The sequence below is a fragment of the Delphinapterus leucas genome, chromosome 9 (assembly GCF_059928025.1).
Source record: "Delphinapterus leucas isolate spDelLeu-1000000601 "Yukka" chromosome 9, BTC_Dleu_Yukka2, whole genome shotgun sequence".
In the NCBI taxonomy this organism is placed as follows: domain Eukaryota; kingdom Metazoa; phylum Chordata; class Mammalia; order Artiodactyla; family Monodontidae; genus Delphinapterus; species Delphinapterus leucas.
In genome coordinates, this window is record NC_143137.1 from 24,442,496 (window position 1) to 24,644,604 (window position 202,109).

Here is a 202,109-nt window from a genome sequence, read left to right on the forward strand (position 1 = left end):
CCAGGCACTTCCATATTACCCTGTCCAAAAGGATACTTCCCTGTCCTCATCTTGACCACTTCCTGCTTCTTTAAAGATTATCTCTTCATATCCAAGACACTATTCTGTCCAGGTTTTCTTCCTGCTTCACTGTTCACTCCTAATGTTATGCTCTATCTCCCACCTAACTTTGAAAAGTTGAGGTTTTTCACCTCCACTGGGTTCCTCTTTTTTTCTATGTGCTTTCCCAGGAGGATCTTTTCCATTTCCATGGATTTAGGTACTGGCTTTATGCTAATGAGTTACAAATTTATATTTCCCACTTTGACCTTTCCTCTAAGTTTTAGACTCACATATCTAATTGCTTGCTTGATATCTTCCTTTGAATGACTCAGATCTTTCAAACTTAACATGGCCAAAATCGAATTCCTCATTCTCACCCCAAACCTGTTTACCACATCTTCCCTATTACAGTAAAGAGTACCACCATACAACCAGTTGCTCAAGCCAGAAACCTACGCATCATCCTAGATTCTCTTCATCTCTCCCCTACATCAGATAGACTGGCATAATATATCCATTTTGTCCCCCAAATAAATCTTTAATCTGTCTGCTTCTTTCCATCTTCAATGCCAACCCTTACTTCTAATCACTATTTTTTCTCACCTGTTTATTATGACAGCCAGCCTACCTGTTTTCTCTGCTTCCACTCTTGACCCATGACCCACTTCAATACATTCTTCATAGAGTTGCAACAGTGACCTTACTCCTAAACTGAATTGAGTAAATTGTAAGATAAAATCTAAACCCTTTACCGTGACTCACAGAGTTCTGTACAATCTGATCCCTACCTATCTCTCCAAACCTATGTTCCTCTCTTTATTGCTCAACATGATGTAGCCACACTGGTTCCTCCAACATGCCAAGATCTTTTCTGCACTTCAGGGGCTTAGTAAATGCTGTTATCTTTGCTTAAGCTGCTCTCCTTGGCTATCCTCTCCCCAACCACAACCCTTTAGATAACTTCTTAAATACAACATCTTAAAAAAGGCCTGCTCAGAGCATTGTTTGCAAATAGTCCTCACCTCTCTCCTCCTATTTGCTATCTCACTTTTTTGTTTCTTTGAATTCCTTATCTCAAATTGTAACATTATTTATTTGTTTATTTACTTTTTATGTCTGTGTTTCCCATATTGGAAAGAATGAAAGAGACTGTGTCTGGATGTCTAGGTTCTTCCACATTGTATTCCTAGCCCGTAGCACAATACCTAGCACATACTAGTTGAACAATAAATATCTGTTAAAGGAATAAATGAACACATTTGCTCATTTTTCTGTTGGGAGTTCACTTTTTATTGATTTGTAAGAACTCTTTATACATTAAAACCACTAACCACTAATAATTTGTTTATTCCATTTGCTGCAGATATTTTGCCCCTTGTCATATATGTGCCAATTTAATTCATGATGTCTTTGATATATAGAAACATTACATTTTTTATTTAGATAAATCTATCTTTTCTTTCATGATTTCTACTTTTGTTGACATGTTTGAAAAACTCTTCTTCCAGCTCAATGTTATATAAATAGTTGTCTATTTTTTTTATTTTAATTTTTTTAGATTTAAATCTTTACTCCAAATGGAATTTATTTTTGATATAGATGTGATTAAGGCTCTAAATATTTATTTAGTTGCTGCATCATCACTTATTGAAAAAGCCCTCTTCCACTGTTTTAAAAATTCCACATTTATCAAAATTAAATTTTTACATGTACTTGGAGTGGTTTCTGGATTTATTAGTTATTTGTTTATTTGTTTTGTTTTGTTTTGGTATCCTCTATTCCTGAACCATGTTGTTTTAATTATTGTCATTTTATAATTTGCTTTATTGTGTGATTAACTTTTTTATGGGGTAAACATTACTCTTCTTTTTCAAAATGTTTTCAGCTATATTTGTGCATTTATTCTCCCAGGTAAACTTTAGTTATAGTTTGGCCAGTTTCCAAAAGAAATTGGCATTTTGTTTAGAATTGCTTTAACATTATAGATTAATTGGGGGAAAATTGCCATCTTTGTAATAATAATTTTCCCATTCAGGAACTTGTCGCATGTCAAGGTTATTGAAGGCTTCCTATATATTTTTCAGTAATTTTGTAGGTCCTGCATATCTCTTGTTAATTATATTATTAGATATTTTATATCTTTGTTGGGATCATTTTCACATTATGTTTTATAACTGGTTGCTCCTTGTTGGGTCAAGCTATTGATTTCTGTAATTGGTAACTTTTCTGAACTCTTTCACTAATTTTTCTAGGTGATTCTCTTCTAAGTAGACAATCATTTGAAGTATAATTAATAGTAATTTTCTCTCTTTATTTACAATATTAATACCTCATATGTTAAATATATGATGGTATTAATTTTGTTCTTATTCCTGACTTTTTAGGAATACCAGTAATACTTCACCAGCTTTTAATATTAGCTGTTTGATTGAAATAGAGTTCTTTACCAGGCTAAAGAAGTGGTCTCCTTGTTCAAGTACACTAAGCATTTTATTAAAAGTTGTTGTTGAATTATATTAAACATATTCTGGACACTAGAGAAGATCATGTGGCCTATTTTTATAATAAATTATATTACTAGATATCTCAATATTGGATTATTTTCTGCATGAGATCTATCCTATTTCATCATGGGTTTTTTTGTTTTCTTTTTCCTCTTTTAGTACAATCATGTTGAATTCAGTTCCTTACATTTTATTTAGGATAATTGTATTTATATTCATGAATAAGATTGGACTATAGTTTTACATTTTTTAATTCTATCTTAAACAGCTACAAAAAAATGTTGTTCCGTACTCTAGATTAGTATAGAGTGTAGGAATTGCCTGTTCTTTGAAGGTTTGGAGGAACTCACCCATAGCACAGTTTAGGCCCCAAGCTTTTTTCAGGGTGAGTGGAAGATAATTATCTGAAAAAATTTAAATTTTCTTCTATGGTTTTGGCTTAGACAGGTTAACTACTATTTCTTGAGTATCAATTTAAAAAAATAACAGTTTTAAAGAAAATCATGCATTTTCATAGAATTTAAAAATTTGGGGCTTCCCTAGTGGCACAGTGGTTGAGAGTCCGCCTGCTGATGCAGGGGACACGGGTTCGTGCCCCGGTCCAGGAAGATCCCACATGCCGCAGAGTGGCTGGGCCCATGAGCCATGGCCACTGGGCCTGTGTGTCTGGAGCCTGTGCTCCACGGCAGGAGAGGCCACAACAGTGAGAGGCCCACGTACTGCCAAAAAAAAAAAAAAAAAGAAAAGAAAAAGAAAAAATTTGTTAGCAGTCCTCAACATATAATCTTATAATTGGAAATATTTTTCTCTATATTAATAGTTATAGCTCTTTTTTCACTTCTAATCGTTTTAGTTGCATTTTTCTTTCTTTTATTAGACTTGGTAGTCTTCTAAAGGAACCAACATTTAACTATTTTTTCTGTTTTGTACATCATTAATATAACTTTTAATCATTTAAAATTCCTTCTTTATTCTTTTCTTAAGTTTGTTTTGTGTTTTCTGAATATTTCTTTGTAATTAATGATTTAGTTCATTGATTTTTACTTCTTTCTTATTTAATAATAGGACACATAAGGCTATACATTTACCTCTGAGCACAATTTTGACTGCATTTCCAAAGTTTTTGTATGTAACCTCTTAATTGTTGCTATTTTTAAAATAATGGATTATAATTGCTGTTTTTATTTCATTTTGACTGGTGTTATTTAGGGTAGTGTTGTGAGGTTTTTTTCCTTGTTAATTCTGATTTCTTTTTAATAAAGAATAAATTTATTAATATTTATGTTGCTATTTTAATAAAGAGGTAATTTTGATTGGAAAAAGTGAAATTATCTGTGAAGTTGAATTATCTCAAGTTATATGCAAGCATTATCTAGAGTTCCTCATTATGAGATCCTATCAATAGTGCTGACTAGTGGTGACCATACTAGTTACTGACAACAGGGATTTGGTATACCATTAGTGTCAATAATTTACTGGAATTGTGATTTCTATATAATATCCTAGTTACTCATGTAAAAGGCATAAAAAGAGCTTTAATACTGTTTACTGCTTCAAAAATCCTCAGGTAATATGGAACTTAAATGATCATCTAATAATTAGAAAAACTCATTATCAAAGTTTATGAAATCCGGAAGGATTTGAAAATTGTGAACAGGGAGTTTGAAAATTTTGGCCTTGGGACAAGTTTTCTTTTATATTTGGAGAGATTCATTTTAAAAATATTTATTTTTATACTTACAAATGTAATTCATGTACCTAAATAAAATTAAAATTACTTATAAGCTATCAAGCAGTAAAAAAACACTGTTAACATTTTGTTGTATTTCCTTCTAGGACTTTCTGTACATCTCTTTTTTCTTTCTTTCTTTTTTTGGTTGGGGGGGACTCATGTTCTTTTGCATCTTGGTTTTGCTTTTTTACTTATTATTTGTTAGCATTTCCCTATGACATAAGGAAGTAGTGATGGTTGGGAATTAATTTATTTCAGTATTAGTAGCATAAGGATTGGGTTCTTCCTGCTGTGGTTTCTACTGCCCAGACTACTTGCTTTCCAAGCCTGGTTCTTGAAGACTTGCCTGATAATCTTCCTTTTAATTATTTTATTTCTGTCACTTGCACTCAAGAACTCTGGCTGTTATAGTGATTTTGTTTTATTTGATTCATAGCATTTTCAGAATGCCAAGAGATATATTATGCATGTGTGTACAGGTGTGTGCTTGAGCACACACAAACCTAGGCATATACACGCCCATACAAGTTTGGAAAATGTCACCTACTTTATTTGCCTACTTGAAGATTCACAGGCCACATTCTTACATTAAAGGCTCTGAGAAGTTCTGCATTAAAGAAAAAATTTGCTTTAAAGTATGTATTTCAAACTTTTCATTACAGAATACTGTACTTTTTCCTGGTAAAACTGGTAATATTTTTTTATAAAATTTCACGAAACACTGATTTTGTTTCTTAGCTTAGCAACAGCTTGGTGGCCCTTCCTCTTGGTTTCCACACATCAGTATTAGTTGAACTAATACTGATTTAGCATATTGAATAAGTTTATTTTCTGGTGTCTCGTCTTGTGTGCTGACAAGTTAGTCCCAGCAAGGCCTAAGGATCTGATCTCAGGATTGCCCTCAGACCCAGGTAAGAGAGGCCCTTGCTTTGGGCCCCACGCTTTGCGGAGCCCTGCTCTGGCTCTCTTTCGGTCATTCTTGAAGAGTCTGTGGATCTGAGGGAATATGCCCACCTAGACCCTGAGCACTCTTCTTTAGACTGCATTCTGGGTGCCTGGGATCCAGCATTCTCAATCCAAACAGCCTCACCTTCTAGAGCATCTTCTGGTCCATCCTATCCTGCCAGTTGAGTACCTTAGTCCTGAAGGGTGGCCAAAGGATGGCTATTTGCAGGGGTGTGATACAGCTTGGTTCTGCAGGCTGGGGAGTCCACATAGTTGCATGTGAGGCCCCTCACAGTGTGGGATGCAGCTGGGGGTATGAGATAAGGACCAATTATGATTAGGCCACCATGTTCCAGTATGGGACACTGAGGAATCCAAGGATTCTTAACTTGAATGCGGCCTTCCAGGAAATTATGAAGGTATATATGTTATCACAGAACAATAGAACTCATTGAATAGTTTGTTGGCTTGGTTTGTAACTTTGAAAATATTTGAATGTATGATACATAAGCCTCTACTTTTCTCTTGTTCTGGCCCCTGTGAATATTAGGGGTGAGATTGGTGCTCAGAGGGCTAGAAGCAAAAATTACAGTCCTCGGGGCAGTGGCACATTGGAAAGTCTTGGGGCCTCGGAGGAAGGTGGCTGTAGGGGGCCACCTGGGTGATAGAGCCCTGGATGTCATGAGATAGGTAGATAGATAGATAGATAGATAGGAAGAACTCTAGGGCCTCACGGAGCCCAAAAGCTTGGCATGAAGCACCAAGGCCTTCTGTATTTGAATGAACCACAAACTGGATGATGAGTATCTTAGCAGTCATCATGGGTCACAGTGGATTAAAGACTAGAGGCCCTTACTCCAAGTCCTAGGCATTCCAGAGGCCTTCAGAATTCTGTACTCTAACAGTCTTGCAAAAACATGACTGACTTTGATATTTCCTCCCCACACACTGGTGAGTGGGAAGTTCAGAATCAGATTTAATTTTACTTAGAAAATTAAATAATAGCACATCTCTTATACCTGAGTGAGGTGGTATGTGTCACACGATTGCAATAAGTGCAAAATGGTGCAGGAAGAAGCACAGAATGTCTTGGAAGAGTAAAACAGAGGGACCTCCCTTGGTCTGGAAGTTCAGATTAAGTTTTTGGAAGAAGTAACATTTAGCTGAGGGACAGACAAAGAGCACAGTTTTCAGGGACAGCGTTCAAGGGGGTAAAAAAGGGCATTGCAAGCAGGAGGGAAGACTGTATGGGGAGGTTGGAAGTGGGGGAGCACATGATGAATTGGAACTGAATAAAGGTCTGTGCGGTATGGGAGTTGAAAGCAAGATGCACAGTGTGGCCAGATAAGACAGGAGAGGAATACAGAGGCCTGATCACACCGGGCTCTGTAAACCATGCTGTGAATTTCAGGAAAACAACAGATCATGGTTTCTACCTTCAATGAACTCATGGTCTAGAGGAGAAAAAAGTCTAGTAAAACGATAATTAAACACAAAGAGGTAAGTGCTACACTAAAGATATGCTCACTGCTATCTGGGATCCTGGGAAAAGGAGCAACTTAATTATTGCTGAGTGGATCAGAGAAGGATTTTTCAAGGACTTGAGTGCTTGAGTTGAAACTGCAGGTTTGAGTGGGGATCCCACATGCTGCGGAGCCTGTGCGTCCGGAGCCTGTGCTCCGCAACAGGAGCGGCCACAACAGTGAGAGTACCGCAAAAAAAAAAAAAAAAGAATTGCTAATAAAATGAAATGGAAAGAAAAGACATAAAAAAATAAACCTGCAATTTAAATAATCATATTCCACAACAGAAAATTACTCTGTCAAACTGCTCTAAAATCTTCCTAAGGCTTATTCTCAATTTCTGTCCTTTTTCAACATTGTGGACTGGTCACAGTGTGTGCACCAGCACCAGTCCTGACCTCCCTCATTGAGCACTGATCTAGCTCACTGTTTGCTCCTTCCCTCATGCCTGAGAGATGTTGACGTTTGGCTTCTTTCTTCTGAGGCCTGTCGCCCCTTAGGCTGCCTGAATATCCTTTCTCTCTCACTTGCGTTGCCCACATCATTTGGTCAATGGAAGACACTAGGAACCCTTTGCTCTGACTTGGTCTTGGAGCACAGACTGCCCAGTGGGGCTGCTTCTTCTGGCTCACCTCACAGCTGCTAGCCCGCAGGTATTCCCCAGGTGGGGCCGACAGAATTATGAGCCCTCCCTCCCCAGCCCCCTGTAAGACATTCATGCCTAATCCCCAGAACTTACGTATATAATTGCTTTACATGGCAAGAAGGGCTGTGCGAAAGGGAAGTGATTAAGTTAAGGATCTTAACATGGAGAGATTAGCTTGCATTTCCCAGGTGGGCCTAATGTAATCAGAGGGGGTCCTTATAAGTAAAAGAGGAGACAGGAGAGTTAGAGGCGTGATGACAGAGGCAGAGGTTGGAGTGATACACCAAAGAACGTGGGAAGCCTCTAGAAGCTGGAACAGGCAAGGAACTTTGTTCTCCTTTAGGGTCTCCAGAAGGAACACAGTCCTGCTGGCACCTCGATTTTAGCCTACTGAGACTTCTTACCTCCAGAACGGTAAGATAATAAATTTGTGTTGTTTTAAGCCACGAAGTTTGTGATGATTTGTTACAGCAGTGCTGGAAACTAATACAAGCAAGAGTCGGACCCAAAGCAAGAGTAGCCCAAAACTTGAAGAGACAAATAATAACTGGGTGCTCTCTCTTTTTTTTTTGTGGTACGCGGGCCTCTCAGTGTTGTGGCCTCTCCCGTTGCGGAGCACAGGCTCTGGACGCGCAGGCTCAGCGGCCATGGCTCACGGGCCCAGCCGCTCCGCGGCATGTTGGATCCTCCCGGATCAGGGCGCGATCCCGCGTCCCCTGCATCGACAGGCGGACCCTCAACCACTGTGCCACCAGGGAAGCCCTGGGTGCTCTCTTTAAAGTCCCTCTACTTTGACTTATCAGTCAGATTTCATTTTCATTTTTTAAACAGCGTGGTGCTTAAATGCTTGACATAACTCCCTCTCAAGCAGCTTCATTGCTTGTTTGTGGGGGAAAAAGAAAGGACTAAAGCCTCAACTTTAACAGCAGTGCTTAATGACCAGTTTATCAGTTTTGAGCTGACGGAAAAACATTCCCCAAATTACAAGCCTTAAATTTTGTAATTTTACTTCTATGCCGTTTTTTGGCAGAGTGAATTATTTCTAACTAAAAGGGATGTGCAATTAGCAATTTAATTTATTTGATTGCTTTGATGATTTTCTCTGACACTTTTCTTTCATCCAAATACTGTAAAGTGCTTTGTAGAAATCAGATTTCATGCAAATAGTATAATTAATCCTTCTTTGTAGGCTTTTGCTTGTAATGTTAGCAGAAATCTGAAAACGATATATGCAAACCCAAGTTTCCTACGATAAAACAACACTTAAGAGCAGTTTGCTGTTGTTTTACTTACCTGACTTTTCACTGTCCTGTGGTATATGATTGTTTATCATTGTGCGTAATAAGTCAAACACCATGGCCTAATGCTAATCTTCTGAAAGTACTTCAGCTACTGTATGGTTCTGTTTCTTTGTTTTGTTTTGTTTTGTTTTTCTCAGTAGAAGCTCTGTTACTTAATGAAGGTAGACAGGTTCAGAAAGAAAGGACAGTGGGGGAAAGACTTAAGTTCACAGCCCTCAAATGTTCCTATTCATCCTTTATAAGGTAGATATTTGCTGACTACTTAAAATGTAAGATGGCACATTAAATTTCATGGAATGTCAGAAATTATTTCTCTTGATTAATTGCCCAGGAAATATCTCTAAGTAATTGGGTGATCATCCCCTTGAATATAACTATTCCCAGTAGTTGCCCACATCAGCACCATATCATATACATAGAATCAAAGAAACCGAATGAAGAATGAGAGATGTGTAACTTGAGAAAATCCATGATGAAAGGACTGATTTTCTGGCTGAAGCAAATGATTTAGAATAGTCAAACTTAAAAAAAATGTCATGCTTTCTTTAAAATTTTCTCTTTTAGTCCTCTGGGTTCTCATGTAAGTTGAAAAGATGATAAAGGAACTCAAAGAAGAGAAATGGTTTGCTTTTTTGAGCTGTCTCTGTTCTGGGGCCTCCATCAAAGAAACTCAGTTCATTTTGATCAAATAAGCTAACAGAAATGAATGGAAAGAACTGAATTGAAGTACAAATGGAACGAGAGTGTTAATAGGATGAGCAAAAGACTGGGGCAGGGATTGGATACATAATAGTTTTTGGCTACTGACACTACTCTTTTAATGCTGACTTCTTGGTTGTAAATAAAGTGGAATCCATGGAACTCATTTAACTCATTGTTCTTCGAAAACATAAGTCAATAAAAGTGGAGCATTCATAACAAGGCATAGAAAGTCCAACTACAATATACATTGTGGTTGAAAATGGAAAGAAGGCTAATGTTGACAATTGGGAAAAATAGAATGAAACCTTGAATTCATCAGTTAGGGTACTGTTTATACTCCTCTTTTCAAGACTAATCTTTCATTTGTTTTAGGTAAGATTTTTTCTTAATTACTTGGAAACTTGGCATAATTGGTAACATATCTGAATATCTACTAGTAGGTTTGTATTTCACATCTTTTTATTGCAGATATGCAAGTCATTAATACTTTTCTAGGCTGCCACCAGAAACCATATTTTAAGTTGTCCCTTAAATTTAAAAAAGAAATTCTCTTTCTCATTAGAAGAGTAAACATAACTCTAAATAAGGTCCACTGTTATTTCCAGCAATGTACATTGGTGTTGTCTTTAAGCTTCAACCTACATTAAATGTATTCCCATTTTAGCTGTATAACAGGAAAGAGAACATTTTAAAGATAATTTTCACTTATTTATAACCATGACACCTGAAATGACAGCTGAATCTGCTCTTTTCAGGGAGTATGGAGACTCACAGGAGGTGAGCCCTGGTACTTCCTGAAATCAAGGCAGTTCTCTCCAGAGTTCATTCATTTCTAGGTGAGTTGTTCCACTTTTGTTTGTTTAATTTACATTTTACAACCTGACATTGGTGGCAGTAGTGGTGTAGTGTCCTTGGCTTTGCAGCACACACATGGTCACTGCTCTTCATACAGTTTCCTCATCAATCACGTGATGTACATTGTTGGCGCTACATGTTGAGTTTAATTTAAACAAAAGACAGTTAAAATTATCTTCAAAAACCTTGCCCTTTGTAGCATTGCAAAGCCTTCAGGTCTGTATCAAGTCATGAATATGGAAGGATAGGCTTATTACAGTTGTTAAGAAATACAACGTGAAATTTAGAAGGTAGAGGAGGGGAAAAGTATGATTTCCATGCTTGAGCACTTGGTAGTCCAGGCTAAAAACAAGTACACCTCACCCAAATGAAGGATGAGACTTTGTGTCTCCATCAGAGGCTTACTCTGCCAGATTGCTTACACCTGAATAGAAGAGGATATGTTAGTCTATGCAGCTTCTGCTCACAAACTTCCATGCTTGTGAAGGTTGGTTTCCAAGCCACACTGCATCAGAGTTCACTGGTGTGGACAAGTTCTGTGAAGGCCCAGCGAGGTGCAGGAGAGCGGAGAGGAATGGAATGTGGAAAGCACTGGTGGTCAGCCTGCCGCCTTCGCGTGCCTTTCAGATGAGGGCCTTGCCAGACTCCTTTGGGAACGAAGTTTTTGGGGCTCTGAGGGAGCTGAGGATTGGCGGGGGGCGAGGGGGGAGTTGTTCTATCCCCCACAGGTACCAAATGATTCCCTGGTTACGACTGAGAACGCAAAAAATTCCATGCGGCAGTACATGATCAACATATGGGTTGGATGCTTATAAGAAATAATTATTTCAATAGTTAAAGAAAAATGTAACTCCAGGCGTGATGGAAGAGGTATACTGAAAGCTCATATTGCTACAGAGAGAGTCCAGTCTGTAAAAGAAACTTGACAGAGTTTAAAAGAAAAGGTAGGATTGTCCTAAAATATGTCTTGTCTGGAAGAAAGATGAGGTTGCTCAGAAGGTGGCCAGCTTCCTTAGGGCTCAGGAATAGGCCTAAACTGAACAATACGCTCTCAATTCTCCATCAAGTTATTTTGGTTAAGACAATACATTTATTGATGAAGAAAAAAAATGTTACTCTCCGATTCAGCATTGAAAAGTCATTATGTTCAAAGAAAGGCACAGAAACAGAGCAATAGGACATACATTTGATATTAATGAATCAGGTATTCATTGTTGGAGGAATAACTGCAATTCCATACTTTCTTGCAAAGCAAAACCAAATGCTCTATGGTACCTAAGAGAGGAAGTCCCCACAAACAGATGAAGCTGTGGTATGTTTCTTCCTCAGATATGTGCAGAAGAACTCTGTTTGCAGGCCAAGCAAAATCCCTGGAGGCAGAAGAATCACATCCTTTAGATGAGTGATAGAATTTTAAACAATGAGAGAAGCTGCTGGGGTCAGTTATGCCTGGTGCAGGCCTACCATTAAGGCATCAAACATGAATTTATCAGAAACTTCTTGCTACCTTTGAATAGAAACTCCTTAACTTCCAGCAACATGTGATTTTTGTTGAGGGAGAAAATCAAACTATGAGTTTAGTCAAAGTGGCAATGCTAATAAAATCCAGGTGCTCTTTGACCATCTTGAAATTACACTGTCAAAGCAAAGGTGCTATAAAATATCAAGATCCAGTGACCACAGCTTATTTGACACCTGCCTCTAAATATAAAAATAATTCTTTTAATAAGTATGAGGTAAAAATTCCAAATGATAAGAAAGCAGTGTTATTTATTTCTTAGTAATACAGAAAAGAGTGGCATCTTAGGTTTTGTGAAAGGCACTCATTTTTCTGGAATCCTGAGTCTAGTACAGTATCGGGCACCTTGGGGCACCCAGTAAGAGGCTTTTGATTGACTGGACGAATGAATGGTGCAGTGGCCCCCGGAAATGGATGCACTTCTCATGGGCACTCAGGTGGGTTCCCTGTGGCTCGATGGATTCCTGTTAAGCTTTGAATTTGCTCCAGTTATTTCACATTCTAACCTAAGAGGACTTGTGTGTCTCATGGGAGGAGACTTAATTATGCAGAAGAAAGGAGAGGCCATAGCGCCAAAAGTGAAATCTCTTTCTGTCCTAGCACCAGCCTTGGGATGTGGTACACCAAAAAGGTTAAAACCATGGCCTTCAGAGTCAGGCAAGTATGGGGGTACTGATGGCTTGGTGTGTGGCCTTGATGGAGCTACTGTCTTAAGTCTCAGTAGCTTCATCTATAAAATGATAATAATAAAGGAGTGCCTATACAATGGGGTCATGTGCTTAGCACGGCATCGGGCACATAGTAAGCGTCCAGTGAATAATGCTATAATGAGCGTTAAAGACAGAAAGAATGACTGTCTCCCCCTCTAAATTATAGGAGGGGGAAATGGGTGGAAAATTATGTGAATAAATTTTAGTCACCGGAATGGCCAAAACTATAAAAACTGGCAGTACCAAAGGTCGGCGAGCATGTGGAACCACCAGAACTCTTTTATGTTCAGTGTCGCTGGGGGCAAAAAGTGGTTCAATTACTTTGGGAAAAAATCTGGCAGTTTCTTTGAAAATTAAACATACATCTACCCAATGACCCAGAAATTTCATTCCCAAGTATTTACCTAAGGGAAATTAATATATCTACCTCAAGACACGTAACTTGTACAAGCATCTTCATAACAGCTTTATGCATAATAGCTAAATACTGGAAACATCTGAGGTGTTCTTTAAGAGGAGAGTGGTCGAACTGTGATATATAACATACAACGAGATATTACTCAGCAATATAAAGGAATGAATTTCTGGTACTCACAAAAACATGCATGAATCTCAAAAACACTATACTGAGTAAAAGAAGAAGCCTTACATGAAAGAATACATAAAGTATGATGCCATTTTTGAAAAGTTTTAGAACGGGCCAAACTGATCTATGGTGAAAAAAACTCAGAGCAGTGGTTGCCTCTGGTGTGGAGGATGGGTTTTGACTGGAGTGGAGCCTGAGGCAACTTTCTGGGATGATGGAGTGTCCTGTACCTTGATAGGGGTTTGGGTTAGACAGGTGCATGCATTTGTCAACATACAACAAATGAATTAAAATTTGTGCCTTTCACTGAATGTAAACTTTACATCGAAAAGAGAAAATAACTGAATATTGAACTCTAGTTGATGGTATGCCTGCTGATGTGTTAAGGAGTGAAGTGTACTGATGTCTGCAGCTTACTTTGAAATGCATCAAAAATAACACGGACTGATGGATGGGTAGAAGGATGGAGAGAGCGATCAATATCTTATAATGCAAATGTAGTAAAACATGAATTGTCAAATTTAGGTGGGAGTATACAGGTGTGTATTGTATAGTTATTTCACCTCTTCTGTATGTTTGAAAAGTTTGAGAACAAAATGATAGGAAACTACAGCATCTTTACAGTTGTTCCCCTCCCTGGAGGTGGGAGATCAGGGCATTCATCCGCCGGTTAGGCCTGCTACTCTTCCGTTTTCCTTCTTCCCACAAAGTTCTGTTCTACTTCCGGTTTTCTGCTTTCAGGGTTTGATTTCTGGTATTTCCTATGCACTCTGCAGCATTTGAATGCTCTAGATGGTCTGGCCTCTCAGCTTCTCAGGAACTGACGGCAGCTGTTTGGGTCACTTAAATTCCTGCCCTCGGCCCATCCCCCCTGTGTTTCCTGTGTCTCCGGAATTCTCCCAGAGCTGCCCTGCGCGGATGGGTCCTCTGTCCACAGACATCGCCTGAAAGGGCAGGTGGAGGGGAGAAGCCGGTACCCCCGGTTGCTGAGCCTATTCAATGCCCCTTCTTAACGATCGCGTGAAAGTGAGTGCTTGATGCTGTTATACGTGGCAGCATCTCTCTTTTTACTCTAGGGATTGGAATATGAGACCTATCTCACAAGGGGTATGGGCTGGGCAGTTATACTGGCTTTGTATAGTATAAAGAACGCTTTATACTATACAAAGCCTCTGGAAGAGAGGCTACCTGACTTCTCGCTCTGCTTTTTCTTCTAACTCTGCCCATACAACTCTGAATGAATCATTTTTGGCCTCAGTCCCTTAATCTGTAAAATGAGGGACTGGATTAGACACTGTGTAAAGATGGCTTCAGTCCTAAAATTCTGAGTCCAGGTATTTAGATCAATGACTGGGCTCAAATCCTGCCTTGCTGCTTACTAATTATGTGGCTTTAGGCAAGTTACTTATATTTTTTGAAACTTTAGTTTTCTTATCTGCAAAATGGGAATAATAATAACAACAATTATTTATCTCTTAGAGACTTCCTTAAGGATTAAGTTACATAAAGCATATAGAGACCTTGCACAGGTGTCGGCACATAGCAAGCAGTCCTATGTTAGCTGCTACCACTGTCACTACTACTGTTACTACTCCCTCTACTGCCCCTCCTCCTCTTCCAACACCAGCGTGGACTGGAAAGCTACCACAAATATATTTAGCTGTAAAAGTCCTCCAAAGGCTTTATGTTTCTTTTTTTCTCTTCGAATTTTACTGTTATTTTGTTTTTTTTCAACTTAATGTTAGCTTAAATATTTTCTCTCCGACTTAGATTTTCCAGATATATTTGCAGTAACTTTAGGGGGTGCGCCCTTTTATTTTTTAGCGATATTGATTTTTCAGAAAGGATATCCTGTTAAAAATAAGGATCCATTTTAATTCTACATTCTCTTCCCGATCTTTCATCTTCTAAAGACAAAAATCTTCATATTCTTTCTTCTCTGAATCATAAGGACTAAACTGAAAAATCAGTTCTTCCTAAGAAGGGAGAGAAAGAGCTATTATTAAGAAGTAAAGAGGGGCTTCCCTGGTGGCGCAGTGGTTGAGAGTCCGCCTGCCGATGCGGGGGACACGGGTTTGTGCCCCGGTCCGGGAAGATCCCGCATGCCGCGGAGCGGATGGACCCGTGAGCCATGGCCGCTGAGCCTGCGCGTCCGGAGCCTGTGCTCCGCAACAGGAGAGGCCACAACAGTGAGAGGCCCGCGTACCGCAAAAAAAAAAAAAAAAAAAAGAAGTAAAGAATAGTCTGAGGATGGCCTGAGCAGATCAGTGGAACCATCGGTGATATCATTCATTCCTCGCCATGAACTAAGCCATCACCTCAGGCTGTTGCTGATGAACATGTGTCCCCACCGGAATCAATCCACGGAAATACAGGGAGGTACCTGTCAGCTTCAGCTCGTGGGATCTCTGGGCCTTTCACTTTTCTCTCTTAAAAATCCCCAACAACTGAGAATATTAATCTAGTTAGATAAATGCAATTAAAAAATAATTCTAGCATAAAGCATGAACTGCTCTTAGCTATCCAATATTCTATACTAATTAGAAACATGTAACTAGAACTTTTAGAAGCCAGAGAGTACAACTTTTAACCCAAAAGATGAATCATATTTATAACATAAATAATAATAAAATTTCCAGAAAGCTAGGGACCTAGAATAAATGAGTGAAAATAAGGTAGTAGTGTTTAATCAGAAGTCCGTGATATATATAATCTTTGTCTTAAAGCAATCTGCCACATCTTCGAGGAACTTGTGGGAAATACGGGCACAGGAGAAAAAAGTCTGCCAAATGTATACTTGTTACCACTTCTGCGCGAAACCCTGATGTAAAATCTTAGAGTGCAGGATTCATTTGGCTGCCACAAGAGGCAGCTGTGCATCTAGTACCAAGCAGGCTGAAAGACTACTCCTTCTCTTAAGCTCATTTCTAAGTCTCAGGCCTCACCAAAATAGCAAGGGAAGGCTGGTTAGAGCAAGCCGGCCCCTGGGCTCCTTGCTAGGCCTTGTCAGGTTTGCACAGAAGTTCCCTGGCTAGGAGGGACGTTGCATTTCATCTTGGGAGTTACCCAGACCCCAAGTTTCCCCCAGTTCACTAGATCCAATTGGGAGTAAAGGAAACATGGGGCAGGCGTGGAGATAAAGATGGTACCCAAGAGCCCCGTAGCTGTAGCTAGGCTGCTGGATCCTGAGTGAGACCTAATCCCATGGCCCACTGAGGGAGAAGGGTTGCAACTAATGCTATTATTAATACAGCTCTGGACACCTCCTGAGCTTACAGGTGAAGACTATCAGTGAATCTGCTTGGAAAGGGGCAACAGAAAAAGTGAAGCAGGGACAATTCCATTCCAACAACCTCTTTGCTTGTTTCTCATTTTCGTGGCTCCCCCAGGAACTTGAGAGCAATGGTGGCAGTATTCTAAAAGGGACCCCAAGAGCAGCCTCAGAAGAAACTGCAGAACTTCTCTGACAATCAGTCTGAGAAGGCGATCTTCAATCAGCGTTATAAGGCTAAAAATGGCCACCTAGTATGTTACTTCTATTGCTAAGGCATCAGATTGGTAACATCAGCATGTTTTCTGAGGAGGCTGACATAAGTGTAACTTATATAGATTTATAAAAGTAACAAATATGAGATTTTTTCTTTTATAAAAGATTCAGTGTAGAGTATCTTTAAGAAACAAACTTCCCAAGTGCAGTTGAATCATTTTACATTCAGCTTTTCAGGAATAAATGTATATCACATATGACGAGAATTATTCCTATGAGACACTGTTATGGAAACATACTTTAGGTCTTGGTGAAAAAAACCTACCAGTAAATCAAAAGGTAAGACCTATGCGTTTCAGAGAAGTCAAATCAAAACTTAGGTTCCAATCACAGATACAATATCTAGACTAATTTTCCTAGAGACATAGATCACCAGGAATCAGAATGAGGTGACCAATAGTAAGATTCTTTTGTTGAACCAGTTATAAAATGAGAGGGTTTGTGTTAGATCCACAAAGAGGACTGGTGACAGCAGAATTTCCATATTATTTCTAAATGCTAAGTCCAGTCAATCTTGTTTTTTGTTAAGAATATTAATGCCTTTTATTTTACTTTTGTGAAGTTATTTTATTGTTTGGCATGTTTATACTATTTGAGACTTTTATCAGAATGCTTATGTTTCACCATTAAGTAGGATACAATTTATTCTTTCTGTGTATGTTTATACTATTAATTTTATTGAATTTCTAAAAAAAAATCAGGATCTAATGCTTTTCGGTTTTTTGTTTTCTTTTAGTTAAGAAAATGTTAGGCAGTGTTTTTGGTTCCTCCTCACACCCACCACCACGCCGCGTGTCCTGCGGGATCTCAATTCCCTGACCAGGGACTGAACCTGGGCCACGGCAGTGAAAGCGCCAAATCCTAACCACTAGACCACCAGGGAACTCCCTGTTGGGCAGTTTTAATTAACATAATTTTGTGTACACCAGTTAAGTCAATAATCACTTATCTGTTACCTTCTGCCCATTAGGCTAGGTAGTAGGGAAGATAAGACAGTCCCTAACTTCAAAGAATTTTAAAGCTTATTAAAGACCAAGCTTAAATATGAAACTAGTGTGGTTCACAGATGGGCTCTAAACTCACTTACTAGCTGTGTGACCTTATTTAACCTCTCTATGCCTCAGTTTTCCCATCTATAAAATGGGACTAATTATGGTAGTTGTCTCATAGAGTTGCAAGAATTAAATGAGCTAATTTATTCAGAGGTATTAGACTAGTTCCTTGACATAAATAAATGCTCAACAAATTTTCACAATTATTATAAAACAATCCCACAGAACATTAGACTAGCGCTAGATTATGTGAAAGAAGATGACATGAAAGGTCCTGAATTGTGTTAAAGCCGCTGCCTGGGTATAGAAGGCAGTTAAACTACTCCTTTTCAGAAATAATCTACATTTTGCAGTTGTTTCATATTGTATTCCTCAAGTTAGACAGTACACACCATAGACTCCATACTTTACCCCATCACTCTCGTCTTGGGAAAGGAGAAGAACTTGGTTCTTCAGTGGAGAACTTGGTTCAAGCCCCAGGACTGTCGTGATGAAGAAGCTCTCCCTGGAACACTGGTCATTCCTTCACTGTCACATTGGATACACGTGGCTGGGAACAGGTCCTCTGTTGTCTACCACAAATGTGGAACACAACTTGGTTACTAATCCCCTTTACTGTATTCTAGTTTCCTAAACAACTGTGTGTGATTAGGTTTCTCTAAATATTTTACCACAAGTTACTCTATGAGAACAGACAGGATAAAAGAAATGGGGAAAGTCTACCGTTAAAAAGCAAAAGTCCGAAGTTTTACAAGGCTAAATGTCTCCTTTGAGGCTATGAAATTCAAATCCCCAGTCTGCAGCTACAAGAGAGGTGAGGAGCAGGGAGAAGGAGATATCTGAGAAATGCTTAATGAGTGTTTCATTTGTGGCAGGCATGATATTCACACAGTTACAAAATTCAAGTGGTCAAAAAAAAATATATAGCCGTCTTTAGAACAAAATGAATAGGGGAAAGGTAATCTTGCCAATTCAAGGTAACGTCATCACTGTTAAATAGAGTCCTCCTTCCTCCTCTTCTCCCCTGGCTGTGATCTCCAAGGGATCTGCAAGGGATCCAAGGGATCTCCAAGGGATTAAAACTGGGGATTTGACTCTTTGTTCATGCTGGACTTGATGATGGATAAAAGAGAAACGGTTCTTGGTGGTGAAAAGTTGGGGAACCACAGTTCTTGGCCCAGGGGAGATAGATAAAGAACCCATTCTGATATAAACAGCAAGGTCCTACTGTTATAGCACAGGGAACTATACCCAATATCCTGTAATAAACCATAATGGAAAAGAATATCATAAAGAATATATATGCACATATATATGTGTATAACTGAATCACTTTGCTGTACAGCAGAAATTAACACAACATTGTAAATCAACTAGACTTCAATAAAATAAATTAAAAAAAAAAAAGAAAGAAGACCGAAGGAACCCATTCTCCACACTTGAGCTAACAAAGCTGTGAGGGGGACTGAGAGAGCCATTGACCAGTAATAAAGGCAAGGTGCCTTCGGCTGGTGGGGTGGCAGGGGCGTCCTTTGTGCTATGTCTCACAAGAGTTCATTCAGAGCAGGGCAGATTTGGACCAAGAGTCGAGGGCCACCGCAATGATACCTGCTCAGTTCAAGGTCTGTTTACACCCATCAGACCTTGACACATGACCACTGGCTTCTGGAAAACAGCCCTGTATGGAGACATGGCCATAGAAGCAGGCTGTTTCTCAGCACAGGTCTGAGCAGTTTGAGACACGGGGAGGAACAGCTATGAACAGAAACGGAGCTTGTTACAGCTTCCGAGGCTCACTGAGGGATGCGTTAAATGTGCACACAGGATAGAACAGGCAGCAGGCTACTTGTGATCTTTGATCTCCTTCTTGCCTTTCGGAAACCACATTGCCAGAAGTTTCTTTTTCTGGATTAGGTTAAGACAAGACATAATCACCTCTCTGTAAGACCTCTGTAAGAGCCCAGCCCCAGCGCTGCTCAACTTGCCACCTAGGTTTGTGAACAGCGTAGTCCTGCTTCCTTTATCTTTGTTTTCTCTGCTTTGTTCCTGCTGAACCACAATGCGCACAGCTGAGCTGCATTTTCTGGCCACACCACCTCCGCGCCAGCCTGGGAGGGAAGTGAACTTTGAGAGCTTCATTATTATCTATAATCCCAAAGAACTACAGAAACCCTGCTGCGCCGCCACTAAGGTTTGCTCTAGGACCATAACAGCCATTTTAAGAAGATAAGATTAAAAAAAAAAAAAAAAAAAGGCAGAAAACCTATAATATTTTAACTATTGTTTTTTGCAATTTTTACTTCTATAATCTATGGAAACAAACAATAATAAGACTTTAAAGTTATAGCTAGAAGGTTAAGGTTAACCTCTTCTATCTTATTTAGGAATGCCAAGTATATCATGAATCTCTGCAAGTACAACTTCCATATATTGCTGTCCTCTGAGTTCATGTCAGTGGAGTCCCTTTCTGGTGAGATGCCCTCATGTGGGCCTAATTTTATTATTCTGGTAACTGTATTTGTTTCCATGGGGAGGAGAGAAGGGAAGAGAACTAATATGCGTTGAGTTCCTAATATGTGTGAGCTGCTGTGCTCATGTTTATTATCTCATTTATTATCCCCAACAGTTTTGACAAGTCTATGTTATTAGGCCATTTTATACATGAGGAAAAGGAGGCTCTGGGAACTTACATGACTGGATCAAGGTAACACAACCAGTAAGTAGGGTTTGAATCCAGGACTGTCTGATTCCAAAGACACCTGTGGCCTTGGCTGCCCCAAATGGGCCAAACTTATTCCAGTGTATAGTGATATTTTAGCACAACTTTGGAAAAACATTAGTTTCCCCATTTCTACTTGATTCACAAAATTCATGTTAGCTCTCTGTTCTATTAGTGGTACTGCCCACTCATCCTCCTAAACCTTCCCGCCAACTCTTATCTTTTAAAGACTAATCTAAACCTCCATTTACAGCATACACGGTGTCACATCACACAGGTCTATGGGATTATCTATAAATATCATCAAAGAAAGCTAGTAACACTTCTTTTTTATTTTTATTTATGTACGTATGTATTTATTTATTTGGTTGTGCCGGGTCTCAGTTGCGGCTCGCTGGCTCCTTAGTTGTGGCACGTGGGCTCCTTAGTTGCAGCAGGAGGGCTCCTTAGTTGTGGCGTGCATGTGAGATCTAGTTCCCTGACCAGGGATCGAACCTGGGGCCCCTGCATTGGGAGCGCAGAGTCTTAACCACTGTGCCACCAGGGAAGTCCTGTAACACTTCTTTTTAGGTTTGTTTTTTAATTAGGTCACTGATGTTTCTATATTAATGGCTAGGCTTCCTTCAATAATACCTCTTACACAATAATACCTATTATACAATAATACCTATTACACAACAATACCTCTTGAACATATTTCGTTTCTTCAGTGCAGCACTGATAATGATTCCCCCACTACCTAAAAATATTCACTAAGATCCTGAAAAGATACAAATCTGGAGACTTCTGGAGGCTCTTTCCTGTCCTCTTTTAATAACTTAGAAAGAAGTTGCTTCTAGGATCCAAGACAGCTCCACAGAGGAGCAGGCCATCCCAGAGGCTGATGTCAGGAGAGCCCCCCTTTCTAAGAAGGCCATCACACCTACCATGCAGTTCCCATGGTTTTATAGGTGTCTAGAGCTTTCCTGGCCCCTTTCAATGCTTCTATAACTAGGTAAAGGGGCACAGACACAGGGGTGTCCTTCATTTGGTGCACTTTCCATGGTGTGTCTGACTCTGCATGACCCAAGACTGTCTCCTTGCAGGATGGCAAGAGGATGGGGCTCATGACCTCTGCTGCTTCTTTGCCTGTAAGTTTTTCTTAGAAACCTTATTTTGTACTTACGTCATGTAGTGTCCATGCTCTGCTTTTACAGCAGATCGCCAATGCAACCCTATCATTTAGATATATTCCTGTAATAATTTTAAAGAATATTAAAAGTTGCCTCATGAGGAAATGATTACAAGTACCTCACGAGACTTAAGCTGTGAAAGTTTTAACAATATTACATGTGATATTCTATATTGATTTAGAGTATTTCTACATTTTAATGGTATAAAAATGAACAACTACTCAAGCATAATATTATGAAAGAGTGAAAAATGGATGAAAGGGACAGTAAGTACAATTAATCTAAGTACATTGTACAGTGAAAAATTACCCAGCCCAAATTAAGTTTTGGGGAATTTTAAATTAGATTATTTCAAGCATGGCTTATTAAGAAGCAAATATCAATACAAATTTACTAGTTTTTATGATAAAATATTTTGTTCAATTTAACTGCTTTTAATTTTTCATTATTTATTGGGGCTCACTTTTTATTTTTTTATTTTATTTTTTTAACATCTTTATTGGGGTATAATTGCTTTACAGTGGTGTGTTAGTTTCTGCTTTATAACAAAGTGAATCAGTTATACATATACATATGTTCCCATATCTCTTCCCTCTTGCGTCTCCCACCCTCCCTATCCCACCCCTCTAGGTGGTCACAAAGCACTGAGCTGATATCCCTGTGCTATGCGGCTGCTTCCCACTAGCTATCTACCTTACGTTTGGTAGTGTATATATGTCCATGCCTCTCTCTTGCTTTGTCACAGCTCACCCTTCCCCCTCCCCATATCCTCAAGTCCGTTCTCCAGTAGGTCTGTGTCTTTATTCCTGTCTTACCCCTAGGTTCTTCATGACATTTTTTTTCTTAAATTCCATATATATATGTGTTAGCATACGGTATTTGTCTTTCTCTTTCTGACTTACTTCACTCTGTATGACAGACTCTAGGTCTATCCACCTCATTACAAATAGCTCAATTTCGTTTCTTTTTATGGCTGAGTAATATTCCATTGTATATATGTGCCACATCTTCTTTATCCATTCATCCGATGATGGGCTCTTAGGTTGTTTCCATCTCCAGGCTATTGTAAATAGAGCTGCAATGAACATTTTGGTACATGACTCTTTTTGAATTATGGTTTTCTCAGGGTATATGCCCAGTAGTGGGATTGCTGGGTCGTATGGTAGTTCTATTTGTAGTTCTTTAAGGAACCTCCATACTGTTCTCCATAGTGGCTGAACCAATTCACATTCCCACCAGCAGTGCAAGAGTGTTCCCTTTTCTCCACACCCTCTCCAGCATTTATTGTTTCTAGATTTTTTGATGATGGCCATTCTGACCGGTGTGAGATGATATCTCATTGTAGTTTTGATTTGCATTTCTCTAATGATTAGTGATGTTGAGCATCCTTTCATGTGTTTGTTGGCAATCTGTATATCTTCTTTGGAGAAATGTCTATTTAGGTCTTCTGCCCATTTTTGGATTGGGTTGTTTGTTTTTTTGTTATTGAGCTGCATGAGCTACTTGTAAATTTTGGAAATTAATCCTTTGTCAGTTGCTTCATTTGCAAATATTTTCTCCCATTCTGAGGGTTGTCTTTTGGTCTTGTTTATGGTTTCCTTTGCTGTGCAAAAGCTTTGAAGTTTCATTAGGTCCCATTTGTTTATTTTTGTTTTTATTTCCATTACTCTAGGAGGTGGGTCAAAAAGGATCTTGCTGTGTTTTATGTCATAGAGTGTTCTTCCTATGTTTTCCTCTAAGGGTTTGATAGTTTCTGGCCTTACATTTAGGTCTTTAATCCATTTTGAGCTTATTTTTGTGTATGGTGTTAGGGAGTGATCTAATCTCATACTTTTACATGTAGCTGTCCAGCTTTCCCAGCACAACTTACTGAAGAGGCTGTCCTTTCTCCACTGTACATTCCTGCCTCCTTTATCAAAGATAAGGTGACCATATGTGTGTGGGTTTATCTCTGGGCTTTCTATCCTGTTCCATTGGTCTATCTTTCTGTTTTTGTGGGGCTCACTTTTTAAAACAAATTTTTTTTAAGAGTTGAGAAGGATTGCAATAATAAATTCTTTCTCTATAAGAATATTCATATTTCGTAAAGACTTGCTTTAGTTTTTCAAGTGCTTTATAGACCTTAATGAATGTGCTGTATTACTGTAGAGGTGGTCTGTGAGGGGAGAGCTTGAGACTCTTGGCATTTAAAGGGGCCAGAGGTTTTGTAAGGTGAATGGAAACAAAAAGATATGCTAAGAGGGGAAGGAGGAAAAGAGAGAAAGACATTTCATGGAGGTAAATTTAATATCTATTCAGGGTCAAAGTCATATTTGAGTCTCTCAGGGCTGAAAGTTGAGAATGCCATCTCATTTTGATTGGATTATGTAGTATATGCGGTGGTGTGGCCTGGTGGGGTTGAGCTGAGGCTCTGAGATCAAGCAGACCTGAGTTTAGTCCCAGTTCCACACTCTTGAGCTGCGTGACCTCAGACAAACTCCCGACCCTTCAGGAGGCTTATGTAAAATGGCAATGTTTGTAGCACCAAATTGAATAATACTCATAAATAGCTTAGCACGGTGAGTGGGCCATAATGAACCCTCTGTAAGTATGAGCTATTACCATTACCTGAGACCAAACAATTGGGCAGTCATTTAATTATACATTTAATATCAGCCTAAGACGATTAGAATGGAATTGATGCCAATGAAAGTGATCAATGCTTTTGTGGCTTTACAGAAATGTGAACAGGTTCCATTTACATATATAAGTGAATCTGAGGTTTTGAAGTCTCCGTGCCTGGGGCATTCTCAAGGATCCTGCCCCTCATAGATCATAAGGAACTCAGCAGTGACCACTGTGCTGAATCTGTGGAATCATTAGTGCCTGAAAAGCTGACATATAAAACACGTGTCTGAAGATGCTCAGAGGATAGAAGGATGTCGTACTGAGGTAGGATAGAAGCACTGAGAAAGCGGTGTTACCTTTTCTCACACAAAGTTTGAAGTTCAAATGGATGTGGGTCGATTTAAAATGCCTAGCGGTATCATTTAGCTGTTTCTTAAAAAGGCTTTTGAGGACTTGACTTTAAGCTGTAACTTTAGAGCCTGTAGCCAAACTGACGCTTTCGGGGACTCAGTGTGAGTAATGTCCTCCTGTAGCTGGGGTCATAACTCATCAAATATTGCTCTAGTGGCCTGGAAGAGGCAATATATCTCTGAGTATGCACAGGGGATATACTTTAATGCCAGAGGATCTGGTTCAGTAAGCAAAAACATATTTAGAGCTTAAAATAAAGATCCCAATGGGAAATCCACGACTGAAATACATTTCTAGAGGATCCTCCTCAAATTGGCTAACCGTCACCTCCCGAGGTGTTGATGCCATCTGTGCTCAGAACAAAGCTCTTGTGGGGACAAAATTATTACTGATTTTAATTTTTCATTAATGGCATTAGCATCTTGGTAAAAGCATTAACATCCTGACTGCTACAGCAGTCAAGTAGCCACACAGCGGTAGCAGTCAAGTCCTCGTGGTATGCGTTGTTTTCGTGTTGTTGCAGATGGCTTTGGCACACATGTTTTAATGTATTTCTGCATTTTTCCATGAGTTGCCTCAAGTAATTAGTTTAGCAGGCTATTGCGTTGGCTAGCATTTAACTGCCCTCATGATTCCTGGAAATATTTGAAGCATGGGACAGGCATGGCCAGCCTAGCCACCTTGTTATTCTTCTCCCTACAAAGTGCTCAGACTTGCAGGTCAGTTAAGAGGAATGCTAACTTTTTAACTCACAATTTTTCCATTACATATACCTGATCACAGGGCTCAGGGCTATTACCTTAGGGGAGAGACTAGTGTCGAAGACAAATTCTTTTTTTTTTTTTTAACATAAAATGGTTTATTTTAAATTAAAAGTTATATGATTAATAAAATGCGAGTGATATAATTTAGGCTTTTTGTTGGCTACCTCTGTTGTTCTAGCGAGAGATTACAATGTTTATACTTAGAGATCTGGTTCAGACCTAGTATCATCAGACTTTGCGTCTTTATAGCCACAAAGATTTGTAAAAGATGTTGGACTAAGTCAGTCCAAAGATTTTGAGAATATCTGTTAAAGCAAACAGAAAAGAAATTCACTCAGTTTCTTAATATTCTTCAACTTGTAAGGAGAGACTGGCACTTCTTTTTTTTTTTTTTAACATCTTTATTGGAGTATAATTGCTTTACAATGGTGTGTTAGTTTCTGCTTTATAACAAAGTGAATCAGTTATACATATACATATATCCCCATATCTCCTCCCTCTTGCGTCTCCCTCCCACCCTCCCTATCCCACCCCTCTAGGTGGTCACAAAGCACCGAGCTGATCTCCCTGTGCTATTTTGTTAGTATATATAAGTCCATGCCGCTCTCTCACTTTGTCCCAGCTTACTCTTCCCCCTCCCCGTGTCCTCAAGTCCATTCTCTACGTCTGCATCTTTATTCCTGTCCTGCCCCTAGGTTCTTCAGAACCTTTTTTTTTTTTTTTAGATTCTAAGTTCTTGATTTTGGACGTCCAGTAGTTCAATAATTTCTTGATGTTGATGGCAGAGTCAAGGATTTAAATTGCCGAAGTCCAGGTTTTTGAAAGAGAAAATGTATTTTGAGTTCCAGAAAGCTAAGAGACTGAAGGATTCAGAGCACAAAGTTCATACAATAGACAATAGACTTGGAAAGACAGCATGAGGGTGATAGCTAGTTCTTCTCCTAAAAGGATGGGTGGGAGATGCTGATATGATTCTAGGAGAGGGGATGCCCCATCCCAGTCTCCATCATAGACTAGTAGCAATAACACTAACCAACACACCTAGTACTTCCTATGTGCCAAGCATTATTCTAAGTGCATTACATATTTTGATTCATTTACCCATCTCAACAACCTTATGAGATCCCATTTTGCAGATGAGAAAACAGGCACAGAGGGGCAAGTGATGGGCCCAAAGTCACACAGTAAGTGGTACAGCCAGTGTTTGTACATAGGCAGTATGGCTTTAGAGTCCTTGTTTAGCAGTGACAAAACCCTGGTTGAGGATGATAGAAAGCTCAGCTTTGTTTGGAGGGTTCCAAGAGCAGGGAAGACCTTTGCCGTTCCTGGGTGAAACCTGAGTGCACAGCAAACCTCATGAGCACTTTGGAACAGCAGCAAAGCAGAGACAGTGGCTGGGCCAATCTAGGCTAGCAGGGATCTGACAGTTTTGAGTCTCCTGCATCCCAGAGGAGAGCCCACAGGAATTTTTATTGTCCCTAAGAGGACTGTGGACATAGCTGAGAGATTTGTGATGAGAGTTCACTGTCAACACGAGCAGCACGGAAAAGCCAGAGGCCATAGTGGACCTGTGCAAAAGGGCAGGGCATGCTGTGGAGAGAGAAAGAGACCAGCAGGTGGAGTTGCCTTCACTGGGTGCCAGTGGAGAAGCTGCCTCACTCTCCAGTGCCATGACACGTGCAAACCCACAGACATTCACGGCCATCTCAAGAGAATGAAAGGGAAATGGTGAAACACCTGAAATTGCTCGATTTTATCCATGAAATGATTGAAGAATCACTAATTTGAATTAAATTAGGGAGATTAACTTTTCTGCTACGGAGAAGAGCACAAGCTTGAGATTGAAGTTAAATTCAATTATAGGAAACGTAAAGGCTATGTTTTTGCACCCTTGCTTATTGGCTTGTAAAACTGTATTCAGTACGTCCTACTGAAATCATGTACATTCAACACAGGAAGCCACCTTATGAACTTTTCGTCATGTTTTCAAATAGAAAGTGCTCCGTCTTGGGCCTGGGTAGGTGACAAGGACTCTCGATCCCTCATTTCACATTTCTAGTGCAGACACAGCTCCTTGAAAAGCAATTTCCACTCAACTGCATCTACTTTTCCGTGGGTCGGAAGCAGTTAAGGGAAATGAAGGACGTTTCGGTGCCAGAGTTATATTGGTTACCGATACCAAATTATTTCTGGATTAGAAACACTGTGGTCCATATTGTGGCAGTAAAAGTACTTTGCACCCCGTCTATGGATGAGGCTAATGTGTCAGTTTATAGACTTGTATCCTCTAGAGGGCCTTGTAAATCTATGAGCTTTTCCCAAGTGCTCTATTTTACTTCTGGATCCCTGAAAGAGCTGAAAAATCAAATGAATAAATGCACACGCATGCAAAGAGGTACCTGGTTAATTATGTGTTGCAGGAGCTAGCCATGCTCCGTGACTTTTTTCTGTCTCGCTCGTAAGTTTTTTTGTGTGTGTGGGTGGGGAGGGGAGTTGAATTTTTGTCAGAGAAACAAAAGAGGCTTGCATTTTCTGAATAGAGGTGAACAAAATACCTCCATAAGAACTGATCGGCCTTGAAAAGAAGTTTAAATCTGCCAAAGAGGGTTTGAGATGGGCTCCTAAGCAAAGAACAACCAGATTCTTATCACTGCTGCGATCATTTGATATTTATTGAGACTCATCAGTGCAAATAGGTCTGTTTGGGGTTTAACACATAATTACGTCTTAGTTTTGTTGCTAGTAAATAAGTGCATTTGAAGTCTTTTCTGTCAAAATGCTCTTCATGGAACTTAGGTGCCCGGTCCTTTCCTAAATCAGCCTGTTGCCTGGAAGCAAGGGGAGGCTCCAAGTTGTTCTGTGATTCTGTGCTTCAGTTTCCTCCTCATTTTGCTAAAATGGAGATGATCTCTGCCACAGACACATATCAGAGAGATGTTAGGGTAATTTGTGAGTTATTACCTGAAAAATACTTTAAGCATCTTAGGAGAAAAGAATCATAAAGTGTCGGCCAGCATTACTTTCACACTGCCAACTAGGAGAGATTTCATCACCTAACAGGCCTCCCTGGGAACATCCGCTTAGGACAGGAAGTGGTGATTCACAGGGCTCTGAACATAGCTCCCATTTTTTACCATCTCCTCTTCCTAACACTTGAAGCTGCGGAAACCAGGAGTTGCAGGCTCTCAGCCTGTGACATAATCACAGTGTTTTACTTCTCTGTCAATTTAGAAAAGGTAATTCACAGGATTGCCATATGGAGTGAGTAACCAGGGTGATCGCAAAGCCCTGTGCAAATAAAAAGCGAAGCCCTTGGCAAATATAAGGCACATTTAAGTGAAGACTAATACTCAAATACATGCATTTTGTATGTGGAGATATGGGTATTTGTCTGTTCCACCCTTTATCTACAGGAAATGAGTATGTTGGCTGAATGAAAGCTGTCTACAGCACTTAAGACAACAGCTGTGAGATACTTAAAAACATATGCTGCTTAAAATATTTGCAAATGAAGCAACTGACAAAGGATTAATCTCCAGAACATAAAAGCAACTCATGCAGATCAATATCAAAAAAACAAAGAACCCAATCCAAAAATGGGCAGAAGACCTATATAGACATTTCTCCCAAGAAGATATACAGATTGCCAACAAACACATGAAAGAAAGCTCAACATCATTAATCATTAGAGAAATGCAAATCAAACTACAATGAGGTATCATCTCACACCAGTCAGAATGGCCAGCATCAAAAAATCTACAACAATAAATGCTGGAGAGGGTGTGGAGAAAAGGGAACCCTCTTGCACTGTTGGTGGGAATGTAAATTGATACAGCCACTATGGAGAACAGTGTGGAGGTTCCTTAAAAAACTAAAAATAGAACTACCATACGACCCAGCAATCCCACTACTGGGCATATACCCTGAGAAAACCATAATTCAAAATGAGTCATGTACCACAATGTTCATTGCAGCTCTATGTACAATAGGCAGGACATGGAAGCAACCTAAGTGTCCATCGATAGATGAATGGATAAAGAAGATGTGGCACATATATACATTGGAATATTACTCAGCCATAAAAATCAACGAAACTGAGTTATTTGTAGTGAGGTGGGTGGATCTAGAGTCTGTCATACAGAGTGAAGTAAGTCAGAACGAAAAAAACAAATACCGTTTGCTAACACATATATATGGAATCTAAAAAAAGAAAAAAAATGGTCATGAAGAACCTAGGGGCAAGACAGGAATAAAGATGCAGACCTACTAGAGAATGGACATGAGGATACGGGGAGGGGGAAGGGTAAGCTGGGACAAAGAGAGTGGCATGGACATATATACACTACCAAATGTAAAATAGATAGCTAGTGGGAAGCAGCCGCGTAGCACAGGGAGATCGGCTTGGTGCTTTGTGACCACCTAGAGGGGTGGGATAGGGAGGGTGGGAGGGAGGGAGACGCAAGAGGGAAGAGATATGGGAACATATGTATATGTATAACTGATTCACTTTGTTATAAAGCAGAAACTAACACACCATTGTGAAGCAATTATACTCCAATAAAGATGTAAAAAAAAAAGAATTTGAATTTAGACATTAGGAACTGGTAAATGAAAATAATAAAAGCAAGTTTAAAATTATTAAAAAAAAAGTAAAACATATGCTGCTCTACATTTCGTCTGCTTGACACTGCCAGACTGAAGATTTAAAAATGAGTTTCCAAGAATTTCCATGGTATTGCATATCCTTTTTCATAAAGGACACATTTATTAACAGTCTATTTTGACAAGCCACCTCTATGCCATGCCTGATGTGGAAGATCCTCCCAAAAGAACAGTGTGTCCAGTAGGTGAGCAGAGGTTTCCTGGACATGTAAGGATGCCTTCAGTCTACAGCAGTGACCACTGTAGTCCCAGACCTGTAACAGGCCCCCAAAGGTAGCACAGATCTGAACATTGTAATTTTGCCAAACCATGGCTCATTCTCAATCCCTTTTTGGGGTTATAAACACAATAATATTTTCTCCATTGTTTTTCTTAAGAGTTGGGGATACACATTGTCTGCATTCTGGGGAGCTAATCAATACCTGAATGTTATGGTTACCTAGTAAATCCCGAAGCACACATCACCATTGATAAAAAGTAGGCACAAGCTTCCTTTGACTCTTCCAGTTTCCCCTCAAATAAGCCCAACGTCATCAGTGAAGATATTTTTACTCCCTAAGTAGGCGTATGTCATCTGACACATCATCAGAGTTCCAAAAAAGAGGTACTTTTGGGGTTAGTGTTAGGTGGAAATTCCCTGACAGCAGACTCTGGGAGGCCAAAGTCCCTCCTGGAAGGTCCAGGCCATTCCTCCTGCCTGGGTTGCCCTTGTTGGAGAGCTCCAGCCCTGAGCCTAGGAGGCGCGTTACTGAGCAGTCAGTGATGGCGACATCAGCCAGCAAGGGGTGAAGGAAACGGAATGGTGAGTGAGGAGGCAGAGGGGCAAGTAAACCGGGGAGCTAACGCTGACAGCAAGATGTGATCAAATGTGAGGATGGGGAGAAGACCCTGCATACGGAGTGCCAAGATTGGGAGGAGGCATGGGTGCAGAGCAAGTGTGGTCCAATGAAAGAAACAGACTTCAAACACGTTAGAAACGTGGCCAGTGGTGGGAGAGGGAGATGGAGACAGGAACTAAATTCACAAGTAAAATAAAAGAGAGACCGTTTCTTGGAGTCAAGGAAAACAATGTGCCATCAGCTATGGGGTATGATTAATTAAACCCTCTGCTCTGCAGTTCAACAAAAAAGGCAAATGAAAACAACCTCAAGGATGTGGGATTCCAGCCCTTGAATCCTTCGCATAGGCAGCTAGGAGTGTGCCCAGGAATGGGGATTCTAGATTGCCCTGATACATGCAAGAAGGAAGCAAGCTCTCTTGGACCGGGTCTTAGATGCCACTTCTAAGATAAAATAGCTTGAAATAGTCACCTTCTTTGTTCCATTAAATAACCTACACTTAACACTAAAACATCAGGACGCAGCTATTAGCTGCAAATCTATAACTGAACCAAATGGACCATGTGTAGGATTTAGACTAAATGACCAATCAGAGTAACATTTCTATTATTTTTGAGGTTTTAAATACCACCCTTTTTGAAGCTGCCTCAGATTGAGGAGTAATGGTGAAAACAATAATTAAAATCTATAAAACCAGAAAAGAGCAACTTTGTTAAAAGGAGTTCAAATGGCAGACAAAGGTCCAGTAAATAACATCTTATATTAATATGAGTGAGCATATTAATCGGAGTTGGACCAGGATGGGATTCTATTCTGACATTTCATTTGAGGGTCTGAATCATTTTCCTTAATATTTAGTGTCTTCTGAGATTTTTGGAGGACAATTTTATCCATCTTCTCCGCTTTTACCCTCTTTCAACTCTTTCTGTTATCACTTAGAACAGTTTCCCGTAGAATAATTTGGGTCCTGGACAAAGGTGGATAGGAATCAGAAGAAGATAAGAGCCTTTTTTTTTTTTTTTTTTTTTGGTGCTTAAGTTGACTTGTTTTTTCATTTCTTCCCATTTCAAAAAGAAAAAAAAAGAAAGAAAGAAAAGGAAACAGTGAAAATCATTCAGGTGACATGTGGACAATATTATCTTCTTTCACTTGAGTGATGGTCTCTCCATTTTCAGTTTTTGTTCCATCAAAAGTTGACATTTTAATACCAAGTGATATTTCCTCCCACTCTCTGCCATACAACTGGAAAAAGATCTCTTTTTGCAAGTAATTTGATAGCCAAGATTTTGTGAAAGGATATTGTATCTAACACAGCCACACATTTTAGGTATTTATCCATGCTTTTCTAAATCTGTGAGAAGCTAAAAGCAGTCATGTTTATGTTTTAATATCATAAGAAAACCAAACGTTTAAATATAGAAACAGTGATTCGTAACAACTTCAGCCCTGGAAAGAAGGAATTAGATGTTTCAAGCTTAAGGAGATCACCAGGGCAGCTAATTAGGTGCATTGGTGAGTTTGTATCCATGCTTGTCTTTCCAAAGACGTGCTATATGGCAGGCTCAGAGTCCTTGTTACACAGCTCACATGGGAGACAGAGTTGGATGAGGTGAGTTAGTTTTTGTGCCTAATTTCTATCCTCTTTGTCTCATTAGAAAGATAAAAAACGTTCTTAACTCATTCCCTTGTTTTGAATTTCTGATGAAGAGCCGGGAACCTAGTTGAACTGACTTTTATATCACATACAGGAAAGGGTTTTGTGGCGCCACAAGCGAACCTCCAGTGGGAGCAGAAGGCTTCCCCCTTGAGGAAGGGAGCTGTGATGCGGATCAGGGCTGTAAGACACAGATATTGATTCGTGAGGGGAGTAACGTCATCAATGTCACCAAGGTGTCTCTGGCTATGTTTGTCATTAGGGGATAAGCTATGGTAGCCGGAGACCCCACCTGCCTGACTCTGGTGGCCTCTTGAGGTCACTTGTGTTATTTCTGGGGTTTTATGCATGTCTTTGGCCTAGCCTGGCAGTGGTGGTCACTGCACCTTCCATTTGGATCATCTCTATTCTATCTCCCATATGTTTCCACTGCTTCTGGGGTTCAGGGGTTCCTGCCTTCTTTTTTTTTTTTTTTTTTTTTTTTTTTTGTGGTACGCGGGCCTCTCACTGTTGTGGCCTCTCCCATTGCAGAGCACAGGCTCCGGACGCGCAGGCTCAGCGGCCATGGCTCACAGGCCCAGCCGCTCCGCGGCATGTGGGATCTTCCCGGACCGGGACACGAACCCGTGTCCCCTGCATCGGCAGGCGGACTCTCAACCACTGCGCCACCAGGGAAGCCCGGTCCTGCCTTCTTAAAGGGGCTGGGAGAATGGCCTCCACAGCTCTGAATGTTGCCCCCTGAGCCGGGTAGCAGCTCTGCTGGTCTGGAGCTACACCAGCTCTCTCTTGAACTCTTCCACTAGTTTCTGGCCCTTTCTCCCTCCGAGGATGGGGAGGAAGAGCAGGAGGCAGAGACAGAACAAACACCTTTTACCCTTTGCTCTTTCCTCTTCTTTTCCCTGCTTCATCCTCCTCCCGTCTCATCACCCCGAGTCTCTCCCAGGTGGAAAATATAAATGCTATGCATAATGCACACATATGGCAGAAACAAATATAAATGCTATGCATAATGCGCACATATGGCAGAAACAAATATTGGGCTGGGAAGACCGACGGTTTAACTAAGAGGAGGGAGAGTTGAGGTTTGGCTGCACTCGGTGTTGGAGGCTCCACTCGGCCAGGTGAGAATGTTGTCAAAATTAATAGGCACATAGATGGAGAATCACTGGACTCCATCCTCCACCTCCTCTCTCTCTGCTTCTCCTTATTTAATCTCCAGTGACCTCTGTGTTAGGATGGGCCTGCAGGCACCCCTTGCTTTGGTCCCCTTAAAGTTTTGAAGCTGAGGGAAACCAGGGAAAGTCTCTGGCTGGCAGACTGTGCCGTCTCCTCACTAGACCCGAGGAAAGCAGGTCTGTGTCTCTTCCGCTCAGACCCAAGCCTTGAATGACGGGGGCATCTCTGAGGCTTACACAGTCCGGGGCCGTCCAATAAGCAGCTCCCGAACTTGGGCTTTTGAGAAAAACAGAGCAGACAGTTGCCTTTAGGTCTTTGGCCGGACCTTCCCCAGAGGCTGGTGGCTACCACAGTGTCCAAGACACCTTGATGAGATCTGGCAGGTACAAATAATATCTCAGAGAGTATGTTGAAACTCTAAATAGATGAACTTCTCTGGCATCAAAGAAATGCTCATTTGTGGGAGGTCGATAGGCTCATTATTCTTAGCCATTTATACAAAGACTCCCAAGGGAAGATATCTACTTGGCAGCATTTTGGTGGAGCATCGTATTTACTAAATGGTAAGAAAACAAAATTTCTTCTAAAAGCATCTTAGAATTTTTATTGTCCTTCCCTCAGTAAGAGAAAAATGGTATTGCTGGACTTGACGGCTGTATTGTAACATCCACAGAAATTATAGTTGGCAAAGCGTTTTCCAATACACCATCTTGTTTAACCTTGACAACAGCCCTGTCTTATGATGAGGCACAGGGCAGCCAAGGGCTTTGCTCAGGGTCACACAGCCAGCAGGGAACAGAGCAGGATCATCAGCTTTCAAATCTTATTTCATGGTTCTTTGGTGGATCTTAAACTTAGAGTGAACTTGAACAAGGTGAATGTAAAGTCCTTAGCTCTTCCAGGCTCCGTAATTTGTTGCATCACCAGCCGTGATGGTTTTAGCCCCTTCATAGCCCTTTTCTTTTCTTTGGGAAATGCCCCAACACCTTTCTCATTGTTTTCGGTTTTTTTTCTGTGGGAATTTTGAGAGATTTCTATAATTTTGTTTTTGAGTTATTTGGCTATGAGTAACTCATTTAATGTAGAAGTTGGCAGTGATGTCTTAGCAAGCACCATGAATATACTCAGGGATTCCCGCAAGTGAGAAAAATCTATCCTACAAATTGTTTTCAGGTACAATAAGTATTTTAAGTATGTTAGATTCAATAATTAATAGAACCTATGTAAGGCTATACATGCTAGACATTTTATTAAGCATTTGTTTTTATTTTGCAGCATTTTATTCATATATTTTTAGGGATTACGTATGTTCGTAGGTCTTCAAAAAGCATTTTCAGTTTCTCATCCATAAACTGGATATAATAATAGCACCTGCCTCATACGGCTGTTAATGAGATCAAGTCAATTTCAATTAATAAACTTAAAGCTCTCAGAACACACCTAGCACACCATATTCAATATGATTAGTTAGTATTATTTTCCTATTAGACAAAAGAGCTTTCATTATATACCTCATGACAGATCTAATTTATAGGGAGCCAGTAATTTCACAATTTGAATCCTAATGTAACCCAAGACTACTAGTTTACACTGAATACCAAAATAATTTTGGAATATAGCTCTTAAGAAATGATACGGTTTAAGAGAAGAGACTATATAAAGTAATTCCAGTCAAATATAGCAACAGGATTAATGGGAATTTTTTTTGTTTTTGTTTTTTTAATTTTTAAAATTTATTTACTTTTGGCTGCGTTCGGTCTTCGCTGCAGTACACGGGCTTCTCATTGCGGTGGCTTCTCTTGTTGCGGAGCATGGGCTCTAGATGCACGGGCTTCAGTAGTTGTGGCACGCAGGCTCAGTAGTTGTGGCTCACGAGCTCTAGAGCGCAGGCTCAGTAGTTATGGTGCACGGACTTAGTTGCTCCGCGGCATGTGGGATCTTCCCGGGCCAGGGCTCGAACCCGTATCCCCTGCATTGGCAGGTGGATTCTTAACCACTGCGCCACCAGGGAAGTCCGGGAATGTTTTAATGAAAGGCAAAAATCAACCCTTTCCAGTAGAGTAGAATAGAGTAAGATGATTAAGAACATGGATGTCTTTCCTCAAATTTTGGCTTTGAGTTTCCTCCCTGTGTGATCTTGGGTAAGTTATCTGAGCCCCTGAAGCATCCATTCCTTCATCCGTAAAATGAGGTTTTAATAGTATGTACATCGAGGGTCAGGGGAGGATTAAATGAGATGGTGCCAAAGTGCTCAGCCCAGGGCCTGGCACAGACTGATGGTCAAATGTTGATGTTACAATCATGAGCTCAGGACGGGAGCCCAGAGACTGGTCCCTTTAGCCCAAACAGCCCTGATGCTCACTTACCCTCATTATATCCCCCAGACACCAATGTTTTGCAGCTCTTTAACATTCTTGCCTACAGTTGATATAAAAAATTTACATCTTCCTCTCCCTTTTGTCTGAAGTTCCAACACACCCCTAGGGGTGAACCTCTATTTGAGAATCACTGGGTATTCTGCATATTTCTTCCAGCCAAGGAAATGTTGCCAAGCATTGGTTTGCTTTCTGTAGTTTCTATTATAAAAAATATACACACACGTATATATTTATATTTGAATGATATAATCACAGTTTCTATAATATAAAAGTATAATATTGAATAAAAATTTCAAAACTCTACAGTTAACACTTTCTGATTCTGCTATCCAGTTTTTGTCTGGAACATAGGCTCCCTGCAGTAGGAGACAAAGTACAAAGAATACAGTTTGGTTGGCCACAGGTTGGGAAAAAACCCCAAGTTTTCCAAGGCAATTTACAAATTGAGCAAAAAAACCCCACTCATATTTTAATGCATAACTAATATTTTCATAAGTCACTTGTTTGAATACTTTTGTCAAAAGTAAGTTATTTTCCTTTTAAGAGAAATATACCTGCCCTTGATAATTAAATTTCTATTAAGTACTTTTCTTTTTCCCTCATGTAATGGTTTTCTATTTCAACCCCAACTTCTTTTATTTAAATGTGAAATTTGTGAGTCAAATATGGCAAATGGTATAAAATGCAAAATTATCTTTTAATTCATTACTCTACAGTTTTATTCATTTCCATAATAGGCTTCCATGGTGGGAAAGTACTGACTTTAAGTCAATTAGTTTAGAAATGATTCCTATTTCCAAGACACAGCACTGGTTTTAACCTGTTCTGTGGTTCATCACTTTTATTTTATTTTTTATTTTTTTTAGTCTTAAATGGTTTTAATTTTTAAAATTTAATGGTACAAAACACTTTTGCTATCATGTTTTAGAAGTTTGCCTTCACTTTTCGAATACTCTGTTTTGTAAGAGCACTTTATTCTGAATTAATAATGCTTTTAAAATGTAAAAAAATGCCTTACTTACAGCCACGGACCATAGTTTGCTGACCCCTACATAAGACTTGAATTTTATAAGTGATAGATTCTCGGTCTCCTCTCGGGCCTCATGTGGTTCATCACTTTTAAGCATGAGTGCACCTCAAAGAAATTTTGTAAGAACTGAAAATCTGAAAATGGGATAAAGAAACAGGGTAGAAATTGGTATACCACTGGGAGGGGAACTGGACAAGTAAAAGAAAGTGCTCTGAGAACGAGGAAACGGAGAAGTCAGGGCTTCCTGTAGTTGAGTGGGTAGAAAATAAAAGAATGTTGGCATTAGAGGCCCGAGCAGCATAATTAGATCTGAATCACACAGGACATTGAGATTTTTAACCCATGTCAGTAGTTCCAGAAAACAACCAAAGGTTAAAAGTGGTTAATTGCTACAAGAAGCCCTCCGTGCTTAAAATTCACTTTCACATTGATCTTAAATATAAAAATACCCCTTAGCTCAACACTGGTGTGTTTCTGAGCCTTTCCTTAAAATATCCTAGACCATAGAAAGGTTATGTGCTCATAAACTTACCTGCAGATTTTACATTTATTTGTTTTATGCAACAAAGACTTTTCTGAAAAATGAGTTGCAAAATAAATTTTTATAAATAGAAACATTTTTGAAAAACACCAGAGGAGCTTTCAACTTACAAGAACTCAAATAATAATTCTTTGATTTGGTAATTCCGTAAGCTCAACTATACTCGGTTTTAAAAGTAGGCAAAACACAAAGCAAAGTTATAAGAGCTCTGGGAAAACAGAGCGAGACAACAGAAGATTGTTTAAAATGGTCACAAATGAGGCAGGGAGAACAGACTATATATATACTGGTCGGCAAATGGATACACAAGAAACTGAGAATATCATTTGCTTCTTGGAGAACTACATGATGCTTCCTGACGGGGCTTTCATGGAAAAGTAAAATGGGAAAGGATACCCTTCTGCCCTTGTTACCTGTTTCCAAACCTACTGAAGAGTGTGTGGTTCCTCCTAAATGCCTGCCCATTTCCTTCAAGCACAGGTCTAACATATACCATCTCTCACTTAACTATGCAGAGTTGGGAAAATGCATCACTTATAAAATCTTTCACTAGGGTGTCAAGTGGCCTGAGTTGTGTGTGTGTAGAGCTGAACTCTGATTTCTTGCAGCAGTGTAATGGCTCACGACTAGAGGTCAAGGCCTATTGCGTCTTCCACACCCAGGAACACAGGTTTGCACCTCAGTACCAGAGTAGGGTGGGATTTGGCCTGCGATCCAGGTAGAGTTGGCAGCAGCATTTAGGGATTAGCTTGAGAGTATGCATGTGCACCCATCCACACACATGTACACATACACAGCTCACATATACACACACACATACAATGCTCTCCAGAGACATCATGTTTAAAGATGGTTATGCAAATGTAGGAGAGCAAGTTGGTAAATTTTATCCTGTTTTATAGTTCTGTTATAAAGAATTACTGTAAGCCCAGGCAGAATCTATTCCTCTTGGGAAGGACTCATCTGTTAATACATGTTGGACTTAAGGTACTATCTTAGGATGTAAAATTGAAGTGCATCATCTCTCATGATAGGTAAGGAATCATGATGCTCTTGTCACCCCTCTGTTCAAAACCCTGCAGCTACTCGCCATTTCACTCCGAGTTGAAGCCAAAGTCCTCACGGAGGCCCACAAGGCACCCCTCCTCCCCTCTTGTCTTAGGGCCTTTGCTCCAGCTGTCCCCTGCCTGGAACATTCTTCCTCTGGTTCCCTCTGTCACCTCCATCAAGTCAGCTCAAATCTCACTTTCCTGAAGAAGCCTGACATGATTTTCTTCCTCACCTCTGCTACCCTGATCCCACTTACACTGCCCTTACTTTTCCTTTTTTTCCGTTATATTTAGCACTTCTACTCTATTTATTTTATTTATTGTTTACCATTTAGCTCCTCTTTCTAAAATCGCAAGCTCCATGAGGACAGGGATCCTTGTTCCTCTCTGATGGGTCCCAAGGGCCTAGAAGGAGTATTCGGCACACTGTGGGTGCTCAGTAAACGTTGAATGCACGATTGAACTCACTGAACCACCGCATCACAGAAACTATCTTTAGTCCTCTTCACGATCCCAAGCACTATGATTCCTGTTTTCTAGATGAGGAAGCCGTAGCTCAGACAGATGAAGTATCTCGTCCAAATAAAAGGAGTTACCAAGGGCCGGTGACAGGATGTGTGATGGGTCTGCCTGCCATCAGAGCCATGTGCTTTCTTCAGCACCAGCATCACATCTCCTGAAATGGAATTATAGTTGATAAAAGCAGACTGAATTATAGTTTGTCATGATATGATGGAGGTAACCCCAGACAAAGCAAGAGAAGCTTGTGTTCTTTTTGTGATTCTAGGCTTAGACATAACCTTTTATGTAGTTTTAAGGTCTTTGGGGTGGAGTGAGGTTGAGGATCAGAGAGAGAGAGGATGATCCCAGAAAGCTGAATGACAACATCCTTGAGTTTATATGTGAAATAAACTAACCTAGAGAAGAAGGGAGAGAGGGTAAGTAGATGTAGGTCAGAAAGGATCTGTTGTGAGCAATATGTGTTCAGTTTGGGTTTTATTTTTAGGTTCCTATTCACCCAACATCTCTTAAGATAGTGTCTTTCAAACTTGAGTGTGCTGAGAAACTTCCTGGGGAGTATGTAAAAATGCAGATTCCTAGGCTCCACCGCTTCCGGCATTTTGTCAATCTGTGGACCCAAATCTGCCTTCTCAGCAAGTTCTTCTGCGATTTCGAAACAGGTGACTCAGAGATCACAGCCAGAAATCTGTCCCTAAGGTTTATAAGTGAAAAAAATGACCTTATAGAGACTTGTCAAGTCCCTAAAATATTCAATATCTCAGTTTTAAATCTCTTTCCTCTGAAAAACGGAGGAGTCTGTCATATTAAAACATGAAAATGGGCTTAACAGTTGCTCCCTTAAGGAGCCTTTGCCATTTGGCTGGTTAGTGATTGGAGCCTACTGACAGGGTGGCGATTGAAATGCACTGTTCTTGGGTGCAACGTGCCTTCTGAAAATATTCATTGATGTGAAATGCAAGTGCTCTATAGCCTTTCTGGAAGAGCTCTCTATAATGAAATGTAACAGTTATTCTCACCACTGTAGTTAAGTTTAAATGCTAACGTCTTAAGCATCTATATCCCTAGGCTGATCTCCCAAGTCCCACGACTTATGAAGAGTCTAGAGAGGCTGGGGCATTGAATCAATGCCTTTCACTATATAGAAAAATCCTACTTTTTCTTGAAATCTCTTTGTTGTTACCACATAGGTGGGAGCTGTGCCTCAGTGAATACATGACTAAAATGAAGCCTGATCCATGAGTTTGCTAATAGTATTTTCCTGTTTACAGCTAAATTCTGCTTCAGGTCCCACACATGCACTCTCGTTGTAGCTAAGGGTATGGCTGGCTACCTGTTTCAGGTAGAACCTCATGGTTTTCAGTTTTAGTTATATTACTTTAGTTCAGGGTGAGATCCTCATTTTTATTTGTATTTATTTATTTATTTATTTATTTAAAAAATAAATTTATTTGCTGCACGCGGCCTTCTCTAGCTGCGGTGACCCGGGGCTACTCTTTGTTGCGGTGTGCGGCCTTCTCATTGTGGTGGCTTCTCTTGTTGTGGAGCACGGGCTCTAGGTGCGTGGGCTTCAGTAGTTGTGGCACGTGGGCTCAGTAGTTGTGGCTCATGGGCTCTAGAGTGCAGGCTCAGTAGTTGTGGAGCACAGGCTTAGTTGCTCCATGGCATGTGGGATCTAAATCACCTAATCTTTCTCTAATGATGTGTCATGAAGATCTTTGATAATTTTTGTAAAAGGAAATCATGACTCTCACAGAAATATAAAATGAACGTTTGTATCAAAGGTTTTATTTAAATCATTAATTAATGAGGGAACCAATAAGATGTTAAAACTGGTTCAAAGAACATTTGAGTAGCTATGCATTTATAGGCAGTACTAAGATAAGTTGGTTAATATCCAACTGAGCCTTAACCTCTCTGGTTATCTATTCCACCAAACAAAAATCTACAAGTCAACCTCCATTCTGCAGAGTTGTAAACTGGCCCAGACAATAAAAAGCCAAGCCCAGCATTGCACTGAATGCGTTCTCAGTATTCTCTTTTCGCCTATTTCCAAGTTTTAGATAGCTCTATGATACCCTGGTATGTTTAGGTTTTCTTACCATCACCACTTTCTTACTGCCTAGGCTGCTTCTTCCACTGATCCTTTATTCCTCCTTTTCTTCCCCCTTTACTGTCTCCAATATATATATTTCCTTTTAATTGAAACTCTACTAAAGTTTTGTCTTGAGTGAAAGTGAACTGTGGCGTTTAATTTGTGACTTCCCTTCTAGTCCGTTGATACTCTCCTCTTTTCTTTCATCCATCTAATCATCCATCCATCCAACCATCCATCCTTATATCCACCCTTCCATCCATCCATTTTTCTATCCCATTTTTATTCATTTGTCCTCACATTTATTCAGCAAGCACTGCTGAATTCTAATTACAGGTGAGGCATATGGTAGGAGCTGTGGAAAATAAGATATCATATCCATGTCTTCTTTGAATTCAAGTTTATTAACTAGTCGGTGAGACAAGTCATCCATGAAAATTATATTACAAGAGTTACTCTGTTTGCCTAGACTCAAATATTTCAATCAAAGATTTTTCCAAATGCCTACCTCGTTATCCAAGACTCTAGCACCCTTCTATATGAACTATTATCAATAGAAACAGTTATCACTCTGAAAGGAATTTGATTTTGAAACAGTTTGATTTGGAAATCTTTAATTTTGCCCATTGAGCTAACTGTCAATTCAACAAAAATTTGGAGAGTCTGTTAGTCCCTGGGAACTGTATGGGCACTGGGCATACATCTTCACAGAACTTTGCTAAAAGGCAAATCCTTTCCTGGGAGATATATCTTTTTTAGCTGCTGGTAGTCATTTCAGTTTTAGTGTAGTGTACTCTTTGACTGAGATAGAGAATGTGAGGGTATTTGAGTACCCGAGAAACACAAAGAGGAGCTCACCTTGAAACAATAGAATGAAGAAAATGGATGATGGAATTTCAGTCATTCTTAAGAATGGGGGGTGGTTTTGAGGGAATTAGTTATAGGTTGTTGTTTGGAGAGAAGAGGATTGCTTAGTTATTTGTTGGTTGGTTGGTTAAGGAGAGAGAGAGAGGAATAGAAGGGAGGGAAGGACATTACAGAAATTTCCCCATACCTTTCCATAGTTATCTGGGCCGTGATTGGGGAAAGGAAACCAGTGCTAGAAATGAAGAGGGTCTCATTGTCTCAATATAAATAGGCGCTAGCCTAAACATGCCACAGAGGTTGCAAAATAAGTCACTTAGGAGCCATGTTTGAGAAGCCAGGTAGCTTAACCCTAGCTGAGGGCAAAATCTAGGAAATCCTATTTCCTTGTCTTCCCGATTAACATACAGCTGCTTTCAGCACGGCCTTATTTGTCCTGACACAGTTTAGTGATCTGAATAGTCCTCATAATGAAGAAATAGCCCGCATATGCCAAGCATTAAGAGTTTCCACTATTGTCCCTTCGTTAAAATGTTCATAATTTTGCTCCTGAAGGAGAGGATGTGGTGGGCTGGGAGGAAGGCGGCTGGGGACTAAGGTCAGGTTCGCTTGGAGAGATGAGAGTTAGCCATCTTTGCCAATGTGTTGACATCGCCTGGAATTCATCCCATTCCCAGGGAGGAGTCTAAACTGTTATAGATGCCACATCTTTTATTCATAGGTCTTGAAAATGAAACTGACTGTAGAAAGCTATAGCTAAGATAATGCTGTGCTCAAGAGTAGGTAATCCTTATTTCATGCTTTTGGGAAATGTAAATAAATGGCAATATTCACTTTCTTTGTTTCCGTCATTTGAATGTACTTCATTTGAATGAGTTTAAGATGTTTGGTGAGAGAAATTTAAATACCCAGTAAATGTTAGAGCATTATTTAGTAGAAAACATATTATTATCTTAATTTGAAAAATATATTGAATAGAATAATCTACAAACACAGAGAAAAAAAAATCTGTAATACTGTAAACATATATACCATATATGCATATCCAAAAATGTAACCCTAAACACTCCTGTCCGAGTGCTGGGTGGTGTGCCAACGACTGGACCCAGCATCAGTAGGCCAGCTTCTACTCCCATCTCCTCCTCTAACCCACAAGGGACTTTGGGCAAGTCCCTGCCCTGCTCTGGGCATCAGTTTCCTCACCATGTTTTTGAAAGATTTGGACAAGATCATCGCAACAGTTTTTCCAGCTCAGTGATTCTAGGTTTGGCCAAAATTTGAGTTCCTTGGGAACAACGGTCCTGGTTTTGGGGTGATTTAATTCTCTTCCTTCATTCTGAAGCAAACTTTTGGCTTCCCTTCCTGCCTTCTCCCCCTCCTCTCTTCTTCCTCTTCGCTTTTTTGTTTTCTTAACTCCTTTGCCCCCTCTCAAAGCCCAGGTGAGAGTGGTCGTCCTTGCTGATAGAAGGAAGACCCAAATTTCCTCCCCCTACACCTATGAACTTTTACAAAAGAAAATCTTAGACCTTACATGATTAATTTTAGCTTCTGAGATGAATGTGTGAGAATATATTTGTCTGAAAACAATTCCTCAGAAGGAGCCACCCTGGCAAGATGGCTGGTCCGTCAGACGGTAAAATGACCACCTCTACACGCTTCTGGTTGGACGCGAAGACATGCTAGTATTGTCTGTCTGTTTCGTAGGGAGTTTACAAAATCCTCACCTGATTAATTTGAACTTGAGCACAGCGAATATCCGGATGTCTTTATGGTAGGACGCTGGGTGTGCCTGGAAGGTTTGCTGGCTTGAGGGGATGTTTTGGCCTTGCCTGGGGCGGCGGGGACAGGTGAGACCTCTCCTCACTTGTGGCAGCTGGAACACCATCCAGTGACACCCAAGTATATCTGAGAGTCCTTTTAGTCAAGGCATGACTGTGACACAGTCCTCCTTAAACTGTGACAGTGACAGGATCACACCTCAGAGTGTAGCAGCTGGAGGCCTTTATACATGCATCTAAAATAGTATCAGAACTGAGGTAAAAGGTTTAATTTTAGGCTTTGAGAGCTAGGCTTTTTTTTCTCAAGTCTGTTGTTGCTAATCACCTTCCCCTCCCCCCCAGTGCCCCAATGCTGCCAATAAAACTCTTTACTGTCTTTTGTCAGGATGTAGAAATATATTCACAATATAGATTACTGAAACCAGTAATCTTCTTGGTGCTGCCGCCACCAAGAAGCCTGTGTGCAAGGCCAGGTCACTCTCCACACCTCCCCTCCCGGGAGCCTGTGCAGCCCGCCACTGCCAGGGTCCCGTGATCCAGGGACAACTTCCCCGGGAGAACGCACGGCGCACCTCACGCTGGTGCAACGTCACGCCGGCCTCTGCCGCCGCAGGCTCGCCCCACACTCCGTGCCCCTCCCTCCCCCCGGCCTGAGGGAGCCAGAGCCCCCGAATCAGCTGCTCCTCTAACCCCGTCCTGTCTGAGCAAAGAACAGACGCCCTCCGGCGACCTACACGCACAGGCGGGGCCAAATCCAAAGCTGAGCCCCTGGGAGCTGTGAGAACAAAGAAGAGAAAGGGAAACACCTCCCAGCAGCCTCAGAAGCAGCGGATTAAAGCTCCACAATCAACTTGATGTACCTGCATCTGTGAAATATATGAATAGACAACGAATCATCCCAAATTGAGGAGGTGGACTTTGGGAGCAACGATATATATATATATATATTTTTTTTTCCCCCGTTTTCTCTTTTTGTGAGTGTGTATGTGTATGCTTCTGTGTGTGATTTTGTCTATATAGCTTTGCTTTTACCATTTGTCCTAGGGTTCCGTCTGTCCGTTTTGGGTTTTTTTTGTATAGTTTTTAGCACTTGTTATCATTGGTGGATTTGTTTTTTGGTTTGGTTGCTCTCTTCTTTCTTTCTTTTTTTTTTAATTACTTAAAAATTTTTTTTAACAATTATTTTTTATTTTATTTTATATTCTTCTTTCTTTCTTTCTTTTTTTCTCCCTTATATTCTGAGCTGTGTAGATGACAGGCTCTTGGTGCTCCAGCCAGGTGTCAGGGCTGTGCCTCTGAGTTGAGAGAGCCAAGTTCAGGACACTGGTCCACAAGAGACCTCCCCGCTCCACGTAATATCAAACGGCAAATATCTCCCAGAGATCTCCATCTCAACGCCAAGACCCAGCTCCACTCAACGACCAGCAAGCTACAGTGCTGGACACCCTACGCCAAACAACTAGCAAGACAGGGACACAACCCCATCCATTAGCAGAGAGGCTGCCTAAAATCGTAATAAGGCCACAGACACCCCAAAACACACCACCAGACGTGGACCTGCCCACCAGAAAGAAAGATCCAGCCTCATCCACCAGAACACAGGCACTAGTCCCCTCCACCAGGAAGCCTGCACAACCCACTGAACCAAACTTAGCCACTGGGGACAGACACCAAAAACAACGGGAACTACGAACCTGCAGCCTGCAAAAAGAAGACCCCAAACACAGTAAGATAAGCAAAATGAAAAGACAGAAAAACACACAGCAGATGAAGGAGCAAGATAAAAACCCACCAGACCAAACAAATGAAGAGGAAATAGGCAGTCTACCTGAAAAAGAATTCAGAATAATGATAGTAAAGACGATCCAAAATCTTGGAAATAGAATGGAGAATATACAAGAAACGTTTAAGAAGGGCCTAGAAAAACTAAAGAGCAAACACAGTCATGAACAACACAATAAATGAAATTAAAAATTCTCTAGAAGGAATCAGTAGCAGAATAACTGAGGCAGAAGAACGGATAAGTGACCTGGAAAATAAAATAGTGGAAATAACTACTGCAGAGCAGAATAAAGAAAAAAGAATGAAAAGAATTGAGGACAGTCTCAGAGACCTCTGGGACAACATTAAATGCAACAACATTCGAATTATAGGGGTCCCAGAAGAAGAAGAGAAAAAGAAAGGGACTGAGAAAATATTTGAAGAGATTATAGTTGAAAACTTCCCTAATATGGGAAAGGAAATAGTTAATCAAGTCCAGGAAGCACAGAGAGTCTCATACAGGATAAATCCAAGGAGAAACACGCCAAGACACATATTAATCAAACTATCAAAAATTAAATACAAAGAAAAAATACTAAAAGAAGCAAGGGAAAAACAACAAATAACATACAAGGCAATCCCCATAAGGTTAACAGCTGATCTTTCAGCAGAAACTTAGCAAGCCAGAAGGGAGTGGCAGGACATATTTAAAGTGATGAAGGAGAAAAACCTACAACCAAGATCACTCTACCCAGCAAGGATCTCATTCAGATTGGATGGAGAAGTTAAAACCTTTACAGACAAACAAAAGCTAAGAGAATTCAACACCACCAAACCAGCTTTACAACAAATGTTAAAGGAACTTCTCTAGGCAGGAAACACAAGAGAAGTAAAAAACCTACAATAACAAACCCAAAACAATTAAGAAAATGGTAATAGGAACATACATATCGATAATTACCTTAAATGTAAATGGATTAAATGCTCCAACCAAAAGACATAGACTGGCTGAATGGATACAAAAACAAGACCCGTATATATGCTGTCTGCAAGAGACCTATTTCAGACCTAGGGACACATAAAGACTGAAAGTGAGGGGATGGCAAAAGATATTCCATGCAAATGGAAATCAAAAGAAAGCTGGAGTAGCAATTCTCATATCAGACAAAATAGACTTTAAAACAAAGACTATTACAAGAGAGAAAGAAGGACACTACATAATGGTCAAGGGATTAATCCAAGAAGAAGATATAACAATTGTAAATATTTATGCACCCAACATAGGAGCACCTCAATACATAAGGCAAATACTAACAGCCATGAAAGGGAAAATTGACAGTAACACATTCATATTAGGGGACTTTAACACCCCACTTTCACCAATGGAGAAATCATCCAAAATGAAAATAAATAAGGAAACACAAGCTTTAAATGATACATTAAACAAGATGGACTTAATTGATATTTATAGGACATTCCATCCAAAAACAACAGAATACACATTCTTCTCAAGTGCTCATGGACCATTCTCCAGGGTAGATCATATCTTGAGTCACAAATCAAGCCTTGGTAAATTTAAGAAAATTGAAATCGTATCAAGTATCTTTTCTGACCACAACACTATGAGACTAGATATCAATTACAGGAAAAAATCTGTAAAAAATACAAACACATGGAGGCTAAACAATACACTACTTAATAACCAAGAGGTCACTGAAGAAATCAAAGAGGAAATAAAAAAATACCTAGAAACAAAGGACAATGAAAACACAATGACCCAAAGCCTATGGGATGCAGCAAATCTGTTCTAAGAGGGAAGTTTATAGCAATACAATCCTACCTTAAGAAACAAGAGGGCTTCCCTGGTGGTGCAGTGGTTGAGAGTCCGCCTGCCAATGCGGGGGACACGGGTTTGTGCCCCAGTCTGGGAAGATCCCACATGCCACGGAGCAGCTGGGCCCGTGAGCCATGGCTGCTGAGCCTGCATGTCTGGAGCCTGTGCTCCACAATGGGAGAGGCCACAGCAGTGAGAGGCCCACGTACCACACACACACAAAAAAGAAACAAGAAACATCTCAAACAACCTAACCTTACACCTAAAGCAATTAGAGAAAGAGAACAAAAAAACCCCAAAGTTAGCAGAAGAAAAGAAATCATAAAGATCAGATCAGAAATAAATGAAAAAGAAATGAAGGAAATGATAGCAAAGATCAATAAAACTAAAAGCTGGTTCTTTGAGAAGATAAACAAAATTGATAAACCATTAGCCAGACTCATCAAGAAAAAAAGGAAGAAGACTCAAATCAATAGAATTAGAAATGAAAAAGGAGAAGTAACAACTGACGCTGCAGAAATATAAAGGATCATGAGAGATTACTACAAGCAACTCTATGCCAATAAAATGGACAACCTGGAAGAAATGGACAAATTCTTGGAAATGCACAGTGTTCCAAGACTGAACCAGGAAGAAATAGAAAATATGAACAGACCAATCACAAGGACTGAAATTGAAACTGTGATTAAAAATCTTCCAACAAACAAAAGCCCAGGACCAGATGGCTTCACAGGCAAATTCTATCAAACATTTAGCAAAGAGCTAACATCTATCCTTCTCAAACTCTTCCAAAATATAGCAGAGGGAGGACCACTCCCAAACTCATTCTATGAGGCCACCATCACCCTGATATCAAAACCAGACAAAGATGTCACAAAGAAAGACAACTACAGTCCAGTATCAATGGTGAACATAGATGCAAAAATCCTCAACAAAATACTAGCAAACAGAATCCAACAGCACATTAAAAGTATACACCATGATCAAGTGGGGTTTATCCCAGGGATGCAAGGATTCTTCAATATATGCAAAGCAATCAATGTGATACACCACATTAACAAATTGAAGGAGAAAAACCATATGATCGTCACAATAGATGCAGAGAAAGCTTTTGACAAAATTCAACAACGATTTATGATAAAAATCCTCTAGAAAGTAGGCATAGAGGGAACTTACCTCAACATAATAAAGGCCATATATGACAAACCCACAGCCAACATCGTCCTTAATGGTGAAAAACTGAAACCATTTCCACTAATATCAGGAACAAGGCAAGGTTGCCCATTCTTACCACTATTATTAAACGTAGTTTTGGAAATTTTAGCCACAGCAATCAGAGAAGAAAAAGAAATAAAAGGAATCCAAATTGGAAAAGAAGAAGTAAAGCCGTCACTGTTTGCTGATGACATGATACTCTACATAGAAAATCCTAAAGATGCTACCAGAAAACTACTAGAGCTAATCAATGAATTTGATAAAGTAGCAGGATACAAAATTAATGCACAGAAATCTCTTGCATTCCTGTACACTAATGATGAAAAATCTGAAAGTGTAATTAAGAAAACACTCCCATTTACCATTGCGACAAAAACAATAGAGGGCTTCCCTGGTGGCGCAGTGGTTAATAGTCCGCCTGCCGATGCAGGGGACGCGGGTTCGTGCCCCGCTCTGGGAGGATCCCACATACCGCAGAGAGGCTAGGCCCGTGAGCCATGGCCGCTAAGCCTGCACGTCTGGAGCCAGTGCTCCACAACAGGAGAGGCCACAATAGTGAGAGGCCCACGTACCGCAAAGAAAAAACAAAACAAACAAACAAACAAACAAAAGAATATTTAGGAATAAACCTACCTTAGGAGACAGAAGACCTGTATGCAGAAAATTATAAGGCACTGATGAAAGAAATTAAAGATGATACAAATAGATGGTGAGATATACCATCTTCTTGTATTGGAAGAATCAATACTGTGAAAATGACTCTACTACCCACAGCAATCCACAGATTCAATGCAATCCCTATGAAACTACTACTGGCATTTTTCACAGAACTAGAACAAAAATTTTCACAATTTGTATGGAAACACAAAAGATCCCAAATAGCCAAAGCAACCTTGAGAAAGAAAAACAGAGCTGCAGGAATCAGGCTCCCTGACTTCAGACTATACTACAAAGCTACAGTAATCAAGACAGTATGGTACTGGCACAGAAACAGAAAGATAGATCAATGGAACAGGATAGAAAGCCCAGAGATAAACCCACGCACATATGCTCACCTTATCTTTGATAAAGGAGGCAAGAATATACAATGGAGAAAAGACAGCCTCTTCAATAAGTGGTGCTGGGAAGACTGGACAGCTACATGTAAAAGAATTAAATTAGAACACTCCCTAACACCATACACAAAAATAAACTCAAAATGGATTAAAGACCTAAATGTAAGGCCAGACACTATAAAACTCTTAGAGGAAAACATAGGCAGAACATTCTATGACATAAATCACAGCAAGATCCTTTTTGACCCACCTCCTAGAGAAAGGGCAATAAAAACAAAAATAAACAAATGGGACCTAATGAAACTTAAAAGTGCTTGCACAGCAAAGGAAGCCATAAAGAAGACGAAAAGACAACTCTCAGAATGGGAGAAAATATTTGCAAATGAAGCACCTGACAAAGGATTAATCTCCAAAATTTACAAGCAGCTCATACAGCTCAATATCAAAAAAAGAAACAACGCAATCCAAAAATGGGCAGAAGACCTAAATAGACATTTCTCCAAAGAAGATATACAGATTGCCAACAAACAAATGAAAGAATGCTCAGCACCATTAATCATTAGAGAAATGCAAATCAAAACTACAATGAGGTATCACCTCACACCGGTTAGAATGGCCATCATCAAAAAATCTAGAAACAATAAATGCTGGAGAGGGTGTGGAGCAAAGGGGACCCACTCACACTGTTGGTGGGAATGTAAACTGATACAGCCAGTATGGAGAACATTATGGAGGGTCCTTAAAATACTAAAAATAGAACTACCATACGACCCAGCAATCCCACTACTGGGCATATAACCTGAGAAAACCATAATTCAAAATGAGTCATGTATCAAAATATTCATTGCAACTCTATTTACAATAGCCAGGACATGGAAGCAACCTAAGGGTCTATTGACAGATGAATGGATAAAGAAGATGTGGCACATATATACAATGGAATATTACTCAGCCATAAAAAGAAATGAAATTGAATTATTTTTAGTGAGGTGGATGGACCTAGGGTCTGTCATACAGAGTGAAGTAAGTCAGAACGAAAAAAACAAATACTGTATGCTAAGACATACATATGGAGTCTAAAAAAAAAAAAAAATGGTCATGAAGAACCTAGGGGCAAGACGGGAATAAAGACACAAACCTACTAGAGAATGGACTTGAGGTTACTGGGAAGGGGAAGTGTAAGCAGGGACAAAGTGAGAGAGTGACATGGACATTATACACCAGCAAATGTAAAATGGAAAGCTAGTGGGAAGCAGCCACATAGCACAGGGAGATCAGCTCAGTGCTTTGTGACCACCTAGAGGGGTGGGATAGGGAGGGTGGGAGACGCAAGAGGGAAGAGATATGGGAACATATGTATATGTATAACTGATTCACTTTGTTATAAAGTAGAAACTAACACAGCATTGTAAAACAATTATACTCTAATAAAGATGTTAAATAAATAAATAAATTTACACACACAGAAATAAAAACAGTGCAGTTAAAACAGTTTTTTTTTTTAAAAACAAATAACCATTTCTTAATGTTGTAAACATAAAACAGAGAACAGGATATTCTATTCTGGAAGTATAACGTAATGAATATCCTTCTGTTCAGTAATAACGTCACTTAAGAAGTAAGGATTGAAAGAGAGATGGGAAGGAAGGAAGGTGGACAGAGAAAGGGTAGTGTTAGGAGACAAAGGTAGAGAAGTCAGGGGAAGGAAAGGAGAGAGAAGTGAGCAGGTCCAGGAGTTAGGGATACGGACTTTCCATGGGCCTGTTTAAACGCCCTCTCAGTTCTGAGCAACCATTAACATGTCCTTGGGGAAAGATTACTCCTCCATCTCTTGTTTAAGTTCTCACTTTTCACATCCCCTTTTCTGGACCTGGACCTTCCCACCAGCTGCTGTTCTGGGCACCATTCCCTTCTCTGCAAGGTCTCACCACTCCTCATAGCTGTGTGCTGCCCTCTCGTCTGCAGCCTGAGAGTTCCCACCAGCCTGCACACCTGCCTCTATCAGTATTTACTTTCCCACTAGGAAAACTGCACCCACAACTTGCCCCTGGACGTTCTCTCGGATTCTGTTTCTCAGAAAGGTGAGCTGGGAATTCCTCCCTCACTTCTAATTTAAAACAATAAAACCCCAGATGGCTAGAGTCTTTCCTGGAACCTTCATCTTCTCTCCTCTCTCCTTCTCTCCTTCCTTCTTTGATTCCTTTTCTTTCTCCCTTCTCTCAGCTTGAAATTGGAAAAAAAATATTAAGAAGTACAATAATGCTTCTAAACAATGATCATATTTTTCACTCTTCTTCCTTCCAATAAAGTCACTACTAAGTATCTGAATATGGAAGAAGGAGAGATGAAAAGGAGGAAAAAGGGGAAAATCAGACTGCTGTCTGGTACAGGCAGGAGAAAACCTTTAGAGTGCTGTGTGATCATCGAGAAATAAAATAATCAAATTAAAGCTGTTAATCACTAGTTTGTTCTCTATATCTATGAATCTGCTGCTTTTTTGTTATATTCACTAGTTTGTTGTATTTTTTAGATTCCGCATATAAGTGATATCATACAGTTTTTGTCTTTCTCTGTCTGACTTATTTCACTTAGCATAATGCCCTCCAAGTCCATCCATGTTGCTGCAAATGGCACAATTTCTTTCTTTTTTATGGCTGAGTAGTATTCCATTGTATATATATACCACATCTTCTTTATCCATCTGTTTATGGATAGATTGCTTAGGTTGCTTCCATATCTTGGCAATTGTAAATAATGCGGATATGAATATTGGGATGCATATATTGTTTCAAATTAGTGTTTTTGGTTTTTTCAGATATACACTCAGGAGTGGAATTGCTGGTCATATGGTAGTGAATATAACAAAAAAGAAGCAGACTCACAGATATAGAGAACAAACTAGTGGTTACCAGTGGCGAGAGGGAAGCGGAGAGGGGCAATGTAGGGGTAGAGGATTAAGAGGTACAAACTATTATACGTAAAATAAGCTATAATGATATATTGTACAACATGGGGAATATAGCTAATATTTTATAATAATTATAAGTGGAATATAGCGTTTAAAAATTGTGACTCACTATATTGTACACCTGTAACTTATATAACACTGTATATCAACTATACTTCAATTTTTAAAAAAAGCTGTTAAAAAGCAATGGAATCCCTGCCCACTGTTGTTTCTCTACCTCACACACATGTGGTATATATATATCTATACCACATCTTTTTTATCCTTTCATTATTTAGGTTCCATGTCTTGGCTACTGTGAATAGTGCTGCTATGAACATAGGTGTGCATGTACCATTTTGAATTAGAGTTTTCTCCAGCTGTATGCCCAGGAGTGGTCAGACAGAGAAAGACAAATACCATATGATATCACTTATATATGGAATCTAAAGTAAGACACAAATGAATTTATCTACAAAAGAGAAACAGCCTCACAGAAATAGAGAACAGACTTGTGGTTGCCAAGGGGGTGTGTTGGTGGGGGAGGGATGGATTGGGAGTTTGGGATTAGCAGATGCAAACGATTATATATATAATGGATAAATGACAAAGTCCTACTGTATAGAACAAAGAACTATATTCAATATCCTATGATAATGGAAAAGAATATTAAAAAAAAATGTATACATATATGTGTAACTGAATCGCTTTGCTGTACAGTAGAAATGAACACAGCATTGTAAATCAGCTACACTTCAGTTTAAAAACAAACAGAAAAACAAAAAACAAAAAAAACAACTGCTCTGAGTGTCTGACGAGGTATAGAATGCATGTTTAAATCTCTGCAAGCTCCCTTGTATTAGGATCTTTAAAGCAACAACCGCAGACCCACCTGTAGGAGGTGGATTTCTAAGATGGCCCCCAAAGATCCCTGCATCCTGGAGTTCATGCCCTTGTGTAATCTCTCCCTCTCCCTTGAGTGGGGGTTAGACCTAGTGACTCACCTCTGATGAATATGACAAATATGATGGGATGTCACTTCCAAGATGAGGTTATAAAGACTGTGACGTCATCTGGCTGCACTCTCCCACGTTCTCTCTCACCTGCTCACTCTGAGGAAGCCAGGTGCCATGTTGTCAGCTGCCTTACAGAGAAGCCCATGGGCCAAGGAACTAGGGGTGGCCTGTGGCCAACAGTCAGCAAGGAACTGAAGCTGTCAGTCCAACATTCCCCAAGGAACTAAATTCCACCAGTGACCCCTGAGTAAGCTTGGAAGCAGATCCTGCCCCAGTCAAGTCTTGAGTTGGCTGAGACCCCAGTCAACACTTTGACTGCAACCTTGTGAGAGAACCTGAGCTGGAGACTTAGGTGAGCCAGGCCTGGATTTCTGACCAATAGAAACTGCAAGATAACATATGTGTGCTATTTAAAGTTGCTAAGTTTGGGGGTAATTTGTTACACAGCAATAAACACCTAGTGTGCTACCTTCTAAGTTAACTCTTCCTTTAACGGGGTCCTCTTGGTATCTCAATATACCTAGGTGGGTCTCACGATTTGCTTACCATAAGCCACATTTTGCACCTAGAAAATAATATTTTAGTAAGATTCTTTTCAACTACCTGGGAAAGGAAAGCTGTGTTTCCTACAAGCACTAGAACACAATCATTATTCCTTCTCTACCCATCCTTCCTAGACCAGCTTGGTCCTATCTCTTCACAACATTCCCAGACATGTAGAACACCCTATTCTGACCTATATAATTTGTTATTACATGTTCTCTATATGACTACACATCCGTCAGGCTGGATTGTATTGTTTTATGATGTAGTGGCTGTGATTTCATTTAGCTCCCTGGACCAAGCAGGTAATTATGAGTTATTATTAACCTTGGAAAAAAATCAAGTAGTTTATGTGGACTCCTTATTGAGTTTGTGCTCGTCTGTATACTTGTGTTTGCTTATTCCTGCCTGGTCAGTTGATGACAAGTTGCAAAACAAGCCAAAACATCCTCTCACTGGAAGTCTCGTGAAACTAATGCTCATTTCTAATGTCAAGATTATAACAAGAAGTTTTTTTTTTTTTAATGAATTGAAACCCATGTGAAATGTAATACAAATTGTTTTCTGGACAATAGCAACCAGTAGCTAACATTTCTATTCTTTCTGTTTGCCCAACATCGTTTTAAGTGTTTTTCTTGTAAGAACCCAGGTTTCTGAGATTCAGATGAAAAATCTAGTGAATAATTGAAGAATAAGGTTCAAATAATTTTTAAACCTAAGGAGCTGAAATATATAAATCAAATCATGTTAGGGGTTGGGTTATGCCCAGCAATTTTTACAAAGTGATTTAAAAAATATGATATATAGTAAGCTGTCTCTAGTGTAATACATTAGCTTTAGAGGGAGCTAAATTGCATGTGTGAGTGGTAGTAACGGTGGTGGCGATGGTGGCGGTGGTGATGCTCGTGGTAGTGTGGCTATTTCATCCTTTCCAAGGTTAACAGTCAAGTAATTCATGATTACTTACCGTATTCCCAGGGACCCAAATGAAGTCTGCTACTCCACCATAAGATAATACAGTCAGCCTGGCAGATGTGCAAAAAGAAAGCATAAGCATATAAAGAAGTTGAACTGCGTGGGTGATATTGGGTTGCTCCAGAAGTTTGGGAAGATTTTTGCGAAAGATAGGACTGAGTTGGTCGGGGAAGGACGGGTAGAGAAGAAATAATGAGCGTGTTTCAGTACTGGGAAACACAGTTTTCCTTTCCCAGGTAGTTCAAAAGAATATTTTTTTTTGATGCTTGAAGGAGGTTATATAAGAAGAAGTGAAGAGCAATTTCTCTCTCGTGAGTGCAGTCCCCTTGGCTTGAAGGTGTCCTAGGGAGTGACTATTCCAGCACGAGGCAAACACCAGTGATGTAGAGGAGCTGCATTTGTTATCTTTCCCTTCTCTCCGGCCAGGCTACGGGAGGGGTAGGGAGGATTGGGCTTGCGAAGGATGCGAATGTGGCCTCATGCCTCTGGGTGCATAAGTGTTGCTGAGGAAGGGCATGTGACTGTGCTCAGCTTGACCTCAGGTGGTCTTTAGAGAAGCAGGAACGTTTCCCCCGTGTGTCTCCTAGGTGAGTGGGAACAACCGTCACCATGTCCACTTGCTGACTCACAGCCCTGGAAGCTCCCTGGGTGAGATCTCAAACTGGACCTATACACGGAGGGCAAGGAGAGACCGAAGAAAGAGGAGGCCCACTCCAGATTGGTAGGTGGCAGGTTTAATAAGCAAGGGAACATCTGAGGCTTGTCTTAGGCAGCTGTGAGATGAGTACATCTCAGCATCCACTTGCCAGAATCTTAGAAGTTTATATAGAAGCCTTAACTGGGTTCGGTTACGTATTTAGTCCAACAGGCTCAGCAGCACTTTACCCTCTCGCAGCTACATTCTTGAAACGGCTGCTAGAATGGGAATAGGAGGCAGCTGTACATCCCAAGGACAGGGGAGGCGGGTGAGGGATCTCTGATCGCCCGGGGTCAGCTTGCCGGTCAAGCAGTCATGTCCTTTTGATGACCTCCTCCAACACCACCTTAATAAAGTAACAACTAGGTACTGTAACAATTGAATCCTTAAATTTCAGTGACAGCACATGAAAGTTTCTCACTCACCTAACAGCGCACCGTGGATGTTCTCGTAGGCGGGGAGCTTTCCTCGGCTTGGCCATTTGAGGACCCAGGGCCCATCCGTCTTGAGCTGCCAATTCCAGGACCATGGAGATCTCTGCTTCTGGCTGGAAGAAGGGGAAAGAGAGGGTGAGGAAGCATTTTCTTCTTAATTTCCTTGGCCCACAAGTGACCTGATCATTTCTGTTCATTCTACAAGAAGTACATACACGGCCCCACCTAGATCCTAGATGCAAGGAAGGTAGGGAAATGCAGCCCCTGTGTGTGTGTGTGTGTGTGTGTGTGTGCGCGCGCGCCACTTTCTGGTGACAAGTCTATACTATTGATAGGGGAACATGAATCTCGGTTGGACAGGTGGCTGTCTTTGGCAAACCCACATTACAGGTAAGATATTGAGGTGCATAAATGCTAAAAGTTCAAGATGATATGACTTGTTAATGGCAAAGTTAGGGCTGGAACTCAGCCTCTTTTCTTTCCCTCAGAAAACAGGGTGGAAATTCCTGGGTATAAAAACAGTGGACAGCCATAAAAAGAAATGAAATTGAGTTATTTGTAGTGAGGTGGGTGGACCTAGAGTCTGTCATACAGAGTGAAGTAAGTCAGAAAGAGAAAAACAAATACCATATGCTAACACATATATATGGAATCTAAAAAAAAAATGGTTCTGAAGAACCTAGGGGCAGGACAGGAATAAAGATGCAGACGTAGAGAATGGACTTGAGGACACAGGGAGGGGGAAGGGTAAGCTGGGACGAAGTGAGAGAGTGGCGTGGACATATATACACTACCAAATGTAAAATAGATAGCTAGTGGGAAGCAGCCGCATAGCACAGGGAGATCAGCTCGGTGCTTTGTGACCACCTAGGGGGGTGGGATAGGGCGGGTGGGAGGGAGATGCAAGAGGGAGGAGATATGGGGATATATGTATATGTAGAGCTGATTCACTTTGTTATACAGCAGAAACTAACACAGCACTGTAAAGCAATTATACTCCAATAAAGATGTTAAAAAAAAAAAAAGAGAGACAGGCATTACAAAAGCATAAAAAAAAAATGAAAAGAGTGGAAAAGAGAGGACAGGAGCTTCTGTGACCACAGACATGGGCAGCATGGGCCTCCCCTCCCTGGACTCCTATTTCTAAGGTCTGCCTCCCTAGGCTTTGCAAGTAAGTTTTTATATATTTAAATGTGCCACCTGCTGATTGCCTGTGAGAATGATTTCCTGAAAGCAGTGGGTTTCACATTTTAGTGAAAGGCATCAGAATCACCTGGAATGTTTGCAAAACATGCAGATCCCCAGGCCCCACAGGGGCAGCTGGCTTGATAACACATTCTTTCTTGGCTCTGTTGCCCACTCCACTACTGGGCCCTCCTTCACCTCTTAAATAACCTACCTTCCCTTAAATCCTTGTCTCAGGCTATGCTTCTGGGGGAGCCCAGCTGAAGCCAGCAGGATGCATGTACACTGTGCCATAGATTCCCCTCTCAGGAAATCCCTCCCCGTGGCTTCTGCATGCAGGGGTGAGCTGATGGTGCAGGGAGGGGCGCACTGCTGTCATGCCCCTCACTGGCCCTGTCGATAGGTCTCACACATCTGATCTTGCTTCCAGGAGCCAGGGCTCTCATAAACTGAGCAAAACCCACATGGTACACTCACCACCACTTGCAGATGGTCTAGTAAAAAAAATATATGGATTGTCTGAGTTTCCAGAAGAAACAAATTGTATTCCCACTTTGCCCTCTTAGCTTTGCTCCATGTGGGAGCTTCATGCTGCCAGTATGCCTCCTGGGTGAGTAGCCTGCAAAAGTTTGAGTCTCAATGATTACCCCAAAGCAGGAATTGTGGCCTAAGTCTCCATGTGTGAAATACATATCACAGCTTGAGTTAAATGGACCCCAAATATATGGCATTTATTTTTTGCATTATCTAACACACAGGCAGTTTTTCACGTGGAAATCAATGGAAATCATTGGAAATCAATGGAAAAATGAGATTATAGGCAAATCTCCTTTGAGGATTAACCGTCTGGAAATAGATTTGGTGTGCATAAATATTTGGGGGTGGGATGGATGATGAGGTCAGACACTTTCCAAAGACACATTTCATGTCGTGGTGGGGTAGCCCAAGGTGAGACCAGGCTGGTGACTCTGGAATCAGCTGCTGGCACAGGCTGAAGCAGAGGGTGAGTGGAGCCGTGGGGTCTGAGCCTGCTGAGTCCGGGCTGGACTGCCTAGTGTAACCATGTGAGTGTTACTGGCAGGGACCAATGACTTGTGGAGACAGTCTCGCTTCCTGTGCCCTGATGTGGCTATCAGTCTGGCTGGATTCTGACCTGTATGTGAGCTTGTCACTTGCTCAGGGGCCACCAGATAAAGTCATTGGAAACACTCTGGAATATGTAGAATGAATTTATTCCGTATTGAGCAGATTCCATGTCAGATTGGGATGATGGCCCCGTTCTCACTTTCAAGAGTTAAAGGTGATGTAAAACCGAACGTCAGAATTATACTTTCCCTAGGAGAGACCAATTCTGCTCATCTCTCAGAGGGCTGCACCGGAAAAGGCCACGATGTGCACGCAGGACCCCAGTTCTCTGCAGGTAGCGATCAGTAGGGGAAGGGGAAGAGCAGGCTCATTAGGCATTTCTCTCCTGAGTAGCTCACTCAGTCTTGTCAGGCCTCCAAAGCCACAACCAGCTGTGCTGTCCTTGTTCCTGAGATGGGCCCACCAGAGTGCCAGGGTGCTGCCCTCCATGCTCACCTGGGTGACAATACTCCTGGGGCCAGAGCTGGCCTCTAGCAGACGCTGAGGACTACGGTGCTGTCAGCAGCTCTGTGGGTACAGGGTACCTTTGGGTTTGCTCTGCCTGCCCTCTCCTTCATGTCCTTTTCCCCCCCAATTTTTTTTTTTTTTAAGAAGAGACATATGTTTCCTTCTTCCCTTCCTCCTTTCTTTCTTTCAATATTTATTTATTTATTTTTGGCTGCGTCGGGTCTTAGTTGTGGCATTTGGGCTCTCTAGTTGTGGCGTGGGCTTAGTTGCCCCGCGGCATATGGGATCTTTGTTCTCTGACGGGGGATCAAACCACCGGAGTTGCCTGCATTGCAAGATGGATTCTTAACCACTGGACCACCAGGGAAGTCCCCCCCCACAAATGTATTAAGGCACACATAGAAAAGGGTTTACAGAGGGACTTATTCACACACCTGCATTACTCTGCTGAGCCAGATGGCGCCAGTCTGCAGTGTGTGGCGGGGGTGGGCTGTCTACTATGGACATCAGGCTGCTCAGCTTACCTTCACACTTCTGGGGGTAGAGGGAGCTCTTCCAGTTCATAAGAAAGTTCCCCAAATTCATGGGCAGGCATGTGACCCATGAGCCCTCCCAGCCCCATCTCTGTATCAATGAAGCCGCCTTCTCTGTTTGCACATTCCCTGCCCCAGGCTGCACTGCCCCCTGGTCACTCCCTCAAGGCTGTGCTGTGCGTTCACAGTGAATTGAGGATCCCGGTATAGAAACTTGAGGACACGGGATCCAGCCTATTTTATCTCTCCAAACTCTCCATCCTCCCTCCAGGCGGTTGCAGCCATAAAATAATGATTCTACAATCGAATAGCTAGCTCCTCATGTGGTGATGAGAGAGGGAAGGGAAAGGAATGCGAAGACATGGAAATGAAAGGAGAAGAGACCTCCTGGGCTGGAAACCTGTAGATTTTTTTCCTAAGTGACAAAGGGCGAGGGTGGCTTTATGAAAGAGGAAACTTGGTACCCTAACACCAGCCTTAGGAAAAGCAACAGCCCCAGAGAGAAAGTGTGTATGGGGCTTGGAAGCCAGGCTGCCCTGATTTCTGGCTCTAGTGCTTTCTCGCTGTGTCTCTAAGCCTCGGTTTCCTTCCTCATCTGTAGAGTGGACTTAATAATTTTGATCACCTCAGAGTTGGTGTGAGAATGAAAGAAGCCCACGCCGGATAAGCAATATACAGAATAACGCAAGGTACCTGTCATGATACTTATGAAGTTCATGATGCTTAGGAAGTTGGAATTCATTGCAGAGATGCGACCGGGGGTAGAGGGCCTGCCTTGCACCGGGCCTGTCCTCCCCTCCTCCATCCTCCCCATCTCCTGCTGGCTGTCCCGCTCTAACCCCAGCGTTCCCGCGCTGTCTGGGAGGTGGGGAGAGGCGGCACTCCCTCCCTGGCTCACCGGGCGGCCAAGGCAGGAGGTCAGGCCTGGGGCGCCGGCTGCAGTTGCGCGCGGCCGCCTCTAGATGGAACTTTCTCACTAACACAAGGTCGGGCGGGCCGCAGCTTCCCGGGCGCTGGGCGGCGAGCGGCTCCTTTCCTTCGCCCCGGGCAGGTGCGGGGTGCCTGGGCAGTAACTTGTGGAGAGTGCCTCTGGACCGTGCCCGTCGAGTCCGGCGGGCTTCCATCGGTTGAGTTTCCCCTCGGGAACCCAGGAGCTGCGTGGCGTGGGTCCCCAGGATTTTCCCGCCCCGTATCTGCAGTTGCTTGAATCAGCTCAATAAGATGCCGGTCACCGTGCCGGCCCGCGCCCCCTTCTGCGCAGGGCCCGCAGCGGCCCGATCTTCCGTCCATGCTCGGGCTGCGGGGGTTCTGTAGACTGCGCCCCGAGAGCCGCGGGGCAGGATAAATGGCCGAGCGGTAGCGCGGCGCGAGCAAACTTTGCAGGGGAAGCGCGCAGCTGAAGGCTTTACTCTGAGCATCCCCAACAAGAAAGCGTGGGGCGGGACACGTGCCGTCTACCGTGTACTCTTCACGGTGACCCTTTTCGTGACCCATTGCTCACGAAGGCGAGCCCCGGGCTCGTGGTCCCGACTACGTGCTCCGGGTGGCCTTCGTGCTGCGCTTCCCGCGCGTGTCCCGGGCTCGTCTGGCAGTCGGAGGCGCTCCTCTCCTTCACAGCCTTACTCCTACTTACAGCCGCCTGCACTTCTTCCTACCCTCCCCGCCCCACCCCCAGTCTTTGGGTCCTCCCTTTTTTTGTCGGGGGCGGGGCGGATGCAGTGATTTTTAAAATCAGAACTATTGACATTTCTGGTCCCCGCATCGCTGAGGGCTGATGAAGCGCGGAGGGGAATCCGCCGCCGGTCGAGTGTCCCTCTCCCTGCCCGTACCCGGGCAGAACCGAGACACCGAAATCCGAAATCCAGGGGCTCCCGCCCCTCGGGGTTCCTCCTCCTGCTTCCCGAAGTGACTGGTTGGCGCAAAGCGATTGGCGATCCCGGGCGCGATCCCGGCCGCGGCTCCCCGCACCGCGCCGGGTGAATGGCCGCGGGCGGAGGATCTGGAGGCGCCGGGAGCAGGCCAATCGCGGCCGCCGGTGGGAGTATTTGTTATTCACATGGAAGAGACCTGGCGCCGGCTGGGCCAGCTCAGCCCCCTCAGCCCCGAGACCAGCCACAAGTGCGGCCGCGGTGCTCTCCTAGAGCGGCGGCGGCGGCGTTGGCGGCGCTGACATGGAGCTGCGGGCCCCCCGCGGGCTTCCTCACCGCGCCCTCTGTGGGGAGCAGGGTAAGGCTCGCCGAGCAGCGGAGAGAGGAAAAGAGAAGAGCAAGTGCCGAACCACAGGAAAAAAAGCCCCCACCCCCGAACTCTCCCCAAAGGCTGTGCTTGAGGAAAAAAGAGAATTCCCCCGTTTTGATTCCCCTTTTCGTTTTCTTCCCTAAAACCGTTCAGTGGACAGCCAGGTGCACCGTTCCTTCCCAGATCACTTTAGTGATTTGCTTTTCCTGGGCACAAGTAGATGGCCTTGCACACCCGGGGTCCGGGAGAGAACTGGTGGGCGGAGGTGACGGGAATGAGAGGCGAGGGAGAGTGGGCACCAGGGGGCGAGGGGCTGGCCGGGCATCGGAGCTTGATTGGGTGTCTGTTGATTTTACGTTGCAAAGAACAAGGCAGCCACCCCTCTTATCTTCCCATGATTACATTCCAGTGAGGAGGTTCAGAAAAGAGGCAGGCTTTGCATGGAACTCCCAGGGCTTGGAGATGTGGTCCCCCAAAAGTTTAGTCGGCGAATGGGAGACTGAAGGGTGACGGGAAGGGGCAGGCGCGCCTAGGGTGCTCGGATGGGGCGTGCGGCGGCAGGATTGTAAAGCGCTCCTTCCGCGGATTGCCTGCCCCGTGTGACCTCCTGGATCTGCCCTGGCGGAATCCGGACTTGCCCCGCCGAGATGACGAGGTACCTCCGTTCCGCGAACTAACGGGAGGGATTTCCGAAGTTAGAGGCTTCCGGGATGAGTTGGGGTAACCCCCGCCTTCCTGAGCGTGGGGCTGGATGAATGTCTAAGCAGGATCTAGGGAAGATGGGGGTCGCGGGGGAAGCCGGGTGGTTTGGGGGTTCTCGAGACCCCACATCCCCACACAGCGTACGTGTGGTATGCCTGAGCATGCGTTCCCCGAGTTAGCCCGGCGAGGTTGGGGTTTCCGCGCCCCCCTTTTGCGGCTTTCAGGAAAACACTGGAGTTCCGTGTCCTGCTGGGGGTGGGAGGAGGAGTAATGGTCTCGGGCATCTTGAGTTTAAACGACAAAGGCAATGCCCCCGACAGCGCCTCCGAAGCACCTGCGGCCAGCGTGGCCCCAGTTTGGCTGGGACCCGCGCGGGGTGTGGGCGCTCGCGGCGGCCAGGTGCGGCGGGGGCGGAGGCGCTCCCTGCCCTGCAGCGCGCGGAGCCCGGATCCCCGGGCGCGCCGGGGGACTGGGGCGGCGCCGGAATACCCCGGCGGCGCGGGAAAGGCAAGAGGAACCGGGTACTTCTCCTAAGGCCCTGGCTCTACCCGTAGCCGGGGTTCAACAGACGAAGGAACAGAGAAGAAAATTAAAGATGCGGCAGGGAAGAGGGGAGCGGGGGCGGGGTGAGTGGCTGCGGGCTGAGATAGAGGCAGAGGCGGAGAACCCTCTGAGCCGCGCCGAGAGCGAGCCCAGGGGCTCTGCCAAGCAGCTCGGAGATCCTCTGAGGTTCGTACAGTTGGTGAAAATGTAACAGAGTCCCCGCCCCCCAAAACCCCGTCTGACACGCTTCCTCGGTGCACCTGAAATGCGGAGGGGTGTGCGAGTCAGCCAACTGCGCAAGACGGCGCCCTCGACGCTTCCCTGAAGAATTGTTTCCCCCGGGGCCGGGGATCAGAGGGTGTCTGCGCGCCCGGGAGGGCAGGGGTGAATATAGACCCACCCGCGAGCTGCAGAAGCCCCAAACCCTCAGTCCCCGGAGCGAGTCCCGCCCGAGGAGGAAATGCCCTATTTGCCATTTGGGGGTGATCCTTTCCCACAGACCTGACGGCGTGGGAGTCTCGCAAACATCCAAGAATACACTACCGTCTCGGCCACGACCGCGATTGAATACAAATCCTGCCAACATCAGAACTGGAAAACAGGGTTGGTGGTGGAGGTATCGATAAGGAAAATCACAAACGGGAGAAATGCATTCCGATGATAGCTGGTATTTTGCTTGAAAGAAAAAATGAAAAGAGAAAAAAGAGCCACCAGCAGGTAGATCTTGGATAAACAGTTTATTGCACTTGACTATAATTTCCATTTTCCGTTATGAAATTGTCAGTAATTGCAAATGGCTACAGAAACCACTTTAGTGTACCTTGGTCCCTTGCTTGTGAATAATGTCCTCAAAGATCTCTGTCGGAGACAGAACCAGCTGTGTGGAGTTCATTGCCTGTTTCTTGAAAATCTGTGGTTTGATAATTTTGAAAAGCCTTACCCATCGGGGAAGATGAAGTAAGCTTTTAAATGCAATTTTCCCATTTCAAAGTCAACTACAGGTTGTATCATACTTGAGATAAAGACAAAGAATTCTTGCTTTTAAGTCAGGGATATGGGGAGAAATAGGTGAGGGGAGGCCCCCCAGGAGAGGCTTTATCCGGATAAAGAAAAAGATGCTGAGAGTACAGCTCTGCACAGTTAATTAGGCTCCATTTGTTCTGCTTGGTTTGTGCTAGCTAGTTCTGCCCTCCTGCTCCTTTTACAAATTATTACTACTTAATAATGCTAAAAACATCTAAATCCAAAAGGAATAGATGAAAGGAAGAGTTGAGCTCTAACGATTGCAGGAGAAAGTTAGAGGTCTGGAGAGATGTGCTCTTTTCAAAGTTGGCTGGGCAGGTTGAAGCTGCTGCGGGGCTTGTTTAATTGGTATTTATGCAGCAAACAACGCGCAGACGTTCGCTTCGGCCACATCTAGTGCCAATCATTGTGTAAGAGCATTTCGCTGCCTTCAGGGCATGAGGCACAGAGCACTGTATACATGTGCTCGTGGTAGCAATGCCTTTTTCCTTCCAAGTTCCTTTCCCACGGTCTTCCTCCTGTAGTTAGAATACTCAACAGAAAGAGGACTTTGCTTTAGTCCAGGGAATGGGGTTGCCCTGTCTCAGTGTCTTAAAAAGAAATGGTTGCATGGAGTTATCTCTTAGCTGGACCCACAGCAAAGATCTGGCCATATCTCGATGCCTGTCAAATAGGCTGGCTTTTGAAGGTTCAGGAAACTGTTGCTGTTTTCTTGATAGAACCTGATTGGACATGACCAGACTCACTCATGTAGTTTGCTCAGGGGGGACGACCACCCCATGTTGTGTGGGAGAAAAGGATATGAACGGAGAGCCAGCTGGATTATGATGTTTCCATCCCAAGGGGAGTCTTCTGTCTGCTAGAAATTTATATTTGAACTATCTTCCTCCCTTCCTTCCTTCCCCCCTCCTTTCCTTCCTCCCTCCCTTCCTCCCTCCCTTCCTCCCTCCCTTCCTTCCTTCCTTCCTTCCTTCCTTCCTTCTTCCCTCTCCCTCCCTCCCTCCTTCCTTCTTCCTTCCTTCCTTCCTTCCTTCCTTCCTTCCTTCCTTCCTTCCTTCCTTCCTTCCTTCCTTCCCTCAGAGAGTTCTTTGGTTTGATTTTTATTTCTACTTGGTACTTGGACAACTTGTGATGAACTCACCCACTGACTGAGGACCTTGAGCATGATGCATTTTTCTCCCAGGACCTGCCTTCTGAGTGGTGGGCATTGCTGTGGGATGGATTTGAGAGGCTCCTGACTTATGATAACTCCCGGCTTTGGTTTGTTACAGTGCCAGTCTTAACCACTATTAGAGACATTTCTTTGGTAAAGAAATTATGGATCTCCTGGAAATGGTCTTATAAATGCAGCTGTTCCAGTTGGGGGATGACAGTAATGCATCTTCAGGTTGTGATACCTGTTGATGAATTTACTCACTCCCTGGGGAGGGCCACAGTAACAGGAAGCCAGGTCTTAAGGTTGTGACCTGTAGGACACATCAGCCCTGAGGGAGGGGGCAGATCCAGGTCTGGGGGAGGAGGGAGCAGGTGCGCAGAAGTGGGAAGATGTAGGAGAGGCTGAAGAGGAGTATGTGCAAATTATTGAGCACATACTTTTCCAGGCAAGGGTATCCCTGCAGATGGAAATCTTCTGGCTGTTTACTGGCTAACTTTTCTAGTGGTAATGAGCCGTAGTGGTAGAAGCTCTGCATCTTGTCCTGCATACAACTTAGGAAGGCATCCTGTTGTCCTCTTCTCACTACAGAAGAATATCTTGTCACCACTTTCTTCAGAACAGCCCTTTGGGTGCTCCAAGTGTCCATGAACTTCAGCTCTCCAGCCAGATGTTGATTGCCATTGACTTTTCCTCTTGTGTCCTTCCTTCCAGTTTTCCCTTTGATTTCTTGGACGCATGACTTGTTAAGGTCTGGCCAGCGCTGTGTACGACGGGAAAGTGTTTTTTAGGGTCTTCTAAGCACAGTACACCAGTAAAATACTTGAATTGTGCGACGGATTTTTTAAAAAATAAATTTATTTATTTTTTATTTATTTCTTTTTGGCTGAGTTGGGTCTTCGTTGCTGCGTGCTGGCTTTCTCTAGTTGTGGCGAGTGGGGGCTACTCTTCATTGCGGTGCTTGGGCTTCTCATTGCGGTGGGTTCTCTTGTTGCGGAGCACGGGCTCTAGGTGCGCAGGCTTCAGTAGTTGTGGCACGTGGGCTCAGTAGTTGTGGCTCTCGGGCTCTAGAACGCAGGCTCAGTAGTTGTGGTGCATGGGCTTAGTCGCTCCACAGCATGTGGGATCTTCCCAGACCAGGGACTGAGCCCGTGTCCCCTGCATTGGCAGGCGGATTCTTAACCACTGCACCACTAGGGAAGTCCCAGCGGGACTGATTGTTAAACGATAGTTTCCCTGTACATTCTTATAGCACTTGCCAGTTTATAAAGTACTTTGACATATATCATTTCATTTCGCAACCTTAGGAGGTGGCCAGAAATCATTCCTCAGTTTAGAAACAAAGAAACTGATCCCAGGTTAAGTGACTTGCCCAGTGCCATGGGGTGAGTACTGGGAGGTAATTCTCAGAACCTAGGATGCCACACTCACAGTCCACATCATCAAATCAGGGTCAGCTTGACATTCTTCATGGTCTGCTGCACCCAAGGGGTGTGGGATAAGGGAAAGAACATATCACAGTCCTGCATTTGAGTTCCGGCCCAAGATTTTAGAAACATTCATATAATCTTTCTGTTTTTAGGTTCCTTATATACCAAATGGGGGCTGTGATACCAACCTCATTGGTGTATCTTGTAATGCAAATGAGGTAACGTGCTCCAGGCACGCTGTAGCATTCAGTAAATGTTTGTTTCAGCCCCTTTCCCTCTTCTTATATGATACACACTATAAAAGTCGCTTCTCATTACTTTAAATGTGGTCTTTTTATGCAATAGCTGTGTTATTGAAAAAAATGGTGCAAATTGAATTCTAAATCAAATTGCATTTTTTTTGCCTCTTTTTTTAAAAAAAAATCTCAGATTGCATTTTAAATGCACAGGGGGATTTAGCTATTTAAAGGAAACCTGTGGTGAATTCTTTTGTAATGCAAATAATCACCTTCTAATTTATCTGTTTAGTAAATTGAGCTTCTCATGTATCAGATTTTCTTAATATGGGGCCTGCTTGTAGAGAAGAGCTTTTACAACCCTCTCTCACTGATGGGGAAAAGCCACTCAGCTTGCAAACGAAATCAGTTATTGTGTTCAGTTGGCAAAGCCTTGCTCTGGTGTTTTGAGCATAATCTCATATTCCCTTATCATTAAATAATAGAACCTCAGAACAAGAAACTGGAAGACACCTTAGAGATTATATGGTCCATCTCACTCATTTCACAGATGAGGAAATGGAGGCACACAGAGGTGAAGTGACGTGCTCAGTGTCACTAGCCAGCGACTGTCAGACAAGGATCCAATTCCAGGCCTCTGTTGCCAGGGGAGTCTCTGTCTAGCCCATCCTCATTCTGTCCCCATCAAGATTCCAGGGCTGTGCATACCTGTGGTGGCATAGGAGATGATAAACAAATATGATGCATTTTCTAAAACAACCAAAAAGAGCTGCAAATGTGGGCTGTTTCAAGAAAAACTGCCGGATTTGCAATTTTGTGAATTGATGATGATATTCAGCTTAACCTATTTGTTAAAGAGCTGAATGGAATACAGCAGAGGGAGGCTGTTTGGCCTTTTTCTGAGAAAACGATTACAGTTCTTGGCTATTGCTATTCCTGTAAGGATTTTACCACACCGTGTCTTAAAAGCACTTGCCAGGTTGCTGGAGGAAGACCTGGTGACAGACCCAGATAGATCCCACATGGCTTGGTGGGTTTGTTCTCACTGGTGTCAGGCTGTCTGGGAAACCGGATTTGAAGCAGAGGGGTTTGGACAAACTACATTTGATATTCTCAACTCGTTGAAACATTCAGAAATCACCCTGCCCTGGAAATGCCCCCAGATTGTCCCCTCCTAATTAGTTCATTATTTTTCTTACAGAGCTAACGCTCAAAGATATGCACATTTCTGAAAGATTTCAGTGGAGGGGCAGGGCCTTCCCCCTTGCTTGTGCTGTCCCAGTCTCTGCAGAGACTGGGGGCTTTCTCAAAGGGCAGGACCCACCTGGAGGTCCTGAGGACTTTGACCTTGGTGCCATTTACTAGCTGAGGGCTTTGGGCCATACTCAACCTCTTTGAGCCTTTTTTTCTCATTTACAAGACCTAATGATTGGTGTATGAAAATTCAGTGAGATACTCTGTTAGGTGCTTGAGACTTTGGTTCAGAGAAGGTACCTAGAAGGTAAAAAAGCAGCAGAATTCAGGGCCCTGGTCCTTGAGGAGCTGTCCATATTCCTGGCCTTTCAGGAAATAGCTAGAGCCTGTGAGGGAGCCACAGACTCATGTCCCAGCTGGGGGGGGCCTGCTCCCCAGCAGACCCGGGCCACGGAGGTGGGTAATGGAAGTGCTAATGATCTACAAGGTACCCATTTACCGCGTACTTAGGACCAGCTGGGAGGGAATGAATGAACAGGAAGGGCTGCGCACGAGCATTTAATGGTTAAGCCTCCTGGAAGCCCTCCGCCTGAGGGCTCAGAAATAGTGGAAGGTGTCTTCTCCCCTCAGAGGTCGCTTTCAGGAGTGTGGACCTCACGCCTCCTTGAAGAAGTCCATCATCTCAGGTGAGGTTTCTATCAAAGCCCAGAGGAAGGTCCGTTTGAGAGAAAAACTGATTTTAAATCAAGCACAGAACATGAAGTAGAGCTGTCTGGCTCGATAGCACAAAAAGGTCATTTTGTTAAAATTCATTGACGTCCACTAGGATGAGTTCAGATTAACGCTCACAAGAATTGCCCCAGAGCAAGATTAGGCCCTGCAAGATTATGCGATGCCACCAGATTTATGTAGTTTTCTACAAACTTTCAAATATACGTTTCCTTAGAATTTTGAAGGGAAACTAAGCCTTCTGGTCATCAAGAGTCTGATTTTTATGACAATGTATCCAATCTTGAAATAACTGCTCTATTTCAACATTTTGTAAGTAGCTCTGATTTTACTTTCAAAGTGACAAAAATTTTCAGTAACAATCTCACCAACTGGGCAAATATGGAAAAAGTTGCTGTGCTTTAGTGGAAAATGAGTTGCAGACTAGATTAGCAACGATCGCTCCTGTTCACCGAGCACTTACCCTGTGCCAGCTACTGCGCTTTCCTCCGTGTGTGCCTTGTGGCAGGTTCTGGCACCCCTTTACAGACAAGAAAACCGAGCTTCAGAGCGGTTATGTGCCTTTAATTCTGTGTTGCAAAGGAGGAGATTTAAGCAAAAATCCAAGTAAACTGCCCAGTAAATCCCAACCAAAATGGCACCTCTTGTTTTCCATTTAAGTGCATTCATCCACTAAACAAAACTAACTCCTGTCTCTCTGTTATTTACTCCCCAATCTTTCCCTAACTTGAAGCTCTAAACAGACCTATGGGATGCTAAAGAGACTAAAAATTATTGCAGACATGAATACCTTTAAAAGAAACTCAATTTTACTACCTCCAGGGCTGTACAACAAGTGGAACTAGGTTAATGCCACATGAGTAGCATAGGTAAGGATGATTTGTAATTAGCAGATAGACTGAGTTTATGGTCGTCTATAATTGAAAACCATTTATTCTCTGAAGTGTTTTAAGTACTTGGGAGGTGGCTTGAAGAACGGCATGTCCCCTTCCTTTTCCCCTTCATCACTTCTCCTTCGAGTATCCGTTCATTCTGTGCTCTGCCAGAAAGGATACGCTCAGGGTCAGCCCAGCCCTGTGGACTTGGTCACAAGCCCTGAATTAGTCATCAGAGTTAATGAGATTTTACTGTCTTCTAACTGGTCCTCCTCGTGAAACTGTAAAGCACAATCCTCCTCCTCTTAATGGGTGGTTGGTGTAATCCGTGGTCCATCACTTAAATGGTTTCATACAGAAAGTCAAGTTAGCTTTGTGTTTCCTTTTGTGGAATGCCTGAGGTCAGACTGTTGCCAAATCACAGATTTTCTGAGGGAGAAGCAGTTGCTAAGAGAATCACGTGTGACGGAATATTAGTCAAGTCGTGAGAAAAATCAGAAAAGGACGAAGTATTTCGAGGCCGAATATGGGAAATCCAGGGCTTAGCATGTGCCAGGAGGCAGGAGATGCTTGTCACAGGCAGATGACAACTGTCCCCGCAGACTGGGCCATGGACTGTATTTCTGAGTGTGCTCCAGGTGTATACAGCAAGCCCCCTTTCCTCATCTAAAAGTGAAAAAAGTGCAGCTTTCTCTGAAGGCTTTTGGATATATGTTCACTTGGCCTCTAGAGAGGCACCATCCTTTCCTTTGGGTTGGGGAGGAACGAAAATTTTATGAACTGGAAATTGAACACGTGAGTGGAAAGCACAACCAGATGTTGGCTGGCTAAGGTAGAGGAGAGCTGTCCAAATTTCAGGTTTCAAACCCATACGTATAACTAGGTGAGCAATGAACATTAGATTAACTCTCCTAGCGAAATATGCTGGTGCTGTTTATTCTCTTAACTGCATGTGCGTTTCAAACATCAGATTCCCTTATGTGAAGTCAATTCTTGTTTTCAGTTAAACCTCCACAGAAGTCCTTGGAAAGAATCTCATGGCATTCTTTAACAGTGAAGGTCCTAGAATAAAATTTTCCTATAGATTTGCTTGTAGATGTTTTCACCCTAGGTTATTTCTAGTCTTGATGAAATAACTGTTTTCCCCACTGAGTCTGACAAAATTAAGAAGCTCCTCAGTAGACCTCTAGCTCTGATTTTCTCTAGTGATTCTAGGATCAAGAAACGTTTGCTTCAGAACTGTAATCATACCCATTGCTTCCACTCCGACAGATTAATAGGAAACTCTGACAATGGTAATAGGAGTATTTTCACACATAACCTACCCTATGTGTTTAATTTTCAAGTCATTTTTTTGTTATCAGAGAACGATAAGATAATGTACACAAAATAGCCGACATTCTATGTTTAATCTTTTCACAAGCTCTAAAACTTATACATTTTGGGCTCCTTGGGTGGATTCCTTTCTCTTTTTTTTTTTTGTGATTGAATAATCACTTTTTCCCATTGGGAAATCTGAGGCACCAAAAATGTCATTAACAAATGACTGGCTTGTTGAATACATCACAGAAAATAGCCTTTCATTCTGATTTTGTGGACGAAATTTAAATGCTAAATTCAGACAGCTGTAAAAAGTAAAAACAGATTTGAAAAGAACTCATGCCATCAATCTCAGGATTTTTACCTTCACAGAAATTGGATTTATTGAAATGAAATGGTACATAAAAATGCTTTCTGATTTGGGAGAATCAACCTAGTTTCTGATACGTTTCTGTTTCCCTTGCTCCACAAGTGTCATCAATCTCTCTGTTTAGATGCAGTGCAGCCAGGTGTTCAGAATCATAAGGGGACAAAAAGAATTAGTTTCTTACTGAATAGGGAAAATTAAACAATAAAAAAGAGGTCGGTGCAAACGGGGCTTAAAATATGAAAAATGTAGACCCTTTGAACTGAACCCTTTCTTTTTTTGCTTCCGGCCTCCCAGGAATAATTCTGCTACACGGCTGACTTCAAGGATGTGAATTGGTGACCTCATCCCAGCATCAGAACCTCAGCTGTTGCTCTAATTTTTGCATCATTCCAGGCAAGTTGACTTTATATGGAAATAAAATTGAACCTTGGGGTCTGATGGAAATTCACTGTGACATTCAAATCAAGAACACCTGCTGAAACCCACAGAGCCTTTTCCCCATGGGCCCTGATGGTAGCCTCCAGAAGGTACAGCCTCAGGTGGTTCCCCTTCTTCTGTGGCAAGAATAAACTTTGGGTCTTGGATTGCAATACCACCTGTGGAGAAAATGGTATTCGAGGGAAAGCGATCAGCCTCTTGTCCTTGTTTTTTCCTCCTGACCGCCAAGTTCTACTGGATCCTCACGATGATGCAAAGAACTCACAGCCAAGAGTATGCCCATTCCATACGAGTGGACGGGGACATCATTTTGGGAGGTCTCTTTCCTGTCCACGCAAAGGGAGAGAGAGGGGTGCCTTGTGGGGAGCTGAAGAAGGAAAAAGGGATCCACAGATTGGAGGCCATGCTTTATGCAATTGACCAGATTAATAAGGACCCTGATCTCCTCTCCAATATCACCCTGGGTGTCCGGATCCTCGACACCTGCTCCAGGGACACCTACGCTTTGGAGCAGTCACTAACGTTCGTGCAGGCTTTGATAGAGAAAGATGCTTCTGACGTGAAGTGTGCTAATGGAGATCCACCCATTTTCACCAAGCCCGACAAGATTTCTGGCGTCATAGGTGCTGCTGCGAGCTCCGTGTCCATCATGGTGGCTAACATTTTAAGACTTTTTAAGGTAGGTAAAGGCACTAGGCAATTCTGACCATTGTAGAAAGACAATAAATTGTCCTGACTCCAACTGCAGGTTTAAGAGGAAAGCGAATGTGGTGAAGATGCTCGTAGACCCTCTCAGGGCCACAGTTTCCTCACAGAGAGGGGTTTGTGTCTAGGTTTCTACAAGTGTTGATTTAGTTCCATTTTTAAAAAGAATGAATTGGATTAATTGTGATCTTTTTTTTCTGAACAAACAGAAAGGTGATAATTTCTATGACATGTCGGGTCCTCAGTATCTTGGGATATGCTGTTTATTGAGGCTTATTTTAAAGCAAAGCAAGTGTTTTTCGAGGGTCTGATGAACTCTTAGCTCATTTATCAGATCAAACATTTCTATGGTATTTGAGATTTAAGATAATTTACTTGGTGAAATTTCTTTAACGCGGGATGCTGTGTTATGACAAAAGTTCCTGTGTGGAGAAATAGTATTTATTACTAATGGGTAGATGGGAGTGACACTCTGGGCTAGAAGATGGCCATAAAGTTGTCAGGTTTGTTATAGCTACAGTAGAGCAGGACCTCATTAATTCAGACTGCTCTGATGCAGACTTAGAATAATTATATGTAATTCTTGTTGAATTAAAAGTTCAGATTTAGCAGGATAATTCGAGACTTTTTGGTTTAGGTTGGATGATCTATTATCTATAGATTACATTTTGAATAAAATTGGCAAAATAAAACAACACATGGAACAATATTTTGAAAGCAGAAAGTCCCATAAACATAAAGTTATTGTAATTCATCTTTCATTAACTTTCTCATTTTATTTATTAACATCCGTTATGTAGTCCTTTGTAATAGACATAATTTTAAAAATTGAAAATACTTTTCACTCTGATTTTTTACTCAGTGGGACATGACTTTTCCAGCTTACTCTGAATTAATGAGTCTTCGTTTAATATTGTGAGAAGCTGTTTCTGTGCATATTAGATTTAAAGATATTAAAAGAATATGGAGAAGTTGGACAGATGACAGATACGGTGACAACAATGAACAAAGCGATGGAAAACTGACTTCAGAAAATAGAAGGGTTCGAATCAAAAGCTTTCCGCTCTGGAAGCTGTCTTGGGGGACCATCTAGTCTGGTTCATGTCTGTAACATCCCCCCAGCTTCTGTATGAATTCCCTAAGTTTGGAGGAGAGAATGGTAAGAGGCCCCTTAGTGACTATTTTCAGGTGGATGAAATTTTCTCAGGTGAGGATGCTGCTGAGCAGAAGCTCTCTGTGTCTAAGGAGTGCTGAGGAGTCACACACAGGCGTCAGGGAATGCCTGAGATATCTGAGCCAGACGTTAGGAAGAGCCCCTTGGCAAGGAGGAGGACACAAGATTAAAATAGGCAGCCAAGGGTGCTCTAATTGTCCATCTCTGGAAACATTCAAGGGAAACTGGAAAGTTGTTAGTGATTTCTCTTGCGCTAATTGACCCCTTGCCTGGAGGCAAGATTCAGAACCAGAAGCTCCAGGTTTACCCCAACATCCTGGGATCTTGGATTTCTCCCAGCATCCTGATTCTGAGCCGCATGGCATTTTCGGCTCTGGGGTGATGTCCAGCTCCAGCCAGTTTCCCAGTTCTCTTCTCCTCTCTGACTTGATCTCCCTCCCCCGATGCTCCAAAGCATCTCTTTTCTGTTCTTAACTCATCAACACCCACTTTTAGGGAAGGGGAAACTTTCGTGAGGATCATCTCCCCCCTGTTACTCTCCCCTTATAAACTAATTCTGGTTCCCATCAATCCCATCGTAATTCCCGTGAATCCTGTCTCTTTCCTGGAGTCTGGTGCCAAAAGTGGGCAAGGATTTGAGCAGTGGGATGGAGGCGATAATGGCTCAGTTGAGGTTTTCAAAACTTGTTTACATTAATTTTGCTGAAGAATCAGCTTATCTGTAAAATGGAGATGTTAACACTGTGTTAGGTTGTTGGATGATTTAATGAGATAATGCAGGTGAAGGATTCCACCAGGACCTGACCGTGTCCTTCGTCTGCTTGGGCTGCCAAAGGGGACATCGGGCCAACTGAAGGGTAGGTTTTGTTTTTATGCATTCTAGACCTGGCTTCTCTTTGCTTTGTTCTTCTCTCACTGACTGGCCAATTCTTGGGTAACTCTGGAGGGACCTTACTGATCACGTGGGAGAATTACAACGCCATCGACTCTGGGCGGAGTCCAGTGCTATAGGTCAATTCTCGAGACTGTGGTCTGCACATGAAGGGGCTGCCACCCTTTACCAAAGCACAGGGACTGGGTGACTTTTAGCCAGGGGGAGATGTTGATTACGGTAGATGTCATGACTAAGACCGGTATGCTGGCCCGGAATGAGCATTGAATATACGGAAGCAGATATGTTTATTAACCAAATAAGCGGGGCTTGAAAAATCTGTCTTTTACAAGTAAGTGAGAAGATGTAAGTGGTCAGCCCATCTTCCAGCTGAACCTGGAACCACATGACTGTGAATTGATAATTACAACTTAATTGTTCTTGTGCTACTTTAGTTTACTTTGACGATTCATATGAGACCTCCAGCCAGCACTCCACACTGATATTAATTATGAAATGGTGATGGTCACCCTTGGAATAGAAAATGTTTCACTTTATGTGTGAATATATATTCTGTTTAAACACATATGCTAGGACTGACATGAAATATTAGAATAGTTATCAAAGGAGTGATTAGCAAATTAATGCTTTGGGGATTCGCTTACAGTTCCATTTTGAAAGATAATAATTTGATTAAACAATTGCTATGACCTGCATAAAATTAAACATTTAGGACAGTTTTATGGCGCTTGGGCCCCTCCAGGACAGCATATGACCCATAGTATCTAAAACGATGCCTGGGTATCAGTATAGTGCCACTTATTCCTGGATTAATGGAGTCACAGAAGGTCGAGCATCTTGGTTTGGAAAAACACAATTAACCTTGACCATGAGGGATGTAAGCAAGGTCTTGATTAATGAATTTACTTATTGTCCTGCTCAACAATAAGCATTAATTGGGGTTTTTAGAATGTAGCTGGAATCTGTTTAAAATTGTATAGAAAATATTTGGGCTGAAATCAGAAGTAATCTCCAAAGGTCCCAGTTCTCTTTTTCTGGACAGTCCCGGTAAAGCCATGTGTTATCCGCCTGGGCTACATTGTGAAGGAGACAAAGTCCCCCAGGCATGCCCATCTTCCTCTTCCTTCAGTCTGGCCCTCCTGTGGCAGCCTCTCCTGGCCTCGTATCCCTCTCCATTCTCCTAATCGAAGCCTCGTTTCAGGAGAGGAGCTATGCACGTGTTATCAGTCATCTGCATATAACATGTCTGTGTTTAAGTCAGAGGAGGATTCTGTTTTCCGTGGGATCGCTAATTGCGGTGCAATGAAATGATTTGTCTTTGTCAAGGGGATTCAGGCATTGGGGGGAGGTTCATTTAGCCCCCCAGATCCTGCACCTTGTGGGGTGAGGGGCAACTCCTCTGCTGTGGTGTATAGCTGGTCCTGCTTTTCTCTAGAGGGAAGGAATGTTGCCCTGTCTTTGTTTCTCTTCCTATCAAAGCTCAGGGGCAAATGGTAAAATCAGCTCTTTAACTTCAGCGGAGAATTGGGCAGGGGGTGGAGCCAGACTTCATTGGGGGGTGGGTGCGGGGCGGAAGCTGGCCTGTGGCCTCGCCCCTTGGGGCACTGAATGCCATACTAAACCAGTGATTGTCAACCCTGAGTGTGGGCGGGGCTTACACCCTCTCTCCTCATGCCCTGGGGGGCGGGTGTGTAGGCTATCAAAACTACCTCAGAGGCTTTTCCTGTGACGACACAGTGAGTGAGTGTGTGTCTCCCAACCCCCTCCCTAGAACCATTTTTACTGATTGAAGTGTCTCATTTGTCAGGTGTGTTGGGAGTGAAAACAAGTTTGAGTCACAGAAAAGACTTCAATGATCTGAACTTTTCAGAAGCACTACACGCAGCCTTGACACACACACACGTACACACACACGTGTCATATATGGGTTAACATGGCGGCAGAGTGGTCACCTAGGTGACTGTTTAATCCCTATACCAAGTTAATGGTTTTAGATAACAGTAGGATCGATTAGGATAATGTGACCCATAACTGCAGAGTAGCAAACCCAGAGAACCCAGAACTGCTCCAACTGACATGAGGGTTAATAAGCCATTTCAGTGGCGCCTGTGTTGCAGAGAGACCAAAGAAAAGAGGGGTCCAGCTCTCAGATGGAGACTGCTTAGTCTGAAAAGAATTAAAAAAGAATGAGAGGGCCTTTTGGAAATGTTGACTGGGAAGCCCATAATTTAAATTTGTTTTATAAAGCAGTTTCGAGGAATTTGCATATGTTTTATAAAGAGCTCGGATTTTTTTTCCCCTTTCTAGAACATTTCCACCCCTCTCTTTTAAATTAGAGCAAATCTGTTCCTCAAAACACTAATCGTATGTCTTACTTTGAGCAAAGATTGAACATTATAAGTTAAAAATAGCACATTGATAGTAGGAGGTAACACATATTGATGTCCACATAGATGCATTGGGGTTAGAAAAGGACTGTGTCATATATAATTTCTCATGTTTTTCTGGTGAACTTTACCTAGAGAATTAATTTTCAACTCTTGAAGGATGGGGGTTAGATAGTCTGTAGTGTATACTTCCCAAAGCAATCAAATAGAAATCCACGTGTGGATTATTCTATAATTATCTAGAATTACTTCTAGATAATTTCTCACCATGTGGAAGTGTCCTGGTTTTAAGTGGCTAAAACTGACCTTCATGTTAAGTAAATGAAGTACAGTGGAGCATCCCATTACCCTGGATGTGCTCGCCTATCCTGCTATGTTTACAAAGATAGATTTTCTTCCAAGAGACTCTACTAGTTGCAGTAACCACTCCCATAAAGCCAAGCATTTTGCGAGTTATTTATTGCATACAATGGGCTTTCTTAACTGTAAACTCTGAACAGGTATATCTGCCGTATTCAGGCTCATCTAGTTAGATGGGCAGAAAAATGAGCCCAATCAATAAACTCAGCAAGAGGTAACATTTCGTGTTTAATCTTATTTGATGGCAAACAGATAAGGGAAAATTGAAAGATAGATTCCTTTAGTCAATGCTTTGCTCCTGTAGCAAGCTCTAATTTAATTTTGTAAAGAGCCTATTCACCTCGGATGAGAGACGATGGATGTTCTCTCTTAGTGGCCTTAAGTTGGGGTAGAGGGGGAAATGGGCATGGCCCATGGTCACTGACACAACTCGAAGCCATAGAGACACGTAAATATGCAGACGTGGTCATGCCACTCCTCTTCTTAAAGTTCTAGTGGCTGCTATTTCTCCCAAGATAAAGGTCTACCTCCACTTCGGGAAGTCTTTTCTTACTTCTCTCCACTACATTAAGTTTCTTTGTTACATGTAACAAAGCTCCACGAGGGCAGGATGATATCCATGATAACCATGAGGGCATATATATCTTGTTTGTTGCTGTTATTTCCAGCACCTAGTATGGGCCTATCTGGGAACCTAATAAATGTTTGCTGAATAAATGAATGAATGAACCATATCTCTCTACCCCTTCCACTTCCTCCACCTCCCTCACCCCAATCCCAGATATTGGAAATAGTAGGTGTTGGGTAGATAGAACAGAAGTGGGATTTTGTATATTTTACTTTTGTACTCATTGACAAAAAGGAAAAGAAGGAAGGAGAAGGGGAGAAAGGACAGGTGGTATATTTTGGGAGTTCCTATATTTTCATGTGCTGCCTCATTTTCCTACCAATTCACATTTCCTCTAAACAGATTTTTAAAATTAAAAACTAAATAAGTAAAAGACACGAGCACATTCTCATTTTGAAATGTCTAAGCAATGAATAAGTAAATAGTGTAAAATGGAAAGAGACCACATCCAAACACATATCTCTTCGTGAAGTCACATACACACACAGAATTTTATTAATAGATATGTCTTATGGCTTTCTTTTTCATATAACAATATGCCTGGGAGAGATTTCCATGTTGGCTAATATAGATTCACCTCAGTAATTCTCAACCCTAGCTGCCTGTTAGCATCACCTGGATAGGTTTTAAAAAAGCCCAGACCCTACCCAAGACCAATGAAACTGGGGTGGAGCCCTGGCATTGGTATATTTTAAATGATCATTAGATGATTCTGTTATTTGTCCAGGGCTGAGAACTGTAAAACTTTAGCTGCTTGGTTTTTAATTATATGAAGAGAGCATCATTTATTTAATAAATCCCTTACTGATAGGTTACTTGACTTTAATTTCTTAAGGTCATTTATCATTTGAAAAAAAAGTGAAAACAATGCTAGAGGCATTCCAGGCACTATTAGCTCTAGAGTGAATTTTGGTCTCATAGAGCCCCTTCTTGGACCAACAAAGGGGCTGAATTAATGAATTACCAAAAACACCTCGCTATAAGCAGACTCACATGATACAGGCCCACCTCACAGGTGGTGGCTCTTTATGACATGCAGTAACAGAACCAGTGTAGTGGTCAGGTGCTCAGACCATTAAAGGAGCATCGTGACTTGTTGGGTGGAGCAGATTTTAAACTTGGTGAACTTAAGTATTTCTAACTTTCCCTTTTCCTAGCCTCGAAAGGTCTGACATCCTACAGTGAATACTGAAGACCTCTTAAGACGCTACGTAGTGATTAATGCCTATCTTTTGAGTGTTTTAAATAATAAGTTTGTTTTAACTAGCGGCTATGAGTGAGGAGAGGGAAGAGGGGAGAGGCAATAAAGGGGGAGGGGAAAAAAGCGTTATTATGGGATTATATGAAATCATGTGTGTGAAACTTTTGAAAGTCGTAAAGCACTATAGAATTTAAAGAATCTTTGATCCAATTTAAATAAATAAATAAATAAAAACGAGGTTGTTTTGAAAGTAGTCAGGAGTCTTTCCAAGAGAATGGTTTGTGACAGTGCTATACACTTTTTTTTTTTTTTTGCGGTACGCGGGCGTCTCGCTGTTGTGGCCTCTCCCATTGCGGAGCATAGGCTCCGGACGCGCAGGCTCCGGACGCGCAGGCTCCAGACGCGCAGGCTCAGCGGCTGTGGCTCACGGGCCCAGCCGCTCCACGGCACGTGGGCTGTTCCCGGACCGGGGCACGAACCCGTGTCCCCTGCATCGGCAGGCGGACTCTCAACCACTGTGCCATCAGAGAAGCCCAAGACTTGATTTTTTTTAAAGAGAAGTTTTAGCTTACAGCACAATTGAAGATGGCAGTGGTTTTATTTGGTTTCAGGACTGGTTTCTTCCCAGACTCTTCAGAAGATAACTTTTTACAACCAACAGCTGTACTTTCTGCGGGAAGACTTAGCATCCGAGGGCTGCCCCTGGCTCCTGCCCAGTAGCTGTCAAACTCTAGCATGCATCCAAATCACCCAGAGGCTTTGTGAAGCATGGAAGCTGAGTCCCCCCCCCCCCCCATCCCCGCCGGCAGAGCTTCTGAGTCGGTAAGTCTGGGTTGGGGTCTGAGACCTGGCATTGCTAACGGTAACCAGGTGATGCTGATGCTGCCGTTTCTCAGACCACACTTTGAGAAACTCTGCTCCGTGCAAATCGTCCGCTGGCTGACTTAGCAAGTCAAAGTACGCAAGACAAAAATGAGGTTGAACAATGTTCTGTCTGGCAGCGGCCGTTTTTCTTTTGATCCATGCCTGGTTGAATTTCTGTTCTTATTGGTCATAATCACAACAGCTGCTGTATGGATCTGTTTTTAACTGTGTGCTCTTTTGGAAGTTGTGTTCCTTATTAAATGATGTGTGGCTCAGGAGTGATGATCAGCAGAATGGTCACTTGAACAGGGTTCCTAAAGCAGGGTCACTCAGATGATCACTTTTCCTCATTTTTATTACCTGTGACAGTGGAGCAGACCGATTTAAGAAACCTGGCCTGTAAGATACACATTGACAGGGGATTGAGAAGAGTAAATGACGAAAGAGGCTGCGATTTGTCTCAGCTACCAGCAGTCTGTCTTCAGAAACCATGACAGCTACCTCCTGATTTCCATTATGCAATGAGATTGCAAATAACATTCCACAGCAGTCTTAATCAATAGAGGGTCACAAGAGGCCCTTTACCCACAGAGGGGGAAAAGGGCCTATTTACCCATTTAATTGGTAAAACACATTCTCTGGCAAAAGACAGAGACATCTCTTTCAGCTGTGATAGGGACTTTCCCTATCTCTAAGCACCGTTAATAACATAAAAATATACATGTAATCTTTATGTATTTTAAATACATAATGAGCACCAGGCTGGTGGGGTGGAAAGGGGTCCAGGTATAGCATTGTCCAAAGCCACCTTTATCTGTTTCCAGAACGAGGCCAATCTCTGCTGCTTTATTTCATTTGGCCCAGCAAGCTGATAGACATGTGTTTTCAATGTTGGCCATTTGTCTCCTTCCAAGACTCTCCCAGGCTCCCTCTGTGCTTGGGGAGGCTGGGTTCCTTGGTACAGTATAGCCCCAGATCTACTGGTTAGGCCCACCTTCGAAGTCATGAAGTGCCACCCTGGGCTCCCTTGGGATGTGAGGATGGTGATGTATTCTTGCTCCAGCTCACCCTTGCTTCCCTTTACATGAATCGAGAGTGAATTCTAACTTTTATTAGTGTTTGTGCTATTTCTTACATTTTAACTTTAAGTATTTAACATTGTGACAATTCTATGTAGTAGAGTTCTCAAAGTGATTTGTCATCTCAGCTCTGAGACTGTTTGCATTTATATTGTTTAGAGAACAAATGGCATATCATTCCTATGCAGATTTGTTGTAGAGATATTTGTGTCCTATAGATATTTATCCTCAGGAGCTGTCTTTTCAAATTATAGATTATTGTAATACTTATCTAGTGGTGCTTGATACTCTTTGGAGTAAAACAGATTAATGTGAATTATATGAAATAGGTCAGGCTTTGTAGTCAGACTTCCTGGGTTCAAATTCTGATGTAACACTTATTAGCTATATTACCTTAAGTACGCTAGTTAATATCTCTAAATCTTAGCTTTCTTTTCTGTGTGTGTGTGTGTGTGTGTTTAAATTAAAAAAATTTTTATTGGAGTATAGTTGATTTACAATGTTGTGTTAGTTTCAGGTGTACAGCAAAGTGATCTAAACGTTAGCTTTCTTACATCTGAAGAGTGATGATAGTACCTCCTTCATAAGGTTTTAAATGAAGATAAGGTAAAGTGCATGAAGTCCTAAGTAGGATCCCTGATACATAGTTATGATGATGGTAGTGAGGAGGGAGATGTTGACGTCCACGTTAGTAGGATATTCATTTTGAGTTAGACCTCTACTTCAATACTCAAGCGTCTGTACTGATTTGCCTTATTTTGTGAACAATGGCAGGTTAGCATTAAAGGTGCTGTCACTGACCAAGAAACAATGCAATCAATAGGTCCAAATAGGCTCTGGCATGGAGCTAAGCCGTCTCGTTTGCTGAATAGTTCTTGGTATTGTTCTTTAAACTCAGTAAGTGTGAAAGCTCTTTTTTTCCCACCAAGACAAGCAGAATACGGCGAAGAAATACCAATATATTACCCACTTATTCTCGTTCTTTAACTTAACAGGTGAACTAGGTACTAGCCAATCCCCAGCAGGTGTTTGGGTTTATTCAGCATCCTGGAAGTATATGGTGTTTGACACTCCTGGGGATAACTAAGAAAGAAATAGAAGATTCAAAGCTTTTACATCGCTTAGAATCTCCTTGGGGAGAAATCACTAACACGTATACAATAGCAACGAACAGTATAAAACGATGTGATAAGGCTGTGATATGGTGCCAGGGTTTAGAAGAGAGGCCGACTTCACCTGAGGAAGCTGCAGCTATGAGTCGAGTTACCCATGGTAATGTGGGATCGGCCTGGGCCTAGAGGGATGGGTAGGAGTGTATAAACCAGAGGCCAGGCGGGGAGAAGGGCTCTTCCAGGTGTGGGGAATCCCAGAACCTTTGACCTGATACCTTCAGCTCCGTGAAGACGGAAGTAAGTGGAAACCTTATTTCTTCTGCTTAGCATCTCTCTGCTATGGCAGAACTTCAAAGGACCCCTTTAAGAGTCTTCTAGGAGGACTGAAAACGGGGAGGGTTGGAAGGTTATGTCCCCAGCTCCCACTGAATGCGAAAGTCGGGACCTCAGTTAAAATCCAAGCAAGTGGGTACTGAGCATCCAGAGGCCAGAAATCTAAGCCCTCTAGTTCAGGGTAGGAGTGGATACAGGAGGTGAATTGCTGTGCGGTTCAAGCAAGGAGCTAGTGGACCCCAGAGAATTCCTACCCCCAGCCCCCATTTTTGCACTTTGGAAATCCACGTAGTTTAAGATCAAAAAAATTTCTTTTCATCTGCCACACGCCTATCTTGACTGTTTATACTGTTCTCATTAAGCATAGATACACAATTAATTGCTGAGAGAGAAATTAAATGCATTATCAGTGAATCGATTTTATTTGCCTCAATCCAATAAGGAAAGCCACTGTTCTCGAGAGGGTCACAGCTTCTCCTTGCTGTCTTCTTGAACCTTGAGGAAACTGGGAGTAATCATATCTGCACTTTCTCCGTTTCACAAAGCGGTAATAGATCTCAGTAAGGTAAAAAAATTTGGAGAATTTACAATATTCGAAGTTAAAGCATTTTGAGTGACTTGGAAATAGGTTCTGTATTGAAAATGGCATAACTGCTTATTTTTCTTCTTCATGCTGCGGTACTTTAACTTGTAATTTCTACTCTCGTTACCCCACCGATTTAAATGGGAGCTCGATGGGAGATGTTTTGTTGTCTTTGAAACCACTGGGTTGGAATTTTAAATCCTTGGATATTTTTTTCCCCTCTGCCTGAGGAGAAAAGATACCGGAAATTCCATTTTTTAGTTTGGATTACCTCGTTTCATTTATATGCATACAGCTAAAGTACCTAGTGAGTTTTGCGTGTGTGTAACTTAATATTTACAGGTAACACCTTGCTGAAAGTAAAATAGATTAAGTGGAGAATATTTTCCCCACAGTATCCTTCTCTAACAAAAATAAGATAACCCAGCACCACTCCTTAAATGAATGCCCCATCTGTCACCTCCATGCTGATCTGAGCCAACACGGTCCTGAGAGCAGTGCCCGGCCGAGGGTCTGCATGTGAAGCAGGGTGAGTTTAAGCACATGGTGGGAGAATCAGGATTTTAAGCTTCTAACTTGTATTTACCCTTAAGTGTTTCTCTGAACTATGAGGAACTAAAATGAAAACCTGTCTTTTTGGACTGTAATTACAGTTAAATTTCAGCCTCTCCTGATCAGTGTTAGGCATAGAATGTGATAAGAAGAAATTTAGTTGTTAAATCAGTGATCTAAAATACTATAGTAGTCCAAGGTTGATGAATAAATATTATTTTAACATCTTATTTAAAACATTTCATGGTGTTTAATAGCATCAATATTTCATTCTAGTAAAGTGGTACAAGTTTAGGATTTGACGTGAAAGAAATGTAAAACCTATAAATAATGCCGATCACGTCTACATGATGAGAATTACCCTTAAAAAGCTATGCCCAGTTAGAAAACTGATCTTATGAAGGAAAAGTACACAGTTTTGCATTGTACTTTGTTTTATATAACTCAGTTAAACTCAGTAGAAGACTTAACACCATTTTAAGATATCGTATCCACCAATAAACATTTAAAAAATGTTTTAGGAAGCTTGGCACAGAATAATTTCTTTATTATTTTACAGTTGTTTTCCCTAGTTCCCCTAATACTTGGCTTTGTGGAACCTCAGGGATGGAAGGCATTTCTGAGATCGTCTATTAAAGCCTTTCACCCAAAGCAGAATCTCATCTATTAAGCTCCTTAACACTTAGTGATTCAGTGCTGCCTTTTGTCCCACTTAATTGTGTTAAACATACATCTCTACTCAATCCCCCTCTAGAGAATAATGCTCTTGAGGGCAGGAAACATGTCTTACTCATCTTTATGTCTCTGAGAGTACCTGGCATGGTCCTTGGCACAGAGAGGTACGAAAAGAATGCATCCTGACGATGCATTTAAACACTTGATGCTAATAATCTCACAAACTGGCCCACTCCATTTTGTAATGGCATTCTTTTTTTTTTTTTTCTCTCTTCTGACCTGAAATCTTCTTCCCCCGTGAGCAGTTTTAGGAATGGCTTTAATTCCATAAGGAATGTGGAAGCCCACCCAGTCATTTGGAGAGTGAGGCAATCCTGATGCTCAAGGTGGGAACAGAGGTCATGGTCAATCACTTCTACCCATTGGCCCTGCTCCTGTCTTCTGATGCGTCTCTTTTTTTATGGGACAGTTCTTCAAATGTTTGAAGGTCCTGGTTGTCCTGAGTCTTGAGTTCTCCAGGCTAAAAGTTTCTACTGTTTAATCTGCTCCTGACAGTAACAGCATAAGAGCTAACATTTACTGAGAGCTTCTTAAATGCCAGGCATTGTGCTAAACACTTAGCATGCCTGATCTTATTTGATCCCAGGTACAAATCCATCAGATAAGTATGGTTTTCAGATGAGGAAATGAGGCTTACCTAAGCTTCCTTAGATAACTTAGAAAGTAAGCGGCCAAGCCATAGTCAAACCTTGGTCTGACAGATGCAAAAGCTCATGCTTTCAACCACTGCTTTCCACAGTCTTTCATACAGTATGATTTCAAATCCTTTCTGTTATGCTTTCCTTTCCCCTGAATATACTCCTGCTGTTAGTTTAACCCTACTCTAAGTGAAATTCGTTTTTCCTTGCCATTCTAAAAGACTGCCTTTGAGCAGGGAAGTTAACATGGAGGGCTTCAACTCTCTAAGCCTCATACTCTCAGAGTGGAAGTGGCCAGGATGGCAGGTGGCCTGGCCCAGCACATCCTCAGTGGGCAGTGGCCTGGATATAAGAATGGAGTCTGACTGCCATGACCCCGTGTGCCTTTCCTGCCCCTGGGAAATGTTAGGAAACGTGTTCTCCTTCAGCACTGTGGATGGGAGCTTCCTACTGCACCAGATGTTTTTCGAGGAGGAGGCTGGATGGGAAGAATTTGTATTTTTACAGATGGCCAGAGCAGTTTATGTATCAGGAAGTTTTCCATGGAAGGACTAACACATCCAAAATTGTTCTTTGAAGTTAATGGCAGGATGTGGTGAAACTACTTGGACCTCAGGAAAACACAGAGACACTAAAACAAATACATGTGGTTTGTACCTACTCCTTTCTCAAACTAAAATATGACCCATGACAGCGTTTCCTCAACACACGGGATCAATTTCTAGATCAAATGGAGAGATGATACAATGAACATAGTTGTGTTAAGGTTCCTTCCTTTAGTCCTCATTTCCACTGAGTCTAGTCTAGAATGGTCGGGTGGAGATGTTGGGACCAAAGTTTGTATGATATTATCAATGTCAGAAAAGCAGACGACTCATTTTCAAACACATGAGGAGAGACCAGAGTTCTAATCCTATTTCGTGTACCTTGGCAGAGGAAGAGAGTTGGGTTTTTAAAGCCACTTTTGGGGGGTAGACTTGGTGAGCAGCCCCAGGTGTCCACCGGTTGTCCAGCTGCAGAGCCTCCCAGCTGCTGTGTGTTTGCTGTCATCCTACCACCCTCGTTTTTCCTCTGTTAACCTGCCTTGTTATTTCACCCCAAGACTTTTTTAACCCAAGCTAGAATGGATTTAGCCCTACAAACCTTTGCTTTGAAAACACTTTTGATCTTTTTAGAGTTCCTGTAGGTTTTCCTGTGAGATAAAAATAACTCTTTGTACCTTTTGTTTCCATGGTAATGGATTCCAGGACTGCTTTAGAGAACCACTAACTTCATGTGCCAGTGGGAAGTTGGAGCATGATGGTCTAATACAGTAAACACCAGCCCACCTGTGTGAGGAGAGAAATACCGTAGAACCACGGTCAAGAGATAATGTGACCATATATATTTTTACTGCAATCAGCGGAATTTGGAAAGTGACTCCCGCATTGCAGGCAAATGGCTTGGGAGCGTTAGCATGAAATTTAGTGTTCACTAATCAGCTCAAGGCGGAAAGAGCCAAATTAACTTGAGGCATTGATTTCAAATTTAACGGTATTTAAAAAGCCGTGAAACCCTGTTTCTGAATTTTCAGCAACCTTCCAGAATTTTCCAAGTTGCCAGGCCTGCTCTTGGGAAGTCAAAGGAGGATGTAGGTGTAGGAGAGCCTTCTTTGAGCTGTTTGCCTTTCGGTGAAAGGAAGATTGTATCCAGAAACTCAAGGGAATCTACCTGGTATTGTCTTCAAATACACCTTTTAGGAACCTGGGATCCAGACCAGAACTCAATAGAAAAATCTATTAGAGTTCGCTAAAGACAAGGCAAACATAAACAGCAGAGATTTTGGGGGGAAAAATAGAACTACTACTTTTATAAAAAAGCCTTAGGTTTCTGAGTTTGTGGAAGGAGAAGGAATAATTAGATTTTTTTGGGTCAACTTCGACTCTGCCCCTACAACCCTGCTCTTTGTTATCTACCTCCTAAGGGAGAAAAGCAAGAGGAAAGAGAAAAGACAAAAGGAAGGAAAGACGAGGGGAGAGGAGAAAGGAAGATTGGAGGTGTGTGCCAAGCTGACTGTGCTTATTTGGAAGGAGAGAATGAATCAGAGCCCCCTTTTTTTTTTCCTAATGTGGATTTTAATATTTAAAATTACCGGTGCCATCATCGAGAATATTAAGATACTTTTATGTTGAACTGATTAAAATTACATTTGCAATAATGAATGACATGAAATGTACAAATATCATCCCCAGGATATTTGTACATTTTTCTTTTTTTAAAGCTTAAAAATCATGAACAACTGTAATGGAAGGTTTTCAGAAGCATTCTTCTAAGAGACACAGGGCTGGCAGGTCCTATGAAATGGTTTACCGTAACACTGGGGGCTCCCCACCTGCCTGGAAGGATTCAGGATTCCTGCCTCTAATACAATTAAAGGGAGGTTGAACTACACTGGAACTCAGGATTCATTTTCTTTTTAGTATTTCTAAGACTGAAGTAAGTCTTTATATCTGGTAGGGAGAGTTTACCAAGGCTGCCTGATTCTGAACTCAGCTCATTTCTTTAAGCATTTGGGGCGTGGCTCCACATGACACACACTTGTTTCTTTCCTCTCTCCAAGCTGCATCCAACCTTCATCAAAGCCACCTGAATTAATTTTTTCCAGCAGTATAGATTGTAGAGTGGGGCTTTTGGCTTTTGTAACTGGCATGTAAATATACCATACTCCCCCTGCAGGGGGCCTCCACTGTGCTGAAGGTTAGCGGAGACCCAACCCCAGGCAAGGAGCCCCTTTGGGTGTGCTGGCAGGTCAGCCTGATGGCTTTGACAAGGGCCTTCCACGATTGTCAGTACGAACATCCCCAACCCACTGTAATTCCTGAGGCAAAGCTCTGTGGAATTGCTTGGAGAGTTCCTCCCCTTGGCCCTGCCCCAAAGGTACACCCCTGAGCAGCAGGGAGACTGCTGTCCCCCATGAAAAGGGCCTAGTTAGCTCGGGAGTAACCCTGGCATAGGAGGTGGAGGTGCTTCTACCCACCCCCACTCCCTCCTCCTCAGTCTCTCCTTTGCCCTCTTCCTGCTTCCCTGTGGGCTGCTTGAACATTTTATAGAATTCCATTTTGATTTATCGGTTGTGTGGTTTTTTTTAAAAATTAATTTATTTTTATTTTCGGCTGCGTTGGGTCTTCATTGCGGCACTCGGGCTTTCTCTAGTTGCGCCGAGTGGGGGCTACTCTTTGTTGTGGTGCGCGGGCTTCTCATTGAAGTGGCTTCTCTTGTTGCGGAGCATGGGCTCTGGGCTTACAGGCTTCAGTAGTTGTGGCACATGGGCTCAGTAGCTGTGGCTTGCAGACTCTAGAGCGCAGGCTCAGTAGTTGTGGTGCATGGGCTTAGTTGCTCCACGGCATGTGGGATCTTCCTGGAGCAGGGCTCGAACCCATGTCCCCTGCATTGGTTTAGAGTGTATCTCTTTATGTAGCTTTTTTTATTGGTTGTTCTGTGTATTACATTTATATACAGATGATTTATCACAGTCTCCTAGTGCTGACATTTTACCAGTTCCACCGAAATGTAGAAACTTACCTCCCTTTTCCCTCCTCCTTTTATGATTGTTTTAAATATTTCCTCTGCATACCTTGAAAACCACAAATAGTGCTATGACTTTTGCTTTAATCATAAACTAAATTTAGAAAACAAAAGAGCAGTCAAGTCTGTTGTATTTTACTCATGTTTTTGCTCTGTCTGTTCTTTCTTCCTTCCTGGTATCCCAAGACTCTTTCTTTTATCTTTTCCTTTCTGTTTAGAGAGCTTCCTTTAGCCATTCTTTCAGGGTAGGTCTGCTGGCAATGGATTGTCTTAGTTTTCCTTCTTCTGAGAGTGTCATCTCTGAAGAATATTTTCTCTGGATATAGAGTCCTGGGTTGACAGTTTTTATCTTTTAGCACTTGAAAAATGTTGGACCACTTCCTCCTGGCCTCCTTGATTTCTTATTACAAGTCCTGTATTATTCAAATTGCTTTTCCCTTATAGTTAATGCATCATTTCTCTCTGGCTACTTTTTTTTTGTCTTTGTTTTTAGTTTTCAGAAGTGTGACCGTGATGTGTCTTGATATGAATTTCTTTGGTTTGCCCTGTTTGGTGTTCACTGAAATTCTTGAATTTGTCTTTTGCCGAGTTTGGGAAGTTTTCAGCCGTTATTTCTTCAAATACTTTTTTGGGCCCACCCTCTTTACCCTCTCCTGGGAGCCAGAAGACCTATATTTTAGATCTTTGATTATAATCCCACAGGTCTCTGAGGCTCTGCTCATTTTTTTCAGTCTACTTTCTGTTTAACTTCTATCCCCAAATTTATGGATTCTTTCCTCTATCTGCTCCATTTTGCTGTTGAGCCCATCTCAATGGCAAAATGGAGTGAGAGCTTTTTTATTTTTTTAGTTTCAGTTATGGTATATTTTAGTTCCAACATTTCCGTTTGGTTCTTCTTTCTATTTTCCCTTTGCTGAGAATTCCTACTTCTTTGTCATATCGTTCCAATTTTTCATTTGTTTCAAGAAAGTAATTGCTCATTGAAGCTACAGCACTCTGGCTGCGAGCAGGAGGGGTGCTTGGACACTGCTCCCTACATGAGCTTCCCCGACACTCCTGGGGATGGTTACTGCTGAGTGTGGGTGGTAAAGTCCTGAATCTCCACTAGGTTCCTCTGACAGCTCCACAGCTGGGATTGCACCTGGAGGAGATGAAAGTCCACTCTCCTCACTCAGGTGTCTCTGACATCATCCTGGAAGGGGGTGTTGGGACACCTCGGTAGAGTCTCTGCTCCTAGGCCTTTGCTGGTGGGGTGGCGGTGGGACTGCAGGTTTTTCCTGTAGTATTTAGCTGGAGTAGAGTGATTATTATCTAAAAGTTTTCTATCTGAAAAGGACTAGGCTGCCTCTTCCTTGGCTCTTGGGTTAGAGACAAGAGTTCTTTATTTTTGTCTATGACTGTAGGCATTTCCAGGTTGCTGGCTTCTCCAGTATCTAGTCTGGAATATATGAAGAAAAAAGAACATCTAGGAACTCACCACCATGTCATTCCTTGGGTCCTGAGGTCCTTAACTTTCTTGACTTCTCTTTACCTTTTGGAGTCTTGCTGTGTTTGTTTTAGATATAATGTCCCCGTTTTTAGTTATACCTATGGGAGGAAGAGGGAAGAGCATATTTACTGCATCTTCCCGTCAGAGCCCCCTTTGATCCTCATCTTTATCCACCGCAGTCACCCTTTATATTGCTTCACTTTCTCAAGATCAGAGAGTGTGGTACAGTTTCAAGAACATAAATAATTCTATAGGAAGCTTAGCTTGGAACAGGCATTACTGCAGGGTAGAACCAGCCTCAAATATTGGAGCAATGGCAAGCACAGTTCGGTGAGGTGGCCCAATCACAAGTTCTGTGGTTAGCTGAACCTGGGTTCAAATCCTGTTTCTACCATGTAATTGTTACATGACATTGACGTATTATTTAGCTTCCCTGAGCCTCATTTTCCCTACCTGTTATGAGGATTAGAAGTGGCATATTTCTGGTGCCCCTGGCACATACTAGGTCCTGTAAAAGAACAGCTATTATTGTTACAAAGAAGGTTATAAATTCTCCAGATATTTTGTCAATGATCTGACCTTTGCCAGGAAGGAAACACGTCCAAACTCAGTGAGGATGCTGTTTTTTCTAAACAAGTCATAGTTGAATAAGAAGCCCCAGAAATGATGTCTTCCCATCCCAAATACTGCATCCGGATGAGAGCATCAGTTAGAACACGGAGCAAGCACAGTGATTCCTCTAAGGAAGTGGAGTAGAGTCATTTCAGGGGCAATGGGTAGCTTGTTAATGCTGTGATGAGACCCCCATTCTCTGTTTAAAAGATTTCGCACTGCAGGAAGCAAGTTAAGGGACCTTGGGGGAGGCTTCTCTCCTCCCTAAAGAGAACCGGAAGAATGACTCGTTGATTGTATTTTAGGCAATGTTCTGCTGCTGATAACTGCGGCCTGATTGTTTACTGACTTCAGAATATGTCTTTCAGCTTCTGTTTACAAGTCAGGTGAGATCTAAGATGGTAGGAAGGAGGGGCTGGGTGCTATTCCCTGGGGAAGGGTGGACTTCTAAGCTGAAAGGGACAAGGGAGCTCTTCCTGGCTATCCGGGCACTGGATTTCATATTGATGGGCTCTGGATAGAGACAGTCCATGGAGGCCTTTGGACCACTGTGGGGTCTGAACCAGGATGCCAGCTTGGAACACTCATGGAGAAGCACAGCATCAAGTTCCCTAGATGTAGATGGGGATTCTTATGCAAGTGACTTATTAAAAAGCATCCTCGGGAGAAAGAATGTAGTTTCAGGTGAAGCCTAGTGTCAGCTTGATCCCATGGGGTGCTCTGTAGCATCCACTGCATTAGAGTCTGTTCTGTCTCGAGGCAAGGAAGTGGGGATTTTGTATCCTTGTACCAATCAGTCCTGAGCTAGGGACAGCCTAGCCCTAAGTTAGGGATAATTCCCAGGCATCTTTGGTCAAGGTGGCTCTATCACCCAAGGCCAGTTCTCTGGAGAAGGTTATAGGCGTGAGGTTAGGAGTAGCATTGTCAGCAGCTAGAATAGGGATCCCTGGGAACAGGAGCAGGGCTCAACAGGGTCTATAGCCCCAGGCTTCATCAGTGGCACCAAGTGAAAACCATTGGCTTGGGTAACAGAAGGCCTGGCTAATTTGCTATGACCTTGAGCAAGTCATTCAATCTGTCTGGCTTCCATGCAAAAAAAAAAAAAGGATTGGCACAGATGGGCGCTTAAGGCCTGATTGACTCAGGTGAGTTGATTGAGAATGCTGGGTCTAGTAAGACCTGGGCCTCCTGACCTATGGCCCACAGAGACCTCCAACAAGAGCAAAGAAGGCAACTGCGAGGTCATTGTCATGTGGCCTGAAGCCCAGAGGCTTCCTTCCCTTGGCGGCTGAGGACTAGAATTAGACCCACATAGGCCTAGGGCTGGGGCAGAATGGCTGCATGGCTTGGTGACCGAGGGGACGGCAAGAAGGTCCACATCAGGGACTTAGTCTAGACAGAAGATTCTAGGAGGTACCAAGGGTCTTTGTTCCTTGTCTAAGTGGTTGCAGTGGGAATCTACTCTAGTTAGACGTTTGGATAAATGTGTTCAGCATCTGGACTTCAGTTCCTTCAGTTCTGTAAACCTTTTTCTTGATTTTAATCCCATCCATCTCATAAGAGCCCTTTTTGTAATATGATTGCGTTATTCATAATATTTTGCAATAATTCTTTGACTCATTATTGCAGTTTGTGCCCTGGTCAGGGGCAGAGGCAGCTGTTTCTGTATTTTCGTATGTTTCATGTGCAGAAACTGGACAGCTCCAGGAGCAGCTGGAGCGGGTGAAGGTGGAGGGCAGAATGAAGCCTCAGCCGCGTTGGTCCTGGGGCTCTCAGGATAGTGAAGTTCCTCCTTATAATTCTAATTCTAATTTAAACAATTAAAAAAAATTTTAAATGGTTCTTTATTCATAAGCTTGATGCAAGTTTACAAAATTTACTGTCCATTGCCAAGTGAATCTGCAATGAAAAATAAGGTCCAAAAACCCCTTCAAAAACAAAAAACAAAAAAGCATGCCAAATATGTAGCTGTCAATCTGCTAGGCATCAGGATATTAAAGAATTCAATAATGTATTCAAGATTTAGCCTTAGATTTAAGGAACTTTAATGCTTTAAAGAATTCTGCCTTGTCACTTGTTATCTGAGCAACTGGCAATCAGAACTTTATACAAATGTAACCAAGTGAACAAGAATGCCAGAAAAGTCTTTTCCTACGGTCCTTTTAACCAAAATAGAAAAAAAATTAAACATAGTAATGCAGAAGTGCCAAGCCTCTTGGATGTGGTTTACAAAGTTAAAAACTGTATTAAAGCACAAGAAACACTTCTGAACTTTGTAACTGGTTTCTGCAGAAAAAACTTCTAATTCAGACAGTTTCCTTCTCTAGGATGGAGGTTTCTAATGAGAACATTTTGTTGTTATATGACATGCATCATATTTTGCTCAGCTGCTCTTGTTGAAATAGTTGCACAGATTCAGTGTTGGTCCCTGAAACTTGTTTGGTGTTTCAGAAAATTATAGGTCACCGTCCATCAAAATAAACTTCTGAGGAGGTCCCTTCTTTCATGCAGAACTTTTGATTACAAAGCTTTTACCACTCACACTTTAGCTCATACTGGACACCCTCCCAGGCTAGAAAACATCATCACTGTAGAGTTGGATCTCAGGTCAAATCAACTGGTTTCACAGCAGCTTATGGAGGAAAGCTTGAGCCAAACATTTACCGTCTGGAGTTGGATGTTTCTGAGAAGTTTTCAAGCTTGATTAATTTACTGATAAAAAGACCAGATTCTTATGGGACCAGTGTCTTTTCCCCGTTTGTTTAAAGCATTCTGCATCTGAGAAAGCTGCAGTCCCCTTCGGAGGGAGGAAGGTCTCAGCTTGGTACAGCAAAAGGCATCCTGTCCAGGAGTGAGCTGCCTGTTTGTGTGGGTCCTGCCATGTTTGGGTGTTGCTTAGCGGATTGGCTTTTCCAAAGGAGGAGACAATTTGCTGCGTGGTCAGCAGATCCATGGTCTGCGGGGCTTGTGCCTTGTGCACCTCACATGCGTCATCTCCTCTGGGTGGAGCTTTGGGGATGGACGTGGAAGCTCACAGGCGCATCACTGGATCTGCATGAGGATAGTGTGGCAATGCTACTTTTTCTGCTGACTCTCCTTTCTCTGGGCTCTTGAAATATCTGTGGTCATAAATAGTGGCTTATTTAAAATTCTATGCGTGACTGTAAAAATAGTTTCATTTAGAAAGAAAAATGAATAATTTTAAGTACCTCCTTAGGAGATTTAGTAAAAACATGACTTATGGAATAATTTTTGCCACGGAAGAAGAAAAGCCTTCACTGTACTTCACTGTACTTTCAGTCTTGCAGTAGCTGACATTCTAAAGATGAGACTTCCTTCCTTGGCTGAGATGTCACCCGGACAGGTAGCACCGTTCGCTACTGATGATGATTGATGGTAGTCAAAGAAGTTCTTCCATGTCAAGAGGGCACTTGGAAGGCAGATTATAGAGAGCAGTTCTCACCGCCTGAAAGCACTTGTTATCACGCATGCTTTGATGCAGCAACACATTGCCATTCTTGGCATAATGAGAGCCGGGTTTCAGGAGTTACTTCTGCAACCTTCTCTTACCTGCTGAACTATAAAGACGAACTATTTTGAGGATTAAAGGATGGAATCCCTTTGTGCTTTGTTGAAGCAGAACTGAAAGGTTCATAATGACAGACAGAACCATTAGGAAGCATGAAAGAAAAAGCAGCAGCAGGGCTGAAAGTGTTCTGTGTAGAAAGGAGTTGATGCCCTTTGAACATTTAAGTTCAAATAATGTGCAGTCCTTTATCTCCAAAGACCACATTACTGACCCACTGTTGGTAGAGCATGTGCCTATGGGCTGTTTTCCAGCAGAGGGGATAGATTTTATTCAGATCTGTCTTCTCATGCTTGCCAGAGACCTCCTTAGGGACCAGTGACAGCCACCAAGGAGCCTGAAGGCGGGAGAAAGGGGAGGCTGGATCGTAATGGCTAGTGCTTACTGAGTGCTTGTGATGTGCTGGGTTCCCTTTTAAACACTACGTGAATCACCTCAGTTATTCTTCACAACCAACCACGTTAGGAGGCAGGAATGCTTATTAGTCCCACCTTACAAATGGGGAAACTGAGGCTAAAGAACTTGCCCATGGCACACAGCTAGTAAATGGTGCAGCTGGGATTTGAACTCACTGAGGCAGGTGCTGAGGCTGCAGCCCTTAAGCACTATATCTGGCGGCGGTCTAGTTAGCAGCTGGGAACATAGACTCTGGAGTCAGAGAAACATGCACTCAAATCCTGACTCCCCCCACTGACTGTGTTATGAACTTGAATGAGTTATTTAACATTGTTGGGGCAAGAAGAGAAGTCAGCCAGAGAAGCCTGCTACAGATCGCGGCACGGAATATGCGCTCAATAAATGCTAGCCGCCATTGTTGTTAGCATTTTGTTTATTGTTTTCTTTTTGCCGGAGAACAGAGTGAAGCTAAGAGGTGGAGGCTTTCTACTTGAGGGTGTGTAAGAAAGAATTACCTTGACGTTCTTGTTAACAGTGCAGATTTCTGGGCCCCTCTCATGAGAGATTCTAATTTCGTAGGGTCTGGAGGAGTGGTGGATAATTGGATCCAGAAACCTTTATTTTTAGCAAGGACTTTAGGTGATATGGAATGGGTGGTCCACGGAGCCCACATTGAGAAGCTCAATGGTGTGGCAATCACAGAACTGCCCTGTTCTTATCCTGGCTGGGCTGACTGGCCAGATGGTATACATAAGGCTTGAAATTTACCCAAATCCAGAGCAGCATTTCATAATTGATTTGTGCACTGAGCCATAGTCAAGCAATAGAGTGGCACACAGACATTCTGTAGACCCTCTCTTAATCATTAAAAAGCAAATCAACAAAAACAACCATCAAAATGAATTTATAATTTCTGTATTGGCAATTTTAGAACGTGTGCTGGAGCAAACATAGGAGAAAATAACAGACTTTTAGAGCTGTTTCTAGAGGTGCTGCAACTGGAGGACCAGAGGGGGAAACAACTTGCTTAAAAATCACACAATTAATTGGCAGCAAAGTCTACGATAGGACTTTGATGTTTGGATACCTGGGCTACCTCTGGACAGGGAGCCAAAACTTGAACTCTTTTGGAGGTTCTGCATTCCCTGAATTTAGGGTGACAGCATAAAGGAAGCAGGAGTCTCTTACCTGCTTGCCATTGGTGCCTTTTCTGTCTGGATGCTTTTCTCCACCACATGCAGCCAGTAGCTGCCTACTCGTTCTTCAGGGTCTTTTGTAAGCTGCTGGGACAGTCTCTCTGCCTGTCTCCCACAGTTGCTGCCACCAGAATTCATTGCTCCCCCTTTGGCCACTACTGAACCTTAGGGCATTTATTGCACTTAATGGGGATTTGTTTTGCTACTTGTCTTATTTCCTGATACGCAATTAGGGGGCACAAGTGAAATCCACTCTCATTTTCCATACTTGCAGACATCGTTAACCACTTATTCGTTTATTCTCATATGTGAATGGAGCACCCACTATATACACCAAGTACATTTAGAGAATACAGGGAAAGCAAAGTATGGATTTAATGAGGAAATCCATTAGAAAAAAACTGGATAATGTAAGTGACTGATATGTAATGTGAAGAAGATAGAAAAAGGGTGGTGTGATAGATAAATGAAATAGTGGTGGGGCTTCTTTCGACTGGGTGGTCAGGGGAGGGCCTCTCAAAGGGTCTCTCATTTGAGCTGAGACCCAGATGATGAGACGTGGGGTCCATATAAAGATCTGAGAGAAGAGTCTTCTAGATGAAAGGAAGGATATGTGCAAATAAGCTAAAATGAGAATGAACTCAGCATTTTTGGAGAACAGAAGGAAGCCAGTATGAAGAGACGAGAGTAAGAAGAAGAGGGTGTGAGACGAAGACTAGGAGACAGGCAGGGCTGCATCTTGTATGGCCTTGGAGACCATGAAGGAGTCTGGATCCTAGTCTAGGGATGATGGGAAGCTAGTAGAGGTGCTGAAGCAGGAACGTGGCAGGGTAACGTTCACATTTTTCACAGATCACTTTTATCTGCTGAAGTTTGACTTGTCCTCAGGTTCTTAACACAATACTCTAGATAGTCTCTACTTATTGATCAGTTTGCACTTAAGGAAAAAAAAAACTTTTAGGCACTCTTGCTAAACTCTTTGAGGATCAAGTTCATGTTTCAATCACTTTTGTATGTCTAACACTTTGTACTGTGCCTGGCTAAGAGTAGGTTCTTGGTGAATATTTGTTGTATAAATGAATGGTTTCTGAGTTATTTTGTCCTTTGGAATAAAGAAGTAGCAAGGTTCTCTCTGTTGGGTGACCTTTTAGCAAGCCCACTAAGTGGTAAGTGGTAGCGTATTTTGAAAATGGATTGGTTGACATCCCAGCTTATTTCAGTTCACTTCAAACACTTTTTAGTTCTATAAAATTCAGATATAGCTAAGCTGGGAGGTAACAGAGCAGGGGCTTTGGAGAGGCAAAGTGATAGCCGTAATGTCTCACTAGCCTTTAAGCATCAGATAGGGAAGGCCTGATGGACTTCTGCCTCTGGTATCATGACAGACTGAGTGTTTTGAGAAACCCTCCTAATTATGCACACTGAGAAATGCTGGATATCATACAAATATGTGTAGCCAAGCTCATAAAAATTGAAGGTAGATCCATAGGGGCTGAAAATGAGGAGAGAGCTGACATCACGGTAGTAAGTGAGCAGTATGAGCTATGGGCTGCCTTGTGGGTACCTGAAGATTATAGAAACCCGGAGCCTTGGTTTTCAACTGCTGTAGAGCAGTGGGTGAGTGAGGGTAAGTGCGTGTCGCCCATTATGGGATTGGAGACAAGGTCTTGGGCACTTTAAGATGGGGAGTTAGGACTCATTAAGACCCTGCAAAAGCCAGGAGTCTTGAAGATCTGTACCCTCAATGAAAAGATGGACCAGAATAACCCATCTGGCAATGAAAGTTGCTATGAAAAGTTGTTTGTTCAAGCCTTGGCTGGGAATGGAGGAATTAAAAAAGAGTCTCTCCTGAGGATTTGGGGTTTAAATTCACATTTTCTACATATGCTGTCCAGGAAACCTCCAGTGAATTAAGATGATTGTAGCGTGGAAGAGGCTCAGAATGCCTGGCAGAATCAGGTGAGGATCTTCCCTGGCGGAATGCAGGCACAGCCGAAGCTCTTTAGAATCCCTGAGTTCAGCCCTGAGTTCACAATAAAAAGTTACCAACTACACAGAGTACACAAGCCACTAAGTAGAAACAAAAACCAGTAGAATCAGATGTTCCAAGGACCTCAACATAAGAATGATCAGAGTCAGAAAATAAACTGAGTATCCTTAAAATGTTTATAGACATAAAAGACAATTTTTAAAGCATGGACAAGGAACAAGAAGCTATTAAAAATGACTAGGCAGAATTTGAAAAAGAATCAAGGTGAAATTCTGGAAATAAAGATTATTATATTTGAAATTGAAGAAAAAAGAAAAAAAGGATTTTAACCACCAAGTATTTTGTTTTGATAATCTGATAGAAAGTTTGAGCTTACAATATTCTTAAAGGAATACACATAGAAAAGTATAAAAATCATAAGTGTAAAACCTTATGAATTTTCACAAATGAAATGTACCACATAACCAGTATTCAGCTTAAGAAACAGAACGTTATCATCATAGAAGCCCCTTCATGTGCTCCTCTAGGTAAGCTCCCCACTCCAAAGGCAACATTAACTGGAATTCTTTTTTTTTTTTTTCAATCCTTATTGGAGTATAATTGCTTTACAATGTTGTGTTAGTTTCTGCTGTATAACAAAGTGAATCAGCTATACGTATACATATATCCCCATATCCCCTCCCTCTTGCATCTTCCTCCCACCCTCCCTATCCCACCCCTCTAGGTGATCACAAATATCCTGAATTCTTTTTTTTTTTTTTTTTTTTCTGAATTCTAATACCATATTTAGTGTTGCCTGTTTTTTTTTAAAAAAAATTATAAATAGATTTATATAGTATATACTGTTTTGCGTATGACCTTTATCTCTCAACATATGAAAATAATAAAAAACATGAAATTCATTTATATTTTTCTATTATTTGTAGTTCGCTTCTTGTTATTTAATATAGTATTCCATTGGATACATATACCACACTTTATTGCTGATGGGCATTGGGTAATTTCTAGTTTTTGGCTATTATTTATCCATTCCTGTTGGTTTATATCTAGGAGTGGAATGGCTAGGTCCTAGAGTACACGTGTGGACAGCATTAGTAGAACTGCCTAACCATTCCCAACTTTTTCTAATCTAGGTGAAATCTTGTGTAAAAACAAAACAAATAAAACAGTATTCAAAATGTCAGAACAAAACAAACATACTAATGAAATGGATGGATTAACAGATTAGACCCGGTGAAGAAAGAATCAGTGATTTGGAAGATAAATATGAGAAATTACCCAGGATGCAGCATAGAAAGACAAGAGGATTGAAAAAGAGAGAAATCGAGACATAAAGTATAAAATTAGAAGATGCAACGTATGTCTAATTGAAAAAGGCTCAGTGGAATTGAGTTAGAAAGAGCCTGAAATGATCTAACTCAACATTATCCAATAGATATATAATGTGAGCCACACATGTAGAAAATTTAAAATTTCTATTATATGTTTTATTTAACCCAATATATAAAAATATTTTTATTTCAGCAGGTAATTGATATAAAAATTATGAATGATATTTCACATTCTTTTTTTTATACTAGGTCTTCAAAATCTGGTGTGTAATCCTACACTTATAGACTGTCTTAATTTCGACTAGTCACATTTCACGTGCTCTGTAAGCCATACATGGCTAGTGACTACCATATTAGTGCAGATCTAACCAATGAAGGTGTATAGGGAAGAGAAGTTGACTGAAGGTCACTAGGTACGTGGAGAAGTGAGCCAGTTGTAGCAGAAGGATGTGTTGGGAGGTTGGGAGGAATGTGGGTTAGTGTAACATTGCAGTGGTGGCATCAAGCTTTGAGTTTACACGCGTTCATATCCCTCTGTACACTTATTATACCCTTCAACATCCAGTGAGTTGTAAAATTACAGTTGTTGAGTCATTCAGAGCAATAGTAAAAAATGGTTTAGTACTAGAAGAGAAATATATCATATCTGTTGAATTTACAGAGGTGATTTGGAAATTCAGAATTTAATTATCCTCATGCAAATTTGACCAGCAGCCTAAAGTGAGCATGTCTGACATTTACATCAAAGTTCACTGTGTTTATTAATAGAAGCAGGCAGGTTGGAAGTGGTTTTCATTTCTTTGGCTGTAATGATATGAAAACTTGACAGTGAATATAAGTAGGTTGTTACCTTGGTTTTTATGTCTCAGTTAAAAGAGAGCACCAGGTCCTAGTGTGCTCGTATAACACAAAAGCTATGTTATCAGGCTCTGAATCAAATACCTTATGAACTTGACCCAAATAACCTCAGACTTCCTGGGAAATTCTATGTTGGGGTAAGATACATGACTGCAGTCAGTTGGGTCACTGTTGCAACAGCTTCAAAAGCAGTGAAGCAAGGAACTTGGAACCTCTGTCTAGCCTCTGCTATTTGAAAAGTAGTAATAACACTGCTATATTTAAAATAGATAACCAACAAGGACCTACTCTATAGCACAGGGAACCCTGCTCAATACTCTGTAATAACCTAAATGGGAAAAGAATTTGAAAAAGAATAGATACATGTATATGTATAACTGAATCACTTCGCTGTACACCTGAAACTAACACAACATTGTTAATCAACTATACTCCAATATAAAATAAAAATTAAAAAAAAAGTTATAAAGTTGAAAATGTATTTTTGTCCTTAAAAATACCTCTTAAAGTGCTGTATTTATTTGTGTAATCATAACACTTTTTAGCCTGGCTCTGCCAGTCCAAAAATAGGGGTGTGACTGTTACGTGAGGGAGACCATTATGTAAGGTTGGGATCTTTATGATGGAAAAAAATTCTTTTTTCCCTTGGTCTGGGTATGAGACCGACTCAGCCGAATAAGCGCTGCTATTCTGTTTGATTATGAGGCTAGCAGTGAAATTATTAGTTTAATCCAATAATCCCAAATACTGGCACACAGAGATCTAGAATGTTCTACGATACTAACTTTGAGATACTCCTTATGTTGGCTTTCACAAGTTTATGAAACAGTCTCAGTCTAATGTAGAACTTATATTAAGTTGATCATCTTAAAAGGTATGTGAAAGCATATCCATCAGATGTTGAACCTGTTATTTGTGCCTATTATCTATGACGCCAAAGGGAACTATTCAAAGCCAATGCCAATGTCCTCCCGGTTGTCATGAGATTGAGTTTACTGGTGATGCTGAAGATCATCCAGTGGAAAGGACAGTCAGCCCTCTGTATCTGTGGGTTCCTCGGATTGAAAATATTCAGGAAAAAAATTCGAAAATTTGTTGTATGCAGGCAACTATTTATATAGTATTTACATTGTATCAGTTATTTTAAGTAATCTAGAGATGATTTAAAATGTTGGATTTCTCAGCTTGGATTTCTATGGGTTTGCAGAATGCTGAGGTGCTTTCTTTCTCTCCTGCTGAATTATGCACAGGAAGACTGTTGCTGAAGCTAGTCGGACAGGCATTTGAGGTACATATGCCTTGAAGTTTTTCTGAAGTTTGCTGTTATCATGGAGGCATATTAATTCCAAGGAAATAAAACTTCTCAGGATTACAGAAGATCTAGCTGTGGAAAAACCCAACATAAAAAGATTTTTATGTATATTAGAAAAAGATGACTTACTCAATGCAAATTTATTTAGCAAAGTCCACATGTATCTTGAGGCTACCCTGCTTAGGGCAGTTCTTAGACAGGGAGAATCATATAGGACTATAGAATCGATCTTTCAGAATACAGAGGCTAGAAGTTTCTATATTGATTAGGAAAACCCAAGTTAAATGGATTAATAGTCTCAAATCAGCTGTTCTAAGAGATGACTTTACCACATTGGGGCAAGCATATTTACCACATTTGGGCAGGCTTACCAGAATGGTAGGGAAAGCCAGCTTTAGAAGGAATCATAAGCACATTGGTGGAACAGCATGACTGTACATCACCCACAGGAGCCAATTATTCTAACTCTGTAGGTAGAGGTTGAGGAAGACGCTAGGATTTAGCGGTTGGGTGGAGAAGTACATTTGTCAGGAAGTCAAATTGAGTGGTTTAAAGACTGATTCTGGGAGTTACTCCATTTTCCTTGTCTCTCCCAGGTACACATGTTCTTAAAATTTTGTTTGATTTTCTTCTGTTTAAAAAAAAAAAAAACAACCACCAAATAACCGATTCTGGTACTGATGTCCTATATGCCAATGGCTCTCGTCCATCCATAGCTGGCAGGGCTTCCTCTTGGAGCCCGGCATTGAGCCTCATCAAGCTAGTCACTCCTATGGGGATGTAATCGCCTGAGATGCTGGTCATCAACTCTTCTGTTTCAGAAGGAAAAAGAGGGATCTGTTTTGTTCATAGGTGCCTGGAGAGAGGTGAGAAGAGAGGGAAACACGTGGAGTCTAGCTGGAGAGAAGTAAAGGCCAGAAGAGAAAGGAGTCGTGTCTGTGAAAGACCACATAAAAGTTTGGGCAGGAAAGAACTGCAGGGCCCAGGTAACATTAGAAAGCAGGTTGAGCCTCCATCTTCCTCTCCTCACTGGCTGTGGACCCCAGGGAAGATTGACACCCTGGATCCTCCTGTGCCCCCAGCTGAGTGCACTGGAGAGCTGCAGAGCAGCAGGGGAGAGGATGACTCCAGAAAGTCGGTGAGCCTGAAGACAAGGCAGCCTGCCAGGTCTCCACCTGGCTCCGAGGACAGGCCTCGCAAAAAGGCCAGAGTGGAGGAACCGAAGTGGTTAGTTTTTGTGCTTGTTGGTTATGAAGCAGTATCTGATAGTCCCCCGGAAATAACTGAGGAAGACTTCAAAGGAGGCCTGAGCCCTAGTCATTCAGGCATTAATGGAAATGGGACTACATCTGTATCCATGGGCTGGTGAAACTTGCAATATTTGGAATATATACAATCCTTTATTTCTAAAATGGCTATGATTATGGTATATTTAATAGCATTCACACATGTGAGGCCAAAAAATTACTTAGCACTAATTTACAAATCAATCACAGAACTTTCTGCCCAGGAAGGAACTTTAGGAAAAATCTACTGCAACCCCCATGATTTAGAATCAGAGAGCAAAAATAGGAAGCGACTTAGCTCTGTGATATCGGGCATGTTGGTGGCAGTTAGGACTGTATCTAGAGCTCCCAGGTCCTAGACTTAACCATTTTAGAACAGAAAGGAGGAGGCAGGGGTGAAATAGAAAAGAAAAATCAGTAAAACATACGACGGACAACTTGGTTTTACATCAAGTTGGAATGCCAAAAAGTCACATTTTAACACTAGTTATGTACCAAAGCCAACAGTAGTCCTCTAGTTCTGTGAACAGTACATGTGTACATTTAAGAAAAAGGTTCTGAAATTTCAGTTCTATTAGGTATCAATGTGAATCGTGTCTTTGATCACTGTATCTTTGGTGTCCCCACCCTGTAGGTTTTATTATGGGAGAAATTTAGTGGTGGTTGGTTTCCCTGTGGGAGGGAACATGAGTCAGCCCACTCCCAGCTCAGAGCCTTGCTCTGGCAACTTCCTTTACCTTAGATGCTCTTCCTCCAAATCATCCGAAAACTGTCTCCTTCTCATCTTTTAAGTCTCAGCTCAAGAATCACCTCTGTTGAGAAACTGTCACTCCTCACCCTCCCTTCCCCAGGCTGGCTATCTCTATCCCACTGACTCTCAAATTTTGTCCCCTAAGAAACATTTACCGAAGTCTGCAGACATTTTTGACTGTCATGACTGGGGTTCGGGGGTGCTAGTGGGTGGTGGTCAGTGATGATGCTAAATATCTTATCATGCACGAGACAGTTCCCCACAACAAGGAATTATCTCATCCAAAATGTCACTAGTGCCAAAGTTGAGAACCCTGCTCTCACCCTTTGCCTTACCTTTGATTTTCTAACATTGTACCACAATCTTATTTGTTTACATGTTTTTCCATCTGTCTTCTCCCATCCCACCCCCTTGAATGAAAGCTCTACAAGGCCAGGAACTGGGTTTTGCTCATTATCATAGAGGCTTCTGGAACAGTCCTGGGCATCGAGTAGGTGCTCCGTAAATGTGGATTGAATTGATTGAATGAATGACCCTATCGCTACCACTGGAAAAATCACTTACAGGGCCAGCTGTGCTACGGTGCAGCATTCTCATTGATGAAAGAAACCAAGGCAGAACCACCAGGGAAGATAGAATGGCTTTTTTCTTTTGGGTCTCATACAATCAGGATCAGCACAATTTTGTCTTTCAGAAAACCAACAAATGAAAAAAGGCGAGGGTTATTGAAAACGAGTGGGTCCTGCCTGTGTGACAGCTGTCGGTGTAATCCTGTAGCTTCTATGACAGTGGTTATCTAGGCTCACTGCAAAGGGGAATGGAAATGAAGCCATTTGTATGGGAGCTACATTTGGCAAAGAGTAACAACTTATTGATTCAGGCTGTCCAAGAAACCCATGTTTCTTTTCCATGTCTTTTCATTCCCAGTCTGGGTTGAATTGAAAACACAAATTCTACTCAAATGTCTTAACAGCTCTCTAATGTAAGCTATCAGCCACGAAGAAATGAAAAGAATTATTTGAAGCACTCCAGAAGGCCAGAGTTTCAAGCTGGTTTATTTAACCTGATGTATTATCAAAAAAGAAAGAGCAACGCTGCCCTAATGCCAAATCAGGGATGCATCTGTACCGTTTTCTCAATAGAACTGGATAATATATAGTGAGTGCATCTAACTAGCAAAATGTGAGAGGGAGCATCATGGAAATAAAGACTGAAAAGTGCCTTAATGGCTTTAAAATTCGCAGATGGCAAATCAAGTAAAAGATCTGTTTATCACCCTCCGAATGCTCTCTGTAAAATGCACATCTGAGGGCTGGGAAGTTAGGAAACCTCACTGGAATCCTTGGCTCTCGGAACCCAAGCTCTTCTGGTGTCTTGCTGCAGGATGGGGGAGCTGCTTTCCTGACCACACAGCTTCTGGACGATAAAACTGAGAAGCCATTGTGCTTTGCCCGGAGTGTTTGAAAGCAAACATGAGAGCATCAGATCTGTATAATATAATGCACTGGAGATTGTTATGTCATGTTCTAGGTTTCATAAAGTCTTGCGTAAACAGTTTGATATAGAATATTACAGAGTAGTAAAAGCTGCTTTCTAGTGTTTGGGCTCTTTCTGTCTACAATTCAGTGAATGTGACATACATTAACTGCACAGCTTGGCTACCTCATTTTTTTATGCTATGAAAATGTAACTTAATTAATGAACTCCATAATCAATTAGCACGCCAGTACATTTTGACCACTACTCTTATATTTAGCATATGTTCTATTTTTAAAATATTTAAGTTAATCCCTCTTCATTTGCATTACTTACATTTCAACTGTTTTATTAAAATAAAATTTTAAAAATTCTGCAATCCAGACATTTCTTTTATAGCTATGAGGAGTTTCTCCTTTCTTTTTCCTTCTCTCCCTCTTCTGTCTCCCCTACTCTGTTTTCCTTTCTCTATTAAACCAATTCATGCTTAGTTCAACCCTTTAAAATCCTAAATTTAATCACCTGATCTCTTAAAAATTTGTTATCTAATAAAAAATACAGAAATATACTTGATAATATTTACCTATCTATAAAATATAATTTCATTTATAACATGGATCTCTACTAGGTGTCCAGTTATAATATGGATCAAACCATGTCTCATGAAACGTAATTTATGGTGAAAACCTGAAGTGAGCACTTGGCCTCTACGACGAGTGTTAGCTCTGTTTTCTAACTAACTTCCAAATAGTACCGGCCCCAAAGCTGTGGCTTCACTGAGCTTAAAAGACAACTCTGTCTGAAGATGATGACTCTTGATGCTACCTCTTTGAATCACCATTACGTCAGAGGGATCTCAAAAGAAGAGAATGGCTGGTTAATTTTTAAGGAGTCTAGGATGAAACAGGGCATACTTGAAGAGGTTCATGATCTTATATAAATGAATGAGTGAACATTTTATTTGAGTAGAGACAGGCTTTGGAGTTATGTGAACTAGAGTCCAAATTCTGGCTCATCCATTTACTAGCTCTTTTTTTTTTTTTTTTAACGTCTTTATTGGGGTATAATTGCTTTACAATGGTGTGTTAGTTTCTGCTTTATAACAAAGTGAATCAGTTATACATATACATATGTTCCCATATCACTTCCCTCTTGCGTCTCCCTCCCTCCCACCCTCCCTATCCCACCCCTCCAGGCGGTCACAAAGCACCGAGCTGATCTCCCTGTGCTATGCGGCTGCTTCCCACTAGCTATCTACCTTACGTTTGGTAGTGTATATATGTCCATGCCTCTCTCTCGCTTTGTCACAGCTCACCCTTCCCCCTCCCCATATCCTCAATTCCGTTCTCTAGTAGGTCTGTGTCTTTATTCCTGTCTTACCCCTAGGTTCTTCATGACATTTTTTTTCCCCTTAAATTCCATATATATGTGTTAGCATACGGTATTTGTCTTTCTCTTTCTGACTTACTTCACTCTATATGACAGACTCTAGGTCTATCCACCTCATTACAAATAGCTCAATTTCATTTCTTTTTATGGCTGAGTAATATTCCATTATATATATGTGCCACATCTTCTTTATCCATTCATCCGATGATGCGCTCTTAGGTTGTTTCCATCTCCGGGCTATTGTAAATAGAGCTGCAATGAACATTTACTAGCTCTTGAATGACTTTAGCTACTTAAATTTTTCAGAGTCTATACTGGTAAAATGGGGCTTAGTAATAAGTACCTTGTAGGATTATTTAATAATAAGACTAGGAATATGTACAGAAAGTGCTTTGTTGCCTGGCACCCAGTAGGCATTAATAGATGGTAGCTATTAGCAATATCTATTTGTAAACAAGTAAAATGGACTGCATTAAGAATCTGGAAAGTTCTGTTTTTGTGGTAATGTTTATAATATTTATGAGATAGAACTGATGATGTAAATATAATACACACAACACACATATACAAACACGTACACGCACACACAGTCTCAGCCAGAGTTTGTTCCTGAGACATCAGATTCAAGAAGGCATCTTTGAGCCTTTCTGCCTTTGGCTTCTCAGTGAAGGTACAGCTATCTAATGGCAGGGTCCGAATTGTACATTTTATCCAGTGCCTCATCAGGTACAAAGAATGTGCTTAACAGGTATTGAAAGATTAAAGTATGTTTCTAAATAGCCTACATTTGGGGCAATGTTTATTCCTACTTTTTCTTTCTTAAGGTTATGACAATTTCTTTTCCTTCCTTTTTTCTTATGAGTTGGGGTACAAGAAGAGATGTTCCTGGAGCAATTTTTCTCCACAGCCTCATTCACACACATACTGGGCAGAAGAAGAAAGGGAAAATGGGTTCCTGGGTGGGCCCTCAGAATTCCCATGCTTTTCTTCCAGGCATGAGGGAGTTGTTTCCCCATTTCATCTTCTTGGCACTCACACAAAAGAAAGAATGGAGGTCCCAGAGGGTTACTGTGTTTGAAGCTATTCAAAACATGTTTAGGTATACTTTTGACTGTTCTTTCTACCATAATGCTTCCTCTATTTTCACAGTTGGGAAAATATATGTACTTTATTGCAATATAAAGAATAACTACAACAAGCAAGAAAACCACGGTCCCCTACATATGCTGTGATAAGTGACTCTGGGTCCCTCTGGGTCAGTCCTTTAATCAGATCATGGAATCTCTGCCTTGACTGTCAAGGGAGTCATGGAATAAGACCGTTAAACATATTTTAGCAAATTCTGACCCTGAATAAGGTTAAAGACTTATTAGGAAGGTTTAATTGAGAGGGAAGCATGAAAAAGCATGGACTTCGAACACAGATACACTTGAGAAGATCTGCCTCTTACTAGCTATGTATTTTACGCATCTTTATAATGAGAATAAAACCACTTACACTTAAAGTTTTTATATGGATCAGATGAGACAGCCCATGAAGCACTGAGAACAATATCTGTCCAGCACAGTGTAGGTATTTGACAAAAGATAAACTGCCTTCGCCTCTTCCTCATTTTATTTTTAGAAAGAGACTAGTCACCCTGCCTGCCTGTCTCAGGGTGGGTGTTTGCATTTGTGACTATCGAATGAGACAACATGAAAGCACTTTGTAAACTTAAGCACAGTATCAGTATAAACAATGGAGACAACCGATTTTATGATCCGGGATATGACAAAGCTGTGCATATGTTGAGAAGTTGGTGAAGATTCCAAGTTAACTTTGACTACCTTTGAAAGTTACTAGTAATGGAGAGGTGAGTAGCTTTTGCACCGTATATCTTCTGGGTCCAGTAGTGTTCCCCCAAATTCTTGTCTGCCTGGAACCTCAGAATGTGACTTTATTTGGAAATAGGGTCTTTAGAGATGTCATTAGTTAAGTTGAAGTCATACTAGACTAGGATGGGCTCTAATCTAATGACTTGTATTCTTATAAGAAGAGAAAACGTATGTACAGACACACACAGAGAAGAAGGCCATGTGAATAAGGAGGGAGAGATTGGAGGGATGCATCTGAGAGCCAAGGAGTACAAGGAATTGCCAGCAACCAATAGGAGCCTGAAGAAGCAAGGAAGGATGCTTTCCTAGAAACTTCAGAGAGAGCATGGCCCTATGGACACCTTGATTTGAGACTTCCAGCCTCCAGAACTGTGAGAGAATAAACCTCTGTTGTTTCAAGCCACTTGGTTTGTGATATTTGTTACAGCAGCCCTAGGAAGTCAATACCCTATACCTTGCTCTTTTTTATTGGTTAGAATTTTGCCTAATGTAAAATGATGTAAAGGTGTTGCTTTAACTTGAAAATAAAGCTTAGTAAGAGGTCTCAGAACTTTATTCAAATCCTGCTGCGTGTGGAAATTAAATCTGACATTATCTATATCTAAGAGCTCTCAAAGTATTGATTATTTTTGGAAATCCACCAAAGAAGTTGGGATGAACTCTGAGCTGGGGCAAAGCTTTGAACTTCTCATGAGTCAGTCCTATCTATTTTCTAAAGAAGTGAATGTACATAGACCAGAAGAGGGGAGGGTGGGGTGGGGAAGGGGGAGCCTAATGAAACTTGGGAGATTTTCATAAGGGAATTATCACTTGTAGGATTAAAATCATGTTGGGGTCTTGAGCATGGCCACATAACTGGTCTGAGAGTTCTATTTTACTTCCCAGACAATTTTGGGCCATCATGTAGGCTGCAGAAGGCAGACAGGTTTAGTCTATGATTGTGTTAGCATTTTCACCGAGGGATTTTATTTTCTTCTTGGTGGACCCCGCACCCCCAAACCAAGTGTAGGGTCTCCCCCAGGCCTCTGGTTATCGTTTGCTGAGTCAGTGTATGGTTGGATATAGAGAATGGGCAACTGAATTGCATGGATACTTGCTGTGGGAATTGAACCACACATCCAGAACATCTCAATTACTGCTTCATTTTAACTCATTGTAGAAGACCAAAGAGACACATAGGGTTCGGTGAGGTTTAAATCTGTGTAGTCTTTCTTTGTTTCCCCAAGCTCAGCCTCACAGCGCCTGTGGTGAGTACGAAAGCTGTTTCTCTTCTCTAAGAAAAATGTACATGCGATAGTACTCCCCCATGTAACTTAAAGCACTCCTGGTTATTTGACCTACACCTACAAAGAAGCAAAGCTGAAGTGAAATATTCTAAAAATCAGTAGTATAATGAACCAAATAGTATTTTGTCTGCAGACTTCTGTTCTTCCATTTAGAGGATCTTTCCGCTTAAAATAGGTGCTGCCATTTTTAGCGTGGTCCTCTGGCTAATTAAGACCCTGTGCAGCGCTGGGACCTGGGCGAATGGGAATGACTCGTGTTTTTCTACATGGAGGTACAACTTTGCATCATTTGAAAGACTAGGCAGCTTGGTTTGAGACAAGCCTGCTGAAAGGTGGAGGGATGGTTTCAGGGCAGAGTGGAAAGAAGTCCTATCCTCATGGGCCTCTGTTTTCTCCTAACGTGGCACGACATTTTAAAATCCAAGGCCGGAAACTGCCTGTGATGGTCATCCTGGAGGGAAGAGCTACATCTAAAAAAGTGGAATCTGACTTTTATTGCATGCAATCTGTGCACATTACAGAGAGGAACACATCTGTCAAAGAAGGGACTCGCTAACTACTAGCAGTGGTTTCAAGGTAATTTGTCATAAACTTGCAATAGGCCCGACTTTCTTCACCCATGACACGTTTGCATTTTATTTGAAAGCAATTTTAATTTCTACTTAATAAGCATTGAACGGGCTGTCCACTAGCAATCATCTTTTTTAATTTAATTTTTATTTTATATCGGAGTATAGTTGATTTACAATGTTGTGTTACAGCAAAGTGTACAGTGTACAGCAAAGTGATTCAGTTATACGTATACATATATTCTTTTTCAGATTCTTTTCCCATATAGGTTATTACAGAATATTGAGTAGAGTTCCCTGTGCTACACAGTAGGTCCTTGTTTATTATCTATTTTGTATATAGTAGTGTGTATATGTTAATCCCAAACTCCTGATTTATCCCATCATCAAAAAGTCTACAAACAATAAATGCTGGAGAGGGTGTGGAGAAAAGAGAATCCTCCTCGGGCTTCCCTGGTAGCTCAGTGGTTAAGAATCCGCCTGCCAGTGCAGGGGACACGGGTTCGAGCCCTGGTCCGGGAAGATCCCACCTGCCGCGGAGCAGCTACACCCGTGCTTCACAACTACTGAGCCTGCGCTCTACAGCCCACGAGCCATAACTACTGAAGCCTGCATGCCTAGAGCCCGTGCTCTGCAACAAGAGAAGCCACCGCAATGAGAAGCCCGTGCATCACAACGAAGAGTAGCCGCCGCTCACCGCAACTATAGGAAGCCCACATGCAGCAACGAAGACCCAACGCAGCCAACAATAAAATAAATAAATTTATTAAAAAAATAAAAAAGAAAATCCTCCTGCAGAGTTGGTGGGAATGTAAATTGGTATAGCCACTATGGAGAACACTATGGAGGTTTCTTAAAAAACTAAACATAGAGTTACCAGATGATCTAGAGATCCCACTCCTGGGTGTATATCTGGAGAAAACCATAATTCAAAAAGATTCATGCACCTCAGTGTTCATTGCAGCACAATTTACAATAGCCAAGACATGGAAGCAACCTAAATGTCCATCAACAGAGGAATGGATAAAGAAGATGTGGTACATATACGTAATGGAATATTAATCAGCCATAAAGAAAAATGAAATAATGTGATTTGCAGCAACATGGATGGACCTAGAGATTATCATACTAAGTGAAGTAAGTTGGATAAATTAACAATCTTCTTTAAACTGGGTTAAGTTGAAAATCCATCAGAGAGGACGAGATGAAAGACAGCATATTTCTTGAGCACCAGACAGCATAAGCCAGAGGTCAAATCCTAGAATAGGATAACAACAACAACAAAAAAATCCACATAGCATCTCAATGAAAGAAACCATAACAACAATAGCTCGCGTTTATTAGGGGCTTACTGTGCACCTGTGTGCCGGGTGCTTTACATGAATGAGCTCCTTTAGCCGTACAAGGACATGTACCACAATTGCTATCCTTTTCATTTCACAGGAAATTGCTGCTCAGATTGGTTCAGTAACTTGACTAAGGCCACAGAGCAGATATGGGTTTCCAATTCAGTGCTGTCTGGCTGCACACATTTATGCTCATCGTGGCATAAAGACCTGCTGACTTTTGTCCCGTTTGCACGCATCAGGTTGGGATCAGTGCCTGAAATAACGTAAATATTGCTTTAACAAATTAGCTATTTGATAGTCAAGAATGAAGAAAAACCTCATAAGGCTCAGATAAACAAAAATACCTCTTTCGGTGATTTCACCTCTAGAAAGCAAAAATGTAGAGTATGCATATGATTTGGAGTTTGGATTTCAAATGCTTTCTGCTAAAGAAATAGTACTGAGTCTACATGTGTTATTGTCCAGAAGAGAGAAATTTATAGAGCACAAACCTTTCCTTTGGCCACTCTCTGTGCCCCAAATCTTTTAATACTAGAGGCACCTGAAATAAGAAAAATGACAAGTGATATTGTCCTCTTTGTCTTATGCTGACTCCCTCTTCAGCTCTCCCTGTGCTCACTGCTTGGTTCCCACCGGTAGATGGGTGATATCAAAGACATAACTGGCATGTTTTATTGTTTTCTGTCCTACTGTTTTCTCCTTTCTCTTTTTCTGACAGCATATTGCCTTTCTCATTGAGGGAGATGAAAGAAACTATTTCTGTTTAGTGACAGCAAAAACAAACGAACAAACAAAAAACCTAACAAAGCAAAACAAAATACACACATAAATCAGTGAATTTTGAGTTGTGAAGCAAGTTATGAAAAAAGTATTCTTTCTTTGGTCACAGCCCTCTGTCTCTCACTAGGATGTATGTAGAGACGGTTAATTAATGATTCCTCTGAGATAAAAAGCTTGAAATGAAAACCAAAGTTTTGGGCCCTTCTGATTTCTTTGTCAGTTGTCTCTCTGCACAGGTTATTGACTTTTTGTGAAAATATCTTTAGTTTACAAGTAACATATAAAATTAAGTAATTTTGCATTTGAGCACTTAAAAATTGAATTAGAAGCCCTTTTGGACATGGGTGGAAGTCCTGGGGATTTGTTCTAAGGAAATAATCCTGTGGAAGTAAAAGCAACCAACTAATCAAATAACCATCCTCAAATCCATATGCATAGAGATGCTATTGTGATATAAATAATCTAGAAACAACCTAAATTATCAATAATAGCACATGAATTCCTAATTACAATAATTATTATAAAGCTAAACTTACAGTATTTATGATACGTCAAGCGCTCTTAATTATTTTACACATTAACTCATTTAGTGTAAACAAAAACCTCATAAAATGGGTATGATCTTGCAGATGAGGAAACTGGGGCACAGAGAAGTTAAGTGACTTGTCCAAGGTCAAACAGCTACAAAATGATACAGTTAACATTCAAACCCAGGCAATCTTGCTCGAGGATGTGCTCTTAAGCACTCACTTTATTGCCTTCAAATTATGGTAAATTAACAGACAGGTTATTAGGTTACACTAAAGATGCTAAGTATGAAGAAAGTGTAAAAATGTGGACCATATACAAAATACTATACCAGGAACCTATAACTCTGGAATTTCTGAAGATGACAAAATCATTTGTTTTGCATCACTGATCTTAAGCTCCATAAAGAAGACTACATATACATATGTAGACTACATATAAAATAACTTACACACATGCACACACACACGCTTTATTTTTCTATCATCTATCTATCAATTATCTATATCTATCTATCTCTATACTTAAACAGTAATAGAAGATGAACCAAACTTAAGGAATATATAGTAGGCTTTGTTATCAGTTTCCAGTTCCTCATTAACATATTGGTGATAAGACTTCACCAGTGTAGTTAAGAGAATATTTGTGTTACAGCCTATGTTTTCCTTCTGACTTGCTGCCTACTTCTTGCTTCTGGGTCTGTTTTTCTACCTACTCAGAGCTCAGTCTTTCCTAAGTTTTTATTTCTGATTTTTATTAAAAGATTTGTTTTTTGAGTTTATTTTGCACTCATGTGCAATAATGTTCTACTGAGCATACTGTACTAGGCAGAATAATGCCCCTTACCCCCGACGATATCCATGCCCTGATCCTTGGGGCCTGTGAATATGTTACCTTACATGGTGAAAGGGACTTTGTAGATATAATTAAGGTAAAGGACCTTGAGGTGGAGAGATTATCTGGTGGGCCCAATGCAATCGCATGAGTCCGTAAAAGCAGAGAACTTTTCCCGGCTGTGGTCAGAGGGAGCTTGAAGATGGACTGAGAGATGTAGTGTTGCTAGCTGTAAAGATGGAGGAAGTGGGAACATGAGCCACAGGATGTGGGCTTCTGGAAGCTGGAAAAGGCAAAGCAGTAGATTCTCCCCCAGCTCCAGGGAGGAACACAGCCTTGCTAACACTTTGATTTGCTCCCAGTAAGACCTCCAGAACTGTAAGATAATAAATTTGTGACAATCTGTTACAGCAGAATAGGAAACTAATACATATACTGACAAAGAATAATATTATGAAGATATTTTTGAAATCCTGTCTTCTCAAGAGAAGTACTCCATTGATTACCTATAGTAGATCAGATTGCATTATTTACAATTAATTTTACCAATGAAACATAAATCAATGTCCCTGCTCTAGTACCTTACATATTAATTAAAAAGTTGCTACTTTGTCTCTTAAGGCATTTATAAAAACAAAACCTGAACTGTGCATTATTAAGGGGCTGTTTATCAGTGTCACTATTTCCCAATTCTTAATAGAGAAATTATACACTACCAGTTTGGATGAGGTAAAATGCCATTTTAAGCAACAGCTTGCCTTCTTTTTTACCCATTTGCAAATCTAAACAAGGCTATTTTTTCTTTTTAAAATTTGATTGACCTTACTTTTTTCCTTTAAAAGATTATGTTAGTTTAGGAGCTATTTTCTTCCATTCTTATTTCAATGCATTGACCATTTCAATTTTGGGGGTGATTGCCCACCCCAGACTAGATTAAAATCATCATCTATCTCTAAAGGGCTCATCTCTTTTTTGGCCAGCACCTTGGATACCACATGGTCTTTAGTGATAGTTTTAGGACTCACCACATCTCAGAACCCTAGATACCCTCTCTGATGGCTTTGGCCCAAGGGCAGTCATGCTTAATGCAGATGTTGGGATGTGATATATGGTAGACCCATTGACCACAGAGTTGACCTCACTTCTGGGGCTTTTCACTATTACATGGAGTCTGATCTACCGCAGGTCAGAATGTATCTTTCCTCAGAAATAACCACACATGATAGGACTGAGTTGAACATTGTTCTGCTACAAAGCAGGTGTTGATTCTGAATCCCAGGAGTAGCCTCATAAAGGGATTTTGTTGACTCTTTTCCAGAGGCCTTTATTTGCCTGAAGCTTGTCTTAATTATTTCAGAATTTTTGATTTTTGTCACCATAATATGCTGAGAATAATGGTGTTTCTTGGGCTTGACATGCAAAATTAACATAATGTGAACTACAAAATTAATCTTCTTGTGGAGAATTGTGTCATTATCATCATCATCATAATTGCCCATTATTGAGAAGAAAAAATGTAAAGCCTCTCATCTAGTTTTTGATTAATTAATTAATTAAGAGCTCTAGTCAGGAAGATCTCAAAGGAACGTCAGAACCATTGTGAAGATTTAAAAGCAGAAGCAAACACAGTTTTTATCCTGTAGAAAGTTTAGTTCTTTTGGGGGCGGGGGAATCACACTGAAATAGAAGATAAATGAATTCCATTGTAGGAACGAAGTCATTGATATATGAAATTTTACTGTTGTGAAATTTGAATACAGGGGGACAATATTCCAGGACAGTAAGGCTAAGTGGGCAGAATCAGGCTTTTTATAGGGGGAAAACCTTGAATTAGTTCTTAAAGAAAGTGATGTATTTTGAAATCACAAAGTACATTACATTTCCTGATTTTGAAATATATTACAAACTACAGTAATTAAAACAGTATGGTACTGGCATGAAGACAGATGTATAAATAAATGGAACAGAAGAGAGAGCACAGAAATAAATCCATGTATGTATAAGAAGAATGCCAAAGATATACAGTGGGGAAAAGATAGTCTCTGCAACAAATGGTGTTGAGAAAAGTGGATAACCACATGCAAGAGGGTGAATTTGGACCCTGATCTTGCACCATACACAAAAATCCACTCAAACTGGATTGAAGACTTAAACATAAGACCTGAAACTGTAAAACTCCTAGAAGAAAACATAGGGGAAAATCTTCATGACATTGGTGTTGGTTATGATATTATGGATATGACACCAAAAGCACAGGCTACACAAGGAAAAATAGATACATGGGACTACATCAAACTAAACAAACTTATTCAAAGCAAAGGAAACAATCAACAGAGTGAAAAGGCAGCCTATGGAGTGAGTGAAATATTTGCAAACCATAGACCTGATAAAGGGCTAATCTCCAAAGTGTATAAGGGACTTCTACGACTCAATAGCAAAAAACCCAAATAACTTAATTGAAAAAATGGGCAAAGGACTTGAATAGACATTTCTCCAGAGAAGACACACAAACAGCCAACAGGTACATGAAAAATTGCTCAACATGACTAATCATCAGAGAAATTGAAATCAAACTCCACAATGAGATATCAACTCGCACCAGTTAGGATGGCTATTATCAAAATAACAAAAGATGGCATGTGTTGGGAGGATACAGAGAAATTAGAACTCTTGTACATTGTTGGTGAGAATGTAAAATGGTGCAGTCACTATGGAAACCGTATGGAGGTTCTTCAAAAAATTAAAAATAGAACTGCCATGTGATCCAGCAGTGCAACTTCTGGGTATATATCCAAAGAATTGCAGTCAGGATCTGGAAGAGACAGCTACACTCCCATGTGTATTGCAGCATTGCTCACAATAGCCAAGATTTGGAAACAATCCAAATGTCCATCAGCAGACAAATGGATAAAGAAAAAGTGCTGTCTACATACAATAGAATATTATTCAGCCTTTAAAAAGAAGGAAGCCTTGCCATTTGTGACAACATGGCAGGACCTGGAAGACATTATGCTAAGCGAAATGTGTCACGAACAAGTACTCCACGATTCCACTTCTATGAGGTATCTAAAATAGTCAAATTCATAGAAGCAGAGAACAGATGGTGGATTCCAGGGGGCGGGGGAAGGGTGAAATGGGGACTTGTTCAATGGTATAAAGCAACAGTTACACACAAGGTGAATAAATGATAGAGATTGCTGTACAACATATGCCTATTGTTAACAATAAGGTGTTGTGCACTTAAAAATTTAAGAGAGCAGATCTCATGCTAAGTGTCCTCAACACACATACACACTTGCCAGGGGACACAAGCCATCTTTTGGATGATAAATACGTTTATTACCTTGTTTGTGCCGATGGTATCACAATGTATGCATGTATCCAAACTCATAAAAATGTGTACATTAAATATGTGAAACTTTTTGTATATTACATATACCTCAGTAAAGCTGAAAAAAGGGAAAGTGATAAAGATGAATGAATGGAGTGGAGGTTGAAGCACTCATTGTGAGAAGAGCAGCAAAGAGATTTCAGCAAGAAGGACCAAGGCTGACGTGCGAGTTATGTGCTAAGGACAAAACTGGGAGCCATCTACAATATCATTTTGATCCCAATAACTGGAATGCCTAATAATATTAGGAAAGTCAGAAGCAAAGCTTTATTTTGACATTTTTATATTCCATTTATCATTTCAGTTGGGATCTGGGAGGGAAGGAGATTTTGACACCTGTGCATACATACCAAGTTGCATGAAAGTCCCTGGAAAAAGTGAATTGACTTGTGTTTATTAATCCTTTTGATATAGTCTCTTAAAATGACTTTCCTTATGTAAGAGTGTGATAAGGAGTAATTCATGCTGATTTCCCTGGATGTCTTGCCAAAATCAGTCTCATTACTTGGTATTCACATTTTCTATATCCCATATAATCAGTCTATCAGGAAAGCTAGTTAAATGAGGGAGTTAGGATCACTGGTTATAGATTAACCATCAAGGACTTTGTTGAAATGGGGCCATTTTCCAAGTGTTACTTATGTTCTTAATTTTAAAAATAGAATGTATCTGATTCTTGAGCAGGGATGCCCGAAAGCCAACAAGGGTGCCTCACCTTTTCATTATGGTGCAGAAGGAGCAAATTAATCTCTATGGCAATGAAAGTTAGAGGTTGGCTGGGGCTTACTTCAAAGTTTTCTACTATTATTTCATAAACTCTTAGGAGTGGAACAAATATTTAGAAGATAACCTAATCCAACTCCCTTATAATAACAATGCAGACATTAATGATGATAAAGCTACAGTTTACTGCCATCCATACACCAACTTACTTAATTTTTATCATAATCCCATGAGCATTACTCTCATTTTAGTGATGAAGAAACCAAAGCGTAGCTTGATTAACTTGTTCAAGGTCATACAGCAGGTCGATGTCAGAGATGACGTTTGAACCTAGGTTTGTTGAACTCTCACTTAAAGCCCACATCCTTCACTATTATCCTCTACTGCCACATTATACATGGAGGAAACTGAGGCAGAGAAGAGCTAATTGCATTACTGAAAGCACAGGACTAGTCACTTGTAGTGTTGGGGGTAGAAGCTATATCTTTAAGAGTCCTTGGAGGAACTCTGAACTTGTGTGTCAGGTGGTGGTATGATCTGGTCTCACTCCTCCCTGGTTGCCCTCTCACACCTTTGAGGTGGGGGCTCATGTGGCTTGCTCATGCTTCAAGTATAATTCATGTTATGCCAGGAATGGGCTGTTAATGCTCTTGGGGTTTTAATTAAGTTGTATACATTCTCCATTTCTGTTTTCTGATGCTTGGATCAATGATGGAAATGTTTTCTGAAAATGTATTTCAGAAAGAGCTTTTTGGATGACTGAGCTGTAACTTTTAGAGATGGAGAAGCTTATAGAAGCAACTTCCTAAACTATGATAGTGTCCCCCCCACCCCCCATCTTCTCTGCAAGTTGCAAGATGCTGTAATATTTAAGAAGGTGATTATGAGGATATGATCCATAACCACTGTTCTTGACCCATAGTATTAACAATTGCTCAGGAAAAGCCACTATCTCACTCTTTAAGCCTCAGGAAGACTTAGAGCCTCTTGAAATGCCCTGGGATTGTGGCTTCAAATTAGAGTTGACTTGGGGATTTACTCTATCTCGCATTCACTTTGACATTTCGTCCGAGGAGTTAACCCACTCAGGGATCCACTGATAAGCTAGAGTAGGTTTTGACTGAATCGGGTCTTTCAACAAATGATACGAACATTTCAAGCTTCACTGTAGCCTGAGACACCTGCCTGGGTCAATGGTGCAAATGCTTCCTCTTCAATTGATTAACTTAACACTTCTGAATGGATATTGATAGGAGTTATGGCTTTTACATTATCATTTATGTTTGAAGGTTGTGTATATGACAACATTGTATTATTTTTGTAAGAAGAAAAATGTTAAAAGCATAAAAGACATATTTGTATGATGCATTTTCTTTGAATAAGGCACAGTGTTAGCCATTTAGGGGCATTGTTGAATATTCTGACATGGTTTCATCCTTGTAAAATGTATAGCCTATTAGGGAGACAGGGACTATTTACGTAAGTCTTATGGTAGATAGATAGATGGTAGAGAAAATGAAAGCTGTAATTTCTCTAAAGGGAGAGGACTAACTTTGCATTGGAGTACTCAGGGAAGGCTACGAGGTAGGAAATGAGTTGGACCTTAAAATATGGGTAAAATTTAAGTGTGAGAGGCTTGAAGGTGGGAAGTACAGGATGCATTCAGGGAATATGTCGGTTAGTCTGGCCAGAGCAGGGACAGTATTGAGTGTTCAGAAGGGGAGTTGGGAGGGAAAGTGGGAGATGTGTACTGCCTGTGCTCCAGTCTGATACCTCTTCTCCAACACAAGGCTTTGGGAAACTAAGTTGTTTTAATAACATGAAGAATGTGAGGATTGCAGCAAAGTCTCCATATTTGTTCAGCCCATGACCTCAGTACCAAGGGTTCCTCCTGTGCTGTACGTCATATGAAAGGCTCCCTGGCTTGGTGTCAAATGTTTTATGTCTCTCAGATTTCCGTTCCTTTGTAAGCCGGGATGGGCTCCCTGAGACTGGTGATAAAGTGCAAACCTAGCAGGTGAAAGCAGATACCTCATAAATTAGCGAACAGGAGCGTAGAGAGCTTTGTTTGGAACAGTCTGGAACCTGAGACCACGATTTGCAGAATCTCTCAGAAACAGATTTTAGAGTTCAGCTCCGTAGAAAAGCCACCCCCCACCTCCACCCTGCCTTGGGAAATTGAAAAAAACTGCAAATGGACTAAAATTTAAATGAAGCTTTAGTACCTATAACACGTTTTGGTTAGCTATTCAAAATAATGATGCGTAATTTGGTAACATAAAACATACGTTCCTCTTTTATGCATTTGTTCTATTTATTTCCTCCAGGTTTTTATTTGAAAAGGTATTTCACGTGTATTCGATGCCCCAGGTAGTACTTCCTAATCAGAATATCGTGCAGATCTTTTCATGTTGAGTTTACTTGTGATGTGGCAATACAATAACAGTAGCACCCGTTGTTAAATACTATTTTACAAAAAGGGGAAAGAAACGCGTTCTATCAGTTTGCTACCACAAATTGAAACATACATGCACAACCATGAGTTTTAATCAATGTGACATAAGTTAACAGAGCATGGAAGAAAGAAGAATGGAAAATGGTGTCCCTAAATCAATTTAATATGGTAACAGCCCCAAACAAAAAAAACAGATTGGGCCTCTTCAGCAAAACACACTAGAAAAACGAAGGTTGTCAGAGATTGTTCACAGTATATTCATCAAATTTCAGAGGAGATTATCTGACAGAATGAAGTACAAAGTCAGTTATGAGAAATTGGTCCTCTTGGTAGCTAATGTTGAGAATATTATTTATATTAACAGGCAAAATAGGCTGGCCGTACACAGGCAATCATCTAAATTTCGTGGAGGTGGTTCTGCCCATAAACCTGGGTAATGATGGCGTATCTCTTACGGGACTACATTAACTTATGGGTTACCATAATTGTGATGAATCAGGGCAATGACCACCTGAAGATTTAGGCATCAGAGTGATCGCCACTAGCTGATAGGCAAAAAGGCCCCGGTCTTCAACAACCAAAGAAACCTTCCAATTAACTATAAACGAATGTAACTTGAATACTGACCTCCTTTATATTCATTAGATGCTCCAGGACTATTTCATTGCTAGAAGGTTAAGGGATGTGAAATTAAAGTAGTCTCCTTTTTCATATGATAAAAACAATGTAGGTAGTTAGACTGCCAAAGGCATTGAACCCAGAAATAGAGATTCTGATTTCTGCAGAGATGTAATTTCATTTCAACCTTCTTTTAATCTGAAACTTCTGATATTGTAGAGTGAGTCTTGGTTCTAATGTGAATGAGTTGATGTTTCCAAAATATAAGCTTACGTAATTGAATCAGATGAGAACTACAAATCTAGGAATCAGATATATTTCTGCCTTTGTTTTGTCAAAACTGTTACGTGAAAGTATTTACTAACTTTAAAATACTGAAATGAATTTCTAATTTATTCATAATCTTTGTTATATCAGATAGGATATTTCAATTCTCTTTCTCTCCAAAATTTGAAAAATTTATCATTGCCATAGACTTACAAAAATGATTAAAGCTTTTATTAGCTCATAAAAATGTTTTACCAGGCCACTTGAATAAAGAACAACCAGAGAGGAAAGAAATCAATTCATTCTCAGCATAAACGTTACTTACCTCAAGCTAATATTTAACTAATTATAATAATAGTAAGCCTGGAGTTAAAAATAACACTGTCTGAACTAGGCATTTATTAGAAAAAATAAGCACCCTCTTTCAGATTGGTTTCCTAGTTTAAGACTTGCCAATATGCCTGGTTTCCATCTTTGTAATGAAAAATAGTGTAGTTTTAATTTTTATGTAAATATATTGGTATAAATATATCTGTGTTATATACTGCATTGTTGGCCTCAATTCTCCATCTCTCTCTGTAGCATCTCTCTCTCTGTCATTTAATCTTATAGTCCATTTCCACCGAGGGTATATAATTCCCTGTCCCTAGTTTCTGCCACATGGCTTGCTTTGACCAATAGAATGAGGTAGAGGGAAGGGCACAGTCACCTCTGAGTTTAGGCCTCAAGAATCCTGTGTATTTCTGACGGCAAGTCCCTCCTCCGTTGCCATGAGACCCTGCTGGTGGAGAAGAGACATATGGAACAGAGCTGAGTATTCCCAGTTGTCCTAGCCATGGCCAGCTGATATCAGCCAACAGCCAGTGACTACAGACATGTGAGCAAGCCTAGCTGAGACCAGCAGAGACATCTAGCCAACGCCCAGCTGACCCAGGCATAAACAATAAATGTTTATCGCTGAATGTTACTGAGGTTTTTGTGGCTGTTTGTTATGCAGTACTACTGTGGCAGTAGATAAAATACTTATGCTGATTTATTTTCAGAGGTAAAATTTGCTGGCTTGTATATTTTTAGCAGTGGGGATGTAGTTCTTTAAGCTGGTTGCTCTCTTTCTAAAGGTTCTCCTAGTAGTAAAATTCAAGAGCAGATTGATTGGCATGTGAGGTCACAGAAAGATGCTAAGTCCTGTAAAGTTCAGTAGCTCATGAACCAGACAGAGATGTAGTCTTTAACCTTGACTTCTTTTCAACTGCAATTACAAACTTTACCTCCCTCCCTTTCTTGCTTTTATTTTTCCCTTTATTGCTCAGCAAATATTAATTAAACATTTATTTACTGTCTCCTATGTGTCATTGTGGGGCAACACAGACTAGACTGAGGGAGGGTGTGCAAAGTGCACTTTGAACCAATTAAGAAGAAATCATTTAGGTAAAGCATCAATTTGGGGCTGTTTGCTTAATATCTCCCAATATTTACATGCAATTCTTATAGCAGGAGAAAGAAAAAGGAATAAGCTGGAACTGCCGCATGGGCTAAAGGAGACAGAATTCTGCAGATCCTCTGTCAAATGGAATATAATGTTGCCCCTCCCCCCTGGCCAATTCTAAATAAAGCCATTTCTCTGCGCTGGAGATGAATCACTGCATTCATGATAAGGCACTTGAGAATTACTGTTGTTTACAGAAAGCATCACCAGCAGCAGGGTTTAAGAATACCCTCCAGTTAGAACACAAACACATTTACAAAGAGGAGTGATGGAAAATAGCTCAGACCCGCTTACGTGTGCAGGTCTTCCTAACACACCCAGTGTACTCGCGTTAGGTACTAGGGGAGGACATTCCACCACTGGAGAGAGAACAGTGAGGGTAGATGTTTAACTGCAATCCAAATTCCTACAAAGTCACTTTCAAAGTTTCTAACTTTTATGGCAGTTTTGGATTTACAATACAGTATAAAAACCTGGGCAATGGAAACCATGAGAAAATAAAAGTTTATTTCACTACTTTGGAGCCTTAGAGTTTATATTATCATTTAAGACAAGATACAAATCAAGGGTATGAGGGTGTGGAGTGCTGATTGGAGAACTGTCAACTTAGCCCTGGTGGATTGATAGAGGAGGCTCTGCCAGGTCAAGGTGAATGAGTGTCCTCAGATTGGTCTGAATGGTTTTGATTTGACTCCCTGGATAAAGTGATTATTTGCTTTATTAACAAAGTTTGCTTGCTATTTGATAAGCACTGTACCAAGCCTGGCTGGAGGTGCCCTTGATAGATTAGCTGGGGAGATTAAACACGGCAATGAGACCAAGTCAGAAAAAAATGATGTCAGATGTATTATATGTATAAATTAACAATCGTATCAGGCACAAAATAATAAAGCACAGATGGGAGTCAATTCATTGAAGATAGCTCTTTGGAGGTGAGTGGGCCTTTGAGCAACGCTTGAGATGGAGGTGACTTGGCTGAGGGTATATGACGAGGACTCCTGATGGGGTCATGTCACGGGCATGGGGTGGGGGGTGGAAAGCATCTTGAGCCCAAGTAGCCCCTCGTCCTGGAAATCTTAGCAGAGCTAAGCTCTTCTACCCAGTGTTTTATTCCTATCTTTAAATAGGAACTTCCTACTGTTACATTTAAGAAGCAGTGTCATTTAGTTTACCTAGGTAAACCAAATTACCTAGGTTTGATTTTTGGCTCTGCCATTTACTAGTTTTGTGACTTGGGACATATTATTAATATCTGTGTCTCAGTTTTCTCATCTGTAAAATGGTGCCTCATCATAGGATTCTCATAAGGATACAGAGAGCCCAGTTTAAATACCCAAGTAGATGTGCTCAGACGTGGTAACTGCTCTTACATGTCAAAAGCAGGGATGCTTTTTGTATTCCTAGAACCTAGCACGATGTTCTTCCCACTGCAGGCACTCGGTAAATGTTAGACGGATGTGAGAAGAATGGCTGACACCAAGGGGGCCAAGATCAGATGAGTTCATTGGAGGAATAATAACATCAGAGCTAAAAGAGCGTGTCGATTTTGCTTAGTCCCATTCTATTATCATTTTTACAGATGAGAAAACAGGTCTGAGTCCATTCATGTTAACCTGGGCCATTTGGATGCGGCAGATAGGAAAATGATAAGAAGATAATGTATTGGAGAAAAATGGGGTTTGGGTGTAGAGATGAAAGGAGTCAAGGAAGTGAAGGGAGTGAGAGAAGAAACTGTGGGCTCCTTGGCCTGTGGCAGGGAGACCTGACACAGAAGGGGCTGTGAAGGCAGAATATGCCCGAGAATCACACAGAGGAAGGTCCAGGAGTTTGCAATTCAGAAGGGGGAAGATGAGAGCACCAAATGCAGATTTATGACCAGGGAGTTGGTGCCAGTTATGGCCCATTAGCTGATGGCTTCAGAGGTCATCTGGGTGCACTGCCATTTGCTATTTGAACGGAACACCATAAATTTAATGTTCTGACTTCTGGGGTTGGAGACTCACTTTGATTTTACATATAGACCTGCAGTTCCTTTTTGAGTTTAAAAGAGCCACTCCTGCTTGCATTGACATGAGCATTCTTCCTTTAAAAATAAATCCTCTCTCAAAATAGTTTGGTCTTGGCAATGGAAAAAAACAGAAGTGCGTATATATAACATATCAAGGTACATGATGTTGGGGTTATTGTAACCTAGATGTTTTGATATTGAATGGTGTTCTTTTAAATAGCTTGTACTTGTCTTTGTCAGGAAACATGACTTGGACGGCAGTTCTGAGCTCATTGATAAATGCGGATTGTGTCCTGACTGTGTGTTCTCAACTACAGTAGGAGATCAGCAGATGTGTATTGAGCAGTGGGCTAGAACTGGGAATAAAGAGATGATGGAAACTCTCTTCTTGATCTTACTATCTGACGGGAAAGACAGATGTATTAAGAGAGTCCTCACTGAATTGTGTATCACTTGCTGTCTCTTGGTTGTGTGTGACTATGCAAGCCAACTGCAAGTTCTTGAGTTGACATCAGTCCAACTGTCAGATCAGATCTCTAGGCATTCCTGTACTTCTCAGATTCCCTCACTTCATGAAGCTTTTCCCAAATGAAGCCCCCTTGTCTAACCTTCTTTCATGCCCACCACAATCCCGTGATATTATACGCTATGTACAGAAAGCGAGAAGAACAAAGAGGAAATCATAGCCAACTCGTGGGGTCGGTATTTCCACAGAGGAGGTAAATCCTATTTTCCCTTATTTTGTATAAGTTAGATCTATTTTATTAAAACTGAAAAGTCCTTGTCGGCAGTTAACTTATTTCATATTCTCTCTTTGTGTCCACACATATTTTATACCTGTATCAATTAGGGTCTAGGCAGGTAACAGATGGGGAGAAATAAACAAATGGACTGTTTCAGAGATGTGGGCAGGGTGAAGGGAAACTAACAAGGGCTGGTGCCAAACATAGAATGATGCCACTCATATAAGTGAAGGCACCCCTGGAGGGGCTGTGAGAGGTGACTGTTTGCCAGGAGCTGTGGTCTCTGCTAGAGAAATGTGGGTGTTGTCCACCCACAGCATAGCTGAGAGGAAGCTAAGAAAATACCACTCCCGTCTCACTCTCCTCCTGCCTTCTGCTCTCCTGCAACTTGGTTTTCATGGGAAGTCATAGTGATGGCACCCTTTAATGCAGACCATAAAGGTAAGACCCCTGGGGCAGCATGGAGGAGGTAGAGTGTACATTTCTTGGTTAGAAACTTCATATGTGGACATGTCTAATTAAGACATAGGGCCATTTCCCCCTTCCCTCCAAGACAATAATAATGAAATGTATTTCTGATTTATAAGTTATCTAATTGGTTTTCTTTGCCCAGATATCTTCCCTGGTTATCTCTTTAGCCATCGTTTATACAATTTCCACGTCTCTGTTCTCCACATCATCCCCTTCACTTGTCTGATCCGGAGCTCTTTTTGTTTTATGCTGTCATAGCATATCCATCATTCATTCTACTATCTTCTTGCTTACCTGGTTTCTGATGAGAAATGTGCTGTATTTCTTAATCTTGTTCCTCAATAGGTAAGGTTTGTTTCTTTTTTTTTTTTTTTCTAGCTTCTTTCAAGATTTTCTCATTGTATTTGGTTTTCTGCAGTTTGAATATGATATACCTAGATGTGGAAGGTTTTGGTGTTTATTCTGCTTGGTATTCTCTGAATCTCATGGATGTGGTTTGGTGTCTGTCATTAATTTTGGAAAATCTGTCACTATCATTTCAAATATTTCTTCTACTCCCTTTTTTCTTCTTCTGGTATTACAATTCCATATATATTGCACCTTTTGAAATTGTTCCACAGCTCTTGGATATTCTATTCTTTTTTTTCCCCCATACTTTTTTCTCTTTGCATATCAGTTTGGAAAGTTTCTATTGATATAGCTTCAAGCTCACTGGTTCTTTCATTGGCCATGTCCAGTCTACTGATGTGCCCATTAAAGGCATCCTTCATTTATGTTAGTGTTTCTGATTTCTAGAATTCCCTTTCGATTCTTTCTCAGAGTCCATAGCTTTGCTTACATTACCCATCTGTTCTTGAATGCTGTCTGATTTTTGTATTATAACTTTTAACATATTAATTATAAATTATTTAAAATTCCCATGCGATAATTCCAAAATCTGTGCCATATCTGAATTTGGTTCTGATGCTTGCTTTGTGTCTTCAGGCTATTTATTTCTTGTCTTTTAGCATTCCTTCTATTTTTTTGCTGAAAGCCAAACATGGGTCAGGAAAGACATCAGGAAGTATTCGGGTAGTTTTGTATGGTGGATAGGATTTTGACATGTGGAGTTAGGAATGGATAATCTGGACTAAAGTATTATAACAAAGTTCAGTAATTTAAAAAGAGGGAGATTTTAATACTCCCAAATGATCCTGTTTGGCTAAAATGAGGGAATAATAGGAATAGTAGGGCAAAGTAGGGTAGTAGTGGAAGTTATGGCTGGAGTAGATTGAGGGCTCAATTTATAAAGGGTCTTGAAAAACAGGCTTAGGAATCTCTATAATGTATCCTTGCCTCCTTGAACAGTTACAGATTTATACTTGGGTAGTTGAAAGGGCAAAAATCTGGGGTTGAAGGTTGGGCTAATGGCAGTGTCAGCAAGGCAAACTGGAGGGGGCTCCATTGCCCACCAGGCAGTGATGAATATGCACAAGGTGTCCACTGCCTTTATCTTCTTTCTCAAGGAATTTTTTTCGCTTCTTTTACTTTTCTTTGCTATAGAGCTATATTTCTGATTTTAAGATGGAAATTATAAAAATCAGGTTTTGTTCTTTTTAGTAATATTTAGAAATTTGTAATATAGTTAGTGCTGTAAGAATAACCCATCCTTTGGAAAGTTTGAATAGGAATGGAGATGAGATGGAGGGGAGTATTCTAGGATTTAAGTGCTGATTGTGGTAACAAAAGCCACCCTCAGGACATATCTTCAGGAGGGTGCCCTCCATTTCACCTTTCCTAGTGGGTTTTAAGCTATCGGGGGCTTGTGGTCTTTTTTTTTTTTTTTCTTTTTTTTTCAATGTGAGTATGTATTCCTTTGGATCTTTTTATTTATTTATTTTTTACATCTTTATTGGAGTATAATTGCTTTACAATGGTGTGTTAGTTTCTGCTTTATAACAAAGTGAATCAGTTATACATATACATATGTTCCCATATTTCTTCCCTCTTGCGTCTCCCTCCCTCCCACCCTCCCTATCCCACCCCTCTAGGTGGTCACAAACCACCTAGCTGATCTCCCTGCGCTATGCGGTTGCTTCCCACTAGGTATCTGTTTTACGTTTGGTAGTGTATATATGTCCATGCCACTCTCTCGCTTTGTCACAGCTTACCCTTCCCCCTCCCCATATCCTCAAGGGCTTGTGGTCTTACTTGTCAATGTTCTTCTTCCCTTTTGAAATCTGCATCTCATTCTGGGTTCTTTCTACTCTATTCTATACAAACTTGCTTTAAGGGAGGGGTAGGACACTAGTCATTTACACCTTAGTATAAATTTATTAATTTTCCCCCTGGGTGTAATAACTTTATATTGTAAGAGTCAATCCTTACTGTACAATTTTTCTCCATATTAATGACGTCAAGGCAACAGTGTTTGGTGGGGAAACTTTGTGGGTGGTAGAGTCAGGATAAGCTTCCTAGTGTCTTCAAATTATATCAAATAGGGAATTTGTGTTTAATCTTCATGAGTCTTGCTTGGATGGAAGCTCTCAAGTGTGGAAAAGAGGCTGTTCTATTACTCTTGATACAAAACTCACTGTGCACCCATAGCTGATTGTCATAAGGGATAGAAGACATTTGTAATTCGAGCATTCAAATCTGGGCTTCTGAAGTATGGGTTGACACTGGGAAATTACCAGCTCAGAGCTGTGAGCACTGGCAAGATACTTGGTGTTAGCAAACATCAGAGAAAACTTTTAAAACACATTTTTTACATTGCTAGGAAATAATGTTTCTTATATTTGTTCATTCCTAGCCTCAAATTCAACTTTCAGTGGGAAGGGTGGGTAAAAATTGGTACCCAGCTTGGTGCTTTTCATCTTGCTTCTGACAGTGCTATCCTTGGAGGATACCTTAAAAAATAGTTGAGAAGTTAAAGGTCTTCCATTGTGACAAATGTTTAGAAATTTTACTGCCAGAAGATTTAAGCAGAATGAATGTAATAATAGTCTTAACAAAACAGAGTTCAGGGACCAAGAGGTCCAATTAAGCTACCAAGAGGCATCCTTCAGTCACCTTTCCTGTGGGTGAGGGTCAGGGACAGGAAAGGGCATACCGCCTCAGGTGTTCGATCAAAAGTCATCTTCCCAATGGCCAATAACTACCCTATTTAAAACTACAACTTCCTGACACTCTCAATCCCCCATAACATGGTGCATTTATCATTTTCCCCATGGCACTTAATTGCTTTCTAACATACTACATAATTTACCTGTGCATTATGTTTGTGCTTTCCATTACAATATAAGCGCCCACGGGGCATGAAGCTTATCCCAACTGTATTCTTAGTGCCTAGATGAGTACTTAACACAATGCTGGATATTTACTAGCTATCTATTGAATGTATGGAGGAGTGAATACATGGATGAATGAATGCACATCATAGTTGTCATATTCCCTCTTTCTATACCTTCCTAGGAGGTATTTTCTTTTAGCTGTCCTAGAATCCACCACACTAGGGCAGCTCACAATTTTGATGCAAAGTTGTGTTAGAACTGAGTGGTAATAATACAAAGGTAGACCTGCTTTTTTTTAGTTGGTTTGACTATTGTTCTTAAGTTTTCTGCAGACAGCACCCCCCTTTTGGCCTTCATCTTAGTCAAATTTTCTACCTTGTTTTCTAATACCTTTGGCATGCCCTGGAAACACCAGACCTTTTTTTTAAACCCTCAGTCTGTAGATTTTCAAAAGGATGTTTTAGAGTTAGTGATTTTCTCCTTTAATAAAGTAAACTTTCAATTTCATTCAACTCGGCCCTGCAGATCATAATTTTTAATCCAAACACAAAAGGAGAAAAAAAAATCCTTTCCTTTGATCAGGAAAAAGTATGGTCTAGGAGATTAAAATGCGTCAGTCTCACCAGAGGCTACTTGAAGGTGAACCAATATTAATTTTACCATGCCATTTAAGAGGAAATATCAAGATCCTTGTGTTAAAGAAAGCCCCTTAAACTAGAATAATGCAGCATATTTTTATGAAGCATATTTTTATGACGGAAATTTCTGTATCAGGATGTGAGAGAGCAAAAAGCTGGAACTCTCATGCATTTTTTCTCCTCTGTGATATTTTTACTTGTGAGATAATGAAACTATTTTTATTATTGCTAAAAAGAAAGCAGTCTTTTCTCTCAGGTTAACTTTTTTCCTATTTGGAACATTCAGTGTTGCCCACGCCAGAGTACCACCTGCACAGACGGTAATGTGGTACCTGGGAAAGTTTTGTGTACCAGCCAATCTTTGGACGGTGGCTCCATCCCAGCGCTCACGTGGGATGTACAACCGGATGAAAACCAAGCCGATTCCGTGTGGCCCTCATTCGTCACAACTTCAGAAAGCAGGAACATTAATCCGAGTTGCTGAGTTCCTGGTGAAGAAAGCCTCTAAATTTATGTGGTCTGAAGTGAATTCCTTAGAAGTTCATCTTAAGCATTTAATTTCTTGGCTTTTTTTTTTTTTTTTTTTTTTGCAGTACACGGGCCTCTCACTGTTGTGGCCTCTCCCGTTGCGGAGCACAGGCTCCGGACGCGCAGGCTCAGCGGCCATGGCTCACGGGCCCAGCCGCTCCGCGGCATGTGGGATCTTCCCGGACCGGGTCACGAACCTGTGTCCCCTGCATCGGCAGGCGGGCTCTCAACCACTGCGCCACCAGGGAAGCCCTTAATTTCTTGGCTTTTTATGTTTTCTTCTCTTGACTGACTTTGGGCCCCATGTATGAAGGAGAAGGAAATAAAAAATCACAGCAAAGGAGCAAAAGGTAAAGAGGAATATTCAGATACCCAGATATTTGCCTGTGGATATTGGTTCATGAGGGGAAGAGTCCGGGGACTCAGTATTAAACTGTCCACTGTTATTTTAATTAGGTAGAATTAAAAAAATTCAATCCATTAACTCACTTACAAAGGTCTCCTAAGGTGACAATTTTCATTACTAGAATTTTTTTCCCCTTGGTGGAAATAAGCATAATGTTTATCTTCCTGAATCTCCCGATACTTCCTGACACAAATCCTTATTTTATTAATTCTCAGATGCTGAAATTGTCAGAAAAATAACAATGGTGCTCTTAGATCATGTTACTTCTTTTTTTTTTTTTCCATATGTATTGTCATTTTAATTCACATCTGGAGAGGCAAGATTTCCTACCCATAGTTTATGAATAAGAATGCAGATTAAGGGTGTCTGTGTAATTTACTTGAGATCACATAGTCAGGAAGTACTACAGGGTAAGTCCAATTCTTATGGTTTCTTTTTTTACGTCTTTATTGGAGTATAATTGCTTTACAATGGTGTGTTAGTTTCTGCTTTATAACAAAGTGAATCAGTTATACATATGTTCCCTTCTCTGAATCCTCCACTCCTATCAGTGTAACCTTCCTCCTCTCGCTCCCTCCAAACTCACACCAATCCCCAGGGGCTGGCAGATTCTTTTGGAATCGCCTCTCCTTCTGGCTATAAATGGGAAGGAAGAGACAAAGAAGAAAGGGTTAAAAAAAAAAAAAAAGCGGAAGAAGGTGAAAGAATTCAGTGACAGTGGCTCTGAGAGAAAAGGATAAAACAGGTGAACAGAAGCCTGAAAGCAGTTTAAAGGTGTAATTCAGACTGGAGACGATTTCTTAGGAAACAATTAAAGGTGAAGAAATTAAAAGGCCGAGTCTGTGAAATAGTGGCAAGAGAAGAATCTGTTAACAATGTGAAGAAGTTGTGATGACAAAGCACTGTGTTTGAAAAATGAGGTCAATATGAAAAAGACAATATGGGAAGATGATCACATGTAAAACGGCAGTTGAAGACAGCTTCAGAATGGGTGCTTAGGTCCAGAATGTGAATTTGTTCATTAATGGGTCTACTTATCCAGGGTGGAATTCTGGATTATCATTACTACTTAGTTGGAAAACACAGACTTCCCAAACCTTTGCAGTGTTTTTGATATTTATCTAAGAGATTTTTCTCCGGCAGTGAAGCTGGTTTAAAAACTAATTTCAATATGTGTCTTTTCATCAAAATGTCACCTTCTTAGGCCATTCCAGACCACCTTATCTAAAAATAATATCTCCCATTGTTTTTACTCTGTTTTAGTTTCTTCATAGCACATAGCACTATTTGAAACCTTAATATTTATCTGTGTAGGTGTTTATTATCTGTCTCTTCTGCTAAAAGGAAGCTTAAGAGTGCAAGGTTTAATTTTGTTTACTGTTGTATCCTCAGGTCTTAAAAAACCAGATACAAAGTGGAAGCTCTGTATATATATTTGTTGAATACATGATCATTACTGTAGCTAGCATTGATTAAATGCTAAGGGTCAGCCAATCCCCAATAGACTCCCTTAATAGTCATGCAAATCCCAGCAAACACATCCTGTCATGAGCTTCATTTTACAGCTGATAAAACTGAGACACTGAGGGGGTAAGTACTTGTCCAAAGTCACCCAGTAACTGGTGAAGCAGAGATAATAATCCTAAAAAGGAGAGTTCATTTTGGGCCAATAGGGTCAAGACAGACTTTAAAGAAGAGGTAAACTAAGCTGAATTTTGAGATGGGTGAGTTTTGAAATGGAGAGGAAAGGGCCAGGAACTTTATGTTAGTATGAGGAGGAAAAGCATGTCTAAGACAGCTGTAAAAGAAAATTTCCATCAAGATTCGCAAAAAGGTACATTGTGAGATAACACTGGAGAGTGCATGAAGGCCAGTCTGAGGCTGAAGGTAAATAACTTGTTCAAGTATTAAAATTAAAAAAAAAAAGTAATCCATAGATCTTTTCTGAGTCTGATTGAATTGTTCTCCTAATCAAGATGAATTAGTGAGATTTTACTGTCTAGTTCCAGTTCAGAAATGACCACGAACAGATTATTTGGGGCCCTTGCTTTTTAGTGATAGCTCCAGGCAACATTATGTAATGGGCCATATTCGTCTTGCTGACCGTTGTATATCAGCTCCTCCTCTACCCCTGTATCAGTCCAGGTCCCCATGGGAAACAGATAGCACACCCCAAAGGGGTGATTCAAAGGAGGTTTTTCCCATTAAAATCTTTTTATGATGGAAAAACGTAAACGTGTACAAAAGTAGAGACAAAATTGTAAAGGAGACCCATGTACTCATTTACCAATCTCTTAGCTTTGACAGTTATCAACTCATGGCCAAACAGCCTTCATTTAAATATCATTTTATCCCTACATATTTCCGGATGTATCTCTAACAGATAAAGACCACTTTCAAAAATAATCACGAATATCATTATCATGCCCAAAGAAATGAGTATTTCCGAAGAAAGTTGCTACTGCAGGGCAAATTTACAAAGGGTTAAGGGTTGGTGGAATTAAACAAGGGTTGGTGAAGCACCCAAGGGTTAGCTACATGAAAAGCTACTTTGACCTCTACCCAGGCTTGAAGAGTTTCCTGAAACCCACGGAGACCTGGAGCTGGAGGACAGGTTTACCTGGCAGGAGCTGTAGCCTTGGGCAGAGAAACACAAGCACTGCCAACCCAGCAGGGAGAGAATGGGGGCTATAAGTATCCCAACTTTACTTCCTTCCTACCTTCTCAGCCTTGGCAAGTCCTTTCCATTGACTAAACTCAACAGGCCGGTATGGTTCATAGAAGTCAGCCGCCCAGGCACACAGCACACAGTGGGATGGAGAAGGATAGAGTAGATTTGGAGCTGCAATTCCCTCTCACCTAGCACCACCCATGTGTTTCTATGCCACACCTTCTTCTAAGGATGCCTTGGAGGCTTGCCTTCGCCACACTGTACCCCAGACCCTGGCTCTATCACTTTGGGCCCCACCCACTACCTACACAGCTAAAGAAAATAATCTCCTCTGTCAACACTGATAGAGTTGGGAGTTAGATATCTTGGTAAAGGAACACCTTTCCTTTTTCCCTTTCCAAACCATTCCTATTTTCAGCTGATCTTGATGCTATGAAACAAGAGCTATATTTCAATATACGAGCCTCAGACATTGATAAATCATAAAGATAAAGCATAAGGAAACTCCCCTAACTGCTTTTCGAATTTGCTTTGCTTTGCTGTGTTCTAATTAGGTTTAAAATATTTAGATGAGAAAAAGTAGTTCTGGTTCATTTAAGATAAGCCTCCAGTAAGAGGCAGTTTGGAGTTTACTGTTGGAAGCCAGCAGGGGTTATACAATGAAGAGTCTAGTTAAGTAAATCCTTTTACTATTAACTCCCTAGTAAGACAGGAGGGAGGAACCAGAAGAATGGTTAGTCTAAAAAACAGAGAGAATAGGAATTACTTTCAGTTAATACTTGGTTACCTAGGCAACCACTCCGAGACTGGAAGAAAGCCAAAGTCTTGATTGGATGAGAGACCTGGGGTCTTCCTTTCTGTATCTTTCTCTTCTGGTCTGGGAGAAAAAGGACCAGGAAGTAGGCACATAGGACAAAGCAAGTGGGGACCAGCCCTGATTGGAGGTATTGGTGAGAGAGGGGTGGTGACTTGGGGCGGGGGATGCCTCCCTGTTGGAGCTGAGCTTGGTGTACCAACAAGGCTCGGAGCCCCCTGAGGCTCTTCAAGTAGCAAAACCCACCCGGACCTCCTGCTCGTCACAGTGTGAAAGGCTTCAGGGCCTCAGACTATCTTAGTTCTTGGAGAAAAACAGAGATCTGAAGCTACAGAATTTTTACAACATAAAGGAATCTTATACATGATATATATATATATATATATATATGTATATATACACACACACACATATATATGTGTGTGTGTGTGTGTGTATATATATATAAAAGCCTAACACTTTTATAGTTGAAGAAGCGGACCAGGAACGTTAAGGGATCCATCAAGAATCACACAGCTAATGACGAGAGTGAGTGATGAGAGGTATAGGTATTGCATTCCATCTGCTTTAAAGAGCCACATTTGAACATCCCAGGGACCAGAACTGTCCTACCGTTGATGTGATAAGAAGGTACCGAGTTCCAGTTGACTTGGTAACATTGTTTTTTCATAATGATACAAAATGATGGTCTAATCTAAGGTGATACCTTAGATCCGCTGAAATATGGTCAAGGGTGACAGAAGAATGCATCATTCTTCTGCGCTTTCTTTAAATATTTAAATATATTTCTTTCTTTAAATATATTTCCTTAAATATTATTATTATGATTGTCTTGTTTATTCACATTTCATAGGGATTAGTTATTTAATTTAATTATTTAAATTAACAGGTTTTTCATTGGTAGAAAAAGTACATTCAAGTAAAGACTGTATGTTTTCTTTCAGATATCAGCTGTTCACGTTTGGAGTAAATCTATCCGTTCTGCTTAAGCAGCATTACTATGAACACATGCACACACACAACACGCACCCACAATGCGGACACAGGGACACACATGCATTTCCCTGTAACCCAATGCTCACGTCAGCCCCCTTCAATTGCTATCCTGACTATAGATGACCGAAACTGGGTGTCAGGGCTTGGTGATGACTGGGGTGATGGGAGAGTCAACTCGGAGGAGTGTGGGGAGGGAAAAACTAGGACCAGAAGACAGAGTCCGTCTCCCCCAGCTGTTCTCGGATGGGTCTACCTCTCCATGTCTCACAGACCCGTTTCCTCCTTTGCTCTTCTTACTACTTCCCACCTCTTTCTTTTCTTTTCTCCTCTCAAAGGCCAAAGTACCAAATGGGTTGGGTGTTTTTGATGACGATGGGAATGTTGTATGGTTTGTCATAACCCTACCTCAGGTTCATGGTTCTTAAAAATCTGTGTGGTGAGCTAAATGTCACAGTCACATTTCTTGCTTTCATTACTTTTTAAAGAAAAAAAATTTTCTTTTGTACAGAAATCTCAAGTTCATTATAAAGACTACTTAAGCCAATCAGAAAAGTGTAGAGAAGAAAGTAAAAATGATGCCCTCAATCCCATCATCCAGAAATAAACACCATACTTGACTCTATTTCTCCCATGACTGAGAGCCACTTGTTTCTACTAAGAAAAGACAGCTCAGGCTTTGGCTTTTTTGGGGGGTTTGATCTGCTTTACTAAGTGCTGAGAACGTGGCAGAGAGCAGGCAGGTGCAGCAGAGGTGGGGCAGTTGCTAGCTTGTCTGGATCCCATTTTCACTTCCGAGCCAGGTGATACTAAATGTCTAACTGCTTGTGAGGAGATCTCCATTCCCAGAAGGGGGTCCCCGCATGCTTTAGATCCTCCCCCAATTCATCCTGTAGCCCAGAGGCTTTTCTTTTGCCAGAGAACTTCTATTTTTCTCCCAGCGGCCTTTCCATAGCTCTCCAGAGGAGGGAGAAAAAAAAAGGCAGCCCATTCAGCTTGCCTCTCTGCAGATTTATTACTAATGTGAGGACTCGGGATTTTACAGCTCCCCAGGGTAACTTGTGAGGGCTGTGTGGGAGTGTGTGTGTGTGTGTGTGTGTGTGTGTGTGTGTGTGTATCTGGCAGGGGTGACTGAACCTTCTTACACCGTGCCCCTCTGCTGCACTCCAGAATCTTCTCTTTCCTCACTCACTGTTTTCTGAGGTAATAGCCTTAGGTTGTAGACTTTTCTTTGTTTGCCACGTGTTGGTCAATTTTTGTTTTATTTTTTTCCCCCTAGTTATTATTTCATTAAGTTTGGGAGAGGGAAAAGACATAAGCCAGTTTATTCTATCATCCAAGCCCGGAAGTGCCATTGGCAGGTCCCCATGTCCAGTTTGGTGTGACTTTGGAAAGCTCGCTGATTACCCTTCTCTCAAGGATGAAGGGCAAGTATCTGAGAGCTATAACGTTGGCCGGCGTTTTGCCTTAGCAGAAAGTGTATACATGCTACCTCTCCTTTGCTGTAATATTAGATTAGTGTTTTCTTGAAAGAGATGTGTGTTAATAGGCTTTAAGATACCATTTTCTAGTTTTCTCATGCTTAGCCAAGGCTTTTATAAAATCTCCCTCCTAAATATGTTCTTTTATATTCCATTAGTGTATTTGTTCTTTAGTTTAGCTTTGCTTTCCGACTGTGGAAGTAAAGCCAATTTTCAGAATCATCTTTTATTTGCAAAGATAACAAAGTAGTATGCTTCAGCCTTTCAAGCATGTTTTATTGCACTGAAGTGCGATATCAGTCCTTCAGGGGGAAATCCAGCATTTGGATTATTTTGTTTAAATTTTAGAATGCTTTAATTTAATAAAGAGGCAAGTCCTCTCTATCTTTGATCTAGTTTCCACTTAAATAACATTAACTCTCATAAAAAAAACCAACATAAAAATCAACGGCTCTGTACACAGGTACAGTAGGGGAAAATGCCTGTGGCAAAATGACTAGACTCTGATTTACTAAACGAGAAGTATGTTGAGGAGACACACACAGATTAATAATCACTACGGAATTTTTTAAGGTCACTTTTCAACTCTATCCTTTTTTTTCTCCCCAGAGACTTCAATGGTTTTCTACCCTCATGTATTCTTCCTGGCACGTTTGACAAGTGTATTAGCAACACGCTCTAAGCTTTTGTAAAATTGCTTCAGCAGTGGCGTACATTTAAAGTCAGTAGTGGTTTATCTAAAAGCTTTGCCTGTGTTCCTTTTCTCACCATACTCTGTGTAACAATTAATTAGGTCATCTTTAAAAATAGATGCTGTAGGCTAAATTCAGCATACACTCAGACAGTGTTTCCTTTCCATTAATCTTCTGTGTTCACAAGTACTTTATCTTGCATCTTAGTATCAAACAGTGACTAAAAGACTTAACTTAGATAAGTAATCTTAGAAAAGAGAACCTTGTGGATCAGACGTGTTCATAAAAAGATGACTTGAGGAATACCTAGGACAGCCAAAAGCAAAGGCTTCATTTCCCGTCTCTGTGTCCTGCTATAGCCAAGCAGCTATATGCCCTGCTCCCCTCTGCTGTCTACCCTTCCCAAACCTGAATGCAGGAAAGCACGTGTCTGCATTATTTCCACGCGACCTTTCTATTGTGAAGTGTGCTTTATGGCCTGTTGGGGGACCAAGATGACTGGTTTGGAGAGTTTGGTGTGCTGTCATCCTTGTTTTGGTTAGGGTCCTTCAGGGAGCCTGAGTCACAGATGATACAGAGACAGAGGGGGGACCACCAATTAGTTATGTGTTGCTGCTACCTACAGCTAGAGGGTGCTAAAAAGATCAGAAGACTATATTCAGCCATCCTTTGGGTATGGATGGGATGTCCCATCTTCACCAAATGTCTGGACAACCACTGGATTCCTGAGTCTTCCCTGGGTCCCACTGACAAGAGAGTGGACAGGGGCGGGGAGTGCCATATATCTGAACCGGAAAAGACAATCTGTGTCGAGCCTTCCAGAAACCTGTTCTGGGTGCCGTCCCATGTCCTCTCCAGCCTGTCGGACTCTTATCCCTGATCTGGCCTCAATGGCATGCTCTCTTGAGATGGGGTAAGGGCATCTCTGCAAACAGCAGTTTTAGGGCTGTTAGACCTGACAAAGTCTCTGTTGATTTGTGCAAACTGTTTAGGTGCTATCTTTTTTCTGTCTATTCAAATCGATGCCAGTTCCTTTGATTTTCAGCCTCCAGTCATCTGTCATGGTGGTATTTGTTTGTTTGAATCAGATCTCAGGTCCAGAGAGTTAAGTTAATCATCCTCCTTAGTTTATAACGCATCAGCATCGTTGATGGGTGCAAAGCCCTCTTCTTGTTTTATTTTCTTTCTCTTTCATCTTCTCTAATCACTGCTCCGATTCCCTTCTCTCCTTTAGCGTTCGCTTTGGTGTCTGATCTATGTCTTAAATGTATTGTATCTTAAATATGTGTGTATTCTTGTTAAGTCTGCAGTGTTGTTTTGCAGTGAATGTGTTCTTAATGTCCATCAATGGTATCGGGCTGTAAACCTTGGCCTGTTTTCTACTTTTATCACTCAGCTCTACCCACAACCAATTCCCTAAATTTCAGTGTCAGCAACAGCACAGGCGTTCTTATTTCATGCTACATGCTTGTTGTGATTTGGCTGTGGTTCTGTTTAAAATTATAGTAGTTATTGGACCTCCCACTAAATCTGGTTATGTGATCCATTAGTAAAGGAGAACATATAGTACTGGCCAAAGACAGATCCTAGCCTGTGTCACACCTGGTGGGTTTAAGGGGGGGAGGCTGGGGGTGTGCCCTGGCTTAGAGGGTTCATAGCTCTGAGGTCTGGACTTGAATGTCACATTTGCTTCCTCTTACTAAGAAACTGCCCAAGGGAACCTCTCTGTGCCTCTGCTCTGAGTCTTTTCTCTTCTTACATCTTCTCTATGTTGGTTGTCTAGTCCTAAGCTAAGGCTGTGGAGGGGACAGGTGCAGGGACCCTTCAGGGGCAGGCTACTCAGCCTGCACCTGTTTTTAGCCTCTGCCAACAGCAGCCAGAGCCCAGCTCTCCCATGAGTTACCCCCCAGGGTGGCTGCAGGGTGGGCTGGTGCTGCCGTTCTTCTGGTTAAAGGGCAAGTAAACTCTTACAGAATAAAAAGAACCCAACTCGTACGCATACCCCCAGCCTATCTGTCCATACGTGGCCCCTCCCTCCTGCACACGGGCTGACATTTTCTTTCCACATGTGGTTACTACCAATCTTTTTCTCCTCAGAGTTTCTTCAGAGTCTTTATGTTTGGTCTTCAGATGCACGCACTTTTCTTTCCCTTTGTGGCTTCTCTAGGGTTGGGCCCAGGGAGGAATTCAGTAGCTCTTGCATGCTGGAAGAAAAACCTTTAAAGTTTACACATGTCATTATAGAGGAACAGTTATTTCACAGAATTACTGGACTGTGTGGGCTAATACATGATTTTGTCAATGAGAGGTGAAGGATCTTAGTACATGGTTACTTCTTCTCAGAAATCTTTCTTATGACATGGCAACCCTATAGACATAGCTAATCCCTGCTAGAATTAGCCACTTCCTGTAACAGTGGGCACTGGTGGTTATTAAATGCCTGTTAGCCATCAAGAGTGCCTCAGTGGTCAGTTTTCACCACCCTCCTCTCCTGTGCTGAGCCCCATGTTACAAGCTCAGAGACCCCTTGACTTTCTTCCAGTTGCACAGGTCGTGCATTAAATTAAAATGAGCACAAGAAGGATTAATTCACTGTGTTTCTCTACCTCCTTAAGTAATCCTGACATGGGACTCCGGCCCATTTGTGTGCACGTTTGCTGAAAATTATATTTATTGAGTGGATTTTGAGGACTCTGCATGACAGAATTTGTGAATAAAACTTCAGTGAACCAAACTTGCCATTTGGTTCTAGATAACTTCTTTCCGCTTTTTCCTTTTCCTTCCTCCATGGGCCAGCATTAGCACACCAAACATCTACTCCAGTGCACTCGGTGGCAGCTTTTCCCTTCCCAAGGACAGACGGCTTAGAAAGACATTCCCTTCCCAAGGACAGACGGCTTAGAAAGACATTCAGCTCATGGCCGGGGTATACTCTTCTTTGACCTCCCTCGTGTCCTTGTTCAATGAACTATTTTAGAAGAGATTTTATTTTCAATGATTGATGACAGTTATGTAAGATGAATCACAGAAAGAACTGCATCCTCTTTCAAGCAAGTAAGTATTCCCCAAACAACAGAGCTGTGATTTTGGAGTATAAAAGCACCAGAAATGCCATGCTGGGATAGATCCAACCAAACTGGATGGATCCTGCTCGGTGCTAGGGCTGTGGCAAGGATGCAAGTGGCACTTTTGTGGTAAGTGAGGGGTGGGTGCACCTTGCTGGCAAGGTCAATAGCTCTAATTTCTACTCAGTAGCATGCTGGAACCATCATCCTAGATTATAGCTAAGTCCTTCTTGGAACCTACTTATATTTTCAAGTCTGTACCAATTAAAGAGTTTCATGTTTACCACCTGCTGTGTAAAGTAGCATTCCCTTTTATTTGTTCTCAAGCCACCTTCTTCAGCCTTCAAGGGGTGCCTCTAATTCTAATAATCTGAATTTGGAGAACGAGCAGGGTCTTATTTCTGTAACCCCTCGTGTCTTTTGTAGTATGTTAGGCATCTTTTTATCAATACCAACCTTCACATTTCTAGACTGTTTGAGTTAAAAAAAGCTGATAGAACAAAGTAATCAGTATTCATTTTTTTCATCTTTATTATATATACGTATAAATACTCTTTTCTAGATTTTTTCCCATTATACGTCATTACAAGATATTGAATGTAGTTCCCTGTGCTATACAGTAGGTACTTGTTGTTTGTCTATTTTATATATAGTAGTGTGTATCTGTTAATTCCAAATTCCCAATTTATCTCTTTCCCCCTTTCCCCTTTGGTAACCATAAGTTTGTTTTCTATGTCTGTGAGTCTATTTCTGTTTCGTAAACAAGTTCATTTGTATCATTTTTAAAGATTCTACATATAAGCAATATCATATGACATTTGTCTTTCTCTTTCTGACTTACTTAGTATGATCATCTCTAGGTCCATCCATGTTGCTGCAAATGGCGTTATTTCATTTTTTATGGCTGAGTAATATTCCATTGTGTGTGTGTGTGTGTGTGTGTGTATTATATATATATACACACCACATCTTCTTTATCCGTGCATCTCTCAATGGACTTTTAGGTTGCTGCTTCCATGTCTTGGCTATTGTAAGTAGTGCCGCTAGTATTCATTTTAAAATCTTTCAGTTGTTTTATTCAAAACCCAATAGTGTATATATAATAAGAGGTTCTGGACTCAGTTTAAAAAGAAAAAAAGATTTAGTCCATAGGTTGGAAAAAGGAGATAGCTAAGAAATAGCCATTTGTCTGCAAGGTAGGTGAATGACAAGATTAAATTTAACAAACACTCACTGATTATCTTACTATGTGCAAGTCACTTTTCAAGTCACTGGGAGCAAAGGTTAAGTAAAGTGTGGTTTTTTCCAGGCCCACAGGTGTGGGCAAGGACTGAGTAGGGGTGGCCTTCAGTACTCTGGGAAAGACAGCTTTGCGGAGGAGGTGGCACCTGAGAAGGGAGAGGAGTTTATAATGGATGGGATGGGGAGAGAGACAAAGACCTTTCACTGAGAGGGGACATCCCGTACAAGGCTTGGATCTTAAAACAACATGGAAATACTTTGGAAAAAACCAGGAAATAATTCAGAAAAGCTGAAACATAATGTGCCAGGATGGAAGCAACAAGAAGAAGCTGGAAGGGCTGCAGGTGTGGGCAGGAGCTGGATCCTGAGAAAGACAGCTAGGTTTGCACTATTATTTTTCTGAGTTCCAGGGAAGAGTGCTCTTTGCAAACCTAGAAAGCTGTACTATCAGAATGATGGGTTTCCTTCAAAGCTTTTCTCCTGATTCCGGCCTGCAAAGCATCATTTTCCTAGAGAATCAGGGTCGTGTGGTGCCTCTGCTGATTCCCTTGACCCTGTTTCTGGAATCCCGCTGCCCTCAAGGTGGCATTTGGTAGAGGTGACTGGGCAGCCATCTAACCTTCACACCCATGCTCACCAGGTCCCCTGCACTTGGACCTCTCCTCCCTTGGCCTCCCTTGGACCACTGACTAACCTTGAATACAAAGTCTAGGCCTCGGGTTTTCCTTCGTGTATACATTGGATTTCACTAACAAGCCAATTGTATTTTGCAAAGGTTAAAAAAGTCTAGCATTTAGTCTGTTTATAGTCAGACAATTCAGATATCTGTCATATCTAATTAAAATCAAATTACAGTTATGAATAACTGCTTTGTGCCAGGAGCTGTCCTAGGTGCTGGTGACACAAAATGAATTATGGCCGCAGGAGTGCAGTCTAGGAGGAGAAATGGACAGAAGTAACTTGAGACGTTTGAGGCTGCTCTTACGTCATACTCACCACCTTCAAATAGACTGACAGTCCTCAGCTTCCCGGTGAATGTGCCCTAACACCTCCACCATGACTATTTCCAATCACACTCTCTCCACCTCTCATTTTTCAACAAATGACTTTCTACTACTTCACAGAGAAAACAGATGATATCCACCTACAACCATCTCAAAGTCCCCCAAATCTTTTAACCGCCCTATAGTCAAACCCACCTTTGCTCTTTCCTTCCTCTTTTGGTGGCAAAGTTGTCTTTCCCATGAAAGTTCTACTCATGGTCTGGATTTGACTTTCTCCCACATTCTCATAGTTCCTCAGTTATCAATTTTTTAAAAACGAATTTCTCTCTCCTTTACTGTTTTTCTGATTGCCAGGGACACCGGGATTGGAATTGCACTAGCTTGGCGTGGTGCTTGGATTAACCATGACTTCTTGTCGGCAGAAGTGCTTCTATGGCCGTGAAATATGCCTTTCCCATGGACTGTAAATAAAATGAGCCTTACACTTCATTAATGAATTCTTCCTTTCAATGTCCCAAGCGATCCAAATGCTAAAGATACATTATTTCACAGTAGGTTGTGTGACCTTTTATGTAATATATGCTTTAAGTAAGTGGGTTATGGTCTTGTGATTAATGTGACCTAATATTCACATTGAGAAAACGGGAGGTGTTAAACTCCTTAAGAAACCCAAGAGCTTTAGGAGATTTTTGTAATTCATGCTAATAAGATTGACTGATTTGTTATTCTACAAATGGAATGCCTATAATTTAACTTTGACTGACAAATGGTTCCAAATTGTTAAGAACATCAGTGTCATACAGGATTTGAACTCTAGTTCTATTGAACATGTCTGAAAAATAATTTTATTCATGATTTTCCTCTTTGGAAAATTTCTTCAGGGATCTTTTAATTGTTTTCTCCAAGTGTCATTAGCTGTGCTTCCAATTTAAAGAAATAATTTCTGTTTCATAATACCTACGTTCATTTATAAAAAAGACTCAAAAACAAACTTGCAAAGGAAAGTTCCACCTAAGGACACTCAAGACCACTTTCCCCTGGAATTTATTACTCTGGAGTTTGAATACAGAGATAAACTGAAGTCAGGTTAGACAGTATGTAGATCCCAGTGGAATTTTCAATCTAGCTCAGGTGTCTGTGAAAACAGAATGAAGTTGTTAATCAGGTTGGTGGACTCTTTCCTTTGTTTTAGGTATTCAGTGATGACCATTTCTTTTTTTTTTTCTTTTTTTTTTTTTCTTTTGCGGTATGCGGGCCTCTTACTGTTGTGGTCTCTCCGGTTGTGGAGCACAGGCTCCGGATGCGCAGGCTTAGTGGGATCTTCCCGGACCGGGGCACGAACCCGTGTCCCCTGCATCGGCAGGCAGACTCTCAACCACCGCGCAACCAGGGAAGCCCAGTGATGACCATTTCTTGATTTTAGGGTAACCTGTATCCAGTGTTGCTTTCTTACTTTGCCGCCCTCGCCCTCTTTTTTTTGCTTGTCACCCTCACCGTCACCATCACCACCACTAACATCATCATCTTTGTCATAATTTGATTTCGACACTGTGCCAAGTGCCTTACCTCCATTGCTTCTTACCCTCAGACCAGCCCTGCAAGGTGGGTATTATGCTTATTTAACAAGTGATGAAAACAAGATTCAAAGAGATGGATGAACTTGTTCAAGTTTACGCAGTAAGTGGTAAAACCCACACGAGAACTTGGGCCTGAAAGATTTAAAATATCTACTTTGTTCCCCTCCCATTGCGTCCATGTGTCCTACCAGTCTTCCTTGTTCTTGTAGTTTCTACACTATGTTTATTCGCTTTTTCCCTAAGGTGATGAGAGGTGGAGGAAAGCTAGCAGTTTCCCTATTTTCAAGATTAAAAATAAACATGAAAATTCAATAATTAGCAAGTGAGAAATAGTAAGAGTAATTTAAAAGTGGCCTAGGAAATCTGATAGTAAAACTTTTTTGATCTGCAGAATTAAAAGGCTTTGGAATGCAAACAAGAAACCGATAAACATTCATAATATAAAATGCAACTTACATGTAATACTGCCAAGAGAAGAAAAGGGTAGTGTCTAGCTTTCTAAAGACCCCTCAAGGCCTATATTAGCCTGTCTTCAGGTTTGTCAACGTAAACTAAATGGAAGCAGCTTTCCCCTCTATGTGCTTCCTATACCTCTTATCACACTTTTGATGTCTCTACGTGTATCTTTAAAAGCCCAATAGAGAGCTCTAAACTCAGAGAGTCAAAGAACATGGGATGGCAGTGGTGATGAAGGGCAGAAGTTGCAATGTGACTCAACACCTTTCAGAACATCACCTGATGTATTTAGACAATGTTGTTGATGACTTGTTAAGTGTGATGTGGCTTTTCATCATCACCCATAATTGGGTTTTGGGGTGTTTTCTCTTTTATGACACAAGCAGATTCTTAGCAGGGTGCTATGAGTGGGGAATTTTTCTGCAGGTGGTTGGTCTGGTCTGTCTACTAAGGGTGACCATAGCCTTTGGGTGACTGCTTTTATTATAGAAGTGTGTACGATGTCATTTCCTCTAGAGAGGCCAAGGCTGGAGAAGGGTCAGGGATAGCACAGACTCTGAGGACTAAAGTCGACCCCCCTGGGCCAGGCTGGGAGACCTTCAGTCTGTAGGGTCCCCAGTGCCGCCCTAATGGGACCTGACCTCCCACGAAGTCCTCTGTACCACAGGGCCAGGTGGCCAACCTCTTAGCCATGCCGGCATATGCTCTTCTCCAAGGAAGGAAAAGTGTTTCGTTTTTGCTAAAACCTGATGCTCGTTGTAATATATAGCAGGTACCAACTGGGAAGGGAAAAAACCACCTTGTTAAGACAGCATTTCATAATGCCAGCCTCCTACGCTCACTGTGATGGCCATCTTGTTTTTGAGGTAGGGTCTCCCTCCTTCAGACATGAGTGGGTAGTGATATCCGAAGGGCTTCTTGAATTCTGGATTTAGGAAGCCAACCAAAGGGTTAATTGAGAATGACTGAGTCCACACTATGTAATGAAGACCATACACTCTTTACTCACCTTCAGTAGAAGGAAGCGGTAGAACAGAGGCTGAAGTAGGGCTTGGGAGCCAGATTGGTTTTGAGTCCTGTGAGGTCACTTTCAGTGATGTTTCTTGGGTTAATTTCACAGTCTTTCTGGTTTTTAGTTATGCAATCTGTGGAATGGGATAATAACACTCATTGTCTATTATAGTTGTGGTTGAATTAGGTAATGTAGGTGGAGTGGTTCGTCTAATTCCTGGCACATCAATACTAGGCACAAATGAGCCAGTGGGGCTGTGATTTAAGTTTCCTGTTTTTCCCCATTGAGACTCGGGACAGTCTACACCTTTGTCTTCTTTTCTGGTCTGGTTCTGATGACCCTCAGCCTCTGCTGGGTGCTCCTGTGTATCCATGTGCAGCTGTCCTACTGTCTGAGGACGCACCCTGGCTTCAGGAGCCTGCCCCTGACTCTGTGAGCCCTGCTACTGCAATGCCTTCAGTGTTAAGTACCAGTTCTTCATCAATTGGTTTCTAGGAAGTGATTTGTTCTTTCTAATCTGAGTCCTGTATTCTAGGCCTGTCTTCTTTCCTGTTTCACTGAGGCAATGTGAAGAGGATTTCAAACTCCTTTGGTAGAAAAGTTGCTTCCTAATGGATAGGTTTGATTGGGCAAAATTAGAGATGCTTGAATGGACAGTGATGTTACAGCCATTCAAGAGATATTCCTTGTAGATTATTTCATGCTGGGTATGGGGGAAGTCAGTGCTTCTCAAAGTTTGTTGTGCATACAAATCACTCCGAGGAATCTTGTTAAAATGCAGATTCCGATGTGGTGGGTTTGGGGTGGAGCCCGAGACTGCATCTCCAATGAATTTCCAGGTGATGCTGGTTCACGGACCATACTTTGAGTATCAAGTGGAAGGACTACATTCATGTGTTGAACACTTGAGTTCAAAGATGGGTAAGAGTAGATACATTAGATCTTAGAACAACAGAGCTTTCTATGCTCCTCTGCACTAGTTTTCATTCACTTACTTTTTAAAGCTACATTTGGAGCACCAATAATATACAGAGCTCTGACATTCTTTCTCTGAGTAAATAACATAAAAATATATGGTAAAGACCTGACATGTAAGTGTGTAAGGGTTCAGATAAAAGGAGAAAACAGTAAAATTGGATTCCATGAGTTAATTCGGAGAGGCTTCTACAAAGAGGTGTTTTGAGCCCAGTTTGAAAGATATGGCAATTGAAGACTGGAGGATATTGGAAATATGCTGTCAGTGCACTTGTAAGGGGCGGAGGGTGGACTTAACCCCTAGGTTAAGAAAAGTGGGGAGGGGGACTTGTTTAAAGCTGAAAGCAAGAGAGAATTGCAGCTCATTTGTAGTTAACAGAAAAGTCGCCAGCCAAGCTTGCACAGGGCCGTAGGAGAGAGCTTAACAATAAGTATTAGGAAACAAGATCTCTTTAAAATACACCCTCTGTTCGTGGGGCCTGTCAGAGGACCTTCATCCACAGCAGTAGGAAGGCAGGATCCTTACTCTCTGCACTTCTGCCAGGACACTTGAACTTCCAGCTTTGCCTGGTAGGGAGGGGAGGACCTTCAGACCTCTTGGGAAGCATCGATTAGCTCTCTCTGAGGTTTTCTGTGGGCTGCCCAACTTTCATTCACTGGTCCATCCATTCATACATTCAGTACTGTTGAATTGAGTGCTCAGTATACTTGAACCTCACGTCAAGGTTGTGCTAAGTGCATTGTGCTAATAGCAGCAATAACAACTGCATACTAAGAAAGATTGCCTCTAACATAGAGACAGATGCCTGCCAAAGGCCTTACATTCCAGGTAAACAACGGTGTTAGGTGATGAGTTTCTGTTTGCCTTTCATTTCCACAAGCAAACTCATTTTTAAGCTGGAGACCCTTTCTTTGAGTTGAAGAGTAGCCAGGGGCCTTCTTTAAGGCTATGGGAGTTTCTCTCAAGAGATGTGGAGATTGCAGAGGTCGGGTGGGGTAGAGAGTTAATGTACAATGAGTGACTCCAAAATTATAACGGGATTGTTGAGTAACTGGAGGTGAAGAGGGGATATTTTTGAAAAGAGGGGATCACTAGCCCTAGATATCTCCTGTTGGAACTGATACTTCTCTTTGGTGAAATATCTGGGTAATTGAATTAAAACATTCAGTTCTAATCGTGTCGATGAAAAAATACAGATTCCAGGCAGACCATTTACCCTAATTATCATACCCCTTCAGCATTCTCAGCTAGGAAGAAACACTTGAACTTCCCAAAGCTGCAAGTTCTTGGGAAAAACTCCCCTCTCTTGACCTCTCAGCCTGTGGACGTCTCTGTCCCCCTGTCCTTCTCTGTCCCCCTGTCCTTCTCTACCCTGAGCCATGAGAACCCCACTTCTTTGTCTGAGGCTCAGTTTGCACTGGAGAGCAGCTGCCTCTTCCAGCCATATCTCTGGGAATTGTGTTGTCTTCCAGGAATTCCCCTGCAGGAAACCATGCAGAGTCTGTGATAGACCCCAAGTGTCTCCTTCAGTGACAGAGTGACCCCAAGCTGCAGCTCGCTGTCCTCTGAGACCTATTTATTACAATGAAAAAACAATTAAAGCAGAGCAGATTAAACAATAGATCAATAACTTTTAAACTCCAGATATGACTTCGTAAATAAACAGTGTTTGTTTCCTGGACATGCTTTCTTGATGCTGGCTAAGGACCCATCCTTCCACCTTTCCAGGGCCCCAGAGCATCATCTAGCATCAGATTTCTTCTCATTTTTGCCATAGCTCACCCTATATCAGAGACCAAGAAAATGTTTCTCAAGGTGAGTTTATCTTACAGATACTGCTCTTTTAAAAGTAGGGTTACCAGGGATTTCCCTGGTGGTCTAGTGGTTAGGATTCTGGGCTTTCACGGCCACGGCCCGAGTTCAATCCCTGGTTGGGGAACTGAGATCCCATAAGCCATGTGGCATGGCCAAAAAAAAAAAGGGAAGAAAAGAAAATTAACAAGGCACGTGTGGAATCTGAAATATGACACAAATGAACTTATCTACGAAACAGAAACACACTCACAGACATAGAGAACAGAGTTGTGATTGCTAAGGGGGAGGGTGGGTGTGCGGTGGGATGGATTGGCAGTTTGGGATTAGCCAATGCAAACCATTATATATATGTATAACTGAATCACTTTGCTATACACCAGTAGCTAACACAAATTGTAAATCATCTATACTTCAATAAAATACATTTTTAAAACAGGAGGGTTGCCAGATAAAATACAGAACCCCCAGTTAAATTTGAATTTCTGATAAATAACGGACCATCTTTTAGTATAAGTATGTTCCAATATGGGACAAAAGAGCAAAACCAAAAATTAATTAATTAATGAATGCCAGTCTGGCAACCTTGATAGCAGGGCTTATTCTGTTTTCTTGACAGTTCACTATCTAATATCTTAGGCATCATTTGCTATGCTGTCATTCCACTCTGCTACAAAGTGCTGAATGGCCCACATTTATTTTCAAAACCAAAATGAATTAAATCTAATTTTGCTTTGAGAAATTAATAATGCCACTTGGCACAATTAGCAACCCCTTCTGTGTTGCGAAACCAGGGACAGGTCTCAGGAATCTATGGCAACATGAAAACTGGATTTCATGGAATTGGGTTGCCAAGCTTGGCAGAATAGCTTATCTGGATTTAATGACCAAGCATGAATCTTTAACTGTAGTATTCAACCCTGAGGTACTTTAGTGCTATGTTTTTGCACAAGTCATAAACAAGTGCCTTGCAAGACATAATTATATAGAGCTACACTGTTGTTTGCATACCAAGTGAAGAGAACAGGGTTGATAACACTGAGAAACTTTACTTGGAAACTTATTTATGGCTACGACATTATGACCATATACGTACATAAGAGGGCAACGTTTTTGATCATGGGTAGTTTGAGGTCACTGTTTTTGCAAGGAGAAATATTTAAATCAGATTTAACAATAATTTCCATCAGGCTATTTACAGTTGAGAAAATTAATTAAAATGTCATCTGTTTAATTATTGTTTGTTATCCTTAATTAAAATGTTAATTGAGTACATTTGTATGTGCAGCATATTTAATATGTTGACTTTTTGACGAAGGCAATGACAGTGTTTTCTACCTTCTACAATCAGATGTTTAGTTGTTCACTTACCTTAAATATTTTGGAAGAGAAGAGATGAATATATTTAAGCAACATGGCAGCTTTTCTGCCAGGGCTATAGATAGCAGATCTGTAGGAAATCAGCACTTGAATCAGCAGGAAGGAAATCTACCAGAAGTATGCATTTTGGTCTTGTATTTGCATGTGAGAAAAAGGGACAAAACTTAATCAGCTGTAAAATGTCCATTCAGAATGACATTTGTAAGTAAAGAAATTGATTGTGAGGAGATGCACTTTAAATGTGTTTTTGCCTCACTAAGAGAACGGGCTAAGGGATAGTGAGGACCTTTATATTCTTTTATATTGATGTACACTTGACCTTTTCATTTGACCAACATTTGAGACAGTTGTTAAAAACAACATATAGACCGTTGCTGCAAAATTGGTTTGAATCTTCTTTTGACAATGGTTATGATTTCTCTTTTCATACAAACTTATGGTACTGACCTTTGTTCAGTAAATAAACATGCTGGTTGTGTTTTGCAAAGCGAAGAGATCTCATATATCAGCATTAAAACAAAATGGTTCCTTTTCAAATAAGTTATGAAGTGTAATGCTTTCCAAAAACAGCATAAATTAGGCCATAGCATCTACTGTGCACCTTTCAGCAACTCAAGCAACTGGGGAATGAAGGGACAGATGATGGAACAGACATAATTCTCTGTCTTGACAGAGTTTCAAGTTTAATGATTGATTTCTTTTCCCCACCACCCAGAACTTACTCTTTTTTTTCACAATTATAATCAAAGACTTTAATATTCCACTCTCAGTAATTGATAGTAGTAGGCAGAAAATCAACAAGGATACAGAACTGAACTCCACCACCAACCAGCTGGATCTAATTGACATTTATACAATACACATCACTCAAAAACAATATACACGTCACTCAAAAACAATATACACGTCGCTCAAAAACAATATACAGGTCACTCAAAAACAAAATACACATTCTTTCTTTTTGTTTTTATTCCTGTTGGGATTTTTTTTAAACATCTTTATTGGAGTACAGTTGCTTTACAATGGTGTGTTAGTTTCTGCTTTATAACAAAGTGAATCAGTTAGTTTTTTCTTGATAAACTCCAAGACGTTAATGCTTAGTAGAATGAGATGAGCTAGTGCTTCTTAGGAAGCAATAATCGTAAGGATAACAAATACATAGCGTTTATTCAGTGTCCACACTGTTCTAAGTGCATTGCTTATGGTATCTCATTTAACCCTCAAAATAACCCCCTAGGTAAATACTATTATTATTTTCATTTTACAGTTGAGGAAACTGAGGCACAGTTTTCCCAAGGCTATACAGCTGTACATAAGCTTCATATAAATTGTGGGGCTGGTAGTTGAGACCACACATTCTGGACCCAGAGTCTGTCCTCTTATCCTCCCACTATCCTTATGGCAATTAAAAGGGGTTAGTGCGAGAAATGTCACAATATTTTGAGCAACCACATATTTAAACCTATTGCATTGAAGGAAGGAAAAAGTACTTGTGTTGACACTTCAGTTCTAAACCTAATGGTTTGTTTATTTATAGACTTTATTAATGATTATGAAAATAGTAAAGAATGATTAAGAGCAAGTCAGGGGAAGCAGAGGCTTGTAGAGTACGTTTTCTGAGCAGAGTTTACATTTTTTTCATACATAATAAACCTTCTGCCCTTAATGGATATACAGTCAGTCATTTTGTGGAGCTATATGGCATTTGTTAAAATTTTAGCTCTGCCACTTACTAGCTGAATGATCCTGGACAAATTACTTAACTTCTAGAAGCTTTAACATCTTCTCTTACAGAAGGCAGATAATAATTCTGCCCTCACCGGATCATTGTGAAGATGAAAGACAAGGCACATAGCACAATGTTGGGCTCATCCTGGAGAACCACTAAATGTGAGCTACGGCGGCTTCAGATTAAATAAGCAAATCATTATGTTGAGAAGTATCAGATTGGACCCTAGTTAATACCTATTAGGATGTTTCTGAAGAAATTTAGGGAGAAGATATGTAGATATGTAGATATGTAGACCCATATTAATGGGTCAAAGAGAATCTGCTATCACAATTTCGATGCTTCGCCTGTTACTAGCAGTTAATATTTAATAAAAATATAAACAGAACTTCTCCACCTGTTACACTTCTAGGGAATATCCACTGAGAACTGGTTCATTCCCTTTCAAGAGACTTATCTTATTAGAACTGTGGGAAAGAAACAAAATTAAAGGGGAAGATGCAAAACAGAGCAAACAGAGAATGGCTTCAAGAAGACAGGCTTGACCTTGAAGGCGGATTTGCAAGCGGGGATGGGGGATGATTTGGGCTATTCCTTCCACTTCATTCCTGTCTGGGGCTTCCCAGAGTGGCGGGGCGATTATTGGGTGGGTCTGTCTTGGTGGATTGGTAGGGAGGATGCTTGGGCACCTCTGTATTATAAATAGTGTCTTTCAAACTTAAAAAAAAAAAATCTATGACTTACACTAAGAAATCCATTTTACATTTCTATCTAAAATATTATGTATAAGCAACACAAGAACTTTTATCTGTTTTAGTCATTGGTGTATCTGTCTAGAAAAGTACTTGGTGCATTGTAGGTGCTCAGTAAATAGTTGTTGAACTTCTGTCTCTATCTATCTATCTATCTGTCTATCTACCTATCTATCATCTATCTATGAAAAAAGTTTCATGAAACATTTTTACTGTTACTATTTGCTTGTAATGCATTCTGAAATTTTCTATTCCATTCCAAAAAGAAAAAAATTGCAGTCAAGACCTATTAGTTAATTTCAGTGCATTCACTGGGGGAGAGAGCCTTAATAGGTCATTCTTTCCAGTGCTTTGGGTTATGATCTGCAATTTGAAAAACACTGCTTGTCACTGGGAGCAATTGGCTTTATGTGTAAATAGGCTTGTGTCATTGAGACTTATCTTTCTTGCTGTCATAGTGCCTTCATTTAGCTTGTGTGTTTCCCTAGTCCATGCACTAGCTTGCTGCGGGCTGGAAGAATAAGCCGAGTAGTATTGAGGATTCTGGCCCAGCTACCGGGAAGTTCTGAAAGTATTTGCTGCACTCTAATGGGTCTTGTTTTTGTGAAGCTCATAAAAACATAATTTTTAACTGTGGGTCGTGCTATTGCCTAGCCAGGGTCAACCCCTAATTTGAATGGTTTGGACGCCTCTCTCCATAAAGGCAGAAGACTGGAAGGAGTGACCCATTAAGTTTCCCTTCATAATGAGCAGACTTTTAGTCCCTGAAGATATTTAAGTGAAAATTAATTACTGGGAGGATTTCGACACTTTTAAAGTCTTTTTATTTTTGTTTCTCATTTCTTTCGGAGTTATTTGTGCTTACATTTTATACTTCCTGTAGTTATGAAGAAGGTGGGAGATGAGGTAAAGAAATTGAGGCAATTAAGCATTTTGATTGGAGTGAGAATTGCAAAAGGCTTTCCTTTCCTGAGAAAATATGTGGGAGTAAAAAGGATTACGGGGCTTCCCTGGTGGCGCAGTGGTTGAGAGTCCGCCTGCCGATGCAGGGGACACGGGTTCGTGCCCCGGTCCGGGAGGATCCCACATGCCGCGGAGAGGCTGGGCCCGTGAGCCATGGCCGCTGAGCCTGCGCGTCCGGAGCCTGTGCTCTGCAAGGGGAGAGGCCACAACAGTGAGAGGCCCACGTAACCCCCCCCCCCAAAAAAAGGATTATGTACTCAAATGTAACTTTCATTGTGAGGGAGCACTGGAGATCCTGTTTCTGTTCGTTATCTAGGCTCCACCCCTTTCTGGATGATGTAACTGGAAAAGCAATATTCTGGCTTAAGGTTTAAGTAAAATTGAGTGAACTACCTAGAAGAGCTAATCAAATATTAATTCCAGTATCCAGTCTTGGTCTGAGTGCCATAGTCTAGCTAGGGTAACAACCATCTCATGAGCAAATACCTGGATCTGGACACCCCCCGCAATTGCGTGGGTGGGATGGGCACTGGGGAGGGGGCAACAGGGTTACAGAACGAGACTGACAGACTGAGGATTGTGTCCAGAGAGCTGATGAAATCGTGGATGGTAGCAGCCTAGTACAGTCATTGGCATCTTGTAGGTGTAACAAGGTCAAATGAGCATGTGTTGATGGTCGTAGAAGCTCAGTGATGGCCAACATCAAAGCAGGTGATATCTGAAATTCCAAGGAGCAGACAAAATAAGATTGGGCTAACAATTCCATGAGCATACAGATAGTCACAAATTCTGAGGCAGGACTGCAAGAATAATTTAGGGTCCTGGTTCTAGAGGATCGTGGCATCATGAGACCAATTATAAAAGTATAAGACACAAATTGAATTATCAACATTGAATGGTGAGTGGGGACTTTGTTTCCAGTTCAAGGCACATGCCTGGTTTTCAAAACTGGATCACCAGGATGTGGTTTAATGACAAATAGTGGGAGTAATAGGAAATTGATTATGAGAACATTAGGCTAGTATCCCTCCTTGCCAAATCAAGATCAGTCCTTGAACATGTATACACTACCAAACGTAAAATAGATAGCTAGTGGGAAGCAGCCGCATAGCACAGGGAGATCAGCTCGGTGCTGTGTGACCACCTAGAGGGGTGGGATAGGGAGGGTGGGAGGGAGGGAGACGCAAGATGGAAGAGATATGGGAACATATGTATATGTATAACTGATTCACTTTGTTATAAAGCAGAAACTAACGTACCATTGTAAAGCAATTATACTCGAATAAAGATGTAAAACAAAACAAAACAAAAAAAAAACCGTCCTTGGTGCACTGTATATACTCAATAAATATATTATTATATAACTCAGAAAAAAAAAAAAGACCAGTCCTTGAGAGACAAAGTTGGAGGTGTGTCTAAAGCTGGGTGGAATTCAGGGGTCTCAGGTTGTCAGAAAAGGAAGGTGGAGAGATGGAAACCAGGCAGGGTCTGGCACTTGAGCCAAGGGAATTTTAATACAGTAACAATGCCAGAATAAGAAAGGCAGGCCACTTGGATGTCTGAATAATCATCAGAGAATCACAGAGACTGACAGTCACAGGGTATATGAAATATCTTTTAAACAGTTGCATTGTAGTACAGAAGTATTACATTTGCCTTTTAGAGACAAATGGGACAAATTGAGCAAATAGAGCAGTGATTCTTAGCTAGGGGTGATTTGCTCTCCCAGAGATATTTTTTGGTTGTTACAACTTGGGGAAAGGGTTTGCTATTGGCATCTAGTGGGTAGAGGCCAGGGATGCTGCTAAACATCCTACCATGCACAGGACAGCCCTTCACAGCAAAGAATTATCCGGTCCAAAATGTCATTAGTGCAGACTGAGAAAACCGGAAATAGAGTAAGATTACTACTACACTGTCTTGATTGAATATTGAATTTGTATGAGCAATGAAATGTACTTCGGTGTGTACATAAATTAGTTCTACCTTTGTTGTTGGCAAACTGTGACTCTACCAGAGAGGAAGTATGTATAAAGGAAGTATACTAGGAGTATTTTGCCCTCAAGATTCAAGCAGAATCGGGGCAGCCTAGAGAGCATCTGGACGTTTCTCTTGTGGACCTGGGAGGGAACCTGCTCTAACAGCGCGAGTGGCCAGCTGTCCCAGTTGTGGACTGGCGTCTATGGGATTTTGTGTAGTGTGTTTATAAAGGTCACTTGACTTTGCCAGCCACTTTAAGGTCTGTCCTCTTTCTTACTTCTGATGGAAAGAGCCTAAAGTTAAGGACTTGTGTCTTTTTGTTAACAACATATATGTTACTGCTACTTGCACTGAACCGTCCATATTCTCCATTCCGATTTTCTCATTGTTAGAGAGAGTGAGCTGAGAGTTGGGTTTCAGGTAGGTAGGGCTTTTGGACCCTCTGCAATGCTTTCCCCACTAAAGACAGATGTTTTGCCTTTTTTCCTTTGGGTTTCTCCTTCAAATTGCCTTGGTTGCGTGCGGATGTGTGTGATACAAATAAAATTTAAGAATCTATAGTGAGGTAGTTCAAATTCCAAGAGACAAAGACTTTATTCACCCAAACATTAGTTATTATGAAATGGAAATGTTGTGACTTCTATCAGAATTGTACTTAAACATTAAGTCACTCAAATCCTGGCCCTGGGATCAGTCAGATGACTGGGGATCTTCAGTATGTTTATAAGAACAAAAAGTCATGAAAAATATCTGCCAGTCTGGGCCCCATCCTGAAAGGCTGGAGCAGAGGTTTCCAACCTTGGGCGCATGTCAGGACCACCTGGAGGGCTTGTGAAAACACAGGTTTCAGGCTCCCTGCAGGGAACATAAAGATTCTGCAGGTTGCTTACTTATTTGATGCTCTACTAGATCCAGTGAGTAGGAAAAGCGGTGGACCCTCTGCCCCCACTGCTTCTGCATCGGGCGGTTCAACCAACCACAGTTCAATTCACTTGGTTGAATCCGCAGATGCAGAACCCAGGAATATGGAGGGCTGATTGTACTATGCCATTTACATAAGGGACTTGAGCATCCACGGATTCTGGTATCCACAGACGTCCTGGAACAAATTCCCCACGGATACTGAGGGATGACTCTGGGTATATGGGACTCATTATATTAAAAACAAACAAATAAAAAACAAAGAGAAAAATGTATCAAAAGGAGAATGGATGTGAGGTTGGGGGGGTGGGGTGGAATTAGATTACATGGTTTATTTGTTTGGAAAAGGTAAATCGAAGAAGAGCTTTGCAGTTGTGGACTGAGGGTATCACAAAGGTTCAAATTAAGGGTGGTGGCACCTCTTCTGTGCTACTTGTTTCTGGCACACTTTGTGGAGAGGAGACTGGAGGTGCTGCTTAGACTTCTGACTGAGATTGGCCACCAGTTGGAGCAAGAAAAAGAGGAAATATGAAAATAATCTGAGTTGTACCAAATAGGTCGCTGTAATCTTGTCAAGTTGTTAAAAATTAGGATCTCCTTTTTGAAAAAGAAATGAGCTTGAGCAATTAGTGCAAACTCTAATCTGTAACTTTCCCTTGGGCTTACAATCTGGCAAAAATATTTTCATTTCTTTCCTTTTTAGCAAAGAACTGTAAACAGGGAATCTTCCCACTAGGCAGAAATCAGCTATTTAAGTTTTTACCCAGAAAGTTTGTTTCATTTTGAATCAAAAAAAGAAACTCACCTGTGTTCAAGACCTACAATTCTGTTAGTATTTTTTTTGAATATAAAACTATTTATTGACCACTGTTCACCACTATTTACCATAAAGTAAACAATATACAGTTGAATAACATTATGATTACTACAAAGTTATTGTTTTTCCTGGCTTCTGCTGAACCAGTAACCCAAAATACTGAGAAGATTGAGCCTACGTGTAAGGAATGCGTTGGGGTAAAGTTTGAAAAAACATGCAGGTCAAGTTTAGATTAGAAAAGTTTGTTCACTCATTTATTCCTGCAGATCCTGAATTGCCAACATCTCTAACCATCTGATTAGGTTTTCATTAACAAGTCTGAGACCTTCCGTGTATCACAGTCTTTCAGTAAATACAGCACAAGGATTTCAACTTCTTATAAAGAAATGGTTTGCCAAAAGGAAGCTTTAAATGTCCATTTAACTAAGTCTTGCTTGGCTAATTAAAACATACCAGAATTTTTCTAGTTTTTTTGATTTGGGTGTCATTTGTTGACAGTGATAAAATTTTCCTTTCAGGGGCTTTGCATATAAAACTGCATTTATATGATGGTAGATATGGATGCAGATTCTGATAGGGCTGCTTTAAAAAATTATCCAATTTGGGGCTTCCCTGGTGGCGCAGTGGTTGAGAGTCCGCCTGCCAATGCAGGGGACACGGGTTCGTGCCCCGGTCCGGGAGGATCCCACATGCCGCGGAGCGGCTAGGCCCGTGAGCCAGCGCGTCCGGAGCCTGTGCTCCGCAACGGGAGAGGCCACAACAGTGAGAGGCCCGCGTACCGAAAAAAAAAAAAAAAATATCCAATTTAAATTATTTACATTAATTTGTCTAATTAATTACAAAATTATTTAATTTGAAAGGTTAAGACTTAAATTTTCAATTTAAGTTGAACGTGATTTCTTATATAGCTTAAAATGATAGAATCCCAGAAACATGGGCTTATCCATGGTTGTGAAAGGCTGTTTTTGTTTTGGTAAATGTATTTAAACAATAACCAAAAATCCCCCAAACCATTTACATATGTATTTTATGTATACACATACAAAAAAACCCAGAAATTTCCTTAGACATATATGAGTTAAATGCAAATTCTAAATTCTGACTAATGACTATGGAGATTTTCCCCAACATTTAGAAAAGCTGTTCTCTAATGCAGAGGAAATAATATACCGTGGTATCAAATGTTCTTTTCTGCTAAAGGAAGCAACTACAGAAAGCTTTATTTGTTCAAAGTAACCAGTGGTACAGATGCAAAAAAAAAACAAAAAACGAAGCCCCCCCAAAAACCCCCCAAAACCCAACAACTTCCCCCATACTACTTCAAAACGAACATATCAAACTTGATTTTCATTAGAATGTAGTTATTTCTTCACACTAATAAATCAAAAAACCAAGACCCAGATTTTATATATATATATAAATGTATATAAAAAGCAATGCAGACAATTATTGAGCTTCATCTTCTGGACAAGAATGCCAAGTTAGTCTCTCTTCATAAAAAGCAATTACAATTTGAGGACACTTCATATTTGCCTCCTTTGCCATCACCAAGTCCGCCTCATCTGAATCTTTCCATTTCCTGAGAAACGTGAATTCTCCACTGCTGTCTGTGGCACCAGTTATAGCTCTGGGTCGAGACCTCTGGCTAAACCTCTTGGTTTATCAGCAGCATCTCTTTTCTTCTTTGATTTGCTATCATCAGATTCACTGTCAGATAAAGATTTTCTTTTTGTTCCATCTTTTTCTTTACCAGCTTTTTGAGAATTGAGAAATGCTTCAGTCAACTCTGGACAATCTCAATTTTCTTTGGGTTCCCAAGTATTGTCTGCATCTGTAAATCCCTTCCACTTCAGGAAACACTCCACCTTCCCATTCACTACACGTCGGTCCAGTACTTTTTCTACCACAAATTCTTCAGGTTCTGCCTCTTTGACGTTTTTCCTCTTTGCATTCTGTTTCTTTCCCGTTTTTTGCAGTGTAGTGTTATTGGAGGCCATTTTTTATTGCAGACTTGAAGAGCTGTTATTCACTGCCTCTGAGCTGCTCTGGGTCCCAGGTCTGTGGTGTCCCAGGCCCTGCGCGCCTCAAGCTCCAGCCACATCAAGGCGGAGGGGGCTGGGCTAGTATTTTTTTTTTTTTAATAACAAAGCAAATTAAATTTTTGGAATGGTACCCAGATGCACCCCACGATGGTGAAACAGTGGGGGAACTTCAAGTTTCACATTTTAAATAGAAAATCAGCAGCTGACTGTTACAGCTATTAAGAGTCCACCTGTGTAAGTTTAACAGAACCAGAGGGAGAAAGTTTAATAGGTTAAGAACGAGCACTTCATTTTTCATTTGACTTACTTGATAAAATATGTTAACATATATGAGGAGCCAGCTGCTCTCGCCAAACATAAGTAGCAGTTGACTGGTTTATACAATATGCCAGGCGTGTGTTAGATCCTGCAGTTACGGAATTGAATATGACACAGCTTCTGCCTGTAATGGCCCATAATGCAGAAAGGAGGAGAGAACATGAGCAGATAATGCCTGTTTAATGTGGGAAATAGGATGTAGGGACAGCTATAGAGTGTCCACGTGATATTATGCATGTACAGCTACATATCATGCAGTGCCTGGTCCATGGGATTGTGCTGGAGACTTGGCATGTGTGGTGTGTGTGTAAACTTCAACTCCCACAGCAGTTCTATTTTTATCCCCACTTTTCACATGAGGGAAACGAGGTTTAGCAAGATTAAGTTGTCTAAGATCAGGCAGCTAGTTTTTTTTTTCAGAACTGAGATTTGAACTTGGACGTCTGAATGACCTTGAAACCTCTTTGCATTGGAATGCTGTGACTTTTACCCTCTGATCTAATTCTTGTATACTGTCTGTCAAACTGGTATGCAATTGTTCATTTTTCCAGGTAGATCTGGAAACCTCCTTAGATTGCGAATATTTTAGAAATTGCTTATATGTGATAGAGAATTTTCTCAGGAGTGAAATATTAAAAAGGAGAACTAGAACTCATAGCCCTCTCAACTGGAGCTTTACTGCATAGTACACATTTATCTGGAGGAAGAAATGTGAACGTCCATTACATTCTCAAATGCAGACGCATCCTCCACGTTAAATGAATGATAAATTTGCTCTTTGTAGAAACGTCCATGCTTGTGTATGTACATGTTTATAGAAATGGTGAGTTGAGTCTTAGGAGTACAAAGCAGAGGCTGACACATTTTTCCACAGTCCTGGGTAAGTTTTGTAGCTGATCTCAGGTCCTAGGATTTGAAAGACTTGAATCAAAAATATATCCCTTTAGTGGAAAGAGAGAAGTCTCTGGTCTGCCACAACCCACAAAGTTTATGTTTTAAATATCTTCACATTTTATGTTATAAACGTTCTGCTGGGTTGTGCTTTGTAACACACAGTTGAATGCTGCTATTATGGATGCTAGCTTCCTTCCTGTAGGTAGAATGAATACGACATAATCCATTCTGCCGTAACACAAACTATTTGAAGTGATGCTTCTGGCTATTAAGGGTGAATCATATCTGTGGAACGAAGTAAGAGTTGGGCTGTTTGCAGTATATTGGATTTGCCCATTTCACAGCTGCATTCATTAAATACAAATTTGATGAAAGCTGTTCATATTAAATTTGATAACCCCAAGTCTAGCAAGTTATACAAATGATAAAGCTCCTTTGAAAATTCTATGACATTTGTGTTACTTTTGTCTTTTAATAACTAAGTCATTTTAAAAGTAGGTCCCCTGACTTAACCATATATTGGTGGAAGCGCTTCATAATTTATGACTCTTACTGAATTAATTTAGAATTCAGTGCTCTTATCTGATTCTGTCTTTATACTTTGACATTGAAGAAGCTAAGGTTAGTGAATAATCTTAGTTTTTCAATGGAATTCACCGAACTTTTGAGGAATTCCTATGATGTGCATAGCACTGGGCAAGATGTAGTTAGCTTGAACAGGAGAAAGAACTAATCCTCACTCTCTAGAAGTTACTGTCTACGGAGATAATAACAGGCAAGGATTCTGTGTTGGGTATTTCCCCTGTTATTTGTCAGAGAGGGGCAACCTCCTTGGAGCTAGCCAGGTGGGGAAAATGGCCTATCTTATCATATTTAAATTCTCCTTGGGAATAAGAACAACGATTCTAGATGAATGTAAAAGAGTCTCTTTGCCTAATACTTCCTAACAGTCTTATACTTGGTTCATTTTTTAAAAAATAAATTACCTATTCATTCTTTATCTCCCAAATCTGACTTTCAAAGTGGATAATTCTTATCTATTCCCTCAGTCCAGTCCCATCCAAAGCTGCAGAACAAAGTCACTTCTGGAAGGAAGAGTGGGGAAAGCTCAGTTGGAATTAGTAAAAAGCCTTCATTATGAATATTTTTAAAAAATATTTATTTAATTAATTTATTTGGTTGTGCCAGGTCTTAGTTGCGGCAGGCAGGCTCCTAGTTGCGGCTTGCTGGGTCCTTAGTTGTGGCATGTGAGCTCTTAGTTGCGACATGTAGGATCTTGTTCCCTGATCAGGGATCGAACATGGGCCCCCTGCGTTGGGAGTGCGGAGGCTTAACCACTGCGCCACCAGGGAAGTCCCGAATATTTTTTTATTGTGGGCAGGAATGCTTCTTTAAAAAAAATTGGAATATAGCTGCTTTACAATGTTGTGTTAGTTTCTGCTGTACAGTGAAGTGAATCTGCTATATGTATACATATATCCCCTCCTTTTTGGATTTCCTTTCCATTTAGGTCACCACAGAGCACTGAGTAGAGAGTTCCCTTTGCTATACAGCAGGTTCTCATTAGTTATCTATTTTATACGTAGTGGTGTATATATGTCAATCCCAATCTCCCAATTCATCCCACCCCCTCCTTCCCCCTATGGTGTCCATACGTTTGCTCTCTACGTATGTGTCTCTATTTCTGCTCTGAAAATAGGTTCATCTGTACCATTTTTCTAGATTCCACATATATGCGTTAATATACGGTATTTGTTTTTCTCTTTCGAACTTGCTTCACTCTGTATCACAGTCTCTAGGTCCATCCACATCTCTATAAATGACCCAGTTTCATTCCTTTTTATAGCTAAGTAATATTCCATTGTATATATGTACCACATCTTCTTTATCCATTCATCTGTCAGTAGACATTCAGGTTGCTTCCATGCTCTGGCTACTGTAAATAATGCTGCAGTGAACATTGGGGTGCAGGTGTCGTTTTGAATTATGGTTTTCTCAGGGTATATGCCCAGTAGTGGGATTGCTCGATCACATGGTAGTTCTACTTTTAGTTTTTTAAGGAACCTCCATACTGTTCTCCATAGTGACTGTATCAATTTACATTCCCACCAACCGTGCAAGAGGGTTCCCTTTTCTCCACACGCTATCCAGCTTTTATTGTTTGTAGATTTTGTGATGATGGCCATTTCTGACCAGTGTGAGGTGATACCTCATTGTAGTTTTGATTTGCATTTCTCTAATATTCTCTAATAGATGTTGAGCATCTTTTCATGAGCCTGTTGGCCATCTGTATGACTTCTTTGGAGAAATGTCTACTTAGGTCTTCTGCCCATTTTTGGATTGAGTTGTTTGTTTTTTTGATATTGAGCTCATGAGCTATTTGTATATTTTGGAGATTAATCGCTTATCAGTTGCTTCATTTGCAAATATTTTTTCTCATTCTGAGGGTTGTCTTTTTTTTTTTTCTGTGGTACGCAGTCCTCTCACTGTTGTGGCCTCTCCTGTTGCGGAGCACAGGCTCCGGACGCGCAGGCTCAGTGGCCATGGCTCACGGGCGTAGCCGCTCCGCGGCATGTGGGATCTTCCCGGACTGGGGCACGAACCCGTGTCCCCTGCATTGGCAGGCGGACTCTCAACCACTGCGCCACCAGGGAAGCCCGAGGGTTGTCAGTTTTGTCTTGTTTATTATTATGAATATTTTAAATTTAGTTTTGTTATTTTCAAACATCTGTAATAGCTCAAACAATGCCTAAAAGGAATTGCTTGGAATTTTTTCAGTTAGAGATTTCTGTGGACCTGCTTTGATGAACAGCTAAAAAATTGATTTATAATTAGTTTTACATAATGTTCACATTTATTTATATGGAAATGGGCATGCTTAGATTTTTCAAAATAGTTTTTCTCTTTTAAATGGGTTAAATACTGTTTTCTAAAAATGGTTCCAACATATTAATTTACTGAGTAAACTTCTCCATTAAGGAACGGATGACAAATACATAAACCCCAACACAACCAAGCATCTCCTTAATCTGAATCGGTGATTTTCTTTAATACAACAGGTAGTACCACTGCTGAGTTAAATGTAAAATTCCCCTTGCCTATTAAATTTTAATCACATTATATTTCTTACTCACTGGTCATACATTGAGTATGAAAAAAAAATTTTTTTCCCTGAAGTTTGTAAGAAATGTTAGCCTGTTACAAGGTCTTTGTGAAAGTTCAGACCTATGTGTAACAGACCCAGAGGAAAGCTAGCTGAAATTTGGATAGACTCTTCCATTAGCTGAAATATTTTATATATCTAGAAGATATATGTCTTGCCTGCATTTTTTTTAACCTATTGTATGATTCCATTTACGTAAAATACAAACACAGGCTCAAGAAATCTCTGTTGTGATGCTTTGCACGTGATGCTTCGCCTCCCTGGGAAACTGTCCCCACCCCAGCCTGCTGCCCTGCTCATCCCTGTCTAAATCCTACTCATCCTGCCATTCTTGTGCCTGCATTTTATAGTTAAGAGCTTAAAGTTGTTTCATTTTTTTCCCCATAGGTAATAAAATGCTTATCAGTTAACAGACCAGGAAATGTCATGAGCATTGCTCTGACAGTTATAAAGTTTCAAAATATTATGGTAACAAGCTGAATAATATTGCATTTTATTTTTTCTTCTTAAAATTGTTTTGACTTTTTTATAATGCGAATTCTATTTCACCTCCATTTACCTTTGATAGCAAATATTTTAGTTTATTCTTGAAATAATCCCACTTGGTTCTCACACTTCCTTCATTGAATCACAGCAGGGTTTTTTTTTTGTTTTTTTTTTTGAGGTACATGGGCCTCTCACTGTTGTGGCCTCTCCCCGTTGCGGAGCACAGGCTCCGGACGCGGAGGCTCAGCGGCCATGGCTCACGGGCCCATCAGCTCCGCGGCATGTGGGATCTTCCCGGACCAGGGCACGAACCCGTGTCCCCTGCATCGGCAGGCGGACTCTCAACCACTGCGCCACCAGGGAAGCCACACAGTGGTTTTAAGGCTAAATCAGGCCCATTGGAATTTATGTAGTGGTAGTTTGTCAAGTTTAGGTGGTATTTCATGGAGGTGAGATCTGTACCAAGATGTGATTGTTTCAAATTGGTCTTTGAAGTGTTGAACAACTTTATCTATTGCAAAATTGTAGATATTAGGTGTCCCTGGTGGCGCAGTGGTTGAGAATCTGCCTGCTAATGCAGGGGACACGGGTTCGAGCCCTGGTCTGGGAGGATCCCACATGCCGCGGAGCAACTGGGCCCGTGAGCCACAGCTACTGAGCCTGCGCATCTGGAGCCTGTGCTCCTCAACAAGGGAGGCCACGACAGTGAGAGGCCCGCGCACCGCGATGAAGAGTGGCCCCCACTAGCCGCAACTAGAGAAAGCCCTCGCACAGAAGCGAAGACCCAACACAGCAAAAATAAATAAATAAATTAATAAACTCCTACCCCCAACATAAAAAAAAAAAATTATAGATATTTTCTCACTCATTTTTTTCTCAAGAGAGGAAACCTTCTGTGAGTAAATGTTCTTAGCAATGAGTTCTTGATTTTCCCAAAGGCTTGTAAATGGTCATCTTTTCCCTGCCTGCGTGTCTCTTCATATCATCTTCCTTCTAGGCCTGTCTGTCTCTGTGTTCAAATTTCCCCTTTTTTGTAAGTACACCAATCAAGTTGGATTAGAGCCAACCCTAATGACCTCATTTTAACTTTAACTTCCATAAAGACCCTATCTCCAGATAAGATAGCATTCTTAGGTACTGGGAGTTAGGACCTTGGATCTAGGACTCCAACATATCTTCTTTAGAAAATTAATTAGTTAATTAATTGATTTTTGAATTTTTTTAACTTTTTATTTTATATTGGAGTATAGCCAATTAACAATGTTGTGATAGTTTCAGGTGCACAGCAAAGCGACTCAGCCGTACATATACGTGTATCCATTCTCCTGCAGACTCCCCTCCCATCCAGGCTGCTGCATAACGTTGAGTAGAGTTCCCTGTGCTGTACAGTAGGTCCTTGTTGGTTGTTTTTTTTTTTTGCGGTACGCGGACCTCTCACTGTTGTGGCCTCTCCCGTTGCGGAGCACAGGCTCCGGACGCGCAGGCCCAGCGGCCATGGCTCACGGGCCCAGCCGCTCCGCGGCATGTGGGATCTTCCCAGACCGGGGCACGAACCCGTGTTCCCTGCATCGGCAGGCAGACTCCCAACCACTGCGCCACCAGGGAAGCCCTGGTTATCCTTTTTAAATATAGCAGTACGTACACGTCAATCCCACAATCCCAAACTCCCTAACTATCCCTTCCCCCACTCTTCCCCCCTGGTAACCATAAGTTCGTTCTCTAAGTCTGTGAGTCTGTTTCTGTTTTGTAAATACGTTCATTTGTATCATTTCTTCTTAGATTCCACATATAAGCGATATCATATCATATTTCTCTTTCTCTGTCTGACTTACTTCACTTAGTATGACAGTCTCTAGGTCCATCCATGTTGCTGCAAATGGCATTATTTCATTCGTTTTTACGGCTGAGTAATATTCCATTGTATATATGTACTGCATCTTCTTTATCCATTCCTCTGTCAATGGACATTTAGGTTGCTTCCATGTCTTGGCTATTGTAAACAGTGCTGCAATCAACATTGGGGTGCATGTATCCTTTCGGACCATATTCTTCTCTGGATATAAGCCCAGGAGTGGGATTGCAGTGTCATATGGTAGTTCTATTTTTTAGTTTTTTAAGGAACCTCCACACTGTTCTCCATAGTGGCTGTACCAATTTACATTCCCACCAACAGTGTAGGAAAGTTTCCTTCTCTCCACATCATCTCCAGCATTTATAGTTTGTGGATTTTGGATGTGAGGTTATATCTTATTGTAGTTTTGATTTGCATTTCTCTAATCATTCAGCATTAGCGATGTTGAACATCTTTTCATGTGCCTCTTGGCCATCTGTATGTCTTCCTTGGAAAAATGTCTATTTAGGTCTTCTGCCCATTTTTTGACTGGGTTGTTTGTTTTGGTGTTATTAAGCTGAATGAGCTATTTGTAAATTTTGGAGACTAATCCTTTGTCAGTCACATCATTTGCAAATATTTTCTCCCAATCTGTGGGTTGTCTTTTCATTTCATTTATGGTTTCCTTTGCTGTACAAAAGCTTTTGAGTTTAGTTAGGTCCCATTTGCTTATTTTTGTTTTTATTTCCATTACTCTGGTAGATGGGTCAGAAAAGATACTGCTGTGATTTATGTCAGAGAGTGTTCTGCCTTTGTTCTCCTCTAGGAGTTTTATAGTGTCTGGTCTCACATTTAGGTCTTTAATCCATTTTTAGTTTATTTTTGTGTATGGTGTTAAAGAATGATCTAAGTTCATTTTCTTACATGTAGCTGTCAAGTTTTCCCAGCACCATTTGTTGAAGAGACTGTCTTTCCACCATTGTATACTCTTGCCTCCGTTATCATAGATTAATTGACCAGAGGTGTGTGGGTTTATTTCTGGGCTTTCTATCCTGTTCCATTGATCTATATTTCTATTTTTGTGCCAATACCATACTGTTTTGATGACTATAGATTTGTAGGATAATCTGAAGTCAGGGAGCCTCATTCCTCCAGCTCTGTTTTTCTTTCTCAAGATTGCTTTGGCTATTCGGGGTCTTTTGTGTCTTCATACAAATTTTAATATTCTTTGTTTTAGTTCTGTGAAAAATGCCATGGGTAATTTGATAGAGATGTCATTGAATCTGCAGATTGCCTTGGGTAGTATAGTCATTTTGACAGTATTTATTCTTCCAGTCCAAGAACATGGCATATCTTTCTATCTGTTTGTGTCTTCTTTGATTTCTTTCATCAGCGTCTTATAGTTTTCAGAGTACAGGTCTTTTGTCTCCTTAGGTAGTATCCAACGTATCTTTTTTGGAGTATACCACGTATCTTCTTTGGGAGAGCACAATTCAACCCATAATAATCCACTACTTTTTCTTACTAGATACATGAAGATTGTGCCTATAGAATTCGAAATCAACTCAAAAGTAGTTAAGTACAGTGGAACTGATGATGTAATGATTCATGACTACAATGAATGTTTGTTGTTTTAAGCCACTGAGCTTTGGGCTGGTTTGTTACACAGCAATAGATAACCGATACCATGATCGTGCAAAAGCTTGCACCAGAGATTTCTCAAAGTTTAGAGGAAAGGGATCAATGTTTCTGTGCTATTATGTATTACAAATAGGGAAATTTTACAAACAGCCTTATTGAGGTATACTTGAAAAACGAAGAATCGCACATATTTAATGTGTACAATTTTTTTTTTTAAATAAATGTATTTATTTATTTTTGGCTGCATTGGGTCTTTGTTGTTGCACACAAGCTTTCTCTAGTTGTGGTGAGCCGGGGCTTCTCATTGTAGTGGCTTCTCTTGTTGCAGAGCACAGGCTCTAGGTGCACGGGCTTCAGTAGTTGTGGCATGTGGGCTCAGTAGTTGTGGCTTGCGGGCTCTAGAGTGCAATCTCAGTAGTTGTGGCACATGGGCTTAGTTGCTCTGCAGCATGTGGGATCTTCCTGGACCAGGGCTTGAACCTGTGTCCACTGCAATGGCAGGCAGATTCTTAACCATTGTGCTACCAGGGAAGCCCTAATGTGTACAGTTTGTTGAGATTGGACATAAGTGAACTGATACCATCACCACAGTTAAGGTAATAGAAATATCCAACACTTTCCCACAAAAACAAAAACAGACAAACAAATGGGATGTAATCAAACTTAAAAGCTTTTGCACATCAAAGGAAACCATAAACAAAATGAAAAGACAACCTACCGAATGGGAGAAAATATTTGCAAACAGTGTGACTGACAAGGGCTTAATTTTTAAACTATACAAACAGGTCATACAACTCAACAACAAAAAAACAACCCAATCAAAAAATGGGCAGAAGACCTAAATACACATTTCTCCAAAGAAGAAATACAAATGGCCAATAGGCACATGAAAAGATGCTCAACATCGCTAATCATTAGAGAAATGCAAATCAAAACTACAGTGAGGTACCACCTCACACTGGTCGGAATGGCCGTCATTAAAAAGTCTACAGATAACAAATGCTGATGAAGATGTGGAGAAAAGGGAACCCTCCTACACTGTTGGTGGGAATGTAAGTTGGTGCAGCCACTATGGAAAACAGTATGGAGGTTCTGCAGAAAACTAAAAATAAAATTACCATATGAGGGCTTCCTTGGTGGTGCAGTGGTTGAGAGTCCGCCTGCCGATGCAGGGCACACGGGTTCGTGCCCCGGTCTGGGAAGATCCCGCGTGCCGCTGAGCGGCTGGGCCCGTGAGCCATGGCGGCTGAGCCTGCGCGTCCGGAGCCTGTGCTCCGCAACGGGAGAGGCCACAACAGTGAGAGGCCTGCATACAGCAAAAAAAAAAAAAAAAAAAAAAAAATTACCATATGATCCAGCAACACCACTCCTGGGCATATATCTAGACAAAACTCTAATTGAAAAAGATACATGCACCCCTGTAGTTCATACGAGCACTATTCACAGTATGCAAGACATGGAAACAACCTAAATGTCCATCGACAGAGGAATGGATAAAGAAGAGGTGGTTAGCAGGTGTAAGCTATTATATATAGAATGTATAAACAACAACGTCCTGCTGTATAGAACAGAGAACTATATTAAATATCCTATGATAAACCACAATGGAAAAGAATATTCAAAAAACAGTGTCTATATATGTATAACTGAATCACTTTGCTGTACAGCAGAAATTAACACAACAATGTAGATCAACTATACTTCAATAAAAAAACAAAAATAGAAACAAAAGGACAGAAGCAAACACGGGGATTTTCACAGGCTGAGTTCAGGAGCTCAGATGTTAGTGTTTCAATCTTGCTCCCTAGTCAATTTCTACTTTTTGTTATTTTTGAGAAATCTTGTCTTGAATATGGGAGGGGGGTCTGGTTAGGGATAGAGCTTTGGAGAAGAGAGGAGACTAGAATTAATGAAGGTGTGGCATGATATCTTTTGTTTTTGGTCCCTTGCTTGGGTTTGACCTGACAGAATGCAAGTTGCTCTATAAAACTTTGTAAGATTCTAGGTATATCTAGAATCTGCTTAGGACCCCAGCTGACACAGTGGGACCCTGAGTTGGTCCTGGAACCTTGAGAGAGTGGTCCAGGAGTATGAGGAGAATAGAGATATTGGCTTTCTTGAAGTGGGTACCACCACAGGGGCATGAGTGGTGAGCATCCTTCTAATGGCTTTGTGGGCGGAGCTGGATATTCACAGGTGTGAGCCAGTACAGAAGGGAGGGCAGGGCAGTTGCCTTGGGCCACTTCAAAGACAGACTGAATTGTGGGCACCCACGAGACTTTTCTTTGGGGACTTCTCAGAGTGTGGTGCCAGGGCCAGCAGCATTAGCATCACTTGGGAACTTGTTAAGAATTTAAATGCTTAGGACTTTCTCCAAAGTCATGGGAGCATGTTCTAGTGTAGAGAGAGTGGGAGAATTAATGCATTGGGCAGAACCCTCAACCAATGGAGTAAGAAGTTGGCAAATAAATGCCCCAGACTCCTGTCATTTAAAAGGACAATTCCAAGGTAGACTTTTTATAGTTCCCGAGGGTCCCCTACAGAGATCCGGATCCCCACAGTGGTAACCAGGTAATAATACATCCTTTAACTTTTCCATCTCACCTTCCCAACTCCTTCTTGCTTTCCGGAAACAAGCTGAAAAAGCTATCTGCACACAAGTGCTTCTCTCAGGCTCTTTTTGGGGGATAATAATAATAATAAACCAATAATAATAATGATACCCACAGACACCTGTGTTGGTCTGTGAAAATACTCTGATTTGTGCTAAGTATATGGGTTCTAAAAAGTATTTTTAAGTTCCATGCTGCACTGAGGAGCTCTATGGGAGAGACATAGGATCTCTGTCACCTTGGTGAATGTCCATTGTTGCTTAGGAAGAAATAAACTCTCTACGAATATACCGGTACAGAGGAAAATAAATTCATTTATGGCTGCCAAGGGTAGTCTTTCAGATTGATTCTCTCATTGGTTTAGCTTCCTGTGGCTGGGGAATTAAACCCCCTGCTATGTGCAATTTTTACTTACTGAGAAATTTAGTCTCTTGGCAAGTTGTTCCTTGGTGTGTCTGGATAAGGATGAGAAAGGAAGTCTTCGGCAGCTTAGCATAAGTGTTTGGGAATTTGATTTTTGGTTACTGTGAATACTTAATTTTATGAGAGCTGGAGGAGGTCATGGAGAGGATGTGACCACTGGTCGACGTGTGAGCTGGACTCAGACAGCTGGAGGCTTTTCGCTTCCTCCTCTGTCTTTGTAATGGACGTCTGCCCGCTGTTCCCACACTAGGAGCTCTTTCAAGGGTGCAGCCTTGAGAGATTGATGTGCTATTGAGACCATCTGGACTGAAGACATGTCTGAACCCCATGAAGGCCTCCATATAAACTTTTAAGATTCTAGCATGGTGCAGATATCTACTTGTCTTGCAGCTGCTCAAGACAAGCCTCATATGTAAGTTCCATCTCTTGCTAAACCTGCCACGTACCAATCTGGAGTAGCCTGCATCTTTCTTCGGTCTCTCCTTGCTCTCCGTGTATGGAGGCCAGTTTCAGATCTCACCTGGGGAACTCCGAGTATTGTGAGCCAACGATGAGCATATTTTTTTCAGTGTATAATAAATTGATGGTTTAAATTATACTAAAGAAGAGGAAGTTTGGTTTTATGCCCAGCAATTTAGTTTCTCAAGGATATTGAATACTTTTGCTTTGATGTGGGGGAAAGCAGTTCAAAGGAAATGAATATCTTTTTCATAAAGTAAGGCTGTCAGCTAATAGCTGCAGCAGAGAAAGGTAAATAAAAGCATTGTCTCGTTTATGCTTTGACTGAAAGCATAATATTTTTTTTTGGTTTATACCTATGAATCTATAGATTTATCAGAGATGTCAGGACTTGAAAATGTTGATTTTACCTGGGTTCCTGCTATGAAATACATCATGCATGAATTCTGACGTGCTTATGGTTTTTATGTGCATCATTTATTTCTAGGAAGAAGTAATTGCAATATATCAGGTCAGATATGGTAAAGAAGGAGTTGTTTTGAAATCATATGATTAATGTTAACAATTCAGTTATTATAGGACTTTAATTCATGTGGGTTTTTTCTTGTTTGTTTTTTCTTTGTTTTACTCAGATATTAGCTGGTGCTCAGCCTTTTTTTTTTTTTTTTTTTTTTTTAATCATCTTAGTTTGGTTGCGCCGTGTGGCATGCAGGATCTTAGTTCCCCAACCAGGGTTCCAACCTGCGCCCCCTGCAGTGGAAGCGCAGAGTGTTAAACACTGGACCACCAGGGAAGTCCCTATTGCTCAGTCTTTTGCTGGGTCTTCTGCTGTGGCAGCTGCCATCCACCAGCTGACTGGGGAAGAAGAAATTCTCAATGAAAATATAAAGGAATGTAGATATAAAGGATATAAATGGCAGGAAAACTTTTTCCTGCTATTCTTAGGGAAGTTATATAGTATCATGGAAAGAATGTGGTCTTTGAAATCCAACAGATTCTAGCTTAAACCTTAGCCCTTCATCATTAACTGTTTATAATCAAAGGACAATTATTTAACTTCCGATGCCTCAGTTTTCTTACCTATAAAAGAGTTGCTATCCGCCTAAGAAGATTGTTACAAAAGTTAGAGGTAGTATACATAAAGTGCCTAGGAGACTTACAACAAATGGTAAATATTATTACTGTTACTTTACTACATTGAAAGGAACTTTCAGAGAAAGATCACTTTGGTCAGAGCGAGTGATAAACCTTGTACTTGGTGGGCAGGTTTCCAGGCTGCGTGGAAATAGTGGTGTAAACAAAAATGACTCAGCTTGAAGCTCTTGACATGGGACTTTCCTCCAAATAGCCCCACCGACTTTATAGTATGGTATTCAAACCTGGATGATTTTTAGGATATTTAGAAGAACTGTTTCATGTCACCCCAAAGCAGTGAGTATGAATTTTTAAAAGTTGTTTAAGGTGATTCTGATAATGAGTCAGCTTTGGGAACCACTTCTTAATATTCAGATCCAGCTCTTGCAGACCAACTTTGGGCATTATTGGGTGAATAGCTACAAATTAGTCTTAAGACCTTTTATCTTTAAAAAAAAATAAACTGTTATGCTTTTCTGCTCTGAGCAAAATTAATGTAATATCATCTAAAATCCAGTCCATGTTCGAGTTGCCCAAATTGTCTCCAAAGTATCTTTTATGTTTGGTTTGTTTTAATCAATATCCAAACAAGGTCTCCATATTGCATTTGGTTGATATGTCCGTTAACTCTTTCTTCTTTTTTTATATCACTGATTTGTTGGAGACACTGTGATTTATACTTTAGAGTGTTCCACCTTTTGGATTTGATGGATTGCTTCTCACGTTATTTAACTTGTTGCTCTATCCTTTGTTTACTATAAACTGGTAATTTGATATAGAGGCTTGATTAGATTCAGGTTCAATTTATTTTTCAGTTTGTTATATATTTTTTATGTGTTCAATTCACAGCAGTCATTATTCTTTTTGATGAAATTTGTCCCATCTTAGGTCAGTGGGAATTTCATCATATTGGCTCCAGTGTCCTTTGACAAAACACTAGTAGCTCTTGATAATGTTGTTGCTTTCTGGCTCAATAAGACGTCCCAGGTTCATCTTTCTGTATGTCTAGAATCAGTGATTCCTAGAAGGAGCCATGCTTTATTTCAGTGGGGAATGGTATTTAGAGACCACAATCTGAGTGCCAGGAGAGTTCATTACTCCTGCATTGTCATTGCATTTAGCAATTTCCATAGATAGAGTTGGGAAATACATGTTTAAAAATAAAAGAAATCATCAGTGTGCATTGACATTTCTAATTCAAATTTAAGGTTACAGAATATTTACTTAATTTGTTTGATTTTATATTTGTATCTCTTTAGTCTTGGGCTGGAAATTTGAAGGCTTTCACCCTGACCTGTATAGCTGTGCTGGTCCTGAGTGTACCTGCTCTTATATCCTTTCTTCACCTATCCTCCGATTTGCCCTGTATTACAGGAGGCTGACGCCTATAGCCTGCATTTCCTTGGCTCCCCTGTCAGCTGGCTTCCGGTATATCTTTGTCAGTGGGGAACACTGATAGGAAGTTGGCAGATGGGAAGGGGAGAGGTTTCAAATTATTTCTCCCCTTCCATCTTTGCTTTGAAAATCATCTGTGGCAGTGGCCATGTCTCCTCTGAAGGCTCAACTCCCATGGGTACTGGCTTGCCAAGCTTTCAGCTTTCATTGGGTGACCCTGGCCCCTGGCTCTGGTTCTACCACCTCGCTCCCCCCTCTCTCTCTATGCTAGTGGCTTCCTCTTGGTGCTAAGCTCCGGGTTGTATCACGGTCCTCTGGGTTTTCACCTCTCCTGTCACCTGTGTAACGAATTCCGTATATTATAGTAGTGCTGCTTTAAATACTCAAGTGGCTTCTATTATATGGTTGGACTCTGATGCTTAATAATAATGTTGCTTAATCATTGAACATATTATTTTACCAACAAAGTCTTAGGAATTTTTGACTGCTTGGAGCTTGCAAACTGAATCCTGAGAGTCATTATTGTCATTATCACAAGTCATTTATTTACTTATTTACTTACTTACTTAATTTATTAACATCTTTATTGGAGTGTAATGGCTTTACATTGTTGTGTTAGTTGCTGCTGTATAACAAAGTGAATCAGCTATACATATACATATATCCCCACATCCCCTCCCTCTTGCGTCTCCCTCCCACCCTTCCCATCCCACCCCTCTAGGTGGTTACAGAGCACCGAGCTGATCTCCCTGTGCTATGCGGCTGCTTCCCACTAGCTATCGATTTTACATCTGGTAGTGTATATATGTCCATGCCACAATCTCACTTCGTCTCAGCTTACCCTTTCCCCTCCCGTGTCCTCAAGTCCATTCTCTACGTCTGCATCTTTATTCCTGTCCTGCCCCTACGTTCTTTAGAACCACTTTTTTTTAGGTTCCATATATATGTGTTAGCATACGGTATTTGTTTTTCTCTTTCTGACTTACTTCACTTTGTTTGACAGTCTCTAGGTCCACCCACCTCACTACAAATAACTCAATTTTGTTTCTTTCTATGGCTGAGTAATATTCCATTGTATATATGTGCCACATCTTCTTTATCCATTCATCTTTCAATGGACAATTAGGTTGTTTCCATGTCCTGGCTATTGTAAATAGAGCTTCAATGAATATTGTGGTACACGACTCTTTTTGAATTATGGTTTTCTCAGGGTATATGCCCAGCAGTGGGATTGCTGGGTCATATGCTAGTTCTACTTTTAGTTTTTTAAGGAACCTCCATACTGTTGTCCATAGTGGCTGTATCAATTTACATTTCCACCAACAATGCAAGAGGGTTTGCTTTTCTCTACACCCTCTCCAGCATTTATTGTTTGTAGATTTTTTTGTTGATGGCCATTCTGACTAGTGTGAGGTGATATCTCATTGTAGTTTTGGTTTGCATTTCTCTAATGATTAGTGATGTTGAACATCCTTTCATGTGTTTGTTGGCAACCTGTATATCTTCTTTGGAGAAATGTCTATTTAAGTCTTCTGCCCATTTTTGGATTGGGTTGTTTGTTTTTTTGATATTGAGCTGTATGAGCTGCTTGTAAATTTTGGAGATTAATCCTTTGTCAGGTGCTTCATTTGCAAATATTTTCTCCCTTTCTGAGAGTTGTCTTTTCGTCTTCTTTATGGCTTCCTTTGCTGTGCAAGCACTTTGAAGTTTCATTAGGTCCCATTTGTTTATTTTTGTTTTTATTGCCCTTTCTCTAGGAGGTGGCTCAAAAAGGATCTTGCTGTGATTTATGTCATAGAGTGTTTTGCCTATGTTTTCCTCTAAGAGTTTTATAGTGTTTGGCCTTACATTTAGGTCTTTAATCCATTTTGAGTTCAGTTTTGTGTATGGTGTTAGGAAGTGTTCTAATTTCATTCTTTTACATGTAGCTGTCCAGTCTTCCCAGCACCACTTATTGAAGAGGCTGTCTTTTCTCCATTGTATATTCTTGCCTCCTTTATCAAAGATAAGGTGACCATAGGTGCGTGGGTTTATCTCTGGCCTTTCTATCCTGTTCTGTTCATCTGTCTTTCTGTTTCTGTGCCAGTACCATACTTTCTTGATTACTGTAGCTTTGTAATATAGTCTGAAGTCAGGGAGCCTGCTCCTCCAGCTCCGTTTTTCGTTCTCAAAATCACTTTGGCTATTCGGGATCTTTTGTGTTTCCATACAAATTGTGAAATTTTTTGTTCTAGTTAGGTAAAAAATGCCATTGGTAGTTTCATAGGGATTGCATTGAATCTGTATATTGCTTTGGGTAGTATAGTCATTTTCACAACATTGATTCTTCCAATCCAAGAACATGGTATATCTCTCCATCTGTTTGTATCATCTTTAATTTCCTTCATCAGTGTCTTATAGTTTTCTTCATACAGGTCTTTTGTCTCCTTAGCTAGGTTTATTCCTAGGTATTTTATTCTTTTTGTTGCAGTGGTAAATGGGAGTGTTTCCTTAATTTCTCTCTCAGATTTTTCATCATTAGTGTATAAGAATGCAAGAGATTTCCGGGCATTAATTTTGTGTTCTGCTGCTTTACCAAATTCATTGATTAGCTCTAGTAGTTTTATGGTAGCATCTTTAGAATTCTCTGTATGTAGTATCATGTCATCTGCAAATAGTGACAGCTTTACTTCTTCCTTTCTGATTTGGATTCCTTTTATTTCTTTTTCTTCTCTGATTGCTCTGGCTAAAACTTCCAAAACTATGTTGAATAAGAGTGGTGAGAGTGGGCAACCTTGTCTTGCTCCTGATCTTAGTGAAAATGGTTTCAAGTTTTCACCATTGAGAACGATGTTGACTGTGGGTTTGTCCTATATGACCTTTATTATATTGAGGTAAATTCCCTCTATGCCTACTTTTTGGAGAGTTTTTATCACAAATGGGTGTTGAATTTTGTCAAAAACTTTTTCTGTATCTATTGGGATGTTCATATGGTTTTTCTCCTTCAGTTTGTTAATATGGTGTATCACACTTGATTGATTTGCATATATTGAAAAATTCTTGCATTGCTGGGATAAACTCCACTTGATCATGGTGTATGATCCTTTTAATGTCCTGTTGGATTCTGTTTGCTAGTATTTTGTTGAGGATTTTTGCATCTATATTCATCAGTGATATTGGCCTTTAGTTTTCATTTTTTGGTAACATCTTTGCCTGGTTTTGGTATCAGGGTTATGGTGGCCTCGTAGAATGAGTTTGGGAGTGTTCCTCTCTCTGCCGTATTTTGGAAGAGTTTGAGAATGATAGGCGTTAGCTCTTCTCTAAATGTTCGATAGAATTTTCCTGTGAAGCCATCTGGTCCTGGGCATTTGTTTGTTAGAAGATTTTAAATCAGAGTTTCAATTTCACTACTTGTGATTGGTGTGTTCATATTTTCTATTTCTTCGTGGTTCAGTCTTGGAAGGTTGTGCTTTTCTAAGAATTTGTCCTTCTAGGTTGTCCATTTTATTGGCATATAGTTGCTTGTAGTAATCTCTCATGATCCTTTGTATTTCTGCCATGTCAGTTGTTACTTCTCTTGTTTCATGTCTAATTCTGTTGATTTGAGTCTTCACCCTTTTTTTCTTGTTGAGTCTCGTTAATGGTTTATCAATTTTGCTTCTCTTCTCAAAGAACCAGCTTTTAGTTTTATTGAACTTTGCTATTGTGTCCTTCATTTCTTTTTCATTTATTTCTGATCTGATTTTTGTGATTTCTTTCATTCTCCCAACTTTGAGGTTTTTTGTTCTTCTTTCTCTAATTGCTTTAGGTGTAAGGTTAGGTTGTTCATTTGAGATTTTTCTTGTTTCTTGAGGTAGGATTGTACTGCTGTAAACTTCCCTCTTATAACTGCTTTTGCTGCATCCCATAGGTTTGGGGTTGTCGTGTTTTCATTGCCATTTGTTTCTAGGTGATTTTTGAGTCCCTCTTTGATTTAGTATTGTTTAGCCTCCTGTGTTTGTACTTTTTACAGTTTATTTCCTGTAATTGATATCTAGTCTCATAGCATTGTGGTTGGAAAAGATACTTGATATGATTTCAATTTTCTTAAATTTACCAAGGCTTGATTTGCGACCCAAGATATGATCTATCCTGGAGAATGTTCCATGAGCACTTGAGAAGAAAGTGTATTCTGTTGTTTTTGGATGGAATGTCCTATAAATATCAATTGAGTCCATCTTGTTTAATGTATCATTTAAAGCTTGTGTTTCCTTATTTATTTTCATTTTGGTTCATCTGTCCACTGGTGAAAGTGAGGTGTTAAAGTTCCCTACTATGATTGTGTTACTGTCGATTTCCCCTTTTATGGATGTTAGCATTTGCCTATGTATTGAGGTGCTCCTATGTTGGGTTCATAAATATTTACATTGTTATATCTTCTTCTTGGATTGATCCCCTGATAATTATATAGTATCCTTCTTTGTCTCTTGTAATAGTCTTTATTTTAAAGTGTATTTTGTTTGTTATTAGAATTGCTACTCCAGCTTTCTTTTGATTTCCATTAGCATGGAATGTCTTTTTCCATCCCCTCACTTTCAGTCTGTATGTTTCCCTAGGTCTGAAGGTAGTCTTTTGTAGACAGCATATATACGGGTCTTTTTTCTGGATCCATTCAGCCAGTGTATGTCTTTGGTTGGAGCATTTAATCCATTTACACTTGAGGTAATTATCAGTATGCACATTTCTATTACCATTTTCTTAATTGTTTTGGGTTTGTTATTGTAGGTCTTTTCCTTCTCTTGTGTTTCCTGCCTTCAGAAGTTCCTTTAGCATTTGTTGTAAAGCTGGTTTGGTGGTGCTGAATTCTCTTAGCTTTTGCTTGTCTGTAAAGGTTTTAATTTCTCTGTGAAATCTGAATGAGATCCTTTCTGGGTAGAGTAATCTTGGCCCTTCATCACTTTAAATATGTCCTGCCCCTCCCTTCTGACTTGCAGAGGTTCTGCTGAAAGATCAGCTGTTAACCTTATGGGGATTCCCTTGTATGTTATTTGTTGCTTTTCCTTTGCTGCTTTTAGTATTTTTTCTGTATATTTAATTTTTGATAGTTTAATTAATGTGTCTTGGTGTGTTTCTCCTTGGATTTATCCTTTATGGGGCTCTCTGTGCTTCTTGGACTTGACTGACGATTTCTTTTCCCATATTAGGGAAGTTTTCAACTATTATCTCTTCAAATGTTTTCTCAGTCCCTTTCTTTTTCTCTTCTTCTTCTGGGACCCCTATAATTCGAATGTTGGCGCGTTTAATGTTGTCCCAGAGGCCTCTGAGACTGTCCTCAATTCTTTTCATTCTTTTTTCTTTATTCTGCTCTGAGTAGTTATTTCCACTATTTTATCTTCCAGGTCATTTATCCGTTCTTCTCCCTCAGTTATTCTGCTATTGATCCCTTCTAGAGAATTTTTAATTTCATTTATTGTGTTTTTCATCATTGTTTGTTTGCTTTTTAGTTCTTCGAGGTCCTTGTTCGATGTTTCTTGTATTTTCTCCATTCTATTTGCAAGGTTTTGGATCATCTTTACTATCATTACTCTGAATTCTTTTTCAGGTAGAGTGCCTATTTCCTTTTCATTTGTTTGGTCTGGTGGGTTTTTACATTGCTCCTTCATCTGCTGTGTATTTCTCTGTGTTCTCATTTTTCTTAACTTACTGTTTTGGGGGTCTCCTTTTTGCAGGCTGCAGGTCTGTAGTTCCTTTTGTTTTTGCTGTCTTCCCCCAGTAGGTGAGGTTGGTTCAGTGGGTTTAGTAGTCTTCCTGGTGGAGGGGAGTGGTGCCTGTGTTCTGGTGGATGAGGCTGGATCTTTCTTTCTGGTGGGCAGGACTGCTTCCGGTGGTATGTTTTGAGGTGTCTGTAAACTTATTATGATTTTAGGCAGCCTCTCTGCTAATGGGTGGGGTTGTGTTCCTGTCTTGCTAGTTGTTTGGCATGGGGTGTCCAGCACTTGAGCTTGCTGGTCGGTGAGTGGATCTGGGTCTTAGCGTTGAGATGGAGATCTCTGGGAGATTCTCGCTGATTGTTATTACATGGGGCCAGAAGGTCTCTGGTGGTCTGGTGTCCTGAACTCGGCTCTCCTACCTCAGAGGCTCAGGCCTGACACCCAGCTGGAGCACCAAGACCCTGTCAGCCACACAGCCAGGTATGTGGGCGGTTTCTTGCCTTTTGGGAAGCCTGAGGTCTTCTGCCAGCATTCAGTAGGTGTTCTGTAGGAGTTGTTCCACATGTAAATGTATTCTTGATGTATTTGTTGGGAGGAAGGTGATCTCCACGTCTTACTCCTCTGCCATCTTGAAGGTCCCACAATTCATTTATTAGTGATCACACTGTGGGTATCATTTCATACATTTCTACTTTTCTTTTTTCATCATAACTGTTAGCCTTTGTCGAATTACTTCCCCTCTGGCTTCTGAATCTGCCGTTCCCACAGCTATCACCCCACTTCGGGCCATTATGAAAGGCTCCTTAAATTTTGCAGTAACTTCACAACTCTCTCCCCAACTCCAGTCCCTTCATTCTCCAGTGTATTTTGATATATCCTTCCAGGTTTAATTTTATAAAGCACGGCTCTGATAATGTCACACCATCACTAAGAAAGGAAATCTCCTGTGGCTGCCCCTCACCTACCAAATTAAGCACAAACTCTTTGTACTGGCCTTCAACATTTTCCACAAAACATCCCCAAACTTACCTCTGTGTTGAGACTCTCATCATACAAAGCATGCTTCAACCTGTTGATCCATTGGCATGGAAGATCCTTGGAAGTAAGAAAGTTACCTTTGACTTTACCATGTGGGCTGTGCTCTTTGAAATGTCTTGTGGAGAGACCAAGTCAAATTAGGTGTAAAAGTAGTAAAGAACTTTGGGTGTTACTGTCATAGGAAGTATTCCTTCTGCATTTATGAGATATACTTTTTCTATCTAATAAAAAACTTTCCCTCATTCACTACTTAATTAGTCTGAACTACTGAAAGGCAAGTTAAATATAGATTTTTCTTCCCCTGTTTGTTATCAATTTTTAGTGTAATGATTCAGTGTCCAACTAACTTCCAGGGGTGACCAATGAATTTCTGAGTATTATTATGAATTCGTGCATCATTATATACTTACATTCATTTTAGTTATTTTTCTTCTTGATGCACGTTGTCCCATGCCAGGTAATGAATCCATTTCTTTTAGATTTTAGAACATAGAGATGACAACGAATAAGCCATTAAAGATAAAATGACATTCACCCTTTATAGGCTTATTTATTTTAGTCTGAGTTCTGGGTCCCTCTGGACTCATTTGAGAAACAAAATGGTAGTGATTAAAGAAGCTTCTTGTTCTCAGTGAAGGTCATTATTGACACTTTATTTTATTGTTTCTGTAGGCTTCCTTGGTCTTACTTTGTTCTTTGTTGTAGGCTATGTTCATTCATTTATTCATGTTTGTTGACTCTTTTAATACTAGGTACTGGGGACATGATGCTGAATACGATGGACAGCACTACTGATTTTTTTGTTGTTGTTTTCTTGGCTATGCCAAGTGGCTTGTGGGATTTTAATTCCCTGACGACCTGGGATTGAACCCAAGCCCTTGGCAGTGAGAGCATGGAGTCCTAACCACTGGACCACCAGGGAATTCCCCAGGGCTACTGTTCTTGTGAAGCTGAAATCCTACAGGAGATACAGGCATTAAACAATAAATTACACAGATAATAACACAATTCCAATAGAAGTGGGTGCTGTGGAGGAGAAACTCAAGAGTGTTACAAGCAGCTGTGTCAGGGGGTTCTGACCTGTTGGAGGAAAGGGGCAGGGAAGGTTTCCCTGAGGAACTGCTGTTTGAGCAGAGATCTGAAGGATGAGCAAGGATTTAGGTGAAGGGGGTAGATGAGCACAGAACATAGCAAGTGAGAAGGCCTTAAAAAGAGAAGAAACATAGACCCTTGAGGGCTGAAAGAAAGGCCACTGTGGCTGGAGTGTGGAGACCTAAAGGATGATTGAAACAGTTTGGAGATCATGTAGGGAGCAGGCCACACAAGGCCTTCTAGATCATGGCAACGATGGTACAGTTTTTTAAATAGAGGGCTATCATAATCAGATCTGCATTTGGCTGGAGAGTGGGAAATACATTAGGAGGACACAAGCGTGTCCACACAAGAGATGCCACCAGAGATCCAGGTGAGAAACGTCTGTCTTTATTTCAGAAAGTATTCCTTGTTTTAAAGTCTTCTTTGTCTAGTCATAGCTGTTTTAGCCTTCATGTGATTAGTATGTCTATGGTATATATATATATATATATATATATATATATAATTTAATATTTTATTTATTTATTACTTATTTATTTTTGGCTGTGTTGGTCTTAGTTGCGGCACACGGAATCTTTGTTGAGGCGTGTGGGATCTTTCGTTGTGGCACGTGGGCTCTTCCTTGCGGCGCGCGGGCTTCTCTCTAGTTGTGGTGTGCGGGTTTTCTCTTCTCTAGTTGTGGTGCACAGGCTCCAGAGCTCGTGGGCTCTGCAGTTTGCGGCATGCAGGCTCTCTCGTTGAGGTGTGTGAGCTCAGTAGTTGTGGCACACGGGCTTAGTTGCCCCAGAGCATGGGGGATCTTAATTCCCCAATCAGGGATCGAACCTGCGTCCCCTGTATGGGAAGGCAAATTCTTTACCACTGGACCACCAGGGAAGTCCCTGGTATATATTTTATCTTCTTACTTCGAACTTCTCTGTGCTTTTATATTAAAGTGAATTTCTTTTTTTTTCAGCTTTATCGATGTATAATTGACAAATAAAATGATAATATATTTAAAACGAACAAGGTTCTTAGTATTTAGCAACAGAGTCAAGGGGAAACTTGTACAGATTTCTGGAGCTTTTTCTCTGCTTAGCTTTCTCTTCTCTGGTTCTTTGACCTACAAATTACTGTCACTTCAGTTTCTTTGAACTCTGTTTTCTCAACTCAGTGGGATCACCTTGTTTGGTTTGAGATGTCCCTCCCTACTCCACAGTCCAGAAGGTGCCTCTGGCAGAAAGCCAGGGCAGTCAGAGGGCTCACATCATTTGTTTCCCTTTCTCAGAGATAGCAGTCCTGAACTGCTTCTTGTCTAAAGTAGTTATTTCATATATTTTGTCCAGTTTTCTAGTTGTTTACAGTGTGTGTGTGGGTACATCTAGTCCCAGTTATTTATTTATTTTTTTCGGTTTAAATGATCTGTGATTAGAACACAAAATAAAACACGTGTAAAATAGAGATTCGACCAACATGGTAGAATAATAATTTTGATGTAATTGAATCCTATTTTTCATTTCTTGCTACAGAAATTTTTTAACTACATCTGAGAATTTTCTAGAAATTTGTGAAATGCCTCTTTTCTTTTTTATTTTTTAACAACTTTATTGGAGTATAATTGCTTTACAGTGGTGTGTTAGTTTCTGCTTTATAACAAAGTGAATCATTTATAGATATACATATGTTCCCATATCTCTTCCCTCTTGTGTCTCCCTCCCTCCCACCCTCCCTATCCTACCCCTCTAGGTGGTCACAAAGCACTGAGCTGATCTCCCTATGCTATGCGGCTGCTTCCCACTAGCTATCTATTTCACATTTGGTAGTGTATATATGTCCATGCCACTCTCTCACTTTGTCACAGCATACCCTTCCCCCTCCCCATATCCTCAAGTCCATCCTCTAGTAGGTCTGTGTCTTTATTCCCGTCTTACCCCTAGGTTATTCATGACCATTTTTTTTTTCTTAGATTCCATATATATGTGTTAGCACATGGTATTTGTTGGGACCTAATGAAACGTAAAAGCTTTTGCACAGCAAAGGAAGCCATAAACAAGACCAAAAGACAACCCTCATAATGGGAGAAAATATTTGCAAATGAAGCAACTGACAATCTCCAAAATTTACAAGGAGCTCATGCAGCTCAATAACAAAAATACAAACAACCCAATCCAAAAATGGGCAGAAGACCTAAATAGACATTTCTCCAAAGAAGATATACAGATTGCCAACAAACACATGAAAGAATAGTCCCAGTTATTTTATCATGGCTAGAAGCTCGAGTCTGTGCATTCAGTTTTGATCATGTTGATCTTAAGGTAAGTTTGAAATTTCTAAGTGGAAGTCCATTATCCAGTTGGTGTTAGATTTGCACTTTAGAGAAGAAATCTGGGTTGAAGAGAAAAATTTGGGAATTGTAGTAGTATGGATGGTGATCAGAGTCACAAGCATAATTGGATGTTATCACTTGTGAGAATGAAAGTATGTGAAGAAAACTGGGCTTTGGGTCAGGCCTCAAGGAACTTCACTTTCAAGTCCCAGGCAGAGAAAGATGAATTAGAGGGATGACAGAGAAGGAACTTCTAGAGAGGTAGGAGAAAACCAGGAGAGCCTGTTGCAGAAGCCAGGGAAGGTATTGTTAAGATTTTCATGATAATGATTGTCAAGATTTTAATGATGCTGGTTCAGGTGAAAGGAGGACTGAGAATTGGCCATTGGATTTTGTGACATGAAAAGTTTGAGTGGCCTTGCCCAGAGCAGTTTCAGGAGAGCACTGGACAGAAACCAGGTTTAATGATGAGGAGAGAGTGGGAGGTAAGACAGTAGAGAGGTTAAGTTTAGACCATTTTTAAAAGTTGAGTTGTAAATGGAAGCCAAGAATTAGCTTGAGAGCTATAACTGGATGAGAATATCAGAAATGGTTTCATTTCTTTTCTTTTTTTAAAAAAAGTTTTCATTTTAAATAGGGGAGCATTGAGTGTACAGAAATGCTGGTGGGAAGGACCTGGCTGAGAGTATAAGGTTAATGATTAGAGAGAGAGGCAATAATCTATAGTATCAGGAGCAGAAAGGCTGCTGCATGTTCAATTCATGAGTTGAGACTTGACATTACATAGAAAAAGTGATATATCTTCTCGCAACAGAAGGAAAGGAGAGAAAATGGGTGCACAGGAAATCAGGTTTGTTGATTTGGTGGTGGGAAATTGAGAGCTATCTTTAACTGATGGCTTCTACTTCTTATGGAGAATGTTTGAAAAATATGTGTCCCATATTGACATAGATCTGAAGAACTTTTGAAGAGAATTTGGTAATGTTTAACCAGAAACAATGGACAGACTAATGCAGTTAAGTCTGTGTAGGCCCAGACATTTTAATTACAACATCTGCCTGATGATTAGTCATGAAGGGACTCAGTGACCCAGAAGACTAGAATGGATGGAATGAGACTGTTACTGAATTCAGGTTTAGCTGCTCATTGCTCAAGAATCCAATACTGAGAGACAAGTGTTGGGTGAAAGGAAAGATAGCTTTATTGAGGAAGCTGGCAATCCTGGGGAGAAGGTGGACTCGTGTCCCAAAGAACCAACTCCCCACTGCTGCTCAGTGGGCAAGAGCTTTTAAAGGGGAGTTTCAGGGGTGCACAGGTGGGTTGGGGGGTCCTATGTGCAGAACAGCACAGTTAGCTCTGACAGTCATCTTGAAACTGGTCACGTGTTGGTCTGATCAGCGTCATCTTGATTGTTTTAAGTACAGTTAATCTTCAACTCCAGGGTTGGTTTGCTCCCTTTTCCTTGAGGTGGGTTCTTGGAATTGTGCAAGATGGAGCAGCTTATGTCATGGCTACAGTCTGGTCATCACGTAGTTAACTTCTTCCACCTGGTGGGGGTTTCGGTGTCTACAAGACAGCTCAAAGGATACGGCTCAGAATATTATCTTTGGCCCTTGAGGAGGAACCAAAGGTCCTTGACTCTGTTTAATGGCTAAACTATTGTTATTTTGTCTTGCTTTACTATTTTCCTTTGTTTCTGTATTTTCTTACTTCTCTGATTAAATTTATTCTTTGGAACTTGGGGGTCGGGGAGGGGAGGTCTGTCCCAGGAAGGCCCCATAGGGTCTTGCTCAGTTACAAGACCAAGTCAACCCTGAACCAAGTCTCCACCAGTCCAGAAAGATGCCTGCCAGATCATTAGGTCAATGGTAGCCCCTGAGCAAGGAAGGAGAGAAAACAATGGCTTCTTTGCCTGTTCCATCCTCTGCTAGAGGCTCCCATTTCTCTCCTCTTTCCAGCTTTCTTTCCCTATTTCTGACATTCAGTTCTCAAGCCTCACTGCTGTGTCTATCCATCCTCTTCTCCTCAATCTCTAGCTTTATTTTTCTAATTCTGGTTTCTCATCCAATCCTTAACATTCTTCTCACTCTTCTTGATCCCTCTCCTGAAAATAGTGTCTTCATTACTTATTGAAAACTTTTCCCCCCATATTTCAGCATTTTCCACATCCTTCTCTTCTTGTGTGTTTGTCTTCTTGCTTTCTTTTTTGTAGCCACCTTGAGTCCCACTTGTTCTCCCACTCTGTATTTGTTTACAAAAGAAAAGTCTACGTTTTCAGTATGCAGTTTCAATTTGAGATTGATTATATTCTTAAAAGCCATCTGAGCTGCTTTAAATTTTCTCAAATTTTATTCCTTAGAATGGAAAAAAAAAGGGCGTCTAAAGAGCAGTATGTAAGTCTCATCAAGTTTGAGGTTGAAATAGTATTTTTTTTTAAAGACAGAAGTGCCTGAAATGTTTTTGTTTTGTTTTTCGCTTCTTTTTTAAAAAGCGGGGCCAGTGATATTTACATATAGTCTGGCAAACCATTATGAAAACATTTACACATTTAGATTACTTAGAAAATGAGAAAGAATTGGAAAAACAGTGAACGTCTTCATATCTCTAAATTATGGTCTATGAAAAAGGATGTAACTCTTCATAAAAAGAGAAAAGTGTATTTTCACTTAAGCACCAAAAATGTGGGAAGATTTTGAGAAGTACTTTTATCAGGTAGGCTGCAGATGTTAAAAGTTAGGAATCTGAGTTGTCTTACCGTGACTAGTAGGCAGTTAATCCACAGCATACATGATCATCTACCATGTACAAAGTACTTTCCTAGCATCTGTGAAAGAATACCAGTGTAAACCCGAGCCTAAGCTCTCAAGCCAACCCTCTGATAGGGAGTAGGCATTAGGAATAAATTTGATCTTCAAAACTCAAGTGCAAGAAACTTTTTTCTTCTGTATCAGATAACTCTGGTACTGAGCCACATTGACTAGGATGTTAAGAAATTCAGTCACTGTCATATTTTGGGCCTGTACTTCAGTGTCCAGTGCTGTGGAGGTGTTTGCTGTAGAGACGCTCACTGTAGTCCCCATGGGCTATTTAAAGGTGGTGACTCCATTCCTCCCATGGCAAGAATAGGAAAGGGGCTTCTTTGATGAGGTTTCTGGGTTCCTGGGCACTGGGAGGGAGCAAAATGGAGATCTCTATCATTCTGAGTCCCAGATGAAGCACCTCTCTCTCTCTCCATTTCCATTTCCTCCTCTTCAAACCTTGCGTGATCCTCTTTCTCTAGATAATTCAGCTGTACAGTCTCTGTAAATGAAGGCTTCTGAAAGCAAGGCGTGTTTATTCTCTAGGGCATACAGGCTTGATTGCTCTTGGGGAGGGCACAAAAGGGAAAAAAAGGAAAAACATTTTTTCATGGGTCTTCTGAAACAACAATAATTAGATTTAAAAAGTCTTAATAAATTATCATGCTGCATATGAATACTATGGGAAACATTGATAACAAGGTACATTGCATCGTATATTTGACATTCAATCATGAAGCCTTTGTCAAATTTTTATTTTTCCAAAACTCATTACTTATTTGCAAATAAGTAAGAAACATATTTAAAAACCTCTTACTGACTCAATACCGCCATGATGTATTCACTGGTCTATAGATTTGCCAGGACACTAAAAATAAACTTTATGCCAAAATTTGATGCAAGAATTGAAACATAATACTCTTAAATATAATTTTTGAGTAGTTGGATATTTTTGAAAAGAAATGTCTACCTATAAGGAGATGTTGTTCGCCTTAGGGGAAGGGAACATCGGTTCAAGGCGCCATCTTCTTCATCAAGAAGAAGAATGAACCTACTGAAGAATGAACATTTAAAAATGGACTTGACGTAGTGGAGGGCAGAGGTGCTTAAGAGATGAGTCAAGAGTCAGACTGCCTAGATTTGAACTCTGCCATTCACAAATTATTCTGCCATTCACAAATTATTCAGCCTCAGAAAAGTTACTTAACTTCTTCAGATCTCAGTTTTCTCATCTGTAAAATGGGGACAGAGCATGTAGCACAGTTCTTGGCCAATACAACATGTTAAATAAATGTTGGCAAAACCAACCAAACACATGAACACACATACATGGGCACACATAGTGTTTCATGAGTTAGGTGTGCAGATGGGATCTGACACATAAAGGAGGTTTTTCAAGGGCAGTAAGCTGGCCTTCTCAAAAAAAGATTGTGGATGGGGCAAAGATGGGCAGAAAGGCTAATCAGTCCACTTTGGGGAAACTTAATGTGATGCCCTTTGGATACTAAGATGATGAGATGATGTTTGTCAGAGGAACATGGGCTTGGCACATTCTCAAGTGTGGAGTGGAATAATGGAATCTGAGTCATTTACATTATTTCATCTACTTTTCCTCTTATCCAATGATGGCCATTTATGAAGTTGGCTATTTGTTTTTTGGATAAGGAGTGGTTTTTCTTTTTCCTGTGAAAATGGAGTTCTAAGTAAGACCTTTAATCTCATCTGTACCCTTTTGTAACATACGGAATTCACCAGCTTAGACAACATCAAGGAAATGAAAATTTCCAGTGGTATTTAGTGTTCAGAATCAGTACCTGGAGGATGCCAGCTGGTGGATAAATAGTCAGTTGGAGACCAGGATATCAATCAAGGTGGATAATCACTGAAAGTCCAAGAAATCGTCAACTGAGAAACTTATTTGCACAGACAAACGTCCCTATCAAATTCTGCCTTATTTCTGGGATTCAAATCATGTATTATTGAGTGGCAAAATGCCAGTCTAAATGGAATATTTGCTAGATTAAGTTTTATTGACTTCGATTCGTTAGTTATAATTGCTAACTTTTTATTCTTTAGTGTTTGAGTGCTGACATGCTTGGGGGGAAAGTTGAAACACAGTGGTGATTGCACAGCAAGGAAATCAGCAGAAGAGGAAAATTAAATGCTAGGTGATGGTTTGAAGTCAGCAGTGAAGGGAATGAGTTGGGGGAAGAGTTAAATTTTTAAGTGATTTAGCAAATGATGCTAAGAAAGTGCCATGCCATCATTTGGTTTTTCTAATACAACAAATCATAATTGATCATTTTTTTGTACTCATGTAAGAAAACCTCGTTACAGAAAATCTTCGCTGTCCTAAGCAACTCATTGCAAAATTCTCCTTCCCTTTTGTTTGGAAGAATACTTAGAGATAGATTTCACTTTGAAATCCCAAGCTGCTTGAAAACTTTGTTGAGAAGGTATCAGAGAAGTATCGTTCACTCTGAAATGCAGTGGAATCCCGGCAGTAGTGGTTAGAAATAGTGAAATCAGGGAGTGACATTCTCCAGGTCTCTCTGGGATGCTGGGTCACTGAGCACAGTCTTTAGAGGTGGAGAGATCCGTTTATTTCTCTTTCCTCCTCCTGAGAAGTGCCAAAAATGTGTATCATCTTGAAAGCAAAAAAAAAAAAAAAAAAAAAAAAAAGCTAGATTATTCTCCTGGGTCAGTTCTAACCTGCTTCTCATGTCTTTTGAAATACTATCCCAAAGCTTTCACTGTCTGCGTAAAAATGAAGACAGAGTTTCTTTTTAGTTTTCAATCACCTTGTTTTTAAACTTTTTTAAAGGAAACAAATATTTGAGCTTATAAGTAATATTAAGTATACATTTATTTTTTCCTGGGTTCTTGTGTTAAAGTTGTTTCTCTTCTATGGGCTTAGTTTCTGCTGGATTCATTCATTCTTTCATCGTCCACCTATCCATTTATTTGTTCATTCATTCCGGACCCCTACAAACCTCAGGATCTATGAGAACATGATGCAGTTACCTGCTGATAATTACATTGTTATTTTCTTAAATAGTTCCGGTATGAGAATCCCAGTTAGGCATACGCTAGTTAAAAGTAGTTTGTGTGAAAAGCAGGGGAGCAGTGGTCTTTGCTTTAATATTATTCCGCCTTTAGCAAGTTTCTAAAATTAAGTACCTGTCAGTCGACTGCCCCTCCTACTCACTTGTACACATTGGGTGGTTTACACATTTGAAGGAAGTCCGAAGTGAGAGGCAATCTGTGGCTGGTATTCCATTTCCTGTTCGCCCTCATTTTTCGTGTGTCAGCTTAATGCCATTCCTCAGGGAAGCCTGCCCAATGCCCACCCCCGCCCCCCAGATGAGTTACTCTTCGCAGCCTGTGCTCCTTTTTCACAGCAGTCATCACAAGTGCTGTTAAGTGTTTATTTGGGTGATTGTTTACTTAATGCCTATCTTTTCCATCTGACCATATGCTCTGTGAGGGTGGGGGGAACCATGTGTTGTCTATGGCCCAATTCCCAGAGCCTGTCATGGTGTCTGGCACATAGTGTGAGCTAATTTGTTGAATGGACTAATCAAAAAGTAACCATTAAAAAGACATTAAATTTAATTTAACCACTAATCAGAAAAAGTGTGCATACTGAATTAACCTTTTTCACCTGTGTGTAATACTGCATATGTACTGGTTATCATTTCCTAGAAATTACAGCATACTGAAATGTGTGGAAATTAGAAAAAAAATACGGTGTTCACTTTTTTTTTTATAAGGGAAAATTGAAGATCAGGAGAAACCATAAACTAGAGGAACTATAGAACTAGTTGGAATATTAAAGTCCCTTCCTTAAAAATTGTAAAAAAACTAAAGGTTTTAAATTCAACTTGCTATTAGAACTTTTGAATGCATATATGCAGGGTAGTTAGGCTTAAAAACTCCCACATTGCTAGTGATTTGATAGATTATAACAACTCTTTCCCCTAGGGGCTGCTGTGCTTTCTCATTGTAAAATGTAATTAGCAGATGTAAAGAAAGGTTTATTAATCTGATAGGATATAACTATGGCTGTTTATATGTAAATTCTTTCACGTTCACGGATTGCTTGTCTTTCATTTTAAATAAACAGGTTAGAAGTCAAATGTCATTACTAATTTGATTAAAATCATTACAAGTCTTTTTTTTTTTCTTAACAGGTCACTACTTATTTATCAAAAGATAACGCTAACTTAATTGGCCTAGTTTTAGGGTTGGAATTTCCAATAGCCAAACCAAAATGTCTTAGTGTAGATGTTCTGCCAAAAGTATTTGAAAGCATGAAGTTATAAAAAGAAAAAAAAGCAAAATAACATAGAAGCCTGGATATCTGCACCACCATCCGTCAGTTTATTTAAAATGTCTAGTGATCAATGATGAATGAGGCTGGGGATGGGTAGCTTTTGCTCGCCCCTCCCGTTTACCTTCTCTCTTGCGCCGTCCGTTCACTCTCCTGGGAGGCAACTCTGTCCAGACAATGTCAATAGGTTCTTTGGCCCCTTGGTTTCCAGTGGATTTGGTCAAGGGGAGAGCCAGCAGGAGGTCAGGGAGGGCAGAGTTTGGGATATAATTTCCTGGATCCCACCCTGTAGTGTCGCCAGGGGGTGGCTGTGTCCCTCCCTCTGGCGGGGGTGGGTGATCACTGCTTCTCTCAAATGGTTTCTGTCCGTGACTCCTTCTGGTTTCTGTAACTGCTCCTTCCTCTGGTTCTTAGGGCACAGGGGTGGCAACTGAACCCTTTTGACTCTACTTGACTATGGCTTTCCACTGTCACTCCCTCTATACTGCCCCTGCCTTGAAAATAGACCCCTTATTAACTCCCCTGAGTTACCTGAATTCAAGAGTGCCCTTGGGGCTTCCCTGGTGGCGCAGTGGTTGGGAGTCCGCCTGCCGATGCAGGGGACACGGGTTCGTGCCCCGGTCCGGGAGGATCCCACATGCCGCGGAGCGGCTGGGCCTGTGGGCCATGGCTACGGAGCCTGCGCGTCCGGAGCCTGTGCTCCGCAAAGGGAGAGGCCACAACAGTGAGAGGCCCGCGTACGGCAAAAAAAAAAAAAAAAAAAAAAGAGTGCCCTTGAATTCAGGTAACTCAGGGGAGTTTTCTTCACTTCCCAGACTCATACAATACCCTTGAACAAGTGGTGATAAATGCCTCCTTTTAAAACTCAGTAGAATACATCCAAGTGGATCATGTGAAACCAAGAGATGACATTGTAGTGTAACATATATATCTACTTTCAGGCATACACACATATGTACAAAACTGCATTATTCATCTTTTGAAGAAAGTGTGCCTCCTATGACTTCGTGTTCTTCATATTTGCCTCTGAAATTTCAGATTCACCATCAGCAGCAACCATCTTTGAATTATTTATCTACTAGTGAGAATGGATTGACCTTGTCTCATCCTTCTCTGGTTGGCTCTGTTATGGGTGCTGTGCATTTGTGAGAAGGAAGTTTCTGGTGAGAGGTAAGGCCTGTATCCTGGCTCATAATAGAATTACACTTATGACCTTAAATGTTCTAACCATCGCTCTATACTTAGTTGTGTTAACTGACCACAGGCCCTTTCACTGCGCGTGTATAATTAGATGTTGCTTTCTCTGGATGAGCTGATGTTGCGGAGAAGGATAACGTTACAGTACAATGAAATCATTCTCTCTCTCCGTGGCCACCACAATTTCCCGTTTCAATAGACCACCTCTCCTTTTCTTTTGCTAAACCCCAAAGTGCATCAAAACACAAAAACTTGGGTCCTTCTCTGAATCAACGGTGGGAATTCAACTGAGAAGAGAGTCAGGGACTAATTTCACATTTGGCATTAACTTGTACAAACAGGAAATTTACTGTCTGTCCACTGTGTGGATTTCTTTGAGCAGGTCCTGGTTTGGGAGGGGAATAGTACTTCAGAAACAAATTCAGGATAGTCGTCACTCTTATTATTACTTCACGCTTTGGCCCCACGTTCCTTTCTCCTTTTCCCTCTCCTCATTCCATTTTCATGAATCTGAGAGGAGCATGAAAGCTCAGGGTAGTGTGAGGAGGGGAAGGTCAGTGCTGAACATTGACTTCTAGCCCCAACTCCTCCTTTTTATCCAATTTCTAATTAAATACTCACGTTTTGCCACAAGCAACTAGTAGTTTTAATACCAGAGAGCAGTCAAATTTGAAAAGACAAAGTTAATGGCTGTAATCATTATGCTTTTCTGGACCTGGTTCTGCAGTGAAAACAAATCCATCCCAAGACCAGGTGGCAGGAAGCTATCATAGCGATGGCTGCTGTTGCTAAGGCTAGCATCACTGAAGAAGTGCTCAGACAAGCACTACCCCCTGAGGAAGAGCATGGCTTCAAGCTGATCTTTCACTGGAGAAAACCAAGGATGCTGTTGAAAGGCACCAAGAACCCAACCCGCCAACCTCTTCTACCATTAAGGTCGACAATAAATGGATGAGGTTTTTGTAGAGATGAAAAAGCACAAAAACCTTTTTAGTAGGAATTGATGGTGAAGATGTGTGTGACTCAGGTCTTAAATTGTCTTCTCTCTGCAAATCTGTCCTCAGATGTATGTGAGTTTCTTGCAGGAAGGCTTACATTTCCTGTGATCCTCAGGGGCTTCCTCTGAGCTGTGCTTTAGGGCTCATTGCCTGTCAGGGGTGTCTTGGCTTCCTATGGGATCCTTGGCAAACCAGAAACTGGGGAAAATGGACATGGGATTCATGTCATTTTAAGCAGATGTGGAAAGTTTCAAACTTAACATAGTATTTTAATGTGCAAACAGTAGGGAACTTTAAAGAGGCACCTGGGGTGGAATTGTAATCTTCTTGGGCCATGAAAGAGTATTTAGGGTGGTAAAAGTCTCTCGGCCCCTTTGCATCTCAGTAACATCCCATCTCACCCTGTCAGTCATGTGGAGTTAGATTCAGTGACTTCAACAGGGAGAGACACAGTCTACCTGAGGAAGCTGTAAGCGCTCTCAGCTCTGTCTAGAAAGTGTATGAAGCAATGGGCATGAGGCTCGGGGAAGAAATAGGGCTTGGCTGGGCCAGGGAACAGAACGGAAGCCAGTCCACTGAGTCAGGTTAGCAAGGGGAAAAGAGGTCAGATGCTGAATTGCAGGGTCCTGTGGAAAGAGTTTTAGGCTTTATTTTAAGATTACTGGGGAAATGACTGAAGGGCTTTCAGCAAGATTTTGATATTACCTGATTATTATTATTTTGTTTAAGATCAGTTTGGTTGCTGGTGTAGAATGGATTTGAGAGGGACAGGAATGGAAGCTGGAAGACCATCAGGTGGTTTCAGGAATCCAGATACCACAGTGGGTTGGACTAGGTCAGGGCATGCTGTTTTGTTCTACTATCCCTACGGCATGGCCTGAGATGACTAACTGAATGTTAGATTATGTCTAAGCTCTGGCCAGTAGGAAAGGGGGAGGGGCATGAGAAAGGCCTGCTGTCTCCCTTTAAGGACATGTTTTCAGAAGTTACACTCACTGCTATACTAATGATCATAGCTGCAAAGAAGGCTGGGAAATGTAGTTTTCTTCTAAGTGGCCAAGTCCTAGGTAAAAGTCTGGGGTTCTATCTGGAAGAAGTAGAAAACAGACACTGGAGGACAATAATACTATTTAAACAATAAATTTAAACAATACTATTTAAACAAATATTTTTTGTTTAAATGTAATATAATATATATTATATTATATTATATAATAGTATTAAATATAATACTATTTAAACAAATTTTTATTTGTTTAAAATTGTTTTATTTGTTGTATTTAAACAAATACAACAATTTAAACAATACTATTTAAAAAGAAAAAAATATATATATGTATGTTTGTTTTTATCTTTAACAAAATAGCTAAGAAACTGTACATGAATTTCTTTTGAAATAGAACTAAGTTGAGATCTAAGTTAAACTTTTGGAATATATTAGAGTATGTCAGTCCAAGATTCACAGAATACGTAACTAATGTAGATCAAGTAATTAGTTTTATTAAGAGCTGGGCAAACACCAGATAACTTCCCAGACACATGGCTGGATTGGAAAGGATCCAGCGTGGACTTGAGACCGAAATGGGGCCTCCTACTCCTACATCACATCTCAAGCTTGGGACCCGCTTCTGCCTGCACAGAAGACTTGACGTCTCTTATTCAACCAGTGGCATGGACTTCATGCTCTCTCACACACCTGTTGTCAGTAGAATATGGAAAGCGGTGGGCTTCTGCCCCAAGAAAGGAGACCCTACCTGTTCTTCTTACCACACAGGGAAAAGAGACAAGCCTGAGCTGTGTGTGGGCAGGTCAGAGAATGAAGGCAGAGCATTATCCACTCTTGCCCAGTAAGCACAGAACTCTGACCTCTTGTTCAGTTTTCCCTCCCCTTCGGGAGAATACATAAGAGGAGGAGGTCTGGGTAGGAAACATGCATTCTGGAACTCCCCAAGAGGGATGAGGTTGAGGGTAGGAATCTCTTCTTTTATAGGCTGAAGTGAAAATATAGTGGGAGAAGGAGCAGGTTTTTTTTCTAACCAAAACAATTATCAGAAAATGGAAGCTCAAGCAACTTTTAAAGCAGGGTATGGTGATGGGTATCTTGAGTCGTGCAGTTGATTGCCGCAGATATGCTTTATTTGGGTAATGGAAACTGGCCGTATTTTAAGCACACATCATATTCTTATGAAACCTCAGCACAGGGAAAAGAAGAAATGGGAAAAAAAGGCAAAATGACAGGTGTTTCCAAATGGTGCAATTTGATGCCTTAAAGCGCTGAACCAAGAAAGGGAAGGAAAACATCCTGTAAGTACAAGTGATGGAGGAGGCTTGGGAGGGAAAGTGGATGGAGAAGAGCTAGGAGGTTAGGGCAGGGCTGAGGGTGGGGAGGCAGGGCAGCGATGTCCCTTCTACAGAGACCTGGAAGAGTGGGTGGACTGGTAGGGTTCCGGCACACTCACAGGATAATAGAAGAGAGGTGAATAAAAGGACCATTTATAAGGCGTGGGCACAGTTAAAGTCCCAAACCTGAGATGGGGAGAACTCGGGAACTAGCAACCGTGGGAGAAGACCTGAAGGACCACGGGCAGTGACTCATCATGGGAACCTGGTGAGGGCCTCAGCCGCGGATGAGGACTCAGGTAGAGAAACACGGAGTGAGGGCTGTGGCGGGGGAAGGAGATGGGGACTTCACTACTCCCTTCTGTCTTCCCCTGCCATCACATCTTCTGTAGGTGCCTCCCACGGGCCAAATTCAACTGAAAGCCTGAAGTGAGGGAGCCCAGGTGAGACAGTCACAAAGCAACCTCCTAGGACATACAGCAAGATGGAGAAGATCGAGAGGCACAAATGGAGAAGAGCCCACATGACATTTTGGTGGAATGTAGGGTAGGGGGCCATGGGGAAGAGGCTGTATCAAAATTCCTGCCGCAGTTTGAGTAATTAATTGCCTCCAGACATTCATTGAGCACTTGCTCTATTAGGTGCTGGTGACTTCGTCCCTGAGGGGCTCCTAAGCCAGCGCACAATTGTGGTTATAATGGCAGATGATGGAGGCTGCGGGACAAGGGGCAACAAAAGACAGCTCCGCCTGAGAGTGTTAGTGACAGCTTCCCAGGGGGGAGGGGGTGGACGGATGGGTGGACGGATGGATGGACGGATGGATGGATTGAAGTACAGTTTATTTACAATGTTGTGTTAGTTTCAGGTGTACAGCAAAGTGATTTAGTTATACATATAGGTATCTATTCTTTTTCAGGTTCTTTTCCCTTATAGGTTATTACAAGATATACAGTGTATAGTTCCCTGTGCTATACAGTAGGTCCTTGTTGGTTATCTGTTGTATATACAGTAGTGTGTATGTGTTAATCCCAAACTTTTGAGCTGGATATTGCATTTGTGCAGATCACCAGGTGGAGGAGAGGGGTCTCTCTACACAGAGAACAGCGTGGGCAGGGATGCAAGGTGCCATCAGGGTATGACAGCAAAGGCTTGAAGTTGGGAAGGAGGATGGGACAGAATCCGACACCAGGGCTTCAGGAGCCAGACTGAAGAGTTGGGATATTATCCTTTGAATGGGCAAGTGGGACTTAACAGAGGCTTATAAAGGATGTGACATCTTACAAAGGATGAGCTTATGCAGAATGCATTCCTTAACACCTCTTTTCTTGGTACACTCTCCTTTTCCCTCTCATTTCCCTCTTTACTTCTATGCCCCATCCACTACATTTTTTTTTTTTTTATTGTTGTTTTTGTTTCTGGTAGCTGAAACCTCCAGGGTGAAGGGATTAGTTAGGATGGATTCAGTGTAGGGAAAAGAAAAAGAAACATTCCAGGTTTAAAAATAATTCCCACTTTAGTTGCCAGTAGGAGTTTAATTTGAGGGTAATGGAAATATTGGGGATACCAACACAGAAATTAAAATACTGAATGAGCCAATGCTTAGTGGTCGACCACAATAAACTAAAAATGAGATGCGACTCCGTGACAATTTGAAAAGTCTTGAAATATGCTCTGTATACCCTGGCGTCTGTTATTGTAGGCTGAGACACAGCAAGAACTGAACAAATGAAAATACAAACACATACTCTCACATTACTTTTCTGCACATTGATCCGCAAAGAGAAAACTCTCCAAGACTTTGCGGAGAAAGTCCTTTACCTAATTATTCAAACAGTCATTTCTTATCTGCACTTTTATTTTATATACACTTTACACCTGTTTAATTAATCCTACACATGATGCTGACTGCTAATTAAACAGCCCTGAAAGTGACTGACTGAAGGTAGTAATTTGAGATAATTAGTTTTGGTTTCAAACACTAGATTTTCACACTTTGTGCTCATTTTTAGAGAAGGGTGGCTCATTATTATAGGCAGGGTGGGTGCCGTGTAGGGCATTTTCCTGCTGGACTCTGGGCAGCTGAGGAAGTAGGAGGATTATTATACATCCAAATAGGACAAGGAAATGGTAGAGTGCCGTAGAATTTGCTAGAGAATGCTCCCCATCCCCTCCTACACACACACACACACACACACACACACACACACACACACACACAGAATCCCTTCCAAAATGAAGGTCACGGGCTTCCCTGGTGGCACAGTGGTTGAGAGTCCACCTGCCGATGCAGGGGACACGGGTTCGTGCCCCGGTCTGGGAAGATCCCACATGCCGCGGAGCGGCTGGGCCCGTGAGCCATGGCCGCTGGGCCTGCGCGTCCGGAGCCTGTGCTCCGCAACGGGAGAGGCCACAGCAGTGAGAAGCCCGCGTACCGCAAAAAAACCCAACCAAACAAACAAAATGAAGGTCAGGCTCATGGATCTTTTTCATTAGAACATAGAAATGAACATGCTCTTGATCTCTGGGAAAGCTTTACCTAGTAAAGTGTAGACCTCACTGAATCATCCATTGTCTCTTTCCCCGGTCCTCTAGAAGCAAGCAAGAAAAGGTAGAAAAAATTCAAGATTTTGTGTGTGGTTAGAGATTTGGACGGGTGTCCTTGCTAAGTAGTTATCTGCTACAAAGACACAAAGCCTAATCAAGGGGACAGTCTATCAAGAGATGGCTGGTGTATCTGGCAGAGAAAGCGAAAGGGCAAAAAGGAGGCAGGTCAGGACTAGTTTTCATGATCCCACAATGTTAACAGGCAAGTTATTTTGGTCCTACCGGAAGAATTGGGTGTGAAATAGGCTAAATCATTTTTTGTAGGCCATATAGATAGACACAGGTTACACAGAAGCGGAACAAATCCTGCAGCACCCTGGAGAGCTCCAAGCACATTCTTTTACTTCTCTTCCCGGGACAAGGAGGCTTTCATGTCTTAGGATGTTCAATGTCACTTCACTGGCTACCAATACGGAGTAGGACTCTCTAGACCTAAGAAAGGTTTGGATACAGATGTTGAGGGTTTATAAAGGTGTCAAGAGGAGAGTCAAAACCTCCTTGTGACTTGGGAATCATCTGGCCAGGGAGTGATAAGTGATGGTTGGATCCCAGAGTGTGTAGCCCTGTGCGGGAAGATGGAACGGCAGCTTCTTTGACATCAGAGCACTGACATTAGCTGCAGGATCTGATGGAGAGCAGAATTAATGGTTTTATGTACAAGTCAAACCTGCATCTTCAACCAAGCAACCTGAGTTAGTGCATCGTGGAATCATTTTGACCTCTGAACTTTCACACCACAGCAAGGCAGCAGAGGAGTAATGAGATGCACGTCTCTTAAACCCCAGATCCCACCGTATTATTGCCCACTTTTTAGTTGTTTTCATTCATCTCACAGGAACCTCAAAAGAAACAAGTCAAAAATTGAACACATCATTTTTGTCTTCCAGAATCTCCTCTTGTTTTTCTGTCTTGGTAAATAGCAAACATCGTCTACTCAGATACCAGAGCCATAGAACTGAGAGTCATTACGCATTCTTCTTACACCTTTCCTTGTCTTTTAGATACTTACAGGTTCTACACCCTTCCTTTCTTCCACCTGCCACTGCCTTATTTCAGCTTTTATACTTTCTTACATAGATTTCTGTAGTAGTTTTCTAACTGGTTGTCCTGCATCTAGTGTGGTTTCCCTTTAATTCAGTTTATCTCTAAGCATAGCATGGGTCCACCTGCATCGGATTCTTCTGGAGGGCATATTAAAATGCAGATTCCTAGGTCTCTAGACATACTAAGTCAGAATCTTTGGGAATGGGGCTGCCCAGGTGGACACTGAAATTTGAGGGTTGCTACTCTCCCCCACTGCTGCCAATGTGATCTTTCTAAAACAAAAATTTGATTGTGTCATTTCCTTGGTTACAATCGTGCTGTGCTTCCCCACGGCCTTGGTAATAAAATCCACACTCCTTGTCATACCCGACTAGCCCTTCATCCTCTGGTTTCTGTCTAGCTTTGCAGTTTTCCTTCCTGACATTCCTCCCTTGGTATCCTGCATTCCCACCATGTGAAATGCTGCAATGCCATACCATGCCCTTTCTTTTCTTTCTTTTTTTTTTTTGATGTGGACCATTTTTAACGTCTTTATTGAATTTGTTACAATATTGCTTCTGTTTTATGTTTTGGCTTTTTGGCTGCAAGGCATGTGGGATCTTAGCTCTCCCACCGGGGATTGAACCCTCACCCCCTGCATTGGAAGGAGAAGTCTTAACCACTGGACTGCCAGGGAAGTCCCACCATGCCCTTTCTTGACTCTATGGCCTTGGACATGCAGTTTCGTGTGGCTGAAACGTCCTTCCTGGCCTATATGCCAGATTTCCTGCATCTTCTGTGCTCCGTCTAGCCTGCATGTCCTTCTGCCATACTTCTTTAACATCCCTGTATTCTTCTATCCTAGCACTTTTCACTGGTAGAGTAAGAGTTTTCACTTGTTTATATGAGTGAATATTGCATTTCAAACATTTTTAGGGGTAGATTTATGGCATGCAGTTAATTTGTTTCTCAGCTTGAATTTATTTAAGAGAAATGACATACGATCTCTAATTTTGAATATCTTCTAGCAATTCACCCTTTTTATGTCAGAAAATAGTCTCTTTTCCTAAAGCAATTGTGGTATGGATTCCTGTTTTGTGATTTTTTTTTTTGAGGGTTGGAAGGCTGGAAAGATGTTATAATTAAAAGATACATGGTTAGCTATTCCCAAATCTTATTGTGGTATGTAGTGATTATATCAATAAGCAGTGGCTAGACTTGCAAAACTATATATTTAAAATACTTTACCAAAAATATAATCTTAAGACTGAAATGGTATCAAGCGTAAAAATAGCCTCATGTTAAATTCTCTGTTCATTATTATGTAGCCTTTATGTCCTAAAGCCAAAGATGATTTCAGAGGTGACTTTTTCTGAAGCATGTATGTACATTTCATGTTCATTTCTGCCTCATTTCCACGCCAGAACTTATCATGTACAGAATAAAAAAGCAACAAAAACAAAAAGCACAAATGCTTTGCTTTGGCTTCTGAAACAATGGGACCTGAACCCAAACTAAATTCTGTCTTACTGTTTAGAAATGTGCTTTGAAAGAAAGCGAGTCCACAGACCCTTATAAAATACGTTCTAATTAAATTGGTGGTCATGAAACCATATTTTGGCTGCAGGCTGATCTGTCTAGGTTTCTGATATAGCTTTGGCTATTTAGTCTCTTGTGTGACAATCCATCATTTGACAGCATTCCTCATGGGTTGAAATGACCTGTCATTTGTTTCGCAGATACCTCAAATCAGCTATGCATCCACAGCCCCAGAGCTAAGTGATAACACCAGGTATGACTTCTTCTCTCGGGTGGTCCCCCCTGACTCCTACCAAGCGCAAGCCATGGTGGACATTGTGACGGCACTGGGGTGGAATTATGTGTCAACATTGGCTTCTGAGGGCAACTACGGAGAGAGCGGTGTGGAGGCCTTCACTCAGATCTCGCGGGAGATTGGTAAGCGTATTATTTATCAGATTATTGCATTTGGAGATGACAGGTTGCAGAAGTCTGAGCACCCCCAAGAGCGCTCTGATCTGTTTGGGATAATTAGAGCTCCTAGAGATACGTGACCCAGGCTGTCCACTCTAGGGGGAAGCTGGGTTTATTATAAATGATTTTGTTGTTCTTGGTCTATCAAGGTGACACTTTGGTGCTAATTTAGGAATTAGAGCTCCTGACTCAGGCGAACATTTTTTAAAGCTGTCTTTTTTGACGAGGGACTTTGCTGGCACATTAGAGCCACTGTAAATTTGAATAAATGACATACTATTTGATTGTTCTAGATGGAGGTTTACATTAGCAAGTCATTAAATTTTTTTAAAAAGGCAGTGGAATTTAACATCCAACACTAGAGGGAATTAAGACTGGTAATCATCTTAAAACAGTACTGAAGTAGCCCCCAAGGCTATACATAAGCGATATTTTTATTCTCATATTTCACTTTTTGAATTTTTATTCTTACCTCAAACTCTGAAGCTTACAGTGGGATTAAAGGGAAAGATGTGAAAACTTGGTTAAAACAGGGTGCTCGTGAACTCTGTCCCGGGTTTTTTCAAGGTTCTCATCCAAATCTCTGTAGGTGTTTTACTACGTGTATATTTAACCATGAGGCTTACACTGCGTGGAAAAACCAGAAAACAAAAACAACTTAGGGCACAAATATTATTGCTGACTGGCCAACAATATAACTTTGTGGATGAAAGGAGACATGTTACCATTACTTAACAAATGCTATTGTTCTTACTAAGAATTACTGAATAAAATTTGCATATTTTTCTATAAAAGTAATAACAATGTTTTGTCGAAAATTTAACGTGCCCTTTAGCTGTTTTTGAGTAATTTTGAACTTGCAGGAAATTATATTGATAATTTATTGTTTTTCTTAGAAGCTTCAGTGCAGGAAAAGACCATGGGAGTGATTTGGGCTTATTCCCTAATTAGCAAAGACCAAGTTATTGGAATAAGGTTTTCTCTTGAAACACTTGAAGATGCCTGCGATCTGTTCTTCTGCATATAACAGAACATGGAAACTTATTATACATAATATTTGGTGTGTTTAACATTTGTTCCAGTGCTGTGCTGTTACAGAAAATGTAGAAAAGACCTGGTTTTGTTGGAAAGATTGGCTTAATTTATTTAAGGGACAACTATTCATTCCTGTTGTAAATATCCACGATGCCATAACCTGTGCTGTTTGGAATTTTAATTTATATCACTACTGCTATAAAGATGATTCAAAACATGCAATTGAACTTTAAATGAGGGTAAATTACATTACCTTCTTGGAAAAGAATCCCAAGTTTATC

General features: G+C 41.0%; 1 protein-coding gene and 1 pseudogene across 1 annotated transcript; one reads left to right on the forward strand and one right to left on the reverse strand.

The window, feature by feature from the left end:
• Positions 1–67,151: 67,151 nt before the first annotated feature.
• On the forward strand, positions 67,152–201,689 carry LOC149748364 (metabotropic glutamate receptor 8-like). The gene is made up of 2 exons (XM_089917443.1): positions 67,152–72,640; positions 200,541–201,689. Exons 1-2 carry the CDS (start codon positions 72,131–72,133, stop codon positions 200,871–200,873), a joined length of 843 nt encoding a protein of 280 aa, XP_089773569.1. The 5' UTR covers positions 67,152–72,130; the 3' UTR covers positions 200,874–201,689.
• On the reverse strand, positions 158,319–159,127 carry LOC111178869 (chromobox protein homolog 3 pseudogene; annotated as a pseudogene).
• Positions 201,690–202,109: the final 420 nt, after the last annotated feature.

Bases quoted from the DNA above. Each gene is read 5' to 3' on its own strand.
- LOC149748364 (XM_089917443.1), top strand. From the start codon at position 72,131: ATGGTATTCGAGGGAAAGCGATCAGCCTCTTGTCCTTGTTTTTTCCTC. The intron at 72,641-200,540 runs GTAGGTAAAGGC...TTTGTTTCGCAG, and splicing joins ACATTTTAAGACTTTTTAAG to ATACCTCAAATCAGCTATGC.